Below are 255,051 nucleotides of genomic sequence, written 5' to 3' on the forward strand. Positions count from 1 at the left end.
AATTTTAACAAAAAACTGTAAAGCTCTGGAATTGAAAACTCGACTTCGATATGAACAGCAACAACAAAATAATCAATTGTTATTGATGTAACCGAGTCAATATTAGTACTGTTTTGCGGACAATTTTTTACTGATCACTTATCGGTTCATAAAGATCAGAGAATGTCAGTGGCGCTAAAATAGAGGTGACGTGCAATTAAAGGGTGGCAAATAAAGGTTTTACGGTATATGTATATATATAAATAATCATATGAATTATTACAAATATACAATAAGTATAAGTATATATACTTATACTATTGTATATAGTACTATATAGTATATTATGTACTGTAATATGATATCTACTTACCGTGTATATATAATTAAACGTAAAGCAAGTGTGGAGTATTGAACACAAACATCTAGCTCTCAAGTGGTAGACATGTGAATCAAACTCTGGTGACTCATGGCTTAGAGAAAAGCAGTCTTTTGGCTCTCAACAGTTGGATGTCCCTTCAGGGCATTTGATTTTTGGTCTCAGTAACCAGGTAGAGATAAATTAAAAACCATTTAGGAAATGGAGATGGCTACTTCTATTTTCCTAATCTCATTGACACCAGATGTATACATGATGGATACAAGTATACATAAATATTAATACCAGATGTATACATGATGGTTGTTGGTATACATAAATGTTGAGACCAGATGTTTATAATGGTTATATGTACATGTATACATAAATATTGATACCAGATGTCTATGATGGTTATATGTATACATAAATATTGATACCATATGTCTTTGATGGTTATAGGTACATATAAATATTTTAGAAATTGCAGTCTTTTTACCTGCAAACTTGTTGATATTTAAGAATCTTTGATTTGTTGATTTTTAACAGAACTCTGTAAGTCGGAACTAAATGACTCATGATCAAACTATTGAATGCCAAACCAATAACTTCATTTTGTTTAAGGAGAGGAAGGTGGGTAGATATGATGACAGAATACTAACAATATTTGCCTCTGAAGCATGTGCATATCTATTCCTGACCAACTGCTATATCTTACTGTGTCCGGTAAGGAACAAAGGGAATAAATGAATGAATAAACTCTGTTAGCACAAAACAGGAAACGGAAAAGGCAAATGAACCATTACACTTGGGTATTTCATCAGTTGTCTAAAACCTCTTGTTGTCAAGTCCAGAAACACCTGACAAATTCGAAAAGCGTGTCTGCAGCTAACTAGAGTCGTTGTCATACAGACGCCATGCTGGCCTTATGCTGACCTTTAGCTGACAATTTGCTGACCTTTTGCTGACCTCATTTTGACCTTATGCTGACTTCATTCTAACCTTATGCTGATCGCATCTTGACTTTATGATGACCTTATGCTGACCTTATTCTGACCTGATGTTGACCTTATGATAACAGTTAAAAGTTGCAAGTAGTAGATGGAACTGAGAATAAGACAATTGTTTAGTTAAAAAGCATTCTATTGCAAACAATATACATAAAAAGCTGGTTAATCATAAATGCTCTAAATAAAATCAACCATTACATAATAAAATTATAGTTTATAGTAATTCAAATAGAAAAATATATGGGCATAATTCCACCAGCAATAAGCTTGAACCCTGTAAAACTGAACACCGCTCTGCCATAGTTGTACCATCTGGGCTGGTTGGTTAGCGTCTCAAACATACTACCAGTTGGTAATCAAGCAGATCTGCAGATAATGGGCATTGCTCACTACTCAGACAATGTTCATAAGCGGTTAACACACTTTCAAATATGGTTCTCTCAATATTATCTATGTAAAATGCTCATAGATATACTTAAAAGGCTAATAAATTGATGCGTCTTCACAGCAGTTGAATCCATCAGCTCTATCCTCATACGTAAACATGCTTTGACCGACCTATATCCTTCTTGTAAAATATTGTTATAAGCAGCATTAAGCAGAACTTTTGTTTTCTGATTTCAAAAGAGAGCAACTCCAAACATTGAGTTTGCAAGGCAGTAAATGTATCATCTAAGAAAATTGATGAATCATAGTTTCAGTTTCATAGATTTAAAATTATTTGTGTGTGACCGGAACGAGGTGAATTTTGCCATCAAGATCTTCTCGAAGATGAGCTTCGATGAAGAGAGTGCTTCCATCTTTGATGTAACTTCTCACGTTATGGGCGTTAACTGTAGGTGGCAAATCGAAAGACTTCGTCATTTCATTGTGAATCTTCCTTCCTCCACAGTCTTCTTCATGCTTAGCGTGAACAGTAACTTTTCTTCCTTCAACTGTGACTGTCACCTAATCAGAAACGGAGAGAAGTTAAAAATGAACTTACACAATATTTTAGTAGGTTTTATCAGAATGTATCAGTATTTTTCTATCATTTGCGATTGTTTTTATGTTTGAGGTGATCATATTGCCAGTCTGTTCCAAGATTAAAATTGACAAAACTTGATCAGGGTTAAAACACTCAAAAGAAAGTTACATTCTGAATTGACGTCATTAGTTGCTCGGCTGCCTGTCTCTAATTATTGATATCGTCTATTGCGTTGAAACTTCAGCGTTACATATCTCTATTCTGTGGGTCTCTTTGCAACTATAGTCATCATAATAAAGTTTTCTTGAATCTGAGTGTTTTGACTGTAATTAAATTGTAATTGATTTCTAGCTCGAAACATCCTGACAATCAGATCACCTTAAACATAAAAAACAATCGCTAGTGATAAAAAATGACGATACTTTCCAATAAAATCTATTAAAATTTTGTGGAAGTCTATCTTAAAGAAGGGAGCGGTGCGGGTAAATACTACACCAAATATGTCTGTCTACCTAATACACCTGTCTAACATGCTTAGCTGCTATATAAAAAATAGCTAGCAGTGAAATTAAAGGAATTTTTTTACAAGGAGAACATCATTTATTAGTTGGGTATAAAAGGGGCAGTTCTTTGCAAATCATTGCAGGCGAATGGTTACCGGTGTTGACGCGTCTATCGACCCAAAATGATATTCATATCAAACAATTAATCATAACATCTATTTTCAAAGCACTGTGTACGTGTTGACTTCACTTGCTTCTTACTGTTGGACTTTACGCCAAAACACGGTATCATTATAAAACAACTCGAAAGTTTATTGCAACAACAATAAGGTGCGTGTCTTTCCGCAACTCCTTAAAATGAATGCTGTTTGATAACATTGTGAAACATTAAGTTGCTAGAAGTGTCCTTGGTAATAAGTTATAACGGTGGGGATTTGTGAGTGTGAAAGCCTAGAAGAGAAAAAAGTGATGGAATAGTTCAAAAAAGACAACTTGACTCACAAAACGAGTGGCGTAATTCAAATTTGATATTCAAAAATCAAATGCTTTAGTGGTTTAATGCGCATTAAAACTGTTAAAATATATAGGTTTTTATCTTATATTACCCCAAAGAAAAAAGTTATTTATATATAAACATTGAACATACTACAAACCTCCTGTGGCTGATATCCTGCAATGGATAAACTATAGTTGAGGGCATCTCCAGTGTCAGCCTCTCTTGTGACAACAGAGCCTGCAGGACCCACAGCCACGTTTCCAGGCATTTTACCAACTGGGCTGGAACTGACGGCATTGGCATGCTGCAAAGAATTAATTTCATTAGCTGACCTCTGATCAAAGATGACAGATAGTTTTTAAAACACACAGAAGAGGTAAAAAAAGGCTGTGTATTACATTAAATGGGTGCGAGTCTGTTGCAGAAAAAACTTTTACCAGAACAACCAACCACTGAAATAGACTTCCCTTATATTAAAATCATACCATATTATGATCTGTACTTAATGAAGCTCATTATGTAAGCTTATAGCTCAGAAATATTCAAATAATGCGGCACTAAAGCAGCATTAATCAATCAATCAATTGATCAATTAATTGATCAATTAATTTATCAATTAATTTATCAATTAATTTATCAATTAATTGATAAAACAGCATTAATCAAAGTCCTTGTTTTATCTTTAACACATTTCCAGATAAATAAGTACTCAAAGGAGTCGGTCCTAATTAAGGAGTCTCAAACAATAATTCTATCATTATATAGCATGGTTTGTCAGAGTTTGTTTATAATTTACCCTCACATGTACAAGCTTCCTAAATGACTATAGTTTTAGTGAACTCAATGGCAAGTTTCGTAATGTGAATTAGAATCACATTCTTGTTCTAGAAGCACACGCGGGACAAGTTCCAATAAAAGAAGAGACTCATTGAGTTATCTTATTAATGATTGTAAGTGAATCAATGGTGTTTTCTGTCTGTTGCTCACCAAGTATATTGTCTTTTGTTACTCAAAGATTGTTATGTTTAAATCGATGAGGCGATGAAAGTTTGTTTTGATGCATGATAATGTTTTGACGATGGGGATCGGACCATTCTTGGTAGCCAACTTTGGATTCCTTATCCACTCTCCAAGCTTGACACATTTTCAATTCGAGAGATCAACAAATAACTTATTACTAATAAACCATGTCTTATGATCAGAAAATATTAGCATTTCTTGCGCTGTTTGATGTTACTAAGCTTTAAGAATGAGCTCTGAAAGTATTTTTTAACGATTTGTGGTTGGTTGAGTTTTAAAGATTTGGCAAAAGGTTTGTGCCAGTATTGTTTCACAAAATCATTAGTTTTATGTTGTAATAGAAACAAATACTGTAAATATGTCAGTCCGAGTGTAGATAATAACAACAAAAGAGGGTCATCCCCAAATCAGTGATTTCATTCCATTCTTAGACACTCGCAAACTTCGAACCTAGCAGCAACGGCTATAATAAGTAATAGCTAGCAATATCATTGTTACATAGCAACCATGGCCAATATAGCAGATCTATATCAAACTGCCAGTATTTGTAAATTTTTGTGTGAGCCTTTCAAGCTATGTATGTATGTATGCATGTATGTATGTATGTATGTATGTATGTATGTATGTATGTATGTATGTATGTATGTATGTATGTATGTATGTATGTATGTATGTATGTATGTATGTATGTATGTATGTATGTATGTATGTATGTATTTATTTTTATTATTTTAATATACAACATATAAAAGATAGGAAATTTGTAGAAAATGAGGGTCCATATGCGCAATAGCAGAGCTAATCATGGCGCCAAACCCAAGTCAGCAGACAAAGCAGCTAAAAGTCAATAGACCTAAGCTATCCCAGTAATCCAAGCAGATGTTGTTTCAAAGTCACTTTAAATTTGTGAGCATCGGCAATCAAGCGTAGACTGCCAGGCAATAGGCTCCAAGCCCGTGCCATCTGATAAGAGACCTGTCTATGTCCACACGTAGTAGAAGAAGACGGGAGTGGAAGAGATAGTAATGAATGTCTAGTAGGGTACGCTGGATGTGATGAAGGAAGGTTGTAGAATTTATTATGTGCTAGAATACAAATGCTAAAAGTATAAAGTTGATGAATAGGTAAGATGTTACTAAGCTTAAACAGTGAAGCAGAAGAATATGTGAGAGGTTTATGATAAATGATTCTAAGTAATCTTTTCTGTATGGTAAGTATTTTATTTAGGCATGTAACAGGTGCATTCTCCCATGCCTCAATACAGTATATTATTTTACTGTTTATCAAGCTGATGTATAGTAATATGCTCCAGTGCACTGCACTTGCCACTTTGTCATGCCGCCCTTTATTTCCTGTCTGTGCGATCTTACTGCATTCGCTGACTATTATTATTGTTATTAATAATAAAAAATAATGGTGACTTTGAAACACGAGTAAATAACAGCTTTTAATGGAGTTGTCTTTTCTTGGTTTAAGAAAAGACAACTTGTAAAAGAGGCTATAAAATTTGATGATTTCTTTTAGGTTTCATACAAGAATTTATACAGGCTACATTCTTGACTTGCCCGCAAATTATTTGTGGTTTTTCACTAGAAATTTTGTTCATTCAACAAGTATAGGATGTGTTGTTTTTTTTTTTAGTTAGTCCTAAAATCTTTGTAGATCTGATTCGAAAAACAACTTTGCAATGCATTTGTCTATTGTTTAAGTTTATATGAATTTAGTTCCTCACATATTTTCTGTAAGATAGTTTACACATGTTCTATAGCTAATCCCTCAGGTTTTTTTGTTGATATCAACAGAATAAAGGTTTTATTAATGCTGCAATTTTATATAAAGGAAACTTGGTGAACAATCCGTTAATTTATCACAGATATTTGACACTGTTTAAGAGTTGCTTTTTCAGAATAAAAATTAAAGAATTCTACTACGTAGTTTTTAAGCATTTCTGCTAAGCGTAAATACTTAACAACAGTTACACAAAAACAACCAGTATATAGAGACCATTTTTTAGTTTTATGCAAATTGGAAAGAAACATAAAGAATGGCTATTAAATGTTTGATTAATCAGAGCTTGTTAGAGTTAAAAGTTTATTAGCTATAATAAGAAGCAATCATCTAAAGAAAGCATTCAGTGTTTTTATATAATTGCATAAACAAAATTAAATTTTTGTGATCACCTCATTTCAACTGAAGTTACTTTATTTTCTTGCTAGTATATTTCAGTTCACTATGAATTTATTGGTGGAATCAAATCATTTGACCTGCTGACAATATTTTGGTGTTAGCTTTATGAATTACTGATGCCTGGAATCTAATAATTACATATATCAGTGAAATAGTCTAAAAACTTGAACTTTTTTTTGCTGAAATGAATGATTCTGATGGTTAAAAGTCTTAGCTCACCAGGCTATAAATGCTGCGTTTGACACAAAAGCTTCTGCTGATTGTCGTTTTATGAAAAGAAAAGATTAATGTTTTTACTTGGTTAAAATGCTGAAAGACCAAAATCCACAAAAGACGGAAATACGCAACTACATAAATGTGAGCATAAAAATCGATAAGGTAAGTGGAACATTTTCAAGTGGTAGTCGCCCTGTTAATCATACTGTTGGTTGCATCACATTCTGGAATGCGATTGCGCCATACTATTTACTGGCATAATTGAGCAAGGACACGCCAAAACCAGACTGACAAGTTCCAAATTTACATTTTTCTTTTCCTCATACCTCCACAAAAAAACTACTAAAAAGTTACAAGATGATGCTAAAGGGAGAGGCTACCCAGGGTGCAATGTAGTAAACACATTTGGTGCTTTACACAGAAATTCACTTACAAATGCTGGCTTGGTATTGTGCTGCACCTGATGCACAAGCTGAAAATGTTATTGCATATGATTATTGTTGCGATGGTCAGTGAGAAGCATATATGTACACAGCTATAACTGACGAAAGGAATGCATTAAAGGGAGTGTTAGAATTTGGAACACACAAGCGGACGTTTGGCAGGCTAGTAACTCGCTGTCGCCGCCTACTTTCAAAGCAAACAGAGCAACTAAAAAATGTCGCCTGACAGACTTACAAACAGCTTTGACAAGGAACTATTTGGAAATTTTGGCCAGTTTTTCCACAAACGATGATCAGGGAATGGCCAGGAAAGCTAAAACATAACACATTACAAATTCTAATGATGATGCAAGAACTATTCAACATTTCAGATGGAGCCACAGTGGAATTGTTAAATCTACACTGAGTTCAAAAGTACAGTCGAGAAATGTAAGTTTGAAATCATTTTAACGAAAACAAACCTCACCAAAGAATGCTCGCCTCCGCGAAAGCAAAAAGGTAGTTTTGAAATAGTTTCGTGAATACACCTTGGCACGGTTAGAAAAAAATAAAGTGCTGTCATTACTTATACTACTGTAAAACCTGGACAAACTGAGTAAACCTTTTCTGTTATTCCTTTTATGTCAAATCTATTACTTGTCTAAACATTATTATACGAATGCACTGTATTTATTTAATTCACTTCAATTTCCACAGAGATACAAATATTTAAAACAGGTTTATCATATGAAAAATGCAAAAATAATAAATGAAAAAACCTAAATTATAAGTAAAAACCAAACTCATCTAGAGAAAATTGGTACAAACTTGTTTGTACTTTTACTATTTTGTATAACAAGTTATACAAAATTATACAAGTTATACAAAAAGTTATGTTAAGTGTGACTCAAGAACTTTAAGAAACAGTTTGAAAAAAACTTCTGCGGAATCAGCATGTCTGATTTACCTAGTAAATATGATAAAAGTTGTACGTGACAGTTGTGGTTTAAAAGATAGCTAGTTTCCTCAAAATATCAGGATTTTATGTAGAAATACTTTTCCTTTTGTGTTTCAGAATAACCAAAATGTCTGTCAACAGAATTATTAAGTTAACAGACATTTTGGTTATTCTGAAACACAAAAGGAAAAGCATTTCTACATAAAATTCTGATATTTTGAGGAAACCGTTTAATAATTAAACGGTGAATACCAAGTCATGCCATAAACTGTCAATATTGTCTATTAAATACTTATAAAAACCTCTTTGACCACATTAAAAGCATTACTAGCAGCCTGTTTTTATTTTAGATATATACCAGCTGAATGCCCGCAATGCCCGGGAAATAAAAAAGTCTTTGCACAAAAAAATTATGTTTTTTTAACAACTAACACCAGTTACCATTCTACCTTTCAAATTTCATATCATAAGAAAAGTGTGTAGTGCAGTTCAAATAAATTAAAAGAAAAAATAAAACGACTGTATAGTTTTTCAAACTTTTACAAACAAATGTAACTTTTGAATTTCATATCATAAAAAAGTGTTTTGTTGAAATAAATTAAAAAAAAATAAAACAACTATATAGGTGTTCAAATGTAAATGTAAAATAATTAGCAATTAATAGCTAAATAAAGTCTGTTTTGCCACGATTACAATAAAAAATTATTTCGTATACAATTATATGATTTTCATTCGTTTCAGTGTTGGCATCGTAAAGCGAAAATATCGTAGAGTGTATAAAAACCCATAGTAATTATGATAAATGCAAACACCTTTTGGTAAAATTTTATGTACTGTACATATCTACTGTACATATTAAAAATTAGTAGCAAAACAATATTTTAACTTTAGTAATTATATTTATCTACAAAAACTATGTTGTATTTAGTGTTATTTAGTGTAGGAAAATATAACGTTACAATGTACTGCGGGCAGCACATACCATAGAGAGTTCTTACCCTTGAGACAGACAAATAAGATAAATGTTGAATTTAACTTAATTAAATTTAGCTTGGTAACAAATGATTAAAACTAAGTCTTACTGTGTATTTTACAAAGCTTCAACTTTGTCATAGGCTAAAAATCTATCACTCATCTGTTTTCGAATTTATTTTTACTATAGCTTGAAACTAATAATGCTGAGCTGAAATAGTGAGCATCGTATCTCTTTCAAGCATTGTGGGAGAGAGTTCAGCAAATAGCGTTTCGCCATTTTCATTATTTCGGCATAATCAGTAACCGACTGCCAAATTTTAATTTCGAAAGAAATTTTTGTTGATATGTATGGCGAGAGAAAAAAGGTAAAAATAATTTGCCCTCAAAGGATGAGGATGAAAAAACAATGTGTTCCATATGATATTGCAAAACAACTCTTATAAAGGATACACAGTATATGATACGAGTAACAGATGCGACAAGAACGGCATAGTCTTGTGGTTATGGGCAGTTGTTAGTAGACTTGCGCTTTGAATGTCGTAAAATCCAATCTTGTGCGGAGGTGATTTTTTGCTGCTAAAACTTTATCGCTATAGCTGGACAGATGAACGACAGACGACAGACAGAATTTGAGATTTATATATATAGACTATCTTCGAGAATACTTTCAAAACTGTTGTGACCTCTGTTGTGACCTCTGTTGTGACCTCTGTTGTGACCTCTGTTGTGACCTCTGTTGTGACCTCTGTTGTGACCTCTGTTGTGACCTCTGTTGTGACCTCTGTTGTGACCTCTGTTGTGACCTCTGTTGTGACCTCTGTTGTGACCTCTGTTGTGACCTCTGTTGTGACCTCTGTTGTGACCTCTGTTGTGACCTCTGTTATGACCTCTGTTGTGACCTCTGTTGTGACCTCTGTTGTGACCTCTGTTGTGACCTCTGTTGTGACCTCTGTTGTGACCTCTGTTGTGACCTCTGTTGTGACCTCTGTTGTGACCTCTGTTGTGACCTCTGTTGTGACCTCTGTTGTGACCTCTGTTGTGACCTCTGTTGTGACCTTTGTGTAATACTGTCGTAAAGGTTTGAGTTTGTTGTACAACTGTATTCAGTATGTCCTAGCTTAGCCCTAGCTATATTTAGCTTACAGCTTGTGGTAAGACAACTCCGCATAAACAAATGACAAGTCTTGGTGACACGACTTGTGTTTACCAAGGATAGCTATATATTTTTTTAAACTTGTTTATATCGTTGTAAAATGACAGTATTGGGTGTGTTTTGCAAAACAAAATAAAAAGGCATTGTTCTTAAAATACGTTTTAATTTATAATTTGGTGTTCCAAATAGTAGAATTGTGAAAATTGTTAAGCACAAGGTTATTGATAGTTAATAAACTTACTGGCTGAATTGCATTTGCTGCCTCATAGTGGTGGTTTTGAAAGTGGTGGTCACCAAAAGGTGAGAAATTAAAGAAACCTCTCTTCATATCATCCAGCTTGGACTCCCATTCGATACGCCTGCGATCAAACTCGGTATCCATGTGAGATGTGTTGTGCACTAGCCATCGGTTTTTAAAAAAATCATCCAAGTCACCATGGTGACGTCTCACAGGGATGTGAATTTCTGCCTTGTAGTTGTTCATCATCTTTGGTGATGTGGCTGTAACATAGTGCATTTCCATTAATTCACATTGTAAAGTATGAATCGTTTTTTAGCATATCTACAGTAAAGATAGCCCTTGCTCCTTGATCAACATATTTTTCCATAAAAAAACTTATTGCAATAATAGCAGTTTCATGGATTTAATAGTGCTTTCTCATTGTGCTTTCTGAAAGCTTGTTGCTTATTGGTACCCATAGCCAGGCCTGTATTCCCTGGTTGCAAGTTGGGGCGGCAAATGTTAGATGACTAGTTATGAGCACCTGGGGGTTTGGAGGGGGGCGGTGGAAGCCCCCAACAGGTTTCTCTCATGTAGGGCCTCAACCGGGCCTCTCATGTAAAGTTTTAAAAAATTGTATCGGAAAGTATAATCATTTTTCTATTATTTGAGATTTGTTTGTTTTAGGTGATGTGACTGCCAAGACGTTTTCAGATTAAAATAGGCGAAACTTAACCGCAGTTAAAACGCTCAGAAAAAAGACATCTTTTTCTTTTGAGCGTTTTAACAAAGATCAATTTTGTCGATTTTTCGAAGGTTTCCACACTTTCGATGGGCTATTGTGAAGCGGATGTTCGGTTAAACTTGACCTTTTGCAAACCTTTATAAAAGTCGTTAACAAGAATATTTTGCCGATGATGATAATAATGACGCCTAAAAACTACTAAATGTTTGATGTTAATCTTTATGGCTTAGAATAAAGTGATATTCTACAGCGATAAAAACCGTTCCCGTAGCCGTTGGGCAAAAAACTGTCCGAGTTAATGATGATGAGGTCGAGTTATCTAAAGCAATTTTATCATTGCGTGAGAACGGACCAAACAAATCCGCTTGAGTTAACCATGTGTTCGAGATAAAATTTTACATTTTATCCAAGGGCAAGTTATCCCAGTGTCGTATAGGGACTGTACGGACTGTACTCCCCTATACGACACTGATTTATCCGAGTTTGACTGTACTTAGCCGCCGAAAATTCTTAAAAGGTTGGGGCGGCTCAGCCGGCCAGCTGCCCCAGGGAATACGGGCCTGCCCATAGCTTTTTCATATAAAGCTCTCACATTTGTTCACAAGTGTCAAGATGAACGCAGCTAACACAGTTTCTGTCAATTAACTGAATATTCAAACTTTATAAACAACAGGTTATGAACCTAGTCAACCCATTAAATATTATATCAAATTATCAATATTATATGACGCATATATTATCAAATATTATACATGTGTATACTGTATTTCTTTTTTTCTTTCCACGCATATGACAAACATCGCCTTATACTCCGTGACACCAGCATACTACATCCACCATCATACATTTCAGTTTATGAACTTTCTGGTACTACAACCTACAGTTCACTATTCTGACTCCTCCGCAATGCTGTTAGATAACCAACTTTTAAAACACTTTTGCTCAACTCAATAATGCCTGATTTCTGTTTTCCCCTTTTTGTTTTGGCATGCAACGAAAAACATCATCAATTTGTTGAAGATTACTAAAGCCAATAAGAAGTTATACATACATACACTTACCCATTCATACCTACAGTTTTGGTAAGCATGTACTTTTTACTAAACGCTTTCATGCTGTGCTAACTAATGTTTCAAATTTAGGGCTTTTAACCCAAAAAAACTGAAATTTTCATGAACTAGTTCTGAAACTAACATTTTCTGTGCCGCAGTAGTTATTACAGCTACTGCTCTCTACCAGACTAAGTACAACTGCGAATAAAACATAAATGTATGCTTTGGAATTGAACTGTACCGATATGGTTGCTGTTGCGATCAGTAAATGGTGGTGAGTTAGGACCAGACTTTGTCTTAGTCGAACTGTTGAAATGTACCACCTTCTTAGCCTTCACTGGCTGAATTGGTGTCTCCACCGGAGGTCGCACTGGTCGAATCGTTGTTACTCCTTCAGCTAGTTTAAACTGTTGCTGACCTCGCTGACGCTCCACATTCTGGTTGACACGCTGATTCCGTTTGTACGCATCACCACTCAAAATCGATCTTTTCAGCTCCTCAAAGTTGTCAGAAAACTCGTGGTTTGTTGGTGAAATCGGATCTCTGCTGGAGGTCGTACTATGCGACTCGACAGACTCACTCGTCGTTTCAGGTTTTCCGCCATTTCGTGCCACCGTTCTGTTGGTAGAAGAACTCGAGAAGGTTGATGTAGACGAAAATGTTTTGGCTGGACCGCGGACTTCAGTATATTTCTGTTCAGCCGACATCTTGCTTTTTGAATTCGTGCTAATGAAAAGCGACAAAGTAGACAGATCTCTGCTAAGTGCGTGCGCAGTAACTTGCGTCGTTACTTGCTAGGCTACAACTATATCGCTATCAATAGTTCAAATGAAAAATCAAATCCTTCTGGTCAATAGATTTTTATGTAGCAACCGCCTTATTATCTTTAATGAGAAATATCCAGCCGAACCCGTTAGATCACGCTCTTTTGAAAGAGAGCGTATCGAGCTAGATTTATTGACAGCGGTTCTTTGTGATGAAGGTCCTTGACACCCTGGCTCGCCAGTAGTTGAATGAGCTATGAACCTCTCCGAATCTGCTTTGCTTTCTCGCTAGTTTTAATTATGGATGTTAGCCAGCCGTTTATTATTGTAAGCAGAGCGTACTTGACGGAGACTTACCGTGAAGCCCTGTGTTTGCTTAGGTTATTTAGCCAAGGTTTGAATATTTGTGTACAGTCAGTGACCCATGATACGCAAACTTTTAAAGGTTCACATGTTACGTGTGTGCATACCCTACAGGATGAAAATATTCGTTGGTCATAAATATTCGCGATTTCGCGAACAGTCAATCACGCGAATTATTAAATTCCGTGAAATAATTAGTTCTATTTTTAATCACAAGAGAGAATAACTACTGCATCAAATTGAAAACTAGTTGCTAGCCTAGTTTTAATATAAATACTAAACGTAATTGAGTTCCAAAACATTTTTAAAACCATTGCCTGAGCTTTGAGCTAACATCATTGCCAATGCATCACATTTATTTACAAAATTATTCGAGGTTGTCACAAGATATGCAGAATGGCGTCATCGAGAAAATAGCCGATGGGCAGAAGTACTAAACGTAGCCGAGTTCCAAAACTTCTTTAAAATCATCGCCAGGCTTCGAGCTTTATTGCCATTGCCTCAAACTTTACAAAATTATTCAAGGTTTTTCACAAGTTATTCGGCATGGCTTCAGCATAGCAAAAAGCTCTCCTAGTCTTTTTACATTAAAATCAACTCCATCAATCTCTAATACCGAAGTCGAAGACGATCAGGATTATGATCTGGACATTATGGTATGTATTTGATTTGCAGTGCAGATACGTTTTTTCATAATCAACTGCATTAGTTAATTCTTTTGTTTAAAAACTGATCGCTTTCATTAAATACTTCAGCTATTGTTTTTGTACTTCCTCAACACTCGTTAATATTTTTTCTTTTTCGTGTTTACTGCAGATTGAGAATGAAACAACCTACTCCGATTGCGAAAACTAGAGACAAGTAGTAATATTCATCAAGGCAGGAATATTGGCAGAGAACCAACCAGTCAACCCCTTCATCGACTACAACTCCTTGATATCGCTGCAGCAAACATGGTTAAATTATATATTTTATTTCATGTATAGATATATTATAATTTATTACAAACTTGAGTGTACAAATAAAATATTTCAGATACAAATAAAATCTTACAAACGATGAATGGAGTAAATACAAACAGTTTAGTCCATATGGCAGTTGTCTAGCAATAAAATTAAACTGGTACTCTTGATATGTGAATACTAGCGTGTAATGGTGCTTTCTGACTAGTTATTTTGGTAATAGCAGCTCTGTCGCTGTCACTGTCTTGGGTAGATGTTAAAGGCGATTCTCTCGCTACTACATGGCTGGTAAGGAAGTTATCATCAGAACTCTCCTCGTGGCTTACTATTGCAAAGTTCTGTCGGTTGACCAAAGATATGTGCTCGTAAAGGCGTTTTTGTTCCTTTTTTAAAAACAGATATATTCTTCTCGTAAGTAGCTTCGGTCACTTCAACCTCAATTTCCAGACCTCCGTGAATGCTTGGTGATCTTCTAAAAATGACATCTACCAACCTTGCAATCATTGTTCTTCGGTGTATGATGAAAAATCTCTCTCTCACACTAAAACCAATAATGAAGCGGTACGGATGGAAAAAATAAGTATTGCGTTTTACCGAAGAACCAAAGTAAAATTCAACTAATTTAATAAATGTGAAAAACTCATTACTTACCACAAGTTGTTGGCTTATCAAAAGCCTCCAAAGCGATGAATATTAAGAACTAACATAAATGAAGCCAAGTTATATAAAATAAACTACAGAATTACCTACAGAGTCAACTCAGACATACAGAGGAATTACCTACAGAACCAACTCAAACATACAAAAGAATTACATACAGAACAGACTCAAACATACAGGGAAATTACCTACAGAATTACCTCAAACATACAGGAGAATTACCTATAGAATCAACTCAAACATACAAGGAAATTACTTACAGAATTACCTCAAACATACAAAGGAATTACATACAGAACCAACTCAAACATACAGAGGTATTACCTGCAGAACCAACTCAAACATACAAAGGAGTTACTTACAGAAAGATCCAACTCAAACATACAGAGGAATTACCTACAGAATCGACTCAAACATACAAAAGAATTACTTACATAATCAACTCAAACATACAAAGAATTACCTACAGAATCAACTCAAACATACAAAGGATTTACTTACAGAATCAACTCAAACATACAGGAGAATTACCTACAGAAACAACTCAAACATACAGAGGAATTACCTACAGAATTAACTCAAACATTCGGGGGAATTAACTATAGAACCAACTCAAACACACAGAGGAATTACCTACAGAATCAACTCAAACATACAGGAGAATTACCTATAGAATCAACTCAAACATACAGAGGAGTTACCTACAGAATCAACTCAAACATGCAAGAAAGTAACTTGCGCAATCAACTTAAACAGGAACTACCTGCAAAACCGATCAGACACACAGAGGAATTACCTACAGAATCAACTCAAACATACAAGAGATTAATAAAGTAGCCAGAAGGTTTTGGTCAAACGCAGCAAAACTACTGCAAATATTCATATATTACTAGCAATGAGACCGGCATCAGTATGTGCTGCCTAACGCCAGACCTTCTCCGATGCTTGATGTATACCTACTGGTAGTTAACACTCCTAATTCCATTTTAAGTTGTTCATATTTTCTGATATAATGAATAGATGCTTGGCCTGGTATGCAGGAGAGCAGGAAAAATATTGCGACAGACTGTCACTACAGCAGTTGCCATCAGCTGTCATCACAACAACACTAGTACACAATATTTGTTTTAGACTCAGCAAAAGGCCAAAATTACATAAGAACTGCTGTAGAAAATTTAGAGCTGGTTGAAGTTGTGTAGAATTGATTCTGAACTTTGAAATTGATCCCTTGAAAATTTGAAAAGATTTGAAAATTTGAATTGATCCCTGATTCTGAACTTTATGAAAAGTAAAGCAATTTTAAGTGATGCTCATCTTTACAGTGCTTTTATGTTTATGATTGCTCTTTCATGGCATCCTTCTATGCATAAATGCACAGCAAAATATGAATATTTGATTTTTCAAAAAAGTCATTTCCACAATAATTATTTTGCCATACATATTACAATGCATGCTTCTATAACTCTGAAGAATGTTTTTATTTAGTATTATTATGATGGTTTTACTATGAGTTTAATTTAATGAACTCATTTAAGATTACTTCTATTTAAATGTATAAATTAAACAACTGATCGCTACTATATTATCATGTGCCAATAGCTTCAATACAAGTGCATTGATCTGCAGCATTAAGTAACTTGTTTAATTTACAAAAGGGTAAAATAGGCCTGTTTCTTAAAAATCGGCAAACTTGATTGGTATGAATTAGTGCTGGGCACGAGTATTTCTTGGCCAACAAGTTTAGACTAGTATCTACATAGTCTAGTATAGTATAGTCTAGTATAGTCTAGTATAGTCTGGTGTAGTCTGGTGTAGTCTAGTATAGTCTAATATAGTCTAGTATAGTCTAGTATAGTCTAGTATAGTCTACTGTAGTTTAGTGTAGTCTAGTGGTACAGTAGTCTAGCATAGTGTAGTATAGTCTACTATAGTGTAGTATAGTCTAGTACAGTCTAGTGTTGTTTAGTATAGTCTAGTACTGTTTAGTATAGTCTAGTATAGTCTAGTATAATCTAGTGTAGTCTAGTACAGTTTAGTATAGTCTAATCTCGGTGTAATTACAAGTAATGTTTCCTGCTACCGAGGTAATATTTTTATCTCCTTCCAAAAAGTTGCTAAACAGGCTAATGTTTTGCACCGATGGAACCAGCACCAATAATTTTATCAAACTCTTTTGGTGCAGTATACATTCAGTTTGAAGTTTTGAAAGATGTTCGATCACAATATACATGCATTGCTGGGTTTCAGGTAATGCGTCATGGAAATAAATGCACAATAGATCGCAGCGGGCAATTTGTAGTGGGAGTTGCAGTAGCAGTTGCAGCCCGAATCTGTGAAGGCCGGTACGGAGTTCCTCCTGATCAAAACTAAGGAATGCCAACAGCTGCTTGTCAGGTCTGTAAAGGGAAGCCAGTCAGACAAATATTGATGGTTCACGACCACTTTGTTAGCCAGCTTGTACTTTGGGTGCAGCAGTTAACAAAGCAGGTTTGGCAGCTGCAGGACAAACAACACGGCTCCAAGGAGAAGGCCCCAACTAAAACCATTTTGTGCTGGAGCTGCAGGGATGGTAGCAAATCCAACAAATATATCTGATTAAGAAGAATGCAGTAAAAGTAAGGATAAATGACCAGGAGCTACAACAGTAATGCCAGCTACATGGTTGCACAAAGGCCATCACCATCATAACCCTTGCAACGAACGCGCCAGCTGGTTGATTGGACCAATAGAACCAGGGTGGACATTGACACGGGGAACTTGCAGAACAAGGAGTGAAGTAGAATGGAAGGAACCTCCCATAGCGATCCACAGCTACCACAAAGCTCTAGAAAGGTTAGGATCCAGCTTCTGGGCATAACCTCAACTGGGGGATAATAGAATCAGCTGGCCCACCATGGAATATTTTAAGCAAAGCAGATAGAAGTGAACCTGATCGATAGGCAGCAAGAAAAGCTGCTCCAGCACCCTCTACCGGAAACCTGCCCTAAAAGTACAGCTGGCTTCAGTTTACCGACCGCCTATATGGGGGAACGATGGATCCAGCATGACAAAAGGCTCAGCATGTTGGGGTTTAGTTTAGAAATTGTTGCAGAGTTTGCACTCCATTAGAATGATATACTAATTACATATGCAATTATCATACAAGGCTGAATATTACTAAACGTTTTCTACCCAAAACCTATGTTTATCACTTTTCATATTATTAGCTTGAACCAAGCCCCGACAAATGCTGATTTAAAAATAATTGCAATTTAACAATAATGTGTCATAATTTATAAATTACATATAGTTTTGTTATCTTACTATTTAGCTTTTTGTGAGCAATGCTAAAAAACACTTTGTTACTGATTTGATATTCAACAGTGAAGAGAGTTTTGTGGACGACTCATGAAAAATAATGCGGACAGTCTTCAAGAGACAAACGAACAAACTCAAAGCTTGTCTAGTATTATTATCCGCTAAAATGCTACCAGAAAGTATATTCAACTCAAAGTATGTTCAACTCGAGGTATGTTCAACTCAAGGGGTAAGGCCCTTGAGTCCAACTTGAATCAGGGTCCCTTGAATCAACTGCCCTGAAATGGCCAAAATAAGGATCCTTAGATTTGATGTTGTGGATTTGAGCCTTGTAAACTATTTAATCCAGCACCTCCTATATAGGATCGGCAACAATGATCTATTTTACATAAGAAGTACATACCGCCAGCAGTCATGCTATGGCTTAGTGCGTATGAACAGGAAAAGGGAAATGTAAGAAGGTAACTCGAAGTCGTAACATTTCTCGTAAAAGCGGTGAAACAAGCATTCTAATCGATGAAAATACACGCCGGGAGAAACTTTAGATATTTTATGCATTGTATTTTATTCATTTCTTTATGTAGATCAAGATATTATAATTGTTTGAAATGAACTATCAAAGACTTTTAATAAACCCAAATCATCAGCCCTATGTGAGGCAAGTCTCTGGCTTGAGTGTTTTTGTTTTGATATGGGTCTTCCTCGCAATTCGAAATGTCCTACACAAGCGAGTTGAGCCAATGACATAATTATACAGAGTCATACCATATACTTAGAAAGCTGAGTTGTTTGTGTCAATAGAATTTACGCTATGAAACACAATTTAAAGTTAGATTGTTCCTTACTTCAACTTTCAATTTTATGATAAACGCAATATTATACAGGCTTTAAAATGCTTTCAGTTATAGAAAGTGTTTCAGTTTTAGTTAACAAAGTGCTATCATCAAAGCTTTACATGGTTAAAGCCGTCATAGCATTTTTTGTGAAGCTCTGAGAAGACACTACTAATCGTAATCACTTTCTTCGCAGAACTCAATGCGAGTGAGTAAAGACAATGAATAAACAGAACAAAGGACAATGCACTTAACGAACAAAGCTACAAGAAAATGGCACAAGCTTTACCTACCTGGAAGAACAGTCTGCTGTTTGCGAATCCTGTATAGAGTTCAAGGATGTACCGAGGTCACCGCTGGAGATACTCGGAAGCTGTAGCCTTCTGAACAGCTCATTGATCATCATAGGGCTAGATACAAGGTCATAGCTAAGGTCAGCCTCTCCTTTACCATTCTCCATATCTGTACGATATCGCGACTCTGGAAAATGACTCCATCTTATTGATCCAAGAAATAGCTATGCACAAATAGTTTTATAAACCGAAGCAGTGGCTTTGAGCGATACAAACTGGAACTTGTCCGTAGACACAAAATTATGTAAGCAACCTCTAGTTTTGCAAACATATATGACAGGCTAAAGCTATTGACACTATTCAGACAGTCTTCAATTAACGGATGACAGCGATAATTGCTATAGCGATATTGATCTTATCTCTAGAAATGTATTCAAAAGATTTCTGGAGGTTATGAAAAAGAAGCGTGACATCTAGAAGGAGAGCATCAATATTTATCTGTTACTCATTCTGCAATACACACAGTAATTCATCTTACCTTAGTCAATCTAGGACGCTGTATACAACAACTGTGCTACTCCATAACACCAACTGCTCTGGCTCAATAAGGCAAAAGTTGATTTAGGATAGAGTAAGTCTATGACATTATTTGTACGCCTCTGTTATTACGAGATATAAACGGCTCACTCATAAAAGCGCTAGCTACCGTGTCTTTTGTTAGCCAACTGAAAAGCTCATTGTGAGTTGTGTATACCCTCTGAGCTATCGATCTTGAACTCCATCGTACTGCCAATTAGTTTAGAGAACTCTAGGTTAATTTAGAACTAATATATACAAATACTTGAAGAATATTTGCGAGTGAGAAGTGTGCTTGTAGTTGTTCCCAAATATATGTACAATTATAGCCTAAAGGGGTTGATTATGCAATACTAATATATAAGTGTTTTGAAGTACATATGGTTGATGCAGTGCTTATGTAAAAGTACAAATAATATTAAAACATACTTTTTGATTATGTTCCCTTTTCAGCAATTTAAGTTACGTAGAAATTGATCTATTTCTCAAGCTCTGAAATGCATGAAACTTTTGTGCAAAAGTGAAAAATGAAAAAATGTTCTTTAGAACTAATATTCTTTTTTCTAATATACAAGTATACATAAGTATATATATTTCATAAACTTGTCAAAAGAGTTTTGCTTATCTGTTTGTCTTGTATAACAGTCTATCTTATCTATTATAGACTGAGGTTCCTTAGACTGAGGAGTACTTGTTTTAGTATCACCCCAAACTTAAAATCCTATGTTTACTTAAAAGATAGTATTTTGTATAATTATATATACTTGCATATATAATTAACTAGATTGTCAGAATAGGTTAATGATACTTATTAATTTCAGGATTAAGTTTCTTTCTGGTATCATTACAGGTCTGTTTCTCTTCATGTGATTGGTTGTGATATCTCCAGTCACCACCAGTCACCTGAAGAGTCCAAAAGCGCGAAACAGACCTGCAGTGACTCCAGAGAGAAACAACAACCTGAAAATGATAAATATTATTAACCTATTTCAACACTATAGCTAATTATAACACTCCACACTTTTTAGAAGGTAGAGCGCTGTTAGCATATAGTATATATGCTAACAGTATAGCACATAGTTCTGTTAGTATTTTTATATATAAATATAATATATATAAATATATTTAAATATATACATAAATTAAATATATATATGTATATATCTATATATCATATTACTACATTTTATATTATATATTATATCATTATATATTATACTATTATATATTATGTATATGCAAATAAATATATACCAAATTAGTATTCAAACAATTTTTAGCAGAGCTAAAGTTTTACGCTTTAAAGAGAAGCCACATGTATAAAAAGAAACCACATGTATAAAGTGAAAGCACATGTAATCTTGCACGTATGCACTAAACAGAAGTTTAGCCTCAAAATAGTAGTACAGATTTCACTGGAAATGTTGAACAGTTTTTTAAATACATAGAAGTATCAAGACCACGTTAAACAAGGAACTACTATTAGCCTGATACAGTTATTAACTATTTCTGTGGTAATACTTGGAAAATTTTAACAAAAAACTGTAAAGCATTGGAATTAGAAAATGGTCTTCGGTATGAACAGCAACAACAAAATAATCAATTGTTATTGATGTAACCGAGTCAATATTAATACAGTTTTGTGGAAAATCTTTTACTGGTTACTTATCGGTTCATAAAGATCAAAGAATGTCAAAGTGGTGCTAAAATAGAGGTGACGTGCAATTAAAGGGTGGCGTTCAAATAAAGGTTTTACGGTATATGTATATATATAAATAATCATACGAATTATTACAAATATACAATAAGTATAAGTATATATACTTATACTAATGTATATAGTACTATATAGTATAAAATGTACTGTAATATGATATCTAATTACTGTATATATATATAATTAAACGTAAAGGAGTGTGGAGTATTAAACACAAACATCTAGCTCTCAAGTGGTAGACGTGTGAGTCACACTCTGGTGACTCATGGCTTAGAGAAAAGCAGTCTTTTGGCTCTCTACAGTTGGATATCTTTTCAGGGCATTTGGCTTCTGGTCTCAGTAACTGGGTGGAGATTAAAAACCATTTAGGAAATGGAGATGGCTACTTCTATTTTAGTAATTCCATTAATACCATATGTACACATGATGGATACAGGTATACATAAATATTAATACCAGATGTATACATGATGGATACAGGTATACATAAATATTAATACCAGATGTATACATGATGGATACAGGTATACATAAATATATATATACCAGATGTATACATAATAGATACAGGTATACATAAATATTAATACCAGATGTATACATGATGGATACAGGTATACATAAATATTAATACCAGATGTATACATGATAGATACAGGTATACATAAATATTAATACCAGATATATACATGATGGTTGTTGGTATAGATAAATGTTGACACCAGATGTCTGTGAGGGTTATATGTATACATAAATATTAATACCAAATGTATACATGATGGTTGTCGGTATACATAAATTTTGATACCAGATGTCTATGATCGTTGTATGTATACATAAATTTTGATACCAGATGTCTCTGATGGTTATAGGTACAAAGAAATATTTTAAAAATTGCAGTCTTTTTACCTGCAAACTTGTTGATACTTAAGAATCTTTGTATTGTTGGTGTTTAACAGAACTCTGTAAGTCGGAACTAAATGACTTATGATCAAGCTATTGAATGCCAAACCAATAACTTCATCTTGTTTAAAGAGAGGAAGGTAGGAAGATATGATGACAGAATATTAACAATATTTGCCTCTAAAGCACATGCATATCTATTCATGACCAGCTGCTAGATCTTACTGTGTCCGGTAAGGAACAAAGGGAATAAATATATAAAAAAGCTCTGTTAGCACAAGACAGGAAACGGAAAGGGCGAATGAACCATTACACTTGGGTATTTCATCAGTTGTCTAAGATCTCTTGTTGTCAAGTCCAGAAACACCTGACAAACTCGAAAAGTGTGTCTACAGCTATCTAGAGTCGGTGTCACTTTTGATGACTTTATGCTGACCTTATTTTGACCTGATGCGGACCTTAAAATGACAGTTAAAAGTTGCAAGTAGTAGATGGAACTGGGAGTATGACGATGTTTAGTTGAAAAGCATTCTATTGCAAACAATATACATAGAAAGCTGGTTAATCATAAATGCTCTAGATAAAATCAACCATTACATAATAAAATTATACTTTATAGTAATTCAAATAGAAAAATATATGGGCATAATTCCACCAGCAACAAGCTTGAATACTGCCAAACTGAACACCATAGTTGCACCATTTGGGCTGGTTAGTTTCTCAAACATAATACCAGCCGGTAATCGAACAGATCTGCAGATACCTGACATTGCTCACTACTCAGATAATAAACAACTAACACATTTTCAAATATGGTTCTCTCAACATCATCTATATAAAAGGTTTATATAGGTATTTGAAAGGAATAAATTGATGCATCTTCACAGCAGTAAAATCAATTAACTCTATCCTCATACGTAAACACGCTTTGACTGACCTACTGTATATCCTTCTTGTAAAATATTGTTATAAGCAGCATTAAGCAGAACTTTTGTTTTCTGATTTCAAAGAGAGAGCAACTCCAAACATTGAGTTTGCAAGGCAGTAAATGTATCATCTATGAAAAATGATGAATCGTACTGTCAGTTTCATAAATTTAAAAAGACTTGTGTGTGACTGGAACGAGGTGAATTTTGCCAGCAAGATCGTCTCGAAGATGAGCCTCGATGAAGAGAGTGCTTCCATCTTTGATGTAACTCCTCACGTTATGGGCGTTAACTGTAGGTGGCAAATCGAAAGACTTCGTCATTTCATTGTGAACCTTCCTTCCTCCACAGTCTTCTTCATGCTTAGCGTGAACAGTAACCTTTCTTCCTTCAACTGTGACTGTCACCTAATCAGAAACGGAGAGAAGTTAAAAATGAACTTGCACCAAATTTTAGTAGATTTTATCAGAAATTATCGGTATTTTTCTATCGTTTGCGATTGTTTTTATGGTTGAGGTGATCTGACTGACAGGATATTTCATGATTAAAATTGACAAAACTTGATCAGAATTAAAAAACTTGAAGAAAGGAGCACTGCAGGTAAGTGCTATACCAAATATGCCTGTCTAACATGTTTAGCTGCTATATAAAAAATATCTAGCAGTGAAATTAAAATAATTTTTTTTACAAGGAGAAGATAATTTACTAGTAGGGTATAAAAGGGCAGTTCTTTGCAAATCATTGCAGGCAAATAGTTACCGGTGTTGACATGTCTATTGACCCAAGATGATATTCATATCAGACAATTAATCATAACCTATATTTTCAAGGCACTGTGTACGTGTTGACTTCACTTGCTTTTTAATGTTGGATTTTACGTCAAAACACGGCACCGTTATAAAACAACTCAGAAGCTTATTGCAACAACAATAGGGTGCATGTCTTTTCTCAGTCCAAATAAATGACTATTGATGCAACTCCTTAAAATGAATGCTGTTTGATAACATTGCGAAACATTAAGTTGCTAGAAGTGTCCTTGGTAATAAGTTATAACTGTGGGGATTTGTGAGCGTTCAAGCCTAGAATAGAAACAAGTTATTGAATAGTTCAAAAAAAGACAATTTGACTCAAAAAACAAGTGGTATAAGAATAGACACGATGTTATTCCATGGCATTTTACCAACTTCTTAGCTGGCATCATCAGGCAAACAATGCTACTTTAGCGGTTTAATGCGCATTAAAACTGTTAAAATATTCAGGTTATCTTATATTACTCCAAAAAAGAAAGTTATTTATATATAAACATTGAACATACTACAAACCTCCTGTGGCTGATACCCTGCAATGGATAAACTATAGTTGAGGGCGTCTCCAGTGTCAGCCTCTCTTGTGACAACAGAGCCTGCAGAACCCACAGCCACGTTTCCAGGCATTTTACCAACCGGGCTGGAACTGACGGCATTGGCATGCTGCAAAGAATTAATTTCATTGGTTGATCTCTGATCAAAGATGACTGCTAGTTTTTGAAATATACAAAAGAGGTAAAAAAAAGTTGTGTATGACTTTAAATGGGTGCGAGTCTGTTGCAGAAAAACTTTTACCCGGACAACCAACCACTGAAATTGACTTCACTTATATCAAAGTCATAGCCAATTATGATCTGAACTCAATAAAGCTCATTATGTAAGCTTATAGCTCAGAAATATTCAGATAAAGTGGCAATAAATCAGCATTTATAAGGTAGCATCCATCAATCGATCAATCAATTGATCAATTAATTGATAAAGCAGCATTAATCAAAGTCCATGTTTTATCTTTAACACTTTTCCAGATAAATAAGTACTCATGGGAGTCAGTCCTAATTAAGGAGTCTCAAACAGGAGGTCTATCATTATATTGCATGGTTTGTAAAAATTTGTTTATAATTTACCCTCCATGTACAAGCTTTCCAAATGACTATAGTTCTAGTGAACTCAATGACAAGTTTCGTAATGTGAATTAGAACCACATTCTTGTTCTAGAAGCACACGCGGGACAAGTTCAAGTAAAAACTCATGGAGTTATCTTATTAATGATTGTAAGTGAATCAATGGTGTTTTCTGTCCATTGCTCGCCAATTATATTGTCTTTTGTTACCCAAATATTATTATGTTTGTGCCAATGAGGCAACGAAAGTGTGTGGATGCATGATAATGTTTTGAGGATGGGGATTCCTGGATCCCTTATCCATCCTTCAAGCTTGAAGCCTTTTCAATTCGAGAGGTCAACACATAGCTTATGATAAACCATGTTTTCTGATCAGAGCATCTTAGCATTGCTTGTGTTATTAAATTTCATTAAACTTCACAAATAAGCTCTGAGAGTATTTTTTAAAGATTTGTGGTTGGTTGAGTTTTAAAGATTTGGCAAAAGGTCTGTGCCAGTAATGTTTCACAAAATCATTAGTTTTATGTGGCAATAGAAACAAATACTGTACATGTGTCAGTCCGAGTATAGATAATAACAACAAAAGTGGGTCATCCCCAATTCAGTGATTTCATTCCATTCTTAGACACTTGCAAACTTCGAACCTAGCAGCAACGGCTATAATAAGGAATAGCTAGCAATATCATTGTTACATAGCAACTGCCAGTATTTGTAAATTTTTGGGTGAGCCTTTCAAGCTATGTATGTATGTATGTATGTATGTATGTATGTATGTATGTATGTATGTATGTATGTATGTATGTATGTATGTATGTATGTATGTATGTATTTATTTTTATTATTTTAATATACAACATATAAAAGATAAGAAATTTGTAGAAAATGAGGGTCCATCTGCGCAATAGCAGAGCTAATCATGGCGCCGAACCCAAGTCAGCAGACAAAGCAGCTAAAAGTCAATAGACCTAAGCTATCCCAGTAATCCAAGCAGATGTTGTTTCAAAGTCACTTTAAATTTGTGAGCATTGGCAATCAAGCGTAGACTGCTAGGCAATAGGCTCCAAGCCCGTGCCATCTGATAAGAGACCTGTCTATGTCCACACGTAGTAGAAGAAGACGGGAGTGGAAGAGATAGTAATGAATGTCTAGTAGGGTACGCTGGATGTGATGAAGGACGGTTGTAGAATTTATTATGTGCTAGAATACAAATGCTAAAAGTACAAAGTTGATGAATAGGTAAGATGTTACTAAGCTTAAACAGTGAAGCAGAAGAATATGTGGGAGGTTTATGATAAATGATTCTAAGTAATCTTTTCTGTATGGTAGGTATTTTATTTAGGTATGTAACAGGTGCATTCTCCCATGCCTCAATACAGTATATTATTTTACCGTTTATCAAGCTGATGTATAGTAATATGAAAGTAGTAGTAGGAAGATAGAAGCTTGATGTAGAGTTTACATTTTTTAATTGTGTTAGCATTATTATTACTACTATTATTATTACTATTATTATTATTACTACTATTATTATTATTACTATTATTATTATAAAAAACATTTCTTCACAGTCGTGTGGTGGTAGGTGACTGGTTTTAGTCCGTGTTGAGTCCGAGTCTTAACCAAAGGCCTTAGGATCCAACATCTTTCTCAATTCCACTAAAAGAGGACCTTCCTCAATATGTGAGCTGTTCCTAAGATGGCTGTCTTCTGTATAGTCTAAAAAGACATGTTCACTCCCACCTCGGCCAAGTATGCTATATGCCTCATTGATATTGTTCCGGGTGCACCAATTACTATTGGTATCACTTCGGTCTTCACCTTCCACAGTCTGTTTATCTTGAACCTAAGCTCTTTGTATTTACCAATCTTCTCATTTTCCTTCTGTACTACCCTTGTGTCTCCAGGTATTGCTATGTCTATGACCTGACATTGTTTGGTCTCTTTGTTTATTAGTATCAGGTCTGGTCTTCTAGCTTTAATAATGTCTGTCTGCACATAGTTCCATAGCAGTTCCATAAAAGTTCCATAGCAGCTTCACTTTCTCATTCTCCAATACAGCTTCTGCACGGTGGTCATACCATTTTTCTGTGTGAGGCAACTCATGTTTCTTGCATATGCTCCAGTGCACTGCACTTGCCACTTTGTCATGACACCCTTTATTTTCTGTCTGTATGATCTTACTGCATTTGCTGACTATTATTATTATTAATAATAAAAAATAATGGTGACTTTGAAACGCGAGTAAAAAACAGCTTTTAATGGAGTTGTCTTTTCTTGGTTTAAGAAAAGACAACTTGTAAAAGAGGCTATAAAATTTGATAATTTCTTTTAGGTTTCATACAAGAATTTATACAAGCTACATTCTTGACTTGCCCGCAAATTATTTGTGGTCTTTCACTAGAAATTTTGTTCATTCAACAAGTATAGGATGTGTTGTTTTTTTTTAATTAGTCATAAAATCTTTGTAGATCTGATTCGAAAAACAACTTTGCAATGCATTTGTCTATTGTTTAAGTTTATATGAATTTAGTTCCTCACATATTTTCTGTGCGATAGTTTACACATGTTCTATAGCTAATCCTTCAGGTTTTTTTGTTGATATACACAGAATAAAGGTTTTATTAATGCTACAATTTTATATAAAGAAAATTTGGTGAACAATCCGTTAATTTATCACAAATATTTGACACTGTTTAAGAGTTGCTTTTTCAGAATAAAAATTAAAGAATTCTACTACGTAGTTTTTAAGCATCCCTGCTAAGCGTAAATACTTAACAATAGTTACACAAAAACAACCAGTATATAGAGACCATTTTATAGTTTTATGCAAATTGGAAAGAAACATAAATAATGGCTATTAAATGTTTGATTAATCAGAGCTTGTTAAAGTCAAAGTTTTTAAGCTATAATAAAAAACAATCATCTAAAGAAAGCATTCAGTATTTTTATATAATTGCATAAACAAAATTAAACTTTTGTGATCACCTCATTTTAACTGAAGTTACTTTATTTTCTTGCTAGTATATTTCAGTTCACTATGAATTTATTGGTGGAATCAAATCATTTGACCTGCTGACAATATTTTGGCGTTAACTTTATGGATTGCTGATGCCTGGAATCTAATAATTACATATATCAGCGAGTTAGTCCAAAAACTTGAACTTTTTTGCTGTATTGAATAATACTGATGGTCAAAAGTCTTAGGGTTCCAGGCTATAAATGCTGCGGTTGGCACAAAAGTTTCTGCTGATTGTTATTTTAAGAAAAAAAAAAATTAATGTTTTTCCTTGGTTAAAATGCTGAGAGACCAAAATCCACAAAAGACGGAGATACGCAACTACATAAATGTGGGCATAGAAATCGATAAGGTAAGTGGAACATTTTCAAGTGGTAGTCGCCCTGTTAATCATACTGTTAGTTGCATCACATTCTGGAATGCGATTGCGCCATACTATTTACTGGCATAATTGAGCAAGGACACGCCAAAACCAGACTGACAAGTTACAAATTTACATTTTTCTTTTCCCTATACCTTCACAAAAAAACTACTAAAAAGTTGCAAGAGGATGCTAAAGGGAGAGGCTACCCAGGGTGCAATGTAGTAAACACATTTGGTGCTTTACACAGAAATTCACTTACAAATGCTGCCTTGGTATTGTGCTGCACCTGATGCACAAGCTGAAAATGTTATTGCATATGATTATTGTTGCGATGGTCAGTGAGAAGCATATATGTACACAGCTATGACTGACGAAAGAAATGCATTAAAGGGAGTGTTAGAATTTGGAATACACAAGCGGACGTTTGGCAGGCTAGTAACTCGCTGTCGCCACCTACTTTCAAAGCAAACAGAGCAACTAAAAAATGTCGCCTGACAGACTTACAAACAGCTTTGACAAGGAACTATTTGAAAATTTTGGCCAGCTTTTCCACAAACGATGATCAGGAAATGGCCAGGAAAGCTAAAACATAACACATTACAAATTCTAATGATGATGCAAGAACTATTCAACATTTCAGATGGAGCCACAGTGGAATTGTTAAATCTACACTGAGTTCAAAAGTACAGTCGAGAAATGTAAGTTTGAAATCATTTTAACGAAAACAAACCTCACCAAAGAACGCTCGCCTCCGCGAAAGCAAAAAGGTAGTTTTGAAATAGTTTCGTGAATACACCTGGGCACGGTTAGAAAAAAATAAAGTGCTGTCATTACTTATACTACTGTAAAACCTGGACAAACTGAGTAAACCTTTTCTGTTATTTCCTTTTATATCAAATCTATTACTTGTCTAAACATTATTATATGAATTATATTAAATATTTATTTAATTCACTTCAATTTCCACAGAGATACAAATATTTAAAACAGGTTTATCATATAAAAAATGCAAAAATAATAAATGAATAAACCTAAATTATAAGTAAAAACCAAACTCATCTAGAGAAAATTGGTACAAATTTGTTTGTACTTTTACTATTTTGTATAACAAGTTATACAAAATTATACAAGTTATACAAAAAGTTATGTTAAGTGTGACTCAAGAACTTTAAGAAACAGTTTGAAAAAAACTTCTGCGGAATCAGCGTGTCTGATTTACCTAGTAAATATGATAAAAGTTGTACGTGACAGTTGTGGTTTAAAAGATAGCTAGTTTCCTCAAAATATCAGGATTTTATGTAGAAATACTTTTCCTTTTGTGTTTCAGAATAACCAAAATGTCTGTCAACAGAATTATTAAGTTAACAGACATTTTGGTTATTCTGAAACACAAAAGGAAAAGCATTTCTAAATAAAATCCTGATATTTTGAGGAAACCGTTTAATAATTAAACGGTGAATACCAAGTCATGCCATAAACTGTCAATATTGTCTATTAAATACTTATAAAAACCTCTTTGACCACATTAAAAGCATTACTAGCAGCCTGTTTTTATTTTAGATATATACCAGCTGAATGCCCGCAATGCCCGGGAAATAAAAAAGTCTTTGCACAAAAAAATTATGTTTTTTTAACAACTAACGCCAGTTACCATTCTACCTTTCAAATTTCATATCATAAGAAAAGTGTGTAGTGCAGTTCAAATAAATTAAGAGAAAAAATAAAACGACTGTATAGTTTTTCAAACTTTTACAAACAAATGTAACTTTTGAATTTCATATCATAAAAAAGTGTTTTGTTGAAATAAATTAAAAAAAAATAAAACAACTATATAGGTGTTCAAATGTAAATGTAAAATAATTAGCAATTAATAGCTAAATAAAATCTGTTTTGCCACGATTGCAATAAAAAATTATTTCGTATACAATTATATGATTTTCATTCGTTTCAGTGTTGGCATCGTAAAGCGAAAATATTGTAGAGTGTATAAAAACCCATAGTAATTATGATAAATACAAACACCTTTTGGTAAAATTTTATGTACTGTACATATCTAAGGCTGTACATATTAAAAATTAGTAGCAAAACAATATTTTAACTTTAGTAATTATATTTATCTACAAAAACCTTGTTGTATTTAGTGGTATTTAGTGCAGGAAAATATAACGTTACAATGTACTGCGGGCAGCACATACCATAGAGAGTTCTTACCCTTGAGACAGACAAATAAGATAAATGTTGAATTTAACTTAATTAAATTTAGCTTGGTAACAAATGATTAAAACTAAGTCTTACTGTGTATTTTACTAAGCTTAAACTTTGTCATAGACTAAAATTTTATCCCGCTTCTGTTTTCAAATTTATTTTTACTATAGCTTGAAACTAATAATGCTGAACTGAAATAGTGAGCATCGTTGTGGGCGTAGCTGTGTTTGCTCTGCAGTTTCTGCTCGTCTTGCTGCTGCTTTGTGAATTCGATTTCTTTCTCTACGGAAATCAATCTGTTATTGCGTTTGTTCAGTAGGCTTTTTGGAAGGCATTGTACTGCTTCAAGCATTTCTAAAATTGAATGAGATGGTGTGCTTTTTTGTAAGATACGCTGCTCGCTTTCTTCTCACCCGTCGCCTATCGCCAGACTCGGAGTGCCCGTGCAAGTTCTGTAGTAGTTGTAGTTCTGTAGTACTTGTAGCTGAAAAACAAGTAAAAGTAACTCGGCTGCAGAAGGAAATGAACATGTTTATTATCACCAACAGTGGCAAATCCAACGTTTTCAACCCTTTCACTGAAGTAGACTCATTCATGCATTTTCTATGGTCGACTGCCATAGACACATTTTTGCGACTTTCCCAGCAATTGCTAGTAACTGAATTTTATTATTCGTTGATAACATAACCAACGATTTTTAAGACTTGTATGAAGTGACAGTGTTGTCCAAAGATTTCTCTATAAAATTAGCCTAAAATTTAATTTTAAATCTTTGTTTGAGAATTTCCAACTTAACCACTTCGGGTGCATTCACCACTATAACGGCTTCGAGTATATTCTTCTCAAGTTCATCAGCCAGTTTTTAGGCTTTGCGTAGTTGCATTACTCATCCATCTATATTTAGAGCCTGCTTACAGTTACACTATATCTACAAAGCTAAGCATGACCTTCAGACATGTTTGCAGACATTAGACTGGTCCATAGATATATATATCTATGGACTGGTCAAACAGCTATGGTCAAATGAAAGAATTTCGAGTAATTTGCGTTCAAAGTTCAACAGTTCAAAGTTCAAAGTTCAACATCTCGATCAGTTAGTAACAACGCGTAGTAGCTAGTAGTTGATGCGTATAGGCTTCAATTCAGCGATAGAAATGGCAGACTTCCAGTAGAGTGGTGACAAAGATAAGTTAACAGCTATGGAAGAGACTGTAGATTGCATTTTATACACAGTATAATGTTTTAATTGTTTGTTATTTTATATACTTTTATACATTTTCATGCTACCCTTATTAGTCAAATATGTTCGTAGAACACGAATTTTAATAAAACCGCTATTTCAAGCTACTTTCAATATTTATTAGTTTCAATTTTTGAAATAAAGATAATACGATCAGATACAGAATATTCTCTGCTTTCCAAAAAGTATAGGTATTCTATGTAAAAATGTGAGTGCTTCTACGGTTAAAATGACTTTTGTTGACCTATGTCATAATCTGTAGAGCATCATGATTTAATTGTACCTGAACGCGAAATTGGATTATGCAATTGTACCCGAAGTGGTTAAAAACAACCATTTTTGTGTAAGTTTTGAAAACGCCACCGAGTTAAAAAACAATTACTTATGTTGATGACATAAACGATTCAGATTTGTGTGATTACACATATAATTAAAATAGCAATAGCAATAACATAGTAAATAGCAATAACATACAACAATACTAACCTTTTCGATGTAGAAATTTAGTAGGTAAAACGCAGTAGCAGTACCCGTGCAAGTTCTGTAGTAGCTGCAGTACTCGTAGCTGGAAAATAAGTAAAAGTAACTCAGCTGCGGAAGGAAATGAACATGTTTACAATCACAAACAGTGGCAAATCCAATGTTTTTAACCCTTTCACCGAAGTAGACTCATTTATGCGTTTTCTATGGTCGACCGCCGTAGACGTAATATTTGCCACTTGTGTTGTTGGGCTGATGAATTAGGATTAAGATGAGGCAGATGCGTTTTGTATAACTGGTTTTAATGGCTACCGGAAAACGAACCCAAGATAACCTCGAACTAATGATTAATTATATAAACTCAATTAAAGTATCTTTGAGATTATACCACATCCCCCGTTCCAGATGGATGTTTGCAAACAAAGCATACATAACCAAATAAGAAAACATATGTAACTCAAATATCTTTGGTAATAAACAAGGAGTGTTTAACAAGTGATTGTCCGATTGCAATGTTTATATGACTAGTATTGTCCGAGTCCATTTAGGGTGTTTAACATCTCTCTTGACTAGTAAAGCTCATAATCCTGGGTAAAATATCCTGGTACCCTCTTCGACCTCTGCGGTCTACTAAACCTGTGGTCTGAATCAACGTGCCTGGCCTGTGGGCTCTCTCGTATCGCCCTGCCCTCTGCGACAGTTGACTCAGACCCCCGACATCCACCTGGACTGGCCTGTTGGCTCTTTCGTATTGCCCTGCCCTCTGCGCCTCTGGTGGAGCCAGAAGAATAGACATCCTGACTACGTTTGGGTGTAGTCTGTAGTTCCTCCTCTTTTGTATTATTTGCAGATTGTTCCATGTCTACCAATGCACTCCGGTTTTTTCTGACTATCCCAGTATCTGTTTGGATCTGGTAGGACCTTGGTGCTACTTTCTTCACTACCATACCATCTTTCTGACTGTCCCGAATATAAACCATTTTATTCGGTTTGAGTTCTGGTAGCTCCTTGGCCCTGAAGTGCTTATCATGATTCAGCTTTGTAGCCTGTCTCCTGGCCCCCTCGCTCTCAACAATGTGACTTCTATCAGTCTTGTGAGGCATCAAGTTAGCCTGGAGAACAGGAAGGTTTGTTTGTATCTGTCTTCCCATCAGCAACTCTGATGGGGTATAGCCATTATCTAGAGGTGTGGCTCTATAAGTAAGCAAGCTCAGATGTGGGTCTTTGGGGTTTGATCTCCAAAGTCCCTTCACAGTTCCAACTGCTCGTTCAGCCTCTCCATTAGCTTTTGGGTAGCGTGGTGAACTCGTGACGTGAGTAAATCCATATTCTTCTGTAAATTTAAGGAACTCCTCTGAAGCAAATTGAGGGCCATTGTCTGAAATGACCATCTCACAAATTCCATGCACTGAGAAGATAGACTTCATTGCCTCAATGGTGTCTCTCGAAAGTAATGAGCAAAGTTTCCGGACTTCAATCTAACGGCTGTAGTAGTCTACTAAGAGTAAATAGTGACACTTTTGAAACTCCAACAAATCCGCCCCAAGACGTTGCCAAGCTCTCTCGGGGAGTGATGAAGGAAGAAGAGGTTCCGTAGGAGGTTTTGAATTGACTTTACAGACTCTAAAGTTCTGTACCATCTCCTGAATTTCTGTTGAAATCCTGGGCCACCACACAGACTGTCTTGCTCTCAATCTGCATTTAACTATTCCTTGGTGGGCTTGGTGAATAATGTCAAGCATTCTCAACCTCTCACTCGAGGGAACCACAATACGATCATCATAGAGGAGTAGATCATCAATAACTGTAAGATGCTGCTGCACTTCCCAGTAAGGTTGAACACTTAAGTAAGCATCTGTCTTGTAGACTGGCCACCCCTCTCGACAACATCGGATAACTTCCAGACATAATTCGTCTTTGTGTTGAGCCTCTTTCAGTCTGTCAACAGCTACATTTGAAGGAATAACACTCTGTGCGTATTCTTCAACTGCCTCGATCAACATGTGATCCTTTGTGCTTGGAGATTCTACTGGCGCTCTGGATAAGGCATCTGCCAAGCAATGAAGTTTCCCTTGCACATATTGAAACCTAGGCGCATACCTCATTATTCTTAGCCTCATCCGTAAGATTCTTGATGGCACCTGGTCTAACTCCTTAGACATCATCAATGGCACTAGAGGCTTGTGGTCTGTCTCTATAGTGAAAGCCATCCCTCGGACAAACTGATCGAACCTCTCGCATGCCCAAATGGTCCCCAAAGCTTCTTTCTCAATAGCAGCATAGTTCTTCTCCGTCTCAGTGAGAGATCGTGAAGCATACATCACTGGTCGTCTGTTTCCATCTGACTGAACTTGCATCAGAGTGGCTCCCAAACCAATATTGCTAGCATCTGTGCTGACAATAGTAACTAACTTCGGGTCATAATGTGCCATAGTCTCAGCAGATGTCAGAGTATCTCTAACTTTGGCAAAAGCATCCTCCTGTGCTGGTCCCCATATCCACTCTCTCTTCTTTTTCAGCAGCTCTCTCATAGGAGCGTTGAGAATAGCAAGATTTGGAATGAACTTTGCCATCTGATTCAACATACCATTAATGCGTCTCAGATCTGTCTTACTGGTAGGAGTGGGGAAATCCTGAATAGCTGCCACCTTAGTGGGATCAGGTCTCACTCCCTCCTGACTAATAATATGACCTAGAAAAGTCAAAGAGGATCTCCTGAACTCGCACTTCTGAGCATTGAGCGTAAGTCCAGAGTCCTGGAGAATTCTAAGCACCTCTCTGAGTCTCTCATCATGTGTTTGTAAATCTTTGCCATGGACTAGAATATCGTCCATGTGGCAAAAAACTCCTGGTACAACTTCTAATAGTCTTGACATAGCTCTTTGGAAGATCTCTGGAGCACTAGACACTCCAAAGGGAAGTCTGTTAAAACAATAACGTCCAAATGGTGATAGAAACGTAGTTAGTCTCCTAGATTCTTCTTCAAGATTGATCTGCCAAAACCCGCTGTTGGCATCGAGTTTACTGAACACAGAACTCTTTCCCAATTTAGACAAACTCTCCTCCACTGTCGCCATAGGATGGATCTCCCTCTTTACTGCTGCGTTTAAGCCAGTCAGGTCCACACACAAGCGTACGGCTCCGGAAGCTTTGGGGATGGTGACTAGTCCACTGCACCAGTCAGTCGCTTCAGTCACTGGTGATATCACCCCAGAGGTGACCATCTCTTGTAACTGTAGCTTCGCCTTCTCTCGAAGTGGGTGAGGTATTTTCCGTGGTGTATATATACATGTGGGTGTTATATTGTCTCTTAAGGAAATCTTATAGGTATATCCCTTGAGCAATCCTAACCCCTTAAACAACTTGGGAAATTCTGAACAAATGTCATTGAGTTTCAGAGTTTCATTTACATGACAAGTTACCAGATTTAATGCGACACAAGCATTTCTACTCAAGAGCGAGGTATTTTGGTTTTTAATAACATAAGCTTTCTCGCTATGTTTTAGGCCTTTATAGGACATTTTAGCCTCAAATACTCCCAATACCTCTAACTCTTTTCCACCAGGACCATGTAGTATGGTATCAGGTGGAGATAACTTCATCTGGTTGACCCAAGGTTCTGCATGACTGACAACCGTTCCATCAGCTCCGGTATCCAGTTTGAAGATAGTTTGAAATCCATTGACATCTACTTTAGCTTGCCAACACTCAACTTCTCCAACAACTAGTTCACCTGTAAACAGGAAGTTGTCATCATTTTCTTCCTTGACCTCATTGATGCGTTTAGAACGACATACTCTCGAGTAATGTCCTTTCTTTCCACAGTTTCTGCATTCTGCTTCCTTAGCTGGACACTGATCTTTAGCGTGATTTGGAGTTTTCCCACACCAACTACATTTTTGTGCTTGACTGTTTGGAAATTTATCACTTGGTTTATTCTGCTCTCCACTGCTAGCTCTCGAGTGCGATTTCCCTTTAGTAGCCGGTTTTGACTGCTCAGAGCGCTTTCTAGCTCTGACAGCATTGACTGCCAGCTGACTAGACCCTCCACTCATAGACCGCATTGTAGTAGATGTAACCTCATGTGACCTGCATAACCGTACAGCTGTTGCCAGTGTAAGATTGTTGCCCTGAGAAATCAACCTTTTTCGCAGTTCATCTTCTCTTAGGCCTAACACTATCCTATCACGTAACATTTCATCTATAGGACTTTCAGCTTCTGCTGGTGCACCCTCCGCAGCACGATAGTTAAATAGACAACTACTTGCTAACGTTCTTAACTCAGTGTAGAAAGCATCAAAGGACTCTCCAGGGAGTTGTGTACGTGTGTTAAACTTATATCGTTCATGGATTGTATTCCTTTCACCTATACAATATTGTTCCAATATCTCTAAAACCAAGTCACAAGTCTTATCTACATCCCCTGTACCTGCATACCTAGCTGAGTTATCAATTATCTTGCTAGCTTCAGTACCAGCTGTATATAACAATAACTCCCGTTGGTATTCCAGTTCCTCCCCTCCCAACCTGGACAAGACATAATAAGAGCGCCACTTAGCTTTAAAAGTCCTGAAATTGGCCTCTTTGTTACTGTCTAATATTAATTCCGCTGGAGGGTCAATCCTTGGCATGGACCTTGGAATAACAACATTCGGAGCGGCTTCAGCCTCCTCATCACCCATATTTACTACTATTTCGCTGCCACCATGTGTTGTTGGGCTGATGAATTAGGATTAAGATGAGGCAGATGCGTTTTGTATAACTGGTTTTAATGGCTACCGGAAAACGAACCCAAGATAACCTCGAACTAATGATTAATTATATAAACTCAATTAAAGTATCTTTGAGATTATACCACACCACTTTCCCAGCAATTGCTAGCAACTGAATTTTATTATTCGTTGATAACATAACCAACGATCTTTAAGACTTTTATAGTAATGACAGTGTTGTCCAAAGATTTCTCTATAAAATTAGCCTGAAATTTAACTTTAAATCTCCGTTTGAGAACTTCCAACTTAAAAATGAAGATTTTTTGTGCGAGTTCAATAAATGCGTCCGAGTTGAAAAACAAATAACTACTTATGTTGATGAAATTATAGCCATATCAAATTTTTGTGATTACACAGATAATTAAAATGCACAAATTATAGACACAACGAATTTTTTGTATAACAGTGCTTGTTAACATGTTGGCAAAATGAAGTATATAACCAAAACAAACGTTCTAGATCGAGATTGAAATTGAAAAAATAATGTATACGTATTAAGCAATATCGGCAAAATGGCTGGCACTAGGCCGATAGCTAAATTTGTACACGGACGCGAGTGAAAGGGTTATGTAGTGGAAGTGTGGCAATTCATATACAATACAACATTGATTAAGAAATACTTACCTTTTTTATGTAGAAATTTAGTAGGAGAGAACTGCGTTTTCCAGTGACACCAAGAAACCAACGTTCGCGTGACCTTCTCGGTACACGTTGGCAGTAAAAATTAATCGCATGTAAATTACTACTCATTAACTTATTTTATTTAATGATTAGTACATTTGTATAGCTGTATAGGCAGCCGAACTCAAGACGGTGCTTTATAACATGGCAGCAAATTTACTGTTTCAAACGCGCCAGTGTCGTTGGGCACCGTAAAGAGGCACGCGCCAACCGAAGGTGACGTGTTTTGTGTAAAACCGATGAATAGGTAGGTTATGTATAGTGCGGTTATTAACCGTCGATTCCCGTTAACGCTCCCTAGATACCTAGTAGCTGGTAATAGTCCGAAAAGTACGGGACTCTATAAGGCGGACAATCAATCACACACACACACACACACACGCACGCACGCACGCACGCACGCACGCACACACACACACCGATTGCCATTTATATAGTAGATATATATATATATATATATATACATACATACTATATATATATGACTATATATATATGACTTCTACATCCAGACTGACAAGTATGTCCTAGCAAACCAATCAGATATAGTGGTGGTGGACAAGGAGAACAAGAGAGCTACTATAATAGATATAGCAGTACCCAATGACTACAATATAGCCAGCAAAGAAAAAGAAAAGGTAGAGAAATATCTCCCACTTGAAGAAGAGATTGAAAAATGCTGGAATGTAAGAACAACTGTAATCCCAGTAGTTATTAGGGCACTGGGCGCAATAACACCGGCGCATAAAATGTGGCTTGCCCAAATACCAACAGCAATCAACTCAGGTGAGTTGCAGAAAAGTGCGCTATTGGGAACAGCTAAGATCTTGAGGCGAGTGCTCAAACTCCCAGGTTTCTGGTAGGAGACCCGAGTTAGGGCAGAAATTACCACCCAAACGGGGTATCCGGGGTGAAGAAACAATTTTTATATATACATACATATATATATATACTATATTAGTATTCAAACAATTTTTAGCAGAGCTAAAGTTTTACGCTTTAAAGAGAAACCACATGTATAAAGAGAAACCACATGTACATGTATAAAAAGAAACCACATGTATAAAGAGAAACCACATGTAATCTTGCACGTATGGGCTAAACAGAAGTTTAGCCTCAAAATAGTAGTACAGATTCCATTGGAAATGTTGAACGGTTTTTCAAATACGTTGAAGTATCAAGACCACGTTAAACACGGAGCTACTATTAGCCTGATATAGTTATTAACTATTTCTGTGGTAATGCTTTGAAAATTTTAACAAAAAACTGTAAAGCTCTGGAATTAAAAACTCGACTTCGATATGAACAGCAACAACAAAATAATCAATTGTTATTGATGTAACCGAGTCAATATTAGTACTGTTTTGCGGACAATTTTTTACTGATCACTTATCGGTTCATAAAGATCAGAGAATGTCAGTGGCGCTAAAATAGAGGTGACGTGCAATTAAAGGGTGGCAAATAAAGGTTTTACGGTATATGTATATATATATAAATAATCATATGAATTATTACAAATATACAATAAGTATAAGTATATATACTTATACTAATGTATATAGTACTATATAGTATAATATATACTGTAATATAATATTTAATTACCGTATATATATAATTAAACATAAAGCGAGTATGGAGTATTGAACACAAACATCTCAGGTGGTAGACATGTGAGTCACACTCTGGTGACTCATGGCTTAGAGAAAAGCAGTCTTTTGGCTCTCAACAGTTGGATGTCCCTTCAGGGCATTTGATTTTTGGTCTCAGTAACCAGGTGGAGATAAATTAAAAACCATTTAGGAAATGGAGATGGCTACTTCTATTTTCCTAATCTCATTGACACCAGATGTATACATGATGGATACAAGTATACATAAATATTAATACCAGATGTATACATGATGGATACAAGTATACATAAATATTAATACCAGATGTATACATGATGGATACAAGTATACATAAATATTAATACCAGATGTATACATGATGGATACAAGTATACATAAATATTAATACCAGATGTATACATGATGGATACAAGTATACATAAATATTAATACCAGATGTATACATGATGGATACAGGTATACATAAATATTAATACCAGATGTATACATGATGGATACAAGTATACATAAATATTAATACCAGATGTATACATGATGGATACAAGTATACATAAATATTAATACCAGATGTATACATGATGGATACAAGTATTCATAAATATTAATACCAGATGTATACATGATGGATACAAGTATACATAAATATTAATACCAGATGTATACATGATGGTTGTTGGTATACATAAATGTTGAGACCAGATGTTTATAATGGTTATATGTACATGTATACATAAATATTGATACCAGATGTCTATGATGGTTATATGTATACATAAATATTGATACCATATGTCTTTGATGGTTATAGGTACATATAAATATTTTAGAAATTGCAGTCTTTTTACCTGCAAACTTGTTGATATTTAAGAATCTTTGATTTGTTGATTTTTAACAGAACTCTGTAAGTCGGAACTAAATGACTCATGATCAAACTATTGAATGCCAAACCAATAACTTCATTTTGTTTAAGGAGAGGAAGGTGGGTAGATATGATGACAGAATACTAACAATATTTGCCTCTAAAGCACGTGCATATCTATTCCTGACCAGCTGCTATATCTTACTGTGTCCGGTAAGGAACAAAGGGAATAAATGAATGAATAAACTCTGTTAGCACAAAACAGGAAACGGAAAAGGCAAATGAACCATTACACTTGGGTATTTCATCAGTTGTCTAAAACCTCTTGTTGTCAAGTCTAGAAACACCTGACAAATTCGAAAAGCGTGTCTGCAGCTAACTAGAGTCGTTGTCATACAGACGCCATGCTGGCCTTATGCTGACCTTTTGCTGACAATTTGCTGACCTTTTGCTGACCTCATTTTGACCTTATGCTGACTTCATTCTAACCTTATGCTGATCTCATCTTGACTTTATGATGACCTTATGCTGACCTTATTCTGACCTGATGTTGACCTTATGATAACAGTTAAAAGTTACAAGTAGTAGATGGAACTGAGAATAAGACAATCGTTTAGTTAAAAAGCATTCTATTGCAAACAATATACATAAAAAGCTGGTTAGTCATAAATGCTCTAAATAAAATCAACCATTACATAATAAAATTATAGTTTATAGTAATTCAAATAGAAAAATATATGGGCATAATTCCACCAGCAATAAGCTTGAATCCTGTAAAACTGAACACCGCTCTGCCATAGTTGTACCATCTGGGCTGGTTGGTTAGTGTCTCAAACATACTACCAGTTGGTAATCAAGCAGATCTGCAGATAATGGGCATTGCTCACTACTCAGACAATGTTCATAAGCGGTTAACACACTTTCAAATATGGTTCTCTCAATATTATTTATGTAAAAAGCTCATAGATATACTTAAAAGGCTAATAAATTGATGCGTCTTCACAGCAGTTGAATCCATCAGCTCTATCCTCATACGTAAACATGCTTTGACCGACCTATATCCTTCTTGTAAAATATTGTTATAAGCAGCATTAAGCAGAACTTTTGTTTTTTGATTTCAAAGAGAGAGCAACTCCAAACATGGAGTTTGCAAGGCATTAAATGTATCATCTAAGAAAACTGATGAATCGTAGTTTCAGTTTCATAGATTTAAAATTATTTGTGTGTGACCGGAACGAGGTGAATTTTGCCATCAAGATCTTCTCGAAGATGAGCCTCGATGAAGAGAGTGCTTCCATCTTTGATGTAACTTCTTACGTTATGGGCGTTAACTGTAGGTGGCAAATCGAAAGACTTCGTCATTTCATTGTGAATCTTCCTTCCTCCACAGTCTTCTTCATGCTTAGCGTGAACAGTAACCTTTCTTCCTTCAACTGTGACTGTCACCTAATCAGAAACGGAGAGAAGTTAAAAATGAACTTACACAACATTTTAGTAGGTTTTATCAGAATGTATCAGTATTTTTCTATCATTTGCGATTGTTTTTATGTTTGAGGTGATCATATTGCCAGTCTGTTCCAAGATTAAAATTGACAAAACTTGATCAGGGTTAAAACACTCAAAAGAAAGTTACATTCTGAATTGACGTCATTAGTTGCTCGGCTACCTGTCTCTAATTATTGATATCGTCTATTGCGTTGAAACTTCAGCGTTACATATCTCTATTCTGTCGGTCTCTTTGCAACTATAGTCATCATAATAAAGTTTTCTTGAATTTGAGTGTTTTAACTGTAATTAAATTGTAATTGATTTCTAGCTCGAAACATCTTGACAATCAGATCACCTTAAACATAAAAAACAATCGCTAATGATAAAAAATGACGATACCTTCCAATAAAATCCATTAAAATTTTGTGGAAGTCCATCTTAAAGAAGGGAGCGCTGCGAGTAAATACTACACCAAATATGTCTGTCTACCTAATACACCTGTCTAACATGCTTAGCTGCTATATAAAAAATATCTAGCAGTGAAATTAAAGGAATTTTTTTACAAGGAGAACATCATTTATTAGTTGGGTATAAAAGGGGCAGTTCTTTGCAAATCATTGCAGGCGAATGGTTATTGGTGTCTATCGACCCAAAATGATATTTATATCAAACAATTAATCATAACATCTATTTTCAAAGCACTGTGTACGTGTTGACTTCACTTGCTTCTTACTGTTGGACTTCACGCCAAAAACACGGTATCATTATAAAAGAACTCGAAAGTTTATTGCAACAACAATAAGGCGCATGCCTTTCTTCAGTCCAAATAACTGACTATTGATGCAACTCCTTAAAACGAATGCTGTTTGATAACATTGTGAAACATTAAGTTGCTAGATGTGTCCTTGGTAATAAGTTATAACGGTGGGGATTTGTGTGTGTGAAAGCCTAGAATAGAAAAAAGTGATGGAATAGTTCAAAAAAGACAACTTGACTCACAAAACGAGTGGCGTAAGAACAAGTACTATGTTATTCCATGGCATTTTGCCAACTTTTTAGCTGGCATCATCAGGCAAACAAATGCGCATTAAAACTTTCAAATATTCAGGTATTCAAATTTGATATTCAAAAATCAAATGCTTTAGTGGTTTAATGCGCATTAAAACTGTTAAAATATATCAGGTTTTTATCTTATATTACCCCAAAGAAGAAAGTTATTTATATATAAACATTGAACATACTACAAACCTCCTGTGGCTGATATCCTGCAATGGATAAACTATAGTTGAGGGCATCTCCAGTGTCAGCCTCTCTTGTGACAACAGAGCCTGCAGAACCCACAGCCACGTTTCCAGGCATTTTACCAACTGGGCTGGAACTGACAGCATTGGCATGCTGCAAAGAATCAATTTCATTAGCTGAGCTGACCTCTGATCAAAGATGGCAGCTATTTTTTGAAACACAGAAGAGGTAAAAGAAGGCTGTGTATTACATTAAATGGGTGCGAGTCTGTTGCAGAAAAAACTTTTACCAGAACAACCAACTACTGAAATAGACTTCCCTTATATCAAAATCATACCATATTATGATCTGTACTTAATGAACCTCATTATGTAAGCTTATAGCTCAGAAATATTCAAATAATGCGGCACTAAAGCAGCATTAATCAATCAATCAATTGATCAATTAATTGATCAATTAACTTATCAATTAATTGATAAAACAGCATTAATCAAAGTCCTTGTTTTATCTTTAACACTTTTCCAGATAAGTACTCAAGGGAGTCGGTCCTAATTAAGGAGTCTCAAACAATAATTCTATCATTATATGGCATGGTTTGTCAGAATTTTTTTATAATTTACCCTCACATGTACAAGCTTTCCAAATGACTATAGTTTTAGTGAACTCAATGACAAGTTTCGTAATGTGAATTAGAATCAAATTCATGTTTTAGAAGCACACGTGGGACAAGTTCAAATAAAAGAAGAGACCCATGGAGTTATCCCACGAACACACGAGCGGAGCGGAAGTGTGGGAGTTTTTATGATAAATGCATGTGCACACAACTTACGAAAATTATTCATCAACAATGAGACGAACTCTCGTCAAGAAATTTCATCAAAAAATTTAAGCATTGGAATGTAAAGTCGTTAAAGTATAATAACAATACAAAACACATTTAAACCTATTTAAATATGTTACCAAGTCTTTGTAAACCGTCGGTATTATTTTAAAACTTACCCATCTGATCGGATTATACACAAATAGACACATTAATTTGAACGAAAATTGCCACAAAAAGCTTGAAAAGCTCGGTTTAATAAAAGTTAAGACCGAAAATTGAAACGCCAATAAAGCCGTGCGACCGATTGTAGAACTATTTAGCAGTGCGCATTTCACGAGAAAACCGTGCTCATTTCATCAGTCTATGGCCATTTTTACTTGTATTCGAATTTATTCGAAGGTTTCTGTAATAAACGTAGACCGTTTGAGGCGTAGACCGATTTACAGGTACGAAATTGTGGTACACAGTTTATCAGCCTGTGTTTTTTGTCCAATCACCGAAGGTTTCATTATTTGAAACGTTAGCCGAAATTCTTTACAACTTATGTACAAGCTAGGGCCGAACTACAATGCCCCTTCATGACGAGAACATTTTTTATTTTGCTACATTTTTATACGCGTGAATGCTCCTACCCGCTTTCTGTTAAAGATCGCTTATAAAAACCATTCTACATTCAACGCAACCAACTTTCAAACTGTGTATAGTACACAGTAGCTTGCCATTTTACTTCTAATTTTGCATTTCAGAGTTATAATAAACATATTTCTTTATTGTTGTTGAATTACATACATTACAGTAAATTAGGCCTACAGCTTTATAACACTTTTATAACAGCTTTTATTTTGCTGCAGTTTGCAGAAATCTTCGAGACGCATGAACGCTCATAGGTTTTCTATTATTGCTGTATTACTATATTAACAATATTGGTTATTTTAATAATATCAGTGCATTTTACTTATAATATTGGCCAACATTGCATTTCTCCTATTGCAAGAGAGAGATATAAACGTGTAATATTTTCCTTTCATTGTTGTTGTTTGTCATGACCAAACACTTTTTAAATAAATTTTCTAAAAACCTATATAAATACCACAACTTCTCGATATTGCTACCTATGACGTTTTGAAATGTAAACAAAATTGTGTATTGGTTTTCTATTATTACTATATTAATAAAATTGATTATTCTAAGAATATCAGTGCATTTTACTTCTAATATTGGCCAATATTGCATTTCTCCTGTTGCAGGGGGAAAATATAAACATCTTTTCCATTCATTATTGCTTATTGTTGTATATAATAACACCCACACCCAGTACATTACAGCTACCATTGCAGTTATCCTATTGCACTGCAGAGCCATTTGATTGCTAATATTGCATTTCTCAACCATTAGTACCCTTTATTTTTTTGCCAATATCTCTGGCCATCTCTTTGGTCGTGGGCTGTATGACAGTAGAATTTCTAGTCTTATTAATGATTGTAAGTGAATCAATGGTGTTTTCTGTCTGTTGCTCGCCAAGTATATTGTCTTTTGTTACTCAAAGATTGTTATGTTTAAATCGATGAGGCGATGAAAGTTTGTTTTGATGCATAATAATGTTTTGACGATGGGGATCGGACCATTCTTGGTAGCCAACTTTGGATTCCCTATGAATATATGAACCTAAGCTCTTTGTATTTACCAATCTTCTCATTTTCCTTCTGTACTACCCTTGTGTCTCCAAGTATTGCTATGTCTATGACCTGACATTGTTTGGTTTCTTTGTTTATTAGTATCAGGTCTGATCTTCTAGCTTTAATAATGTCTGTCTGCACATAGTTCCATAGCAGTTCCATAAAAGTTCCATAGCAGCTTCACTTTCTCATTCTCCAATACAGCTTCTGCACGGTGGTCATACCATTTTTCTGTGTGGGGCAACTCATGTTTCTTGCGTATGCTCCAGTGCACTGCACTTGCCACTTTGTCATGACACCCTTTATTTTCTGTCTGTATGATCTTACTGCATTTGCTGACTATTATTATTATCATTAATAATAAAAAATAATGGTGACTTTGAAACACAATAAAAAACAGCTTTTAATGGAGTTGTCTTTTCTTGGTTTAAGAAAAGACAACTTGTAAAAGAGGCTATAAAATTTGATAATTTCTTTTAGGTTTCATACAAGAATTTATACAGGCTACATTCTTGACTTGCCCGCAAATTATTTGTGGTCTTTCACTAAAAATTTTGTTCATTCAACAAGTATAGGATGTGTTGTTTTTTCTTTTAATTAGTCATAAAATCTTTGTAGATCTGATTCGAAAAACAACTTTGCAATGCATTTGTTTATTGTTTAAGTTTATATGAATTTAGTTCCTCACATATTTTCTGTGCGATAGTTTACACATGTTCTATAGCTAATCCTTCAGGTTTTTTTGTTGATATACACAGAATAAAGGTTTTATTAATGCTGCAATTTTATATAAAGGAAACTTGGTGAACAATCCGTTAATTTATCACAGATATTTGACACTGTTTAAGAGTTGCTTTTTCAGAATACAAATTAAAGAATTCTACTACGTAGTTTTTAAGCATTTCTGCTAAGCGTAAACACTTAACAATAGTTACACAAAAACAACCAGTATATAGAGACCATTTTTTAGTTTTATGCAAATTGGAAAGAAACATAAAGAATGGCTATTAAATATTTGATTAATCAGACCTTGTTAAAGTTAAAGTTTATTAGCTATAATAAGAAACAATCATCTAAAGAAAGCATTCAGTGGTTTTATATAATTGCATAAACAAAATTAAATTTTTGTGATCACCTCATTTCAACTGAAGTTACTTTATTTTCTTGCTAGTATATTTCAGTTCACTATGAATTTATTGGTGGAATCAAATCATTTGACCTGCTGACAATATTTTGGTGTTAACTTTATGGATTACTGATGCCTGGAATCTAATAATTACATATATCAGTGAAATAGTCTAAAAACTTGAACTTTTTTTTGCTGAAATGAATGATTCTGATGGTTAAAAGTCTTAGCGCACCAGGCTATAAATGCTGCGTTTGACACAAAAGCTTCTGCTGATTGTCGTTTTATGAAAAAAAAGATTAATGTTTTTACTTGGTTAAAATGCTGAAAGACCAAAATCCACAAAAGACGGAGATACGCAACTACATAGATGTGAGCATAGAAATCGATAAGGTAAGTGGAACATTTTCAAGTGGTAGTCGCCCTGTTAATCATACTGTTAGTTGCATCACATTCTGGAATGCGATTGCGCCATACTATTTACTGGCATAATTGAGCAAGGACACGCCAAAACCAGACTGACAAGTTCCAAATTTACATTTTTCTTTTCCCTATACCTCCACAAAAAAACTACTAAAAAGTTACAAGAGGATGCTAAAGGGAGAGGCTACCCAGGGTGCAATGTAGTAAACACATTTGGTGCTTTACACAGAAATTCACTTACAAATGCTGGCTTGGTATTGTGCTGCACCTGATGCACAAGCTGAAAATGTTATTGCATATGAATATTGTTGCGATGGTCAGTGAGAAGCATATATGTACACAGCTATGACTGACGAAAGAATTGCATTAAAGGGAGTGTTAGAATTTGGAATACACAAGCGGACGTTTGGCAGGCTAGTAACTCGCTGTCGCCACCTACTTTCAAAGCAAACAGAGCAACTAAAAAATGTCGCCTGACAGACTTACAAACAGCTTTGACAAGGAACTATTTGGAAATTTTGGCCAGTTTTTCCACAAACGATGATCAGGGAATGGCCAGGAAAGCTAAAACATAACACATTACAAATTCTAATGATGATGCAAGAACTATTCAACATTTCAGATGGAGCCACAGTGGAATTGTTAAATCTACACTGAGTTCAAAAGTACAGTCGAGAAATGTAAGTTTGAAATCATTTCAACGAAAACAAAACCTCACCAAAGAATGCTCGCCTCCGCGAAAGCAAAAAGGTAGTTTTGAAATAGTTTCGTGAATACACCTTGGCACGGTTAGAAAAAAATAAAGTGCTGTCATTACTTATACTACTGTAAAACCTGGACAAACTGAGTAAACCTTTTCTGTTATTCCTTTTATGTCAAATCTATTACTTGTCTAAACATTATTATACGAATGCACTGTATTTATTTAATTCACTTCAATTTCCACAGAGATACAAATATTTAAAACAGGTTTATCATATAAAAAATGCAAAAATAATAAATGAAAAAACCTGAATTATAAGTAAAAACCAAACTCATCTAGAGAAAAATGGTACAAATTTGTTTGTACTTTTACTATTTTGTATAACAAGTTATACAAAATTATACAAGTTATACAAAAAGTTATGTTAAGTGTGACTCAAGAACTTTAAGAAACAGTTTGAAAAAAACTTCTGGGGAATCAGAGTGTCTGATTTACCTAGTAAATATGATAAAAGTTGTACGTGACAGTTGTGGTTTAAAAGATAGCTAGTTTCCTCAAAATATCAGGATTTTATGTAGAAATACTTTTCCTTTTGTGTTTCAGAATAACCAAAATGTCTGTCAACAGAATTATTAAGTTAACAGACATTTTGGTTATTCTGAAACACAAAAGGAAAAGCATTTCTACATAAAATCCTGATATTTTGAGGAAACCGTTTAATAATTGAACGGTGAATACCAAGTCATGCCATAAACTGTCAATATTGTCTATTAAATACTTATAAAAACCTCTTTGACCACATTAAAAGTATTACTAGCAGCCTGTTTTTATTTTAGATATATACCAGCTGAATGCCCGCAATGCCCGGGAAATAAAAAAGTCTTTGCACAAAAAAATTATGTTTTTTTAACAACTAACACCAGTTACCATTCTACCTTTTAAATTTCATATCATAAAAAAAGTGTGTAGTGCAGTTCAAATAAATTAAGAGAAAAAATAAAACGACTGTATAGTTTTTCAAACTTTTACAAACAAACGTAACTTTTGAATTTCATATCATAAAAAAGTGTTTTGCTGAAATAAATTAAAAAATAAATAAAACAACTATATAGGTGTTCAAATGTAAATGTAAAATAATTAGCAATTAATAGCTAAATAAAGTCTGTTTTGCCACGATTACAATAAAAAATTATTTCGTATACAATTATATGATTTTCATTCGTTTCAGTGTTGGCATTGTAAAGCGAAAATATCGTAGAGTGTATAAAAACCCATAGTAATCATGATAAATGCAAACACCTTTTGGTAAAATTTTATGTACTGTACATATCTACTGTACATATTAAAAATTAGTAGCAAAACAATATTTTAACTTTAGTAATTATATTTATCTACAAAAACTATGTTGTATTTAGTGTTATTTAGTGCAGGAAAATATAACGTTACAATGTACTGCGGGCAGTACATACCATAGAGAGTTCTTACCCTTGAGACAGACAAATAAGATAAATGTTGAATTTAACTTAATTAAATTTAGCTTGGTAACAAATGATTAAAACTAAGTCTTACTGTGTATTTTACTAAGCTTAAACTTTGTCATAGACTAAAATTTTATCCCGCTTCTGTTTTCAAATTTATTTTTACTATAGCTTGAAACTAATAATGCTGAACTGAAACAGTGAGCATCGTATCTCTTTCAAGCATTGTGAGAGAGAGTTCAGCAAATAGCGTTTCGCCATTCTCATTATTTCGGCATAATCAGTAACCGACTGCCAAATTTTAATTTCGAAAGAAATTTTTGTTGATATGTATGGCGAGAAAAAAGGTAAAAATAATTTGCCCTCAAAGGATGAGGATGAAAAAACAATGTGTTCCATATAATATTGCAAAACAACTCTTATAAACAGGGACATCGTAATCCGAGACACTGTATTAATTACAAATAAAAAGTACACATTTATCATAGACAATCGCGCAAAGGATACACAGTATATGATACAAGCTACAGATGCGACAAGAACAGCATAGTCTTGTGGTTACGGGCAGTTGTTAGTAGACTTGCGCTTTCAATGTCGTAAGTTCCAATCATATGTGAAGGTGATTTTTTGCTGCTAAAACTTTATCGCTCTAGCTGGACAGATGAACGACAGACAGAATTTGAGATTTATATATATAGACTATCTTCGAGAATACTTTCAAAACTGTTGTGACCTCTGTTGTGACCTCTGTGTAATACTGCCGTAAAGGTTTGAGTTTGTTGTACAACTGTATTCAGTATGTCCTAGCTGAGCCCGAGCTATATTTAGCTTACAGCTTGTGGTAAGACAACTCCGCATAAACAAATGACAAGTCTTGGTGACACGACTTGTGTTTACCAAGGATAGCTATATATTTTTGTAAACTTGTTTATATCGTTGTAAAATGACAGTATTGGGTGTGTTTTGCAAAACAAAATAAAAAGGCATTGTTCTTAAAATACGTTTTAATTTATAATTTGGTGTTCCATATAGTAGAATTGTGAAAATTGTTAAGCACAAGGTTATTGATAGCTAATAAACTTACTGGCTGAATTGCATTTGCTGCCTCATAGCGGTGGTTCTGAGAGTGGTGGTCACCAAAAGGTGAGAAATTAAAGAAACCTCTCTTCATATCATCCAGCTTGGATTCCCATTCGATACGTCTGCGATCAAACTCGGTATCCATGTGAGATGTGTTGTGCACTAGCCATCGGTTTTTAAAAAAATCATCCAAGTCACCATGGTGACGTCTCACAGGGATGTGCATTTCTGTCTTGTAGTTGTTCATCATCTTTGGTGATGTGGCTGTAACATAGTGCATTTCCATTAATTCACATTGTAAAGTATGAATCGTTTTTTAGCATATCTACAGTAAAGATAGCCCTTGCTCCTTGATCAACATATTTTTCCATAGAAAAAACTTATTGCAATAATAGCAGTTTCATGGATTTAATAGGGCTTTCTCATTGTGCTTTCTGAAAGCTGGTTGCTTATTGGTACCCATAGCCAGGCCTGTATTCCCTGGTTGCAAGTTGGGGCGGCAAATGTTAGGCGACTAGTTATGAACACCTGGGGGTTTGGAGGGGGGCGGTGTAAGCCCCCAACAGGTTTCTCTCATGTAGGGCCTCAACCGGGCCTCTCATGTAAAGTTTAAAAAAATTTTATTGGAAAGTATAAACATTTTTCTATTATTTGAGATTTGTTTGTTTTAGGTGATGTGACTGCCAGGACGTTTTCAGATTAAAATAGGCAAAACTTAACCGCAGTTAAAACGCTCAGAAAAAAGACATCTTTTTCTTTTGAGCGTTTTAACAAAGATCAATTTTGCCGATTTTTTCGAAGGTTTCCACGCTTTCGATGGGTCATTGCCAAGCGGATGTTTGGTTAAACTTGACCTTTTGCAAACCTTTATAAAAGTCGTTAACAAGAATATTTTGCCGATGATGATAATAATGACGCCTAAAAACTACTAAATGTTTGATGTTTATCTTTATGGCTTGGAATAAAGTGATATTCTACAGCGATAAAAACCGTTCCTGTAGCCGTTGGGCAAATAACTGTTCGAGTTAATGATGATGAGGTCGAGTTATCTAAAGCAATTTTATCATTGCGTGAGAATGGACCAAACAAATCCGCTCGAGTTAACCATGTGTTCGAGATAAAATTTTACATTTCATCCAAGGGCGAGTTATCCCAGTGTCGTCTAGGGACTGTACGGACTGTACTCCCCTATACGACACTGATTTATCCGAGTTTGACTGTACTTAGCCGCCGAACATTCTTAAAAAGTTGGGGCGGCTCAGCCGGCCAGCCGCCCCAGGGAATACGGGCCTGCCCATAGCTTTTTCATATAAAGCTCTCACTTTTGTTCACAAGTGTCAAGATGAACGCAGCTAATACAGCTTCTGTCAATTAACTGAATATTCAAACTTTATAAACAACAGGTTATGGACCTAGTCAACCCATTAAATATTATATCAAATTATCAATATTATATGACGCATATATTATCAAATATTATACATGTGTATACTGTATTTCTTTTTTTCTTTCCACGCATATGACAAACATCGTCTTATACTCCGTGACACCAACATACTACATCCACCATCATACATTTCAGTTTATGAACTTTCTGGTACTACAACCTACAGTTCACTATCCAGACTCCTTCGCAATGCTGTTAGATAACCAACTTTTAAAACACTTTTGCTCAACTCAATAATGCCTGATTTCTGTTTTCCCCTTTTTGTTTTGGCATGAAACGAAAAACATCATCAATTTGTTGAAGATTACTAAAGCCAATAAGAAGTTATACATACATACACTTACCCATTCATACCTACAGTTTTGGTAAGCATGTACTTTTTACTAAACGCTTTCATGCTGTGCTAACTAATGATTCAAATTTAGGGCTTTTAACCCAAAAAAACTGAAATTTTCATGAACTAGTTCTGAAACTAACATTTTTTGTGCCACAGTAGTTATTACAGCTACTGCTCTCTACCAGACTAAGTACAACTGCGAATAAAACATAAATGTATGTTTGGAATTGAACTGTACCGATATGGTTGCTGTTGCGATCAGTAAATGGTGGTGAGTTAGGACCAGACTTTGTCTTAGTCGAACTGCTGAAATGTACCACCTTCTTAGCCTTCACTGGCTGAATTGGTGTCTCCACCGGAGATCGCACTGGTCGAATCGTTGTTACTCCTTCAGCTAGTTTAAACTGTTGCTGACCTCGCTGTCGCTCCACATTCTGGTTGACACGCTGATTCCGTTTGTATGCATCCCCGCTCAAAATTGATCTTTTCAGCTCCTTAAAGTTGTCAGAAAACTCGCGGTTGATTGGTGAAATCGGATCTCCGCTGGAGGTCGGACTAGCCGACTCGACAGACTCACTCGTTGTTTCAGGTTTTTCGCCATTTCGTGCCACCGTTCTGTTGGTAGAAGAACTCGACAAGGTTGATGTAGTCGAAATTTTTTTGGTTGGACTGCGCACTTCAGTATATTTCTGTTGAGCTGACATCTTGCTTTTTGAATTCGTGCTAATGAAAAGCGACAAAGTAGACAGACAGATCTCTGCTAATGGTGCACGCAGGAACTTGCGTCGTTACTTGCTAGGCTACAACTATATCGCTATCAATAGTTCAAATGAAAATCAAATCCTTCTGGTCAATAGATTTTTATGTAGCAACTGCCTTATTATCTTTAATGAGAAATATCCAGCCGGACCCGTTAGATCACGCTCTTTTGAAAGAGAGCGTATCGAGCTAGATCTATTGACAGCAGTTCTTTGTGATGAAGGTCTTTGACACCCTGGCTCGCCAGTAGTTGAATGAGCTATGAACCTCTCCGAATCTGCTTTGCTTTCTCGCTAGTTTTAATTATGGATGTTAGCCAGCCGTTTATTATTGTAAGCAGAGCGTACTTGACGGAGACTTACCGTGAAGCCCAGTGTTTGCTTAGGTTATTTAGCCAAGGTTTGAATATTTGTGTACAATCAGTGACCCATGATACGCAGACTTTTAAAGGTTCACATGTTACGTGTGTGCATACCGTAATTGCTAAGCGTGTCAGAGATAAATCTGTGCATTGCCCTATTTCAAATTGAGCCTCTATTTATGACAAGCAAGAGCAGGTGTTTCACTTAGCCCACCGTCAGGTGTCAGATGATTTACCTACCTCGCTGGTTATCTGTGTTTAAAAATCTAACATTTTAGTATTTGCTACACACAAGAGGACTGCCTTTTGTTTTAAGTCTAAGTGTTTCTAAAGCTATACAATAATTAAAACCTATTATTTTATCTGTTTTAGTAAAAGGCAAAAAACAGATATATATAATAATTAGCGGTGTAGTTGAGTTATACTACATTTACTTTTTGTCTGTGCTTGTTACAATATGAGCTATGAAAAAATAAAGTTTGATATTGACTTTAAGCCATGGAAGCTCATGAGAATTCTGCAAAGTTATTGCCGGGGTTCTCCTGAATTAAAGCCAACTGGCGAATAATGTAAGTATGACACTATGTCACAGACTATTTTTTTGATGTAAACGTAAATGGGTTTATGATAGTATGAACATTCTTATCACAGACGATCATCGAAGTATTGTGTTACTAACATCGACATACAGCATCATGGTGTGTACCAACCAGGCTTTACAGAACTGCAATAAGGCTAGATCAGACATGAGATAGTTCAATGACTATATTAATATTACAAAACTTTGACCACAATAGTGCTGATAACACTGTTTAATTTCACTCGAGACGACATGCTTATCAAATAGATATTCCAGAACATTGTAATGACTTGATGGTGACTTGTAAAAGTAGAGCTTTTAAAATGCTGATGGAATGTTGAAATTGTCTAAAAGAACTAACATAAATAAAGCCAAGTTATATAAAATAAACAATGGAATTACCTTCAGAGTCAACTCGGACATACAGAGGAATTACCTACAGAACCAACTCAAACATACAAAGAAATTACATACAGAACCAACTCAAACATACAGGGAAGTTACCTACAGAATTACCTCAAACATACAGGAGAATTACCTACAGAATCAACTCAAACATTCAGAGCAATTACCTACAGAACCAACTCAAACATACAAAGGAGTTACCTACAGAACCAACTCAAACATACAGGGGAATTACCTACAGAATCAACTCAAGCATCCGGAGGAATTACCTATAGAATCAATTCAAACATACAGAGGAATTACCTACACAATCAACTCAAACATACAGGAGAATTACCTATAGAATCAACTCAAACATACAAGGAAATTACATACAGAATTACCTCAAACATACAAATGAAGTACATACAGAACCAACTCAAACATACAGAGGAATTACCTACAGAACCAACTCAAACATACAAAGGAATTACATACAGAACCAACTCAAACATACAGGGAAGTTACCTACAGAATTACCTCAAACATACAGGAGAATTACCTACAGAATCAACTCAAACATTCAGAGCAATTACCTACAGAACCAACTCAAACATACAAAGGAGTTACCTACAGAACCAACTCAAACATACAGGGGAATTACCTACAGAATCAACTCAAGCATCCGGAGGAATTACCTATAAAATCAATTCAAACATACAGAGGAATTACCTACACAATCAACTCAAACATACAGGAGAATTACCTATAGAATCAACTCAAACATACAAGGAAATTACATACAGAATTACCTCAAACATACAAATGAAGTACATACAGAACCAACTCAAACATACAGAGGAATTACCTACAGAACCAACTCAAACATACAAAGGAATTACATACAGAACCAACTCAAACATACAGGGAAGTTACCTACAGAATTACCTCAAACATACAGGAGAATTACCTACAGAATCAACTCAAACATTCAGAGCAATTACCTACAGAACCAACTCAAACATACAAAGGAGTTACCTACAGAACCAACTCAAACATACAGGGGAATTACCTACAGAATCAACTCAAGCATCCGGAGGAATTACCTATAGAATCAATTCAAACATACAAAGGATTTACTTACAGAATCAACTCAAACATACAGGAGAATTACCTACAGAATCAACTCAAAAATTTAGAGAAATTACCTACAGAACCAACTCAAACATACAGGGGAATTACTTACAGAAACAACTCAAACATACAAGGGAATTACCTACAGAATTAACTCAAACATTCGGGGGAATCAACTATAGAACCAACTCAAACACACAGAGGAATTACCTACAGAATCAACTCAAACATACAGGAGAATTACCTGTAGAATCAACTCAAACATACAGAGGAGTTACCTACAGAATCAACTCAAACATTCAAGAAAGTAACTTGCGCAATCAACTTAAACAGGAACTATCTGCAAAACCGATCAGACATACAGAGGAATTACCTACAGAATCAACTCAAACATACAAGAGAGTAATAAAGTAGCCAGAACGTTTTGGTCAAATGCAGCAAAACTACTGCAAATATTCATATATTACTAGCAATGAGACCGGCATCAGTACGTGCTGCCTAACGCCAGACCTTCTCCGATGCTTGATGTATACCTACTGGTAATTAACATTCCTAATCCCATTTTAAGTTGTTCACATTTTCTGATATAATGAATAGATGCTTGGCCTGGTATGCAGGAGAGCAGGAAAAATATTGCGACAGACTGTCACTACAGCAGTTGCCATCAGCCGTCATCACAACAACACTAGTACACAATATTTGTTTTGGACTCAGCAAAAGGCCAAAATTGCATAAGAACTGCTGTAGAAAATTTAGAGCTGGTTGAAGTTGTGTAGAATTGATTCTGAACTTTGAAAGTGATCCCTTGAAAATTTGAAAGTTTGAAAAGATTTGAAAATTTGAATTGATCCCTGATTCTGAACTTTATGAAAAGTAAAGCAATTTTAAGTGATGCTCATATTTACAGTGCTTTTATGTTTATGATTGCTCTTTCATGGCATCCTTCTATGCATAAATGCACAGCAAAATATGAATATTTGATTTTTCAAAAAAGTCATTTCCACAATAATTATTTTGCCATACATATTACGATGCATGCTTCTATAACTCTGAAAAATGTTTTTATTTAGTATTATTCTGATGGTTTTACTATGAGTTTAATTTAATGAACTCATTTAAGATTACTTCAATTTAAATGTATACATTAAACAACTGATCGCTACTATATTATCGTGTGCCAATAGCTTCAATACAAGTGCATTGATCTGCAGCATTAAGTAACTTGTTTAATTTACAAAAGGGTAAAATAGGCCTGTTTCTTAAAAATCGGCAAACTTGATTAGTATGAATTAGTGCTGGGCACGAGTATTTCTTGGCCAACAAGTTTAGACTAGTATCTACATAGTCTAGTACAGTTTAGTCTAGTATAGTCTAGTATAGTCTGGTGTAGTCTGGTGTAGTCTAGTATAGTCTAGTATAGTCTACTGTAGTCTAGTGTAGTCTAGTGGTATGGTAGTCTAGCATAGTCTAGTATAGTCTAGTATAGTGTAGTATAGTCTAGTACAGTCTAGTGTTGTTTAGTATAGTCTAGTACTGTTTAGTATAGTCTAGTATAGTCTAGTATAATCTAGTGTAGTCTAGTACAGTTTAGTATAGTCTAATCTCGGCGTAATTACAAGTAATGTTTCCTGCTACCGGGGTAATATTTCTATCTCCTTCCAAAAAGTTGCTAAACAGGTTAAAGTTTTGAACCAATGGAACCAGCACCAATCAGTTTATCAAATTCTTTTGGTGCAGTATACATTCAGTTTGAAATTTGAAAAATGAGCATTCGCGATATACATGCATTGCTGGTTTCAGGTAATGCGTCATGGAAATAAATGCACAATAGATCGCAGCGGGCAATTTGTAGTGGGAGTTGCAGTAGCAGTTGCAGCCCGAATCTGTGAAGGCCGGTACGGAGTTCCTCCTGATCAAAACTAAGGAATGCCAGCAGCTGCTTGTCAGGTCTGTGAAGGGAAGCCAGTCAGACAAATATTGATGGTTCACGACCAATTTGTTAGCCAGCTTGCACTTTGGGTGCAGCAGTTAACAAAGCAGGTTTGGCAGCTGCAGGACAAACAACACGGTTCCAAAGAGAAGGCCCCAACCAAAACCATTTTGTGCTGGAGCTGCAGGGATGGTAGCAAATCCAACAAATATATCTGATTAAGAAGAATGTAGTAAAAGTAAGGATAAATGACCAGGAGCTACAACAGTAATGCCAGCTACATGGTTGCACAAAGGCCATCACCATCGTAACTCTTGCAACGAACGCGCCAGCTAGTTGATTGGACCAATAGAACCAGGATGGACATTGACACGGGAAATTGCAGGACAAGGGGTGAAGTAGAATGGAAGGAACCTCCCATAGCGATCCACAGCTACCACAAAGCTCTGGAAAGGTTAGGATCCAGCTTCTGGGCATAACCTCAACTGGAGGATAATAGAATCAGCTGGCCCACCATGGAATATTTTAAGCAAAGCAGACAGAAGTGAACCTGATCGATAGGCAACAAGAAAAGTTGCTCCAGCACCCTCTACCGGAAACCTGCCCTAAAAGTACAGCTGGCTTCAGTTTACCGACCGCCTATATGGGAAACGATGGATCCAGCATGACAAAAGGCTCAGCATGTTAAGGTTTAGTTTAGAAACTGCTGCAGAGTTTGCACTCTATTAGAATGATATACTAATTACATATGCAATTATCATACAAGACTGAATATTACTAAACGTTTTCTACCCAAAACCTATGTTTATCACTTTTCATATTATTAGCTTGAACCAAGCCCCGACAAATGCTGATTTAAAAATAATTGCAATTTAACAATAATGTGTCATAATTTATAAATTACATATAGTTTTGCTGTCTTTCTATTTAGCTTTTTGCGAGCAATGCTAAAATACACTTTGTTACTGATTTGATATTCAACAGTGAAGAGAGTTTTGTAGAGGACTCATGAAAAATAATGCGGACAGTCTTCAAGAGACAAACGAACAAACTCAAAGCTTGTCTAGTTTTATTATCCGCTAAAATGCTACCAGAAAGTATATTCAACTCAAAGTATGTTCAACTCGAGGTATGTTCAACTCAAGGGGTAAGGCCCTTGAGTCCAACTTGAATCAAGTCCCTTGAATCAACTGCCCTCAAATGGCCAAAATAAGGATCCTTAGATTTGATGTTGTGGATTTGAGCCTTGTAAACTATTTAATCCAGCACCTCCTAAATAGTATCAGCAACAATGATCTATTTTACATAAGAAGTACATACTGCCAACAGTCATGCTATGGTTTAGTGCGTATGAACAGGAAAAGGGAAATGTAAGAAGGTAACTAGAAGTCGTAACATTTCTCGTAAAAGCGGTGAAACAAGCATTCTAATCGATGAAAATACACGCCGGGAGAAACTTTAGATATTTTATGCATTGTATTTTATTCATTTCTTTATGTAGATCAAGATATTATAATTGTTTGAAATTAACTATTAAAGACTTTTAATAAACCCAAATCATCAGCCCTATGTGAGGCATGTCTCTGGCTTGAGTGTTTTTGTTTTGATATGGGTCTTCCTCGCAACTCGAAATGTCCTACACAAGCGAGTTGAATCAATGACATAATTATACAGAGTCATACCATATACTTAGAAAGCTGAGTTGTTTGTGTCAATAGAAGTTACGCTATGAAACACAATTTAAAGTTAGATTGTTCCTTACTTCAACTTTCAATTTTATGATAAACGCAATATTATACAGGCTTTAAAATGCTTTCAGTTATAGAAAGTGTTTCAGTTTTAGTTAACAAAGCGCTATCATCAAAACTTTACATGGTTAAAGCCGTCATAGCATTTTTTGTGAAGCTCTGAGAAGACACTACTAATCGTATTCACTTTTTTCGCAGAACTCGATGCGAGTGAGTAAAGACAATGAATAAACAGAACAAAGGACAATGCACTTAACCAACAAATCTACAAGAAAATGACACAAGCTTTACCTACCTGGAAGAACAGTCTGCTGTTTGCGAATCCTGTATAGAGTTCAAGGATGTACTGAGGTCACCGATGGAGATACCCGGAAGCTGTAGCCTTCTGAACAGCTCATTGATCATCATAGGGCTAGATACAAGGTCATAGCTAAGGTCAGCCTCTCCTTTACCATTCTCCATATCTGTAGTATATCACAATTCTAGAGAATGACTCCATCTTATTGATCTAATAAATAACTATGCACAACTAGTTTGGTAAACGAAGCAGGTCCTTTGAGCGATACAAACTGGAACTTGTCCGTAGACACAAAATTATGTAAGCAACCTCTAGTTTTGTAAACATATATGACAGGCTAAAGCTACCCTAGGACACTTATGTATTCGCGGCATCTAACTTTCGCGTTTTCGCGGCAACAGCCTCTCGCAAAAATTTCATGAGCGAAACTAAACTATCATAACAAACGAGCGAAAACGCGAAAATAAATGGCTTTCTTCATTGATATTCACAATAAAATCGTCATATTAGAAATGCAGGCAATTTTCGTGTGTGGTTGACTCATTGGGCAAGTTTTGCTAAACTCATTATAGCTAATACACCGACTGAGCAGCTTGGCAAAACAAATTAAGATAATCTGTTTTTTTGTAAAAGCCTAGACAAATGAAGAAGATGATGATATTAGTTTAGTCATTGAATTTGTAACTGATGAGGATGACAGTCTGGTAGGGAAAGTCATAAAATTGAATAATAATTATTGTGGTGATGAATTTTATTACCAACCAAAAGCAATAACAACCCGGGGCCATGGCCACCGCGGCACCGCGTGCTATAAATACTTGAATTCTAATATTGGTACAACATCAGTCACTGCGGCAGGGAACTTGACGTCATTGATAGTCCAGGAGACAAACTGCAGCAAGCGATCAAATTGCACTATTGACCTCGCCTACACATTTCTACCTGCGGTTCACAAATACAAACTACCGTACTTTTCTTACGATTAGCCGCTACTTTTTTCTGATGATTTGAGCCATGCGGCTTATAGGTAGGCCTACAAGGGTGCGGCTAATCACTGGCTTATTCTTTGGCTTTTTCTTTCACCGCTAGGGCGCACTAACGGAAATCTCCAATTAGTACACTTCTAGCTGTGAAACAAAATACGAAACAATGCCTCACGGTACTGTCCCGTTAGGCACTAAGTTAAAAAGCGTCGGATAATACGAAACTGTGCCGTTCTGCACTGTTCCGTTTTAAATGGCAAAGTTTCTGCCACGTTAAAAAGCGCAGTCCTTAGTTCTGCGGCCTATAGTAAGGTGCGGCTTATGTATTGTTTTATTATCGTTTTTGGAAAATAAAGCACATGCAGCTTATATAGAGGTGCGGTTTATAGTCCAAACAGTACGGTAGTCCCAAATTGAAAAATATTTCGTACCAGTGAACTGGACCTGAGGAATCTAATGTTTGTTCCACTGCATTTATTTTCACATCACTATATTTTCGCACTCATCAGAGCTGCGAAATTAAGTTCCAACGAAATTTTACTCTGTATGCTACTCACGAAACTAAATACTAGCGAAATATAAGTGTCCTAGGGTATTGACACTATTCAGACAGTCTTGAATTAACGGATGACAGCGATAATTGCTATAGCGATATTGATCTTATCTCTAGAAATGTATTCAAAAGATTTCTGGAGGTTATGAAAAAGAAACGTCACATTTAGAATAAGAGCATCAATATTTATCCGTTACTCGTTCTGCAATACACACAGTAATTCATCTTACCTTAGTCAATCTAGGACACTGTATACAACAACTGTGCTACTCCATAACACCAACTGCTCTGGCTCAATAATTCAAAAGTTGATTTAGGATAGAGTAAGTCTATGACACTATTTGTACGCCTCTGTTATTACAAGATATAAACGGCTCACTCATAAAAGCGCTAGCTACCGTATCTTTTGTTATCCAACTGAAAAGCTCATTGTGAGTAGTGTATACCCTCTGAGCTATCGATCTTGAATTCCATCATACTGCCAATTAGTTTAGAGAACTCAAGGTTACTTTAAAACTAATATATACAAATACTTAGATAATATTTGAGAGTGAGAATTGTGCTTGTAGATGTTCCCAAATATATGTACAGTTATAGCCTAAAAGGGTTGATTATGCAATACTAATATATAAGTGTTTTGAAGTACATATGGTTGATGCAGTGCTTATATAAATAACTACATATGGTTGATGCAGTGCTTATATAAATAAGTACATATGGTTGATGCAGTGCTTATATAAATAAGTACATATGGTTGATGCAGTACTTATATAAATAAGTACATATGGTTGATGCAGTACTTATATAAATAACTACATATGGTTGATGCAGTGCTTATATAAATAAGTACATATGGTTGATGCAGTGCTTATATAAATGTACAAATAATATTAAAACATACTTGTTGATTATGTTCCCTTTTCAGCAATTTAAGTTACGTAGAAATTTATCTATTTCTCAGGCTCTGAAATCCATGAAACTTTTGTGCAGCGGAAAAGGACAAAAAATTCTTTAAAACTAATATTCTTTTTTCTAATATACAAGTATACATACGATGTCGGTACATATATTTCATGAACTTATCAAAAACAGTTTTGCTTATTTGTTTGTCTTGTATAACAGGCTGTCTTATCTACTATATTGTTTCTTAGACTGAGGAGTACTTGTTCTCGTATGACCCTCAACTTGAAAACCTATATTTATTTAAAAGATATTATTTTATATAGTTATATATACTTGCATATATAATTAACTAGAGTGTCAGAATAGGTTAATGATACTTATCAATTTCAGGATTAAGTTGCTTTCTGGTGTCATTACAGGTCTGTTTCTTTTCAGATGACTGGTTGTGATACTTCTAGCCACCACTAGTCACCTGAAGAGCCCAAAAGCGTGAAACAGACCTGCAGTGACTCCAGAGAGAGGCAACAACCTGAAAATGATAAGTATTATTAACCTATTTCAACACTATAGCTAATTATAACACTCCACACTTTTCAGAAGGTAGAGTGCTGTGAGCATATAGTATATATGCTAACAGTATAGCAAATAGCGCTGTTAGTATATTTATATATAAATATAATATATACAAATACATTTAAATATATACATAAATTAAATATATATGTGTATATATCTATATATTATATTATTACATGTTATATTATAAATTATATTATTATATATTATACTATTATATATTATGTATATGCAAATATATATATACTAAATTAGTATTCAAACAATTTTTAGAAGAACTAAAGTTTTACGCTTTAAAGAGAAGCCACATGTATAAAGAGAAACCACATGTATAAAGTGAAACCAGATGTAATCTTGCATGTATGCGCTAAACAGAAGTTTAGCCTCAAAATAGTAGTACAGATTTCATTGGACATGTTGAACGGTTTTTCAAATACATTGAAGTATCAAGACCGCCTTAAACAAGGCACTACTATTAGCCTGATACAGTTGTTCATTATTTCTGTGGTGTTGCTTTGAAAATTTTATCAAAAAACTGTAAAGCTTTGGAATTAGAGAATGGACTTTGATATGAGCAGCAACAACAAAATAATCAATTGTTATTGATGTAACTGAGTCGATATTAGTACCGTTTAGTGGAAAATTTTTTACTGGTTAGTTGTCCGTTCATAAAGACCAAAGAATGTCAAAGTGGCGCTAAAATAGAGGTGGCGTGCAATTAAAGCGTGGCATTCAAATGAAGGTTTTGCGGTATATGTATATATATAAATAATCATACGAATTATTACAAATATACAATAAGTATAAGTATATATACTTATACTAATGTATATAGAACTATATAGTATAATATATACTGTAATATAATATTTAATTACCGTATATATATAATTAAACATAAAGCGAGTGTGGAGTATTGAACACAAACATCTCAGGTGGTAGACATGTGAGTCACACTCTGGTGACTCATGGTTTAGAGAAAGCAGTCTTTTGGCTCTCCACAGTTGGATGTCTTTTCAGGGCATCTAAATTTTGGTCTCAGTAACCAGGTGGAGATAAATTAAAAACCATTTAGGAAATGGAGATGGCTACTTCTATTTTACTAATCTCATTGATACCAGATGCATACATGATGGATACAGGTATACATAAATACTAATACCAGATATATACATGATGGATACAGGTATACATAAATACTAATACCAGATGTATACATGATGGATACAGGTATACATAAATATTAATACCAAATGTATACATGATGGTTGTTGGTATACATAAATATTAATACCAGATGTATACATGATGGATACAGGTATACATAAATATTGATACCAGATGTATACATGATGGATACAGGTATACATAAATATTAATACCAGATGTATACATGATGGATACAGGTATACATAAATATTAATACCAGATGTATACATGATGGATACAGGTATACATAAATATTAATACCAGATGTATACATGATGGATACAGGTATACATAAATATTAATACCAAATGTATACATGATGGATACAGGTATACATAAATACTAATACCAGATATATACATGATGGATACAGGTATACATAAATGCTAATACCAGATGTATACATGATGGATACAGGTATACATAAATATTAATACCAGATGTATACATGATGGATACAGGTATACATAAATATTGATACCAGATGTATACATGATGGATACAGGTATACATAAATATTAATACCAGATGTATACATGATGGATACAGGTATACATAAATATTAATACCAAATGTATACATGATGGATACAGGTATACATAAATACTAATACCAGATATATACATGATGGATACAGGTATACATAAATGCTAATACCAGATGTATACATGATGGATACAGGTATACATAAATATTAATACCAGATGTATACATGATGGATACAGGTATACATAAATATTGATACCAGATGTATACATGATGGATACAGGTATACATAAATATTAATACCAGATGTATACATGATGGATACAGGTATACATAAATATTAATACCAGATGTATACATGATGGATACAGGTATACATAAATATTAATACCAGATGTACACATGATGGATACAGGTATACATAAATATTAATACCAGATGTATACACGATGGATACAGGTATACATAAATATTAATACCAGATGTCTATAATGGTTATATGTATACATAAATATTGATACCATATGTCTTTGATAGTTATAGGTACATATAAATATTTTAGAAATTGCAGTCTTTTTACCTGCAAACTTGTTGATATTTAAGAATCTTTGATTTGTTGATTTTTAACAGAACTCTGTAAGTCGGAACTAAATGACTCATGATCAAACTATTGAGTGCCAAACCAATAACTTCATCTTGTTTAAGGAGAGGAAGGTGGGTAGATAAGATGACAGAATACTAACAATATTTGCCTCTAAAACACATGCATATCTATTCATGACCAGCTGCTATATCTTACTGTGTCCGGTAAGGAACAAAGGGAATAAATAAATGAAAAAGCTCTGTTAGCACAAGACAGGCAACGGAAACAGCAAACAGGAAACAGAAAGGGCAAATGAACCATAACACCTGGGTATTTCATCAGTTGTCTTAAACCTCTTGTTGTCAAGTCCAGAAACACCTGACAAATTCGAAAAGTGTGTCTGCAGCTAACTAGAGTCTTTGTCATGCAGACGCCATGCTGACCTTATGCTGACCTTATGATGACCTTATGCTGACATTATTTTGACCTGATGCTGACCTTAAGATGACAGGTAAAAGTTGCAAGTAGTAGATGGAAGTGGAAGTATGACGATTGTTTATTTGAAAAGCATTCTATTGCAAACAATATACATAGAAAGCTGATTAATCATAAATGCTCTAGATAAAATCAACCATTACATAATAAAATTATACTTTATAGTAATTCAAATAGAAAAATATATAGGCATAATTCCACCAGCAACAAGCTTGAATACTGCTAAACAGAACACCATAGTTGCACCATCTGGGCTGGTTAGTTAGTTTCTCAAACATACTACCAGCCGGTAATCGAACAGATCTGCAGATACCTGACATTGCTCACTACTCAGATAGTAAACAACTAACACATTTTCAAATATGGTTCTCTCAACATCATCTATATAAAAAGTTCATATAGGTATTTGAAAGGAATAAATTGATGCATCTTCACAGCAGTAAAATCAATTAACTTTATCCTCATACGTAAACACGCTTTGAATGACCTACTGTATATCCTTCTTGTAAAATATTGTTATAAGCAGCATTAAGCAGAACTTTTGTTTTCTGATTTCAAAGAGAGAGCAACTCCAAACGTTGAGTTTGCAAGGCAGTAAATGTATCATCTATGAAAAATGATGAATCGTACTGTCAGTTTCATAAATTTAAAATGACTTGTGTGTGACTGGAACGAGGTGAATTTTGCCAGCAAGATCGTCTCGAAGATGAGCCTCGATGAAGAGAGTGCTTCCATCTTTGATGTAACTCCTCACGTTATGGGCGTTAACTGTAGGTGGCAAATCGAAAGACTTCGTCATTTCATTGTGAACCTTCCTTCCTCCACAGTCTTCTTCATGCTTAGCGTGAACAGTAACTTTTCTTCCTTCAACTGTGACTGTCACCTAATCAGAAACGGAGAGAAGTTAAAAATGAACTTGCACCAAATTTTAGTAGATTCTATCAGAAATTATCGGTATTTTTCTATCGTTTGCAATTGTTTTTATGGTTGAGGTGATCTGACTGACAGGATGTTTCATGATTAAAATTGACAAAACTTGATCAGAGTTAAAACACTTGAAGAAAGGAGCACTGCAGGTAAGTGCTATACCAAATATGCCTGTCTAACATGTTTAGCTGCTATATAAAAAATATCTAGCAGTGAAATTAAAATAATTTTATTTACAAGGAGAAGATAATTTACTAGTAGGGTATAAAAGGGCAGTTCTTTGCAAATCATTGCAGGCGAATAGTTACCGGTGTTGACGTGTCTATTGACCCAAGATGATATTCATATCAGACAATTAATCATAACATATATTTTCAAGGCACTGTGTACGTGTTGACTTCACTTGCTTTTTAATGTTGGATTTTACGTCAAAACACGGCACCGTTATAAAACAACTCAGAAGCTTATTGCAACAACAATAAGGTGCATGTCTTTCCTCAGTCCAAATAAATGACTATTGATGCAACTCCTTAAAATGAATGCTGTTTGATAACATTGCGAAACATTAAGTTGCTAGAAGTGTCCTTGGTAATAAGTTATAACTGTGGGGATTTGTGAGCGTTCAAGCCTAGAATAGAAACAAGTTATTGAATAGTTCAAAAAAAGACAATTTGACTCAAAAAACAAGTGGTATAAGAATAGACACGATGTTATTCCATGGCATTTTACCAACTTCTTAGCTGGCATCATCAGGCAAACAATGCTACTTTAGCGGTTTAATGCGCATTAAAACTGTTAAAATATTCAGGTTATCTTATATTACTCCAAAAAAGAAAGTTATTTATATATAAACATTGAACATACTACAAACCTCCTGTGGCTGATACCCTGCAATGGATAAACTATAGTTGAGGGCGTCTCCAGTGTCAGCCTCTCTTGTGACAACAGAGCCTGCAGAACCCACAGCCACGTTTCCAGGCATTTTACCAACTGGGCTGGAACTGACAGCATTGGCATGCTGCAAAGAATCAATTTCATTAGCTGACCTCTGATCAAAGATGGCAGCTAGTTTTTGAAATATACAAAAGAGGTAAAAAAAGTTGTGTATGACTTTAAATGGGTGCGAGTCTGTTGCAGAAAAACTTTTACCCGGACAACCAACCACTGAAATAGACTTCAATTATATCAAAGTCATAGCCAATTATGATCTGAACTCAATAAAGCTCATTATGTAAGCTTATAGCTCAGAAATATTCAGATAAAGTGGCAATAAATCAGCATTTATAAAGTAGCATCAATCAATCGATCAATCAATTGATCAATTAATTGATAAAGCAGCATTAATCAAAGTCCTTGTTTTATCTTTAACACTTTTCCAGATAAATAAGTACTCATGGGAGTCAGTCCTAATTAAGGAGTCTCAAACAGGAGGTCTATCATTATATTGCATGGTTTGTAAAAATTTGTTTATAATTTACCCTCCATGTACAAGCTTTCCAAATGACTATAGTTCTAGTGAACTCAATGACAAGTTTCGTAATGTGAATTAGAACCACATTCTTGTTCTAGAAGCACACGCGGGACAAGTTCAAGTAAAAACTCATGAAGTTATCTTATTAATGATTGTAAGTGAATCAATGGTGTTTTCTGTCCATTGCTCGCCAATTATATTGTCTTTTGTTACCCAAATATTATTATGTTTGAGCCAATGAGGCAACGAAAGTTTTTGGATGCATGATAATGTTTTGAGGATGAGGATTCCTGGATCCCTTATCCATCCTTCAAGCTTGAAGCCTTTTCAATTCAAGAGATCAACACATAGCTTATGATAAACCATGTTTTCTGATCAGAGCATCTTAGCATTGCTTGTGTTATTAAATTTCACTAAACTTCACAAATAAGCTCTGAGAGTATTTTTTAAAGATTTGTGATTGGTTGAGTTTTAAAGATTTGGCAAAAGGTCTGTGCCAGGATTGTTTCATAAAATCATTAGTTTTATGTTGTAATAGAAACAAATACTGTACATGTGTCAGTCCGAGTATAGATAATAACAACAAAAGTGGGTCATCCCCGAATCAGTGATTTCATTCCATTCTTAGACACTCACAAACTTTGAACCTAGCAGCAACGGCTATAATGATGAATAGCTAGCAATATCATTGTTACATAGCAACCATGACCAATATAGCAGATCTTTATCAAACCGCCAATATTTGTAAATTTTTGTGTGAGTCTTTCAAGCCTGATTTAGAGTTTACACTTTTTAATTATATTATTACTATTATTATCATTATTATTAGTATTATCATTACAGGAAATTTTTATCCCAACCTCTAAGGCTGGTTGTAAGTGAGCCTATGCTCTATCTAACAGCCAAAGAAATATTTTTTTTGTTAATAACATTATTCTTAATATGCTAACCTTTATTCTAATTTATCCAATTATATTTTTATTACTTTTCATTCGTTCATGTTAGCAATTTAGAAGTGAATTTTGCAGCATGATTGTCTCAAAAATGAGCTTCAATGAAAAGTGTACTGCTACCTTTGATGCAACTTCACATTCTGGCCATTGACTGCTGAGTAAAAATTAATGCTTTGTTGAAGAACACAACCGTTACGACAAGATATAAAGTAGATAAGTGGCTGTTTAACTCACTGTGAATATCTTCTGATATTTCCACCATAGATCATGGCCAACATTATTTATCCATCTCTATTTTATAAGCTATTTAATAAATCCTACTAATTCATGGTTTTAATTTAACTTATATTATTATGTATAATCTACTTGCCAGCCTGGCTTTGCATAAGCCAGGCATATGTGCATTCCTGCACATTTGGAGTTGTTTTCTCTACGAACCTGCTGTGTTATCTGGGCAGAAGATTGCAAGGCAGGGTTATGTGGCTGGCCAGGCAGATAATTAGGAGGGCGAATAGGGGCAGTGATGCTGAGAATGCCATCCTTAGAGAGAGTTGACCTCATTAGCCCAATCTGTACATCGTTTGGGATGTCAACTGTGCGCTTAGACTCCTTGCGAGATGTGCTGTTGCCACTTTTCTCTTCGTGTGTAGCTGCAGTACCAAGCATTCTCAAGTTGCACATAGGCACAAAGATAATGGGATGCTAACATTATATCAATGTGTATTAAATCTTTAGACATAACGTTGTATAATATGTGTTTGCAGTAACTGAAAATTTCTCCAGTTTTTGGTGTAGCCAGGATTTTTCCTTTCTACCTTTTTAGCCAAAGAGCTTGCAAGATGTGTGTAGATCTTTAACGCAAACTGCTGCACCGCTTTCATTACAACAATCCTTAATCATGTTTATTGCAAACAATTGTCCTTAATGCATACAAAAGAGTGTTGTTGAGTTTCTAATCCGAAGGGGGTTTAAAAAACTGGCTCTCAGGAACCAAACAAAGTTTTAAAACGAAATATTTTTGGATATTTCGTTTTAAGACTTTTTTTTGGATATTTTTGGACACAAGCGTATGTGTTTTAAGCTTGGACAAAGTCGACTAAAAAGTACACATATATGCGTGTGTACATGTGTGTGTATATCTGTACACGTGTAAACGTGTGTGGAATTTATTAATAGATGTTTGCGTGTAACCAATGTTGCTTTACTCATATTTAAATAACCCATGTTTAATTTTTTAGGAATAGGTAGAGTGAGTTACCATCATTAGCTAGGCATGTAGAAATGTGTAAGCGTTTTGTTTAAAGAAAAAACTAATGACAAATTTTAAACAGATCGTTCTATTTTCTCCACAGAAAACAGTTTTTACAAAGAAATCTATGCGATTTCACAAATCTGTTATGAGTTAATGAGAAGTTTGAATGAAAAGGACAATTAAATATTTATGATGCTTCCTGGTACTTAAACCTTGGAGTACATTGTTTCAACAAGTTGATTTCGCTTATAACTATTTGTCAATTACTGCAAATAGTGTTGCTAAATGATGTTTAGTAACTTCAAGGGAACATATAATATACTAACAAAATTATACATATATACATATACATATAAATTTGTATATACATACATAAATCAATTTATCAGTCTATAATCAATTTATCAATTATATATAAGCTAGACAATTTTTGATTAAAATCTTTTGCAGCAGCACAAAAATCGTCTAGTTTTAATATACTCAACACGAAGAGTTTAAAATTCTCTTTTTAAATTTCATTTTCTTAAAAAACATATATATAACTTCTTACTGGTATTATTAATTATAAACTAAAAGATATATTTTGCCAAAACAAAAATAAGAGGACAGAAATATAAAATTTTTCAGAGAGTTAAACCAAAATGTTTTAAAAGTTGGGAATCCCACACATTGGCCACAATCACTCTCTTGAAGGTTTGATAAATAAACATCTTAGTACCAAATTGTGCGGTCGACCTTCTTTAAAAAAACAGTGAGACATAATGAGTAACATGTAAAAATGCACACCTGATATTGTGAGTCGTCCTCCCTTTGTAGATACATTAATCTCTTCTGGTTTGAAGTCTTTCACATTGAATCTGACAGCAAACTCAGGGTTTCCTGTTGGCCCCTGTTGTAAGACAAACATTTTAAATTTACATACTGTAGTAACCATGACCACAACATTATAATGGCCATTATAGGCAAGTGAAAGGCAAAATACTTTATGGGTATTGTATAATATACTGCTCTCAATATTGTAACCATAGTTATGAAGGATAAATGGAAATATTTGGCAAAACTATATTCTGTTTGTTCTCTTGTGCCAAACATTCTATTGTTCTTAAGCAAAAACTTCCTACAACAAAAAGAGTCTGCTTCTACGTAAATACATACATTGCATGAAACGTTTAATTAAATCTGCAGACTAACCAACAATTATACATGTTAAATAATGATATAATTTAATAATAATTTAATAAATAATAAACAATTGCCATAGTTGAACTAAAACTTATTACAAAATCAGAACCAGTAGTTTCACTTCATTGATGACAGCAACTTACGTTTGGCTGAATTTTGAACTGCTTGTGCAAACAAACAGGTAAATACATATTATGTACTTGTACAGATTACGAAAAGGTATAGTACAATACTAAAAGCTAAATATTTAAACAACAAATTTCTAAATCCAACATATACTCAACCAACATATAACAATCTTGAACAAAAATGGAAAAAAGAAGCTGTTAACTCATAAGGTAGCCGATTACTACAACTACAAGAGCTAAACATAGGAACTGAGGCCACAGCTGCAATCTCTCTGCAGAAGCGTGGTTGAGCACAAGAACACAGGTTTTGAAAAAAGTGGAAACCAAGGGTAACAAGCAGGGTAAGGTAAAAATAGCACTGAGTTTGGATATTGTAGATATTGTGGTTTTTAGCTATATTAGGTAACTACTGTACACAACAATCTAATAACCGTAATGAAGCTTGCTACACACTTCTAGAGAAGTTGTCTTATCAGTACAAGAGCCTGGAAAGCTATGCACTAAATTGGAGGTTTAAGTATTACAAACTACTATATCACATAAACATCACCGAAAGAACACAAGCATGTCTACTAGGTAAAAATAAAGGTGTGCACTAATAAAATGAAAGGCAGAGCACTGACTTACAAGAGAAACGGTTGACGGCTGCTGAAATAGATAAAAAATAACAGTGACTTTGAAACATGAGTGAAAACAATTTTTAATGGAGTTGTCTTTTCTTCGTTTAAGAAAAGACAACTCGTAAAAGAGGCTATAAAATTTTTGGTAATTTCCTTTAGGTTCCATCCAAGAATTTATACAGCTACATTCTTGACTTGCACGCAAATTATTTGTGATCTTTCACTAGTACTTTTGTTCTTTCTCCAAGCATAGAATGTGCTGCTTTTTCTTTTAACTAGTCATAAAATCTTTTGTAGATATGATTCAAAAAACAACTTTGCAACGCATTTGTTTTTTGTTTAAGTTTATATGAATTTAGTTCATCACATATTTCCTGTATGATAGTTTACACATGTTTTATTGCTAATCACTCAAGTTTTGTGTTGATATCAACAGAATAAAGGTTTTATAGATGCTAAAACTTTATATAAAGGAAATTTGGTGAACAATCCGTTAATCTATCACGGATATTTGACACTGTTTAAGAGTCGTTTCCTCAGAATAAAAATTAAAGAATTCTACTACGTAGTCTTCAAACATCGCTGCCAAGCGTAAATACCTAACAACAGTTACACAAAAACAACCAGTATATAGAGACCATTTTTTAGTTTTATGCAAATTGGAAAGAAACATAAATAATAGCTATTAAATGTTTGATTAATTAGAGCTTGTTAGAGTTAAAGTTAAAGTTTTTAGCTATAATAAGAAACAATCATCTAAAGAAAGCATTCAGTGTTTTTATATAATTGCATAAAAAAAATTGAATTTTTGTGATCACCTCATTTCAACTGAAGTTACTTTATTTTCTTGCTAGTATATTTCAGTTCACTATGAAAGAATGAATTTATTGGGAAACATTTATTGGTGAAATCAAATCATTTGACCTGCTGACAATATTTTGGCGTTAACTTTATGGATTACTGATGCCTGGAATCTAATAATTACATATATCAGCGAGTTAGTCCAAAAACTTGAACGTTTTTGCTGTATTGAATGATACTGATGGTTAAAAAGTCTTAGGGTTCCAGGCTAACAATGCTGCGTTTGGCACAAAAGTTTCTGCTGATTGTTATTTTATGAAAAAAATATTAATGTTTTTCCTTGGTTAAAATGCTGAGAGACCAAAATCTACAAAAGATGGAAATACGCAACTACATAAATGTGAGCATAGAAATCGATAAGGTAAGTGGAATATTTTCAAGTGATAGTCGCCCTGTTAATCATACTGTTAGTTGCATCACATCCTGGAATGCGATTGCGCCCTACTCTTTACTGGCATAATTGAGCAAGGACACGCCAAAACCAGACAGACAAGTTCGAAATTTACATTTTTCTTTTTCCTATACCTCCACAGGAAAACTACTAAAAAGTTACAAGAGGTTGCTAAAGGGAGAGGCTACCCAGGGTGCAATGTAGTAAACACATTTGGTGCTTTACACAGAAGTTCACTTACAAATTCTGCCTTGGTATTGTGCTGCACCTGATGCACAAGCTGAAAATGTTATTGCATATGATTATTGTTGCGATGGTCAGTGAGAAGCATATGTACACAGCTATGACTGCCGAAAGGAATGCATTAAAGGGAGTGTTAGAATTTGGAATACACAAGCGGATGTTTTGGCAGGCTTGCTTTAGCTAGTAACTCGCTGTCGCCACCTACTTTCAAAGCAAACAGAGCAACTAAAAAATGTCGCCTGACAGACTTACAAACAGCTTTGACAAGGAACTATTTGGAAATTTTGGCCAGTTTTTCCACAAACGATGATCAGGGAATGGCCAGGAAAGCTAAAACATAACACATTACAAATTCTAATGATGATGCAAGAACTATTCAACATCAGATGGAGTCACAGTGGAATTGTTAAATCTACACTGAGTTCAAAAGTACAGTAGAGAAATGTAAGTTTGGAATCATTTCAACGAAAACAAAGCTCACCATAGAATGCTCACCTCCCCGACAGCAAAAAGGTAGTTTTATTGAAAATTCTAAAATGGTGAACTCTCTTAGGTGATACAAATGGCACATGAAACATTGAGAGACATCAGAAATCAGACTTTTAACCCCGTTTATTACTGGTAAAATTTCAAATAGAATGAGCCACTCTTAAATTTTAAGTGAGTCGCCTAAATGAAATTGAGTTATTTCTACTGTGACAGGAGCTGTGAGTGAATACACCTTAGCACTTTGAAAAAAAAAAAAGTGCCGTCATTACTTTTACTACTGTAAAACCTGGACAAACTGAGTAAACCTTTTCTGTTATTTCCTTTTATGTCAAATCTATTCCTTGTCTAAACATTATTATATGAATGCACTGTATTTATTTAATTCACTTCAATTTCCACAGAGATACAAATATTTAAAACAGGTTTATCATATAAATATCACGATTTTATGTAGAAATACTAATCCTTTTGTGTTTCAGAAAAACCAATATGTCTGTCAACAAAATTATTAAAGGATGAATACCAAGTCATGGCATAAACTGTCAATATTGTCTACTAAAAACCTCTTCTACCACATTAAAAGCCTCACAAGCAGCCTGATGTTATTTTATATATATACCAGCTGAATTCCAGCATTGCCTGGGTAATAAAAAAGTTTTTGCACAAAAGAATTGTGCTTTGTTTAACATATAACACCAGTTACCATTCTACCTTTCGAATTTCATATCATAAGAAAAGTGTGTAGTGCAGTTAAAATAAATTAAGAGAAAAAATAAAAAAAACTGTATAGTTTTTCCAACTTTTTCAAACAACTGTAACTTTTGAATTTCAAATAATAAAAAAGTGTTTTTTTGAAAAAAAAAATAAATAAAACAACTGTAAAGGTGTTCAAATGTAAATGTAAAATAATTAGCGAGTAATGGCTAAATAAAGTCTGTTTTGCCACGATTACAATAAAAAATTATTTTGTACATATATATACAATTATATGATTTTCATTTGTTTCAGTGTTGGCATCGGAAAGCGAAAATTTCGTAGAGTGTTTAAAAACCCTCAGTAATTATGATAAATGCAAACACCTTTTGGTAAAATTTTATGTACTGTACATATCTACTGTATATATATTAAAAATTAGTAGCAAAACAATATTTTAACTTTAGTAATTATAGTTATCTACAAAAACCTTGTTGTATTTAGTGGTATTTAGTGTAGGAAAATATAACGTTACAATGTACTGCGGGCAGTACATACCATAGAGAGTTCTTACCCTTGAGACAGACAAATAAGATAAATGTTGAATTTAACTTAATTAAATTTAGCTTGGTAACAAATGATTAAAACTAAGTCTTACTGTGTATTTTACTAAGCTTCAACTTTGTCATAGGCTAAAAATCTATCACTCATCTGTTTTCGAATTTATTTTTGCTATAACTTGAAACGAATAATACTGAGCTGAAATAGTGAGCATCGTATCTTCTTTCAAGCATTCTGGTAGGGATTTTAGCAAATAGCGTTTCGCCATTCTCATTATTTCGGCATAATCCGTAACCGACTTCCAAATTTAAATTTCGAGAGAAACTTTTGTTGATATGTATGGTGAGAAAGAAAGCAAAAATAATTTGCCCTCGAAGTATGAGGATGAAAAAACAATGTGTTCCATATAGTATGGCAAAACAACTCTGATAAACAGAGACATCGTAACCCGAGAGCACACTGTATTAATTACAAATAAAAAGTACACATCATAGACAATCGCGAAAAGGATACACAGTATATGATACGAGCGATGGGTGCGACAAGAACAGCTTAGTCTTGTGGTTACGGGCGGTTGTTGGTAGACTTGCGCTTTGAATGTCGTAAAATCCAATCTTGTGCGAAGGTGATTTTTTGCTGCTAAAACTTTATCGCTATAGCTGGACAGATGAACTACAGAATTTGAGACTTATAGCCTATATATAAATTTATAATATATATTTATAATATTTATAAATAGATTTATATATATATATATTTATATATAAATTATCTTTGAGAACACTTTCAAAACTGTTTTGACCTCTGTTGTGACCTTTGTGTAATGCTGCCGTCAAAATTTGAGTTTGTTGTACAACTGTATTCAGTATGTCCTAGCTGAGCCCTAGTTATATTTAGCTTACAGCTTGTGGTAAGACAACTCCGCATAAACAATTGACAAGTCTTGGTGACACGACTTGTGTTTACCAAGGATAGCTATATATTTTTATAAACTTGTTTATATCGTTGTAAAATGACAGTATTGGGTGTGTTTTTTCAAAACAAAATAAAAAAGCATTGTCTTTAAAATACGTTTTAATTTATAATTTGGTGTTACAAATAGTTGAATTGTGAAAATTGCTAAGCACAAGGTTATTGGTAGCTTATAAACTTACTGGCTGAATTGCATTTGCTGCCTCATAGTGGTGGTTCTGAGAGTGGTGGTCACCAAAAGGTGAGAAATTAAAGAAACCTCTCTTCATATCATCCAGCTTGGACTCCCATTCGATACGTCTGCGATCAAACTCGGTATCCATGTGAGATGTGTTGTGCTCTAGCCATCGGTTTTTAAAAAAATCATCAAAGTCACCATGGTGACGTCTCACAGGGATGTGCATTTCTGTCTTGTAATTGTTCATCATTTTTGGTGATGTGGCTGTAACATAGAGCATTTCCATTAATTCGCATTGTAAAGTATGAATCGTTTTTAGCATACCTTCAGTAGAAATAGCCCTTGCTCCTTGATCAACATTTTTTTCCATGGGACAAAAACTTATTGCAATAATAGCAGTTTCATGGTTTTAATAGTGCTTTCTCATTGTGCTTTCTGAAAGCTTGTTGCTTATTGGTACCCATAGCTTTTCATATAAAGCTTAATCTTTGTTCCCAACTGTCAAGATGACCGCAGCTAATAAAGTTTCTGTCAATAAACTGAATATTCAAACTTTATAAACAACAGGTTATAGGCCTAGTCAACCCATTAAATATTATATCAAACTATCAATATTACATGGACGAGAAAGACTGGACTATTATAGATAAAGCAAACAACAAAAACTTGAGAAATTTTTAGCAACAATTTTGGCGCTAGATGTGGATCTGATAATGTGCAGCAGAGTATACAGATGTCAAAGGTAGACTAAGGGTAAAGGGCAGCTGCCGCTGGTAACTGTTCAGCAGCCATTCGGTAGGCTAGCTAACAAAAACACCAAGCAGCATGACCTCTTTTTAAAGAAGTCTTTAAAAGTTGGCAGCATAGCCCGATGTCTTGCACTGATAACGAACACAATGCTCAGCCCTTCGTGTTTGTTTGAAACACATTGGCTAAAGCGAATGTGAAAAAAGGAACAACAAAGTAATCCAGCCAATATGATGAATAAGTAAACGGAGGAGGGAGGAGGAAGGGCCTCCACAGATACAGATCTGTAGATACTGCATCTAAAACTTAAACTAAACTCTAACAGTGAAAATTTATCCTGCATTTAGGCTACTATACTGTATATCTATTTTTCCTTCCACGCATATGACAAACATCGGTATGTATTCCGTGACACCAACATACTACATTCACCATCGTATGTTTCAGTTTATGAACTTTCTGTTACAACAACCTACAATTCACTACCTCAAATCCTTCGCAATGCTGTTAGATTACCCACTTTTAAAACATGTCTGTTTAGCTCACCTGATTTCTGTTTTCCCCTTTTTGTTTTGGCATGCAATGAAAAACATCCTCCATTTGTTGAAGATTACTAAAGCCAATAAGAAGTTGTACATATATACATTTACCCATTTATACAGTTTTGGTAGGCATGTACTTTTTACTAAAAGCTTTCATACCGTGCTAACTAATGTTTCAAATTTAGTGCTTTTGTAATCTAAAAAACCGAAATTTTCATGAACTAGTTCTGAAACTAACATTTTCTGTGCCACAGTAGTTATTACAGCTACTGCTCTCTACCAGACTAAGTACAACTGCGAATAAAACATAAATACATGCTTTGGAATTGAACTGTACCGATATGGTTGCTGTTGCGATCAGTAAATGGTGGTGAGTTAGGACCAGACTTTGTCTTAGTCGGAGTACTGCTGAAATTTACAACCCTCTTAGCCTTCACTGGCTGAATTGGTGTTTCCACCGGAGGTCGCACTGGTCGAATCGTTGTTACCCCTTCAGCTGGTTTAAACTGTTGCTGACCTCGCTGACGCTCCACATTCTGGTTGACACGCTGATTCCGTTTGTACGCATCACCACTCAAAATCGATCTTTTCAGCTCCTCAAAGTTGTCAGAAAACTCGCGGTTGATTGGTGAAATCGGATCTCCGCTGGAGGTCGTACTATGCGACTCGACAGACTCACTCGTTGTTTCAGGTTTTCCGCCATTTCGTGCCACCGTTCTGTTGGTAGAAGAACTCGAGAAGGTTGATGTAGACGAAAATGTTTTGGCTGGACCGCGGACTTCAGTATATTTCTGTTCAGCCGACATCTTGCTTTTTGAGTTCGTGCTAATGAAAAGCGACAAAGTAGACAGATCTCTGCTAAGTGTGTGCGCAGTAACTTGCGTCGTTACTTGCTAGGCTACAACTATATCGCTCTCAATAGTTCAAATGAAAAATCAATTCCTTCTGGTCAATAGATTTTTATGTAGCAACCGCCTTATTATCTTTAATGAGAAATATCCAGCCGGACTTGTTAGATCACGCTCTTTTGAAAGAGAGCGTATCAAGCTAGATCTATTGACAGCAGTTCTTTGTGGTGAAGGTCCTTGACACCCTGGCTCGCCAGCAGTTGAATGAGCTATGAACCTCTCCGAATCTGCTTTGCTTTCTCGCTAGTTCTAATTATGGATGTTAGCCAGCCGTTTATTATTGTAAGCAGAGCGTACTTGACGGAGACTTACCGTGAAGCCCTGTGTTTGCTTAGGTTATTTAGCCAAGGTTTGAATATTTGTGTACAGTCAGTGACCCATGATACGCAAACTTTTAAAGGTTCACATGTTACGTGTGTGCATAATTGCTAAGCATGTCAGAGATAAATCTGTGCATTGCCCTCTTGCATATTGAGCCTCTATTTATGACAAGCCAAAGCAGGTGCTTTACTTAGCCCACCGTCAGGTGTCAGATGGTTTATCTACATTTTAGTATTTGCTACACGCATGAGGACTGCCTTTTGTTTTAAGTCTAAGTTTTTCTAAAGCTATACAATAGTTAAAACCTATTATCTTATCTATTTTATAGATAAGATAATAGATATATATATACACATGTATATATATATAGAACATATATATTCTATATATATATAGAATATATATATATTTTTTAAAAGGTAGAATGCTTTGTGAACACAAGCAAAAACAGAAATATATAATAATTAGCAGTGTAGTTGAGTTATACAACATTTATTTTTGTGTGCGCTTGACACAATATGAGCTACGAAAAAGTAAAGTTTGATATTGACTTTAGGCCATGAAAACTCATGAGAATTAAACTCAGCTGGCGAAAGATGTATGTATATCTTTTTATTGGCATCAGTGAATCATCAACAAAAATGATGTTCTCATTACAAGCCAACAGGAAAATGGGAAGACAAAAGCTAGAAATTATTGAGTGACTTGAACAAAGGATTTTAAAAGTTGGTAATCTATTATCTAATAGTATTGCTGAGGAGTCGAGATACTGAATGGAAGGGTGTAGTAACAAAGTTTATAAACTGAAACATATGATAATGAGTATAGTATCTTGGTGTCATTGAATAAAAAATGATTTTTGTCATATGCATGGAATGATAGCATCATAGCCTTTAAGAATGGTTCCGACTATATATAATAATATCGCCGTATGTTAGGGTTGTCCTTTCAATTTGTCGACTATGTGCGCCATAAACTAAAAGCATCGTCGAGGAAATTCGGATACGCCGGAAAAGATTGCAGTTGTCCAACTTTCCCGATAGTTCCCAAACATCCATGACAGCCTGTGCAATATGTACCACTTCTGCGATGGTGATTGATCGTCGCGGATTGTTTGATCTATATTTTCTCTCCTGACAGTTGCTGCGGGATTAATATTTCATGATTTCTGCGACTGCATTATATAATGAGAACGGTATGTCCCGGACTATTTTATGATGTAAACGCGGATGGGTTTGTGATAGTGTGAACATTCTTATCTCAGACGATCACAGTAGTATTGTGTTATTAACATCGACATACAGTATCATGGTGTGTACCAACCAGGCTTTTTACAGAACTGCAATAAGGCTAGATCAAACATGAGATAGTTCAATGACTATGTTAATATTACAAAACTTTGACCACAATAGTGCTGATAACACTGTTTAATTTCTCTTGGGACGACATGCTTATCAAATAGATATTCCAGAACATTCTAATGACTTGATGGTGACTTGTAAAAGTAAAGCTTTTAAAATGTTGATAGAATGTTAAAATTGTCTAAAAGAACTAACATAAATGAAGCCAAGTTATATAAAATAAACCACAGAATCACCTACAGAAACAACTCAAACATACAAGAAAATGATGAAGTAGATAGAACGTTTTGGTCAAACGCAGCAAAACTACTGCAAATATTCATATATTACTAGCAATGAGACCGGCATCAGTACCTGCTGCCTAGTGCCAGACCTTCTCCGATGCTTGATGTATACCTACCGGTAATTAACATTCCTAATTCCGTTTAAGTTGTTTACATTTTCTGATATAATGAATAGATGCTTGGTCTGGTATGCAGGAGAGTAGGAAAAATATTGCGACAGACTGTCACTACAGCAGTTGCCATCAGCCGTCATCACAACAACGCTAATACACAATATTTGTCTTGGATTCAACAAAAAGCCGAAATTGCATAAGAACTGCTGTAGAAAACTTACAGCTGGTTGAAGTTGTGTAGCAGCCCTGATTCTGAACTTTATGAAAAGTAAAGCAATTTTAAGTGATGCTCATATTTACAACGCTTTTATGTTTATCATTGCTCTTTCATGGCATCCTATGCATAAATGCACAGCAAATTATGACTATTTGAATTTTCAAAAAAAGTAACTTCCACAATAATTATTTTTCCATGAATATTACAATGCATGCTTCTATAACTTTGAAGAATATTTTTATTTAGTATTATTATGATGGTTTTACAATGAGTTTAATTAAATTAACTCTTATTTAAAAATATTTCAATTTAAATGAATAAATTAATCAACTGATCGCTACTATACTATCGTGTGCCAGTAACTTTAATAAAAGTGCATTGATCTGCAGCATCAAGTAACTTGTTTAATTTAAAAAAGGGTAAAATAGGCCTGTTTCGTAAAAACTGGCAAACTTGATTGGTATGAATTAGTGCTGGGCACGAGTATTTCTTGGCCAACGAGTTTAGACTCGCCCACTTCCATTTGAGTTTTTTGAGTATCGGGTAGCTGGTAGTGCTTGGCACAACTACTTCTTGGCCAACAGGTTTTCCGGGTATCGGGTTTTTTGATACGGGTTTTATGTCTAAAATTTCTAAACATCAAACATATCTTAACATTTACAATGCAATTATAATTATATTCAATTTAGTTATTATTTACTATTCTTCATCGACCAATATTCACACTGGCAGTGTTAACAGGCAAGTTGTTAAACAGTGTTTAGAGCGCAGGGCGCAATAGACCGAGTTTTTTTTTCCACTCTACTCGACGGATCCTTGTACCAAAACCCGAACTCGCAAGTCAAAAACTGAACCCGCAAGATCGAAATGCTCAAAATTTCTATTATCCGAGACTCGAGAGAAGATAAACCTGTGAGTTCAACGAGTTTTATTACCCATGCCCATCACTAGTCTGTGGTACAGCAACCATCTCTAAATTAAGAACTCGGGTTATAAATGATAGCCTCCGACTGTATAAAAACAAAACAGTTAGCATATCTTTGAAAAATAATGACCTCTATGAAGAACGTCTTACAAGCATGGAAGTGGTGTGTTAGGAAATACTCATTTCAAAATAACTTCATTTGTATTGAATCTGATTTGTGGACTAAAATATAATAAAAGATGACTCTGCTGTTTCTCAAACCAGAAGCAACTCTTTTCATATTAACAAGAAAAGGAATTTAAATTATAAATCATAGATTGAGCTTTATTTGTGTTTCTGCATCAAAACCTCGTTATCAGCGACTCAATCGCTTCCATGTTAGAAAAACAGCTCAAAGGCTACTTTTTACAACTTTCTAGTCAATAGTGTCAGACATGACCTTTGAACTTACAGAACCTTTGGTGACAAAGCACTTTGTAACAAAACAATATAATATGTGTATAGCTGTTGATGCCTGTTGGCCCCTTTGTGCTAATCGTTGTGTTGCATGACTTATGACTCAGGTATTATGACTCAACTTACTTGAGAATGTCTGTCAGAGAGAAGCTCATTAACAGCTTGTTACTGACATCATTATATCAATATAATATGCATTTAATGATAAATATTTCTATACATTCTGAACACAGCCTTTTGTGTAATACACTTCATATAATCTAGTAAAAATAACAAGACACTTGGAAAACAACAAAAACACTGAAAAACTAGAAAAATCACTCAGCTGAAGAAGGAATTATAGCTTTAGTTTAGTCTGTTCAGCAATACCACATACTGTTATAATATAGTTACTGAATGATAGCTCAGCCATAGGCTGCGAATAGAGTCACTGTATGGCTGTAATTTATTACTCTCCACAGTACGGTTAGCTACCTTTTATTGATGAAGAGATAAAAAGCTAAAACTAACAGCTTGGTATTTAAAGGCAGCAGACAGACATCACTGTCTACTCAGACAAATTCTGCTAATTTCAAGCAAGAGAAATAATGAGCAATTATAGATAAGTTGAATAGCAATTAAGGGTATCTCTGTTCAACAGGCTCCTACATATTGATGATAATACTTAGCCATAATGATGGCTCTTACTGGCTATAAGTAGCTGCGTGAGACATTATAGCCTTTTATAGACAAGGTTATAAATAATACTTATTTTATTATAAGCATGAGTAAGAATACATAGAGATGAATTACTATGCTAGTACTTCCTACAGACTTATCTTCAAACTAGTAGCATTACTCAGAATATTGTATAACTCCAACTATTGTACAGCTCAAACTATTATATAACTCAGAATATTGTATAACTCAAACTATTGTACAACTCAAACTATTGTATAACTAAAACTATAGTACAACTCAAACTATTGTATAACTCAAATTATAGTACAACTCAAACTACTGTATAACTCAAACTATAGTATTACTCAACTTATTATTGTATAACTCAAACTGTTGTATGACTCAAACTATTATATAACTCAAACTGCCGTATAACTCCAACATTCATAGAAACTCAAATTACTGTATAACTAAAGCTATTACATAACTCAATCTTTTACATAATTCGAGCTATTACATAACTCAAACTATTGTATAAAAACTAATGCGTAACTCAAACTACCGTATATTTCCAACAATTTTATAACTCAAACTACTGTATAACTTAAACTAGTCTATAACTCAAAGTTTTGGATGTCTACTACTAATATAAAACTCGACATAATTTATAACTTAAGCTATTCATTGAGGCAAACTGACGCAATGTTTTAACGAAAACTATTAAAGGATAAGAAAAGGCGAGTTTCATGTGTAATCCATGTGAGTTTCATGTGTAACCCATGTGAGTTTCATGTGCATCCATGTGAGTTTCATGTGTAATCCTATGCTGAGGCATTACTATGACAGTATAGTTGATATTTGCTCAATCTATGTCATAATTGGCTGAACTTTATAGATATAGCAACACGAGGAGTTCTTGGTGATTATAGCATACAGATGATGGGTATAATTGAAGACAAGTAAATTTAACCTACACTCAAGTGGTTTACTTGATAATCTAACATAAGGTCATCTACAGCACAGGTGTACAGCACAAGATGACATCACCTTGGTGGTAAGCTGAACATCCCTGTTCACCTTTAGACCACAAAACTCTGTTCTACTAGCCAATAACAGCTGATAATGAAATAATATATAATGTTCAGCATGACTGAACTATACTTAGTGATATCTGAAATATACACCTCTGTTGGTTATTTCCGATCTGCTGGTTGGGGATAACCAACAGAATAACTGATAACCAACTCCAATGCTCAGGGGCTAAATGTGTTCTTAGATATTTTGCCGTCTAAAATACTCAAACTGCATCTCCAATCTGTCTGACTATCCATTACATTCCTACTTCTTCAGAAAATCTATTCCACATTAAACCAGCCACTAACATCTTGCCAATTTACATTATAGAACAGCATTATGTAAAAGAGCTTGTTCTATCAATACACATAATTTACTTTAGTATGTTTTGTTTTTGTTTCATGGTCTAATTTGCTCTAAACAGCATCGCCAGGTGTGAATAAAATTAATATCTTACTATCTTAGTGCTTCAAAACTAGTACCCGCAAATAGTTGAAAATACTAGTGATGTCATATCCTCTTTTAATGCTTAGGAATCAGCATAAACTTCAACTATTGAACATCTTTAAGATCGACCTAAGTGAGAAGACAGATTTGACTAAACTTTTGGTCAACAGTTAAATGTGAACTGAACAAGTTAGCAGTTTTTTGGGTGACTAGCTCGGAAAGCTTATCGCATATGTGACAAGGAAATCTCTGCTTTGGAGTTGTGCTCTGTTTAGCTTGCCTACCATCTGCCATCTACTTTGATGAGCAGTTTATGCTCTTCTTGAATGTTACATGATGTTATAAATGCAGTGTATATCGCTAATAAGTGATATTTTCAATCTAGAATTACTTTAATGTCAGCATAATTTCTTACCTAACGAAATATATTGCAATACATGTGTTTATAATAAGCAAAAAAGAAATACGTCAGCAATGCATTAAGCGAGTAAAGACAGACAGCTGGAAGCTATTGCTACTGCAATATACAGATGAAATAACCGACTCACCTCAAGTCAATCAGATATATTCCAAGAGTGTGTTTGAGCTATGCTTTCTCAGACTTGCTATTGTCTGTTAGATATAATCAGATGCCCTACCTTATATACATCTCAAGCTGTTTCTTACTGGATAAGGGTACTGGAAGGGTTATTTTCAACTTCATTATCGCTACTGGCAGTGATTGCTATGCAACTATGAGCACACACGGTAATTAATGCATAAATAGTTACTGCAGCAACGCTTGTGCCCGGCCAATTATTCCAATTAGCAGAAATGTTTACAGCTGCTACAGAAAATTCTAGAGCTAGGAGCAAATTCCTAGAGGTTTCTAGAAGGTAGGTATGAACAAGAGACCAGAATAGGGAGTCTCTGCTATAACTGTTTTTAGTAGTATGTTATTATTGTGCTTGTTACTACATGTTAAAGAGCCTGTTTAGTTGTTCGACAGACGAAATTACAAGATGAAAAGAAATTATAGGGGTGGATGGAAGAGAAGTGATAGCACCTAGCAGTACGCCTGGTGTACTCTTTTATTTTTAATCCGGTGGAGTGGATCGAGGGGAAATGATAGGGGTGGTTGGAGGAGAAATGATAAGGGTGGTTGGAGGAGAAATGATAAGGGTGGTTGGAGGAGAAATGATAGGGGTGGTTGGAGGAGAAATGATAAGGGTAGTTGGAGGAGAAATGATAAGGGTGGTTGGAGGAGAAATGATAGGGGTAGTTGGAGGTGAAATGATAGGGGTAGTTGGAGGGGAAATGATAGGGGTGGTTGCAGGAGAAATGATAAGGGTGGTTGGAGGAGAAATGATAAGGGTGGTTGGAGGAGAAATGATAAGGGTGGTTGGAGAAATGATAGGGGTGGATAGAGGAAAAATAAGAAAAAATTGGAAGGTGAAGTGAGAAAAAGAAGTAGATGAAAATAAAAACAGTAATTGAGAGAATATAAAAAGATGGAGGGAAATAGATTATATGGAAGAAAAGGTGAAGGGGACTGACATGTTAAGGAAAAAAGTTTTCCTCTAGCCGGAAGAAGATAACTTTTGGCATTGAGAAACGAATGGCTTATAATAGGCACTAAATTTTAACCCAAAGTACCATCACTGTTAATTGATTTAAAAAGGAGGAAAAAGCTTTTCAGAGTTACAAACTCTAGATAATCAGAAAGACTCCAAGAGGCCTTCCTAATAAGGAGTTGGACCGAATGGATTTAGTTTAACAAATCAGTGTCTTAGAACAGAGAGTGGGTATAATGGCAGTGATGGCTCCAGACTATTCTAGCTCTTGTTGACAGCAGCGGCAGGTGGATAAATCAGTGTCTTAGAACAGGGAGTGGGTATAATGGCAGTGATGGCTCCAGCCTATTCTACCTCTTGTTGACAGCAGTGGCAGGTAGATAAATCAGTGTCTTAGAGCAGGGAGTGGGTATAATGGCAGTGATTGGCTCCAGACTATTCTAGCTCTTGTTGACAGCAGTGGCAGGTGGATAAATCAGTGTCTTAGAGCAGGGAGTGGGTATAATGGCAGTGATGGCTCCAGACTATTCTAGCTCTTGTTGACAGCAGCGGCAGGTAGATAAATCAGTGTCTTAGAACAGGGAGTGGGTATAATGGCAGTGATGGCTCCAGACTATTCTAGCTCTTGTTGACAGCAGTGGCAGGTGGATAAATCAGTGTCTTAGAGCAGGGAGTGGGTATAATGGCAGTGATGGCTCCAGACTATTCTAGCTCTTGTTGACAGCAGTGGCAGGTAGATAAATCAGTGTCTTAGAACAGGGAGTGGGTATAATGGCAGTGATGGCTCCAGCCTATTCTACCTCTTGTTGACAGCAGTGGCAGGTAGATAAATCAGTGTCTTAGAGCAGGGAGTGGGTATAATGGCAGTGATGGCTCCAGACTATTCTAGCTCTTGTTGACAGCAGTGGCAGGTAGATAAATCAGTGTCTTAGAACAGGGAGTGGGTATAATGGCAGTGATGGCTCCAGACTATTCTAGCTCTTGTTGACAGCAGTGGCAGGTGGATAAATCAGTGTCTTAGAGCAGGGAGTGGGTATAATGGCAGTGATGGCTCCAGACTATTCTAGCTCTTGTTGACAGCAGTGGCAGGTAGATAAATCAGTGTCTTAGAACAGGGAGTGGGTATAATGGCAGTGATGGCTCCAGACTATTCTAGCTCTTGTTGACAGCAGTGGCAGGTGGATAAATCAGTGTCTTAGAGCAGGGAGTGGGTATAATGGCAGTGATGGCTCCAGACTATTCTAGCTCTTGTTGACAGCAGTGGCAGGTAGATAAATCAGTGTCTTAGAGCAGGGAGTGGGTATAATGGCAGTGATGGCTCCAGACTATTCTAGCTCTTGTTGACAGCAGTGGCAGGTGGATAAATCAGTGTCTTAGAGCAGGGAGTGGGTATAATGGCAGTGATGGCTCCAGACTATTCTAGCTCTTGTTGACAGCAGTGGCAGGTGGATAAATCAGTGTCTTAGAGCAGGGAGTGGGTATAATGGCAGTGATGGCTCCAGACTATTCTAGCTCTTGTTGACAGCAGTGGCAGGTGGATAAATCAGTGTCTTAGAGCAGGGAGTGGGTATAATGGCAGTGATGGCTCCAGACTATTCTAGCTCTTGTTGACAGCAGTGGCAGGTAGATAAATCAGTGTCTTAGAGCAGAGAGTGGGTATAATGGCAGTGATGGCTCCAGACTATTCTAGCTCTTGTTGACAGCAGTGGCAGGTAGATAAATCAGTGTCTTAGAGCAGGGAGTGGGTATAATGGCAGTGATTGGCTCCAGCCTATTCTAGCTCTTGTTGACAGCAGTGGCAGGTAGATAAATCAGTGTCTTAGAGCAGGGAGTAGGTATAATGGCAGTGATGGCTCCAGACTATTCTAGCTCTTGTTGACAGCAGTGGCAGGTAGATAAATCAGTGTCTTAGAGCAGGGAGTGGGTATAATGGCAGTGATTGGCTCCAGCCTATTTTAGCTCTTGTTGACAGCAGTGGCAGGTGGATAAATCAGTGTCTTAGAGCAGGGAGTAGGTATAATGACAGTGATTGGCTCCAGCCTATTCTACCTTTTGTTGACAGCAGTGGCCGGTAGATAAATCAGTGTCTTAGAGCAGGGAGTGGGTATAATGGCAGTGGTTGGCTCCAGCCTATTCTACCTTTTGTTGACAGCAGTGGCAGGTAGATAAATCAGTGTCTTAGAGCAGGGAGTGGGTATAATGACAGTGATTGGCTCCAGCCTATTTTAGCTCTTGTTGACAGCAGTGGCAGGTGGATAAATCAGTGTCTTAGAGCAGGGAGTAGGTATAATGACAGTGATTGGCTCCAGCCTATTCTACCTTTTGTTGACAGCAGTGGCCGGTAGATAAATCAGTGTCTTAGAGCAGGGAGTGGGTATAATGGCAGTGGTTGGCTCCAGCCTATTCTACCTTTTGTTGACAGCAGTGGCCGGTAGATAAATCAGTGTCTTAGAGCAGGGAGTGGGTATAATGACAGTGATTGGCTCCAGCCTATTTTAGCTCTTGTTGACAGCAGTGGCAGGTGGATAAATCAGTGTCTTAGAGCAGGGAGTGGGTATAATGGCAGTGGTTGGCTCCAGCCTATTCTACCTTTTGTTGACAGCAGTGGCAGGTAGATAAATCAGTGTCTTAGAGCAGGGAGTGGGTATAATGGCAGTGGTTGGCTCTAGCCTATTCTACCTCTTGTTGACAGCCGGAACAGGTGGATAAAACGTATACATGTACATGGAATATTTCACAAAAAGGCAAGGCCATAGCTTACTCATAAAATGAGTAACGGTCGGAAGGAAGCCAGGTCACACGTACATATTGTATATGCATTCACTCCAAGCTATTCTATGCAAAATTGATGAGCATTGGAATGCATACCTGTCATGGGGTAATGGCAGCATACCTCACAGGAGCCGCTACTAAAGAAGCGGCCAACTAACACAATGTTGTAACAGCTGAAGTTAAATGACTATATACGGTAGTTATTGGCAAGTCACTCTCTACCGTATATTGATAAAACCAACATTGCCAGTGTGTGTATGTCAGTGCTGTAAACACTGCTTTTCTACATTTTACTGGCTGATTTCATTCAAACTTCCTAGGCATATGCTCTGTGCTTTTAACTAGGTAGCTAGTAATATTTGGCTTTAGATCTCAGTCTAGTTCCTGTGAACCAGCCTCTAAAACACCCACCTGCCGGCTACCTGATTGAATATGAAAGGAATATCGGGCATCACCAGGAGTACTGCTATTAAATTGACTCCACTTGAACAGAATAGAAAATAATCAGTGTAGAATGCTGCCTTCTTTAGCTGGCTAATGAACTAAAATGAGGCAGCAGCCATTTTACAAATCGGCAACAACAACACTACAAAGCAATGTATTATTTTGTAATAAAGTAAAATTTAGAATTGTTAAACTCATCTAAAGATGTAACTTAAAACAATGGCACCATGTGACGGCTTTATACTGATAACGCAACCAGGGAACCATATATCCATTGTCATATAGCGAAGGCTAGGCCAGATATACTGATGTCCCTAAATAGATATATAACAATATTTTGAGGTATTATTAACAATGGCGTCCGAAGTACTTCTCCTTTGTGTGCCAAGAACTCACAAGCGATAAAATGGACCCTAAGGGTTGCATACAACACTGTGTATTCGAGTTTTCGTGGGCACTTAGCTGATGGCTTCACTTCTGTCATTAATCTTAATACAGTTCATGCGTGTATTTATGATTATTCATGCACCGATGAGTAAATCCATCCTGTTTTGACTCAGTTGAGCTGGTATGAAGCGGTTGAGAGAGACCATCGTAGAAATAGAAGGACATATAAGCATCGCTTCCGCCCCGCTGGGAGTTTCTGACTATGTATACACTCAAGTTATTAATGCAGGTTGATGCAGTACAATATGTTTGCTAACATATCTATTTATTGCACAGGTAAAAAACACATATTGCCTAAGGTTTGCATCAATATAAAATCAAGACATCCCAATAAACAGACGCTGATCATAGGAATGGGAAAGGTCACTTGATATTCAAGTAAAGAATTTGTTGTATTAACAAAGTAAGAACTACTATGGTATGCATTCCAAGAATGTTCTAGAACACTCGCTGCCTTTGCTGATTCATTCTTCAATCTCTGCCACCTTGGCCATCAATATCTCATTCTTGCGTAACTCCTAGAGAAATAGGATGATGTAAAGCATTGCACCGCAACGTGTACCGCACCTACAGATCTTATCTACCTACTAAACCCCTATGTACCTTACCTATGTACCACACCCACAGACCTTACCTACAGACCTTATCTACGTACCACACCTACATACCTTCCCTATGTACCTTACTGATGTACCACACCTATGTACCGTACTTTGCTGTGTTATTTTATTTTTGCATGAGTTATATTACAATCCGCTAAAACCTTATTTGTTATTCAACAACCATTTTATACAACAAGCATATGACACGTCAGGAGTAGATAAATACCAAGTTACATTCTGCATACGTGACTTGTCACTAGGGAAGCGGTCAATTATTACTTTTATTTATAGCACAGACTATTTTAGAGTTACTACATGTACGCCTCATATTCAGGTATTTTAATAAACATTCAAAGTAAATTCCAAAATGTAGCACAGACTATATTATAGTTACTACATGTACACCTCATATTCAGATATTTTAATGAACATTCAAAATAAATTCCAACATGTAGCACAGATTATTTTAGAGTTACCACATGTACACCAAATATTCAGATATTTTAATGAACATTCAATGTAAATTCCAATGTGTAGAACAGAATGTTTTTAAAAAAAGCAGTTTTGTGAAACAGCGCATATGTAAAGAGCTTTTCATGGCTTAGTATATTTTCTTCCATATTCAAACAATCTTAACAATGTTTCATTTCATCATTTTAATATTTTAAAATACAGTAGTCATCGACTTACGACTGCGTTTGGTTCCGGCCGACCGTAAGATGAATCGGATGGAATTGAAATTCGTCTTACGTTGGAATTGGAGAAGTCACTTCTGTATATTTTGTCGATTCTGATCTTATTTAAATGAATTAAGCTTACTAAACACATACTTAAAGGAAGTTTTAGAATGTATTTTAGTAAACTTCAAACTTGTAACTAAGATTTTATCATTTATCTGCTTGCGAATCCGTTTCTACCATAACGGGTAATATTGAACTTGCCATAATCTCTTAATAATGTATCCAATCAGTACACAAATCGCCAAATTTTAATATCGAGAGAAATTATTGTTGATTTCGTGTGGCAGAAAAAATTTGCCCTAATAAAAAATAACAAAAAAGCTTAACGAAAAACGGCTTACGCATGCCTCGCACTGAGCTGCCTGACCTTCCCACGGACGTCGTCGTAAAGTCCGGTGGACGTATGTCGCATAGGTCATAAGTCGACGACTTACTGTAACGAATTCAGAGAAGACTAGTGTGAGCGATAATAATGAGAGAAAAGACAGCGAGGCAATCCACTTCCTAAATTAAAGGATGAGAGTATATAAAAATTTTAACAGCCATCTTTGAAGCTAATCTTAAAAAGTTTACATGAAGTTTTGTGATCGTGGCAAAGGAAGCAGAAGGGAAGGAAAAACTGCCTAAAATAAGTGACTGGAAAAGTAGGACTTGGCAATTAAAAATACAACATAAAGTGTACAACCCTTAAAGTGTAAAGCACAATAGTATGGTATATTCTACATTGGATATTATATTCTACATTGGATATTATATATTATATAATGAATAATATCCAATAAAAAGGTAACACAAATAATTTATGATAATTACAAGTTCACATTATTTAAGTTAAATTAGTGATATATTTTTATCTACCCATGCACCTTCTCTCCCCTGTATGTTAAGGCTACACGTCTATTTAACTGCCTTCAGAGTACAAATGGAGTAATAATAAATCTTGTTTTATGTATTATTACTTTGTTAGTTTATTTCCATAGATATAACTTTGTTAGTACTTTTATATATTGCATTGGTTTAATGCTAAATATAATAACCCGGGGTATTAATGATTAAGTTCTTTTAGATGTGAAATGAATTAAATGAAAGCAGTGCATTCTTATAGACATATTTGCTACACCATAAAACAGTTTTGACATACAAAGGAAATCTCAAAAACAAATTGAGGCTTAATAGTACTATACGAAATGTTTAGCGTTAAGCCCTAGTTACACAGTCCCCTATGTACACAGTGCCTTAGTTAGACAGTGCCCTAGTTAGACAGCGACCTAGTTACACAGCACCCTAGTTACACAGCGCCCTAGTTACACAGTGCCTTAGTTACACTGTGCCCTAGTTACACAGCGTGTTGGTAGCAGCCAATTTTTCCTCATTAAACATCATTCTGGGTAGGCGGCGAAATAGACTGAGCTAGGTGGGTGATGAAAGTTCGAAGCTAAGCAACTAGAGAAAAAAATAAAGCTGCGAATGCAAAATATAAAATACGACAGCAAAGAAAAATTGAAATAGCCTGTTCTACTTATAGCTTTGACTTTATCAGATAAGTTCATTGTAGAGTCAATAATGATTAAGGAAATTACTTATTTTTAAAGACTAAACTTGCAAGTAGAGAGTAAACCTGCAAGTAGAGAGTAAACCTGCAAGTAGAGAGTAAACCTGCAAGTACAGAGTAAACCTGCAAGTAGAAAGTAAACCTACAAGTAGAGAGTGAGCCTGCAAGTAGAGAGTAAACCTGCAAGTAGAGAGTAAACCTGCAAGTAGAGAGTAAACCTGCAAGTAGAGAGTAAACTTGCAAGTAGAGAGTAAACCTGAAAGTAGAGAGTAAACCTGCAAGCGGAGAGTAAACCTGCAAGTAAGGAGTAAACATGCAGGTACTCCATGCACCTGCATGGAGAACATGGAGACCCGGCAAGTAGAGAGTAAACCTGCAAGTAGAGAGTAAACCTGCAAGTAGAGAGTAAACCTGCAAGTAGAGAGTAAACCTGCAAGTAAAGAGTAAACCTGCAAGTAAAGAGTAAACCTGCAAGTAGAGAGTAAACCTGCAAGTAAAGAGTAAACCTGCAAGTAGAGAGTAAACCTGCATGTAGAGAGTAAACCTGCAAGTAGAGAGTAAACCTGCAAGTAGAGAGTAAACCTGCAAGTAGAGAGTAAACCTGCAAGTAGAGAGTAAACCTGCAAGTAGAGAGTAAACCTGCAAGTAGAGAGTAAACCTGCAAGTAAAGAGTAAACCTGCAAGTAGAGAGTAAACCTGCAAGTAGAGAGTAAACCTGCAAGTAGAGAGTAAACCTGCAAGTAGAGAATAAACCTCATCTCACATTGAAAACTCCCTACCTCTCTGAATTCCTTGACAGTCTTAAAATATAGACGTTGCTTTTCTAACAAATCCAAATACTGATCATTCAGTCCATCTCTTTTCATCTTTTCTACTTCTCGTTGCTTTTCTAGCTAGAATTAAATGACGACAACAATTAGGGAAATGTTACAAAGAGAGGACAACTTGCACTCAGAACTAGCATGACAAATAGGGATGTGTTTTTTATGGAGGATAACGAACATGATTAACCAGGCACACTCGCTACATAAAAACCTGATGACCTCCAACACAAATAAAAAATTTCCCTGACTAAAATTATTCAGGTTGTTTTCGATGAAATATTTACTTACTAAAACAATAAACACATACTTTATGGAGCAACCACAGTGTATAGGCCAGACTAATCTTGTAACAATTAGGATGAGGTACATGTATATAGTACACAAATGCTTCTCTAGTAGCTTGAGGAGAGGTATTTGTAACAATTAGGATGAGATACATGTATATAGTACACAAATGCTTCTCTAGTAGCTTGAAGAGAGGTATTTGTAACAAGTAGGATGAGATACATGTATATAGTACACAGATGCTTCTCTAGTAGCTTGAGGAGAGGTATTTGTAACAAGTAGGATGAGATACATGTATATAGTACACAAACGCTTCTCTAGTAGCTTGAGGAGAGGTATTTTTAACAAGTAGGATGATATACGTGTATATAATACACAAATGCCTCTCTAGTAGCTAGAGGAGAGGTATTTGTAACAATTAGGATGAGATACATGTATATAATACACAAATGCTTCTCTAGTAGCTTGAGGAGAGGTATTTGTAACAATTAGGATGAGATACATGTATATAGTACACAAACGCTTCTCTAGTAGCTTGAGGAGAGGTATTTTTAACAAGTAGGATGATATACGTGTATATAATACACAAATGCCTCTCTAGTAGCTAGAGGAGAGGTATTTGTAACAATTAGGATGAGATACATGTATATAATACACAAATGCTTCTCTAGTAGCTTGAGGAGAGGTATTTGTAACAATTAGGATGAGATACATGTATATAATACACAAATGCCTCTCTAGTAGCTAGAGGAGAGGTATTTGTAACAATTAGGATGAGAGACATGTATATAGTACACAAATGCTTCTCTAGTAGCTTGAGGAGAGGTATTTGTAACAATTAGGATGAGATACATGTATATAGTACACAAATGCTTCTCTAGTAGCTTGAGGAGAGGTATTTGTTACTAAACATGAAATAAATAAACATGATGCTCTATTTTAATTTGGCTCCTCAACAGCAGAAATTGAAAATGATAAGGTTTTACTTCATAAACAAAATATCTCACTGAATCTAACTAGAGAGACATCGACACAGCCCCAGTACAGTAGGTTTTGCATTAATTTAAATTATCAAAACTTTTAATCTTTTAAAGTTTTGAAACCAAGTTTAAGTACATGGTATGCAGTGTCACTTCTTTTTAATATGAACACGCCCTATAACTACATGAAATCTCATTGATGTGTGTCAAGGTCATATTAATAATAAAACTGGTATGTCACACATAACCCTTGAAGTGTAAAACACAATAATATGGTTCACCTTTGCTTTGCTGCTCTTTATTCCATCCACAATATGTTCAAACTGTTTCAAGAACTGGTCCTTGTTAGCTTGTGTCGACATCCCCCTGTCAGCAGCAAAAACACTTTGCTTAATATTATAGAACAGAGAGAGGGGCAAAAGTAAACTGCTGATTTATCCTATCAATCTGGTGATTTGTCACACTCCACCTTAAAACGGCGCAAATATGCTGAATATTGTGTGAGTTTCCAAATCATGAACCCAATAGTAGACAAAGTGACCTACAATAGTCAGCAAATGTCTCAATGGTTTGGTAATTTCAGTCGCTGCCTTGTTGTAATTGGACTGCTAAATATTAGAAAGTAGTTTTTGAAATATTTGGCATCCATTTAATGCACTCCATAGAGTAATCTCTATATGCTCAATAGAGTGATCTCTAATACACTCAATAGAGTGAACTCTAATGCACTCAATAGAGTAATCTCTATATGCTCAATAGAGTGAACTCTAATACACTCAATAGAGTGATCTCTAATATGCTCAATAGAATGATCTCTAATCTGATCAATAGAAGGATCTCTAATACACTCAATAGAGTGATCTCTAATACACTCAATAGAATGATCTCTAATATGATCAATAGAGTGATCTCTAATATGCTCAATAGAGTGATCTCTAATACACTCAATAGAGGGATCTCTAATATGATCAATAGAGTGATATCTAATACGTCCAATAGAGTGATCGCTAATATGTTCAATAGAGTGTTCTCAAATATGATCAATAGAGTGATATCTAATACGTTCAATAGAGTGATCGCTAATATGTTCAATAGAGTGATCTCTAATACGCTTAATAGAGTGCTTTTTAAAGACTTCCTATTAATCTGATTATTAACACAAACTTTTATGTTTTCTTCCTGTGTTCACCAGGCTTTAAACAGCTCAAATAAGTCGCAAATTATTTAACAAAGTCAGAAAAGCAATTAATATCAAATAAAACTAGCAGATTAGCTGATAAACACAAACATCCTTCATAGAGACGAATGAACAGAGCTTGTACATGCATGAGATGAGCAACTGAGGAGCAATCACACGTGTTCCCTAGAAACTGTCGGCCACTCACGTGAGAAAGTTATCATATATGGAATTGAGGAGACTGATCTCCTTCTCGAGGTATGACTTGGAGTCATCTAGTGTATTGTAGAGGGTGTAGAACTGTTTTGTCTCCTTGTGAGTTGCGCCAACTGCAGAAGAGAGAAGACAACCATGGGCAGATGTGAAAATTTATCAGTGCAAAAACCCTACCAAACAGCTTCATTTTTTATATTTTCATATATTAAAACAGATACATAAGGATGAGACAATCTTTAAATAGGCTTCGCTACAACACAATTTAGACATGCCCCAGATAATCCAATTGAAACTGGATTGAACAGCTTGGCATAGAAAAGGTTAACGACCGCAGTGAGCCAACAGATAACTGCACTAAAGTTCATTACCATAGAATCAATTAAGGAAAAGAGTGTTTGAATGAGTATGGCAGAGTCTGGTCAATAATCTATCACTCAACAGGCTTCTGAGCTCTTAGCTCTAATCTAATAGCCATCTAACATCTAATATCATGATAGCCATTCTAGCTGAATGATGGCTCCTGTTTATCAGTACAATTACAACTAAAGATTATCCAAAGCATTTTTCATTACTTTAAACGACAGCTACGACTGTCTCTGTTTCTTAGCCCTCATAATTGACAAATAACCAATAATTTATGTATATTGGATTCGTTGTAGTGAGTGGTCCTCATCGGACAGATTATAATTTCCATTCTAATTCTTTCCATCTGAAATCAGCTTAATTTGCGATTCATTAAAGAAGACTCCTTTATTTCGTTTGGACGAGTCATCATCGTCCAAACATCCGTTAAGAAGAGTTTTCGTTAATAAAAGGTGACTTTTGAATCAATGTTAAATTGTCAGAAATGCAGTATGGATATCAAAGCAATTTATTTCAGTGTTACAATAGCAGTTGTTTTAAATGTGCCAGCTTTCACACAATCACAAAATTCAATGCAAATAAGAGGCTTGAACCCATGACATTCAGCTTATTAGACTGACACTCTAACCAACCCAGCTAATCAGGAATGATTGTCCAATTGGGGAACAAAAATTGCTCGTCAAATGAAAGTTACTGTTGAAAATTGTCCATTCACTTTCGAAAAAGTGAACAGACAGACAATGACCAATCTAATATATATATATATATTTCTCAAAGTCCGTCTGTGGATCCGTCTGTAGGTTTTCCGGCTATAGCTACTATTAGAACGCCTGAGCTGGACAACAATGCAGACTCAAAGTCATGGCTTACCGTCATTGGAAGCCTAACCTTATTAATTAGCTTAGTGGATTTTTTCATTGGCAATATGCCAGGCTACTAGCTTGAAAGGTACAGTTGTTTGACAAAGTTTTAAAACCTTTACAGCTGTTTTTATTTTTCTCATGATATGTAGTTTGAAAGTTAGAATGGCAAATGTTTTTATATATTAAATACAAATCGATTTTCTGTCCAAATACTCTTCTATTACATGGGCAACGCCGGGTGGCACAGCTAGTCATAATATGGATTTGTAAAACTCATTGAAAGAATAGCTTTGATAGTGTTATCTGTGATTCACTTGAAGTAGAATTTCTAGTAACGATAGTAATAATAGTAGTTGTAGAAATAGTAGCAGTAGTAATAGTAGTAGTAATAGTAGTAGTTGTACTAGTGATAGTAGTAGTAATAGTAGTAGTAATAGTAGTAGTTGTACTAGTAATAGTAGTAGTAATAGTAGTAATAGCCGTAGTAGTAGTAGCGGAAGTAGTTATAGTAGTAATAGTAGTAGTAATAGTAGTAATAGCCGTAGTAGTAGTAGCGGAAGTAGTTATAGTAGTAATAGTAGTAGTAATAGTAGTAATAGCAGTAATAGTAGTCATAGTAGTAGTAATAGTAGTAGTAATAGTTGTAGTAGTAATAGTAGTAATAGAATTGGTAGTAATAGTAGTAGTAATAGTAGCAGTAAGTAGTAATGGTAGCAGTAAGTAGTAGTGGTAGCAGTAAGTAGTAATGGTAGCAGTAAGTAGTAGTGGTAGCAGTAAGTAGTAATGGTAGCAGTAAGTAGTAATAGTAGCAGTAAGTAGTAATGGTAGCAGTAAGTAGTAATGGTAGCAGTAAGTAGTAGTGGTAGCAGTAAGTAGTAATGGTAGCAGTAAGTAGTAGTGGTAGCAGTAAGTAGTAGTGGTAGCAGTAAGTAGTAATGGTAGCAGTAAGTAGTAATGGTAGCAGAAAGTAGTAATGGTAGCAGTAAGTAGTAATGGTAGCAGTAAGTAGTAGTGGTAGCAGTAAGTAGTAATGGTAGCAGTAAGTAGTAATGGTAGCAGTAAGTAGTAATGGTAGCAGTAAGTAGTAGTGGTAGCAGTAAGTAGTAGTGGTAGCAGTAAGTAGTAATGGTAGCAGTAAGTAGTAATGGTAGCAGTAAGTAGTAATGGTAGCAGTAAGTAGTAACGGTAGCAGTAAGTAGTAACGGTAGCAGTAAGTAGTAGTGGTAGCAGTAAGTAGTAGTGGTAGCAGTAAGTAGTAATGGTAGCAGTAAGTAGTAATGGTAGCAGTAAGTAGTAGTGGTAGCGTAGTAGTAATCGTTGTTTTGGAATGCTTAATAAATTACTAATAAGAGTGAAATCTTTCAAGTGTGTACAATTGGCTTGATGCATGTAAGCTATGCCAATTTTCACAATGAAAAATGATCATGAATAGAATTTGAACTGCCAGCCTTGTAAACAAACACAAATACACAGCCAACCTACCCATGTGAACCTTGCCAACAATATTTAATAGCATCCTAGTTTCCAGTCTCACACGTAGTAACTTCGCTAGATACTAGAGCATTAGTTCGACTTAAAGATTTCATCTTTAATTTCAAACAGTGGTCACCCACTTGAAAAAAATCACCTTTCCTATGTGCTCTAAGCATTTTTGCTTTTATTAGAAAAGTCGTTTTAAACTGCATGGCTCAATACACAAAAGACCGAAACTAAAAGTAAAATATTTTATTATTGGTCAGTCACCTTGGTTGTACAGTTCAATGAACCTCCTCTGGTATTGGCTAAGCTCTGCTCTCGACGGCACCTCATCTATCTTCCTCTGCAGTGATGAAATCTCTCGGTTCTTCTTTGCCTGCAAACAGCAAAAATTTACTGAATTTAGAATATTTTTATAAGCAGTTACATTCAAGGCTTACAGATTGGAAACTAAAAACCTAAATTAGTAGTTATTTTCTCCTGGAGTTATAAGAAGTGTAACTCACTATAGCGAGCCTCATTTTATGAAGTTTAGATTTGTCTGCCTCATACTGTCTCTCTATCTCATTATTCCTCTCTTCATCCTCTTCTGTGAATCCTTTGTCAGCTTCTAACTTCTGCAACTCAGCTTTGAGTTCAGCTAACTCTTCCTGTCAGCATAAACTCAGACAGTTAAAATGAAACCTCGTAGTTGAAAGGCCTTTTTGAAGAAATTGACTAAGCTTACAATCTACAGAGTGTATTTATTTTCATTGCATTTGAGACAGCAGGATGTGGCTGCTTGTTACATGAAATGAGACTGGTTGGAGTATCAGTTGTGCTCCATGAACTGATTAGCTGAACATTCACATAGCGGGGCTACAACCAGTATCCATCAGACAATCATTCAGATAATGCTGGAAAAAGAGTAATTAAAAATACAATAATTCTTGTAATCCATTAAACCTAAAGTATAAATACTGTAACTGCGTTTGGCTTGTATTTTAAAAGAATAAGCGGAGAACTAAGATCTCAAGGACCAAGACCTCTATTACTGAAAAAAGTAATGAGTATTTATAGTCAGTCTGCTGCTGTAACCGTCCCTGTAATTAGTCAAACACAATCTTTAATAAGTAAGTGACAAAAATGAGTCAGACCAATCACTCGCTGCTCTAAAATGTGGCTTAAATTAAAACCTCCAAGATAGCTAATAAATTTCTTCCTTTACATATTCTATTATGTTATTTATTTTTATCACGTTTCGCTAAAATTATTACAGCTATCTTTTGTAGCCAATTACTGCTAAGACAAAAAACTAGCAAAGTTTACCATTTAACAACACTAAAAACTGATCATTACGGTACTTACGATCAAATGCAGAGACTAATGAAAATGTGTAACCTAATAACTCTCTAGTACTAGTCCGAAACCGATGAAGGGGTGGAACTTAATGACTCTCTAGTACTAGTAAGAAACTGATGAGGGGTGTAACTTAATAACTCTCTAGTACTAGTCAGAAACTGATGAGGGGGTATAACTTACCTAATAACTCTCTCGTACTAGTTGGAAGATCAACTAACCTTACACTTCTGCTTGTACTGTTTCTCTCTCTCCTTTATCACATCATTCTGAGCAACAAGCACTCTCAACTTCTCCAGTACTCTACAAATACGCTTGTGCAGGTTGACCGACTGAAATCAAATGATCATCCTAAAACAATTATGTTTGATGATTTTTTTGATTTTTACATGTCAGAAAAAGGGACTTATACAGGGTCTACTGTAAATGTGAACTGCACAATTTGGTCAAAATTAAAATAAAAACAACTTTTAATAAATTAAAGTGATACAAAGTTGTTTTGTTATGTTCCTAATGTTTTGATGTGACACACTTCAACAAACTAAAATAATATTATGTTAGCAGTTATGAAAAAAAGCTGGTAATTAATATTTTCAAAAAAATCTGATTTAAATAAAAAATCCAATTTTTTTGATTAGAAAAACAATCATGATTTTTCCAACTGCTAATGCTTGTATAGAAGTGATGGCCTTCCAATCGAACTGATACCAGAGATGCCGGCTAGCTTATGACACAGCCATTCAAATAAAACTTGAGCTGAACCGAACAGGCCAAAGGCCGGCCAGTGAAGAAATGATCAGCCAGCCCCCGAACCGGAGAGATGAGCCAAACAGGGCAACTGAACGCGCATCAGCAAAAGGGCTTGAAAGATATTGCTCTCTTTATTGTAATACACTGTTCTTGTACATTATTATTATTATTATTATTATTATTGATTGTACATGTATATATATTTATTCTTTAAACACAAAGCGGCTGGTTTTCTTAAGTGTGGAGAAGTAAAGGATTACAGTGGTCTCTACAAATTATACATGTACCTAAATATTATCTCAAGTTGTCTTATATTAGTGAAGGGGACAACTCCATGGTTCATTTCAAATCAAATAACTGCATCCAAACTTACACTTTGTTTTCTCCATTTTCTAACTTTTCCAATTTAGCCATTTCTTGAGCTATCTGTTCATCCATAGACTCCAACTACAAGAGTAGCAGGTGGATATGACAGACACTGCATATGACAGTATTTGGACTGCAAGAGTAGCAGGTGGATATGACAGACACTGCATATGACAGTATTTGAACTGCAAAAGTGGGTTATTTGGTGAGATAAAGAGAGTTTTGTAAGTTATTAATCAGTTACTAGAAACAGACATGCAAAATTACGGCTACTTGTAACTATGTAGAACCGACGATCGACTGAATCAGTGGGACCATCCCATTGAGACTGATTCACTCTATATGTCAGCATTAATATATTGATGATTGCTTGTGATAACATTGTTCACACTTTCATAAACCTATCCGTGATTACATCAGCGAATAGTTCATGACATAGCGTTCTCATAACACCAGGTAGTCGCTGAAATGACAAAATACTAGTCTCGCAGCAACTGACATTAAAGAAAATATAGACTAAGCAACCTGTGATGGCGAATCACCATCGCCGAAGTGGTGGACATTACACAGACTGCCGTGGATGCTCTGTGAAATGTCAGGAAAGTTTAGCAGCAATGTTACCCGACATATCCGTATCGGATAGGCGATGCCTATAGTTTACGGTGCACATAGTCGACAGACGAATAATCGCCGATAGGACAACCCCAACGTAAGCCGATACAGTGCGAACCAACCTTTAGGTGACTACCATCGTGGTAGTTTGATATAATAATAATAGATAATAACTTTGCTAACAAATTTAATTTAAACATTTTATAGAGTTAGTGCTTAATAGTCGTGAGAACTATGAAATCTAGAAACTTTGATGTCACAAATATTTGGTATTCAAGTAAATATATACGACACAATTTAATAGACAAAAACATGAATGTCAGATTTGAATGCTTGTGTGAGTTTTCTTGCTAATGTGTAAATATAGCAACATAATAAATTTCACCAAACATGTTCACAATGGTTGATTTCGCAAATATTACAGTGCATGCGAGTTATTGCCAACTTATATAAATAACTATTTATATATATCGTAGATGATCCTATAACATACATTTCAGATAACATAAATAATTGATGTAAAGTTTTTGTTTCCTACTACGTAAAAAATTCCACATAATGTAAAGAGCCAAGCGGGTGTACGTTCTAAAATTCGATTAGAATGACGATAATATCGGAGTTAGCCTAAAAACATCACTTTTTCTATTGTCGCACTTGTGAGATGAAGCACCATGTAAGGTTTTCTTTTTTTATATATACTGGTACCCTGGTAGTACTCTGGTAGTCTAGTGTGCCATGAGAGATCATCATGCGTGTTCATAAAGCACAGAGAATAAGCAGCTGCACAGGTATTCAGAAGTACTTAAAGGTGGTCTATTGGTGCCGGTGTTAGTGTCGATACAACAAGCTAAATGTCTTGAGTTGGAATCTCATCAAAATGTATATTTTATCCTTACCTTGAATCTTGGTGATAAACAGATGGACAGACAGACGCCGCAATTATGATAGCGGCATATCATAAGTTTCTATACCATTATCATATGATGATACTAGTAACTATTTTAAACATAAAAAGTTGTTATTATTTTCCTTTGAAAAATAGAAATCGCTGTCTAGAAGAAAAATGGTGAAAGAATTGATAGAAAGTGTGCGCTCCTTTCAACTTATTATAATTTTACTGTAATCATTGACTATAAACTGAGTGAAAGTGATAAAAAAAGTTAGATACAAACTTTTTAAACCAAACAAAGTTGCTGATCCAACCGATAATACTACAGTTACTGTACAGTCACTCAATGTCTAATCTTCTGCCTTTTTGAAAGACCAAAGGAATGAGTTTGGGAAGATCTTAGAACGGATTAAGTAAATTACATGTATTTTAATGTTCATATAACACAAAATCCCTATAATGTAAACATTCTCAGAATGGATTGTTTACGTTGTAGGAGCATCTACTGTATATACTTGACCGCGTTACCTGGTACAGCTGAATATATAACCACTACAGCCCAGTCTATTACTCAAACATAAACTGAAAAATAAGGAACCTGTCCTACATCAAAGATGCACACAAACCTTTGGCCACCCGCACAATCTTTACCTAATGTAACAACAAATTAGTGTTCAAAATCGATACTTTAGCAAAGTTCTTCTCAATTAATTAATTGAGTAACTGGATTGCAAGTAATTGTAAAGTAAAACGCAATTGAATAACTAGTCTTCAGAGACATTGAAAGATGAAACATGATAAGTTTTCTGGTTGCCACCAATATCATATTTAAATATGCCTGTCATCCAGGGCCCCTTTCAGCAATCGCGAGGTTGGAAATTACAAATGGTAGGAAGCCGAGCATTACCTCTGCGAGTTCCTCATGCAGTTGTTGGTACTCTTCCTTCCTCTCCTGATACTCTGTCTCTAGTTGAGCTTGTTTCTGCCTTCTCTCATCGACTTGCTTCCTTAAGGCTGACATCAGCTTCTTGTGATGCTGAGGTGTGCCAGGCTTGTCAGCCGCCTGCTCCAGCACGGCTTGCTGATGATATCAGAGCAGAGCGAGTAAATCAACATAATATAGAGCATATACGGTAGTTAGAAGGTTTGACAACTGAGTTGATACCTGGTACTAATTGTAGTTTGACAGTCAACAAATGTTTTAACATTGGCTGTTAAAAATTACAAATACTGAACTCTAAACAGAAACTTCTTTCAAATACTGAACTCTAAACAGAAACTTCTTTCAAATACTGAACTCTAAACAGAAACTTCTTTCAAATACTGAACTCTAAACAGAAACCTCTTTCAAATACTGAACTCTAAACAGAAACTTCTTTCAAATACTGAACTCTAAACAGAAACTTCTTTCAAATACTGAACTCTAAACAGAAACTTCTTTCAAATACTGAACTCTAAACAGAAACTTCTTTCAAATACTGAACTCTAAACAGAAACTTCTTTTTACTAAGTTCCAGTCAATATAACAGTATAGATCAGAATATACAGTTCTGGAGGATCCAATGAATAACTGTGCCATAATAAGGTCCCATGCAATTTAATAATTGTTAAAAAATAACTAAATGAAGTAAGGCTAACTCAATACACAGAGAAAGGCTAAGGCTATCACAGTCAACAGAGAAAATCAAAGGCTATCACAGCAAACAAAAAAGAGCTAAGGCTATCCCAGTCAACAGAGAAAATCTAAGGCTATCACAGCAAACTAAAAAGAACTAAGGCTATTACAGTAAAGAGAAAAGAGGTAAGGCTGACATGGTAAAAGCTGATGAAGAAAGCGGATAGATTACCTTTTGAGCATACTCCTCTGAGACCTTCTTTATTTCGGCTGACTGCATCGAGACCATAGATCCAATTTTAGAGGCAGCAAGATTGGTTGGTTGACTTTCAGTGCTGGCCATCGACTCCATCAGAGCCTGTATACGTTCCTGGAACAAGAATCACTAAGCCTATGTAGAAGAGGTCACCGTCCGCTTTCGTAGTTATTACCGACTCAAATTATGTCAACATACGCTGCCACCAAGATGTTGATAGACTAAGAATTGATAGTCAGCATTTTGATTCTTTAATAACAATTGAACGTTAGCAAGGTAGTCTGGTGATGTAGATTGAGACTGACTTGTACGTAACAACTCTACTTAAACCATAGACAACAGACCTCAAAACTGCTATATTACTGCCTCATTCTAGAAATAGAGAGAGTAACTCCGATGTCTTAGCTACACAAAATAAGACAGGATTACACGTCTATTTTAAACAGATATTTTTAAACACTTAGTTTTCTGGTTCCCTCTAAATCACTTAAAACTTCTTCAAAGAATAGATGTACTAAATAAATAGAAATAATATGAAAGCATAGTGGACAGGAAGCAGACAAGATGCGATGGTTAGGGCGGCGACTTATGATCAACACGGCTGTTCAAGTGACACAAGACTATAGGTGGGGTTAGAAAAGGCATCTAACCACAATAGCTCCTGCGCTACATCAGCCCGGGGATTGTAGACCTCGCTCAGAAACAGAACCCTAAAAGACGGCTTTCTCAGAGGGATATCAGATCACAGACATTCTGTGACTTTTAGGAAAGTATAGTGGATAGATCATGCATACGCATCACTGGCTAGATAAAGAGTAGATACATGATATTGTTACACAGCCTGTGTTAATAAACACAGCATAATACAATAAAACCAGCTAAATGATGGCTGATGGCATAAGCTTACAGCAAGAGAAAGCAACTAACAAAGCAATAAACAAACAGCACTCTGCACACCTTACCCTTACCTTGCCCTGAAAATATAGCATGAGATATAATCAACTGCAACAGATAAAACCAATACGTCTTACTAATATTTATAATTAGTTCAACTTCTATGATTTTTGAGTCTTTTATTGAATCCATGCTGAAAATATATCAATATTAATAAATCCTCCATCGTCATTGTCTGTCTGTTAGTATGCATAAACACAATGCGTTTCCACAATTTCTTGGCTGATTTCATTCAAACCTCACACGCATATGCTCTCAGCTTGCTGCCAGGTTGTTAAACATATTTAGTTTCAAAACACCACCCAATTCCTGAGAGCCAGCCTCTCAGACACCTATCTGCTGGCTGTCAGATTGAAAATGAAAGAGCTACACTTACTGATAGTTTTGAATAAAGAACAACTTGTTACGGAAAGAATAATTACAATAATTTAAATCTGGTAAACTTGTTACAAGCTAAATTTTCCTTTTATCAGTTGAAGTAAATCTGACTCGTGAAAAGTAAGTGTAACACTAACTAACCTGATATCACTTGTCTAAACAGTTGAGACATGAAATCTGTGTTCCTATAGTAACTCTAACAGCAATTAGCTACTAAACAATACCTAATAGTACACTTCCTTTCTACCAAAGATCACTAGCTATCTTTTCTGAATAACAACCAGTAGTAGTAGTAGCAGTAGTAATAGTAGTAGTAATAGTAGTAATAATAATAGTAGCAGTAATAGTAGTAGTAATAGTAGTAGTAATAGTAGTAGTAGTAGTAATAGTAGTAGTAACAGTAGTAGTAGTAACAGTAGTAATAGTAGTAGTAATAGTAGTAACAGTAGTAGTAGTAACAGTAGTAATAGTAGCAGTAGTAATAGTAATAATAGTAGTAGTAATAGTAGTAATAATAGTAGTATTAATAGTAGTAGTAACAGTAGTAATAGAAGTAATGATATGTAATAGTAGTAGTAATAATAATAGTAGTTCATTTAGAATGCTTAACAATTAATACTAAGAGTGCAATATTTTAAAAGTGTACAAGGGGCTGGGTGTATGTACAAAACGTTTTGGCAGTAATGCAAACAGCTAACACAAACAAACTTTGTTAGTAACAATTATTCACAATAGTCATTTTAATGGATGACTTACAACTACAGGAAAATGACAAATTACGATTGACAGAGTGCAGACCCTTGAAGAAGCGTAGTAGCAACAATAAAACACAACTTAAGACTATCAATTTTAATAGTAACTTACATCTTCTCTGACAGCGCTGTCAATGACCTCTGTCATACCCTTATGACCTTCTGCTGCTGGTTTGTTCTGCCCTTCAGACTCTTGCTGACTAGAGACTGCATGCCTCCTGTATGAAAAATATACAGATAGTTAAAGGACATATTATTTAGAATGTTCCCGCAGTGAAAAGGTCCAGATTAAATACTATTATTTGAGACTGTTTAACAATTCTAGTTACAAGTTTACAAAATGACCATATCAAACATGGCTGTATATCTCACTGGAAATACCTCTGACTATTATCTGCAGACTTATAGCCTCAGTCTAATCTTTTTACTACAAAAGTTCATGTACAGACAACTTCTTAAGTTATTTGTGTCAGCGTGTGAGATGTGCAACACAACTGTTTAAGAGTGTTAATAGCAAAGTGCTATCCACAACTAGAAAAAAATGTACAGGTTTGCCTGACTTTTACGCAAACAGAATTGACAAGAGCCAGCACAAATGAGAAATAGCATTTCAAGTACAACAAATTGAGAAAACTAAGAATGTACGAAACATTTTGGGACAAAAAACAAACATTTAGAAATTGACAAACTTTTTTTGTAAAGACTTGAAACATCAAAGTTCACTGGGTATTGTACATAAAAAACAGCACCTGTCAACCCTGAGAAAAAGAGCAAACACAAATAATGAGGTGGTAAAGTTGAAGCCTATCTGGTAGATCATATTTCAACTATAATGTAGGTACTGAACGTGCTGAATGGTTTAATGACACATTAAACACCTGCACCAACCTGCCATACTCTAAGAGTGTAGACTGAACTCTTACTCCTTCATCAGCACCAGTGAGAGGCTCTAATCTCTTATATTTCCTTCGTGGCCCATAAATCCTCTAAAACACAATCACTAGTTGTGCTTTATATTCTGAATCTTGCATCAACCAATCAAGTACGAATATTAATTGCTGCCTGCTTGACCCTGTTATCCTGATATGATATTCAAAAAGATATTGTTTAAATATTTCTACACAGACTTGCACCTTCAGATAATTACACATACAACTTGTAATTGTCTGAAGGTGTGGTCTACCGACACACAATCTGACCAATGTAGAGTTTTTTATATGCAAGCTTTTAATTAATATCATTCAATGACCGCAGTCAGAAATCTTTACTAAAATAACAGCTGTATCCATCCACCAGGGTAGGTACTTGGTAAAAAGAGATTGCATCATGCGACATTCGAATTCGCGATTAACAGCATGATAGACCAACACCGCAACAACTGCACCAATTGTAAGATCTATTACGTGCATTGTCACTGGCTGATGACTCATGGCAGTCGAGACAGTTAGAGTAATAATGATAATAACTAAAATCCAAATTTTCACTTAATGAAACAGTTTCCAAGTTTACAGCTGGAAAAGTAATAAAAGAAACTGTATTAAGTAAAAGGCAAGACCAGAATGAATACCCAATACACTATGCACTGCCACAAACCTATTAAACAACTGCAGAGCCATTAGACGCAGGTACAAGGCGACAGAAATCACACAGCGGCGGGTTTATGACAGTAAATACCAGATTACTAAAAGTATGGTAGCATTGTTGATTACTGGTTTTGTTCAAGTTTTTAAATTATGATTTATTGTGTCTATTATATTCTATATATTATATCATCTGTTATATCTACCAGTATATTATATTTCTATGCCAAAAAATTTCAGAAGAGATTTTCAATCAACTAATAATCCATGTAGTATAAAAGGAAGCATCTGCACCTGTAAACAACAATATCAAACGAAAACAGCATTGTCTTACTAGAAAATACCCTGACTCAAGTCACAATGCGACAGTTCTGTCGGTCTGACCTTGACATTGCGCAGGGTATCCATGCTGACTTCCTTGGCCGACATATCATCCTCGGGCAACTTGTATTGTTTGTTGAACTGTGAGATTGAGAATAGGCGATTAAAATCACCCATTTCTTCCTTGGTCTCGATTGCCCTCTTTACCAGCCACTGCAAACACAAGATGTCTAGATACATTAGTCCCGCAATAGTGACAAGGCAGATTCTGGTAGTACATGCATATCATTGATAATAAAGTAACAAAAGGCTTGAGCAAAGAATACAATCATACTTTAGATATTAGCTAACACTGAAAGAACAAAGCTTGAGTAGTTATAAATCTGATTGAGCAATTGGAGCTAGAGACGGGAGAAAATATATATCTGAATTCCATGTCCTGACAATGTATATCAGCTTGCCTAAATTCAGCATCCAAGGCGACCGGCCTAACAAATGCATGATTAAATCTGGTTTACCAACCTACAAGATGCTGTTAGCATTTTTATTGGGAGGACATTTTAATGGAAAAACAGATGATTGAGTATTACAAAAGCCTCCACTAATCTTATAGCTAGTGATGCCTTATTATGGCTAAGTTATAGTTTTTACTATCATAACAACCATGTCTGTCCATCTGTCCAGAGACAAGCTGAGAGGTGAGGAAACAAATGCATCGCATAGGAATTGAACTTAGATATTCGGCTAGGCAGCCAGGGGCTCTACCAACTGCACCACTTGATTACCTTGCATCATCATGGAATAAGTGATCTGATAGTTATGTTGCATGATGCTCATTCACAGTGCATGGGACTATGGAACTGCCAGCGTACTAGCATTATTAATCAAATATATGAATGAGTGAGACTATATTAGATATATGACTTAGCCTAGTTCTCACTCCACCGTGAGCAGTTGGCGGTGTGTCTGCAGTCATCAGCAGTGTTCGAAGAGACTGTATGTTCTCAGCGCCTGGTACCGGTGGCGATGACGTGATGAAAAAATTGTCTTCTCCTAGACAACGGTATCTTTTATGCATGATTTTAGGCACCATTTTATGAATCTTTCTGAATCAAAGTCACATTAAAACCCTAAAACAAAATAGTACTTGCGTAGCATCGTGGCGAATTTGTGTGGTAGTGGCTGTATTGCTAAACTGTTGCGTCAAACCCCTCGTGAAAATCGTATGCAAAATGCGTTCTGGGTGCGTGAACTACTGGTGCGCGGTTCTTACTACTGGCAACAACCCGCAACCTATGATGGGACCGTAGAAAGGTTCAACTCGCTGAGCTTTGCCGCCAGCCTGCTGGTTTTCAGCAGTCACAGGCAGCAGCCGGTTGCACCACCGCCGCTCTTTACAGTGGGGTGAGAATCAGGCTTAAATTAGCTTGTATCAAATATATGACTAAATATAAATATATCAAATACATGGGGAGGCAACCCTAAAACAAGTCAGGAAAATCAGAAGCTGAAAGCAGTTTTATTACCGTCATCTTGCAAAGTAATGTATGATATAGTTATTTAGTTGGCTCTGTTCAAAGAATTTAGTCAAGTAAAAATGGCGTAATCGTGCATGAAGACTAACCTGTATGACAGGGTAGATGTGAATGAAGTCCATTCCTTGTATTTGATGAGGTTCAATTCTATATGGACACTTCATGCGAGGCAGAACGGCCACAATTTTTTCAACGAGAGCTCTGTGAAGTAGCGAAGAAAGTTAATCACTTTGTAAAACATTAATGAGACTTCAACAGATACAGCTTGAAAAAGAGATTGGAGTTTGTGACGCACCTTTAGTTAGCTAGTAATCAAACATCCTGATAACTACAGCTAGTTAGTTCCCTAGTAGATGACCAAACACTATCGTCACTAAAACTGTTTCAATGGACATAAAACCAAAAGGACATTACTCATATTATTCTCAATGACTATTTGCATATTAACAGTGCAACACAACAGAATGAAAATGAAAATTAGTTATGATGTCTATCAAAACAAACTATACAATAGTGCATTTAGCGGCATCATGAGCAGCTTTGTTGAGCCGTGAATTTCTTCCTATGTAGGAATTTGCAATGTCTGTACAGACTGCAGATAAAGAAGAGCAAATATTTAATACGGACCTAGTACATAGTCCTAATTCAATTTACTGTCACACTACAAGACCTTGAATCTGTGTCAGCCAACACCCAGAATATGCTGCTAATGATGATTTTTACATGCTACTGACACAATTATTTAATAGTGGACAAACAAATCTTTTAACATGGATACATATAAGCAATTGTGAGAGACTACCTATTAACGTTGGCATACTTGACTCCAAGATATTTGTCTAGAAATACACAATATTTAATTTAGCGCATGAGTTCAAGTGTTGAACTCTTGGAACGTTTAAAAAGCTGAACTATCAATGATGAGAAATGCTTTCTTAGAGACAAAAGAATGGAAGTCTGCTGGGATTATTGAAACTAATAAAATATTGAGACATACATAATAGCCAATGAACCTGACTGTTTTCGACACATACTGAAAGGTTGATTCAGTTGACTCCATATAACCATTTCAAGGCTGAAAAAGGCTTTACCACTTATTACTGTTTCTCTCATCACCGCCAGAAATCAGTTTAGCAATCGCTAGGAATCATGAACTACCTTGATGAACAGAGTTTCAATGAACTCATCAGTGTAGGTCTGACTATGACTAAACAAGTCACTTAATGCTGTTTGTAGTTGTTTAAACAAACCCTAGCACGAGGTTTATACTCACATTTTTTGTCCAATGGTAGAACTTTCTTGAAAGAGAAGATCTACCTCAACATCAAAGTTACAAGTAGTTATGCACCAGGTCATGCCACCCACAATCTGTAGAAAAATCAAGAGTACAGAGAACCTGTATAAAGTTGTCATGTTTGACACTCTTTTGTGGGACTACCATTCAAAAACACTTGACAATCTATCACAACTAACCAAATGTCTAAGAATATACTAACTTCATCTAAAATAGCGTATCGATGATGACAACGATAGGATAGAGTATCATTGATTGATAAACGAGACAGCCATCACATACAAAAATGAGTGAAATAGGTTATAAAATACCACATGAGTATTGAAAATGTGGAAACCTTGTCAAAGGGAGATAATCCCTTGATTCTGGCTCTAAAGTATCCAGCTGCCAAAAGGAGATCAATAGTTTCATCCAACTTAACATTCTGTTCCTCATCCTGCCTTGATTCTGCCTATCATGATAATATAGACACTGAAAAGTTTGATTAATACGAGAAAAACTTAAGATCGACCTATTGATCGAAACAAAAACACAAACAAAAATCCGGCAATGATTTAAAGGAAGGTAGAATAGGTTCCTGCTAGTTGGAGAGAATTGCGTATTACACACATGAGATTAAAACAAAAACATTGCATGACAAATTTAACCCTTAAATGCAATCTAAGAAATATACCCACTATACCAGCTTCTTTTCTAGTAGTGTCAGCAATATTCTAACTTTTTAGATAACTTCGGCTGTTGTTTCAATATTAGATAGAAGTGGACAAATCTGCTGGTTATTAAATTATCATACATGTATTTAAATCATATTCCTTCCTAGCTTGACAAGTACATCAATTGTTTTATGAACAATTATTACTTTGAAGATGACAGAAACTTACATCATACAGCTTTGAACAACTGGAGAGCATCTGTATTTAGAGTTTAGGACAGAGTCTAGCTTTGTGTTCACATCTATTGAGAGAATTTTAGATATATTGATTGCCTAGTATTACAGATACATGTTTAAATTCATTTACATTTTATATCCTATAACTTTGAGCATCTGGAGACCATCTGTATTTAGAGTTTAGGAAAGCGTCTGGCTTTGTGTTCCCATCTATTGAGAGCCTTTTAGATATATTGATGGCCTACTATTATAGATACATATATAAATTTCATTTACATTTTATATCCTATGATTCTGAATAACTGGAGAAAATCTGTATTTAGATTTTAAGACAGAGTTTGGTTGTGTTCACATCCAGAGAGCATTTAAGATATATTGGTTGCTTACTATTGTAAAAATACCCTTCATTAGTAAAGAAAAATACTTGAAACTACCTTCTAAGTCAATACCCTTTTTCAGAACGACTTAATAAACAAGTTAAATCAGCTAGAAAAAACATTAATTATTAAACGCGAGCACACCGCCCTCATAGTCATTGTTTAGTAAAGAGTCAGAATGGCAAAATAAAATATAAGTCTCACTGATTCAAAACTATGACGTTGAAATAGAACATTAAAAGGTCAGCTAAACTACTTTGGTAATTAAGCAAATTACCATTCAATTTCATAGGCCATTCATAATTATCTGTACTTTTTGGTTTTATGTTATGCATTAATTTTATATGATTTGACAGCAATGTCATTGTTTGGCGCTTTATAGTAATGTTACCATATATGTAGGTAGGGTGACATTAAAATTTAGTAGCTGAATGGTTTTATCCACAGGAAGGAGAGTTACAGTTGCACTTAGTACCCTGTGTTATCCACAGGAAGGGGAGTTACAGTTGCACTTAACACTCTGTGTTGTCAACAGGAAGAGGAGTTACAGTTGCACTTAGTACCCTGTGTTATCAACAGGAAGGGAAGTTACAGTTGCAGTTAGTACGCTGTGTCATACACAAGAAGGAAAGTTACAGTTGCACTTAGTACTCTGTGTTACTATCAGGAAAGGGCATTGCAGTTGCACTTAGTACGCTGTGTCATACACAAAAAGAGGAATTACAGTTGCACTTGGTACCCTGTGTTTACTATGGTAATACAATGAGGTCATACAACAATTTAGAGAAAACCATAGATATATAAACCTAGATTGGCCAATAAGGAAAAAGCCTGTCAGACTTAAATAGCATGACGTTACGTCATTGTATTGTACCTAATGCTTGACTGCACTGTTGTTTACAATGGAGCTAATGAGGAGAAGGTGACAAAATCCCATTTATTTTCACATAAAACCTTTTTGGATACATAAACCAGTGAACCAAAGCAATTCTGTGATAATATCTGATAATCACCATAGATTAAAACTAAAAGTTATGAAATGTTGCACACAAATCATGAGCGATCAGGGCTTTATTTGCCACCCTCTCTCCTTTCCCTCTTCTCTCTTTTTCCCTTCCCACTTCTTCTTGAGAGAAGAGGGAAGGCAAAAAGAGAGAAGGGGAATAGGAGTGGGGGTGGCAAATAAAGCACTGATGGCTCATGATTTGTGTGCAACATTTCATAACTTTTATAGTTTTAATCTATGGTGGTTATCAGATATTATCACAGAATCGCTTTGGCTTACTGGATTATGTATCCAAGAAGGTTTTTATGTGAAAATAGATGTGATTTTGTCACCTTCTCCTCATTAGCTCTATTGTAAACAACAGTGCAGCCAAGCATTAGGTCCAATACAATGACGTAACGTCATGCTATTTAAGTCTGACAAGGCAACCAATGGGAATAGCTATTATTGGCCAATCTAGGTTTATATATCTATGGAGAAAACCAAGCTTGTAGCCAATATTTGTAAGCCCGTATTAAAACACCTATTTAAAACTTATCAGACCGACAGACTGCATCTCAAGGTGGTGGCAACTAATGTGTGGAGTCTACAATAGTTCCCTAAGAGTGAACGCCAAATCAACAAACTGCATCTATACATAAAATTCTGCATCTCAGAAATGGTCAAGAAATACTAGTACCAGCATATGAAAGCTTGTGAACATATGGCAGTATATAGGGATGATTTCGGGAGCGCGGCGAGACCCCATGCCATATACGCTCTAGTTGGCTGTTTCATAGCCATTCCTCACCAATGACCATCAGAATCCTTGAGTGTGGCTGGATTTTTTCAAAACTTTAAATTGGATAATCTATAACAGATTCTTATGCAACAAGACATTCACCTGATGTTCTGTAAGCAAATCCTACAGGGTGCGAAAACCGCAACAGTACCTACAGATTTGGAGAGGCCTTTCTTTTTATGACTTTTGATTGAGAAATAACAAAAACTATATTCGTAAAATGCATTAAGCTATTAGCACACACATGCTTATAAAAAGTTGAGCTCTTGTTTTGATTGACAGCTGATTTAGTATTTGCTTAACCTGCCTGTGGGCATGACGGTGTAGATGACGGTTTTTAGCCAGGCAAGGATCTTGGTGACAGATTCCTATGAATAATTTTGACAAACCAACCTCTATTTCACGACCTTCCGCATCGTAAACTATTGTTAGTTTAGAGCCACTACGTCCTCTTGGTTGAAACATGCTCAGTAAATAAAAATTGTGCAAGTGCAGAATAATCTACGATACATGTATAGGAAACGGATGTTAAACAAGGGGCGTAAGCCAAATAGTCGCCATCAGTAATTCGGTTTACGAGGGCCACTGTCTATTGATTTTGAGAGCTAAATTAGACCATCCAGTCGAATCAATTTATAACATTTCTATAGTAATAACATCAAACAAACTTGCTGTCATTGAATGATTGGTAGTTGGTCCTTCTGTAAATTACACTTTTGTAATGACGTTGAACTTGTTTGTGTAATGCATTATGATTGATTTGGTCATAGTATAGCTCTCAGTAACTACATCAAAGTGTTTTCGAGGCTCCATTTTATAGCCTATTGCTTGTTCACCCTCAGCGTCCATTGCAGACGAAGGAGCTTTTGAAGCACATACGCAAAATATCATTACTTAAAAACTCGTTTATTTTAAATACCTTGTTTTTACATTGAAAGGTTTCGTATTTTATAATTTTTAGACTTATTTTTGCAGTCAAACGTCAACACTTTTGGTACTAGTCTCAGAGGTCTGCTTTGCAACATCGTACATTAGCAATATGTATTGCTATAACACATTACAAATACCCATGTTGTTTTCAAAAATTAAGTAATTTAAGAATTATTTGTTGCATTTCTATTTAAGCTTTTTTGAGTGATTATTTTGATACCCTATTGATAATCTTTGTGATGTGCACCATAATATTCTGTGGCTTAATTGTTGAGGTTAATTTTTTATAATTGTATTCAAGTATATTTATCACAGGTGTCCTTTAGCGGGATATTGCCGAACCGGGCCGTAGTCTACACACAAAAAAAAACAACAAAGGTCCACGTAGTTATGAGCAAAAACAAAAGTATCCACCCAAATATCTCACCAATCCGATGGGCAGCACACACAAAAACTAAACCAATCGACAGAGCCACCCATCATGTCAAAATATTCCAAGTTTCAAGTCATGTCTTGCACAACTCACCTTATGGTTTCTCAAAACTTGTTCCAAAGTCCCTATTATTTTAAGACTGTCCAATTGCTGTTGTAGAAATGGTCACCGCTAGCCTAGCCTAACGTCCTAATTCAACATCTCAGTAACTATTGGGGCATTGCTGAGTGCTACCGAACGTTTTGATTCCCTCTTTTAGCAATGCCCCGATTGTTAGTGATATGTTGAATCAGGACATTAGCTTAGGCTAGCGGCGACCATTTCTACAACAGCAATCGGACAGTCTCAAATTAATAGGGACTTTAGGAAAAGTTTTGAGAAACCATAAGGTGAGTTGTTCAAGACATGACTTGAAACTTTGAATATTTTGACATGATGGGTGGCTCTGTCGATTGGTTTAGTTTTTGTGTGTGCTGCCCATCGGATTGGTGAGATATTTGGGTAGATACTTTTGTTTTTGCTCATAACTACGTGGACCTTTGTTGTTTTTTGTGTGTATAGACTACGGCCCGGTTTCGGCAATATCCCGCTAAAGAACACCTCTAATATTTATTATACTGGAAATCTTTTTACCCTAGGACACTTATATTTTGCTAGTATTTAGTTTCGTGAGTAGCATACAGAGTAAAATTTCACTGCAACTTAATTTTGCAGCTCTGATGAGCGCGAAAATATAGTGGTGTGAAAATAAATTCAGTGGAACAAACATAGTTAAATTCGTCAGGTTCAGTTCACCGCAAGCCTGTATTCACTGATTGCAAGTTGGGGCGGCTAATGTTAGGCGACTAGTTATGAACACCTGTGGGTGTTGAGGGGCGGTGTAAGCCTCCAACAGGCTTTTCTTATGTAGGGCCTCAGCTGGGCCTTTCGTGTGAAGTTTTAAGAAATTTTATCAGAAAGTATCAACATTTTTCTATTTTTGAGATTTGTTTTGTTTTAGGTGATGTGACTGACGAGACGTTTTAAAATTAAAATAGGCAAAACTTAACTGCAGTTAAAAAGCTCAGAAAAAAGACATCTTTTTCTTTCTATTCATACGGAGGTTTCAATGCTTTCGATGGGACATGGCCAAGCGGATGTTTGGTAAAACTTGATATTTTGTGAACCTTTATAAAGGCCGTTAACAAGAATATTTTGCCACTGATGATGACGCCTAAGAACTACTAAAAGTTGATGTTTGTCTCTATGGTTTTGAATAATGTGATATTTTACAGCGATAAAAACTGTCTCCATAGCCGTTGGGCAAATAACTTTTCGATTAAATGATGTTGAGTTCGGGTTATCTGAAGCAATTCATCATTGCGTGGGAATGGACCAAACAAATCTGTTTGAGTTAACCTTGTGCTTGAGATGAAATGTTACATTTTATCCGAGGGCGAGTTATCCGAGTTGGACTGTACTTAGCCGCGGAAAGTTCCTAAAAAGTTGGGATGGCTCAGCCGGCCAGCTGCCCCAGGGAATACGGGTCTGGTTCACCTATAAAAAAAAATTTCAATTTGGGACTAGTTTGTAATTGTGAACCGCAGGTAGAATGGTGTGGGCGAGGTGATGCAATTTGATCGCTTGCTGCCATTTGTTTCTTGAACTATCAATGAACAAAGCTATTTAATTTCGCGTTTTCGCTCATTCGTTATAACAGTTTAGTTTCGCACATGAAATTTTCGTGAGAGGATGACTCCGCGAAAACGCGAAAGTTAGATGAGGCGAATACATAAGTGTCTTAGGGTATTTATGATATTAGATGTAGTGAGGCTAGTGACACAGGTTATCTACAACCAAAGTAGAAAACATGCTAAACAGCGTATGGATGGAAAAGCTGCTAAAACAAACATGTTAAAATAAACTGCAAAACAATGGGAGTTATTATTAAAAATGATCTATAAGCATATAGTATTAAAGAATTGGCACAACAAGTGTGATTAATGTTATGGTTGACAATGCTACTTTTGAGTTCATATTTGCATCACTTAACAGTCCACTATTAAATGATACAAATAGTTCTATATATTTAGGTGTCATCATAGCTGGAAATTTTTGTTAGAAAGTACATTCAACATTTAAATCGCGTTAAAAGCTGGGTTGCTCTTTATTGTACTTAGCTCGTGTTCACTCATATTTCAGCATGTTTTCATGCGTGTCTCAGTTTTTATTGAGCATTGCATATGCTTTTACTTGAAGATTATATAGGGAAACAGTTAGCCTTATTTATTTCATTTTAAAATTTTTTGTACCATATCATGGAATGAATTTGTATAGAGTTATTTATTTCAAGCATCATAAATGTAAGATGGTGCAGGTGTACTGTTGAAATGAATCATTACCATTCAAACTACTCATTGTTTCTTTACTGTTTGGTATTTTTCTTCACTCTTCATGGTCTATGACTATGTATAATTAACTGTTACTGTGACCAGCCTCTATTAAAGTTTGGGTTCATAGTCTGATCAAGGAATTGCTATTTTGACTCAGTGCTTATAGCTTACGATACTAAGAAAAATAAATTATAGTGTAGCAGTCTTTGCTGATTTTCTCGAAATTCCGGTTGCTATTACAAAACAGCATCAAAATTAATATTATTTTCACTCATTTTTTGAGCTTGCAATAAGGCCCTGACTTGATAACCTAAATTAGGATATATAATCAAACTGCCGCATTAAAATAGCAATTACCGTAAAACCACTAATTGAACACCATGTGCTTTGTTCTTTCTATAAATGTAGTCAAAGTGGCGGTCAAATGGAGGTGGCGGTCAAATGGAGGTGGCGTTCAAATAGAGGGTGGCGCTCTATTTTTCAACCTTCTCTCATAGTGGCGGTCAAATAGAGGTAGCGTTCAAATAAAGATAGCGTTCAATTAGAGGTTTTATGGTAGTTAAACTTGTTTTTTTTAAGCTCATCCATAGTCCTGGCTTGAATTGAATGAGTACAGCAAATTTATGTTGGAATTTCATGAATAACTACGACTTTGATAAATGTAGATTTTTAAACTTCTAGCTGACGCCCTCCATACTGAAGCCTTTAGAAGTTACTAATTATCACATGGTTACAGTACAAGGCAGACTCCAATCAGTGTTGAAATCCAATTGAAATCCTGCAAACATTTAAAATGCTATTGAAAATAGACATTAAGAGACACATTCTCAGCTAGTATCTTATGACTATATGTTACTTGATGCAACATGCGCAAGCATAGTAATCAATCCTGATAGAAATAATACAGGCAGCTTCAAAGGTAAATTTCATGCCATCTGCGAAACAACAAATTTCCTTTTTTGTTGACACTTATGCCTTCAACTTGTAGTGTTTGTTGCCTTAACACGAGACGCCTATCATGGCTGAGCAGATGAATGCGGGCAACTTGGGACCCATGCATTAGACATTTCTAAGCTTTGCTAGTAACATTTCTTAGTACTAACAATATCCAGATATAGATGAAGCAAAAAGTTATGTGTAAACCTAAATGCTAAAGCTCCCAAAAGGGTAATGCCACGCGTGCATCTATTTACAAGCTTATTAGCTGATAAATGTGTTGGCATGTAATGTGGTATGATCAGCAACATGTGCACACGAAGATACGAGTATTTATATCTTCTGATTTCTACCACATACAGCTAACTGTAATTAAACTGCTTTCTGTAGATTGAGATGTTCTTCTCTTTTACCATATCTCTCCTCATTTCCTCGGTGTCAGCGGATTGGGCAAGCATCAATCTTCACAAATCACACATTCCATATTATTTTAATAATCATCCTGATCTGAAGAGTGAATGTCTTGAGGATCCAAACTGTCCATACAAGGTACGAAAGAGTATTTCATTAGACATCTGGTAACAGTTAATTATTAGCATTTCCACTTGCTAACTTAGATTCATTTGGTATTTAACCGATTATTTCATGTAAATAGTTAGGAACCAGCCCCAACAATGCAGCTACCATCATATGCCCTCATACAACATGTCGTTTTATTTTGTTTTAGATTTTTTTTAATCTTTTGGCAGTTGTACTGTAATCAAATCTATGGAGATTCCTGTACATTTTGTTTGTTTCTTGTTGCATCTCATTTTACGATCCCCAACACCTAAAATTAAACTTATTTGGTCTAAACTGATTGGCTCATACTTGGCGCAAATGTTGCTCACACTTTCCAACATTATTGTTTAGAGTATATTTTGGCAACATATTTTTAAACATATTTAAAACATACTGAGTATGTACAAGACAGTAACAAGGAGTTTTTGTAATTCTTTTTCATTGTAGAATTTAAAGGTTTGTGATAAAACCTTGATAGATCAGATAATGCGCCAAATCTCAAACCTATTTATAATTTGTTACACGATGTTTAAAAAATTGTTCTAAAATTGTTTTTCTGTTTAAAAAAAACTCATTCTTTCCTTCCAGTTATAGTTTTTCTGCGAGCTCCATCCACTAGCATAGTATAACTAGGAAGAATGATGTTGCTGCCGAGTAATTATGTTCATGTTATACCAACATTTTAAAGTATTGCATGCTAATTTGGATTGCATGAATTTTAGTCTGTCTTGAATTCTACATCATGCTTTGGTTATGAGGAAAGCTGCCAATCAGATGATGCGTTTCAAACGGTCAGCTGCCCTGAGCCATCAAAATGGTAATGAGGCAAGATTTATGTCATTCTATTTTATGATGTTACTATTTCATGGTTGAGAGACAAGACTGCATTATAAGTTAGGTGCATAGCATGTTAGTTAACATCAACCTTGTTTTTTCTTACTGTTTGCAAACTAATATGAATGAAAAAAAAGCGATATTTTAATTACCTAAAGTTTATATTCTTGTTATATAATAAAACAGTATCAATCTCTTGTGACCTACAGAGTGACCTTGTGACCTACAGAGTGACTTTGTGACCTACAGAGTGACCTTGTGACCTCTTGTGACCTACATCTAGTACATTAGGTTGTGGAGGTCTGACTAGGTTTGTTTATGTAGTTTGTATTTGATGGAATTGTTAAATGAATTTGTGATATTGTTTTGCATTGTCAGGAGTAAATCAAAAGAAGAGCAAAAGAGGATGTTTTGGGACACTGGAGACTTTGGTATTGTAAAGGGGAAGCTGGCCGGGATGCAAACTGTCTGCTCGTCCAAGGCCTCCGTATGTATACTCGCTCGTAAGGTTTAGCGAATACCACATTTCTACTCTCTGGATTACAAACATTGTCTAACTCTTTATATACTCGTTTTGTTCAACTAAAACCAGCTGTCATTCTAGCAATGTTTGGTAGATTTTTTTTTCTCCAACTCGCTTGAAGCGACATTACTAATACATGTGATGAGGTTTAGTTTTATTGGGATTGTCTTCTCTGTGCTATCAATGAGCTGACAACTTGTAACTGTGTGTATTGGTGCGAGTTACATATTTTACGCTGTCAAACTCTGAATTTCTCTGGCTTTTTCGACGTAAAACAACCAACCCTTTAAAACAAATTTGTACTTAAATTAAATTCATACCGTCAAACTTCAACATGAATTTCTCTACCTACCATTTTTTCCATTTCTAGTTTACAATACTGATTCTCAGGATAACTGATGCGAGTGATTGTAGCGGTTAAAAATGGAACAGGTGATGGAAAAACTTGGACAAAATTTTTAGATCAATCCTTTAAAGAGTCTGTGAAAGTGTTGTAAGAAGGTGATATGAAGAAAAGAAAGCCTGAAAAAAGTAATCAATCATAAAAAATAAAATGTAAAGATTACTATGATAGCAAAGCATACAAGTGTCAATAAAATTAATGTTGATTTAGAGTTCATCTAGTTTAGATTAGAACTGCATCCATAATTCTATTACCATCTTTATCTATTCACCGCTCGTCTCCTGCGTTGGCGAGGCTATGTTTATCCCTATTTTTAACAAATTGACAATCAAACCCTCTGCTTATTGAGTATTACTTTATTATTTAGATTTTTTACAAACTATTTAGTTTTTTACATTTATTTTTACATATTTTTTCATAATGGATTTTTTAATACTGTACAATAATTATACTATACATTATTATACACAATTATTTATCCACAATCAATTATCATGGAGTTTATGAGCTATGAAGCAAATTAAACTAAATGCAGCGAATTTCTGAAAGAATAATCCAACAAATATTGATTTTGAAATAGTAATTGAGTAGTAAGAGATATCTTGCTAGTGTACAAGTTTGTACTACTTTCAGATTTCCTGTGGTTTAAACTTTTGATAAGGCTTTGTCTGTCGGTTTGTCTGCTACACACACTTTTCAGCGTCAAATAAATCATGCATTTACCTTTGCTCTGAAGTCTGAATGTAATAAAGCTGGTTAATCAGTAGCACCTGAGAAGTACAAGAGAGATGAAGTATGAGATCTGTTGTAGGATGGCAGCCATATGGAGTGTGATGGTAATGCCAGATATTGCCGAGGACAGAAAGTAGTCTTGGATTTGAGAAAAACTGTTGCTGGAAAATTGTAAGCTTAATAGAAATATATTTTGAATATACCGTGTTTAGGCTACAGACTTGGGTCGATGTTTGAGTGTGTCACCTGTAGATTACATTCTCCGGTTGATGTTGGAATGTACCACGTTTTGACTTTAGACTTGAGTTGTTTGAATATACCGTGTCTAGATTTAAAATTGGTTGATAAAGGTAAAGAATTAACGATGAAGGTGCTTTTGAAGCGCATACGCAAAATATAATTACTTAAAACATAACATTAATGATTGGAATGCTGACAATGACAGTGTCTCCGCTTCGAAGTCACAGATGTAAATTTAAAATTTCATTTCACAAATGAAAAGTCTACTTGTCTATTGACCAATAATTCGCTACTTGCTGTTGGTGCTCAGGCTATAATTGCTTATTTGTCAATGAGATTTATCTGTAAGCCTGCATAGCTTCTCAACTGATTTTGCCGCTAATGCCTGATCTATGTTACATTTTTATTGCTTTCTCTTGACATCAGATTACATCACACATCTTCTAGTCTATATGGCCTTACTTCTGGTTTTCATATTGTTTGAAATCTTGGCTTTTTAGTTAGTCCAAGCTTGATCGCAGTCCATATCATCGCATAATTTATTGTATGTTTTATCATGGCTACTATTATTTTCATAGAACTTTGTTTCCACATGCAAACTTCATTATCGTTTCTTCTTCAAAAACCTTTTCTTCTAACGCTCTTATTTTGTAGACAACAATGAATTTCTTGAAACAGTAGGCATGTTGTGTGAGTGCAATATTTTGGGTAAGGTTTAATGAGCTGTTTGTGACTCACTTTTAGGTATGATGTCGATTTTATAAAGAAGGGGGAGATAGGAGGCAGGTGCTCTGTGAATAAGAAGGTGATAAATGGCTGGAATAAGGAACATAGGAACTCTTTGCAGTCTTGGTATGGGAAGTTTCTTTGTAGACGTTTTGTATGATCTAAATGGTCATATATATCATAGTAATAGTAGTAGTAAGTAAATTTATAGCTTATGGCGATATACTGCGTGTAGTTGTTAGTTTTGTTTGTAAAGTATCTGCGGCCACCCTTTACTGCTCAATAATGAACCAAACGACTTGGAGTATAAAAGGCAATATATATACTTGCGAAAATATATAAATGAATGCAGCCTATGTGTGTGCAACAAATAAGTGCATAAAATGAGGCTTCCCCGCTTTCCCATGCTCTGCCACTCTCTGCATGCTGAGCTTTTTATATATCATATTTCTTATATTTCGAGATGGCTGGCTTGGTAACAAGTGGGTTCATCCAGTGTCGGCTCGAGAGCAGGTTAGTCTCTCAGCTGCCAGCTCGGTGATCAGCCCGGCTGTCTCTTATCGGCTAGTGGCCAGCCCTGCTTTGGGCTGGGTCAAGGACCAGCCTGGTCTCCTCTGGCCTCGATCCAGCTGGGCCGGTCAGAGTCCCTCCCTGCTATTTTCATTAAGAAAGCCATGACTTCAGCTCTAGTGTGCAGATGGTGCTAAATATTTTTACTAATTAATGAATTAGTTATATTTGACTGTTCCTTTTGTAGGTATCAGGTGATGGAACACATTGCAGAGTTTAAAGACCACAAAGAGGCTGACTGCGACGTCAGGATGGAGAGACCCGTCATCATATCACAGACAGATGCAGGTCAACATTCATATATCACTAGTAACCTTTCATCTCACTTTAGTGACTCACAAAATACTAAAGTTTCTCTTCTTTACACTAAGCAACGCAAGCTGGTTTCATGGTAGTTTGTGAGCATCTTTTTTTGCACTTTGAGGCACGCGTAGAGTCTAAAAGTTTCTAAAAAATAACCGACTGTGCGCTATGTATGAGGACTGAGTTCTAAAATCTAGTGTTCTTTTGGTGAGTGCATTACGGTCACCGCTCTGTAGACCATTATCCGATAAAACTACTAAAATCTCTGCTCTAAGTATATAGCAGAGGTGTGATGCTAATGGCTTTTTACTTGCCTATAAACTCGCGAAACTGGCTTAGGGAAAGCGACGTTCTTATGAGGTTTAGTTTAAACTGGGAGGCGGTGATGGGCAAGTTATGGCACCATATACGAATGGATTGTGAACCCCTGGGTTAAGGCATAGACAGCCTCTATTGTTAAAACTTTCCAGAAAGCTGGCATAAATGTTGAACTGCAACCGGTAAGTGAGTCTGACTCTAACAAGGATAAGGAGGGTGTCCGGAATGTTGGACAGAATGCTGGATAAATAATAAATATTTTATTCAAAAAAGTTAACTAAGTTCACTGTGTTGCCATTTTAAATGCGTCTTATAATATGGGGCATTGGATATTGGTTAAGCACAGAAATAGACCACGGGTATGAGACTTTGCCTTATGATCTGGAGCCCTATGGTGCGGAAAATACGGTAATAATTTATATATGTACCAGTTGATAAAATATATGGGAGGCAATATAGTTTATTATAATAAAATTATTGGTTGAGCATGGGATATTATGTATGGCCTCAACATTAGTGGAGGTCTGTAGACAATGTAAATGGCCAGCTAGAGACCCCAACGATAATGTTCATGTCATGGGATGCCAATTAGCACATGCTCTTGGACCACTAAACTGTTACTGTTTTTATTTCTGTTTTTCTATACCCTAAAGTTGCGTTTACATCAGGATAATATGTCGGAAGTGTGTTTCCACTGACAGAGTTAGAGTTAAAATGGTTTCTAGTCTGTTTATGAATTAAATACATTTTTTCAAAGACTACACTTTCAATATTAACCCTCAAGGGAAGGTTAATATTAACCCTCAAGGGAAGGTTAATATTAACCCTCAAGGGAAGGTTAATATTAACCCTCAAGGGAAGGTTAATATTAACCCTCAAGGGAAGGTTAATATTAACCCTCAAGAGAAGGTTAATATTAACCCTCAAGGGAAGGTTAATATTAACGTTCTCAAGAATTTATTTGAATTACTCTCAATTATTTAATACTTCTACTGTGGCCATATTCATGACATTCTTGCTCGGACCTAACAAACTATTGACGGGCTTCTGTAAATCATGCATTTATTAATCCCATATTTATTGGTTGATACTTTATTCAAAACTGAGAGATCTTTTAATGACGTCGATTTCAAATATTGCAGAAAATACAAATATGTATTGTTTGTCTAGAAGCGTTAAGGTACTCTTCATCTTCATGACATTGCTTAGCAAAATTTATACCGAGTTTCATTTTCTGTTGTTACATTTCAACTAATTAATTTTCTTTTAATGATATAATTACGTATCCATAGTAGTCATAGTATTATTGAAGTTGCAAAATATTGTTATATTTTCACCATCAAGCTGTATATTTTTGCTGTTCAGTGTGATATGAATTGTTTTGCTGTTTTGTGCTCACTCAAACTATAGTGTTCAGTCAAGGTCTTACATTAAATTTAATATCTGTCTTGGAAAATTAATACAGTGTGCTGCTACTTGTAGTGTCAAACATGTTCCACCATTTCTGCGATTTCGTGAATGTTTATGTCTCTCAGCACCTCAATGGCACCTCTTTCCCATCCGATGTGCAGATCATCACTTGGGATACGGTATGAAGATATCTATATGTATTCATTTATAGAGTTTGAGTCTGCATAGGGATAACGGGAGACTGCTTAGGTGATAAGTGCATTCTCAGTTCTTTTGGCTGCAATGAAGCGATGAATCTCTATATTTCTTTGTTTTTCAGTAATGCATCTATTTTGGCAAATCATTTTTATTTGTTCTCGTACGTGACATAGATTTGATCTGCTTTAGATATTATACTTTAAAAATTTTCATTCACTTTGTTCAGAAAAAATACGTTGCTAATCCTATGGTTTATGCAAAGGCTTTAACTCTACTGCAGTATATGACTATCATATCTTTTACATGTGTCTTCACTCTATTGTTTGCAAACTAACAACCAATGGTTTCACACCTTTTCTCCTTTATTTCTCTGTATATCTTTTCCTCTCTCTATCACTTTTTTTTATTTGTATCTCTCTTTATTTTTATCTCTCCCTTTTCTCTCTATCTCTTCATCTCTCTCTTTCTTTAGCTCTCTCTCTCTCTCTCTCTCATTTGAGACCCTTTGTTAATAAAACATAAACCCTATTCAGTAGTCATGTAGCTCTGTTTCTGTTGCAGCATGGAGGAGGGTACCACGATCCATTCAATCTCATGTGGAAGATGTTTTCTCATCACACACCTCTCTCCATCGGTACATTTGTTGGCAAGAAGGTATTTTATCCACCTCTTGCTCTTGTTTCTCAACCTTCTACATGATTAGTCGAAGGTATTTGTAAAATGGTGATCATTTCATGTTTGCAGGTTTGCTTCAAGGAAGTAATGTTTGCATTGCCACCTCGTCAAAGGCTTGGTCTCTTCTACAATATGCCACTGGTATGTCCAAATATAATCCTAGTTTATAAATGCATGCTATGATCTTCAACCTTTCAGTTTGTTAAAGCACCACAAGTCAGCTAGAAGTCTTTTTCCTAGAGTAACCTCAATTGAAACTGATAAATTGTGCAGAGACACTTGATTAACACACACTAGACAAGCGAGGGAGATCTCATTATCACTCATTATCACTGTGTTTTTATACTTTGAATGAGTTCAGAGTTACTTCCAATCTGAATCATAGAAATCTGAACCCATTTGATGCCTTTTCGCAACGCTAAATTTGTGCGAAGGCACTGAATGTGAGATTACTATTTGACATCATAGAAACGCTCCCTGCTGATGGATCCGAATTGATAACACTCGGCTAAGCTCTTCTCTTTTCCAGTGGAAATAAAAACTTTCAGCACATTTCAGCCCACAACCACGCTGGTTTCTGCTACAAAACGTTCTACTGCTACTCGCTACTGTTTCTGCTTAACTTTTCGTCGTTACACTAGCATTTACATGTCAAGGATGAGTTGCTCGTACGAGGTGATGAAATAATTACTTTTTTAGGTCTGGTATTTAAGACCGATGTGATCAATTATGACTGTGACCCGAAAGCGAGGCTCTCCCCAACAATCTAATGAAGTTTAAAATTTAAGCCTAGACATCATTTGATGCAATAAACACTTCCATCGCAAGATAGTATTTGTTGCACTGTATTTTGGTTGTTGTGGTAGTAGGGTTATAAAGAAGTTATCTTCTCTTGTAGATAGATGGCTGTTATGGGTCAGGTTTGTTCAGAGCCTTTAATGATCATGCTATTCACAGACTAGGAGTCAAACAAAATGGCCCTTTGGTAAGCTATGCATTTGTTCTCCTCTGATGATGGACAGTCTCATTCTCTTCCCAAATCTCATAACTTACTGTGGTTTTCCAGTTCAATATTGGAAATTGTCAAACATCCATCTACTGGAAATGTGCTACTTTTTAGTCAATGACTAGACATATCATGTCTAGTCATTGACTAGATATGATAAAAACAGGTTTTTATCATATCTAGTCAATGACTAGATATGATAAAAACAGGTTTTTATGCTTAATGTGTTGCTTTTATTTATCATTAAAATGCTAATGACGAAATTAGCCTCTTGTTTGAAAGAACCAGAAAACGGAACATATAATCCTTGTCATTAATCTAGTTTTTTGGTTGTTTGCATTCCACAGAGAGATAAAGTAAGGATTACCATTCTTAGCCGGCAGACAAAATATAGAAACATACTGAATGAACAAGAGGTAGGTGGAGTTGTCTGCTCATCGTGTTGCGCTCATGTTTGCTAAACTATACGATTACTTGAAATTCTCTTTTATTACAGTCTCATTCTTCAGTTTTATATGGTAAAGGTAGAGGCATTGGCAGGCATTCTAAAAAGCGTTGTTTTATTTTCAGTGTTAGGCTCACACTTCACAAATTATCGCTTCAAGGAATGACTTCGTCTATTCTGTTACTTTACATTATTACCAGGTTCTTTTCAACTTAAGCCGATTTTCTAAGACTCTAAACAAATTTGCTAGTACTAAAACAAAAATTGAAGGATTTGCTTCTATTATTAATTTTACATGACATGAATTATAATGGACATATAATTGCACTAACAGTATCACATAATTCTGTCAAAACATGATGTAGCCTGACACAATTTTTGTTGCTTCAGACAGTGAAAAAGAAGCTGCATGTTTTGTTCAATTTCAATTCAAAACTTTTTAATTTCAAGCTTTTTAATGTTTACTTACTGATAATTTGTTTTACATTATTACTGCAATATTTAACGGGTATCACCTTATATTGTCCGTTTTCAAATATTTAATATACTTATTGTAGCTTGTCGATCATCTGAATCGAAATCCTAAATATGAGGCGAAGATCGTCACCTACAAGTTTGTGTAAGTGCAACCTGTATTAATAAATGTTAAACCGTCGATCATGATTTGTTAAAGTTGTAGCGTAACATTCGAAAATATCTATGATCATCAGAAAATTTTTTTTTGAAAGTTTATCTATTGATCCTCACTTCGTTTGGGAAAAGCTGCAGGTTGAAAACATGAAATCCTTTAAAATATACGTTAAAAATATTTTAAACAATGTGAAGTTTCATTTTTGGAGTAAGCTCACTGCGAAATCACTGTTATGTGCTAACCTTTGGGTTTACACACATTAGTTGATGGATCCTGTTTTTTAAAAATGAGTCTTTTCTCTACCAAACCATCCTTAGTTGGTGTTCACATTGTTACATTATTGAGCAAAGAGTTGTGTTCATCATATTTACTTATTTATTATACATCAGAATGCTGTAAGTTTGTAAAATATCATTGTTTCGCATCGAATGTTCAAATGTATCACTTTGTAACTTTCTTCAACAGGGAAGAATCTCAAAGAGATGAGAATTTTATGAGTCAACTTACGGTAAGTTGGTTTATCTTTTGTTCATGGCTGTCTTCTGAGGTTGTTAAATCAGTGCACTTCTTCTAGAGCCAATTTCATCTTGTTCAGATTTGAGGGATCTGCTATTGTGAGTGCGCATTGGACGAGCTAGAGCTGCTGACTCAGCACATCTATGTTCTTGTAGAGCACCTATAACAGCGATGTGTTTATTGGAATGCATGGAGCAGGACTGACACATCTACTCATGCTGCCACACTGGGCTGCCATCATTGAGCTGTATGTTATCTATTCTCAGACGCTTTTTCCAACTAACATAATATGTTGCTAACATGCCTTACATAGTACACGCCCCAAGCTTTGAGATCTGCTAACTAACATGCCCTAAATAGTGCACCCCTCCAGCTTTGAGATCTGCTAGCTAACATGCCCTAAATAGTGCATGCCCCAAGTTTTGAGATCTGTTAGCTAATACGCTCTAAATAGTGCACGCCCCAAGTTTTGAGATCTGTTAGCTAATACGCTCTAAATAGTACATGCCCTAAGCTTTGAGATCTGATAGCTAACATGCCCTAAATAGTGCACGCCCCAAGCTTTGAGATCTGATAGCTAACATGCCCTAAATAGTGCACGCCCCAAGCTTTGAGATCTGATAGCTAACATGCCCTAAATAGTGCACGCCCCAAGCTTTGAGATCTGATAGCTAACATGCCCTAAATAGTGCACGCTCCAAGCTTTGAGATCTGATAGCTAACATGCCCTAAATAGTGCACGCCCCAAGCTTTGAGATGCTATATTATTACTACGGTAAGCATGTGCATTAAGTCAAATGGCAAACTGGGCGCTACGTAGCTCGGCAAATCGGGTCACAAGCCTACAGTTGGTCACATGATAAGTCAGGTGGTAAGTTGGTAAGTCAGACGCAGGATTGAAATACTATGAATTAGTATAGGAGTTCTGCTATCTTATAATAGGCTCATTGATAACAGCAGACAATAGAACACTTGACGCAGGTTTTGTTCATACACTGATATGAGATTGCGCTTTGCTATGCAAACAAACTGTTATGAATGTTCGCAATGTATGTATTTGTAAATGAGTGGTCACATCTATCAGCAACCATTTTTATGCTTGTATGCTTTGTATTTATCTATTTTCATACTTATCTCATGGGTTTACCCGTCAAGTGTACTTGTTTGTTTGAAAAAAACCAGATGAAACTTGATCACCAAGTTAGTAGATTCGGCTATGCTGTAAGGGCTTTTGAATTTTCTACAGACCCTAAAGGGCTTTGTGGCTCAAAATTAAAAACTATCATTATGTAGGATACGTAATATTATTTAACCCTTCCTGTATCCATAAATTTGAAGTTATCTTACTTTTGATGCTTTCAGCACAATTTGATCAACGTGATAATTATCTATCGGTGACCTACAAAGGAACCAATAAAACATTATAGCAAACATTGAATGTGTTTGTTACAAGGCAGCCGTGTGCTTATCTTAGCCTAAAACATCGAACTACTTGTAAAGATCTTGAGCTCTAGCCTTCAAGATACTTCACCACGCATGCTCTTATTCATAGTCAATGGACCCTGACTCAGTTGTTGAATACTGTAATGTACCCCAATACAGGCAAATACTACTGTAATTCTTCTACAATTGTAAGGGGTATTTTAAAAATACTTCTTACAATTGAAAACCGAATGTACCCTTATGCATAGAGAATCTGTGAACACACTAATAATGAATACTTGCTAGTTGCCATGATTGTATGTAATGAGGTGGATTGTCTCCTCCTGATCAATAAGATTTTAATACACTGATAGTTAAGTTTTTTGTAAAGGTGAGTGTTGTGGTAATCCAAAGATGTTGTTTTTTGAGCAGTACATCTTGTTATTCATTGTAGAGATCACTCGGTATCTGCCACTCTCATATTGCTCGATTATGTATTGTAGCTCACTTTGAGATTATAGAAACATTGATAATTGTTGCAGTAATCAATTTTACAAGGAATCAGACTGAGTGATGCTCAGGCCTCCATATATTTAATTTCAATGTGTACATGTAATTGAGATCATCAGCTGTATTCAAATGTTGGGTTACTTCTATGACAGGCTGTTACTCTATGATTATAAACAAGCATATCCAGTGATATACTATTCAATCGCATCGGTATATATCTTAGTGTTTGTTGTTTTTCATTTGCCCGTTGGTCTGTCTGTCTGTCTGTCTGTCATGTATCCAGTTAATAGTGATTAACTTTTTGAAACGAAACACGCGCTTCGCACTGGATTTAAACTCAGCACCTCGAGTTCTGGATGCGGGCGAGCTAACCCATTAATCCACACAGGCTACTTGCGATACAATGGACTAATCGTGCGCATAGTCATTACATCGGTTAGAATACACGTAACATCTCTAAGCTGGCTTTACGGCCTCCATGACTCTTACTATAGTAAGTTTAGCAATATACTAGCTTAAGTTACTCAAATTAGCCAATTTTTTAATTTGAGAAAACATGGTAAAACTTAGCCAGTGGTAACTTCATGACCTGCCACTGTTTATAAGCTTTATTACATGTGCAACCCCGGACATTCATCTAGTATTGGTTATAAATAGCCATTTATTGGCAAGATTTAGCACTGTTATATTTTTAAATTCAGTGAGCTGTAAATAAAATTGTTTAAATTATCTACTGTTTGCTATTTAGTTTAAAAGAATCTATTTTTAGCTCATTTTATTTTAGAAGTCAATATTCCATAAAATGATTTAGATAAGTGCCATATGAACAGATTCAATGTGATACGAATAACTATCACCTTTTCGTAGATGTATCATATCATCAAATTCATTTTGTTATTAGATATCACTGTGGAGACCCAAAGTGTTATGAGACCCTGGCGAGGTTACGAGGAGTGAAATATTTTACTTGGACCAACATGGACAAGCTCTACCCAGAAGATGAGGTAAGCAGTAGTTGTATTGATATTTGCTTGTACTAGCCTATAGCTATCTACTACTTGATAACCTACAGTACAACTGAGGCAGTTCTTCCTATTTTCTGGAGATGTCATCTATTGTATACAACTACGTTGCATGAATGCCAGAAATGGAAATTTTGAATCTGTCTTGTAGAAGGGTATGTTGTTCATTGGTTACTCTGTATGTTGTTTGGTGACCTACTGTGTATGTTCCTTTCGAAGATTGCTTATACTCACCAGTTATTGGTAAATACATTGATGGCTAATCTAAACGTTTTTTTTTAATGCGATTGTTTATCGATTTGTTGTGCTATGTGCAGCCAGACCTTGCATTTACTGTAGACGGTAAAGCCAAATGTATGCAGAACCATGCTTTTTTTCATAAAGAGCAGTTGTGAAACTGGTAAATGCTTACTTCAGAGCATCATCTCCTTTCAGAGAAACTCTTGCTCATGTTCACATAGATACAGGACTGACAGCTTGTCGATTTGGTTGATCGGCTGGTTTTTTTAGCCTTGGAACTATTTCATAATAAGTTTACTCTGTATTGCCATAGGGTCATCATCCTACACTGGGGGCTCACGAGAAGTTCACTAACTACAGCTTCGATGTAAGCGAGTTCCTAAAGCTTGTGAAAAGGGCAGCTGACCATGTGATGAAACACCCCGAGTTTAGGGCTGCCAGGAGACAAGTATTCCAGTCTTCAGCAACTAGAGATGAGCTCTAATAAGTCAATTTTTTTGCCAGATCTCATTGTTCGCTATAAATATACATACTAGTTCTGTCCTCTGTATCGGTGCTTCTCTCAGCATTTTACATGCACATGTGATGAAATGATATTAGATGCATATCTATAATAAGCGCATGTGTTTGCTACATGTTTACGCTAAGAATAAACAATGATTTTGCATTTATATTTAAGCTAAAGCTGTGAAGCTGATGACATTTTATGCATTCCATAAGTGGCTCATGACACTGCCGACAGGTGTCATGAGACACTGACTAAACTTTCTATGTTCTGTTAGTATTGTTAAAGTTTGTAGTTTGCTTAGTTTCATCTGTATAGATTCCAAGTGGATTACACCATAGGATTTGTTTTAGGCATGCTATAGTTATCTCTGTATTGCCTTGTATGTACTTCAGTGACTCTGAATATTCCACGAGTTTCTATGCTATGAGTTGGTATCACAGAGGAGCTCAGCCTCTACTTTTAGTTGGCAACAACTTGTTTATGAAAGTTCTTCTGTTCAGTGTTTCCTCTTCCTGTTCTATAATAATGTGATTAGACTGTTATGGTTTCTTATAAAGGTGTTTAATCATTCCAACTGGAGTTAAATTCTGTACAAAAATGTCTACAAGGGTTGATTTTAAAACCTATATATTGAGCGTCATCACCATTTGATAGTTGTAGCATGCACTCTATCTCTAGATTGTGGATGGTATGCCAATGCTGTTTAAAACAACATCATAGACTAGATGATTAGATGTTGTGCTGGTATTTGTAATAGTTGAACATCTTAACTATACTTTTATTTCGTTTCCTTTATGGAGATGAAATGACGAGTTGAAGTACTACCGGACTACTGAAAACATTTGATTGACTAACTGGGCTGCTTTTAGGTTCTCTGCCCAAAATTATGCATGATTTGGGTACGCGTTTCAGTTACATATCTCTCACAAATTTACCAGAGCCACGGTAGATTTTTGAGTCAGTTAGGGTCCGTTGACAATGGATAGATAATAGATCATTAAAATTCATTGCCCGAGATTTTAAATTTTCTAGTGTATATTGCTTATGCAATGTTCAGTGTTTGCTATAGTGTTACTAGATTCTTTTGAGATTTGTTGATAGTAGTTACGGTAATTACTGCATCGAGCCTTCAGCCCTGAGAGAAAATAACTCTTAAGTTAAGAAAATAACATATATAAGTTTATAGATGCACGAACTACTAAACAGATGCTTACCGCACCGCCCAGTTTGTGAGTTTGATATCTTTTCAATGTTTTATTTTGGGAGCTCCTCTTGGACACACATAGAGAATCCAAAAGCACCATTGACGTCGATGTATTGGAAGAAGTTGCAGAATATGGGAAATTCTCTACCAACTATCAATTGCTTTTATGTCAAGCGTGGGCCTTGCTCGTATTATGTTTCCTAAAAAGGATATTTTTACAAGGCTTAAATTATATTAGTCTAGAGGTCACTCAAATCGTTTGCCATAATCTCAAACATGCAGCTGGTCTATAAAGCGATCCAGAGACTTAGTTTACTGTTCAATATGTCTTTTATGAACTAGCCCACTATGGTTCTACTAGAGAATTCCTTTTCGTTGATATATTTTTGCTTACATATTTCTATGGTTGTTTTTCTCTTATTAGCAACTTTGATGCAAAGTAACAAGCTAAAAATGATAAAAAAATAGTTAGCTTTGGTGTCATGTTTAGAATAATATTTTATGCATTCTAGCAGTTGTAAGGAGTTGATGAGATGTGGCTCGAGGATATTGAGCAGATATCTTTCAACCAAACTTTAATACGCGGTCTCACTCACTCCGGAGTGAAGTAATCGCTGTGCATTGAGAGTTTAAGAGAAAAACTTTAAATATTTACAATTTTTTATGTGTCACAAGCTTCTACTAAATATGGCAAATTTATAGCAGACTTGTTGTATACCGTTCGGGGTTTTCTCTGAAATTTTTAATGCCAAAGAGGTATGATTTTTTGGTCAACTCTCAAATAATATATATGATAAATAATAATATATTTAATACAATAATATAATATATATGATAAATAATTATAGAATACGTAAAACAGATTTTACTAAACATGGGTAAGAATTTGTGCTGCAATCTCTTTCTTATGGGATCGATTATCAGATGGTAGATTCTCTTTTTAATGCCTGACTATTGCACACACCAAACTCAAATTTTAGTGCAAATCCCTATCCATTGAAAGAACCATTTTATTATATCTGCTATTTATATGGTACAGTAAGCGTTATTTTTGGGATGTTTCCATAAAACACTATAATGTAAAGTTAGTAGATGGCGTAATAATGGTGCACATGTCTTCTCTGGTGATGGTGTCAGGAGTAGTATAAACACTGACTGTTGTTTTCTAACTGTCAGTGTTTCATGATAAGGCACTTGATAGCTTGATAATCTATTCTGATTATAGTCTACCAACCCTGTGACAATTATGAACTCAAGCTGCTCACAATTGTCTTCCTTATCATTTCCCGCTCATTGTCTCCCAAAGTGGATGGTTATTCATTGGTCACAGGTTTCATTTCGGCAAAGATTAGGTATTTCAACTATGGTATGGGGGCCTAACCAAATTCATTGGTAGTTTTTGTAAGGCCACAGTCTATGCTACTGAAATACCTCTATTGTTCGCCATGTGAGAAGTTGTCAGGTGATAGCTGTGTCAGATGTAGAGGTGAAAGATTTCTTACGGCATTTTGTGTTCTGGCTTTGAAGAAGAAGCAGGACTGAGGAAAATATGGAGATACGTATTACGATATTAATTTTGTTAGGGCTGAGCCTCGGTATGTTCGTCTACTTTACTTCTTATTGACTTATGATATAACTAAGCTGTTTATACCCTTATTTTCTCATCAGCTCATTGTATGTCTGTGAATCATTCTATAGTGCTTGTGGATTTGAAAATAGTTTTGAGTATTCCATTTCGCATAAAAATTTGGTAGTTGTAAGCTTAAAATCCTCCTTTGAGTGAAAGAAAAAGTCTCACAAGTTTTCTTAAGCATCAAATAGCTTCTTTTTATAGAATTTGAACACACGTTCATGTATGAAACTTGGGTATTCTATGAATTCTGTGGCAGCTGAACTCATTGTCAAGGCTACCACATGTCATGCACCACCAGTCAAACATTCGTTATTTTATGGCATGTTCAGAATCTATTGCCATGTACATGTTAAGTCTATGTAAATGCTTGGCAGATCATTTTTTTAAAACTCGACTTCATCACTTGGGACTGTTGATGGATAAGGAGAAATTTCTACTTGGTTTGAAACCTAGTTAGGAAAAAATAATGATAAGCTGCTGAAGGCAATGAAAAGATTGCTAATGATAAGAAATTGTTTTTTATATTTGTCTTGCTAAACAAATCATAAATCTTGAATAACATGGTTTTTGCATGAAATTTCAAAATTACAAAGAGATTTGTTTAAATCAAATTATATTATAAGGTGTTGTCAGACCTTCAACATTCACATTCATGTCTCTAGTCACCTACCCACCACTCCATTGAAGGGATAGTACATCTAGTCTGTTATTAATGCAAAATACACTCAGAAAAGTATTTTTATATAAAAAATTAATTTGAATATAATTGTATTGCTTTTTCTAGTACTTTATTCAAAACATTAATTCCAATAAATACCATCATTACTCGCTTGGCATTCTAGGCAACGGATACCTGTGTCCACCGGGCTGGCTAACGCGAGGAGACAACTGCTATTTTATATCTCGTCGGAACAGTTTAACCAAAAGCTGGCATCAAGCGAGCCTCATATGTAATCAGCTACAAGCAGATCTTCTCAGCATCGAATCTCAGGATGAATATGTAAGTGACCTGAATGAATAACTCTATGGATATAGAGCTATTTCAGTTCTATCCTCTAAAGAAGCTAACTCAAAATAGTTTAACTGATTTTTTGATTATTACTTGAACAACTAGCTGGCAGCATCGGAGTCAAGATGCTGCCAGCTACACATTCCTTTTAATATTAAGTGAAATCTTTAAATGAGATGTGTCTCAGAGTCTTGTCGTTTCAGTTCCTTGTCTTTTTTGCTGTCATTTTCAATTATTTGTTTTTCTCCTTTACTTGGAGTTATCATTCCTCGCCTAAACTTTGCATGCAGAATCACCAAAGAAGCTTGAGGGTGAAATAACGGTGTGAGCTAGCCTGTGCATGGCTCTCTTGGGGGGTGGGAAGAAAGAGCTATGAGAGGGTGGGGGTTGGGGGAGCGCTTTCTCCCTCAAACCCCAAGAGAGCCATGCCCAGGCTAGGTGTGAGCAATCCCTCGAAGATCGAGTATGATTTCTGTTTAGCTTACTGCAAACAGACACTGTACATGTTTTTAAGAGCATTGTTGCATGAACAATGGCTTTATAATCTTGCTTGGACATGTCTGTGCCCAGTGGCAGGAGAATCTTGATGATCGGAAGCATGCTCAGTTGCGCAGAACAATTTATGGTTGGATGTCATTCCTGGCACCACTGCTGGCCTTTTTTGGGAATGAAACACCAACCTGTTGTTTGCAGGTCTTGTGTTCTAAACCATTAAGCCATTGCTGAAAGAACCATCCGTTAGTCTAACGATAGGCAAACTTTTTCACAAAAAGTGCAACACTGACTTTTGAATTTAGGATGTGTATTAGACCCATTGCTAAAACACACCTACTGAACACAGCTAGCAGGATAAATATTAGCCACTAAACACCATAAGCTGTTCATGTTTTCCTTTATCTCCACAGGACTGGCTGTCACACGAGATGAATGAAAGGACTGAAGATGAAATGGTAGATCAGAGGTGGTGGATAGGTCTAAATGATGAGGGAGAAGCTGACAATTGGGTGTGGAGCACAGGGAAAAATGAAACTTTTTCACCGTAAGTTTTGATTTCCTTATTGTGTTGTATTGCTTGTAAGAAAGGGACCAGTCGTGGCTCAGTGGTTAGGGTGCTGGATCATGATCAGTAGGTCAGCGGTTCAAATCACAAAAATACCAGTATTTCTGTTAGGAAGGGCATCTAGCTACAATTACTCCTACACCAAAGTTCATTGAGCAAATAGTCACAATACTAGGATATACCTTTTCTGTTGGTGACCCCTTAAGAAGGAAAAACCCAAAGAAGATTGTATTACTTTTAAGAATGTGGTTTTTAAAATTTATGAAACCATTTGCGCCGCCTTTGCTTCTGGATTTGTAACAAACGCACTGCTTGCTTTAGTTACAAAACATCTGTTAACGCCCAACAAAAAAGGACTGGTTGCTACAATACTGTGCATGAATTGGATAAGTGGTAGTCTTCTGTTTCAACAGTAATTTTGTGATGAACATTTTTGGAAAGCTTGAAGATTACCCAATGAGAACGAGTTATCGATTTTATTACCCAATTAGAATGAGTTATCGATTTTATCAAAAACAGTTTATGATTTATGAGTTTATTTTGTGCTTTAAAATTCAACATTTATACCCAACATTCAACTTAATTTTTTGTTCAAAACTTTAGGTTTAGGGATTTTAGGCATTTTGCTGGGTCAACCTTAATCGGGCCTGCACTGCTCTTGCTGTGCTGCCACAGCGTTGCTTAAGGTTTACCTACCTTTGTAGGAAATGGGTGGATGGCTATCCAAAGAATCATAGTGGAAAGGCATGCGGACAAATGAAATGCAACCGCTGTGCTCTTATAAACACGCGGCTAGAGTTTGTTCCAGGAGTTCATAAAAACAGCTATATAAGAGGCCTCACTGAGCAATCTTGCCTTCAGAAAAACCCCTACATTTGCAAACGGTCAAACATAACTGGTACGTTTTGATGGACCCTGTTATAAGTTGTGCAGAGTTATGTTATCACATTATCAATTTTATTAAACGATATTGTGTTTTGATATTTATGGCTTTTAGGTAAAATAATTAGTTGGATTTTTACGAGAGATTTGAAGCTAACTAAATGATACTGTCAGTTACAGTTGTACTGTTGATTTGCGGTAAATTTTCGAGGAGGTTTGTATTAAATATCATCTGGTTTGCTTATCATTACCAAAGTATTGCGGTAAGATTTACTTACATGATAAGATTTTAGGATCACCTCTCTTTAATTGGGTCTACTTAAAGTCCATGACTAGTATATGACTGGTGATAAGTTCTTTGGACCGTTGTAGAGCTGCCATCTAAATGTGATTATGGAGATGGCTGGTTGGAGGTGGGAAATGCTTGCTGGAAATTATTTACAGACAACAAACAATCCTGGTATGAAGCTAGGTAAGTCAACGCGTGTCAACTTTTTATTAGGTGTAACATACTTACCGATGACATGCCTGCTATCAGCTATCTGCTATGTGTGCTATCCACGCACACAAAAATATTACATTGAAAACAAGGTTTTTAAAAATATACCAGAGTAATGCGTGTGCGTGCAATCCGCGCATATATAGGCATTTTCTTCATTTCAATATAATATTTTTTTAATTTGTCATTATTAGTTCACTTTACAGATAGCATCCTCAATCAGGTAGTTAGAGAATATACTTTAACTGAATACACTGGTGCGGAGCTCTTAACACGTATAAGTCATCGATAGATTTGGGGGAGAAGATCTTCGTCTCTGTGTTCTTTCTTAAAAGTTTAAGGACTGTCAATTAGCATTAGTACAAGTAGTTAATTTTAGCTCATCACTAATCTGCTTTCTTTTATTATCTATTGGATTTGATTCAGTTTGTTTTCATGAAGCCATTGCTTGTTATTTGTTGTAGAGATCACTGTGAATCTAATTTTATGAAGTCATTGCTTGTTATTTGTTGTAGAAATCACTGTGAATCTATTAATATGAAGTCATTGCTTGTTATTTGTTGTAGAGATCACTGTGAATCTATTTTTATGAAGTCATTGCTTGTTATTTATTGTAGAGATCACTGTGAACAGATTGAGGAGGGAAGACTCGCTAGCGTACACACTTTCCATGACCAGACAATTTTGCTCACTGTTGCTAATGATAATTTTGATGCGTATTGGATTGGCCTTCAGATAAATAAGGTAGTTTGTTCACCTCAAAGTATGTGTTCTGCTTCTTTTCACCGACAATCGACTCGCTCTCTTTGGTTTTTTAGTATCTTTCACTCTATGACATTATCTTTCACTACACCGTGTCAAGTGCCTCATTCCATTTCTATCAATGTTGCATATCATGGACCGAGTTTTTAAAAATGATAGCAGCTAGATCCAGATTTACCTTTACAATTTCCAAATATTATGATTTTCTATTTTATGCTGATTAACACCGCATATGCTAACATGTTTTTGAAAAGAGTTTTGAGTCAATGGCATAGCGAGAATTTAAGTATAGGGGGCAGGCCTTAGGTTTGATTGTCATGAACAGTTTGTGGAGCATGCAATCATAAATACTTAATATCTTAATTATAAAATAAATGTGTTAGTGATAGCCTGCCTAGTTATAAAGCACAATGCGTTTACCATCTTCGTTACTGACTATGTTGAAAAAATACAACGTAAGTACAAATGTAAAAATAATATCATGGCACAATCTATGTTGCAAAATTAAGCTAGAATTGTCTCTTCTTTATATTGGGGAGGCAACTTCTCTCAGTAATACTTCAACAGTTTTTTAGCATTTTTGTCTAATAATAGCACAAACAACACTCAGGGCACTTCAGTTTTTAAATGAAATATCTCAATTATAACTAATCACTGCTCTTGTGTTCAATTTATATTTAGTCTAAATGGTAAGACAACATTATTTCATATTAACGACATCTACTATGGGAAAATCTTGCTTTCAAAGTTTTGCTAGCATTTGCCAATACATGAATATTGGCAAGTTAGTGAGCTAAAGATTTATATGTTTCACTTGGCAATTTGCAAAAATGTAAGGTCTCAGATTGTGAATGTTAGCTGAGCTCCTTAGTGCTGAGTATCATCATGACAATTGGGTGGAGCAAGGTCACTAATATCATCAGCTAGGTAACGCAATAAAGCAATGGCAGTATGACAAGTTAGTCTATGTTTCGTTTGAAAATAGAATTATTTTCCTTTAATATGTTGACATACATTCCTTTTTATGTAGACTGGCTCAATCATCAAAGGCCGGTGGACAGATGGAAGCATTTTATCTCACGAAAAACAAGAAACCTTCTGGCTGCTCAGCAGCCTGACTACCATAGGTAACACTTGAGCTATGTTCATTGCTTGACCATGTTTCCACGTTTCGTATTTGAAATTGCAGTTGGTGCATTCTTCATGGTAGTTTTTAATCTTCTCTCTTTCTGCATTCTTTCTTTGTCTCAATATAACTCTCACTATTTCTCTTCCTTTCTCTCTTTCTGTTTCTCTCTCTCTTTCTCTCCCTCTCTCTCTTTCTCTCTCTCTCTCTCTCTTTCTCTCTCTCTCTCTCTCTCTCTTTCTCTCTCTCTCTCTCTCTCTCTCTCTCTCTTTCTCTCTCTCCCTCCCCTATCTTTCTCTCTTTCTTTCTCTCTCCTCTCTCTCCCTCCCCCTATCTTTCTCTCTTTCTTTCTCTCTCTCTCTCGCTCTCTCTTTCTCTCTCTCTCTCTTTCTCTCTCTCCCTCCCCTATCTTTCTCTCTTTCTTTCTCTCTCCTCTCTCTCCCTCCCCCTATCTTTCTCTCTTTCTCTCTATCATTCTTTTTCTCTTTCTTTTCTGTTTTGTTAGCATTCAAGCACAGTACAAATTAACTTACATAACCCACGATTTGATACTGATACCAAGTAATCTCTAGCATAAGGAGTTCAAACAAGAATGTTTTGCAGTATTTTCTGTGTGTTTCTGCAGATGCAGGAGCAAAGCTTAAAGCACATAAATTAAATAATTTTTTTAACATATATTTCAGTACATCAGAGTCTTGGCTTTCGAATGAGCCTATATTCAATACACAAAGAATAATAGAACTATGAAAAACAGGGTGTCAAAAGCATGTCCTGCAATAAAAAACACTTGGTTGCCTCTCCCACAATGTGATGTCATAATTATTATTTAGCCTTAGGTCGTCGATTCCCTTCGCTGCCATTGAGGCTGCGCTTTTCTGTGACAATCGCTGCTCTTAAACCCTGAGAGCGCTAATAATAAACTAGGATTTTAGATAATCAACAATGCCTGGGGATCGTGCTAACGCCCGACCAATACAAACACATGGTCTGGGTTATTAATTATGCTTCAATAATTATACTGTCGTTGATAAAGGTAATGAAATCACATCGATTAAATTGTGACCTAGAGTGGCAGGGTCATAGGACTATATGTCAATTGCACTTTCGCCGAGATCATGCAATGCTTGTAATTAATTAGTCTCAGTCGTGCCCCTCAACATCACAATAAAAAGAGAGGGCTAGTGCATAATATCATCGGGAAAACATGGTATGGTGCTTGGAATTTGAGTTATTTATCATAGAAATAATCTGTACATGGAGAGCTAATGACACTGATTCCTTTATCATCTTCATTGGTTCTCTGGAGTTGTCCTACCTTTGCCTGCCAATAGCGTCATTATCGTAGTTAATAAATATAAGCAATAAGCAATAAAATAAGTGGTAAGAGCACACAACACCGAATATAAAAATTGTGATGTCACAATTTTCGAGCCTATACCATTGAACATTTCTGCGGTCGAGCTCTGGGGAAATCTTATTAACACCAACCAATGTCTGTCTCATCATGTCAAACAATGGTTCATTTGAAAGCCATGATATTGAAGAACCTGAATAAGCTGAAACAGTACTTATGTGATTGATGTACTTTGAGTATATTTGGTTTTTATTGTTTGAAGAAGGCTGTTTGTAGGTAGAGTCTAACAATTCTACTACATGTTGATATTACTCAGTGACTGGTATGACAGCCCTTCTTTAGTAAATCGCTATCGTATTTAGTCTGCGAAGTTTTTGATGTTTGCTTTCTCTAGTTAGTTTGTAATTTTTGTCCATGTGATTAGCAGACAGAAGTCATAGTTCACTCACCTGATGTTTAGTGATCAATTTGGTTATATATGGTTGTTTAGTTTTAATCTGTACACTTCCTGTTCAGTTATGATTGAGTGCCCAGTTAGTATCTACTCTTATAGCCTATCATCACGTGAAGGATGTGTCTACGTGGACAATACAGACATAGATGTTGAAGGATGGCATCTCGGCAGCTGTGATAAAGATCTTAGCTTTATTTGTCAGCGACCTCAAGGTGACCCTCACGTAAACCTGCACAATTTCTTTACGACGTTCAGTTTTAAATGTTCATTTTGCAGGCATATTTGACATTAGCGTATTGAATACAAGTTTTGAAAGTGCTCTGTAAGCTCTTTAAAGGTTGACTTGCAACATACAACTTTACATTACATTTGTTTCGTATCAAAAGGTTCACCATGTCTTACTCTGCTGTGTTGTAGGTTCAAAGTATGTGGAAATGTGATTATAAGCTCTTAAAAGCTCAAAAACCAACAGTTAATCGCAGCCATCACGAAAACGCCGTAGTTTGGAATTTCTTTATTTCGATATCATACTCAAACATTGTGGTTATTGTTTTGACACGTGATGTTATCACATAAAATATAAGGCCAATAAAATTCTCAATATAAAACATCTCGTAGCACTAGTTTATGACAAACACTTCGGGTTCTACTGGAAAGCCCTTATCAAATATAGATGCTCGCTACTTTACAGCTTCATTTCAGCTTTGTCTAATCATTTATTCGTAATCTGATCATGTGACCCATATTTTCTGCCAAATTCTGCGAACAATTTCTGCAGCATTTTTCGTCTATCATAGGTGACCAACAAGCTCCTCATGTTTATCAGAGGATGATATGCACCCCCTCGAGCTAAGGTTAAAACATTACACTAATTTTTAGGCTAGGTTTTGAGATATCAGTGCTCAAAGTGACAGCATTATATTAATAATGAAATAGATGCGTAAGGACAATAGACATGGTTTTATTAAAGACGTGAAGTTTATTTGTGAAAATATTTTGACGAGTGAGGTTGCATGAAAGTGTAAACAAAAGCACATCGTGTTCAACTACGTCAAATTTAAGTCGTTTTGAGAGATATGGCGTTTTGACCTATGGCGTTTTCATGATGACTGCGATTAACTGTTCATTTTTTAGCTTTTAAGAGCTTGTGATCAAATTTCCACATATTTTGCACCTACAACACAGCAGATTAAGACATGGTAAACCTTTGGATACCAAATAATTGTAATGTGAATTTTGTTGCAAGTCAACCTTCAAACATAACGCATATTTTCGTTTTCCAAGTCTTGCACCTATTATATAGCAATGCCTCTATGCACTTGCGTGGCAATAGCAACATTAAGAGAGTTTGTATGTGTTTAGCAATACCAACATTAAGGGAGTAAACACATTTATATTTTGTGAAAGATGCCATCAAAACAACCCATACTAAGCTTCAGCAATCCACACTAGGCTCTCATTTCTGCCAACATTGACAAAATGTATTTCTTTTACTTGTTATCTGTAATTACTGTAGGCTGGTAGAGCCATTCCAACTTAATTTTTGATAATCCTTTACTTAGAGTTTCAGCTTATAAGACTATAAACTGCTGCTAACTGCTTTTGTGTCAGTATGAGTTGATTTATCAAGTTACCAACTTGGTCGCAAGGGCACTATATTGCTGCAACTTCAAGCCACTTGCATGCAGGATTTACATTCAAACACCTGTCAGCACTTGTCTAACACCTGTCAGCTATCAGGTGAAGGGATGATAGTTTGTCAGTTGCTATTTGATGAATGTCGGGTTTACATCCTGTAGCATAGAGAACTTTATTTGTTTGTCTCATTCTAGAGGTTGTAAAATCGAACTTCATGACAGAAAAGATACTTCAAAACTTTTTGGTAAACAATGTGATTATATTGAAAGCAAACTTGTCAACAACTCACTGGTTAATCAATACATATTTTGTCAATGTTCATTGTTGTGACATTTACTTGGCAGGTGTTTGCCCATCTGGTTGGGTGACGCTAAATGGCAGGTGCTATGAATTTCGGATGCGTGACAAGCAGTCTTGGATGGGCGCTAAGAAAAGTTGCATGAACCAGAACGCCACACTTATGCAGATTGACTCTCCAGTCGAAAAAGATTTCATAACAAAGTCCCGTTACTTCTTCGATTTGGATGTTGGAGCCATATGGATGGGTTTTAGTGGTTTGTTATTATATGACCTCTTCACCTCTTGACCTATACATTCCAATAACAATCTGCTTTTACCTTTTGATCAGAAATCGTTCAAGGATTCATTTACTAAGTTTTCCTCAAGATGTGTCTACAGTAAAAATCTAAAAACACCATGTTTTCGCTAATTCGCGGCCATTGGAATCCATTGACTGCGAGAAAATAATAATAAAAAAACAGCATTTGTATACTAATGACTTGTAATATAGGATTTGTTTAGGGAACATTCAGTGGCAATAGTAAATAGATGCTATCTATGTCTGTTTTCTTTCCAAAACTAATTACCATCAACGAGCATAATTTGTGTGAATATCAAGATTTTGGAAATTAAATTTTCCAGGTAAAATCTCAATCTAAAAATCTAAATTGACATGCTATGCAAATATTGCAGCAAGTATTTATACCATGCAGTTAGTTTAGTGAACTACCATTGTAGAATAATCGCTCGACAATGGTGAGGTTATATTACCCTCAAACAAACAGTAGGCTAAAGTGAAAGCACTCGTCCTATTTTACCCTCGAACAAACAGTAGGTTAAAGTCAAAGCACATGTTCTGTAGTACCCTCAAACAAACAGTAGGTTAAAGTGAAAGCACTCGTCCTACACTACCCTCAAACAAACAGTAGGTTAAAGTGAAAGCACTCGTCCTATATTACCCTCGAATAAACAGTAGGCTAAAGTAAAAGCACTTTTCCCATTTTACCCTCGAACAAACAGTAGGTTAAAGTCAAAGCACATGTCCTGTAGTACCCTCAAACAAACAATAGGTTAAAGTGAAAGCACTCGTCCTATATTACCCTCACACAAACAGTAGGTTAAAGTGAAAGCACTCGTCCTATATTACCCTCGAATAAACAGTAGGTTAAAGTGAAAGCACTCATAAAGTGATTAATTAGAAGGAGTCCTGGAATATGCATGAACATGAAGATTTCTGTGTTGCAGCCTACCTTGAAGCTTATCGGTGGCTCTCTGGAGATGTTGTTAATTCCTCTCTCATAGTTATACCCGACAACCTCGCTGCCAACAATCCACAATGTGGCCTTGTTTATACAGGTATAAGCGGAACATCAACATTTACAGGCTACTATGCTCTTGATAATATTTTGCCCTAATATATAAAATTTAACCTGCCATTTCCAGTTTCTTTTGAATGAAAATTACACAAATATTTGTTTTATCTCTATTCTGTTTTGATAAAGATATTCCCGTTTGCATTGTATTGAGATATTTTACCAGATGGTGTTTTTATATATTATGTAATGCTTAGAATCTTTTTTGTTATTATCATCCTTATATCGTTATCTTTAGTTATATTATTGTTCACTGTTAATTGATTCAATTAATCACTATTATTGATAACATCTAGTTCATTGTGATGTTACTAATACTCAGCTTAGAAGTTCATTATTGGAGTGCTATGCTTCCTTTTATATCCAGTTCATCATCACCTGTCTGCCTTATTTACTAACATATCTTATTATACCTTATTATAATCGTGGAATACTCATTACAAGAAAATATTAGTTTTTTGATATAATTTATTGCTCAACTGCAAGTATACAGATTTTGTAAGCTCTGTGTGTTACATAAATTTTCACACAGTTTTATGCAGGAGGTACATTCTTTTTATAGAAGAATTTGACATTTTTCACCAGTTTGTATTGCTCTACTGTTTGGAGACTGCAATAATTCATGTGTTGTTATTACCAGATAATGATGGTAAGATGACAGTTACTGACAACTGTGCCAACAGATTCCCATACATTTGTGAGGCTGCAGCTACAGACTCTGTTATTGAGTATCATCATCCTCCAGGTGTGTCTGTCTATTAGATAACCTGAACTGCTGGTCAGACTACCGGTCAGGTTACATATTGTTACTATTATTATCATCATTATTACTACTACTATAGTATTGTTATTATTGTTTATTTTTAACAGCCTTCAGGTATTGTATACCGGTATTTTGTGAGAGTCTTCCGAGTATTTGCGAGAACATATTTTTAGCACTCGCTTCAATATTTTAGCTCATCCAAGAAGATCTACAAGATTCGTACCTTATTTGCTTCATTATTATTACTATTATTGTGTGAGCCATGTTTTCATAACGTCATCCTGTAACTTATCTGGCCAACCTATCAGCCTTTATTTGAATACTTCTGAATGCATCCATAAAGAACAGTTACAATTGTAAATCTCTTACAGTGGACACTTTCTGTGAACCAGACTACTATCAGTACAGAGGTCGATGCTACAAGATGAACTCTGCAGAGAAATCATATAATGATGCACAAAAGGCGTGCAGTGATGTGGGTGCTACCCTAGCAACCCCTTCTAATAGTCAGGAACAGGCTTTTATTAATTGTGAGTTAGATATCGTGAAACCATTATTTGAACGCCATGGCGCTCTATCTTTCAACACTTCCCTTAAAGCGATGCTTTATTAGAGGTGGCATTCAAATAAAGGGTGACATTGTATTTTTCAGAATATTGAGAAGATAAGTTTAACCTTTTCACTGCGATTTTAATGTCGCCTATATTTTGCACCATCCTTTGGGCGGATCAACATAAACCCCTTTGGATGCAAGAATTTTGCGAAATTGCCTCAAACTTGTCATAAATCTTTAAATAAATATGCACTGAGAAGCTGATACATGTTTCTATCCGTTGAGCTCTATTGCTTGCAATTATCCTACAATGATCTTATAGCCCGCATTGCAATTTGTTTGAGCTTCTAAGTTTTTATTTAATTATAAATTTGAAGGCGTATTTTCATTTTATAACTATATTCAAAAAGGTTGCGTGAAAGGTCATTGCACTCATTGATATGTTTGCTACAGTTTGCAGCCTAAACTAGTTTTTTATGTACAATAGAAGAAGAGTTACGAGCGTCGATCAATTGTAAGATCAGATTTTACTGCAACGATACTATCAAATAATATGCTATAAATCTGCAAATTTATAAGTTATATAATAGTAATCTATTAAATGCTACAAGTATATATTCAAGAACAATTGACGTAAACAAAACATATTTATTACAAATTAACCTTTTTAAAACAGAAATATTAGCATCGTTTGCTCAGGCAGTTGCTTTCTGATTGTTGCTTTCGTTTGCAACCATTTCATATTTTTTTGGCTGTTTATTACTTTCCACAGTGTTTTTTGACCTCAACTCCTCTTTTGTACAGCTGAGCTAGTTGATGTTAGCCCAAACAATTTTTTAACAGAGCAAAATCTTTACGCAATGTATTTTTGAATACATGTATGCAATCAAAATAGTCTCCGAATTTTAGCCCCAAAATACGTAGTAGCACAGATTCCATCGTAAATGCGCAAAATATTTTTTACTTGCATCAAAATATCAAGACTGCGTTAAAAAAGAAACTACTATTAGCCGGATACAGTTACTAATTATTTCTATGGTGTTGCATTCACAGTTTTAACAAAAAAAACGCTAAAACTTGGAATTGGAAAATGGACTTCGATACGAACGAAAACAACAAATGAATTAATTGCTATTGATGTAATCGAGTCATAATCAGTATGATTTTGTGGACATTCTTTTACTGATCACTTGCTATTTTGGGTTCATAAAAATTGAGAATGTCAAACAGTGGCTGTGAGATGAAGGTGGCATTCAATTAAAGGGTGGTGCTCTATTCTTCAACCCATTTTCCATAATGGCGCGCAAATAAAGGTGGCGTTCAAAATTTGGTGACATTCAAATACAGGTTTTACGGTAGATATAGCTCAATTACTCTTCAAATAGTGACTGTAATAATTTGGTGTCAGCAGTGGGATTCATATTTGTTGTGCTATTACTCTTACATTTTGTTTTGCCTTAACTAAATTCTGGTGAGAGGTGGCTCCAGCATATTGTAACTCATACTAGGAATCAGAGGAGATAATTACTGTTGGTAGGGCATGTTCAAGGTTAGTCTTAGTTCTCTGAGCTGGACCGAACTACTTTCTCCTGTAGCTAACCTTTTTTTGAATTATAGTTAATCTTTATAAGTGTTTATCAATTCTCATTTTTAGTAAGGTCTTTATTGTTGCATTTGGTCTTCAGAATCTTTGCTTGGTCTTTATTACTTAGTATCTTTGTAGGCGCTGGCCGTTTATATCTTAAAAGAGTTAACATATATATTTGTCATTTTTATAAATGCACAAAAATTTGAATTTTAAAGCAGTTATTTCTACAAATGTAAATTAAATTGCTAGTTGTTGCTCACTCATTTGCAAGAGCTCATATTAGAGAACGTGTTTACAGCTCATACAACCCAAATATATTGGATTGGTCTGACCAGTTGGGGAAAGACTGAAAATTGGAAATGGGTCGATGGTTCGCCAACAGAATACAGGAACTTTATTAGTAATTATCATGGCATGCTTAGATCAGGTGAGTGACTAGTCCAACATCAACCTTTGTTTGTAGTTCTAGCTGTATAGTCAATATACATACTGTGTATAGACTATGTACATGTTTATGGATGTAAATGTGCTTTTCTGTGCCTTTAGGTAGTAATTGCGTGTTTATTCTCGGCAAGCCTGGAAGAAATAAAGGACAGTGGACTCCAGGCGTATGCGCATCCAAGTTTGCATTTATATGTGAAAAGCCAGGCAGCAAATTCAAGGTCACCACTACACCCCTTCCAGGTATGGTCACCAGATTGTAAGTACATACAACATGTACTATGGGCAAACTATCACAAAAATTGTATGTTTTCAACCTTACAAGTTTTCTATTTAAACCTAGCAACTAGCAAGGGCTGAGCGGTCGCATTTATTCTACAATTTACTTTAAATCCGAAAATGGAAGTGTTAGCTATTGTCAATGAATTACTGACATTAGCTGATGAAGATACAACATAGAATAGCAGCATATATGAGTTCACAGACTGATTGGATATTTCCAAAGTTTGTTTCCTCTGTTCATCAGTTAGAAATAACTAGCTCTATTCTTTTACAGAATACTTAAAAAAAAGATAGATTTTATCACTAATTTAAAATGTTTTTACTTTTTGTCTATCTCCTTCGGCCATTTTGAAGCTTTACTTGGGTCAGCAGCGGAGGTAAGGTGCTCATATGGAAATTTGTTTCCTGGCAGTGGCATTTTTTTCAGCATATCATCTGTGATGCATCATCATTCCACAAGTCCGCGTTTCCTGCCTCATCTAGTTATGGACTTAATGATATATATTTTTAGCTATTAATCCTGAATGTGGGGAAGGATGGAGAACCCCAGTAGTTTATGCTGTGGGAACTCATCTCAACTACTGCTATCAGCTGAATGAAGAAAACAGAGTTTGGTCAGAGGCTGAGGCTGATTGCAAGACAAAGGGCGGACAACTCGCAAGTGTAACATCACCCTACGAACAGATTGTTATTGAATGTATGTTCATTGTACTCAGTCACTGAATGATTAGATTGATGAAACTTTCTATCTGAGCATCATTTGCTGTTCAGACAGTAAGTTCAGATAGTAAGTTCAGATAGTAAGTTCAGATAGTAAGTTCAGATAGTAAGTTCAGATAGTAAGTTCAGATAGTAAGTTCAGATAGTAAGTTCAGATAGTAAGTTCAGATAGTAAGTTCAGATAGTAAGTTCAGATAGTAAGTTCAGATAGTAAGTTCAGATAGTAAGTTCAGATAGTAAGTTCAGATAGTAAGTTCAGATAGTAAGTTCAGATAGTAAGTTCAGATAGTAAGTTCAGATAGTAAGTTCAGATAGTAAGTTCAGATAGTAAGTTCAGATAGTAAGTTCAGATAGTAAGTTTAGATAGTAAGTTTAGATAGTAAGTTCAGATAGTAAGTTCAGATAGTAAGTTCAGATAGTAAGTTCAGATAGTAAGTTCAGATAGCAAGTTCAGATAGCAAGTTCAGATAGTAAGTTCAGATAGTAAGTTCAGATAGTAAGTTCAGATAGTAAGTTCAGATAGTAAGTTCAGATAGTAAGTTCAGATAGTAAGTTCAGATAGTAAGTTCAGATAGTAAGTTCAGATAGTAAGTTCAGATAGTAAGTTCAGATAGTAAGTTCAGATAGTAAGTTCAGATAGTAAGTTCAGATAGTAAGTTCAGATAGTAAGTTCAGATAGTAAGTTCAGATAGTAAGTTTAGATAGTAAGTTCAGATAGTAAGTTCAGATAGTAAGTTCAGATAGTAAGTTCAGATAGTAAGTTCAGATAATAAGTTCAGATAGTAAGTTCAGATAGTAAGTTTAGATAGTAAGTTCAGATAGTAAGTTTAGATAGTAAGTTCAGATAGTAAGTTCAGATAGTAAGTTCAGATAGTAAGTTCAGATAATAAGTTCAGATAGTAAGTTCAGATAGTAAGTTTAGATAGTAAGTTCAGATAGTAAGTTCAGATAGTAAGTTTAGATAGTAAGTTCAGATAGTAAGTTCAGATAGCGGGGTTAATCAACTTAATGCTTGCATCTTTGAATTGGATCAACCTTTTTTTTGTATTTAAAAATGGTACCAATTTTGCTTTCTGCGATTTGTGAAAGGTATTTTATTTTTCTTATTTTTGTGTTCAGATATACTGAGTTTACATACTGTGAAAAGTTGGAAGTGATTTTAATTTTTTGGCACCTAATGATGTGACAATCAATTTGACTCACATTTCAAGACAAATGATTTTGAACCTAGTTGAAATGGTAACACTAAACTTCTGGCAACTGTTCTCTCTCTTTCTTTTTCTCTCTCTCCTACAGTCAGTATAGGCGACTAAAGCTGTCTATAGTTGTGACTATATACATATGATACCAGATCTCCAATCAGCTTGAATACAGGCAATCATCTGCCATGAATTTGTAGATGCGAGATGCAGGTACATAGATGCGAATATAACAGTTATTGTGGAAGCCGGTCTTGTTACATTCCATGTTCATGGCCCAACCACCTCAGACTTTTTTCGGCTGTTCTGGTTGTTTACATTCATATTTTTTCGTAGTTGCCCTCTCTTACCGTTTGTAGAACAATATTTTAATGGTTAACTCCAATGATCCTAGTACTCATATCTACTCAAGGCATAGAGACTGCAAAGTGTAGATCAGCAAATATGTGGTCAGACCTTTATATATTTTGTTTTAACATAGCTGAGGCATGTATGCGGTTACATGTTCTGATGCGTGGTGCATGGAAAACGACCAGTAACTTTATATCTTTAGCCTACATTCCATACAAACTGCCCGGAGTCTCCATGTGGATTGGGGGTAGTGACATGACTAGCAGCTCAGCTTGGGGCTGGGCTGATAGCAGCATTTTTTCCTACATTAACTGGGATGACCTGAATACACACAGCAAGTCACATGTACAGTGCTTGACTATGAATCTTGAGACAAAGAAGTGGTTTCCTGAAGACTGTAACAAGAAGAAATCGTACATGTGTAAAAGACCAAGTAAGTCTCACATATATAACCAATCATATCACCAATTTGTGTAAGAGACCAAGTCAGTTTCACTTATATAACCAATCGTATCACCAATTTGTGTAAAAGACCAAGTAAGTTTCACTTATACAACCAATCATATCACCTATTTTGATGATACATTTATAAGTAACTTGCACAAAATTTCAGTAGATTTTATCAGATGTTATTGGTGTTTTTCTCTCATTTGGGATAATTTTAATGCTTTGGGTTATCTGAGTACCAGGTTGTTTTAAGATTGAAATCGACTAAATTTAATTGCGGTTAAAACACTCAGATCAAGTAAAAGTGTGATTATGACGTCTATAATTACAAAGAGACAACAGAATAGAGACGTGTAACGCTGCAACTTGAACATAATAGCCAATGTAACGGTAGCAACTAGTGATGTCATTACGCATGTATTTTTCTTCTGGTCGTTTTAACTTGATCAGGTTTTGTGGATTTCAATTTTGAAACATGCTGGCAGTCAAATCACCTCAATTAACAAAAGTAATTGCAACTGATAGAAAAATACCAATACTTTCTGATAATCTTTACTAAAATTTAATGGAAGTTCATCTTTAAAGACCCACCATTCAGTCGGCTTATGCGAATAATCAAATTTGTAAGCTAACCAATCGCATGACATGTGTTGATGATAGAGCCTTTAGTCTAACCAATCACAGGGCTCATGCCAATAATATGGTGGCTAGCTATTGATTTGGCATCGGCTGCTATAGCAACTTACGCCAAATTTCTAGTCTGCTGCATGCATCATCATTTTTCTAAATATAATTGATTATGCTGACCTTCTGTTGCAGAAATAAACCAGCCAACAACCACAACACCCCTGCCTCAGAAGATAACTACTCTCCCACCAGGTATCCAATCTATCTATCTCAAAATTATTTGTTTGCTTGCGAGAACTTTTATAACTGACATGATAGGCTATCAGAACATGGCCATGCTGGCTGTCTGATCTCATGGATGGCATATGTAAAATACTGTTGTTCTGTTGTTATAGTATAACAGTAAACAAATTACGATGTATTATATTAACTACTGTACATGTTTTACATGAAGTTTTGTTATGACTTGATTTGCTTATGACTTGATTTGTTATGACTTGATTGTCATCTGCTTATTGTGTGTATTTACTGCTTTAGGCACTAAGAAAACATGCCCACAATCTTACCGTTTGGTTGGCTCTAACTGTTATAAAGTGTACAGGAAAGCCGCTACCCAGCAGGTTGCCAAAGACACGTGTAAACAAGATAGCGCTTTTCTAGCAAGTGTGAAAAGTGAACTAGAGAACATCAATGAGCTGAAAGCTATCCATAAGCAGTCAGGTATGACTAACAGTTATAGTGACCAGTAGTTATAGTGACCAGTAGTTATAGTGATCAGTAGTTATAGTGATCAGTAGTTATAGTGATCAGTAGTTATAGTGACCAGTAGTTATAGTGACCAGTAGTTATAGTAATCAGTAGTTATAGTGATCAGTAGTTATAGTGACCAGTAGTTATAGTGACCAGTAGTTATAGTGACCAGCAGTTATAGTGACCAGTAGTATCCTATATCTCACTGTTTGTCTGAGCAATTATCTGATTGTCGGACCTTTTCCTTGAAGGTCAGAAGGGCAACAGCTGGATTGGGCTCGAGGACAGAGATCTGAATGGGGTATTCACATGGACCGATGGCACTCCGGTTGCCTTTGTTGACTGGGGCTTCCATCAGCCTACTCAAACCAGCTACTTGCGCTGTGTTGTCATGAATGAGGTTTGTAGACCCTGTTCGGAGGACAAAATAACTTTTTGTTAATATTTACTGTTTTACAGAGAAATTTTGGTTTTTATTTCAAATAGTGTGCATTTCAGCTTAGAGATGGTAAAGGGTTAAACTCACAAAATGTTTAATAAAAAATCAAAGGCAAATCGACCATGTTCTATAAAATGCTATGCAATTTCAACTACATCTGTGAAAGATTAACTCTCAAGCTTTTCCGACATTATTTATTTATAAAACTCAATAGTTTAAAATAGCCTGTGCTCTAAGACTTTAGGGAATAGTGCGTCACTGTTTTTTATAATGGCATAACGTTATGATATTTCAACTAGAGTTGTGTTGAAGTTGAACCACCTGAATACATCGTAACATTATTTACCATACAATGGAATCTGAGGTGAATGTCATTATAGGGCTAGATTTAGTTCTGGTGGTCAAGGGCTTTTCTTAAATGTTCGTTTTGCAAACAAGGAACTCATTTTCCAAGTATGTAAAAAGTTAAAAGTCTTTGATAGAATAAAGTATGTTGGTCACTGTAAAATTTTCGCCCAAGTATAAGAATCGGTAGCTTTTTTGCTTTCAGACCAGATAGTCTCATGCTGCCTTTTATGTGTACAAAATAATACGCACACAGGAGGTATTATGAGCAAAAATTATTTTCTTGCCGAACTTGGCAAGATTTTGCGCTATTTTATCTACAAGAGGGCTTTATAGGTTTTTCACAGCTACGCAAGTAAACAGCTAGTTTTTCACCTGACTAAAGCAGTTTATCTTTTTTAAGAATCAATCAAAAAATAACATGTTTTACGAAAAGGAAAGCGTATAAATAAACGCTCAAAAAGTAAGATGATCAATAGCACCACACAAATACAAGACCACAGCTAACAATTTTTCCTGGAATATTAATAATGACAGATGCTATCAGTTAATACTAGATATGACTATTTAAATGTACACTATGTTGATATGAGTGTAACTGGCTTTATGACAGGTATGGACATATTCAAGGCTTTTATTGTCTTCTTTCATTCTGTTATGATTATGACCTGCTGACAATGTTGCTTATGAACAGGCATTCCTTAATAAGCTCGGCAGCTGAAGCTGAAAATCTCTGCCAGACTAGTCACTGGTGGGATAGTTTTGTTGTCTTTTCTCTATCTTTTTTGGTAGAAATAGCAGTAATCCGGGGAGTTACTACTGTCTTATTATTGCTCATGTTTTAAACTATGTAGAATACAGTATTTATATGTGTACTTGTGAATATATATCTACAACTGCATGAGTAGATATAAGCCATAAGTGTAGCATTTATTCATAAACAAACTTCAAACTAATTTTTGCAAATTAGTCCGTTAGGTGTGAATCAAAGTAAAACATTTTAGGAGAGTTTTAAAACCTTTAAACCTTGCATATTTTTCTTTGAGTCATTTGTCTTGCTTAGTCTTGTTGATCGTGAGCCACCACAAATATCTACAAGAATAAATAACGTAACTTAATCAAGGTTTATTGACTGATAGCCCTTCTAGATGAAAACTCAGTTAATCCTGTTAATGACAGGGTATAGAAATAATGAGATTACTGACAGGGTATAAATATAATGATAGTACTGACAGAGTATAGATATAATGATAGTACTGACAGGGTATAGATATAATGAGAGTACTGACAGAGTATAGATATAATGATAGTACTGATAGGGTATAGATATAATGATAGTACTGACAGGTTATAGATCTAATGAGAGTACTGACAGGGTATAGATATAATGAGAGTACTGACAGGGTATAGATACATGTATAATGAGAGTACTGACAGGGTATAGATATAATGAGAGTACTGTTGGAGTATAGATATAATGAGCGTACTGTTGGAGTATAGATATAATGAGAGTACTGTTGGAGTATAGATATAATGAGAATACTGTTGGAGTATAGATATAATGAGAGTACTGTTGGAGTATAGATATAATGAGAGTACTGTTGGAGTATAGATATAATGAGAGTACTGTTGGAGTATAGATATAATGAGAGTACTGTTGGAGTATAGATATAATGAGAGTACTGTTGGAGTATAGATATAATGAGAGTACTGTTGGAGTATAGATATAATGAGAGTACTGTTGGAGTATAGATATAATGAGAGTACTGTTGGAGTATAGATATAATGAGAGTACTGTTGGAGTATAGATATGCTTTGTAAAATATTTTAGCTCCTTTTTTATGATTGCGCATTTAAGTAGTTAATTTTATATATTGTAAAGGCGACTGATTTGTAGAAAGGTTTTTGGGATGTCATGCTGTGTGAAAACCTAGCTGATGGTTTCATATGCAAGATGTCAGCCACCCTTGTAGGAGGAGATCCCACAACAGATATGGCCAAGCTTTGTCCTCCAATGACGGTACATAGATAATTTGGGCACTGATTGTTGGTATACCTAATGTTGGAGTTGTGCTTTCAGTTTCAATTGTTTTGCTGTCTATATATAGCATAATTTTTCTATATATAACATATTTTGTCTATATGCTACCGTTAAGCTTGTTTACAATTTAAATTAAAACAAAGAGAATTATCATAAGTATTTTTCTTTATTTTAAATGATATCTTCTGCTTTCTCGGTTTATAAGCCGTCACAATTGATGAATAATAAATATAACTTATGTATATTTGATTCGTTGAAATGAGTAGTCCTCATTGGATGGAATTGTAAATTTTGTTGTGATTCTTTTTATTTGAAATCAGCTTCATTCGAGATTTATTTAAGAGGACTCACAAATTTTTCATTAACAAAAGGTGACTTTTGAATCAATGGTAAATTGTCAGAAACGATGAAGCGCATTATGGATGTCAAAGCAATTTATTTTTCTGTTTCATTAGTAGTTATCGTAATTGTCCAACTAGATGAGACAACTCCAATTTTGAACTATAAGGAGCTCTAACCAATCAAATTCAGTTTATTAGACTGATGTCCTAACCAACTGAAATAATTTCTTTTGTAAATATATAATCTATTTTGAAATTTTTAAAAAGCTGTACACTGAGAACCATAATTTTCAAAGATAACAATGTTCAATTGGCATTCAAACTAGAAACATTTTTTTTTGCAAATCTTTTCAAATATTTATTCTTTTTCCATAGCTCTTACAGCTCTGGTATCTCTAGCAGTGCATGACCTTACGATATCATACTCGTGAATCTACTGTTGCGTTGAAATAAGGCGTCATTTTTTTCTGATTATCACACATGGTTAGTGTATATCTACACTGGATGGTGTACTGAACTTTATGCCAATGCCTTTTATATTAAGATTTTTTCTTTCTCTCAAGTCCGCCATTGTTGTTCGTAGACTCACATGACTGATACAACCTGCTACTTGGCTACATACAGTCAGTTTGTATGGGAGACTGCTAAAGAGTCCTGCAAAGTGAACAAGTTCGACCTTGCTTGGCTCGAAAGTCCGTAAGTAGCTTGTAGTAAAATCATCTGCCTTACCTTTCCTTGTCGTAACTTGTTTCATCATAGCTTTTTATGTTGATCTCCTTGTCTCATAAGGCAGCAGCTCACTTGCTTCGTAATGTCCTATCTCGTTTTGACTTTAGCATTGCATTGGTTATACTGGCACGGCTGTAAAGAACTAATACACACTATTCTTTAGTTAATATCTGGAAATATGCCAACCTGCCACCTTATTTGGGCAAATTTCATGGTTAGTAGCATAAACTATTCACATATTGTTCAGCAAGCAATGCATGGGTTGTAGGGAAGAGGTCGCTTATATTCTGGACATCTATAGACATACGAGTGTGTACAATCTCTGGCTAGGCTATACAAACATTAATGGTAAATACCTATGGAATACAGCTCCTGTTGACATTGATGACTACCTCCCCCAGTGGAACAAAGACCACACAGGTAGATCTTTTCTGATATCACTGAGCCAGAGCTGTTTAACTTTTTCGTGACAGAATCTGCTTGTTTTGACGCAATTAATTCATGCCAAAATCTTTTTTCTGACATACACACTCGATATTTGACGTTTAAAAGATATGGTTTCTGTCATAGAGCTCTAATTTAAAGCTTTTTTGTTATCAGTTAATGATTCTCCAGAAGTATAAATGCATTCAAAAACAAGAGCCATGTTTAATATTCGTTTAGTTAAGTGAAACTGGATGCAAATGAAAAATTCTATTGCTTTCGCAGGTTTGAGATAATTTTCTATTTCAGGTTTATTTTCAAATATAGTTTTCAGCAATATTTGAGCCCTAATGTTAAAAAGTTTCACCAGCAGAAATACGTTTAGTTCGCTATTTACAATTTTTCTTTCCATCCATCCTAAACTGAAAATAACAAAATCAGAAACAGATATTATTCTGCGAATTTTGAGTGAAAAAAACTAACTGGCCCAAAATAATAACCCAATATTTTAATTCATTGTGGTAAAATTTTGAGTTGGCTCTGTTTCCTCTCTAATATGTGATTAATGTTTTCGTACAGGTACTAAGGCATTTATAAATGCTTTCCGTAGCAAAAGAGTTGGAAAAAGACAGTAAACAGTTAACATTATAGCCCCTCTTGTGGCTCTTAAGGAGTCATCTGTTCATGGGATTTTACCATGTAGCTCTTGAGGAGTCGTCTGTTCATGGGTTTATTTGTTAAATAAATAACATCCATTACATTGTCTGTTAATGTATATTACAATACATTCTAATAACTGTTCTTTCAGTGGTTTTAATCGCGTGCAGTAATTTGCTTGTGTTGTAACGTTTGCCCACAAATCCATTTCAAGGAAAAGGTACATATAGAGTCGAGTTATTTGAGTAATCTTAAAACATTGTATTCTGTATATTGCAAAACAAGTATTATCTGAGTATTTGCTATACAGGGAATGAGTTTGGCAACTGCACATACCTAAAAGTAAAAACAGGAGAGCTGTATGACGGAGATTGTGACACTAGACAACCATACATCTGCAAAGAATATCGCATGGACTTTGTCAAGCCGCCGAGGAAGTGGGAGACAGCTTGCCCTAACCAATGGCACCTGGTTGGCAACAAATGCTACTTAGTAAGTACCAACGAATGCTACTTAGTAAGTACCACCTCCGGGTTTGAGTCAGTTTTTCATCCGTTACTCAAATAATCACTTCTGCTTCACTGTTCATTAGATGAGCAATGCTTGGATATTACTCTTCAAAACGTCGTTGATGGTACACAGGAAGCACAAGGGTTATTACAATGAGCACAGTCTTAAGGCAGCACCTCGTGTGACACTCTATGCTCGAGTCACTTGAGTCAGCTGTTCTGTACCTTGATAAGTGATGTAAAATCTCAACCACACACCTGCGATTATTTCTTTTAGACTCTGTGATGTTGGCTAAAGTTATATATTTGATTAAATTGTTGTTATTTACAGGACGATACACATGAAATTTTGAATCAATAAATTGGTTTGACGATTAACAGGGTGGCTTTTTGAAAATTGATAAAATCCGTTAACTTGTATTAACCATGCTGCTGTGATTCTCTTGCTCACTTGGCAATGGTTCATGATATGTTTGAAAATGAGACATTACAAGTTGTGGTTTAAAATGCGGAATGGTGTGATAAGGCTGAGACTGTAGCCAATCACATTACATATGTCGATAAAAAGACTTATGATCTAGCCAATCTGTCACAAACCAGCGTTGTGATGCTCCCGAGTTCCTTGATTTATGTCCTCCCGTTCAGGCCCAAAAAAACTTCAGTTGTTTATGTTGACTCGCATCGCATTCATTGGTTGCCATGTGTTATTCAAACAAAGTCTAAAACTGAACTTGTTAACAGGTGCTTCCCTTTATATAGCATCTAAAAAGAAAGATCTCTATAACGTAATGAGTCATAAATTATTATGTTATTAAGCTTCCTACTATATATGCATGGTGATTATGAAAAAGCATGCTGATTGGGTAATGCAGCATTCTACTTACTATTGATTGGATAATGCAATTCTAGGCCAGTGACTAAGGAACCAACAGGATGAGGTATTGTATTATGTAGTATTTGACACAATCTCAATACTTGTGTTAATGATATGTCCAACAGTCTAACCAATCACAAGACTTGTGTCACTGCTATGATCTATAGTCTAACCAATCACAAAACTTTTGTCAATGGTGTGGCCAACAGTCGAACCAATCACAAGACTTGTGTTAATAGTATGGCCTACACTAACCAATCACAAGACGTGTTAATGGTATGCCTATTATAATAGTCTAATCAATCATAAAACCTGTGTCAATGGGGTGACCTGTTCTTTAACTAATCACAAGCCTTGTGTCAATACTATGGCTTACATTTAACCAATCAAAAGATTTGTGGTAATAGTATGTCATACGGTCTAACCAATCACAAGACTTGTATTAATGGTACGGCCTACAGTCTAATCAATCAAAATACTTGTGTCAATGGTATGGCCTGCTCTAACCAATCATAAAACTTATGTCAATGGTATGGCTTGCAGTCTAACCAATCACATGCTGTGAACTAATGCACTTCTAGGATCTTACTCTTCTACTTACTTGTTACTATACAAGTTACATGTTACTATACAACTTATCTTAGGGTTAAATATATGATTGTTTCTAGTCTGGTACAACAACACCACAACCACAATAAGTTGTACTAAAACTTTTAATAACTGAATGATCTGCTTTGCTTTACATTTTATACCATCCATAATATAGTATGAAACAATAATAGTATATAATATGAAATTTAGGCATTCCAAAGCTTCCGTCGGCCGGCAAAAAAGTCTTGGTACCAAGCAAAGGAGCACTGCGAGGCATTCGGTGGTGACCTTGCAAGTCTGCATGCTGAGTTCAGTGATGATGCCTCGTTGGAGGATATCTTCAGGTATGTAGCTGGCAGCATACATGGCAGCATTACAGCAGTGTTTCCTTGACTTTTGTTACAGTAGTGATGTATGCTTGCTTCTTAACTGGCTTTGTTTAGCTTCCTATTATTGCCATAAATCATGTGGTTTGGACCATTGAATACGAAATCTGCTAGCACATTGTTCCTATAGATTCTGGTTTTAATTCTGTTTATTATATTTAGTATGTTATGTGTGATGAAAAGAAAGAATCATTGAGGCTGACATGGCAGCAACAGACTAGATGCAGAGTTTAAAAATGCTATCATAAAAAAATGAAAATTACACTATGCATGTGAGATTTTTCACAACTGACCATCTAAAAAGCGTACGTTAGTTTTGGAAATAAGTGAAGCAATATGTAAGATGAAGATTTTAAAATTGCATTGAGTTATCTGCTCTCTCAAATAGCAGAATAGCTTCATAGCAGACTAATTGTTAATTTGTACACCCACCATGTCAAGTGTCATCAACCCCTATTTTGGTTGTTACGTTGTTTATTTAGTTATTTTTACATAAGATTTAGTGTATTAAATTTAGACTATTACATATTTTTACAAAGTGCACTTTTGTAATGTTACACATAACTGCCTGCAATGTTTGTTAATAAGTTATCATGAACTTTTGGACCATAGAATTTGGTAAACTGATTACAGTGCATTCGTATGTGAATATTTGTTACAACATTTGATGATGACTTTAACATATGAAGCTTGTCAGAGTGTATTTGCAAGGAAATCTGTTGGCAGTATGCAGCAAGTTTGATAATGTTGACAGTGTCCGACAGGTTTATGAATGTTGACAGTGTGTGACAGGTCTGCTAATGCTGACAGCGTATGGCAGATTTGTGAATGTTGAAAGTGTCTGACAGGTTTGCTGATGTAGACGATATGCACAGGTTTGCTGCTGTTTCTCATAATTTTCCATTTTAGATGCTGGGCCATTAATGTTAAACTTTCGTGATACTTTTTTGATGAGTTGATTAAATGTGACAGTTAAAATTCATAAAAATTAATGTATAGATGAATTTTTGTTCAATCAAAACATTAGCCACATTTGGGAATTCTTAAAAATCTTCTGGCCCGCCGGATCATTATTTAAACTAAGCCATTGCAGAAAATGGCAGTTTGTCTATTTTCTAGGTGGTGTTAGTCATTTTTAGGTACTTTGAAAGTGACTGTCTCTTATCTGTCACTGTTTTAGCAATCAATTTGGACAAGTACAGAAGTCAGACTACTGGATTGGCCTGAATAGACTGGACAAATCAATCGGTAAATAATATCCTTTAAATTATTGAGCATTTATTTTATCTGTAAAATTGGTTTATTATTTAAACTCCGCTAGGAAAACGAACATTGCGAAATCTGACTCATCGCGAGTTGGCTATTTGAGTTTCTCTCATGCTTGTTGTCTGCACTAACTAAAGTTATTTGTATTTCTACAAAACAGTCTCTGGTAAAGATGAGCAATGATTAATGATAAAGCATGGTTAAGTGCCAGGAAGTTTATTAAATCTAAAACACTGTTTTATTCTTCTCAAGCCACGGAGACATGATAAAGTTAGCTCTCAACTAAATGCTACTTGAATACGCAGTACTTGATATGGACGCATGATCAGTAGAAGCTGCGCCTAATTATATTCATAATGGTTTGCTATTACAGCATAAATGTATGATATACCAAGTTTCTATAAAGCGATAGGGTAGTGACACACCCCCGTATGGAGCTGCAATGCCATCATGGAAACAGCTGTGTCACCCTCATTCTGTAATGATTCAGTGTTGCTGTTTGGAAAAAAAACATCCTGCGATGCACCATCTTTGTGTCATGGAAACAGCCTTAGCAACAAGTGGTGTCACACCTGTGCATGCGCATAGGTCTTGGTATAAGTGTCAGATAAACATCACTCTACTCTAGTGCCCTATGGTAACGTGATCTGTTTGTCGGCCCGGCGTAGTACATTGACACTGGCGCACCTAGGTGTCGCTACCTGTTGTTCCATGCTAGCTGTATGGGACTTAGTAGTTATACTACTTTTAATGTACGAGTAGGAGGTAAAGAAATTAAACGGCTTCATTTCACAAAATGCGCTGCAGGTTAACGCTAAAAGATGGACTTCTACAATTTTTTTTTATCAATTTATTAGATAATATCGATATTTTTTCATCATTTGCAATTGTTTTTGATGTTTGAGGTGATCTGACTGCCAGGACTTTTAAATATTAAAATTGACAAAACCTGATCATGGTTAAGATGCTCAGAAAAAGAATACTTGCAAAATGATGTCACTAGTTATTATTATTGCTATAGTTGATATTGGCTATTGCTTTCAAGTTACGGCGTTACAGGTCTCTATTCTGTTGGTCTCTCTGCAATTATAGACGTCATAATCACACTTTCTATTGATCTGATAGTTTTAATTGCGATCAAGTTTTGTCAATTTTAATTCTGAAACATCCTGACAGTCAGATCATCTCATACATCGAAAACAATCGAAAATGATAGAAAAACACCGATACTTTCGGATATAATCTACTAAAACATAGTATAAGGTCATCCTTAACCCTATAGCTGAGGCTGCTGCAAGTTACTTTTAGCTTATGAAGTTGATACCCATATGTGAACAATGTCCTGTTATAGGCTACCAGTGGTCAGATGGAAGCAATGTTGATATGACTCCCTGGGCATATGGAGAACCAAATGACCACCAACAACTTGAATCTTGCGTGGTGGCAAGCACAGCGGCTTACGGAAAACCGGTGAAACTAACATTCAATGACAAGTACTGTCATACAGCAAATGACTACGTATGTCAGCTGCCAGCTGGTAAGTAAAAATCCGGAAGTATTTCGTTTGTAAAAGCTAGTTGTGTAATCTTTGCTATAATAAAAACAGTCTCCGTCTGCCTGCGTAGCGTGTTAGGAAAAAGATTACATCGCACGAAAGTCATCTAACACGGATATTCAGATTTTCAGGCAAGCGTGCTAATACCTTGCCACTAGACCACCTTTCTATATCTAAGAATACTTGTGCACATAGTTATTACATATGCCGATCTCTCACGGTGCGCATGATTGCAGGGTACCAGTCTTTTTTTACTAAAATAAGAGCAGTGTTCGTCCGTATGTCCGTAGCCACGGTTTAAGCTTATGAAAGAGATTACTGCATGCAGGATTTGAGCTAGCTGCCGACGGCTGAGTAGCATATTAACTTCTGCGGCAGACAGTCGCATCAGACATAGCTGAATAGTTGCGCGCATAATTATTCGCTATGCCTTATCAGCTCATTTGATGATCTCTCTCAGTACCCAAGACAGCCAGGGTGCCAGCAATAATAATAATATATTCTGTAGGTTTTTAGCTCAAGCAATATTTATTAAAACCAATTAAATTTGTTGTTTTATAGCTAAAAAATCGGATCCCATCAGAGCGGGAACATAGCAGGTGTAACATGAACATTTTACAACTTCATATAGAAAAAACTTAATCATGGTTTTGGGTTAAAACATATTTTGAATTTATCTACCTTGTCTGCGGTCTACGTATGTGATAATGCAATTAAATGCTGCCTTTGCAATGCCTCATATAAGTGAATGCATTCGAAAAATGTTTAAATATTTAAAAATGTTTTCATATCAATAGAACAAGTAAAATTATAAAATGTTACATGTGCTGTATTTTTGATAATTGAAAACTTTGATAAGAAAATTTGCAATAACTTTTTATAAAGACAAACTATTTATTTGATTTTATTGGCTAATTGTTAACCATTTTATTTTCTGTTTTATGGTTCTTGTATGGCATAATTTAAAAAACATTTCTGTTTGGAATAAAGTTGAGAACCTGCAATTGTCATAGAAAAAACAGGGACACAAATCGTGAAAGATCTTGAAATATTTGATCGAAGTAGTGTAAACATTGGGCATAATTAGTTTATTATGTTTTATTATTAGTTGAACTTGACAAAAAATTATGTTTTTTTAATGGAAAAGTCTTTGAGGTCATTATTAGGACTCTGTGTGTGTTTTACAAATGATTAGTGTGCTAGATGAAAGACCAGAGGTGAGAGCGTTCTAAATTATTTAGCTTCAAGTCCATTGCTAAAGTCATTTTAGCGAAAGTTTCATTAGTTAGAAAGTAATAACTGTTATATGTTTAGTTGGTGGAAGAAATTAGGGGATGACATGTAAACTGAGTCACTCTTCATTTGATTACCCATAATTCAATTACTACTTACTAATGTATCACAAGAAGGTGAGACCAAGAACAGATGCAAAATAAGGCAATAGCACTGTATTTTACAGGTACAATCGCGGCTACAGTCAAGCCAACCACTATACTTCCCACACCTAGCCGTATTCCTGGTGTTCAAGGTTGGTGGTTCAGTTCTTTGCAACCACACGCAGAGACCATAATTTGGTAGAAAGTCAGGCTATGCTGAACTTTGTACAAAAATGCTGTCACTCAGTTGTTTATTATAATCACTAAATGCAACTCTAAATGTATAAATCTATACACCGTTTCAAAGCTTAAAGTGTACTCCTTTTGTCTAATTAAATAAAAACTTTTTGTTCTTTGACTACAAAGAGGTACAAGCTAAACTGAGCTCTAATCCCAAAAATTATAGTAAACTTGTCGATCATCGCATTGACTTGTGCTTCAGATAATGCAGGAAACATCTGAAGACTTCGGCAACTTTGGAAAATTATCTCAAACAAGAAGCTGGCTATAAATTTTAGCTCGAACCACTCTTAAGCAATTTCAAAGTTTTTTTGCAACACAAAGATATGTGTCAAGTTTTTGTTAAATGAAAACAAGGAAGTTTAAATTTATGAAGTTTAACCGCATATTTGAGCTTCTCACAAACTCTGGATGAGAATGCTATATAGAGTTACTTACGTAGTTCTGGTGGTTTCTAGCATAGCAACTGTAAATGAAACCTGTCATATATTTTAGGAGGGCTTCCATAGTTTTGCGCAAAACTTTACACTTTAGATAAACTTATGTAGTTTGTTTAGTTAGCTGTTACCTAGCTGCGTTCTACTACTGGTTGAATATATATTTATACCTTTTCAAAATTCTGTACAGGAAAGTGCGATCCGGGATGGCTGGAGCATGCAAAGAGTTGTTACAAGTTTAAAACTGACTACATGAACTGGCACGAGGCCAAGCGAGACTGCGAGAATGAAACCGGACACCTTGTTGTTATAAAAACAAGAGAAGATAATGACTTCATTGTATCTCAGGTAAACGAATTCTGTGGAAAGAGTGAACGCGCAAAACTGTATATGCAAGATGAGAGATGCAACCATTCTTGCAGAGTTGGTATTGCTTCTGCGATGTATGATTTATGAGTTAGATGCTAGCATAATTTGCTAAAGTTGAAAATCAGCAAACAAAAAAAGGCGAAACTGTCAGCAAGCTGCCACTTTTAAGAACTGCATTATTGGAATGGAATATGTGTGTTTACAGAGATATGGACTGATTCCTTAAAGGTCGACTTGCTACAAAATTCACATTACATGCAGCTATTTGGTATCAAACACTATTTTGACGAGTGAGGTTGCATGAAAGGGTAAACAGAAGCCATCTTGTTCATCTACATCCCATTTGAGCCGTTTTTGAAAGAGATTCTGATCTACGGCGGTTTCGTGATGGCGGCAATTAACTGTTCGTTGTTTAGCTTTTAGGAGCTTGTAATCACATTTCCACATATTTTGCACCTGCATCACAGCAGAGTAAGACATGGTGAACCTTTGGATACCAAATAACTGTAATGTGAATTTTGTTGCAGGTCAACCTTTAAGGTTATTAGAGGTCAGACACAAGATTAGAACAGCTACAGCGGCTGATAAACTCTAATCCTCTTATTTACTAACTCTGTCCTTGTTACTTACATTAGCTATACTAACTACATGTCATGTTCACCTTACCTTTACTAGGTTTCACCTTGTTACTTACATTAGCTATACTAACTACATGTCATGTTCACCTTACTAGGTTTCACCTTGTTACTTACATTAGCTATACTAACTACATGTCATGTTCACCTTACCTTTACTAGGTTTCACCTTGTTATTTACATTAGCTATACTAACTACATGTCATGTTCACCTTACCTTTACTAGGTTTCACCTTGTTACTTACATTAGCTATACTAACTACATGTCATGTTCACCTTACCTTTACTAGGTTTCACCTTGTTACTTACATTAGCTCACTAACTACATGTCATGTTCCCTTTACCTTTACTAGCTTTTACCTTGTTACTTACATTAGCTATACTAACTACATGTCATGTTCACCTTACCTTTATTAGGTTTCACCTTGTTACTTACATTAGCAAGTTTTAGAGACTGTAAATTTGAGGCTACAATAACTACTTGCAATTAACTATTTACCTATGTTCCTACAGATTACACAGAGTAGTACCGAGCATTGGGCCATTGGACTCACAGAGTTTGGCGGAGAGAAGTGGGGGTGAGTAAAAGCCTTCCATACACTGCTGATCAGTAGTTTGTAAGTAGCCATTCTTATTAGACTTAATGACAAGGGATTCGTTGCTCTGATTTGTAGATGGCTCGATGGCTCAGATCTAGACTTCGCTCCTTGGCATATAGGAGAACCATCTGACCACGGTGGTTCAGAAGGATGCGCTGAGATCTATCAAAATAGTGGTAAATATCTAGCTAGTAAATCTACTCCTTACTTCTTTTGACAGATGGGTGAATAGCGCACCATATTATTTTGCTCTCTGGGATGAAGGAGAGCCTTCTGGAACAAATGAGGCTGAAATGTGTGCGCAGATAAATATTCAAAGAGGTAGTTTGAAAATTTTTGATAGAAAGTTCATTTTTCATTCCATAATCATTTCTTCATGGGTGTATACAGGTTCTGGAATTTTTCTAACTAATTATACTGCACAATAAATTTTGTGTGTTGCAAATATTACCACCAATACTTTAGGGTTTTGGAATGATTACAACTGTGGTCTACCAACGCGAGGGCACATCTGCCAAAGGCCTCTGAATGGTATTACTCTTCCTCCTACCACGACCGCTAGCACCATGGTTGGAGACTGCCAGAAAAACTTTCATTTATATGGTTGGTCAAGTCTTTTCTTTAGTGCGCAATCATGTTTTATCAATACTTTAATAACAGTTGCAGAGAGTTAGTAGTCAGTCATATACCATTTAATAGTGATATATTTATTTTTTCTTTGGCAATCTGTGTATAATAACAAGTTATATATATATATATATATAAACCCAATTTTTTTGTGGTTTGTTGGTCTGTCATATCTCTAGATATAGCGATAAAATATGCCCACTTGCAGCCCTTGCTAGCATTAGGAATAAAAAACTGCTTCGCATTGGAATTGCACTCGGAATCATCGCTATTGCAAAAAGGCACGCTAACCACTAAGCCACACAACCACCTTGCCATACTATGAAATAATTGTGGACATAATTATTACACCTGCCAATATTTAATGGCGCACGGGACCACCGGTGCACTAGAAGAAAGATTTATGCTTAGACTTTTCTAAAATATTATAAATATAGGAATATATAGCATAAAATATAGAAATAAGCAAACACCTTCATTTAAAAGGTAGAATGGTAAATGTTGTATATGTTGACTAAAAATAAACTTTTTGAGTAATAACATTTTTGATTGTTTTTGCAGCGCCGAACAGTCACTTAGTAGTACATTGAACCCTCGCCATATAATTTTAATTCAATTTATTTTAATTAATACAATTTTAGTGATGACATTGTAAGACAAAAATGTCATATAAAGAGGTATAGAAACCCATAATAATTATCTAATGCAAACACCCCGGGAAAATGTCATCAAAATGTTATATACACACTTTACGTATTAAAAATAATAACAAAATAGTATGCTAACCTTAGTAACTATAGTTACCTATAGTAACTTTAGTGTATTTAGTGTATTTATTGGTTATGATCTGCATTAAAATGTAACATTACACTGTACTATGTGCAGAATGTACCGTACTTTGAGACAAATGTAGAACATAAACATTGGATTTAACTTCAATGAATTTAACTTACTAGACACATACTTGAAGCTAAGTTTTAGTATGTATTTTATTAAACTAAAATTCAACTTTGTCATTGGTTTAAATTTTATCACTGATCTGTTTCCAGTTTCGTTCTTACTATAACTTATAACGAATAAAGCTGAACTGAGAGAGAGCAAGCATCGTATCTCTTTCAAATGTTGTGAGAGAGAGTTTGGTGACTAGCCTATCGGCATTTTCTAGTACCGACCACCACATTTTAATTTCGAGATGAATTTTTGTTGATCTCGAATGGCGAGTATGAAAACAAAAACCGTGTTCCACATCGTGAGGCAAAAATATTGTATAGCAGGGACATCGTAGTCCGAGGCGAGGGCACACTGTACGATATTTATGGTTTCATAAATTTGCTAGCAACGTAGTCACAACTAAGTGGGCATAACCTTGTTATATCTTCAATAATCTGGTAAGGATATAGTATATTCACAGCGATGTACAGTATGTATAGTTGATCATATCACTGTTTGTGGACACAAGAGCACGTGTAGCACAACTTTTAGCATGTGTCTTAATTATACTTTATACAGACTACAAATGCTTCGGGATGTTTGGACAGGATGCCCCCTTGGCATGGCAGCAAGCTCAGGCGAAATGTAGAACTTACGGCAAAGGATATGATTTAGCCTCAGTTGTTAATGCGAGGCAACAAGGTGAGGAGTGCCCATGGCTTTGTTTGAATTTTACAACAATTTTGAAAAACTTAGTCTGTTCTCATCACATTGTACAAAAATTTTGCAGTTAGCATTTAGTTTTACTAATATTTATAATATTTATTAATTAATTAAATATTTATTAATTGTTATGTCAGTGTCTTACAGGAAATAAGTTTTTTGCAATACAGATATTTTTATTGAGAACTATAGTTTTAGGATGATAGCGGTCATACAGCCAATTATCTTCGGTCACATCGACTATGAATTCCTGTGTCATTTGTTAAGCTATTAATAGTAATTTATGTGTAGTACGTATGCAATGGAATTTATTATGAGAATATACGAAGAAGTAACTTTTCATCATAGGGGTTTTGATGGTCATATATGCCAGCAACATTTAAAAATGTAGTTTACTTTAAATGCAGATCATGAGGCATTTTATAATTTCCAGTAATACAGTACTTTTTATTTTGTGTTGTACTATAGCATACCGTAAGTCTTTTAACATTTTGAATGCATATGTAGAGCCGACAGCGTGTTTCTGCTATGTAGAGCTGACAGCGTGTTACTGCTATGTAGAGCCGACAGCGTGTTACTGCTAAGTAGAGCTGACAGCGTGTTACTGCTATGTAGAGCCGACAGCGTGTTACTGCTAAGTAGAGCCGACAGCGTGTTACTGCTATGTAGAGCCGACAGCGTGTTACTGCTATGTAGAGCCGACAGCGTGTTACTGCTATGTAGAGTCGACAGCGTGTTACTGCTATGTAGAGCCGACAGCGTGTTACTGCTATGTAGAGCTGACAGCGTGTTACTGCTATGTAGAGCTGACAGCGTGTTACTGCTATATAGTGGCTGAACACACTTGTCTTATTTGACAGCTCTGGTTGGGCTAGTCACCTATAAGAGCAACCTACCAGTCTGGATTGGCCTGAGCGATCTGACAGGCTTTGGCAGGTTTACCTGGTCTAACAATGAACCAAAAGGGAGCAGCAATTGGGGTCCAGGCCAGCCTATCACCTCATATAACTACAAGGTAAAGGGCTGACATAGTCTCACTGCTTTTAGTTTAGTCATTGGCACCACTCTGCAGCCGTTTGTCTTTCGAACTAGGTAATGACTTTTATAATTATTTACCATCGTGTCTGTTTCGTTTGCACCAGTGATGATTGCACATGTTATAAACAGCTCTGTCACATGCTTGATTGATGTTGCTTACATAAGTGTGTTTTTTTATACAGAATGGAAGATGTGTGCAGCTAGAGACAGATGTTAAGAAGAAACTTGGTCTATGGAAGACTGCGGAGTGTACAGAAAAACTCCCCTACCTTTGTTCTGGTCCTCCTGGTCAGTTTATACCTAGTGCCTTTCATTTTACCTGTGGCAGATATAGCAATCATTCTGTGAAGGACTACCATTGTTTGTGTTTCCATAGCAACTGGAGGTATTAGGTTTAGTGAGTGGTTTGTAGCAGCTTCTAGCGCTCTGACAGTATTTCCAGAAATTCTTGTTAGGAAAGTAGCCTCGCTTGAGCCTGTGGGCTATTTGTTTATGTATATTTGCCTTAAATCGCTGTTTTATTGGGTTAGATTGAACCTCGTCATTTTGGACATCAGCTATAAGATATAATATAGTGTCTATTACACTATTTGATACTAAGGATACACATGTATTTAAGTAAGGTTTGATGAGTACAATGAGTTTGAAAGTACAATGATAATAAGCTCATTCATGCTAGCAGTTGGGCTACTAACTACTGTAGGCACAGCTGCTATTACTAAATCACTGAAATGACCAATTCTACATTGCATATATGAGAGCTATACCATAATATACAGGGGCGGATCTAGGAAAAAAATGGGTGGTGCAAAATTTGTGTAATATATCTAGGGTGGGCAGGGGTAGGGTTAGGGCACCCCATGCGCCTGGCCCCGCGCTAGCAGAACTTTTTGAAATTTAGGCATCTTAGAATGAATGAGAGGTGTGTTTGAGCCCAAAAAAGTGTAATCATTTGTTTGCAGCAAAGAACAAGTTTAGAGGTAAAAATTGACATTAAATATGATTAATTAAATCGGTGTTTTATAATGTTTATTATACTATGTATATCAAGATTACATGTAAACAGAAAGTTAACAAAAATTGTGCAATAAAATGAAATCAAGTTTCCAAACGCATAAGCAATGCAAACATCTATTATGTACATGTACATCTATTAATAGCTATAAACTGATACAAATGCAGGAGAATTACTGAATAATGTTTAGGTGACTAGACAAACTGTCTGCAAAACTACGAAACAGCAAAGAGAAGAAACAAAATCTATCACCACAAGGACATCTCTATTGTCATTCTTTTTGGAATTGTTGTTTTGTTGTTGAAAGAAATGATCTAAAGTTCGTTTTTGGCCTTTCTTCTAAGACATTTTGCTTTTAAAATTGCTTGTAGTACTTTTTTTTCCAAAAGGTTATGGCTCAATTGGGGATGTCTATTGGGACCACCTTCATTTGTTTATAAGCTAAACAAATTCAGGCCAAGGTTACTAAAACTTGATCGTTATAACGAGCCCTACTAGGCCGTTTTTGTTCATTTTTTCCCAAAGCAAGTTCTCAGTGGAATGAAATGTAATTCACTCATTTCTTGATGGATTTTAAATCTTTTTTTGTATTTTTTTGCCTTATTTAGGGTGGTGCATTTGCACCATACGCACCACAGTAAATCTGCCCCTGATATATGAGGTCTATGTAGTAATTTATGAGAGTTATACAATAATATATGAGAGCTATATAGTAATATATGAGACCTATATAGTAATGTATGAGAGCTATACCATTATAAAACATTTTAAGTTTTTGATAAAACTTGTTGTTCAAAGAGACAGGGATTGTTTTCTCCTGTAATAAATATCAGTAAAACTGTCTACCTAAAATGCCTATGAATTTGGTTGCGTGTACTGGCTGGGCATTAGCTAAAACAAGTAATTCATTTTTGCTTGCCATCCATAAATGGCTTTATAAATCTAAGACATAGCTACTATATATAAACAGTGCTATATGACGATTGATAGGCAGTCCTAGTCATTCTTACCCTTTTTCTCAGACTTGCAATCCTATATTCAAATTTTGGCAACAATTGAAGCCCAGTTTAGACAATGGCTGCCTTTATGCTTTAATTTAGTTTTAATATTTGGTTTCTACATGTATACATACATCTATTGTGAGTTTATAATCACCTTTAGATCCATCACTACCGGCTGCTCCCACAAAACCATCTGCTGTCTGCCACCCTGGATATAGGGAATTTAATGGTCAGTGCTACAAGATTTTCACTTCTCCTCTAAACTTTGAGGCAGCCTCACGGAGCTGTTACAGGTGAGTTGTCTTTTCTTGCTCGCATCTGCTTGACTGGTAGCTCTTATCATTAGCTCAGCTAGTTGGGATTCATTGCTAGCAAAATACTCAGCATGCTGAGTTTAAAAGTTGAGGTTATTTTTTAAGTGTACAGCTTTATTGGAAGTGTTGTTATGATTACACCTGAGATATGGTAAATAACTGAAAGTAAATAAAATAACAGTTCTAATATCAATATGGAGTTGAGTATATGAATAAAGAAATACGTGAATGCCTTTACATAAGAAAGAGGTCCTCTTGTAAGAAGCATGATAAGTCATTTTATTGGTTTAATTAAAACTTTGGCAGCATTTACAAAAAGAGATCTCTGCCTGATTGGTAAGTTTACAAACATCATACATATGGGTAGAACTTGTAACCAAACATTGAATTTAACAATCTGATAAAAGAGTAGCTCACAGATCACACATATGATGATCTTTGTCCAGTTTTTCATGCATAGATCACGTGTTGTGTAGTAAAAATGTGAAAAAATTGAGAAGAATTGTTAGAAAAGGCTCTTAAAATGGTTGAGTCATATATTATCGTATATCTACTACTTATTTGTTAGATACTATCAGTCAAAGTCATGTATATCCTTGCATATAAGCTGTGTTTAAACGTAAAAAAGTTAACAAACTAAGGGGTCAGTTTCTGCGGGCATAAGTCTGATCACACCTAAACTAAACCATAACTCTGATCACACCTAATCTAAACCATAACTCTGATCACACCTAATCTAAACCATAACTCTGATCACACCTAAACTAAACCATAACTCTAATCACACCTAAACTAAACCATAACTCTAATCACACCTAAACTAAACCATAACTCTGATCACACCTAATCTAAACCATAACTCTGATCACACCTAAACTAAACCATAACTCTAATCACACCTAAACTAAACCATAACTCTAATCACACCTAAACTAAACCATAACTCTGATCACACCTAAACTAAACCATAACTCTGATCACACCTAAACTAAACCATAACTCTGATCACACCTAAACTAAACCATAACTCTGATCACACCTAAACTAAACCATAACTCTAATCACACCTAAACTAAACCATAACTCTAATCACACCTAAACCAAACCATAACTCTGATCACACCTAAACTAAACCATAACTCTGATCACACCTAATCTAAACCATAACTCTGATCACACCTAAACTAAACCATAACTCTGATTACACCTAAACTAAACCATAACTCTAATCACACCTAAACTAAACCATAACTCTAATCACACCTAAACTAAACCATAACTCTAATCACACCTAAACCAAACCATAACTCTGATCACACCTAAACTAAACCATAACTCTGATCACACCTAAACTAAACCATAACACTGATCACACCTAAACTAAACCATAACTCTGATCACACCTAAACTAAACCATAACTCTGATCACACCTAAACTAAACCATAACTCTGATCACACCTAAACTAAACCATAACTCTAATCACACCTAAACTAAACCATAACTCTGATCACACCTAAACTAAACCATAACTCTGATCACACCTAAACTAAACCATAACTCTGATCACACCTAAACTAAACCATAACTCTGATCACACCTAAACTAAACCATAACTCTGATCACACCTAAACTAAATCATAACTCTAATCACACCTAAACTAAACCATAACTCTGATCACACCTAAACTAAACCATAACTCTAATCACACCTAAACTAAACCATAACTCTGATTACACCTAAACTAAACCATAACTCTAATCACACCTAAACTAAACCATAACTCTAATCACACCTAAACTAAACCATAACTCTGATCACACCTAGACTAAACCATAACTCTAATCACACCTAAACTAAACCATAACTCTGATCACACCTAAACTAAACCATAACTCTGATCACACCTAATCTAAACCATAACTCTGATCACACCTAAACCAAACCATAACTCTGATTACACCTAAACTAAACCATAACTCTGATCACACCTAAACTAAACCATAACTCTGATTACACCTAAACTAAACCATAACTCTGATCACACCTAATCTAAACCATAACTCTGATCACACCTAAACTAAACCATAACTCTGATCACACCTAAACTAAACCATAACTCTGATCACACCTAAACTAAACCATAACTCTGATTACACCTAAACTAAACCATAACTCTGATCACACCTAAACTAAACCATAACTCTGATCACACCTAAACTAAACCATAACTCTGATCACACCTAAACTAAACCATAACTCTGATCACACCTAAACTAAACCATAACTCTGATTACACCTAAACTAAACCATAACTCTGATCACACCTAAACTAAACCATAACTCTGATTACACCTAAACTAAACCATAACTCTGATCACACCTAAACTAAACCATAACTCTGATCACACCTAAACTAAACCATAACTCTGATCACACCTAAACTAAACCATAACTCTGATCACACCTAAACTAAACCATAACTCTGATCACACCTAAACTAAACCATAACTCTGATCACACCTAAACTAAACCATAACTCTGATCACACCTAAACTAAACCATAACTCTGATTACACCTAAACTAAACCATAACTCTGATCACACCTAAACTAAACCATAACTCTGATCACACCTAGACTAAACGTTAACTCTAATCACACCTAAACTAAACCATAACTCTGGTCACACCTAATCTAAACCATAACTCTGATCCCACTTTAATGAAATAATATGTATGCCAACTTAATTATAACAACTACAGCTCAAATCATAGTAAGTATGCCGGTGGTAGCTTGTTACAGTTTGCATTATACTATACTGATGGCTTGAATACAAGCTGCGTGCGCAGGCTCCTTGAAATAAAGTGATGAAAGTTTCATCACTGAAAGTTTCATCAACAAAAGCCGGACAGAAAAAAGTCAAAACGTGTAGGTTTCATCATGAAACCTACACTTTTTGAATTTTTTCTGTCCAGTTTTTGTTTTCGTTCTAAAAGTGTGCGTGCGCACATGCACACGCACACGCACACGCACACGCACACACACACACACGCGTTGATAACAGGATGCTATGACAGCTATAGCAGTTTTTGATGGGCTGGTTATACGCCTGATCGCTTGAGATTTATGCTCGTCGCATACACCTTTGCATGCAGTCTAATTGCATTAATAGTACTTCTAGTACAGTTGCAAAATCCTTTTAGTGTTATTAATAAAAGTAAAGCATAACAATAAAGGGTATCTTTTTCATTAATCTTCTTCTGTAACCTTTGACTATGATAGGTGCCTACTGTTTAGTACGATTTGTAGGGTTGGATTTGTAGGTGAATTTTTATAAATTTGCTGTGTTAAGGCTGTTTTTTTGAGTCGGCTTATATATGAGGGTATTTAACCTATTCATGAGATAATTAAAACAAAAGTACCGTATATCCTTGTATATAAGCCGATTATATGCAGGGATTTATGGTAAGCATTTTTGCAGGTCTGATAATCTTCAGTTTAGCTCTGAAATTTCGCTTTGAGATTCAGTGTGGCACTTTCCATTGTGACACTTTCCGTTGTGGCACTTTTCATTGTGACACTCTCCGTTATGTCATTTTTCAATATGACACTTTCCATTTGTGACTCTCTCATCGGGATTCATAAGATTATGCCCTATTTTTCTTATCTTTAGAGATGGAATGGGTCAGCTTACTTCTGTGCTAGATGCCGGGGAGCAGTCCTTCCTGGAAGTCTTTCTGACTCTGTCAGACCTCAAGCTTCCTGATGTCTGGATTGGAATGAAGCGAGTTGAATACAAAGTCGATGTTAGTATTGCAACTTTCAGCGTACTGTCTGCTATTCTTAGATCCAGCTAACGAGAGTATGTCTTTGTGACTGCTCTACTCGTGTATACAAGTCAACTTAGACATGTAATCTGTTATATTCTAATAGAGTAGCCTTCCTCTTCTAAAATTACTTAAGCTCATATTTTCATACATGATTTGATCTTACAGATTTTTTTATTACGAGTTTAGTTAATATTGTATAGAAAGACGGAACGACTCCTTCACCGGGCAGCACACCAATCTCAATCAACTACACAGTTGTGGTCTATATACAGTCAAACATGGATAACTCGAACTTCACGGGACCGAGCGAAAGTGTTCGAGTTATCAGAGCGTTCAAGTTATCAGAGCACTGTCACAAGTCCATATATTTATTTATTTATTAGTAGATACATGCACATATACAAACTATAATAGAAATCAAAAGCATAAATGGCTTGTTTCAAATTAAATGCTTCTAATGTAAAGGTTAAAACTTTTTTATCAAAAAGTATAGGAGATTTTTCTATCACTTGAGATTGTTTTGTTGTTTGAGGTGATGTTATTGCCAGGACGTTTTTTAGATTAAAATTGGCAAAACTTGATCGTTGTTGAAATGCTCAGAAGAAAAGACATCTTTTTCTTTTGATCGTTTTAACCGAGATCAATTTTGCCGATTTTTCTTGAAGTTTATGCGAAGGTCACCTCACTTTTCCATGCTTCTGAAAGGCGATCGCTAAGCGGATGTTTGGTAAAAGTCAAAATTCACCAAACCTTTAGAAAAGTCGTTGACAAAAATATTTTGCCGATGGTGGCAATAACGACGCCTATGATTCACGAAAAGTTGAGGGTTACCTCTATGACTTGGAATAAAGTGATTTTCTAAAGCGATAACAACCGTCTCGGTAGCCGTTGGGCAAAAAACTGTTCGAGTTAACAGAGTTGAGGTCGAGTTATCTATAGCAATTTATCATTACGTGGGAACGGACCAAAGAAACCGTTTGAGTTAACCATGTATTCGAGCTATCCGTGGGCGAGTTATCCATGTTTGACTGTATATACTAGATCAGGGTCAGGAACCTTTTTGACTGAGAGAGCCAAAAACCAACATGTTTCAAATTTTAATTCTACATGTAGTAGAGCCATATGTATATTATAAATCTCAAAAACATGAAACTGAAAAAGAAGAACAACAAATTTAGTATGTTTGAGCAATTTTTAAGTACAAGAATACTAGATTTACTTTGAACAACAATGTTCAAATAACAGTTTTTAACCATCTTTGAAGGGTTTACCTTTTGATCTAAAAATGACTTATGTGGTTTCTGTACGGCCTGCGCAAAGCAGAGTACAGAAAGCACTAGAAACTCCTTGCTGTGCACGCCACATCAAAAGGTTGCAAATGAAAATATATTTCTATTATATGGACATTATTTTTTATTTTTTTTATTGTTACTGTAATTTCAGCATTATTTGTATTATTATGTTAATTAAATTAACAGGCAAATTACGGATTATTTTTTCACTGGTTTATCAAAGAGCCAGATGCAATCATCAAAAGAGCCACATATGGTTCGCGAGCCATAGGTTCCCTACCCTGGTACTAGTACTAGATGAATGCCCGCTATTGCCCGGATAATAAAAAATTCTTTGCGCAAAAAAATCTATTTTTATGAGCAGTTGGAATAAATTGAGAAAAAAATACTGTAGAGATGTTTAAATTTGAAATAATTTGCAAGTAATGGCTAGATAAAGTAGGATTTGTTACAGTGTTACAATGAAAAGTAAATTGATACTGATACAATTAAAATGAAATGATAAACAAAATAAAAATCATGAAAATGTTGAATTACTGATAACAAAGCATGCATATAAGGGTAAGTAAAAAAGGGTTATTGTTGCTGCAGAAGCTATCCATCAAAGTTTAAGGCATACAAGAATAATGATCCCTATTGATACCTCTTGATAGTTGATACTGACACAAACGTAAAAATGAGATATTAAAATTAAATACATCAGCAAAGCGTACGAGGGTACTTTGTATGGCTGAACCGAGAGAGACTGTAGAGGCAATCCTACTCGAGAATGTCCATGCAAAAATTTTTCAGTTTTACAATTTTTAACGATTACCCTTTGCAATTTTGAAATGGCTTTTTAAAAAAATTTCAAAAAAGAAAATACGTAAAAAGTAATAAGTAATATTAATTTACGGTAAAATGTATATATCTAGCTTTAATCGTGATAAGGATACCGTAGATGAGCTAAGTAAGATAACACCGCTTAGCCTTGTTGTAAGGTGTGCGTGTTTGTGTACTTGCAATTGCAATCGTAGCGAGTTCAATTCCAATGTGATGAAGATTTTTCATTGCTAGACTTTAATGGCTGTAGCTGGACACAGCGATGACAGACAAACAAAAGACTAACAAAAGACAAACAATGAGATTTATATATAAATACAAGATATATGATATATATATCTTGATATATATAATCTCAATATATATATCAAGATATATATATATTGAGATTATATATATATTATATATATATCAAATCTCTTGATATATATATATATATATAAAATTTATTCATGTAAAACCTTAGATAAAAAACAACTTCATTACTATTAGTTTCATGTCTGTTACGCAGACAATCATCAGATAAAATTGTTTTGGTCCAACTGAGTTATATATGTAAGAGAGGTGTAATTACTATTACGACTGATAGCTATGTAATTGCATTTCGTAGTGTGTATTTAGTAGAATGTCGGCATGTGGAAGCTAGCTCGTTACGCTTGTTGAGTGAGCTCATTTCTGGTTTTGTGAGGATGATGTACTTTTCTGATATGCGCAGGTTACAACGCTTGGTGGCTGGGTCGTATGGCCTTTGCGTGTTGAACGATTTTCCATTTAATTGTATACGGTGTGTTCAGGCCTTTTAGCTGCCAGATGTAGTTACTAAGCTCTGTGGCAGATTGCTTGTCCTGGTGCCTGAAAGATGATATGTGGCCGCTGAGTCGTGTCTTAAAGGTATTTTCTGTGAGGCCAATATAACTTTCTGTAGGTTTGCTACCGTCGTCTGCGGTGACTACAGCTTGGTAAATGAGCGACTTGCTAAGACAGTTTCCTTCGAGAGGGCATTCATTTGGTGCGCGACAGTTGCATGTTTTGTTGTTTGCTGGGTGCGTTGAGGCGTTGTTCAAGAGCTTCTTATTGTGATTGTTGATGGTTTGTTTGATGTTAGGCATGCAGCTGTAGCCAATCTTTGTGTTGTTTCTATTAAATAGCTTTCTTAGAGGGTGATTGCTCGGAAAAGATTTATTTAATATTTTGATGAATGTCTGGCCGATGTTATTTGCCACGTTTCTGCTATATGGTGGGTTGAACCATGTGATTTTTCTTCGTCGCCTGTGTTGTTTAGTTGGTGTAGTGGTCTCATGGGGTGCGAATTTCAGCTGGTGTGTATATCCGCTTGCTGTCAATGCCTGCTGGTACGGTGGTGCTGCTCGGTTGAACTCATTAGCATCAGATGAGATTGCTGATAGTCGGTGGTTGATTGCTTGAGGTAGCTGCTTTATAATGCAGGGTGGGTGGTTGGATTGAGTGTGGATGTATGACGGGATGTTATTGGGTTTGTTGTACGGTGAGTATTTCCCAGTTGTTAGGTCGAAGGTGACGTCTAGGAAGTGTGTCACTTTTTTGTTGGTTTCGGCTGTGATGTTTAGTCCGTGCTTCTTGAATATAAGGCAGAGGTCTTTTTTTTATTTTTCCGGCTTGGCGGGGTGTAGATCCTGTTACTGCTAAACTGTCATCTCTATACAGTCCTAGTTTGATGCTGTGCTTCTTACTGATCTCGTGTAGTAAGAATGAGCCAATTAATTCGCACATTTCTGCTCCGTCGTAACTCCCCATTGTCACGTCAAAATGGGAGTTTTCTCCCCTTTTGCCCCACGTATTTCCGTTGAATAATAATTTAATAGAAACAACACAAAGATTGGCTACAGCTGCATGCCTAACATCAAACAAACCATCAACAATCACAATAAGAAGCTCTTGAACAACGCCTCAACGCACCCAGCAAACAACAAAACATGCAACTGTCGCGCACCAAATGAATGCCCTCTCGAAGGAAACTGTCTTAGCAAGTCGCTCATTTACCAAGCTGTAGTCACCGCAGACGACGGTAGCAAACCTACAGAAAGTTATATTGGCCTCACAGAAAATACCTTTAAGACACGACTCAGCGGCCACATATCATCTTTCAGGCACCAGGACAAGCAATCTGCCACAGAGCTTAGTAACTACATCTGGCAGCTAAAAGGCCTGAACACACCGTATACAATTAAATGGAAAATCGTTCAACACGCAAAGGCCATACGACCCAGCCACCAAGCGTTGTAACCTGCGCATATCAGAAAAGTACATCATCCTCACAAAACCAGAAATGAGCTCACTCAACAAGCGTAACGAGCTAGCTTCCACATGCCGACATTCTACTAAATACACACTACGAGATGCAAATACATAGCTATCAGTCGTTATAGTAATTACACCTCTCTTACATATATAACTCAGTTGGACCAAAACAATTTTATCTGATGATTGTCTGCGTAACAGACATGAAACTAATAGTAATGAAGTTGTTTTTTATCTAAGGTTTTACATGAATAAATTTTATATTTAAGCTCTGACCTAACCTGTCTTGACAAGCTGTTGTTTTTGCGTAGTTGTCTCCCCGTCGAGCGGCGAGCAACAACAGCTTGTCACAAGACGTACTGCACCTGATGCATCAGCTGCACATATAGGGAGTTGTTCTCTTCCATCTACGCAACTTGGCTGCGATGTTATTCCGGTCGCTCCATTGGTAATCATAACGGATTTCACGCAAAAATTTATGTAAAAAAAACAAGATTACAACGTTTAACCATAGACCAGTTTCTGTAATAAACTTTAGTAAAACTTAAGAATAAAATAAACTCAAAATAAAATCCATAAGAACAAATAAAACTGACTGATACAAAAATAGAAATAAAACTGACTGAGCGCACAAATAACGACATGTTTAGTCGCTGTTGTTGCCTAAGTTCTCAAATTCTAATAAAGTTTACTGCAGAGAGGGATCGCCAGTTAAACGTTCTTATCCTAATTTTTCTACATAAATTTTTGCGTGAAATCCGTTATGATTACCAATGGAGCGACCGGAATAACATCGCAGCCGAGCCGCGTAGACGAAAGAGAACAACTCCTTATAAGTGCAGCTGATGCATCAGGTGCAGTACGTCTTGTGACAAGCTGTTGTTGCTCGCAGCTCGACGGGGGGACAACTACGCAAAAACAACAGCTTGTCAAGACAGGCTAGCTCTGACCACTCATTGAGCACTATCTGGCAGCTTTAACACACTACATCGGAATATATATATATATATATATATATATATATATATATATATATATATATACTCAATCAACTACACAATTGTGGCCAAGATATATATATATTATTTATATATATATATCTTGAGATATGAGAAATATATATATATACATATATATGATATGAGATATGAGATATCTTGAGATATATGATATATATATACCTAGGATATGATATGTATATGATATATATATATATAATATATATAGATATATATTTATATCTTAGATATGTATATCTTGATATATATATATATATCATATATCTCAAGATATCTCATATCTCATATCATATATATGTCTCTCATATCTCAAGATATATATAGATATAAGATATATATATCTTGACCACAACTGTGTAGTTGATTGAGTTTGCTGCGGTGCGCTGTGAAGGAGTATTCTGCAACCTGAAATCTTATATCCATGATTTCGGCCTTATATGATGTATACATATAAGCCTTATGAGTATATAACTCTTATATGTATGCATGCCTGGCTGTATATTTTTCTTTATACAAATATATGTATATATGCATTTGTATTTGTATAAATAGATGTACAGTCAGGCGTGTATACATGTAACGCGCAAAGGTGTTCTGCTCTTGGTCTGCACTTTTCCCTCCTTATATATGTGACCATGTTGAGTAGGCTGTACCTCTTACGTATGGCTCTCTACTGGCAGATCGGCCAAGTTGAAAAGTCGAACCAGACACAAGGCTCGCTGGCTTCCTCCACAAAATTACAATAAACACTCATACTAACTAGGTGTAAATATTATTCTCTGTAAGTATTTATAGCTTTGTTGGTCCATAAATTTGCATACCTTGTTGAACGCTTTCATTGTGTTTTTGTTCTAAACAGAGAATAAAAGTAGGACAGTACGAGTGGGCGGATAGATACCCTGTTACGTTCAGCCAGTGGATGCCAGGTCAACCAAAGCATGAAGAGTCTGTACCAAACTGTGTCGCAATGAATGCATCTAACGGAGGATGGAGCTCTCTAGACTGTAGTCCTAGCATTGTAAAGCCTTACATCTGTAAAATATCATCAGGTAACAAATGAGTTCTTACAGACAAATAGCTGTCAGTTGCTTCGTATTTTATTTGTTAGTTTGCAAATACATGTAGTTAGTTTGAACTAGGGTAGCTCTAAAGATGAACTTACACAAAAGTTTTACAAAAAGTATCGGCATTTTTCTATCATTTACGATTGTTTTTGATATTTGAGGTGATCTGACTGCCAGCATGTTTTTTGATTAAAATTGACAAAACTTGATAACCAATAAAATGCTCAGAGCAAGCCAAAGTATGATTATGACGTCCATTATAGTAGCGAAAAAAGACCAACATAACAGAGAGGGTTAATGCTGCAACTTGAACGCAATAGCCAATGTCAACAATAGCAATGATAGCTGTCTGTGATGTCATTTTGGCAAGTATTTTTCTTTTAAGTGTTTTAGCCATGATCAAGTTTTTTTTTATTTCAATCTTGATACATCCTGAGGGTCACATCACCTCAAACATCAACAAAGATCGCAAATGATAAAAAAACAATGGTACTTTCTGATAAATCTACTGAAACTCAGCTTTTTTTTCAAAGCTCACTTTTCAAGTTGCTAACTAGAATGCTATGTGATACAAGAAATGTTTTCCATGATTGTGATTTGATTTAACCCTACCTGTGTCCAAGAAAAGTTGATAGTATGGGAAAAGGTGAAAGTGAACAAGCACCTGACTCTACTTGATGATAGCTGATCATTCAGATTCCTTTGATACAAGTTAACTACGATTTTTTCTTCTATACACTTCACTTGGGTTTCAGGGGTGTGAAACATTATAATAGGTTTGCTAGAAAATTTTGTGAAATGTGAGAAAAAAATGTGAAAATAAGGGTTGCCATACTAAACATTCCTCTTAGGTAACTTTTGCTGACATGAATTGATGGTGGTTAAAATGCCCTTGTAAGCCATATAGGCTTTGTTGATTGTGCTTCAGTTTCATTGTACTATTAGGCTGCTATAACACAGCTACATTTTTTAATTCTCATTATTCAAGTCAGCCGTACAGATGTCTCATGGTTCAGCTGTTTTATTAATAATATTAACCAGAGCTGGGGCATAAATCCGTAGTGCCTATTTGGCTATATATGAACTATCGCTAACATTCTTTGTAAACTGCAAACAATTAGACGAAAATAAAGTTAATCAAATAATTTGTTGTTAAATAAGTGTCAAGTGCTACCGGAATATGTTGCCAACTATAAACTACACTTTTTTCATAATGAACAAGGCGACTATGGCAAAAAGGACTGACAACTCATGCCTAGCTCACTTTAATATCAACTCACATCATTCCAGTTCACCTCAATATCAAATCATATCAGTCCAGTTCACCTCAATATCAAATCATATCAGTCCAGTTCACCTCAATACTAAAACACATAAGTTATGCAACCTTTAGTTCAGAGTTGGTTGAGATTAGGATAGATAGGCGGGAGGCCTATGTGTACACTGAGACGTCATTCCGCTAGTTTTCACATAGGTCTGAACGGATATGTGACATACACATACATCTGTTGGTACACACTGAAATATAACTACTGTTCCTTTGACATTTTCGTATACATCCATGCACGCCCTACTCTTTTGTTTTGTTTTGAAAATCAGCAAGCTAGTGTGACTTTTGGCATAGTGAGCACACTTTCATCATATCTTTTCATCAGTTAGTTAGGTTTACTGCCAATGCACCAGCTGCCTGACTGACCTTGGTATAAAAAGTTTGTTAATATTGAGTGCTGATATATTGTCAGCATCAGCTAAGAACAAAACAATCGGAGCTGTCTCACTCTACATGGTTATATACCTTCCTTATTGTCTTATCATAGTAGGTGACCGGAAGATTCAGTTCAAGTTGCCATTTATTCAGTAGTTTCACTTGTTATCATAATATACTATATTATATATATAATTTGTATAAACTCAAAGTTTTATACAAATACATACATCATAAGGCATTTGTGGATATTTAAATCAGTTTTATGGCTTCTGTTATATATGATACATGTACGTGTATTTTGAACACAGTTATATATTATACATGTACGTTTATCTTGAACACGGATATATATTATACATGTACGTGTATCTTGAACACAGTTATATATTATACATGTACGTGTATCTTAAACACAGTTATATTTTATACATGTATGTATATCTTAAACACAGTTATATATTATACCTGTATGTGTATCTTGAAGACAGTTATATATTATACATGTACGTGTATCTTAAGCACAGTTATATATTATACTTGTACGTGTATCTTAAACACAGTTATATATTATACCTGTATGTGTATCATGAAGACAGTTATATATTATACCTGTATGTGTATCTTGAAGACAGTTATATATTATACCTGTATGTGTATCTTGAACATAGTTATATATTATACATGTACGTGTATCTTGAACACAGTTATATATTATACCTGTGTGTGTATCTTGAACACAGTTATATATTATGCATGTACGTGTATCTTAAACACAGTTATATATTATACATGTACGTGTATCTTAAACACAGTTATATATTATACTTGTACGTATATCTTAAACACAGTTATATATTATACGTGTATGTGTATCATGAAGACAGTTATATATTATACCTGTATGTGTATCTTGAAGACAGTTATATATTATACATGTACGTGTATCTTGAACACAGTTATATATTATACCTGTACGTGTATCTTGAACACAGTTATATATTATACATGTACGTGTATCTTGAACACAGTTATATATTATACCTGTGTGTGTATCTTGAACACAGTTATATATTATACCTGTATGTGTATCTTGAAGACAGTTATATATTATACCTGTATGTGTATCTTGAACATAGTTATATATTATACATGTATGTGTATCTTGAACACAGTTATATATTATACCTGTATGTGTATCTTGAACACAGTTATATATTATACATGTACGTGTATCTTGAACTTTGTTATATATTGTACATGTACGTGTATTTTAAACACAGCTATATATTATACCTGTATGTATATCTTGAACACAGTTATATATTATACATGTACGTGTATCTTAAACATAGTTATATATTATACCTGTACGTGTATCTTGAACACAGTTATATATTATACGTGTATGTGTATCTTGAACACAGTTTAATGATCAGTTTAATATCACAAAAGCAAAGGGATAAATTAGTTACTAAAGCTTAGATTTTGATAAAAAGCAATACTTGTAAAGTATCAGCATACATTTCTAGGGCAACACAACAGAGTTCAACTCAATTTTTGTAGTAATGAGTCTGTACTCTTTTCTCTCCATTCAGCCTGGTTTTTGATCCCTTGTTTTATAATTATTATTATAGTCTGGTTTCTGAAACTATAGTTATATATTTCGTTTAGGATTATACACATCCCCGCTCTCCGTCTTTGTTTGTAGCACCTTTGCCGACGCGATCACCATCACGGTATCTGTGTGAGAACCCGCTTGCTATTGGTTTCAGAGATATGTGTTATACATTCCACACCCCAAAATACAGAAAGCCCTGGAACGATGCATCAGCTGAATGTGCGAGGGTAGGACCACTAGTCTTATCTGGGTTCTGTTTTATTCTCATCGATTATAAACTATCCGAAGTTAGTAACAATGGAAAAAGAAAAAAAAATATATGTAAATATTTTATGAATTTTTGCTATCAAAGTAGTAATGCAGGCCCCAATGCACAATAGCTAATGGCTAATGAATGTACTGAGCCTGAAAACCAGCAAGCAAGCCCCAGGGTGAGCTATTCCAATTATCCGACAGGTACTGTTTCAGCACCACTTTAAATTTTACTCTAAAAGTATATTTCTCTGAGATAAAACGGAAGGCTGGCCCAGGCCTCAGACATCTGGTATAAGACCTGCCTCTGGCCACAAGTTGACTTAGCGGCAGGTTTAGGACATATGGTATGAGACCTGCCTCTGGCCACAAGTTGATATAGCGGCAGGTTTAGGACATCTGGTATGAGATCTGTCTCTGGACACAAGTTGATATAGCGGCAGGTTTAGGACATCTGGTATGAGACCTGTCTCTAGACATAAGTTTATATAGCGGCAGGTTTAGGTAAACAGAGTTTAGACTGTTGAGTAAGGTAGCAGTTTTAGTCTTCTCTGTACTTCCCTTTTATGTTCAAAACAATAACCTCGTCTATGAATACTTCTTCTTTTCTTATTATTTGTTCTTGTTTCATGCTATGAAACCCACAATGGTTATCGTGGTACAACTCATTCTCTGCCTTCATTGGTTGCAGGAAGGCATGACAATTGCCAGCATCCACAATGCTGACACTCAGCAGTTTATGACGGGTTTCATAACATATACTAAGATACCTATGCCTATGTGGATTGGATTGGTCAAGTCTAATAAAGGTGAGTGACAAGTTTTGGTCTGATTCTCCATTTTTTTCGTAGTTCTGTATTTTCACACAATATGGCACACCGTATTATACAGAGCCATTTAAACCATTTTAAACCATACATAAAAAAACAACAACAAAGGCTATACAGTGAGCTTAGTCAATTTTATTGAATGAAATATTCACTCTTCCAGAAAACTCTTAAAGTTTTCATCCTCGGTATCCGCATTAAACTGTTGAGATAATTCACTGTCCAACATTTCGGGTTTTTCCTCATCATCGTCATCATTTTCATTGGTTAGACTCGACATTGATGCTGACATTCTCGAAAGCTATAACAATAGAGACTGGCTGTACCTTAGCCCATGTGTTTACGTATGGTATTTGGTATGCATATAGTGCTGTAACTTGCCTTAGCCCATGTGTTCATATATAGCACATGGTATGCATATGATGCTGTGAATTGCCTGTTGCTGATTGCGGTTTAGGCGAAGCCTCATAAACATGTTACTTTACCGATGCCAATTCGAGAACTTTGAGAGCTTATTAAAATATCAACTGTGAGTAAATAACATGTAGCAGCACACCTCTGCTGTATACTTGGCGAAAGCTTTTGTGGTTTTAGCAGAATGGTCTTTACCAAAGGTGCCTTTGGTAAAGCGCACAACACATCTATTGTATGCTCTCCCGAAGGCACACAACAGATTTTATACCTCAGTCTACACATAAGACGCACCACGTTGAAGGGTGTGCAGTTGATTTTTAGACAATCTTAGGCTTTCAAGTGGCACCTTATGCAGTAAAAAATACGGTAATTCACTCTTGAAAGTCGGCGAGCCGCTCCCATTGACCTTTTGACATAGCACAGTTTATTTGCTTGTTGCATCAGCACCCCTAACAGTAGCTACATACTTTTTGCTGTATTCTCCAACGAATTTCTCTACAAGATACACCCTGTTTGAAATCTTATATCGGCAAATGAAGTGGTTTTATTATTTTTACAAAATCAGCAATCAAAAGCTAATGCTAAATCGCCATAGCCAAGTATACAGTTTAATTTTTTTTGCTTTGAAACGAGTGATACAATTGGTGTGAACCTTGTTATGTGAAATCTCTAGAAGTTTGAGATTCTGCTGCACCCAATCAAAAGGGTTTTAGCAAAGTTTTTGATCAATAAATCTGACTTGCTAGTTACCCTTACCTAATTATTGTTTTTTACAGGCTCTTTTGGTTTCAGAAGTTTCTCAGTAAGGTCTAGAAATGAATTTTGTTTAAAATAGCTTAGAAATAGCTTTATAAGATTTTAATAGCTTTATGTCAATACTTTTATTTTGTACAAAAACCTCTCCGCACTAAACTTTGAAGGTTGACTTGCAACAAAATTCACATTACAGTTATTTGGTATCGAAAGATTCACTATGTCTTAGTCTGCCGCGTTGTAGGTATAAAATATGTGGAAATGTGATTACAAGCTCTTAAAAGCTCAGAAACAAACAGTTAATCGCAGCCATCACGAAAACGGATGTAGGTTGGAATCCCTCTCAAAATGGCTAAAATGTGACGTAGTTGAACACGATGTGTTTCTGTTTACACTTTCATGCAACCTCATTCATCGAAATATTTTCACAAATACACTTCACGCATTCAATAAAACCATGTCTATTGTTCTTACGCGTCTGTTTTATCGTCATTGTTATGCTGTCACTTTTAGCACTGGTATCTTATAACTTACCGTAAAAAATCGTTAAACTTTTTAACCTTAGCTTGAAGGAGGGCATGTCATTCTCTGATGAACATGACAAGCCTGTTGGTCACCTTTGATGGTCGAAAAATGTTGTAAAAATTGTTTGCGCCATATGGCAGGAAGTACGGGTCACATGATCAGATTACGACTGGATGATTAGACCAAGCTGAAATGAAACTGTAAAGTAGTGAACATCTATATTTGATAAGGGCATTTTGGGTAGAACCCGAATTGTTTGTCATAAACTAGTGCTACGAAGTGTTTTATATTGAGCCTTTTATTGGCCTTTCAATTCACGTGATTACATCACGCGTCAAAACAATAATGCCAATGGTGGAGTACATCATCAAAATAAAAAGATTCAAACCTATGGCATTTTTGTGATGGCTGCGATTAACTGTTCATTTTTAGCTTTTAAATGCTTGTAATCACATTTCCACATATTTTGCACCTATAACACAGCAGAGTAAGAGATGGTGAATCTTTTGATACCAAATAACTGTAATGTGAATTTTGTTGCAAGTCAACCTTCAAAGAATACCAAAAGCATTGATCACATAACTTCTACAATCCTACTCATAACTCTTTGAGGTGCTTCATGGTAACATGTTTTCTGTAGGGCAAAATAATAAATCTACTTTTATAACAAGGTTTCAGCACTCACTATGATGTGCATGGCCAATATGAGAGGTCACAAAACATGTGTAACATCATTTATTGTTCTTATAGCCAATAATCTCTTGCATTTTAGGGGTAATTTTGAAATTATTTCTCTAAACTATTTTTCCTCGTTTTTATGTTTTTTTGGAAAAACTTAGTAAAGCTTGCTATTTTATATATTGTTAAAAAGCAGATTTTGTGCTTAATAAGATGCAATTTTCTGCTTGAATGTACGAATTAGTTCTGAAGTTAGGAAAGATCATATATGGCCATGTCAACTTTTGAAATTTTTTCAAAAGAGAAATTTGACTTTAAAAAGTAAATAGTAGTGTGGTACAACCATTTATCTGCTGTGTTATATTGCTGAGTTGGATGATTTCCGTTCGAAGGTTACTGGCACCCTTCTCCTTAGTAAGCATTCAGCTAGAGTTTGGTATATAAATTTGGATATGATATTTCCTTCATAAATTTTGGCAGCTACTACTTTTTACATAATTAGCTGTTATCTGTTGTCAGATTGTCTGCTAAAAATCTATCATCGCTGTTATATTCGTCTTAGTCGTGATAGTCCACATCAAAGTACCCGCTAGATCATCGCTAAAGCACCTTTCTGTTCGTGTCACTGCGCCATAGTCAGATATAAACAGATGTTACTTGCATATCCATCAGGGAACTATATCTGGTCAGATCAGAGTGAGATGGAATACTTGCAATGGGGTCCGGGAGAGCCAGCTGAAAGACTCGCCAAGCAAACTGATGTTTGCGGATTCTTGAATTTCGACCGTGAGCTGTCGCCTCAGTACGGTAAATACTTTTGCTTTATTTATGGTGCACCTTTAAGATTGTGTAACTCAGAACAATATAATTCTTTGTATTAAATACAAAAAAAGTTTAAATACAAGAGTTGGAGTTGCTCCAGTTTTTGAAAGTACTGATAACTCCAATTAGCAACAGTAAGCGTAGGTACGACTAGTCTAGGAACTTACCGGCAAAGTCTTCCCATTAATCAATGGATTTTTTAGTGGACTTTTATTGCGTGTGTGAGCATGTATGCACTGCAAATACATGTAGGTGTGTAGGCAGATTTGCATATGATGAAATTGCATGTACATATATACTTATATACATAAGTACATACATGTGTTTTTATAAGCGGTGTATATATGTACATATATATTTACATACATACATATACCATATGCTTTGTTTATACAAACATACACACGCACGCACACACACATATATATATGTATATATATATACATGTATATATATACATGTATATATATACATGTGTATATATATACACATGTGTATATATATACACATGTGTATATATATATATATATATATATATATATATATATATATTCATGCTACAGACAGTACTGTTTCAGCTATTGAAGCCTCATCAATGCAGCTCAGAGCTTAGGCAAGGGACACAAACCCCATTACCGGTGAGAGTTGGCTTCCTGCCATGAAACAACTAGGTTGCCTCACAGACTTTAAGAAAGTCAATGTGCCGGCACCAGACTGCTCAAATCACAAAAGTGATGAGCTTTGCACAAAGGCTAATAGTGCCGCACCTCTCACAGAGTGCTCAACCAAACTGAAGTAAAACAGCATATACTCATGCTACAGATAGTACTGTTTCGGCTATTGGAGCCTCATCATATATATATATATATATATATATATATATATATATATATATATACTTGTACGTGCAAACTTACATGTACATCTATGCAAGCAACTGCAATGAAAGTACGGAGTAGCCAAACTTCTGTCAAAATTTTGAGACATTTTCAATTCTTGGAGTTATCTGCTCAGGTGCCAACTGGACAGCTGACAGGTGTTCGGGCACTAAGGGCTGGATTTGCCAAGAACCTGCACTACATCTGACTGCGCCAACGACCAGCACAACTACTACTATCCCTACCACAACAGTTAAAGGTAAATGTTAAAGGTTGAAGGTAAAAGGTTAAAGGTTGGCTATAATAATCCGTAATTCTGCATCTGAAAATTTTAATCTTTGATCTCCTGATGTAATAGTTCTGGAGACAGTGCGTACAAAGATTAAAGTACCTCTTAGGTCTATCTACTGGATATGATAGTTTGGATACGATAATACAAAGTATTATGCTTCGGCGTGATACGGTATAGGTCAGCTTCAAGATAGACGACCAGTGCTATAGACATATAGAGGCATTGACTACACACACCTATGAACTGCGTCGCTCACATCTAATGTAGATATATGCTGCACTACACACCGAAGCTACTCAATGATGTTTGGTGTTGACAAATCAGCAGGCCAATAAGACTGAGACGCCGTTTATAAACTGATCATAATCAACTCTTGATGGCAATGCTTGTGTCGCTATTTCTATTGCTGTATCTTTATTCAAGCAGTGAACTGTAGAGTCTAAATAGGAAAGTCAAAGAGTATTCTGGGTTAATGAATCAAATTGTAGATAAGTTAGTTTCAGTAGATTTAATTACCTGAAAAGTTATCTGAAACGTTTTACAATTTTTTTCTCTATTGATATAGACTATCATGCTCTTTTTGCCACAATACATCGGTAACCTGGCATAGACACTTTGCCAATACGTGAATTACAAAAGCAATGTGTTTCATCAGTGTGTGTGCGTGCGTGTGTGTGTGTGTGTGTGTGTGTGTGTGTGCGCGCGCGCGCGCGCGCGCGCGCGCGCGCGCGCACGCGTGCGTGTTTGTGAATAAGAGATGGGCAGCCTTAAAGATGCCGATGGTACAGTATCTGGCTAATCTATGGCAGGTGTCTGTTACAATCTATGGCAAGTGTCTGTTACAATCTATGGCAGGTGTTTGTTACAATCTAAGGCAGGTTTCTGTTACAATCTATGTCAGGTGTCTGTTACAATCTATGGCAGGTGTCTGTTACAATCTAAGGCAGGTGTCTGTTACAATCTATGCCAGGTGTCTGTTACACTCTATGGCAGGTGTCTGTTAAAATCTATGCCAGGTGTCTGTTACAATCTATGGCAGGTGTCTGTTACAATATATGGCAGGTGTCTGTTACAATAGGTGTCCGTGAACTACCAGTGCCATGAGTGAATATAATCTGTTCACAGCTGCATGGCATCGGGGTGTTCAGTAGAGCTAACTCTTCTCTAGCATTGGTAGTTGTGGCTGTTCTCTCAGAAGAATTGCTTGCTGCACTGGCTTGCTAGTCTGGTATGCTAGCCCTAGACACAGGCACACCAACAGTTGACTCAATTTAAATATAATAGATCTTTGCTCAGCTTCACTGATGTCAAAACCAGAGCAGCCGTAATGCTTATATGCAGCACACTTCTTCCGCTTTGTCACAAAATGCTATGGCAAACATTTGTCATGTAATATTGTTTTATGATGACTATTTTTGTACTTTTATGAAACTATCAGTAATTACCAAAACCTTATTTGAATAGAATTTTATATAATTTTAATTGTTTTAATTTTTATAGCTTTTTATTAAACTTTATTCCTTTCTTATTTCACATTTAACTTTTTCAGAATTTTTTGAAATTTAGAACTCTAAAACTTAACAGCATTCTAGTAGGTGCATCACAATCCCTAGTCAATAATCTAGGCAGCTGTTGCTGATGTATTCAATAGAGTACTGTAATGGAGATCGCAATTGGAGATACTTCAATGACTCTTGCTACTACGTTAGTGATGAAAAGGTTTCCTGGCATGAATCCAATGCAAGATGCCGAGGGATGGGGGCATATCTCACCAGCCTTCATGGAAATGATGAAATTAATGCAATTGTAAGTTGTCTACCTTTTAGCTAACATTTGCTTGAGATAGCAAGCATGCTGTCGACAGGTGTGAGCTTTGCTATTAGCTATGTATATTCGTACATCTATGCTAGTTGATTATCTCTAGCTATGCTTGCTTCTAGCTAAACATCTTCAAAATTTTCAATATGTTTTTTCCATAGATATATAAACCTAGATTGGCCAATAAGGAAAAAGCCTGTCAGACTTAAATAGCATGACGTAACGTCATTGTATTGTACCTCATGCTTGACTGCACTGTTGTTAACCATAGAGCTAATCAGGAGAAGGTGACAAAATCACCTTTATTTTCACATAGAAACCTTCTTGGATACATAATCCAGTAAACTAAAGCAATTCTGTGATAATATCTGATAACCACCATAGATTAAAAGTATAAAAGCTATGAAATGTTGCAGACAAATCATGAGCCATCAGGGCTTTATTTGCCACCCTATCCTATCCCCATTCTCTCTTTTTTTCTTCTCCAAAGAAGAAGTGAGAAGGGGAAAAGAGAGAAGGGGAAAAGGAGAGGGGGGCAAATAGCCCACCCACCCAAAGCGCCCGACCCTGGCTAGGTGAATAGACTAATATCATGCTGAACTAAACATGACTAATATATGATGAGCCTGTGAAGTTTTGATCTGATCAGGGAAATGGAATCGATGGCTTTCTTAGCTAGAGCTAGAATGAGACCGAGGAATGCAGGGTCGGACCAGACACAGGGTCAGCAATGAGGGCCAAGATCGGGTCGGACCGGGTCAGCACGTGATTTTTTATTCATTTAAAGGTTGACTTGCAACAAAATTCACATTACAGTTATTTGGTATCAAGAATTTCACCATGTCTTACTCTGTTGGGTTGTAGGTGCCAAATGTGATTACAAGCTCATAAACGCTCAAAAACGAAAAGCCGCCATAGATTGGAATCTGTTTATTTGATGTATTCATTACAGTTTGGTTATCATCTTGTCACGTGATGTTCTCACGGGAATTGAAAGGCCAATAAAATGCTCAATATAAAACTTATTGTAGCACTAGTTTATGACAAACACTTCGGGTTTTACCGAAGACCCCATATCAAATATAGATGCTCGCTACTTTACAGTTTTCTTTCGGCTTGGATTAATCGTCAAGCCTTAATCTGATCATGTGACCCAATACCTCGAAAATAATTTTTGCAGCACTTTTCGATTATCACAGGTAACCAACAGGCTCGTCATGATTATCAGACAATGATATGTACTCATTCGAGCTAAGGTTGAAAAGTTTAACGATTTTTTACGGTAAGTTATAAGATATCAGTGCTAAAAGTGACAGCATTACAATGACGATAAAACAGACGGTAAGAACAATAGACATGGTTTTATTGAATGCGTGAAGTATATTTGTGAAAATAATTCGACGAATGAGATTGCATGAAAGTGTAAACAGAAACCATCCTGTAACAAGTACGTCCCATTTGAGCCGTTTTGGAAAGAGAATCCAAACTACGACGGTCTCGTGTGGCTGCAATTAACTGTCCGCTTTTTAGCTTTTAGGAGCTTGTAATCACATGCCCACATATTTTGCACTTACAACACAACAGAGTAAGACATGGTGAATCTTTTCATATCAAATAACTGTAATGTGAATTTTGTTGCAAGTCAACCTTTAAGGTTAAGAGATAGTTCTATTACAGCCTAATGTTGTTACATCAATAAACTATGATAAAAGAAACCATTATCACACCAATCATTATATTTTGTGGCTTGGTTTATAGATTAAATTTACAATTTATGGCTAGACATTGGTGGATCAATGCTATTCAATGGGTGATAGATTAATGGCATGATTTGGCTAGTGTTTTTTATTACAGATTTTATCTTATCGTAGCACTAGTTTATGACAAACACTTCAGGTTTTTTCCGAATACCCCGTATCAAATATAGATGCTCGCTACTTTACAGTTTTGTTTTGGCATTATTCAATCGTCAAGTCGTAATCTGATCACGTGACCCAATACTTCGAAAATAATTTTTGTAGCACTTTTCGATTATCACAGGTGACCAACAGGCTCGTCATAATTATTAGACAATGATATGTAATCCTTCGAGCTAAGGCTAAAAAGTTTAACGATTTTTTAGGATAAGTTATAAGATATCAGTGCTAAAAGTGACAGCATTACAATGACGATAAAACAGACGCGTAAGAACAATAGACATGGTTTTATTGAATGCGTGAAGTATATTTGTGAAAATATTTCGACGAATAAGGTTGCATGAAAGTGTAAACAGAAACCATCCTTTAACAACTATGTCCCATTTGAGCCGTTTTGGAAAGCGAATCCAAACTATGGCGATCTCGTGTGGCTGCGATTAACTGTTTGTTTTTTTAGCTTTTAATAGCTTGTAATCACATTCCCATATATTTCACACCTACAACACAACAGAGTAAGACATGGTGAATCTTGTGATACCAAATAACTGTAATGTGAATTTTGTTGCAAGTCAACCTTTAACTTGCTTTTGCATATTGTACAAATAACTTAGTATTTTCCTTTCAAGACTGGCTTTTTCATGAACTCCCAGACCACCGACATGTTGATTATTTCTTGCCAAAAAACATTGTGAAACCTATAGTCTAAAGACTATTGTCGCAGACGTAAAAACATAGTTTTGACTCAACTTGTTTTATTTCGCCTGTTCCTTCCGCTCTAGGACTATATGCGACTCAATTTCAATCGCACTTAAAAAGCGATATACAACCGCTGTTGTTTAGCCATAAACCTACCCGTGTCTTTGTATAGGAAGACCCGAGGGTCGGGTGGCCCAACCCGAGCACCTCTGACCTGGTGGGTCAAGACCAGATGAGCTACCCGTGCCAGCTCTATTCTTAGCTTCATAATGCGCCCTAATCGAAATATATCTCTTTGCTATCTCACGAGCTAGGCTACTAGCTTGATGATTACACTTAAATAATAGCATGATGTTGAATCTCAGCAACTTCTCCATGGTGGCAATTAGTACTAGCCTGGGAAAGTTTTTCACCAATTCAGCACTACTAAGCAACACTCTCGTCGCTTTCTCACTGTGGTTGCAAACCTCAATCACCACAGGCGAAGACAAAGTCAAGCTACCACGGTTCTTAACTGTGATTAGGGAATTCGTCGCTTGGTTTACATCATAGTTGGTAACATCCATGATGCTAGTGAAACAATAATTGCACTTCAGCTTTGGTGACCTAGCCAGCTGCATAGCCAGCTGTAAAATAATCATTCTGTCTCATTTTTGACTTAAGACATACTTGCATACTCATCATATTTAGTCATGTTTCGTTCAGCAAGATATTAGTCTATTCACCTAGCCAGGGTCGGGCGCTTTGGGTGGGTGGGCTATTTGCCCCCCTCTCCTTTTCCCCTTCTCTCTTTTCCCCTTCTCACTTCTTCTTTGGAGAAGGGGAAAAGAGAGAATGGGGATAGGAGAGGGTGGCAAATGAAGCCCTGATGGCTCATGATTTGTGTGCAACAATTCATAGCTTTTTTAGTTTTAATCTATGGTGGTTATCAGATATTATCACAGAATTGCTTTAGTTTACTGGATTATGTATCCAAGAAGGTTTTTATGTAAAAATAAATGTGATTTTTTCACCTTCTCCTGATTAGCTCCATGGTTAACAACAGTGCAGTCAAGCATGAGGTACAATACAATGACGTTACGTCATGCTATTTAAGTCTGACAAGGCAACCTATGGGAATAGCTATTATTGGCCGATCTAGGTTTATATATCTATGGTCTTTTCTTTTATCCACTGCACTGAGTTAGCAGTGTGAAAGGTTCTCTCATCATGGCGGCATCTAGCATTTTGTGTGTCTGTTTGTTCATGTGACTGTTTGTCCGAGTGTACGTTCATTCGTGTGTCTGTTTGTCTGCATAAACGTTATGCATATTCAACATTTTTTGGACCATTTATATTCAAACTTTACATGCACATGCTCTGCACTTTCAGCCTCTAAACAAATTTGGTTTCAAAGCTCTATAAAAACCTAAGAGGCTCTATCAAAGCCTCCTAAACCCCCACCTGCTGACTATCTGACTGGTAATGATAGAAATATAGGTATCACTGAACTTACTGCTAGTTTTATATGTATTCCCATGACCAAACACGAGCGAAGCGATTGTTTGGGAGCTGTATGATAAACGCATATGCGCACACAACTCTCGAAAAATTATCTGTCAACGGTCGTTACCAAACCCTTGTACCGAAATCCAATCAAAAAATTTAACCATTTTTGTGTAGAGTCGTTTAAGTATAATAATGATACAAAACACATATAAACATATTTAAATATGTTACCAGGTTTTTGAAAGGTTGACGCAATATCCTAAAACTAACCCATCTGATCGGATTATACATAAATAGACAGATTAATTTGGCCTAAAATTGCCATAAAAACTTGACCAGGCTTTTTAAATCAAAATTAAGACTGGTCAACGAAACCCCCGATAAGGTTGTGCGACAGAGTGTAGATCCATCAAGTCATGCGCATTTCACGAGAAAAATGTGCCCATTTCACCAGTCTATGGCATTGTCCAATTGCCGAAGGTTTCTGCAATTAACGTAGAAGTACTGAAAAGTAATCGTTTCTTTTTTGCCGATTCTACTGGACCCTGACATTTTGGACACTTATAATGAGTACTATGGTATTCCAACTGATGTCCAAAGCAGTGAAAGTAAAGGAAATGACAATGGTATTTTTTTTAACGATTCTTATAAGATTTTACAATATTTAATTATAAGAATAATTATTCGATTGTATACAATTATTATAAGATTTAGTTATAAGAATAATCATTCGAATTTACAAGATTGAAGTATATAGTGACCGATGGTGTGCAATATGTTACTGTTATTATTTTTCTAAAGATTTTGTTGATAATACTGCGGCTGCGCCCAATATCGCGGTACTGCCAAGCCATTTTTAATATCTGCACAATTAAGTAATAAGCCTACATTTTCTTATAGATATACATCTATTTCTATTACAACCAGCTAAAATCTGTTTAGATTTTTAAATTCAGCATAATTTTTTAGATATAAATACAGAAATCTAGATAAATATCACAACTTCTTGATATTGGTTGCTATGACCAATGACTTACAGTCCCCCCAGCCTGTGTATATTACACAGCAGCTTGCCATTTTACTTCTAATATTGCATTTCTACTATTGCAGGGAAGAGATATAAACATATAATCTTTTCCTTTCATTATTGCTGTTTGTTGTACATAATAACACCCACACCCAGTACATTACAGCTACCATTGCAGTTCTCCTATGGCACTGCAGTGCCATTTAACTGCTAATATTGCATTTCTCAACCACCAGTACCCTTTCTTTTTCCAATATCACTTTGGTCGTGGGCTGTATGACAGTTGAATTTCTATTATATATAATATGATGTTAATTTCAGTGTTTTAAACTGTAGCCTGTAACTCATATATAAGTTTGCATGATCACACTAGTTTAATAACATAAATACTGATAGGAATAGTAATAATTAATAAGAAATCCAGGCATCGCCACACTTACTGCTAGTTATTTAAATAGTCGATGTGGTACTTTTCAAGATTTAGCTACAGATTGTTCCAGTATCATTACTAATTTTAGTAGTATGAGCAGAGTTATTAGTAATGTTAAGCTTGTTCACACAGACTCATATTGGCTGCTGTAATACTTCCGGCAGCAAAATATTACTTTATTATTTAGTTTCTACATAGCGCACAACGTGTTAAACTTTAACCGTTGATGAAAAACTTCAGTATTCTGGTTTTTTGAGCTCTAACCTGCAACATCCATGCGGTAAGTGGTTATTTTGGCAACAGTTTAAACTAACGGTCTAATTACCAGATTGTTTTTATTTTAGTTCAGAGGTCATCGGCTTAACAACTACCTCGTAGCCATTGGCTTAACTAGACTGGGACTCAAAAACTGGGAGTAAGTTCATGCTTGTATTCTGGAGTTGTCTTGTCAGATGATCAAGTTATAGCCCATGATTTATATTGCTGTTGTTCATTAATATCAGAAATGAAATCACTAGTTTTGGTGATTGTATGCTCAAAATTTTGTAATCCCTTTTTACCGAACAGAGCTTTTTATATTTTAGGTGGGTTGATGGATCTCCTGTAGACTTTGCTCACTGGTACAAGAATGAGCCCAACAACTTTGATGAGTCAGAGAGATGTGCATTCATGTTTACTACAACCAGATACGGGGGTAGGCAATTCCAAGATTTTGCGACAACATTTTTGTTGCATTTTTTTTAGAACTTGACTGATTTGATGCATCAACTTTATTCTATTTCTATTTCTGTTCATTCTGAGTTTCATAAAAACTTAATAAAAAATTACAGTTTTTTTCTGTGCAGGTTTTCAGTTCATCAAATTTTCATTTCAACTGGCATATTTTAATAGAAACCATTAAGAATTCTCCTGAGCACCAGGAATTGTGTTAGCACATACAATAGAATACAAAGAGAGACAATGTGTGTTTGTGATAGCAATGTGGCTTAAAGCTGTTTACGGAGTTATCAAACTTCGCATTTGAATAAAATTCTTCACAAGATACACTATTTAATATCATTAGTTATTTATCTCCTTCTATATTTCTTGTACACTATTAACCTATTTTAAATGTATGGAATAACATGAGCTGTCTACATAGACTGTCACTAGGAGCATTGCATCACCTATATTAGCTTGATTTGGAGAAGATTCTTATCTTCGCGAGCGTAATTCTAGTCTCCCCACAGATGGCTATAATCTTAATATCGATCAGTGTTTGCAGCAATGTAGTGCAAAGAAGAGTATCAACAATCTAGCCTTGATTTCGTCTTTAATCAGACTCGAGACGTCTGTAGCTAGGTCAGGATATAATAGTGGCGTACACAGTATGTATGTTTGTGCTTTTCATGTAACTTAGTCTTTTCATAGAGTATGTAAAGGGCACTTGGAACGACCAGCATTGTGGCACTCTTGGTGGTTTTGTCTGCAAAAAACCGGAGACTCAGACCGCAACTACACAGAATCCAGCCATAATCACCTTCCTCGATATAGGCCACTGTCCTGCGAAATGGATGAAGTTCGGTAAATATTTTTTCGGCAAATACTAATTTTTTTATCATTTATCTCTATCATCACTTTTGGATTTTGTCGGTAGCATTAAAACAAGCACATTTTGAGCTGCTGTGTTGCATTAAAGAATTTTATGATTTTTATAGCAAACTATTGTGATTAGTTCATGTATTTGGCGTAAACTTGCAGTTATTACAAGTTATTCTATATATATATATATCTCAATGTTTGGCTGTCTGTCGTTAATTAAAAATAATTCTTCTATGCAAAAACTTTTTATTATCTGTGCAACGGTGGGCATTTAGCTAATATTTATATATAAATGTGTATGTATACATGTACGCGCATGGGTGCATATATGTACAGGTATATGCATCTGTTCACATGTATCATTGTGCCTGCATGCATATGCATGTGTGCATGTATGTGCTTACGTTTGTATATGTGTGCATATGCCCATATGTGCATGTAGGTTTGTGTATGTACATGTGTGTGCAGGCATGTGTGTTTGTATATACATGCATAAATACATACGTAAAATCTCTAATTGATCGCCATGGTGCTTTATTTTTTAACTCTGCCTCTATAAAAGTGGTGGGCAAATAGAAGTGGCGTTCGATTAGAGATTTTATGGTATACATGTATGTACATACATGCACAAACATGCAACCTGTCTATTTTATCGCATTTACATAGACCATTAGTATTTTGATTTATGTTTTGATGTATGTGCATATCATGTACTTGCATGTCATATAATTATATTTAGTGCGTAGAAGCCGACATAAATATACCTACTTGCTTAGGTATATATATATTTACACACATACGTAAAATTCATGATAGCCTATATATGTATATATGTGTATACATATGTATATACATATATATACATGTATGTATATATATATGTATATATACATATATATACATATATAGGTATATATATACATATATATGTACACATATATATGTGTATGTATATATATATATGTACGTATATATTTATATGTACATATATATGTATGTATATATATGTACATATATATATGTACGTATATATGTACGTATACATATATACCCACTTCACTCATGAGAGGTTTATATTATTCTTTGATGACTCCCTGCGCATTCTCTAAAGCATATTTGGTGTCATTTAAGACTAATCATAATGATGTAGGAAACAAATGCTATGGACTTTTTACTGAGCATCCGTTAAACTGGACAGAAGCGAGAGATGAATGCAGAAGTAAGGGACCAAGTCTAGGGGCAGACTTAGTGTCGATACACAGCTTAAAAGAGCAAGGTAGGCAAGAAATTGATGTCTAACTTGTCTGCACTGGTCGGCCATCATGGAATAAGCCATCTTGTCCTATATGAGTCGTTGTCCATTTTGGTTAATATTATTACTTGATTTATTCTTACCTAAAAGCAAGTCTTCTGATGTGAGGAGCAACATTCAGTGTCGAGTAGTTGAAAACCCAAACTACACTTTACACTCAACATTTTCACAAAATTAGATTCAAGGCTATTAGTGCAGAATCGAGTTTCTAATGTGGTGAAGTTTATTACCGTAGCCAATTAGGTGAAGGCCAAAAACTGTCATGAATTTTGCAATTGTCAACAAAACTGTTCCGTAGGATTAATCTGGAGTTGTTTTCCCAGTGTTCTTTTCTCTTGGATACCAGCTTTAAACAGTCAAAGGAAACAATTACTAATGGAAATCCTGAAAGAGAAAGCAGACATTATGCCTTCTTAAAAGTTGACTTGCAACAAAATTCACATTACAGTTGTTTGGTACAAAAGATTCACTATGTCTTACTCTGTTGTGGTGTAATTGCCAAATGTGTGCAAAAGGGATTACAAGCTTTTAAAAGCTCAAAAACAATGTGTATCGCTTCGTCGATGATAATTGACCATCGCAGATTGCTCCATCTATATTTTTCTCATTGGACAGATTTTGCGAAATAGTATTTCATCGTTTTTATTGTTTTTTTTTATTGATTATGAGATTGATGCCACGAGTATTTTGGGATATGGATATGGGTTAGTGTTAGTATAACCATTGTTACCGCAGCTAATCAGCAACGCATAAAAACAATTGTTGTGTGAATATCACTGACGCACGGCTATATAGTGTGAACCAGCCTCAACTCTTTGGTCTAGTGTAAGGATGTAAAGTTGCCTTGCTAAGTCAAGCTTAGAGTTTCATGAAAAGAGTAACTTATATAAGTGTCTATTGGATAGCTTTCATAACGAGTATGCTTTGGGACTTGGAGGAGAACATATGGATTGGACTCAGTGACAGGTTTTGGAATGACCATTTCTGGTGGTCTAACAACCTCCGAGTGCAATATACCAACTGGCTATTGGACGAGCCTAATCTTACAGGAACTGTGAGTCTCCAGATATTTACATAGTCGTGTTCTGCTAGATATCCAGATAGCAGTGGCTGCCCGATATTCACATTGTGTGTTCTGCTAGATATCCACATAGAGGTGTGCTGCCAGATATTCACACGAAGGTGTGCTGCCAGATATTCACATTGTGTGTTCTGCTAGATATCCACATAGAGGTGTGCTGCCAGATATTTACATTGTGGTGTTCTGCTAAATATCCACTTGGAGGTGTGCTGCCAGATATTCACATTGTGGTGTTCTGCTAGATATCCACATAGAGGTGTGCTGCCAGATATTTACATAGTGGCGTGTTGCCCGATATTTACATAGTGGCGTGTTGCCAGATATTCACACAAAGGTGTGCTGCCAGATATTCACATTGTGTGTTCTGCTAGATATCCACATAGAGGTGTGCTGCCAGATATTTACATTGTGGTGTTCTGCTAAATATCCACTTGGAGGTGTGCTGCCAGATATTCACATTGTGGTGTTCTGCTAGATATCCACATAGAGGTGTGCTGCCAGATATTTACATAGTGGCGTGTTGCCCGATATTTACATAGTGGTGTGTTGCCAGATATTCACACGAAGGTGTGCTGCCAGATATTCACATTGTGTGTTCTGCTAGATATCCACATAGAGGTGTGCTGCCAGATATTTACATTGTGGTGTTCTGCTAAATATCCACTTGGAGGTGTGCTGCCAGATATTCACATTGTGGTGTTCTGCTAGATATCCACATAGAGGTGTGCTGCCAGATATTTACATAGTGGCGTGTTGCCCGATATTTACATAGTGGTGTGTTGCCAGATATTCACACGAAGGTGTGCTGCCAGATATTCACATTGTGGTGTTCTGCTAAATATCCACTTGGAGGTGTGCTGCCAGATATTTACATTGTGGTGTTCTGCTAGATACCCACATAGAGGTGTGCTGCCAGATATTTACATTGCGGTGTTCTGCTAGATATCCACATAGAGATGTGCTGCAAGATATTCACATGGTTGTGTGCTGCCAGATATTCACACAGTAGTGTGCCACCAGGTGGTAAATCAAACGTAATCGGAATTTCCATCATTGATTGTTACAGTATCCTGTGGAATATTCTTTCCTCACAGTATTTTCTGAAATACAAAGTTCATTTGCTCCTGGAGATGTCACGTGCTAAAGTGTCAAACATGTCTCTAAAAAACCTACAACCAAAGATCTTGCAATTGAACCTTTCTCATGCCTAAGTGTATTGGAATCGATTAATTTTTGATTGAAGACAAGTTCCACCTAGCAGGATCATATTCCTGCAACCAGTTGAACATCTCATTGTTGTATGGTCTACTTTACTACAGTAATAGTTTGCTACAAATTATAGTTTTGCCATGATAATGTCTTGACAGAAAAACTGTGTTGAGATGATGCTACATGAATGGCAGCCTGGCAAATGGCGGGATGAGGTCTGCTCTATTCGACAGAACTACATGTGCTCAATGAATAAGGGTAGGCTGTAAATCACTTCTTGCATGACTGTCAAGCTTTAGATTGTATTATATGATCAAATGAGTTCATATGTGTTTATGACATTTAGAATTGCTATTTGTTTACCATACAGGCTCATAAATAGTCTTAGGTAAAGTCTGTGATTATCTTTCCAATGTAAAAATTTTCCAAACTAGCCATCGTTACATGCTGGGTATACACTATAGCAAACATTAAGTGAACTAAGTTTTCCCACGACCACACGAGCGAAGCGGAAGTGTGGGAGTTTTTATGATAAATGCATGTGCACACAACTTACGAAAATTATTCATCAACAACGAGACGAACCCTCGTCAAGAAATTTCATCAAAAAATTTAAGCATCGGAATGTAAAGTCGTTAATGTATAATAACAATACAAAACACATTTAAACCTATTTAAATATGTTACCAAGTCTTTGTAAACCTTCGATAATATCTTAAAACTTACCCATCTGATCGGATTATACACAAATAGACAGATTAATTTGAACGAAAATTGCCACAAAAATCTTGAAAAGCTCGGTTTAATAAAAGTTAAGACCGAAAATTGAAACGCCAATAAAGCCGTGCGACCGATTGTAGAACTATTTAACAGTGCGTATTTCACGAGAAAATCGTGCTCATTTCATCAGTCTATGGCATTTTTACTTGTAATCGAATTTATTCGAAGGTTTCTGTAATAAACGTAGACCATTTGAGGCGTAGACCGATTTACAGGTACGAAATTGTGGTACACAGTTTATCAGCCTGTGTTTTTTGTCCAATCACCGAAGGTTTCATTATTTGAAACGTTAGCCGAAGTTCTTTACAACTTATGTACAAGCTAGGGCCGAACTACGACGCCCCTTCATGACAAGAAAATTTTTTATTTTGCTACAGTTTTATACGCGTGAATGCTCCTACTCGCTTTCTGTTGAAGATCGCTTATCAAAACCATTCTACATTCAACGCAACCAACTTTCAAACTGTGTATAGTACACAGTAGCTTGCCATTTTACTTCTAATTTTGCATTTCAGAGTTATAATAAACATATTTCTTTATTGTTGTTGAATTACATACATTACAGTAAATAAGGACTACAGCTTTATAACACTTATAACAGCTTTTATTTTGCTGCAGTTTGCAGAAATCTTCGAGACGCATGAACGCTCATAGGTTTTCTATTATTGCTGTGTTACTATATTAACAATATTGGTTATTTTAATAATATCAGTGCATTTTACTTATAATATTGGCCAACATTGCATTTCTCCTATTGCAAGGAAGAGATATAAACGTGTAATATTTTCCTTTCATTGTTGTTGTTTGTCATGACCAAACACTTTTTAAATAAATTTTCTAAAAACCTATATAAATACCACAACTTCTCGATATTGCTACCTATGACGTTTTGAAATGTAAACAAAATTGTGTATTGGTTTTCTATTATTACTATATTAATAAAATTGATTATTCTAAGAATATCAGTGCATTTTACTTCTAATATTGGCCAATATTGCATTTCTCCTATTGCAGGGGGAAAATATAAACATCTTTTCCATTCATTATTGCTTATTGTTGTATATAATAACACCCACACCCAGTACATTACATCTACCATTGCAGTTATCCTATTGCACTGCAGAGCCATTTGATTGCTAATATTGCATTTCTCAACCATCAGTACCCTTTATTTTTTTGCCAATATCTTTGACCATCTCTTTGGTCGTGGGCTGTATGACAGTGGAATTTCTAGTTATAATAATTGTATATTTTTGTGTGATATTTAGTGTTTGATGTGCACATAACTATTAGAAATTGTTAATTGAATCTCTACACTGGCCCAGAATGGCTCAGCTAGAATATCAGTTTACATTCTGAATTTATAACCGCCAGTTTATCCCAATTCTGGAGTAGCTTCACTGTAACATAATCTGCAGTTTACCCTTTCTCTGGTGCAACTTTACTATAATATGCATTTTACCCTTTCTCTGGTGCAACTTTGCTATAATATAATCTGCAGTTTACCTTTTCTCTGGGGCAACTTTGCTATAATATATTCTGCAGTTTACCCTTTCTCTGGTGCAACTTTGCTATAATATAATCTGCAGTTTACCTTTACTCTGGTGCAGCTTTATCATAATATTATCTGCAGTTGAGACTTACTTTTGTGCAACTTTGTATCAGTTCAGAGTTATGCTTTCTGCTCTATGTAGTTTGTATCAACTCATAGAGTTATGCTTTCTGCTCTATGTAGTTTGTATCAACTCATAGAGTTGTGCTTGTTGCTCTATCTAGTTTGTATCAGCTCATAGAGTTATGCTTTTTGCTCTATCTAGTTTGTATCAACTCATAGAGTTATGCTTTCTGCTCTATGTAGTTTGTATCAGCTCATAGAGTTATGCTTATTTCTCTATCTAGTTTGTATCAGCTCATAGAGCTATGCTTGCTGCTCTATCTAGTTTGTATCAGCTCATAGAGTTATGCTTGTTGCTCTATCTAGTTTGTATCAGCTTATAGAGTTATGCTTGTTGCTCTATGTAGTTTGTATGAGATCATAGAGTTAATTTAGGGAATAACTGCCAAGGGTCAAGAGATGAAAGTTTGGAGCAGGTTAGCAGCAACAGATTTTCAGATATGAAATGATTCACTTATGTTGCGTAAGTGATGGTACTATTACTGCAGATCCAAGAATTCTCGTAGCTCCTACAGTCGCACCTAACAAGTTATGCCCACCTAATTACACCTACTATCAGCATGCCTGTTATCGACTCTACTCTGACAAGGTAGGAGATACAACTATTCGATCTTGTCTGTACAAATGATTATTTTATTTGGCATTGGTAGCTTTTAAAGGGATTTGCGTATTCTGGGAGTCTCTAGCTATAGAATTGTATTCGTCACTCTGTTAATCCTGAAACCATCACAAGACAAGCATTAAAATAATAATGCTTATAACTATCTCCTCATATCATTAGGGTAGCCTATTTCATGCAGTTTAAAACAACTTGGGTAAAATTGCTTATTACTGGAGTTGTCAGATTTCAGTACCTCCTATTAAAATTGGACTGAAAAATACTTTAATGTATAATTTTTCTAAAAAGTTCTGTATTTTAATAATTTCTACATTTTATTTTATCATAAACTGTGTCATATTATAGATATTAACCTAAAATGAAATTAAAATAAATGTTTTATTAGTAGCGATGGCAATCAGTCTGGACCTATCATTCATTTCTTATTATTGTTCTTCTCTGTATTTTATAGTAAAATAGGAATTTTTACTACAATAATTTGCCTTGAAACATGTATATATGATATCTCAAATAGCATAGTTTTAGCTATTTCATAATCATAATAATTCAACTATCATTGATTTTCACACTAGCAGTGCTAATTTAAAATTATCTCGGTCTCTATTCCCAAAAATGAAGACAGGATTACACGTTTCATTGACAAAACAGAATGTTTAGAAAATTGCAGAAGAGATCATTGCAAATTGCTCCCTATTGGTTTCGATAACATAGAATGGCTTTACCCTTTTTTAAATGAAGTAATGCCAATAAGGGTATGTGTGAGCCGACAATCGCACAGTCATCACTCTTCAGTGTATTACTACATTTCATGAGTGATTTGCGATGTGAACAAATACCAAGATTGATAGTAAATTATCAAATAAAATAAAGTTTTATGAAGTATACTGTTTACTATGTGCTTGCCTTACGCTAATAAGTTAGTTACTGTGCTTTTGATATATATTTTTATGACTTGTTATTTTTCTGATCCTTAACAATATAGCAAAGCAAACATTAACAGAACTGATTAATTTTATTTTCATCAATATGAATATGACTATTTTATTTTTACTTATTATAATTTTTTGTATTTTTGCATAAAACTTATTAGTATTTTCTAAATATAATATATAATAAGCATTTCATATTTGTTTTTCATATATGTATTATGCTATATTGATTGTTTATTTGATCTTAATTTACAATTTATATTTATTATCTAAATAATTATTGTTATAATATTCATCAATATTATAATGTTAATCCATGTATATACTTCTCAAAGTTGGTCGTGTGTGTATTCGTTCGTCGTTGAGATTGTCCAGCTATAGCTATTAAAATCTTGGAATAAAGAATCCGTATCGCAGAAGACTTGATCTCAGAACCTCGCGTGCGCCACCTTACTAATTTAGCAACACAAGCTTGATAGATTTGCTAGGCAATATATGCCGCTATATGGGAGCAAATACACTACCGCTCTCCGTCACGGCGCAAAGTGATGGCGTAACGTCATGAGAAGCGGTAGCTCTTCTTAGTAAGCTTACTCAAATTATTCATTGGCAATGTGCCAGGCTAATAGCAAGTGGCAGGCAACTCTCATTACCTCTCATCGGTTATAAGCTGATTTTAATACCCAGGCAACGCCGAGCATCCGTTTAATAGTATATAAATATTGGTGCTTGTTTGTCGCTCAGTTATAGAAATAAGTTACAGGAACGAGAAATCCGCTCTGCTCTAGAATTGAATTTGGAACCTTCTGTTCTACAGAGAGGCATGCTACTCATTACACTACACCATCCAATCGGCCATACTATGGAATAAGTGTGCACATCATATTTATTACACCTGCCAGTCTTTAGAGATTTGTTGAGATGGCATACTTCACGCTTCATCTAGCTGCCTGAAGGTCATGATTATGAGAGAGATCATTACACAACATTTTCTCATAACGCTGGCTTAAGTTAAAATAATTGCAATTATCATAGCAAGAATTTAGACTTGCTCAAGTTACTAAAGTTCACTTGGTAAAAAAACTTTGCCAATTAAAAATAAATGTTCTATGCAAAGTTTTTTATTATTTGTGCAACACCAGGCATCCAGTTAATTATTAATAATTAATATAAATATCACAATACTACATTAAAATGTCACTTTCTAGGAGCAAATTATTACTGCTGCAACTAAATTATTTATTGTTCGTATTCTATAAAATATAGACAGGCCTATTAATAGTGTTTCAAATGTTAGTTATCAACAATTTAACTGGCCACAAAAAGTTATTAAAATTTAGTCAGTGAAATGGATAAGGAAATAAATTTTAAATATCATTGAATAATTTTAGATAGATTTATTGACTGCAGCATATGTTAATGATTGCAATTTTATTTGAATTAAATCTCTTAATTTAATAATGTGTATTTTGTTAATTACTATACATCAACTCAAAAATAATTTCTTTACCTACATGTAGATCGGTTTAGGAACAAACTACTATAATGCGCTACGGTGCAACTAACCTATGCCATTTTAAATAGGCCTGTAAAAACATGCCATCTAAATTGAACGAATGTAAAACTTACCAAACCTCTCGCAAAGAGCAGCAAGTGAAAGCTGAATACAACAGGCAGTGTTGTCGTAGTTATTATTATAATATGATTGACGAGATAAGGCAAGCTAGAAGTAATAAAGGGTGAAGTATACAAAGCACCAAAAGAGTACTATATTCCTGCAAGTCAGGAAATATAGGGTTTCATGTCATGCTATGCTACTAAGGTCATTAATGTCTTATGACTATCATGTTGTACTTTTGTCGCATGCATTTGCATCCCGAGAAGACGCCACAAAATTGTCAATGTATCATGGACCTATAAGCCGATTAAAAAAAATTTTTAAGTTTTTTGTAGCTAAGATGTTATATTTTGATATAGTACAATTTGAGAAAGCTTGAAAAACATTGAAAATTCACTAGATTTTATACAAAACTATCGAAATAAAAATTCTTGCCTACTTGTATTTCAGTAAAACCTGTAGTATTAAGTCGATCATTAATCCTAGTTATACTTCTATCACTACACATCTGAGAGTTGATTAGTTCTCTGATGTAGTTTTGACTTCGTCATAATTTTACCAAACATCAGTTTCCAGACAGTCTGTATAAATGCCTCTTTTCATAATCAATTTGTACTGAGTCAACCCTCATTGTTTGTTAAACCGTAGAAGAGCTTTGATGATGCCCATGACCGGTGTGCAGCTGACGGGGCCAACTTGGTGTCTATCAACTCTGCGTACGAGCAGGCCTTTGTAGAGGCTTTGCTGGTCTTTGAAAATAAACCAGTTTGGATTGGACTAGTGGAGCTAGAGCTATCTGAAGTAAGTGTATAGAAACAAGCAGTGAATGTTAATATTCAGTCTTTGCTAAGGTCATGGACAGTTTGCTCTATTGTAGGCCATCATTCTTGTGTTTCTTACAAGTACATGTATTGCCGATTTTGTTCTTTCATTTTCATTTCTGCTACTTAAGTACTTCCAATTAAACAGCTATTATGTTCAGCTTATATTAGCCAGTATACAGACGGTTCCCAACCTACGAACGCGTTACGTTCCAAACGATTGTTCGTAAGGTGAATTTGTTCGTAAGTTGCTTCAGTGCTATATTTTGTATTATAATTTATGTTTAAGGCCTATATAAGTATATTGAAGGTTTATATAGGTATGTTTAAGGCTTGTATAATTAACCTGTATTGGTTTGTACTGAAAAAAAAATTTAATAAAATGGAAATAATAATTTGGTGGACGCCGGGCCATGACGCTGCATTTCTTATTTATTGTATGTCTTGTCCTTTCTATTATATTGTTGTTTTAATCGTTATGCTATCACTTATTGTTGTTGTCTTATTTTTTGTATGTGTTGTCGTTTATTATATCGTTGTTTCACTCGTTATGCTGTTGTTATATCTGATATACCGTCGTAACACTATCACTTATCGTCACTTATATTGTTGTCATACCAATGCGCTAGCGGTCCTATTCATTCACCTTGTTAGCCGGTGTTCTTACCGTTTGCCGTTAGCCGGAACGGTTGATATTATTGTATACATATAAATGAGTGCGCTCATTTATTAGTTGAGCAGAGCAGATAGCCGTATGCTCCTCGGCTGGTGAAATTTCCTTCGCTAATTAAAAGCTGAATGAAACCACAGGCACTCTCTTATCTTTATTTATTAGCAGAGATCTTGCCAAGTAAAGGCCGGCAAATCTCTTTACAATACGTATGTAAAGTTCAAACAAAGTTCAAACAAATAATTCGAAAGTTAATCGAGTTACGAACAACGTACATGCGTTCGTATGTACCGTTGTTCGTAACTCAAATGTTCGTAAGTAGGGAACCGTCTGTACTTTGCATAATTTAATTGTATTCTAGCTCAAGGTACAATATTTATTGCTAACACCAGTTTGGCAACAATGAACACTGCTAACTACAGAATTCTTGATCACTCTTTACCCTTAATTGAAATTGTGTCTGAGTACATCAATCTTCAAATAATTGCTATCATATTATAATAGCATTGTTTTGTTTTAGCTAATAAGTGTCTTATAAGCTAAAATAAAACAATGGTCAATCCAGGCCTACTTGCCATATTATGAGATAGTTGTGTCCATACTTATTACAACTGCCAATCTTTAATGGCGATTGGTTAAAATACGCCCACTTCACGTTCCAGCTAGCACATTTGAACTACTACAAAAACTATGTGCTGAGATTTTCCCAAAGGACTATAAATATATGTATATATATATATATATATATATATATATATATATATATATGTATGTATAATCTAAACTTAATTAAACTTGAAGCAAACACAGAAATATACAAGCACCTTCATTTTAAAGTTAGGATGGTAAATGTTTTATATGTTGTATAAAAATAAGTTTTTATGCAAAACTTTTTCATTATCCATGCAACACTAGGCATTCAGCTGGTCATGCCACAGTTATAATTGGTTTTTAGGTTTAATAGTTTTTCTTTGCTTCACATTTGTATAGGATAAGATATTTTGATTGAGAGTTGTAATCTCTTTGCACTCAGTCAACACCCAGTCTCTTAATATCGTTGGATTATATAGACTGCTTATAACTACAGCTAATTAGTCTAGATGTGGGGTACGATTGAATCCTCTACCTTATGACTGCAAAGAGTCATTTTACTGTTTCAAATTAACCTTAAACTCTGTTTGTATCCCAACTCTTTTTTCTGTTGTATTTTCTTTTGTACTGATAGAAAGACTGATGAACTCTAACCTTTGAAAACTATGGTGTTTAGAAGTGACAACTGACCATGCACCGGCTAAACTATTACCGTCTTTCGGTTTTCATGCTTGTCACTTGTATATATCTATGTGTTAGCAACCAACAGTCTATCAACAGTCTCTTCTAAACAAAGTTCTTTAGAAATGTTGGATATCATGTTTCAGAATGACGGGTCATTAGCTGATGAATTTTACTGGCAAGATGACTGGCATGTGACATACACCAAGTGGGCCAAAGGAATGCCGACTCCTACTAGTGGTGACGGTATGAGATGTGTATCTATCAACCCTCTGACCGGTACATGGAGTGTGACAGAATGCTACTTCACTCAGTCCTTTATATGCAAGAAGGCTAAGTGTAAGATGTTCTTTCATTCTGAGCTCTATACAAGCCATAGAAACATACATGGGGTTCGTTATCAACACTAATTGGAAGTCCTGCGCACAGTGAGAGATTATTATGTGTAATCAGTATGCGCACAATTATTCTAGACTATGGCAAGGTGGCTGCATGGCACAGTGGTAGCATGCTTGCCTTTGAATCCAACTAATCAGGTTTGATTCCTGTGCTGTTCAATTGTTTTTCTTATCGCCTTTAGCATGACTTCAGACAGACTCGGCTTCTATTATAAATGTAGCAAATCTTAAGTTGTCCAAGGAATTGTCCGCTTCCGTAGAACATTTTTATTCATTATACGCCATCCCAGCTGACACTTGGGTAGCTTATCAATGTACTTCCAATGCTTTATCTTCTATGTATTCCTTGAAAAGTAAGTTTTTTGAGGCTGCTACTAAGTCGTGGTGCCTTTCTACTGCTGGAACTCTCATCGTTCACTCTATTCACTGGTGTTTTGTTTTAATTTATGGTAGTTCATGGAATGTAGCTGATAGCTACACTAAATAATTAAGACTAGGCCATTGTAGCATCTATACAAGCAATCGTTTTTACATTATCACCAAAACTCAGTTAAATATATATAAGTATACCACTATTATGCAATTATTCATAGCAAAAATGGCTGTGTATCAAACATTTTTAGCGTAGCAGAGTACCAGTTTGCAACGTGTTTTTGCCATGTAGATTGTCTAACCCTACAAACAACAGTGGATCACCACAATACCATAGGTTTGTCAGTGTAGAGAGTTTATGAAAATTATGAAAGCTATTTAGTCATATGAGATAGCTTTCTCAGTTTGATGACATCCTGTATCCATACTTGTATACAGTTTTAATTTGGGTTTGCAATTAGGTAGCCAGGAATAGCTCTAACTACGTAGCTCTTTTTAATCTCGCTGTACGTTCAATGCTTTACTTACTTTGATAGAGGTATTGATCATGACACCTGACATCAATGTGACTTATCATAATTTGAGAGGGTCAGGAGTGGATCTATACATTTGAGAAAATATTTGTCATGCTTTTGCGTAACGTCTCTCACCTTAATTATATGCAAACAGAAACGGACACCGTCACACCCGTAGAAACTTATCAAATGATCTTGCGTTTATGCACCAGGATATTTATTACTTCTTCTGATGTATTCATTTATATTGTCCACTTGCAGATCTTCCACCCACATTTCCACCTGTCACGTACAACTGCTCTGATGAACAGATCCGATATGAAGACAAATGTTTCCAGCTCGTGGACGAGAAGCAGAAATCATGGTCTGATGCCCACCTCTCCTGCCTGCAGGTATACTTTGAAACTTCTGTTAGTGGATGTTATTGCATAGCCAACAGCTGGTCAAATAGTACAAATGGTGTGGCAAATTGCAGTTCTAAATTAAGTTTTATTTTTTTTCCACGTAATATTCTTGTGGGTGTCCAGGACGTTGTTCTTCAAAGCCTGGCACTGAAAATCTATGAATTTTAGTAAAATGCTTATAGAATGAACTTTTACATAAAATTCAATTTTTAAGAAATTTGCTTGAATCATTCTCCCCACTTGTAAATGAGCCATACTACAGCTAACAAAATCTTATTGCTATTGCTTGGTAAGAGGACCACAAACAAGGATAGCTGAAAACTTTATCCTATTGCCAATACACTGTAAACTATTCCGATGCTTTTCAAAATCTTTTTCCGATGAGAAAGAACATACTATTCACCAAGAAAACAAATCTGATTACTCTAAATTTTTGATGCTTTTCATAATGCCTTTAACCCTTTGTACGCCACACTCAACTTTCATCAAAATTTGGATTGGTCTTTCCAGTACCATGGGTGACTATAGACAAGCAAATTATATTCGGACTAGGAAGGCATACCCTGACTAATAAGGTGTACTCCGACTAATAAGGTGTACTCTGACTAATAATGTGTACTCTGACTAATAAGGTGTACTCTGACTAACAAGGTGTACTCTGACTTATAAAGTGTACTCTGACTAATAAGGTATACTCTGACTAATAAGGTGTACTCTGACTAATAAGGTGTACTCTGACTAATAAGGTATACTCTGACTAACCAGGTGTACTCTGACTAATAAGGTGTACTCTGACTAATAAGGTATACTTTGTCTAATAAGGTGTACTCTGACTAATAAGGTATACTTTGTCTAATAAGGTATACTCTGACTAATAAGGTGTACTCTGACTAATAAGGTGTACTCTGACTAATAAGGTGTACTCTGACTAATAAGGTATACTCTGACTAATAAGGTATTCTCTGACTAATAAGGTATACTTTGTCTAATAAGGTGTACTCTGACTAATAAGGTTTACTCTGACTAATAAAGTGTACTCTGACTAATAAGGTGTACTTTGACTAATAAGGTATACTCTGACTAATAAGGTGTACTCTGACTAATAAGGTGTACTCTGACTAATAAGGTATACTCTGACTAATAACGTATACTTTGTCTAATAAGGTGTACTCTGACTAATAAGGTGTACTCTGACTAATAAGGTGTACTTTGACTAATAAGGTGTACTCTGACTAATAAGGTATACTCTGACTAATAAGGTGTACTTTGACTAATAAGGTATACTCTGACTAATAAGGTATACTCTGACTAATACAGTGTACTCTGACTAATAAGGTGTACTCTGACTAATAAGGTATACTCTGACTAATAAGGTGTACTTTGACTAATAAGGTATACTCTGACTAATAAGGTATACTCTGACTAATACAGTGTACTCTGACTAATAAGGTGTACTCTGACTTATAAGGTTTACTCTGACTAATAAAGTGTACTCTGACTAATAAGGCATACCCTGACTAATAAGGTATACTCTGACTAATAAAGTGTACTCTGACTAATAAGGTATACTCTGACTAATACGGTTTACTCTGACTAATAAGGTGTACTCCGACTAATAAGGCATACTCTGACTAATAAGGTATTCTCTGACTAATAAGGTATACTTTGTCTAATAAGGTGTACTCTGACTAATAAGGTGTACTCTGACTAATAAGGTATACTCTGACTAATAAGGTATTCTCTGACTAATAAGGTATACTTTGTCTAATAAGGTGTACTCTGACTAATAAGGTATACTCTGACTAATAACGTATACTCCGTTAAAGTTTATATCTTACATTTAATCTCCAAACCAACTAGTTGCCTTCAACTGCTAAAATTGTTGCTTTGCAGAGAGGAATGATGTTAGCTAGTTTTCACAGCTATGATGAAGGAGCAGCAATCATGCGGGTATTGTACAACTATGGAAAGGCTGGCAACATCTGGCTTGGACTTATCAGAAACATCAAAGGTCTGCTCTGTTGTCTCACTCTTTCTTTTACTATTCTGTCTGCTGATTGGTTGAGTATAGCCATTCAAGGCTGGCTGCGAGTAGTTACCTAACTAGCTTTTCTTTCTCCAATAATTGTTTGCTTTGCCACCTAGAGGTTTGTTCACTATTCAGCCATGTATGATGAGTGATCTATATATAAAATGCTTTACAGCAGAAGATTGCTGAGCACAGAAAATTTACCTATTAGAATAACCTACCCTAGTTAGTCTCTAGATAAAAATAGCTACACTTTGCATGCCTTGTAATTGACATTTGACACTCTCTGGCAGGTGGTTACTACTGGATCGACCAAACTCCAGTAGACTACACATACTGGTCTCGGGATGAACCTGACAATAAGTTTGATGATGAATCATGTGTTGAAATGGTGTGGGGTGACAACGGCCGATGGAATGATGTCAACTGCGAAAATTTAATCAATTATCTTTGTGAAAAGCCAGCAGGTTTGTCACAGCTATTTCACGGAACTACTCTGAGCTTTGAGATATAGTAATTTGGTTGAGCTGAAGTACCACGAGAAGGAGGGATTGTCAAGTGTGATATGTTACACTTGATTGCTAAGTTGCTGATAGTTCCCGTTACGCTGCCGTATGGCTGTGCTTGTCAGCATAGCTATTCATCATGGTGACAAAATTGATGTGTCTTGGTTCTGCATAATATTTGCAAAATATAAATTATTTTACTTCAGCTCGAGTCTCCGACTTTATAGATATCAAAAAGCTTTACACATCTGTCATTTTTTTATTTTTGATATTTTTTTTCAGATATATTTTCTTTTTCAAAAATCCAAATTTTTTGCATATGAAGTGTAAACTTTCTATTTTTCAGTTTGTAATATTGTGATTGTTATTATCTGCTCGTCTGCTCTAGAGGTCATTGTTACAACACCCGGAACCACAACTACAACACCCGTAACCACCACTACAACACCCGGAACCACAACTACAACACCCGGAACCACAACTACAACACCCGGAACCACAACTACAACACCCGAAACCACCACTACAACACCCGGAACCACAACTACAACACCCGGAACCACAACTACAACACCCGGAACCACAACTAAACCAACAGATAGAGTCCCAGCTATTTCAATAAAGCCGGCATCTCCGATCACAACTAGCAGACGATCTAGTCAGGCAGATAGACAAACACCCCAGGCAAGGAGACAGGCTGCACCAGCCAATGATGGGCCACTTATAGCAGGAGTTACGATCCCTATCGTCCTCATCCTTCTTGGACTTGTTGCATTTATCATTTTACGCTGGCGGCGTTCTCACAAGGTGAGTGAATGAACAATCAAAGAAACATGCAAAAATTTTTAGGGAAGTCATTAAATGATACTCACAAATTACTTCATGCAGATCAACTGAAAGTATTTATATATAGAGAACTAGCATAGCCTTTAAGAGCTACTCAATGCCATAAATTTCGACTTATCCAACCAAGGTTTCCAATAAGTGGCCATGTTTACCAAAACTAAATGCAGGAATTTAAAGTCATTTCAATTATATATTCTGTTCTGTCATACTATTCTATTTTGATATTTTTAGAATTTATTTACTTAGGTACATAAATTACAAATACATAAATTAAAAGTAGGTTTCTAGGTACATACCTATGATTTATTTACCTAGGAATGTAAATCATAAATACATAAATTAAAAGTATGTAATTAGGTACATACTTGCAATTTATGGAATTTATGTAATTTATCCCACGACCACACGAGTAGAGCGGAAGTGTGGGAGTTTTATGATAAATGCGTGTGCACACAACTTACGAAAATTATTCATCAACAATGAGACGAACCCTCGTCAAGAAATTTCATCAAAAAATTTAAGCATCGGAATTTAAAGTCGTTAAAGTATAATAACGATACAAAACACATTTAAAACTATTTAAATATGTTACCAAGTCTTTGTAAACCTACGATAATATCTTAAAACTTACCCATCTGATCGGATTATACACAAATAGACAGATTAATTTGAACGAAAATTGCCACAAAAAGCTTGAAAAGCTCGGTTTAATAAAAGTTAAGACCGAAAATTGAAACGCCAATAAAGCCGTGCGACCGATTGTAGAACTATTTAGCAGTGCGCATTTCACGAGAAAACCGTGCTCATTTCATCAGTCTATGGCATTTTTAACTTGTAATCGAATTTATTCGAAGGTTTCTGTAATAAACGTAGACCGTTTGAGGCGTAGACCGATTTACAGGTACGAAATTGTGGTACACAGTTTATCAGCCTGTGTTTTTTGTCCAATCACCGAAGGTTTCATTATTTGAAACGTTAGCCGAAATTCTTTACAACTTATGTACAAGCTAGGGCCGAACTACAACGCCCCTTCATGACGAGAACATTTTTTATTTTGCTACAGTTTTATACGCGTGAATATTCTTACTCGCTTTCTGTTAAAGATCGCTTATCAAAACCATTCTACATTCAACGCAACCAACTTTCAAACTGTGTATAGTACACAGTAGCTTGCCATTTTATTTCTAATTTTGCATTTCAGAGTTATAATAAACATATTTCTTTATTGTTGTTGAATTAAATACATTACAGTAAATTAGGCCTACAGCTTTATAACACTTTTATAACAGCTTTTATTTTGCTGCAGTTTGCAGAAATCTTCGAGACGCGTGAACGCTCATAGGTTTTCTATTATTGCTGTATTACTATATTAACAATATTGGTTATTTTAATAATATCAGTGCAATTTACTTATAATATTGGCCAACATTGCATTTCTCCTATTGCAAGGGAGAGATATAAACGTGTAATATTTTCCTTTCATTGTCATTGTGTGTCATGACCAAACACTTTTTAAATAAATTTTCTAAAAACCTATATAAATACCACAACTTCTCGATATTGCTACCTATGACGTTTTGAAATGTAAACAAAATTGTGTATTGTTTGTCTATTATTACTATATTAATAAAATTGATTATTCTAAGAATATCAGTGCATTTTACTTCTAATATTGGCCACTATTGCATTTCTCCTATTGCAGGGGGAAAATATAAACATCTTTTCCATTCATTATTGCTTATTGTTGTATATAATAACACCCACACCCAGTACATTACAGCTACCATTGCAGTTATCCTATTGCACTGCAGAGCCATTTGATTGCTATTATTGCATTTCTCAACCATCAGTACCCTTTATTTTTTTGCCAATATCTCTGGCCATCTCTTTGGTCGTGGGCTGTATGACAGTGGAATTTCTAGTAATATAATTTATATATTTATATATTTATAAGTATAAATATAAGTATGTACTTAGGTAAATACTTATATATATACTTAAGTACATGTATATATTTAAGTAAAAGTATAACTATACAATCATAAACATTTTATGATTTATGATAATTAAATAATGTTTATTATTTATTTACGGTAATAAATATTATTTATTACCGTATTTATTATATATATATATATATATATTTATTTTTTTATAAAAATATTTTATTTTATCTACTGAGTCAATAGGTGGTGAGGAAGTAAAGGGAGTATTAGTCATCCAATCACATGCGAGATTTTATTCTTTTTGACAAACAAGATGAAGCATCACCTCTCTCCTATTCAATGTGACTGACTTCTGCTGCCACATTGCCACATCTTTAAATGTGTTTGTCTCTTTACTAGTGAATTTGTTTAAAGTGTCAATCATACCATAAAATATGAACTTATGGCAAGAATTTACATTTTGTATTTGTTTGCCGATTGAAATGGATTATTTCTAGATTATTTATCTTTTGCACTTTTGTTGCTGTCAGCAATAGATCAGCTGCGTGTTTGACATATTTTGACTTACTTTGCGAAAATATGTCACTGACTCAGTTTTATTCAGTTGCTGCCACTATTTTTCAACGCTGTCAAAATCGTGACTGAGCTTTAATTGGTGACAAATTATCTGTTATAGTTCTCTATATGGCAAATAAAGTTTTTTCGTTATCATTTTAATAAAGGAATAAAAAATACATGCTTAATATTATAGCCATTAACTTTGTTGCTAGGCAACCTTCAACACTGAAGCCAGGTTTCAACTGAATGAAAATGGTGGTTCACTAAGATTTGCCAATAAACTATATGATGAGGAGTCATCTGCACAAACATCCACAGACTTACGGGCTGCTGCAGGATCTGACAGTCATGTGCCATAGATCATAGATGTATTGCCAACAGAGTTAATTTTATAATTTAAGAACTATATTTATGGCTTTTTATAAATAATTGTACCCATAGACATCTAAATAAACTTCTCATACAAATATAATCATACGCATAAAATTTCCAATTATCCATAGACATGTATCCATGACAAGCTTCTCATTGAAATGCTTCTGGTGATTCTTCAGCTTTTTGGAAAGTCTTCAACAATTTTTGACGAGATCTGTTATAAAATTGCCAAATAGCTCTTCTGGCATGCCTCAAACATTGAATTTAGACACAAATTCTTGGCAATGTTATTTGTCTTTCTATCTAACTCGATTTGTTGCTGTATAGTTTCTACTGAGTGACAGCAATGCTTACGGGTTGCTCCTCGTAATGATGGTTCATCTGCTCGCCGTCAGTATCTGCCAGTATTTTGGGGCTGTGAGCCGTTAGTGCTTGATTTATTCCATGCGCAAGAACCATCGCTTTAAGCCAGCAAGGTATGTCACCAAACTGATATGTGACAAGCCCACTTTCAAAAAATATTCTTGCGACAATCCTACCATTTGTCACGCTGATTACCTGAAATTCTTTTTGCTCTGCGGATCTCTGACCATTAGCATGCCTAAAGTAATATAGTGGATAGAGTGAATTCTGCTCACCTTTAAGGTAAACAGATTGTTTTATAAGAACAGCCAATGAGTTTCCTGCATATAGATAAACGTCCATTTGATTGGTTTCCCAACGACCACCATTGATACGAAATAGGGTACTTCTGGATGATCGATCGACGACGACTAGATCATCCGATGAGCTCAGCTTTTCACACACCATGATAGAGTGGCGAGAAGCTAGTAGGAATAGCTGTTTGCTCGCTATTCCTTGCTTACTGCAGGGCCTCATTTCAATTACTCTTGTCTCACGCAACAGTCTTAGCTCATGGTAGAGTTGGTCACACGAAGGGGCCATCTGGGTGTTTACAAGACACTTCTGCATCAGTCCGTGTAATTATGCTACCAGAGCACAATGCTATTATCCAGCTAGCATTCTAGGTGGCTTCACAAATTTTTGCTACCATTCCAATTATTATTGGAATACTCTGAAAAAACTCGATTATAATATATATTATTATGGTATAGATATTTTAGCATAGTCATTATATTAACATGTTTTGGGTATATATGTGAAACATTCTTATCCTAACGCAATTTTCTCAATTTTTCTCAACAGAAACTCAATTATAATATATATTAATATAATCTAAATATTATAGCATAGTAATTGTAGTAACATACTAAATTATATAGAACATGCTTTGAAACTTTGGAACCAATGAAACTTATTCTAACGAAATTTTTAAATCTTTATAATAAGAGCCCTGTATGTCTGTCTGTTCAAAGCCATGCTAAGAGCATTAGGAAAAAGATTGCAGCGCACGGGAATCAAACCTGGATATGTGGCTGTGTTACCATTTGTGTTATTGTACTTTTGAATAATTGTACGTATAGTTATTACACCTGATGATCTCTCACAGTACACGGGTCTGCCAGGGTGCTAGTAAACATGTTTCTTTTATGCACGAAAAATTTCGCCCTAAACGAATAGAAAAACTTTAAATACTTGATTGATTTGGTTGAGACATGCTGTAGTTAATAATAGAATGGGTCTGTGTTCAGTCTCATGGCAGTAGCAGCTGCCATTTACTATTTCTAGGAAGTTAGTCACTTTTATTTATAAACAGCAATAATGACATAAAATAGAGAACAGTATAAATATTTTTACTAAGCAATTTATAGTTGAAATAAGAGAACTGTTGGTTTTATTTTATTTATCATAATAATTTAGGTATATATAGCAAGACTGACTAGAGGGCATCTCTGTAAGTGACCAGATAAATTTTGTTTTGTAATAGCCATTTAGGTATACAGGGATGATTGGTGGGAGGGCATCTCTGAAACAGCCTGATAAATTCTGGTACGACATCAATGAATATCCTTTTATTCTCTCAAGTTGTACAGCAAGTTTTCAAATATAAGAATCATGACTTCACTCTAACTATTTTTACAGATTCTCTGGCTTATGAATTGGGAGAGTAACACACATTTAGTGCCATGTAGGCAGTTTTAATGGCTAACGGAAGTGCAATGATTTTATTTTCTTTAAACTCCCCTATTTTGTAAAATATCCAGTTTTAAGGTTTTCAAGCTCATTTGTGGATAATAAAGAAGTCAAGACTGATACGTTTTTGTTTAGTATCCAAGTATGGCTTTTGCGAGCTGTGAAAGATCTTTGACAAAAATTTGGTGACTATCAAAATGGGAGTTTTAACAAAAACTGCTAGTAACTGGCAGTTGAAGATCGAGACGATGTTAAAGTCTTCATAAGTCACAATATCATTAACTTATGCCAGATTAATAAAAATTGAGTTGTAGGGAAAGATGTTAAAGCAATACCATTAACAGTTGCAAATATAGGTGTAATCTCTATGATCATACATATTATGTAAGACATCGCTGCCAGGCAAATGACATAAGTGAAAAGCTAGCTATAATAGCACACAGTTGCTTTCTAATGAACAATCTATGTTAAAAACAGGCTTTGCAGTGGCTTTTGTGATGTATTAAGGTTCTTGCCTAAAACCAGGCAAAAACCCTTATACACCACAGACCAGCCCTTGCCTTAAATCAGCTCTAATAACTTTTTTCATAGCAATAATTAGCAACACAAGCACCTGTGTCTGCTGGTTAAATAGTGAATTGGCAATTTTCCATTTTACTCAGTAAAATGTGTAAACTGTATCGGAACAGGTTTGGCAGTAATAAAGAACTGCCAAGAAAGCGCAAAATCACAAAGAGGATAGAGAAAACACAAGGCTACTGATGCCATATCACAGAGACTAGAGAGTGTATCCCACTCCTATTTTCTATGTAGTTCCTGTGAAGGTTTTATCCATTTTGTATGCTGCAATAACTTTCTTCTCCAGCGCATGTTATGAGGAAACCAGCTGCAGAGTTGCGACAGTACTCTGCTCAGGAATCGGTGGAAGTTTGAGAGCCGTACAAGCTAAGACTTCCTTTTCTTTTATTAGCTTTGTTGTCCTCTCCACTTTAGAGACAGGGGATACTATGAAATAATTAACTAAATATGTACAAAAAGAATTACAGCACTTCTAGTGTTTGTCCTCAGTAAACAGCTTTCATCGGGAAACTTTGAACCTGCTACGCATTGATAAACTCTAGTTTTTGTGTCTGCAGTTGCTCAGTACAACTGCTTGAACCAAAGCAGCTCAAACCTAATATATTTTTATTTTTTAAGGAAATTGAAGCTGTCACTTCTTGGAGTACTTTACATTAGTCTATGTATAGCAGGTAAATAGAATAGTCTGATTTTGTACTTTTTGCTGTAGCAGAATCTGATCCTCAGGCCACTATTTGAGGAGTTGTTACAAGTCCTAAAGATTTGGTCAACTAACAACAAAGGTACATTCATCTACAAACTTTGGTGGTATCACTTGTCACAAAAACATTTGAATTTTAGCTCAAACAATTGTCATTTTAGTCTAAGAAAATTGCTAGAAAAACTGCTTCCTTAATGTGAGGTTATTGATGAAAAAACTTTTGATAAACAATAATAATTTGGTATGCCTGCATTGTGTATGATTTATCCTCTATTGCACAAACTCATTTAGCTCTAAGAATAGATTTTTCTAAAAACATAAAAGCGATCTGCAAACAACATCCTGGTATTGCAGACTTACTGATGTCAGAAATATAGCTATGTCACATATCAGCAGGATAACACGCTGACTTAAAAATGCTTTTTTAATTTGTTGCTGAGCACCATTTCACTAAAACTAATGATTCACTTTAATCTATATATAAGTCTCAATGTTTATCTTTTTGTCTTTATGTCTTTTTGTTAAACCCTTTTTACAGTTATAGCAATGAAAATCTAGCAATGAAAATTTTGCATGGCTTTAGATTTGATCTCGGAACATCAGGTCTAGAGACACCAAACTTAACCTTTAAGCCACACGGAATACAATGAATTTATAGCGCAAATAGTCATTACATTGGTTAAAATACGTGTACTTGAAGCGCTTGCTTTGAGTTAATAACAGCACTGTTGACCGTTACGCGCATCGATTATTAAGGTGGCACAAAACGCAGGAACTGTTTTAGTAAGGCCTTCCCGTAAAATTCTAGCTTTCTAGTTAAGTTACTCATAAGCCTTATGTAATTATTCTATTATCCATGCGATGCTGGGCATTCAGCTAGTCTATCTAAATCTCAAAGTTTGTTGACTGTCCTATGCTGTCTGTCCAGCGATTAAAATCTATCAAGAAAAATTGCGCTTTGTACTAAATGTGAACTCACGGAGAACGCAGCGGCAAGTTTGTAAACAAGCGCACCTAACCGCAAGGCCACGCTGTTTGTACCATTCCCGTCGCTTTTACCATATACGTACTGTATACCCTTTTCACGATGTGCCCACAGGTTATGATGCACCTGTTATAAGATTTTTTTGCATTACTCAATGAAACATGATGCATTTTTGATATATGATATCAAAAAATTATTTCGAAATTAAAATTTGGAAGTTGTTGTACTGATTACGGCAAAAAAAATCTTTGTTATACTATACTCGCCAAAATATCTCCCGCAATGCCTTAAAGAGATAATCGATGCCTGCTAACTCAGCTGCTTGCTAACTTATAATTATTCATTATAAGTTATATAAAAACAAATTTGAATACAGATAAATGATAAAATTTTAGTTGAAGGTTAAAGTTTCGTAAAATACATAATAAAACTTTCAAGTATGTGTTTAGTAAGCTAAATTTATTTAAGTTAAATTCAACGTTCATATTATACGTCTGTCTTGAAGGTAAGTTCTTCCCATAGTACGCACTGCACGTAATACGTCGTAATGTTACATTTTTTGCATATCATAACTAATAAATACACTGAAGGTAACTATAGTTAGTAAAGGTGACCATTGTTCTGCTGCTAATTTTTTAATATGTACATACATATTTTGAAACATTTTTTGATATGTACATACGAATATAAAATTTCGCTGATTTTTCAGGGGCTGTTTGCACTAAATAATTACTATGGGTTTCTATACTACTCTGTAAAATTTTCGCTACCATAGCAAAACAAATTAAAATCATATAATTGTATACCAAATAATTTTTCATTGTAGTCACAGCAAAACAGACTTAATTTAACCATTACTTGCTAATTATTTCACATTTACATTTAAACACCTTTACGGTTGTTTTATTTTTCCTTTTAATATATTTTAACAAAACACTTTTTTCGTTATAATTTTAGGAACTTTCAAAGTTGCAGTTGTTTGAAAAAGTTAAAAAGCCTTTTCAGTTGTTTTATTTTTTCTATTAATTTATTTGAACAGCGAAATTTTTTTCCTCGTGATATGAAGTTTAAAAGTTAAAATTTTAAATGTTGCTATATGTTAAATAAAAACAAATTTTCTGTACAAAAACTTTATATGCAGACAATGCAGGAAATTCATTTAGTATATATATATATATATATATATATATATATATATCTCAGAGTTTATCGTCTGCCTAGTTATAATGATTAAAATCTAGTAGTGGAAATTCCACATCACAGATGACTTGATCTCGGAGCCTTCAGGTTGGCAGACCAGCGATCTAATCCACAACACTAAGATAGCCAAAGTGTTAGCAGATTTGTTACATCGGTCAAAGTAATCACGCTTGAATCTTTTGGGGTCAGTAACTAGCACGGTGAACAGCTACGAATAACATACTAATTATTAAATCATCTGAAAACACAGTAAATGTTTTAATAAAGGAAAGCTTACCTTTACTGGCTTACTCGGTAAGTTACTAAAATTCATTGGATAATTATTTTATTACTTGACCAATGCCGGACATTCAGCTAGTATTTTTTTTAAATTGTAGTTGGGAGAAATGTAAAAAATATTCATCTAAAATTACGGACTTACATCACATTATTTTTTTTATACAAGTAGAAGAATCAATTAAATAATTAAAGAATAAAAACAATGAAATAGCGCACAAAATCAAAGCTAAAACTAGTGATAGGCTAAATGGTAATAGCTAAAGCTTACTATTAATCCTGATAGGAGAAGTTGTCTGCTCATCTTCATTTCCTTCTGACTGCTTATGAACTCCTTCACATGATTTGAATCTGCGCAGATTTTCTTCAAGGAATAACGCATTGTATCGAGTTAGCAGAATCTGCAAAAGGAATCTTTAGCTAACCAATTAAGTTCTATCAACAACCTATCAAGTCTTGGATGGCTCAACAACTTAATAAGCTTCCACTATATAGAGACTCTCTGAAGTGGTTTTGACACTCAGCTGTTTAGAACTGGTTAGAATGTTTCACCTTCAGGACTGTTTCACCTTAACTATTTTTACAGATTCCCTGGTTTATGAATTGGGAAATTACTACATTTAGGGCCTTGTATGCAGTTTTAATGGTTAACAGGGTGCACTAATTTTATTTTCTTTAAACTCCCTATTTGGTAAAATATCTAGTTTTAAGGTCTTCAAGCTCATTTGTAGATAATAAAGAAGCAAAAATTGATGTTTTTGTTCAGGATAGCCAAGTATAGCTATCGCAAGCCATGAGAAATCTTTAGATGTTTTCTCTTCTCTACACAACTGTCTCATTGCCATAGAAGGAACACCCAGAAGAGTACTATGATAACTAGTATTTTTCCAAAAAAGGTCGACTGGTGCACCAATAAAGCACAGAGAGTACGAAAGAGCAGTGGAAAGGCGAGAATTAGCCCAGGTGCAAAAGTGCTGAGTTGCGGAGTTGAATGTCTGCAGTTCAAATCCCATTCAAAGAAACTTTTTTCCAACATTCAACAATAGCTTCAGGCAGACGCACGGACATGACTTTTGCTACAGTAAATTTAATCAATACTAAAGAGTATTTCAGGTCAATCAGCTACAATTTGTGTAGCTTACTTCAGTATCTGTTGACTACTTGTAAAGGATTCTAAGTAAAGTACATTGAGCGAAACAAGTTGTGAATGTTTACTATGATTTTCATAGTACAAAGGAATGCAAGCAACTATGTACTTTAGTATCAGTTAAATTGGGTATCAAAATGATGCCCAGGCTCTTGAATTTCATTTGGTGAATTAATAAAACCGACGTAGCTAAAAGGCTAAGCAATAAAGCCACTCAAAATTTATCCCGAAACATTCGAGATCAGGCCCCAAGAGAATAAAACTCATCCCGGAATATTCAGGAACAGGCCTGAAAGGGTTAAATTTATGCAGAATTAAAAAGGTATTGCAAACATTGATTTACCAGAATGAACAATTTTTCAGTATTTATCAGTGCCTCAGACTTGAAAACAACTTTCTCTAAGCTTTATAGGGTACTAATATGTTTGGCCCGCTTGTGGACCATGATAGGTCATCATGAGTAATCAATATGTTCATAATTGTTTAATGATGAAGGAAGGTGGCCTAGTAGTGTAGTGGTTAGAGCACCGGCTTACAAAGCAGAAGGTCTGAGGTCAAATCCTTGGGCAAAGTGGTTTTTTCCAATGCTCTTATTGTGGCTTTGGACATACAGACAGACAAATAGACAGACAGACACTGCTCTTATTGTAATAAAGCCTCTAACTTTGACTGATGATCATCTCAACGTAATTATAAATCTTTTCACAAAATTTTTAATTTGAACCAATATTTGTCTTAACACGTTAAGTTATTTCTAATATATAATGTCTAAAGTGTTTGAAACATTACAGTCTTGCAAGTAAAATTATCTCAGCGCCTAAGAATTACTCTTGTGCTCATGCATCTTTAGAGTGAAGCTACAAAAGGCCTCATTTTACTAATTATCACTTTAATAATTTAGTTTTACCGTAAAACCTCTATTTGAACGCCACCTTTATTTGAAAGCCACCTGCAATAGAGCGCCACTACAAGAGAAGTGTTGAAAAATACAGCGCCATGTTGTTCAAATAAAGGTTTTGCCGTATATTTAGCTTTTTACATAGCTCTATATACTTGTTTCAATGCTGCATGTAATTGGTTGAAGTACTTGTCATGGTTTTCAGAATCTAGAATAAGTCTAGCAAAATACAATACATTTTTGTACAACTATTAGTTTCAGAATACGGAAACTTTGACATGAAGCAAATATAAAAATGAATTAACTTGATATGCTAAGGTGAGGCTTTTTTTGTTTGCTTTAGCAGGAATAGTTGGTGAATTGTACAAATCACCACCTTTTTATCATTTGCTGCAATAATGTATTTACCAACACAATAAATTCTTATCTTAAAATATTGGACATCCTCGTGTCTAAAGACTGATTTAAACTATATCACAAAATTTCAAGGTTATCCTCTTTGCAATTATTCGTCAACTACGTGCACTGTAGTTCGATAGCATTGCTGATACGGTGCAGATATGCCAGCAAACACTGTAGATGTCATTCTTTTCCGATATTTTGCCGTGCATCCATGAAAGTCGGTGTAATGTGCACTATTTCGGTGGTTGTGATTGGCTGTTGTAGATTGCTTAATTTAAATTGCCTTTTATGATAGTTGCTGTGGGACTATTATCTCATCATTTCAGCGATCCGCATTATATAATGACAACATTATGCAATGACTACTCGCTGATGTAAATACGGATAGGTTTGTGATGGTGTGAAGAATGTTATCACAGATGTATTGTGGGATTACCATCGACATATTGCAGTAAAGTGTGAACCAGCCTTAGGCAGAAGCAATGGGATCAGTAGCACAATGACTTTAGTACACCTAGGAACCAAAGCTATGTAATGACTCTGATAAGAGCAGTGATAATGCACCAATAAATGCAGGTCTTTGACACATTTCAGGTAGACCTCGAGCTATAGTAGCACTTGCTCATTTCCAAGTGACTTTATGATAACTTGCCTCATGGAAGCTTGGGTACATTTAACAATTACTATTAGTGATTTCTGGACAAAATTAAATTCTACAAGTTGCTTTGAGTTCAAAACATTTACCAAAGTTTTTTGCTGCATTAAGGCTATCAAAAAACACCTGCTTGCCAGTGGCATAACCATTAAGAGTATATTTACCCTCTTTTTCCTCTGAAGATGGTTTCGGATGAAGATTTTCTGATGTTGATCTTCATAGCGGGTTATAACTCGACTGATATCAATAAGGGGCTCCTGCTCATTTGATGTAGAGGCCTCTCGACAGACTGGAGGTTCACTGGTATCTGCAAGCTTTTGCACTTTTTCTTTGTTGACTTTGGTGTGAGTAGCCTGGGTTGTGTCGGACTTTTGAGGCGTTTGTAAAATTGTACTTCCTCTACAAGTTGAACTAGAAGATTCTAACAATTGTTGAAGCACACATCATTCGTTCATCACTCGTTTCAAGCTGTGCAAGGATTCAGATCATGATAAGCTCTTCTGGGCTGCATTCCATTTATGCAAATAAGAAACCTGATTGCAGCTGACAGAAGCAAATTGTTCATTTTATTTTGCTCCCTTGACAGTCCAGCAGTTTTTTGTATAATTAGTGTACTTAGTTGACAACATTAAATGAATTTGTTGTTTAATGTGATAATAAATTAAAATTAAGTTTGTTTCTTCAGGTTTAAAGAAGATTCATGCATTAAAAAAGGGTAAAGCATGGAATAACAATAAGTTGCCACTTGGCAGATTTAAGATATGACTCGTGAGGCAAATGTTTCCCAAAAAAGTTACAAGTAAAGTAAACAAATCGTTTGCCGATTTTTGACAAACAAATTTCTTTACTTTGTTATTAGACAATAGCAATGAAATCTCACTATTAGACAGCTTTAGAATCGACAGGATTGCTAAGAGCAGACTCCTATTTTAAAACTAACTTGAACAAAATTTTAGCGCTTACATTTTATCAGTAAGTATCGGTCTTTTTTATGATTTGCAATTGTTTTCGATGTTTGAGGTGATCTGACTGCCATGATATCTCTATGTTAACATTGACAAAATTTGATCGCGTTCAAAGCACCTAGATCAAGCGGAAGTGTGAGTTTAACGTATACTATATAGTTGCAAAGAGACCAACAGAATAGAAATGCTTAAAGCCGCATGTGACGCTAGTGACATCATTTTGGACATATTTTTCTTTTGAGCATTTTATATGCAATCAGGTTTTGTGTATTTTAATCTTGAAACATCCTGAAAGCTCAGCTCCAGCATAAAGAAAAAAGGCGAATAATAGCAAAATATCAATAATTTCTGATAAAATCTACTAAAATTTTGTGTCAATTCATCTTTAAGCATGAATCCGAGTGTTTTGATGTGAAAATTGATTACATTTGCTACACTTTACCATAAACACTTACCTTCCATTAGCTCTGACTCATGGCTACTATATTAGCTCTGACTCATGGCTACTATAGACTAGACCTACCAAGATGTCTACAATAAAGTTAATAACTCACAATGACTTGAGCCACTGCATTCCTCCAACAGTTTCCCATGGATAGAGAGGTCGAGTATATTCACCGATCTCTACGAATCCTTTGCTGTTAACTGCTCCAAGGTCAGTTGTGGGACGAGTTTTTCGGCTAGATTCGTGAGCACTGCGCTGAATCCGGCTGCATGTAATTGTTTCCGCAGACTTTGATGATTGAACTCGTTTCTCTAGAAGTATTCCGTCAGCGCTGAGTATGTCTCGAGGACATGATTCTTCTATTTTCTGATCCAACTTGTCAAGCTCCATTTGCAGTAGGTCACTGCCACATAGCCCATTGAACCTGAAATTCACAACATTAGCAATGACCTACGTTAAAAGGAAGCAACATGCTTTGTTATCATACTATTTGAGTTGAGGTACAAGAGAAGTTATCGGAACTAGATTTAGATTTAATAATATAATAGACTATAATAGATTTCTAGAACCCAATAAACAGTTGAAAATGAAAGTGCCTTAACATCTGACCAAAAGTAAAACAATTTGCAAATATAAAGTTTAGTTTTAAAATAATTCTCAGATGGATGAAAGATATAATTGAATTTCTAGCACTTTTATTCGTGGCAACACATGTATGAACATTTTTTATAGACGGTATGTGTATACACATATATATAATATATCTAACGGAATGCCCGCCATTGCACAGATATTAAAAATCAGCTTATAAACAATGACAGGTAATGTAGTTGCCTGCCCCTTGCCATTAACCTGGCACATTGTCAATGCCTAATTTGAATAAGCTAGTAACCTATTGCTAAACTTATTAAAAAGACCCATGAGAGCAAGCATAAAATGATGTTGCACCGAAGCTGAGAGTAGTATGCGTATTTCATCCACATAAAGACAGCGACATAGCCCATTGAGGCCATCAATCTTGCATAGCTCAATGGTTTAGCATATTGTCTGGGAGACGGGAAGTTCTGAGACCAAATCTTGTGCAGTGCAGATTCTTCATTCCAAGATTTTATTAGCTATAGCTGGAGACACATAATCACACACAAAATTTGAGAGCTACATATATAAACAGGTAAAAGGAAAAAATCTTAGCTAAAGGTTAGCTACAAACTGCTATTCTGTTTTGTGCAACAGAACTCCTCAGATAACAAAAGATGAGTCTTCTCTGCTTGTCACCGGAGTTCTATACACATAAACACAAAACACTTCAGTACAGACACACTCGTCTCCCAGCAGCTGCTACTAATGTATATAATATGTACATTATGTAATGTATACAATATATAATATACCTATAATATACCTATAATATATAGTATATATATTTCATCATTGTTATCTGATGAGGTAAACCTATGCATGTGGCCTGTCACTACACTCCTATGAAAAAGTACTGTATTAACAAATAAGTACTCTCATTCGTGTTTAGAAACAATAATTAGATATATTTTTATATAATATATGATACCAGTAACATAAGTTTATATATAAAGATTTTCTCTGGATAGCATATGTTGTATAACAATTTGCTAGCAACAGATAATTTCATTTTAATCATAATGACAATTTAACATCTAGTTGCCAACAACACATACAATGTATGTACATGCACAAGAAGTGACTAAGCTTGTTTTTGGCTCTGTCCAGTGTGGTTAAAGGAGCACTTGCTCGCGCGTGTCAGCCTGTAAACTGAGGATTGTAATGATATACGGAATAGAACTACTATTTGACTATAAATACTTCATATAGCCTGTCAACAATAGAAAAGTAAAGTTTGGGTTAAAACTGGCAAGACAATAAACAACAGTATCAAAAGCCTATGTACAGACGCACTAGTCTTCAAACAAATGCAACCATAAGTTTGCTACTAGTGCTAACCCTATCAAATTGTTTCCCATCTGCATTAAAACTTACAAATTCTACACTCACTCCGTGAAGTAAGTCGTTTACCATCAAATTCAAAACATTGGTTCCTCACCGAAAGACTTGACATCAAAAAGGCTGTGTGTGCAAACAATCACCATATCTACATGTACATACCTTTTCAAGAGAGAAGCTTGTCGACTTCGAATCTGTCTCTTTACGAGAGACGCGCAGCTGTCGAGTTTGTGTTGCGCTGTCAGCAAGTACCTGCTCTCACACTTGTTGGTAGCCAGACATTTAGAGTAGGTAAATGTAGGCACCTTGACAGAGTATCTCTTTTTCTGTGCCATACCTAACCAACTCGTAGACCACCTCAATCCTGCTGCTGATCTACCGATGCCAATTTCATAATAATAAAATGATTGTATGTAGGCATGAAAATAATATTTATCTAAATCGTGCGAGTTGCTAGACAGCGTCAGCGGCGCAATGCCACTGTCTCTCAAACAATATCGCTGTCCAAACTTCAAACATCTTAAGACGGCACTGAGTGGCGATGCTTTATTCCTCAGGATCTAAATTGAATAGCTGGCAGTATTGCTTTCACTCTTCAAAGCGTAAACAAATATAATAACTCTATTTATATTAAAGATGAGAAGAGGTTTAGAGTGGCTGAGTGTATGACAGTGTTTGCTGAAAACAATTGCTTAATTGTCATTTGAATTAAATAGATTATATCTAGTTGTCATCTCTTGTGAATAATTGCTAGGTAAACACACAGCACGCTTCGGTAGCAGGTTCTTTGGTCATTGAATCTTATCCTTGCTTTTTGCTGCGGCAGCTACAAAAATAACTCCATCTGTGTGTACAAAGTAACTTGTAATGCAAAGGTTTTTTATGAAATGAATATTTTTTATAATAATCCATACTTCTTTGCTTTTCACTAAAATTAGTGAATAAAAAAAACTAGCTTTGCATGAAGCTTCGTTTTATCTATTAGTAAAAATATATCATAAAACAAAAGATAAATATAATTGCAATATTGATTAAATGAAAGAAAATCATAATTCTTACATAACAAAGTATGATGACGCCCACATGCACAGTAGCACTGTAGCTAATCAAGGAACTGGGCCAACAGAAGTTGGCATAATTCAACAACGAAGACAACATTCACCATGTCATCAAAACTACAAAAGTAGACTGATTTTGATTAGTTAAAGTTTAACAAGTTAATGTTAAACTTTAACTTTAATTAAAGTTTTAGTTTAACAAGGCTCTTGAAATCTCTTCTAAAACTACCAAGGGTTGAAATTTTATGTAAGTCTACTGAGAGAGCATTCCATTGTGATGGAACTATATTAAATTGTTTTTTGAACGGAAGCAGTATAAATTATTAGGAATCGTAGACTGGTTTTCAAAAAATCTCATATTATAGTGAGAGTACCGTATAATCGTTTAAATAAAATTTTAATTAAAATTAAAAATTGAAAATTTTTGATGTAATCAAAAATACTTTTGATTATCAACAGACTTATTATTCTTTTTCAACTTCTACATAACAACTATCTCTCAGTTTTCTCTTCTTTTTCAGCAGACACTGAATGATTTCAGCACTTTAACGTGCTCTTCAACTTCTATTGGTTTCATCAAAAACCTGCAACAGACATCGGCTGTTGATTATGTGAGTTTATTCCTTCATCTTCATCTATCTTCTATCTATAGATATAAATCTCAGTGGTTGTCCGTCTGTGTGTCTGTCGTCGTTGCGCTGTTTATTTATAACGATGAAGTTTTAGCAACGAAAAATCACAATTGTACTGAATTTGAACTCGCGGCATTAAAATACTAACAAGGGCATGTAACCACAAAGCTAAACCATTCTCATCATTTCCATATACCATAACACTTCCTTACCATACACTGTATATCCTTTTCTGATTGCACACACTAAATGTCCGTTTTTTATTACGCGATACGCTCTTGTGTTTCGATGCCATTGTTGTTCGTTTTTTCCCGTTTTACGATGAAGAACACAATGTTTTTATTGCCATATGATACCAACAAAATTTATTTCAAAATTCAAATTTGGCAGTCGGTGTGCTGAACACACTGGAATAATGAGATGCCGATATGCTGTTCACCGATATTCCTCCCACAACGCGTGAAAGAGATAAAATGCTCTCTTTCTCTAAGTTAAGCGTTATTGGTTATTAGTTATAGTAAAAACGAAACCTGAAACAGATTAGGAATAAAATTTCAGCTGATGAAAAATTGAAGTTTAGTTTAGTAAATGCATACTAAAACTTAGCATTAAGTATGTGTCTAGTAAGCTAAATTCATTTAAGTGAAATTCAATGTTTATGTTATAAACATTGAATTATGTGGTAAAAAATATGTGGTAAAAAATAAATATTTTGTGCAAAAACTTTGTCATCACTCGTGCAGTGCCAGGCATTCACCGAGTTTATTTACATAATCTAACATGAATATTGTTGCAACAGCAGCCTTCTGACATATTTGCTACATATGTTTGCACTATATATTTAAACTAATGTATTGCTACATGTAAGTGCATCACACTAATGTAGTGCACAATTATGTTGCAAGGATATTTTCTCGTGAGTAAACCTTATAAAATTTTTTCACATTTTGTCCCTGAATATTATGTTGCAAAAGACTTCTTTGGATACCTTGTCCAAAGGAGAAATCTGGGCTATAAATTGAGGTTATTTAGATGCATAGATGTTTGTTGTAATTAAAGTCTCTATGATGACTATGCCAAGATTCACTGACAAGATTTATTGTTTTACCTTTGTAAAAGAGAGAGGGTTTAGCTTCAGTGTAATAATTTTTATTAGAATTAGATTATTAGAATGATTATTAGAATTATTAGAACTGAATTTTTTTTCAAGACGTGCTTATGGTTCATAGCAGGTTAACAATGAACCATTCTTAAAAAAACAGAACATAACTAGAGAACCTGAGTGTCTACCTACCTGGTTGGTGTGAGTCTTACGAGCCTCCTAGAGTATCTCAAGGTTGTCATGAACGGCCAGTGTACATCGAAGAAACCACAACTTCAGAAGTGACAATTTTGGCATTCCGTTGATAAAGGAAATACAAGTGTAATATAAAAAAAGTCATGAAAAACTGTCAAATACTGTATTTTAATTGCTCCTATCTAAAAGCCAATATTTATCTATATATAATAAAGCAGTTATGTCTTTATAGGGTAAAGGGAGAGAGGGTGTAATAAAAGCTAGGGGAATAAAAATAAGGAAAGAATTTCTAGGCGTACTAATAAAACAATTTTGAGCTCACAATTTTGCATGAACTTACAAAAAAAACATTGTTAAGTTAATTTGTGCAAGTAAATAGCTACTTACACCGACAGCATGTTTTTAACACATGACAGAAAACTGTTTGACTGTGTGATATTTCTTGCTAGAAGCAGAACAGCTCTGTTTCTGAACAATATGGTGAGTTTTACAATGACCAGAGGGACACCTGAATAGTTCTAATGAAAGTCTCAACAGCCTTTCTAGAGGCTTCATTAGCCCTAATAGAGAAGTCGATAGCCCTAATAGAGCAATTTCAGCAATTCGTTTGACTTGGACAACCTGTTTTATACACGCTTTGTTTGATATAAGGTAATAAAATGGTATCTGATTGATAAAACTACTTTTCTTGAGCTTTAAAACACTCTATCCTAAGCGCCTTTTTGTGAGGTGCCATGTCAACCAAACTCTTATTTGAATAGCATTTGCAAAGCAGCCACAGTTTGATGTTCCTCACACTCTATGACCACCTGATAAATCCAACTATAACATTGCAGTGATAGACCACTAACATAAGTCATTAGTCAAGTAAACTGTCCTTTATATACCGTGCTAAGGTCTTATTCAGAAGATTGCAAAACCAGCTAACAACTAACTACGATATTGTTCTCATGGCTGGGTAAGCTTCGAACTAGACTTATTCTCTTTCTCAATCTCCCTTTTCAGTGTCACTATCTATTAAGCTATTTCATATGGTGTATGTACTCAAAACATGTACACTGAGGTTCAGTCACACAGCTCATATTACTGGGTTAGTTTGAACCGTGGCATTGTATAAATATATCAGTTAACTCAGAGGTGATGAGAAACCGTGCTTACAGAGAGAAAATCAAATAGTTTTTCTAGCATATCCAACAATTTTTTATAAGGTTTAAACAGTTGAAGAATACAGAAAAAAGTAGTAGCCAATAGAAGTTGCAAATGATCAACTAAATTTATAGAATTGTTGTAAAGTATTACTAGCTGATTATAGAAAGACTTTTAAGTTCAGGTTTTTTTTAGTGAAAAGAAATAATCAGTACATTTTTGACTTAGGCTGTCAATAAATCATCTTAAAGATTTAGTGAGATATGTAGCGGGCCTGTGTAAGTTTAGTGAGTTTAATGAAGATAGACAACTAAAAGGCAAAGTAATCAATACCAATAGAAAACCTACTGATGGCTACCTATCTACCGACTACCTGTAACATGTCAAATATTCTGATAACAACATTCATACTTTATCACCTACCTGTGGTACATGCCAATTATTCTGATATCAACATACTTATGTTATCACCTACCTGTAACATGTCAAATATTCTGATACCAACATCCATACTTTATCACCTACCTGTGGTAAATGCCAATTATTCTGATATCAACATCCATGATTTATCACCTACCTGTGGTACACGTCAGTTATTCTGACAACAACATCTATGCTTTATTTACTTGCTAGCTGTGCTACCCGGCGTTGCCCGGGTAAAATCAACTTATAAACAATGAGAACTAATGAGAGTTTACTGCTACTGACTATTAGCCTGGCATCTTCTTTGGTACAGATTGTATATTCCAAGAATTTAATAGCTATTACCCGAATGCAGACAGATCCACAGACAGACTTTAAGAAATATATATGGTATATAGATTACCTGTTGCATATATCATATATTTTTACATTGAACCAGATCTAGCTTCACGTTGTATATTGGTTTTAGCCCTTGAACAATCATATATATGTAGGCCATCAAGCAATGTCTTTGTAAGTTAATGGCCATTTATATGTACATGTAGTAAATGTAAGAATATAATATTGCACTAATGATACAGTACAACAGTATTTGTCTTTTGGTCTTTTTTAATAATACTAAAAACATTATTCGCAAAACCAAACACTTTGTGCTTCTGGTCCTTAAATAACACGCCTTATGGTTGTAATGAGTCGAAGTAATGATAGTTTATTAAAATAGTTTTGGTGCACATACATGTAAATATTAAGGACAGGTACATCAAGAACATGCACAGGTATATCAAGAACTTCAGACAACACATCCTTCCGGAACTTCTTTAAAGGTTGACTTGCAACAAAATTCACATTACAGTTATTTGGTATTAAACAATTCACCATGTCTTAAGGTAGGGCCACACGAGACAAAATTCTCACGAAATCGGCAAAATTTAGACGAAACGATTCGTACGAATTGACATTTAGACGAATTCGTCCATCGTTGGTTGCGCACGATGAATGAATCCTGAATTGAACGAAACGTCAGAAATTCCTACGAATTGTTGTTTGATTGGTCGATTGAAAAGGTTAGTTGAATGTTGAAGGTCATTTTCTTTTGCGCATGTTTGTACTGAAGCAAATGATTGAAACCGAATCGGCTTCAATCTATCACCGCGTTCTGATTGGCTAGTTGAAAGTTAGTTTCGTATGAATCCGTGGTGGGGAAACTCCGTGTGGCAGGTCAGAAACTTCATACGAGTGGAATTTCCCAGATTAGTTGAAATTACACGATACGTGTGGCCTTACCTTTACTCTGTTGTGTTGCAAGTGTCAAATATGTGGAAATGTGATTACAAGCTCTTAAAAGCTCAAAGACGAAAAGCCGCTGTAGATTGGAATCTCTTCATTTCGATGACGTAGCCACGAAATTTGGTTATAGTCTTGTCATGTATGTTCTCCCGTGAATTGAAAGGCCAGTAAAAAGCTCAATATAAAACTTATCGTAGCACTAGTTTATGACAAACACTTCGGGTTTTACTGAAAACCCCGTATCAAATATAGATGCTCGCTACTTTACAGTTTGGTTTCGGCCTGGTTTAATCGGCAAGTCGTAATCTGATCATGTGACCCAATACTTCACAAATAATTTCTGCAGCACTTTTCGATTATCACAAGTGACCAACAGGCTCATCATGATTATCAGACAATGATAGGTACTCCTTCAAGCTAAGGCTAAAGAATTAAACGAATTTTTACGGTAAGTTATAAGATATCACTGCTAAAAGTGACAGCATTACGATGACGATAAAATAGACGCGTAAGAACAATAGACATAGTTTTATTGAATGCGTGAAGTATATTTGTAAAAATATTTCGACAAATAAGATTGCAAGAAAGTGTAAACATAAACCATCTCCTACAACTACATCACATTTGAGCCGTTTTGGAAAGGGAATCCAAACTACGGCGGTCTCGTGTGACTGCGATTTTCTGTTCGTTTTTGAGCTTTTAAGAGCTTGTAATCACCTTTCCACATATTTTGCACTTACAACACAACAGAGTAAGACATGGTGAATCTTTTCATATTAAATAACGGTAATGTGAATTTTGTTGCAAGTCAACCTTTAACAATAATTTTTACTACATAAACCAACAATTCCTTTATTGAGCTGACTATATAGCCCCTACTAAATCTCCCTTCCGTTAATCACTGATAATGCAGGTAAACTATAATATAAATGACTGAATTCATGTTTTATCAAGTGCCCTCATGAACTGCGTACATGCGGGCAGGTATTTGAAGGTATACGAATCAATGTCGGAATGTCAGACATTGCACAGGTATTAAAAACAGCTTATCGACAGTGGCAGGTAATGTAGTTGCCTGATACTTGCCATTAGTCTGGCAGATTGCCAATGGCTAATTTGAGCAAGCTAGTACTCATATTGCTAAACTTACCAATAAGAGCCGTGAAAGCAAGCTTAAGTGATGTTGTGCCGTAATGTAATGCAGAGTCACATACGCTATGCGTATTTTAGCCTAGATAACCACTTCTATCGCTCAAATTTCAGGGATCGCTAAACATATTATGGAAATGTTTACTTTTCCATATACATTACCATAAACATAAAGACTTGCATAATTTTATGGAAATGGATATGGAAATTTTCTATTAGAAATATGGAAATGGTATGGAAATGGAAATGATATGAAAACTAATTATGGAAATGTTATAGAAATGGAAATAATATGAAAAAGAAATAGGGAAATGTTACAGAAATGGAATTAATATGGAAATGAATTATGGAAATGTTATGGAAATAGAAATAATATGGAAATGAATTATGGAAATGTTATGGAAATAGAAATAATATGGAAACGGATAATGGAAATGTTATGGAAATGGAAATTGTGACATACACGTAATCCCTGTGCTCAATAAATTTAATGCATCTTGCGTAGCTCAATAGGTTAGCATATTGCCTAGTGAAAGGGAAGTTCTGGAATCTAGTCTTTTGCAATATGGATTCTTCAATCTTAAGATTTTAATAGCTCGGCAGACGGACAGACACTGAGATTTATATACAGTATATAGATATACAGATGTAAGCATGCCAGTTCATTTATTCACAAATAAAGTAAAATCCAACTTGTAGTACAGCAGGGAGGTATTTATAAATGGGCTTGAAAGAGACTTGTCTGAGGTTCAAAAGAGAGTTCTTATAATTAATGAAAATCACATACATAGTGCTAGTAATTCAGCTTTCTTCCTCTTCTTCAGAAGTAATGCATTTCTTAAAGTTTCTTCACAGCTAAATTACCACTTTACTAGGTGAATGATTAAAAGAACATAATTATGTTGTTATTGTTATTTTTTACAAAAAAGTTGTGAACAGTATAATAGTTGTGCATAGAGATGCTTTGTTTGTAAATTCATGTTTACTTTAATTTGTTAGTAATTCGGGTATTTTATCAAAACTTGATACTACTATGCAACAATCAACTGTTAATGTATTCGTTGTCCAATGAAACACAATCCATCAGGAATGTATTTGCAATGCTAGTCTCGAGTAACCAAAAATAAATATGGAAGCTGAACAGTAGTGAATAAACTGTCTTTTAGGAGCTGTCTATCCAATCACCTTCTCCGTGTTCTGCTTTTTGGCCTGCTGCGTCTCCTGCTAGCTGAAATATCATCAGAACCAAGAGTATAACATAACTATAATGAAAAAGTTCATTAATCAAATAGTGGACTAGAGGATTTAGCTCAATGAAGACTGCTAAACATGTAATAGTAAAAGGGTTGAAGTTATGTAATCAATAAGAAATATTTCTTTAGCAGATGTTCGCCTGAATCTTCCATATGAGTATATTTAAGTTAAAACAAAACAATACTCAGTGACTGGAATAGCTATATACTAACAAACTAAATTTCGGTTTTGTTTATACTCCCTAATTCTTTACCTTTCTAAGAAATACTAAAAATGGCGCAAGTAATTGCACACTCTCTTTACATCTGCAGCTTCTGTTTAATTACCATTCAATATATGATCAGATAACAGGGGCAAGAGTAGCAAGGGTAAAAGAGACGATGTCCAACAAATAGAAATTTAAAAGCATTTGAAGAAAAAGTTTTTTTTCACAGCGATTTCATTTATTTATCTATATATGTTATATATACAGTATATATAGGTATATATCAATCTAAGGGTTTGTCGGTCTAAAACTCGTATGTCAAGCTATTGAAATCTAGAAATGAAATAACCACTTTGCACTGTCATTGAACTCTGAAACAATAGTTATACAGATTGGGGTGCTATCCAATACACCACACAACCTACTTGTGATACTATGGGATAATTAGCACACTTGAATATTTCTAACAGGCTTGAAGATCATGATTGCTTGAGAGATCCTTAACACTTATAAGTACAATTATTCCATTGCATGGCAAGCTAGCTATGCAGCTTAGTGGCAGTGTGCATAGCTTTGTGCTCATGCATCTGCAGAGTGTATGGGTTCAAATCCTGTGAGGAACAATCTTTTTTCCTAATCTCCAGATGGAAGGACGGACACGGCTCTTATCATAGTAAAGATTTAGACGAGCTTAAATGTTTCAAATGTCTTAGCTAACGAAACTTAGTCAATGACAACTACATCACCTGCCAGTGTTTATAAGCTGTTTTAAATCTGAAATGAATGTGTATCATAAAAACTATAAATTTTTATCAACACTTTGTTTTAGTTATGATTCGAGTTTTCAAGTTTTGAATTATGGATTAGCCAGACAAACACAGAAATAAACAAACACCTTCATTTAAAAATTAAAATTGTTGATATGTTGATTAAAAAAAAGTTCTGCTTAAACACATTTTTATTATGCTGGGCATTCAGGTATACAGTATATAGATGAATAAATGATGGTTCTTAGTTTGAAAACCAACCTTGGTCATCATGGTCTTGTAGATTGACTCCAGATGGTGAAACATCAGAGGGAGCGCTGCTTCTATACCGTGATTTTGTGTCATTGAAAGTGGTAGGGGTTCTTAAGCCTCCAGTACTACCCATTCGGCTCTGCATGTAAGGATAATGCTGTTGAGGTGAGCAGCACATTTCTACTGACCAGCCTACGCTGTCAACTCAGCGGATTGACTTTGCAGAATTGCTTATTAAAATTTAGTAACAATATTAACATACGATAGAATACTCAGGCTAACAATAATACTCTACCGGCTTAATATATTTCTGTAAAAAATTGTAAGAATTTGCTAGAAACATTGACGCAGAAGCAAGTTGTTTTAAAATTTAAATGATACATAAGTACTTATTTTATATTGTTGTTTGTCATTTACTAGGTTTTTTAGTTTTGAAGTTTTTTAGTTTAGTCCGAATCATATAAATGGTAAAATCAGAAGAATACAAGCGGTGAAATTCGAAACCATTTTCGAAAAATTTGTGCGAAGGCATTTGCAGTGAGACTACTATTCAACACCGCGGAAGTATTCACTGCCGATGAATTTAAATCAATAATACCGAGTTGATGGTACATTATTATCGATTTGATTTTTTACTCTCCTAGTGAAGGCAGCAAAAATTCAGCACGTTTCATCCCACCACCACGCCGCTATGTTGGAATTGCTATTGCCAATGATAGGTTATTCATACGACAATTATGAGATACATGTACATGTAGTTACCTTTTTATTTATTTTATTACCTTATTCATTAAATAACTGTACCTACTAACTGTAAAAGTTTCCACTGCACTGGTGTCAACCTCTATCAAGGTTTAAATAGTTCTTCTAGCATAAAATAGTTTTTGCTAAGTGATAGTCATTCATGGAGTAATAATTGCACAGCAACTAGTAAATTCTGTTGCTGTTTTTTAATATAGAGGGATATTAATATAATTAATAATATTATTAATAATATTATGATTATTATTATTAATATTATTATTAATAAAAAAAATTATGCTGGCTGAGTTAGTGTAACAAGTTTGCAAAGTTTGAATTGAAAAGTGACCGTGTCCTAAAAGCGAGTCTACTTCAACAAGTTCTGTTTGAGGAGTACATCGCATCTTGGAAAAACCGATAAAGTGTTACTCTGAATTGTTGAAATGGTAGGATGCAAATTCGTAGGCAGATGTCAACTCCGAATCTATTCAAAGTGTAAAACCAGTGATGCACAGAGATTTTACTTCCTAATTATAAATCTTCTTCATGGGCTAGTAATGCTAAGTTATAGCTAAGGGATAATGAGCTTTATCAGCTGAGTTTCAAGTAAATGCTAGACTACATTTAGAAAATTAAAATCAGACAGTCTATAGAATCAACGTGTCATCTTAACAAGTTATGAAGAAGCTAAAGACGCACCCAAAGACAAGACCTTTAAATGTAAAACAAATACAGTAGACGCTCATATAACATGAAGTTCAAACAAAGTAAAAATTTATCTGAAGTATTTGCTTCCTTTTACGTGACTTGCCAAGTCAGCTGAGTTTTCAAGTTTGATTAGAATGTTAACCTATTTTGCCGCAATTGCGAAGGAAAAACACATGCATATAGCATTATACCTATTATATATACAACTTTTGCAATAAACTAGTTTGTTGTGATAGATAGTCAGATGTTTGAAAAAACAGCGAATAGGGTGGCTGCGCATTTTTCATGAATACAAAGGCGATCGATTGATGCGGGTTTTATAGCTTGGATCAACCAATCCAAATGTCACGAGTTAATGGTCAAAAGTTTTCTTTTATAGTAACCTTGACCCTTGAATACAGATCGATGATGAACAGATAGTAGGCCTACCGCTTTTTGTAAAATATTTTGTAGTTTTGCTTTGTTGTAAATATATATAAAATATTTGTTATTAGTTATACTCTGCAGAGTACACTATGCGTGTAAAAAAATAAGCAAATCGTTGTAAACGGCCGTCGAAGATTTGCGCTTCATATAAAGTTATTGTAGAATTACAGCAATGATAGTCTATAAAACCAGTGAGATTGATCATAAAAAGGAGAAAAGTTGTCGGTGCAAACTAATAATGCTGCAGTTGCGGTACAGCCCACAAATTAAAAAGGTTATGCCAAGCTTTTCCTTTTTGTATGCCCAAAGAAGTGAGATTGGAAAAATCTTAGAATGGATTAGCCAATTTGCTTGTATTTCATTGTTTTTAGAACGTAAAATCCATACAACGTAAATGTTACTGAAATGGACTGTTTACGTTGTAGGAGGGTGTATATAAGCTATAATTCAAAAAGGGAAACGTTCACAGTTGTCTGTGAATCGCTGAATTGAAGTTATGGCTTCGATCGCTACGTGTAAGTAAATTGTTCTTTTGTATTCAAGTATTGCAGCTCATAATTGTCGTTTTCAAGTATGACCTTGCGATGATCAATATCATTTTTAAGCAAAAAGAGGCACATAAGAACGCGAGTGATCTAAAGACTGGCACCGGTTAGGTTGTGCTCTTTTTAAACAGACCAGTGAAAATAATGTGATGAATGCTAAGGAATGGTTGCAGCAAAGACCATGTGATGTTAAGATGCAAAACTGCTGAGCAAACAGAGGCTGATGCAAAAATCAGGTATTAGACTACCGTGACGACTGAATACAGGTGTGCTAAGAAATAGATAAAGCGATGAGATAAAGATATATAAACCAAGTAGAGAGACGATGTAAAGAGGTATAAACCAGGTAAAGAAAGACGAAGTGAAGAGATATAAACCAGGTAAATAAAAACAAAGTAAAGAGATATAAACCAGGTAAAGAGACAAGGTAAAGAGATATAAACCAGGTAAATAAAAATGAACTCAAACAGGTGATGAATGCTCAGCTAGAGAACTTGGATATGGAGTGAAGTGATTCAGATCACAAATAGAACTTGTCTAACATAACTGGCATATTCACCAGTTATCAAATTGCTTGAAAAGTAAGATGATCGAGAAACAAGTGGACTGTTTGAATGTGTCTGATGGGTGATGAGCACTTCTAACAGCTTATTAAGAAAAGGAACAAAATGAGACAAACCTTTTAAAGTCGACGATAAATAGCGTACTTCAATGCCTACAGCGATTTTCAGAAATATATCAACAAGATGATTATTGATTATTACAAAATAAGCGGAAGTAGCAGGAGCATAAGCACTCTATACCAATGTGAGGAAGATTTGGCTTTAAAACCTAGCACTTGTAAAAATGTAAAATTATGATGGGTCTGCAGTTTTGTAGAGAAAAGAACTAAATACAGCAGTGATGATCTGACCACTTAAATTAACTACAGAAAATAAATAAAAACTGTTTCCAATTTTTCCATGTCTCACTAAAATCGTTTTTAAAAATACTTATTTGGATAGCCAACAAATCACACTTCTCTTTTGTAAAATATAATCAAATGAGTTGTCTTTTAACTTTTCTACATTCCTCATTGTAGTCAAATGTGCGACCATCTTGCTTGCCTTCATTTGTGGTACCCTAGTTTTTATTTCCTTACTACGTCTGAACACTACGACAGTTTAACCAACTGACTGTCAAAGTTAGTGAGATTTAATTGATGTAAACCAATCAACTTATTTGATGAGATATGGGAATAGGATAGCAGGTTATCGAGGTAAAAAATTTCTGTTTTCCATAGAAACTGTTTAAAGTTTTATATCGTCAATGCCAAGCCAGCCCTATAAAATCTAGCCAGAAAAACAAACACACTTTCTACACAAAGACTGTCAAATTAAGACACATATATGTAGTATTTTGTTTAATTTGGTGGAAAACTTGAAAGCCTAATTGTAATTATTTTTGGGAAAACTTACAGCTCTAGCGTGTGCTGAAGCAATTCTTCTAGGTGCTTGCGACTTCTCATCTTCTTCATCTGAGCTGTAAGCTGCATCTTCCACAAACTGCATTAGTTTATCACGCTCTACCTTCTTCTCTGACTCGTATGCTTCGACTATCATCTCTTCAGTCTTGTACTTGCCTGAAGTATTCTATATTACATTGGACATGTGCTGCTTTTCTTCCGGAACATTCTCGATAGTAAAAATCAATGCCTAGTACATGTAACTTAGTTAATGTACAAGCAAGTGGATTAAATGCATTATATAAACATTGTGTTTGCTATTATCCAAGATTGTTTGCTATGAGGAAAATAGTAGTGAAATTCAATCTGTATAGTAACGCTGATTTCCAGCTTGGATCAAATTAATGGTAATGTGTAATTCATGTGACGATCAATCTGATGATGCCATAACAATTACCTTTTAAATTTAACTTAGCTATATCTAAATAAAATCTAATTTCATTCTATTCTACTAATAAATCTAATTGCGTTGTATGAGTTAATATTTTATTGTGATATCTAGATGAAGTCTACTAGTTATTGAAAAACCACTGCAATGGCTAGAAAACTAAGTAGGAGAGGACAACTTTGTTTTTCTTACCTCCTCCGATCTCTCTTTTCCTAAGCATTGTGAGTAACATGCAAGAAATATTAAAAATGATGAAAAGAGCGAGATACAGATATATGAGGGAAAGTCTTCTGCCAGTCACTGCTTGTACAATATTTTCGCTGTCATACACCTCACATATCGAGCCACTCCATGGATAGTCACATGCGCAAGAAAACCTGACGAAGAAAAGTATTTATCTTAGCTTTTAGGCTGCTTCAATCGGATGGTAACTGCAAAAGGGTTTCATTGTAATGAAACAGCATTACGGCTGAGACATGCTACATACCCACTGACTTGGTCTCGACAAGTTCCAGCAGGTGATCTGCCGTAAAGATCAATATAGTCAGTGCCAGGCTTTCCTACACAGGGGTTGGGCTGGCAAGAGTTGATAGGATCTCGATCACATAGTTTTCCTTCCCATTTGGCTACATCTCCGTTTGTGTATTTAACCTTTTGCTTGGTTACTGGGTCTTCCAAATCTGTAACACTCCAAAAGAAACATTTTATCAACCAGGAAGGGTGCAATCTACAATTTTACTTCACAAGTATATTATGAATCTTTCCTTGCATATTTTTTTCAATAAAGGATTTAGTTGCTCTGTTGTACCATTAATTGACAACTTTCTCAAAGCAATTTTAATCTATATCACTGGCTGGTTGATCTGGTTAGCTGTTCAGCAGAAACAAAGGTGTACAAAATACTTGCTTAATGCGCACTTTATCCTTTTTAATTATTTTAACTTTTTTGTCAACAATTTTTGTGCTTTAGCTTTAATAACATCTTGTACAGGAAATGGAACAACAGCAAAATAGATCTATTAATTTTTTCCAGCATCTGACAGGCAACAATTATGGCTCTCCTTGAATATACTATAGCCTATACAGTTTGATACATGGTTGTACACATGACCAGTTAACAGTTTAAAATGAGGGTGCTTTGGCCTAGGGTGCATTAACATTAGCGTTGGAGAGGTACTCTACCTTCAACACTCCTACAAAAACTGAGAATCTACAATGACAATTTTGTAGTAAAACTGAACCATGCTGAAATATTTAGAGTCAGGCTGACCCATTTATATTTTGCGTTTCCATAAATGAAATAAAACTTTCACAAGACAGAGCTCATGTTAAGTTATTGAAATATTTCAGTATTATGAGAAAAATACAGACCTTGCAACTATACAAATATTTTTTGTTTCTCAGCTCAACACCAAAGTGAATAAAACCATGACTAGTGAAGCTTCATCTAAAAAGAAAAAACAGTGTTCACCTTTACACTCGCAGTAGAAAGTGTTGAGTGATGTCACACAAGTTGCATTGTTTCTACAAGGTTTGTTAATACACTCATCCACTTCATAATGACAGTTGTATTTGTTGTAGGCAAGTTTTCCTTTGCATTCGCAGTAGTAGTCCTGCTGTTGAGACTACAACAAAGTGTATAAAATTGATATATTTAACACAGACATTTATTACAGTACTGCTTGACAGTACAACATTTATATATATAGTCGTGGTCTAACAACAGTTTGAGCTGTGAGCAAGTTTAAGTACGTCTCACTCAAAGGGATGCTGATGCCGTTAGACTTGGTATTTAATCTTACTGCATATCATATGTAGATGTCAAGACATCTAAGTAGTCATGTAATACTATTTATAAATAATATGTCATTTCAAAAGGTTTAGTAATGCCATATATAGATTATATGACATGTCAAGCAGCTCAGTAGTATAAAGATATATATTACATGTAATCCATGAAAAAAGGTACTTAAAGACCGATGTAAAGTGCATGTGTATAACAGGAAATTCATATATAAACTTCATTTACACAGCATATAATTTTTTTACAAGCTGCATCTAAAGCATTTGCACACTTTAGGCAAACCAAATCTAAATCATACATAAGCTACTGTAAAACCTCTAAATGAATGCCATGACACTCTATTTTTTAACTTTTCATCTATAGTGGCATTCAAATAGAGGTGGCATTCAAATAGAGGTTCAATTAGAGGTTTTCCGGTATATTAAAATCTAATAGGAATCAAATGCAAACTCAATTTCTTTTATTCATTCCTTCATTTACACACAATTAGTTTACGCAGTCATTTGTCACCCACAAGCCGACAGGGCAACTTTTATTTCTTTCTTTAGGTGGTTTGTTTACAATACTATAGTTTTCTAAACTGTCCTATACTATAAGTTTTTTTCAAAACTATACATGTAGTTAATTATTCAAAACATTTATAATTATATTTTTAAACTGTGCAATGAATTAAACAAAATATAATTTTAATTATACAATGTTTTCTTGTAAAAAGCTTTTACCTTAACATATTAACTTGGATATGGAATTTGTATACAAAACGTCTCAGGTCCTTTGATTGGATTATATAATGGTGCCTTGATATTGACTCTATAAAAGTTACTTTAACAACTTAAGCAAAACATAAATTCTTTCATTAATAAACTGTTATTTTATTACCGCATCTTTTGAAATACATGAATGGTTTGTAATAATTACATCTCGCAAAAGTTCTTTATCTAAATACATATTAGAAACCCTGGTTTTCTGTGTTGTAGCACCATATCTGAACTACTCCTTTGCCTCTTTCCAGATTAGCATCTCCAGTCTAGAACAATCTCATTACACTCTCAGAGTAAAACCGAGATAGTATTTCACCCTAGTGTCTTACCACACAAATTTGTCCTTGGCCACATCTATCTGGGTAGTTGGTGTCATTGCAAGGGTCATTGTGTATTTGATCGCACGAGTCACCATTGTAACCTGAGAGAATATGTGAATAAACGATGAAATGAGTGGTATATAACCCTTTATACCATTTAATTTATCAAAAACAACAAAGACTCTTTACATTCTAGCATTTTTGCCAGACTACTTCTGCAGCCTATTCCAATTCATCACCAAACTACAAAGCACAAATCTTTATTTTTGTCATGAAGGTTATACTCTCTATGCCTTTCGAGTTAACGAAAGCCTAAGATGACTTTCATGAGAAACTTGACTAACAGGCTATTGAAACCAGCCACCGGCATCAGCCACCGGCATCAGCGACCGGCATCAGCCACCGACATCAGCCACCGACATCAGCCACTGACATCAGCCAACAACATCAGCCAACAACATCAGCCAACGACATCAGCCAACGACATCAGCCAGCGACATCAGCCACCGACATCAGCCACCGACATCAGCCACCGACATCAGCCACCGACATCAGCCACCGACATCAGCCACCGACATCAGTCACCGACATCAGCCACCGACATCAGCCACCGACATCAGCCACCGACATCAGCCACCGACATCAACTACCGACATCAGCTTCCAACATCAGCTAACAATATCAACCACCAACATACCACTGACATCAGCCACCGACATCAGCCACCGACATCAGCCACCGACATCAGCCACCGACATCAGCCACCGACATCAGCCACCGACATCAGCCACCGACATCAGCCACCAACATCAGCCAACAACATCAGCCACCGACATCAGCCAACAACATCAGTCACCGGCATCAGCCACCGACATCAGCCGCCAACATCAGCCACCGACATCAAAAACCGAAATCAGCCAACAACATCAACCACCAACATACCACCGACATCAGCCACCAACATTGACATTGCATCTTAGGATACTAAAGCAATATTTTTCCGATATGTTTGGGGTTACTTGAACCACTGCCCTGTCGTTCCAAATTCAATAGTGCTACCCACTATACCACGGCTGAATGATAACTTCCAGATAATGTTGCATTAGATATTCAAATTATGATCTCTGGAAAACAATATTTAGATAATGGTCATGTATGAGAGTGACATTTGAAGGCGATGAGCATGTAGTAACAATATTTTTTATTTATGTTATGTTATCATGATAAAATGCAATTTTTGATGATGTCTTATGTACCCAAAATAGGCATGTGCATGAGGCACAGGCACAGGTTCTTTTTGATATCCATAGTGATGATTGACCGACTAACCTGCCACTTGGTAGCTCTGGTTGCGGAATACTACTCGACTAACAAAAACTGTGACAAATAAAAAAACGACAAATGTATTCATTGCTTAAAACGAACCTAGCTGACAGTTGCAGTTGACGATTCCTCTGGTTTTATCGGGTTTGCAGTATCCATGGCTATTACAATGGGTAATGTGAGTACCTTTATCAAAAGATTTTTCTCCTCTGGGAAATAAACAGCCATCGTAGTATCCACACAGATTCTGACTACCCCTGCAAGAGCATTTAACTATTTTGTTAGCAAAAGATAATATGATCTTCAGCGCTGATATAATGTTGATAAATTACAACACTTTAGTTTATCAAACCGTTCACTCAGTCGTTTATCCTGAGTTTTTAAAAGCATCCTTTAAAAATCAACCTGATTTTCAAAAACACTTTTCAACTTACGTGATTTAAACAAATTGCATGCAACATTTAATTATTATTTTAAAACTATCATTGCTAGCTGCTTTAACAATCTTCTACTAGAGGAAGATATTTTAGACGCTATATGTCAAACCATTTATTTAATTTTAGTGGCTAACTGTTGCCATTATTTCTTTTTTGTTACTTGATTTTGGTACGACATAATTTGGAAAAAGTTTATGTGTGAAATATAATAATTTCCAATCAAGTAGTATATATTTCTGGCCTATTTTAGATGTGAGAGACTTGTACATATATATGCGTACATCTATATATATTTCTCAAAGTTTGTTTGTTTGTTTATGTCTAGCTAGTGCTATTAAAATCTTGGAATTGAAATTCTGAATTCTGATTGATTTGATCTCAAGGAGATTGTATTCGCAAGTTTTGCATTCATGAGCTCTAACACTGAGCTATACAAGGCACACTAATCCGAGGCAGGGAATGCCGTACAGGGTATCCACACGCTATATGGCATATTATTTAAAACTCTATTATTTCTGTTAATCTATGAAACACGATGCTTTTTTGTGTTTTGTTAACCTTCTAATTTTGTTTTTCATAATGTTCAATTGCTAAATCGTGGCCAAGGCTATTTCTTTTTATGCGGACAGTTGTATTATCTTCGTAGAAAGAGTTTCTACATTCTTTTCCCATTTGATCAGACAAAAACAATACGATATGTCATTTTACATTTGTATCAGTATCGAGAAGTACCGGTATTGTTGTATTCAGTGTGTTGATGAATAACTTCTGGTGGAACAATAACCTTTTTCATAAAGACACACTGCTATGCAATAATTGCTAGTATTAATTCAACATATTCAGGATTTTTATTTTGTTTTCTCAGTTCGTACTAATTGTATCATTACCAAATCATCTTTTATTATAAATCATAGCAAACCAGACTTAATTTAGCTATTACTTTCTAATTATTTCACATTTATATCTAAACCCTTTTATAGTTGATTAATTTTTTTAATTTATTTGAACTGCGCCAAACATTTTTTTGATATGAAGCTTGAAAGTTACGACGAAGTTTGACAAAGTTTGAAAGCCTTTACAGTTGTTTTTATTCTCTCTCTTAATCTATTTAAGCTGCACAAAACACTTTTCTCATGATATCAAGTTTGAAAGTTAGAATAGCGAATGTTGCTATATGTAAAAGACAAATAAATTTTCTGTCCAAAGACTTTTTTATTACCCGGGCAATGCCGAGCGTTCAGCTAGTATAAACATACATAGAAGATCTGCTTTTTTCTGAGTTGTTGCTGCAGGTTGCTGTAGAAATAGGGTATTCTAGGTTTGGCAGAGGGAACCATCCTGGTTTGCAGAGAACCAGAAAGTAAACTCTTGTTGCACTCGGCAGCATGAAGTTGCCAATATTTGTGTCAGTTTTCAGCCATGTCTGTTTGGCCTCTGATACATTCTGAGCATAGAAAAACTAAAACAAATAGTTTAGGGTAAGCATAGTTTAAGGTAAGGCACCCGCAGGCTAAAGCATTTTTTAGTGTTAGCATCTGATGACATTATTGTTGTGCATATTAGTGATCATACGTATTTGAGTGCAGTCAAGACTACTACTGAAATGTGCAATCCAGTGTGGTAAAATCTCTACGTAATAAATAAGGGCCAACAAGAATAAGTAAATGCAAAGTTCAGACTTTGCATTTACTAATAACCTCAGCCATTTTGAAGATGGCTGAGGTTATTAGTTCATATTGATGAGGAACTGCAAATCTGAGTTTGGCAACCTTGTGAGTGTTGGGGCAAAATAACAGCAAATTGCTAAGATGAACTCTGAAGTCTTCGCAGTGAAGGCAGATACCTGCCAGTCTATGAATTTGTAATCGTTTAGCAATGATCATAGTCAATTTTAGACTGCATGAGATAGTTTAGCTTGGGTTGCATAAATCTTGGCTAGTTCTGGCAGCTACTTTCACCAAAGTTAGACAGTTTTAGTGAGCTGTTGAGTGAGTAGCCAAACCAACTCTTTATTAGAGGAAGATACAGTAATACATATTCACAATGCCCATGGTGCAATTAGCTTGAGTCAAAGCTTGAACAGCTCTCTTGACTGTTCGGCCAGCAGACACTCCTTATATATTGCAGGAAACATAAATGTGAACAAAGCTGTGCACTTCTTATACCAAGATCTGCAATCTGACATATTTATATTTTTTATACACAATATGAATGAGTTCATCTATGCCGATTTGAGTAATACAGTAACAAGTTCTAAAGTTTTCAGTTTACTTGACTCTTTTGAGTGTGAAATAGATGAAGTCGCAAAAAACAGTAGAAACGTCAACTACATCTGAGTGGAAGAATGAGAGTGGATGCAAGACTCCTGTTAGAGCCTTTGCTTCTAAGGAGTTTGATATTTTAGTGGGCAAAATTACAACAATTCGTATTAGCTCTAATCCCTCAACCAAATGAGCGGAGCGAAGTTTGAGAGTTTTATGATGATTGCATGTGCACACAACTTACGAAAATTATGCATCAACAACGTCGCAAACCCTCGTTTCGAACTCTCATCAACAAATTTAACCATCGTTTTGTAAAGTCGTTTAAGTATCATAACGATACAAAACACATATAAACCTATTCAAATATATTACTAAGTCTTTGAAAAGTGTCGACAGTATCTTGAAACTTACCCATCTGAACGGATTATACACAAATAAACAAATTTATTTGGCCGAAGATCGTTGATTAAAACTTGCTAAGCTTTACTTTTATCAAAGTTAAGACCGGAAATTGAAACGCCGAGCGACAGAGAATAGAACGATTAAGTTGTGCGCATTTCACAAAAAAATAATGTGCACATTTCACCAGTCTATAGCATTGTCGAATTGCCGAAGGTTTCTGTACTTAACGTAGGAGTACTGAAATTGTTTCATT

The 255,051-nt window shown here is 35.3% G+C and overlaps 8 protein-coding genes across 13 annotated transcripts; 3 read left to right on the forward strand and 5 right to left on the reverse strand.

The window, feature by feature from the left end:
• Positions 1-9,681: 9,681 nt before the first annotated feature.
• On the reverse strand, positions 9,682-13,165 carry LOC137388011 (uncharacterized). The gene is made up of 3 exons (XM_068074531.1): positions 12,548-13,165; positions 10,486-10,745; positions 9,682-10,188 (listed from the first exon to the last, which is right to left on the reverse strand). The coding sequence occupies exons 1-3, from the start codon at positions 12,966-12,968 to the stop codon at positions 9,682-9,684; spliced, it is 1,188 nt and encodes a 395-aa protein (XP_067930632.1). The 5' UTR covers positions 12,969-13,165.
• A 9,978-nt stretch (positions 13,166-23,143) lies between these two features.
• LOC137387201 (small heat shock protein p36-like) lies at positions 23,144-78,934 on the reverse strand. Of its 6 annotated transcripts, XM_068073534.1 has the most exons (9): positions 78,085-78,934; positions 76,463-76,722; positions 73,818-73,895; positions 72,078-72,095; positions 70,927-71,029; positions 69,327-69,538; positions 67,452-67,482; positions 67,336-67,415; positions 65,670-66,420 (listed from the first exon to the last, which is right to left on the reverse strand). In XM_068073534.1, exons 1-9 carry the CDS (start codon positions 78,551-78,553, stop codon positions 66,184-66,186), a joined length of 1,488 nt encoding a protein of 495 aa, XP_067929635.1. In that variant the 5' UTR covers positions 78,554-78,934; the 3' UTR covers positions 65,670-66,183. The 6 variants fall into 6 exon arrangements, with proteins under 6 accessions (XP_067929633.1, XP_067929638.1, XP_067929636.1 ...); XM_068073532.1 differs by lacking the exons at positions 65,670-66,420; positions 67,336-67,415; positions 67,452-67,482 and adding exons at positions 23,144-23,962; positions 24,878-25,024 and having other exon boundaries at positions 78,085-78,918; XM_068073533.1 differs by having other exon boundaries at positions 65,676-66,420; positions 67,336-67,482; positions 78,085-78,921.
• LOC137387021 (uncharacterized) lies at positions 41,906-53,259 on the reverse strand. Its single transcript, XM_068073305.1, has 6 exons — positions 52,839-53,259; positions 50,776-51,035; positions 45,970-46,096; positions 43,585-43,650; positions 43,469-43,548; positions 41,906-42,178 (listed from the first exon to the last, which is right to left on the reverse strand). Exons 1-6 carry the CDS (start codon positions 53,257-53,259, stop codon positions 41,948-41,950), a joined length of 1,185 nt encoding a protein of 394 aa, XP_067929406.1. The 3' UTR covers positions 41,906-41,947.
• A 10,486-nt stretch (positions 78,935-89,420) lies between the features above and the next one.
• Positions 89,421-115,028, reverse strand: LOC137386839 (coiled-coil domain-containing protein 93-like). The gene is made up of 17 exons (XM_068073005.1): positions 114,894-115,028; positions 111,785-111,898; positions 111,427-111,521; positions 110,243-110,354; positions 108,682-108,831; positions 107,606-107,703; positions 106,830-106,935; positions 104,610-104,747; positions 103,670-103,843; positions 101,269-101,342; positions 100,367-100,448; positions 99,314-99,457; positions 99,075-99,183; positions 96,098-96,218; positions 94,994-95,078; positions 93,403-93,516; positions 89,421-90,247 (listed from the first exon to the last, which is right to left on the reverse strand). Exons 1-17 carry the CDS (start codon positions 114,963-114,965, stop codon positions 90,194-90,196), a joined length of 1,842 nt encoding a protein of 613 aa, XP_067929106.1. The 5' UTR covers positions 114,966-115,028; the 3' UTR covers positions 89,421-90,193.
• A 4,538-nt stretch (positions 115,029-119,566) lies between these two features.
• LOC137387429 (EGF domain-specific O-linked N-acetylglucosamine transferase-like) lies at positions 119,567-133,538 on the forward strand. Its single transcript, XM_068073853.1, has 16 exons — positions 119,567-119,720; positions 120,455-120,549; positions 120,945-121,053; positions 122,304-122,395; positions 123,209-123,316; positions 123,948-124,048; positions 125,864-125,970; positions 126,551-126,643; positions 126,734-126,805; positions 127,563-127,649; positions 128,018-128,086; positions 128,673-128,734; positions 129,212-129,254; positions 129,418-129,509; positions 132,096-132,198; positions 132,770-133,538. The coding sequence occupies exons 1-16, from the start codon at positions 119,568-119,570 to the stop codon at positions 132,938-132,940; spliced, it is 1,557 nt and encodes a 518-aa protein (XP_067929954.1). The 5' UTR covers position 119,567; the 3' UTR covers positions 132,941-133,538.
• Positions 133,539-135,042: 1,504 nt separating this feature from the next.
• LOC137388012 (macrophage mannose receptor 1-like) lies at positions 135,043-188,119 on the forward strand. Its single transcript, XM_068074532.1, has 41 exons — positions 135,043-135,046; positions 135,394-135,534; positions 136,644-136,801; positions 137,716-137,849; positions 138,575-138,768; positions 139,125-139,224; positions 139,869-140,014; positions 141,044-141,140; positions 143,047-143,170; positions 143,365-143,371; positions 144,930-145,139; positions 146,110-146,220; positions 146,878-146,982; positions 147,372-147,530; positions 149,440-149,568; positions 149,688-149,825; positions 150,376-150,561; positions 152,337-152,567; positions 153,401-153,460; positions 153,746-153,923; positions 154,226-154,358; positions 156,640-156,762; positions 157,708-157,820; positions 158,122-158,273; positions 159,244-159,425; positions 161,118-161,251; positions 162,474-162,541; positions 163,911-164,096; positions 165,574-165,642; positions 166,358-166,515; positions 167,685-167,749; positions 167,846-167,946; positions 168,236-168,373; positions 169,907-170,029; positions 170,911-171,065; positions 171,271-171,376; positions 173,265-173,397; positions 177,094-177,226; positions 183,520-183,709; positions 187,141-187,277; positions 187,994-188,119. Exons 1-41 carry the CDS (start codon positions 135,043-135,045, stop codon positions 188,117-188,119), a joined length of 5,337 nt encoding a protein of 1,778 aa, XP_067930633.1.
• A 3,030-nt stretch (positions 188,120-191,149) lies between these two features.
• LOC137388013 (macrophage mannose receptor 1-like) lies at positions 191,150-221,461 on the forward strand. The gene is made up of 15 exons (XM_068074533.1): positions 191,150-191,306; positions 192,336-192,458; positions 194,143-194,297; positions 200,211-200,281; positions 200,451-200,560; positions 201,277-201,429; positions 202,598-202,723; positions 203,665-203,813; positions 211,319-211,471; positions 213,580-213,772; positions 214,980-215,110; positions 217,016-217,133; positions 217,445-217,618; positions 218,046-218,464; positions 221,220-221,461. Exons 1-15 carry the CDS (start codon positions 191,150-191,152, stop codon positions 221,364-221,366), a joined length of 2,379 nt encoding a protein of 792 aa, XP_067930634.1. The 3' UTR covers positions 221,367-221,461.
• Positions 221,462-223,354: 1,893 nt separating this feature from the next.
• On the reverse strand, positions 223,355-231,874 carry LOC137388669 (uncharacterized). The gene is made up of 4 exons (XM_068075131.1): positions 231,838-231,874; positions 230,483-230,717; positions 227,488-227,617; positions 223,355-224,481 (listed from the first exon to the last, which is right to left on the reverse strand). The coding sequence occupies exons 1-4, from the start codon at positions 231,855-231,857 to the stop codon at positions 224,348-224,350; spliced, it is 519 nt and encodes a 172-aa protein (XP_067931232.1). The 5' UTR covers positions 231,858-231,874; the 3' UTR covers positions 223,355-224,347.
• Between the last annotated feature and the right edge of the window lie 23,177 nt (positions 231,875-255,051).

The sequence above is a fragment of the Watersipora subatra genome, chromosome 2 (genome assembly GCF_963576615.1).
Source record: "Watersipora subatra chromosome 2, tzWatSuba1.1, whole genome shotgun sequence".
Classification (NCBI taxonomy): Eukaryota; Metazoa; Bryozoa; class Gymnolaemata; order Cheilostomatida; family Watersiporidae; genus Watersipora; species Watersipora subatra.

Coding starts and splice junctions, on each gene's coding strand:
- LOC137388011 (XM_068074531.1), bottom strand. CDS start 12,968: ATGTCGGCTGAACAGAAATATACTGAAGTCCGCGGTCCAGCCAAAACA. Junction 10,746..12,547: donor TTCGACTAAGACAAAGTCTG/GTCCTAACTCAC, acceptor ACTATGTTACAG/CCACATCACCAAAGATGATG. Junction 10,189..10,485: donor CAGCAAATGCAATTCAGCCA/GTAAGTTTATTA, acceptor TACTGAATACAG/TTGTACAACAAACTCAAACC.
- LOC137387021 (XM_068073305.1), bottom strand. CDS start 53,259: ATGTCAGCTCAACAGAAATATACTGAAGTGCGCAGTCCAACCAAAAAA. Junction 46,097..50,775: donor CAGCAAATGCAATTCAGCCA/GTAAGTTTATTA, acceptor AACTATGTGCAG/ACAGACATTATTAAAGCTAG. Junction 43,651..45,969: donor GAAGGAAAATGAGAAGATTG/GTAAATACAAAG, acceptor ATCTTTGATCAG/AGGTCAGCTCAGCTAATGAA.
- LOC137387201 (XM_068073532.1), bottom strand. CDS start 78,553: ATGTCGGCTGAACAGAAATATACTGAAGTCCGCGGTCCAGCCAAAACA. Junction 76,723..78,084: donor TCGCAACAGCAACCATATCG/GTACAGTTCAAT, acceptor TCTATGTTACAG/CCACATCACCAAAAATGATG. Junction 69,539..70,926: donor AGGACGACTCACAATATCAG/GTGTGCATTTTT, acceptor TTGGTACTGCAG/CTACACACGAAGAGAAAAGT.
- LOC137386839 (XM_068073005.1), bottom strand. CDS start 114,965: ATGTTTCAACCAAGAGGACGTAGTGGCTCTAAACTAACAATAGTTTAC. Junction 111,899..114,893: donor CGGAAGGTCGTGAAATAGAG/GTTGGTTTGTCA, acceptor TTATCATGATAG/GCAGAATCAAGGCAGGATGA. Junction 103,844..104,609: donor CAGAGGAGTATGCTCAAAAG/GTAATCTATCCG, acceptor TGATATCATCAG/CAAGCCGTGCTGGAGCAGGC.
- LOC137387429 (XM_068073853.1), top strand. CDS start 119,568: ATGTTCTTCTCTTTTACCATATCTCTCCTCATTTCCTCGGTGTCAGCG. Junction 119,721..120,454: donor ATCCAAACTGTCCATACAAG/GTACGAAAGAGT, acceptor CATGAATTTTAG/TCTGTCTTGAATTCTACATC. Junction 129,510..132,095: donor TGGGCTGCCATCATTGAGCT/GTATGTTATCTA, acceptor TTTTGTTATTAG/ATATCACTGTGGAGACCCAA.
- LOC137388012 (XM_068074532.1), top strand. Junction 153,461..153,745: donor GATAACTACTCTCCCACCAG/GTATCCAATCTA, acceptor TTACTGCTTTAG/GCACTAAGAAAACATGCCCA. Junction 159,426..161,117: donor TTGGCAACAAATGCTACTTA/GTAAGTACCAAC, acceptor TATGAAATTTAG/GCATTCCAAAGCTTCCGTCG.
- LOC137388013 (XM_068074533.1), top strand. CDS start 191,150: ATGTTACTTGCATATCCATCAGGGAACTATATCTGGTCAGATCAGAGT. Junction 200,561..201,276: donor TACTACAACCAGATACGGGG/GTAGGCAATTCC, acceptor GTCTTTTCATAG/AGTATGTAAAGGGCACTTGG. Junction 217,134..217,444: donor ACTTATCAGAAACATCAAAG/GTCTGCTCTGTT, acceptor ACTCTCTGGCAG/GTGGTTACTACTGGATCGAC.
- LOC137388669 (XM_068075131.1), bottom strand. CDS start 231,857: ATGCAGTGGCTCAAGTCATT. Junction 230,718..231,837: donor ATGCAGTGGCTCAAGTCATT/GTGAGTTATTAA, acceptor TTCAACTTGTAG/AGGAAGTACAATTTTACAAA. Junction 227,618..230,482: donor ATCTTCAGAGGAAAAAGAGG/GTAAATATACTC, acceptor TTCCTTTTGCAG/ATTCTGCTAACTCGATACAA.